This window comes from Dromiciops gliroides, chromosome 1 (assembly GCF_019393635.1).
Source record: "Dromiciops gliroides isolate mDroGli1 chromosome 1, mDroGli1.pri, whole genome shotgun sequence".
Lineage (NCBI taxonomy): Eukaryota > Metazoa > Chordata > Mammalia > Microbiotheria > Microbiotheriidae > Dromiciops > Dromiciops gliroides.
Genome location: NC_057861.1, coordinates 29,605,130 through 29,829,230, shown reverse-complemented (window position 1 = coordinate 29,829,230; position 224,101 = coordinate 29,605,130). Strand labels below are relative to the sequence as shown.

Sequence of the window (224,101 nt, the reverse complement as noted above, 5' to 3'; positions counted from 1 at the left end):
TTCAGGGGAGTACAAATCCACCCTAAACCCCCAGCAACTCCCGGAGCAAATTAAATATTTTCGTCAGGCGTGTCAAAGATAACCCTAACGGTCGGGGTAACCGCGCTTGCGCGAGTGGTTCCACATGGTTTCCATTGCATCTTTCTCTGTCCGGCTGCCTCTGAATCCGGCGTCCCCAGCATCCTCTAAGCCCTACACCTCCACCTAGTTCCCAGGCCTTTAGTGCTTCAGTGGAGGAAGGAAGACCTGAGTTCAAACCCAACCTCAGGCACTTGCTACCTGTGTTACCCTGGGCACGGCAGTGTCTGCCTCAGTTGCCTTATTTGTAAGAAAGAAAATCTGGCCCAAGATACTAGTTGGATGACCCTGGACGAGTCACCTAACCTCTGTCCACCTCAATTTCTTTAAAATGGGGATGATAATAGCAATACCTACCTCCTAGGGGTGTTGTGAGGATCAAATTGATGGAGGAAGCTAAAAGGGGTTAACAGATAAACTAGGATCAACAGTAGCCAGAAGACTTAATAGAGAAACTAAGGTTTGAGTTTTTATCAACTGTAACTAAAGGGTTCAAGTCCCATTCAACCAACACTATCAACAGAAGCCTAAGGAGACAGTAACCAGGGACCATTAGCCATTAGTTGCCATTAATATTCCTAGATGATAGGAAACAGAACTGTACCTAGAAACAAGCTCTTTAAACAGAGAGCCCCTCTGTCTCTGACAAGTTTAAGCATGTCTTTATGAACATGCGCAGAAAGACCAAATTATCCTTAGGTTTTACCTTACGATGTTTCAACCCTCAAAACACACCCCTAGTGGGGAAGGGGGTACCTTGGAGGCCATCTTAGAACCCCAGGAAATCCAAAATAGGATGTGAACCTCCCACAAGGAGATTAAGATAATGAGGAGATAACCTACTTTGCTTACTATAAATATAACCATTTTTTCCTCTCCCTATTGGAGACACCTATCTCCTTTGAGTGATTTTCCCTGTGGTCATCACTGTCTGATAAGAAGTCTTGTAATTCTTTGGGACACCTCACGATCAATTTGATCAATTAAACCTATCCCCTATGACAAAATGAGATAATATTCAGAGAGCACTTTCCAAACCTTAAAGCTCAATATAAATGCTAGCTCCGCACCCCCCCCCCCAATACTACATAGAGTGAGGCACCACCTTGTACAGCCAAAGAGAAGCAAGTCCTGGGAATGTACCATGTCATCATTGGACTAGAGAGGTCATTCTGGTTTGCTGCCACTTACAAAGACAAGTCCTTGATTCTCTCAGAGCCTGCTACATCCTATTGTCATGGGGATAATGGGGTAGGGGGTTTGGGAAGGGGATAGGGGTATGGGTTAGGGGTTTGGGGTCCTTAGGAATTCCTCTTTAAAGAATTACACCCTCTTGCACACAAAAACAGTTAGAATAAGATAGTAGTTTATTTCAGGGCTTAGGAAGGGAAGGGAAACCAAGAGAAATCCTTGGACTTCTCATGGGGAGAGAGGCATGGCACAAAGCACGTGGCTCTGAGATACCAATCTCCTTGAGCAGGAGACTGGCAGGTACTTTTTTTGTTGTTTGTTTTGGGTTTGTTTTGGTTTTGGTTTTTGTGAGGAAAAAAATCCATCCTCTTCTCAATAATTCTCAGGAACTCAGAAGCGAAGTGACAAAGGCTCTTTATTTCATTCTCATGAGAAGGAGGCACCCTAGTGTGCCGCTAGTGGGTGCCCAGAAAGGGGGCTCACAGGCCCTGTTTTATACCCTAGTGCCTAACGCAAATGGACCCTCCCCTTTTTCATCACTGGTGGGGTTACAATCTATGCAAAAACTAGCTAATCAGAACACAATATTCCCACCCCTCTTCCTTGTATGGGCATAACTCCGGAGAGGACCTTATTGAGACCAGGGTTCCTTGAACCATGTGACCTTGCTAACCTGAGGCGGAGGAGGGGATCTGAGACCTTTGTCCTACAAACAGGTCAGGGGGAGTATGACTGACTGTTATATCCACATTGAGAAGAGACAACTACCCATTTCTCACAGTTTTGGGGTTTTTTTGTAGGGCAGTGGGGGTTAAGTGACTTGCCCAGGGTCACACAGCTAGTAAGTGTTAAGTTTCTGAGGTCGTATTTGAACTCTGGTACTCCTGAATCCAGAGCCAGTGCTTTATCCACTGTGCCATCTAGCTGCCCCTGGCAGGTACTTTTATAGAGGACTGATGGGGGTGACCATCTGACTGTGGAACGTTCCTTTAGTGAAGGAGGACCATCCCCCACTGGTGGTGGCTGGAGGAGTTGGGTGAGGAGTGGAGGACCATCCCCCACTGGTGGTGGCTGGAGGAGTTGGATGAGGGGTGGCAGCAGATCTCCCAAGCCATCTCTTCAGGACACAAAGGAAGCAGCCACACCTAATCTTATCTCCCCAGGGATGAGGGGGACTAGAATGAAGGGTGGGGGTCTTGGAGCTAGCTCAGTCTGAACTGGTTCCGCTTATCTCTCTAGGCGTATCTGTCCTCTGATCTAGTTTCTCAAGGAGAAGGTTCTTTGATGTGCCCCAGAGAACTTCTGGGGTACTCTGGGCCCATAACACTATAGTGAACATGGCAGTGGGAAGGGGAGGGATGGGGATTGGAGTCTTGCCTCAGATAAACTTTTTTGTTTTGTTTTTGTTTTTGTTTCTTTGGTGGGGCAATAAGGGTTAAGTGACTTGCCCAGGGTCATCCAGCTAGTAAGTGTCAAGTGTCTGAGGCCAGATTTGAACTCAGGTTCTCCTGAATCCAGGGCCGGTGCTCTATCCACTGCATCACCTAGCTGCCCCCTCAGATGAACTTAATAACTGAGACCTGAGCAAGTCATTTTTGTGAGCCTCAGGTTCCTCCTCTGAAATTAAAACAAACAAAAAAGCTTTGCAGGGTTATTGCAGGAGATAAAATGAGATATTTTATACACACTCATATATAGTGTGCATATATGTATATGTATGTATATATAGCTTTACAACCTTAAAACAAAATATAAATGTGATCTAAAATGAGACAACTTGGGCAGGATAATCTCAAAGATTCCTTCCAGGTATATAATCTCAAAATTATATTTGCTGGAAAGATGGCTCATCTGTTTGCCTGTTAACAGATATTTTTCATTTTAGTTGATCCCAGTAGGGTTTTGACTTCCCTCTCCAATCAAAAAACCAATCCATCCTTCTGGAGGGGGATTCAATAACTCCTGCTCAACTAAAGACTTCCTTGACAATCCCAAACTGAGTGAATGTAGGAGCTGAAAAAGTCTGTGTAGAGGAAAAAGCCCTAGAGTCAGCAGGCCAGTGACTGATTCAACCACTACCTTATTTTTTTGTGGTGGGGGGGGGGGGGCAACGAGGGTTAAGTGACTTTCCCAGGATCACACAGCTAGTAAGTGTCAAGTGTCTGAGGCTAGATTTGAACTCAGGACCTCCTGAATCCAGGGCCGGTGCTTTATCCACTGCACCACTTAACTGCCCCCCAACCACTACCTCTTCATCATGTCCCCAATAGAATATAAGCTTCTTGAGGGCAAGGATTGTTTTACAGTTTCAGTTTGTATCCCCATCACTTGGCACAGGGCCTTGTAGGTGCTTAATAAATATTTGCTGACTGCCTACCTCATAAGGTAATTACTGGGAGGATCAAGTGACATGGTGTATGGGGAAGTATGTTATAATAAATTTTAAATGTTCTATACAGACAAAATAAATGAATGCTTGTTGAATTGAATTTTCACAGGCTCTCAAGGATTGGGGGGGAATCTCCTGACTCTCCAGGTTACTTTTCCACTTCCCCTGGGAAAGTCACTTCACCTCTGTCTGCCTAAATTTCCTCAATTGTAAACTAAGAATATCAATAGTGCCCACTTTGTAGGATTGTCGTGAAGATCAAATGAGATGATATTTGTAAGGTGCTTCCCACAGAGTAAAAGGGTCATCAATACTTGTTTCCTCACTCCCTTCCCTTTCAGCCAGGCCTTTCACACTAGAGATAGCTTTACTCCTGAGACTTCCTCTGATTAGTGAGCTCTCCTCAGAAACCTCCATTTAAGAAAGTACTCAGGTCAGCCAGGCTCACTCCTAACCTGGTTCAGCTCCTGGCTCTCTAGACAACTTTCCCACCTTGCCATGACTGGGGTACCTTCCCCCTTTCCAGCTCCTTTTTTGTGTGTGTTGTATTCTACCATTAAAATGTATGCTCCTGGGGCAGCTAGGTGGCGCAGTGGATAGAGCACTGGCCCTGGAGTCAGGAACACCTGAGTTCAAATCCAGCCTCAGACACTTAACACTTACTAGCTGTGTGACTCTAGGAAAGTCACTTAACCCCAATTACCTCACCAAAAAAAATGAAATAATAAAATAAAATAAAATGTATGCTCCTTGTGAGCAGGAATGGCCTTTCTTTTTGCTTCTATTTGTATTCCCAGTCCTTAGCACATTGTAAGCACTCCATGAGTGCTTATCTCTCATTTGGTCTTAGTGGCCATTTAGTCTAACTTGAGGATCAATCATCAAACCTCAGCTCCAGAAACTCTCCAGTTATGAAGATGTTGAAACCCTCTGCCTCCCAGGGTAGCTTCATCATTGGACAGCTCCAGTTTTTAGGAAGTTTTTCCATATGCTCCAATATTACTGTCTTCAATATGAATACTCCTTCCAATGATTCCCTCCTCTACCCCAATCTCTTATTTCATTAGAAAAGGGGAAGGGGACTGACTCCTCATATGGACATTACATTCACCATTGCCTTTGGAAATTGGTCTGTTGTAGCATAATCTTACAGTAGCTTGGAGCACTGTCAATGACTGCCCAATGGTCACCCAGCTAGACCTTAGAGGCAAAACCTGAATCCAGGTATTCCTGACCCTACCCAATCTACTACACTTCCTCTTTCCTTCCCTCCCCCCTACCCATGCCTACATATTCTATGAAACTTGTCCATATCCTTCCATCTATCCATCATGGGAGATCTGCCCAACCATCTGTGGTTCTGTTGACATTGTGTGACTGGAGCACATGAACTACCATTGGTCATCCTTCAAGCTTCTTCTTTGAATGCCCCATCTTTTTTTTTTTTTTTCTCCACAAACATAGGCTTCTTATGACGCTGAGCAGAAATCCGCCTTTTGACAATTTCTACCTAATAATCCTAGCTCTGGCCTCTGGGGCCAAAGAGAGCAAGGCTAAGCCTTCTTCCACATGATCATCCTGTAAGTATTTGAGGACAGCTCTCAAGTCGCCACTGAGAAGTTTCTCTTTTCCATTCCTACTTCCATCAAATAATCTTCCTATGATGTGGTCTGCAATCCTCTTGTTCTCTTTTAGAATCACTGCTGAATGTCAATGTCCGCCCTAAAATGTGGTACCCGGTGTTGAATATGACACTCCAGCCATTGCTTGATGAGGGCAGCTAAGTTCAAGTGGTAGGCAAAAGCCCTGGACTTGGAGTCAGGAAGAGCTGAGTTCAAATTCTGACTCAGAACCTTAAGTGCTGTGTGACCCTAGGCAAATTTTTTAGCCTCTCCCAAGTATTCTTCATCTGTGAAATGTGGAAAAAGGATCCCTCCTTCCCAGGGTTGTTGTGAGGATAAAATGAGATCATATTAATAAAGCATTTTGCAAACCTTAAGGAACTATAGAAATGCCAGCTATTATTACTATGCCTCTCAATGCAATCTAAAATCAGATTTGCTTTCTTGGCTTCCATGTCCCACTGCTGACTCATATTGAGTGTGAAGTCCACTAAAACAGCCATTTTCTGTAAATGAACTGTCATTTAACCATGCCTTCCCCACCATAGACTTTTGCTATTGATTTGTAGAATCCAAGATTATGACTTTACATTCATCCCTGATAAGGGCTGACAGTTTCTCAGGTTCAGCCCATGGTTCTAGCCTGTGGTGAGATCTCTTTGGAAACCTTTGTCATTTGGTGTGTCTTCTCTCTGGCCCAGTTTTGTGTCATTTGCAAATCTGAGGAGCACAGCATCATCCCCAAAACAGAGAGTTCAAATAGCTTTCACAAGTTCACACAGATAGTGTCCGAGCTGAGCCTAGAACTTGAACCGTTTGGCATTTAAAGCCGTTTATAAATTGGCCCCCTCCTCTCTTTCCAGTCTTCTTGTACTCTGAGACTCAGTGACACTGGCTTCCTTGTTCCCTGAACAGAAGTCTCCATGTCCACTCTCCTGGCTATTTCACTGGGCTGTCTCCCATGCCTGGAATGTCCTCCCTCTTCATCTCTACTTTGAAGTCTCAGCTAAAATCTCACCTCTTGCAAGAAGCCTTTTCCAGCCCTTGTTAACCCAAGTGCCTTTGCTCTGAGATTATCCCCTGTGTATAGCTCATCTATATGTAGATGTTTGTGTGTTGTCTCCTCCAGGCTGTGAGCTCTTTGAGGTTAGGGACTGTCTTTTGCCTCTCTGTGCATCCCTGACATTTAGCACAATGCCTGGCACATCTTGTTGTTTATCCCTTGTTTTTTTGTTATTGTCGTTTTTGTTTGTTTTGATGAGGCAATTGGCTTAAGTGACTTGCCCAAGGTCACACAGCTAGTAAGTGTCAAGTGTCTGAGGCCAGATTTGAACTCAGGTCCTCCTGACTCTAGGGCCGGTGCTCTATGCACTGTGCCACCTAGCTGCCCCTTGTCCTTTGTTTTTGAAGAGAACCAATGACATCAGGGTTATGTCTTGACTCTTGAGTAGACTGGATTTAAGTGAGGCAGAGATGCGAAAAGTCTCCAACCTCACTCTTTCTTCTAGAGTCATCAAAGTCCAGTGGTAAGGCAAAAGTCAGGGTGACGTGATGGCCCAGGATGCAGTGGGTGATCTTGGGGTCATTGATGTCTGAGCAAGCGCTAAGCGCTCCACAGTGCCTGTTTCATGCACCTTCTGGCATTGGAATAAATTGTTCTCATCCACTCATTCTGGAAGGGAAGGTCTTCATAGGGTTGAGGTAGACACCTCCCTAACTCACCCATGGATTTGAGACTGCTTAGCTACCCTCAACTTGGTTTAGCCATCTTCTTGGAGCCACAGGTGACAGGTAGACACTGTGATGTATTGCTATCCCAAGTGTAGGGAAAATTAGCTGGGGTTTATCATATATTTGTTACTTAGAAATTAGAGGGGGCAGCTAGATAGCGCAGTGGATAAAGCACTGGCCCTGGATTCAGGAGTACCTGAGTTCAAATCCGGCCTTAAGACACTTGACATTTACTAGCTGTGTGACCCTGGGCAAGTCACTTAACCCCAACTGCCTCACAAAAAAAAAAAAGAAAAGAAAAGAAATTAGAGGCTACTGTACCAGTTTGGGGCATTAATCATTTATTAAAGTATATTAAATATTAGTAAAGAGAGCCCACATGGCTCTGAAAGATAGGAAAGCCTAGAGAAGAGAGAAAATGGGGAACCCTAAACTAGAGGGTTGCATCTGCTCTCACCCCGTTCCGCCGCCAAAGAGAGTGTATCTGTGCAAGCTCGCTGAGGGAAGGAGCAGAGCCCACCCATAAACATTGTTCAAAGCTTATTGGCTAGCATCACTCAAATCTATTGGTTCACTGATTTTGAGGGCAGTTTGGCGCAGTCGTGCTGATGTCAGAGCCTAGAGAACAGGTCCTCTGGTGGGAACAAGGCTTTCAGGTAGGTGAGGTTTGGGGGCCCCAGAAGTCCCCAAATCCCTATTATTTTCTCACAACACCAAAGATGAATGAGCAGCCTTCACACCAGAGGTGCTAATCCTCTTTGACCCCACCTGGCACATAGTAAGTATTTAATAAATGCTTGTTAACTAAGAATCTCCAAACTACCTTTGCAGATTTCCTCCTATGTCCTTTCTTTTTTGTTTGTTTGTTTGTTTTTGTTTTTGTGGGGCAATGGGGGTTAAGTGACTTGCCCAAGGTCACACAGCTAGTAAGTGTCAAGTGTCTGAGGCCAGATTTGAACTCAGGTCCTCCTGACTCCCGGGCCAGTGCTCTATCCACTGCACCATCTAGCTGTCCCTCCAACAAGCATTTTTGAAAGTGTCTAATGTGAGCACCTAGGTGGCTCAGTAGATAGAGAGCTGGGCCTGGAAGCAGGAAGACTTGAGTTCAAATTCATCCTCAGACACTTCCTAGTTTTGTGACCCATGGCAAGTGACTTAACTCTGCCTCGGTTTCCTTATCTGTAAAATGAGCTGGAGAAGGAAATGGCAAAACCGCTCCGATATCTTTGTCAAGAAAACCCCAAATGGAGTCATGGAGAGTCAGACAGGACTGAAGAACAAAAAAATATTTACAAAGACCTAAGTTAGGTGCTGGGATACCAAAACCAAAATGAAAAGCATGCCTTGCCCTCAAGAAGCTTACATTTTCCTGCGGGGATGCTAATCGTACACAGATATTTATATGGACGTGATAATTTGAGAAGGAACACACAAAAAAGAACAGGAAAGCTTCTGCTAGGAGATATCAACTGAGCTGAGTCTTAAAGGGCTTGGGGATCTCAAAATATAGAGGTAAAGCATGGAGATAGAATATACCACTAGCTTCAGCTCCTTGAATCTTTGCCCATAGCAAGGTTTGGGATTCTCTTTTAAAATGTTTTCCTGGGGAGGCAGCTAGGTGACCCAGTGAATAGAGAACCAGCCCTGGATTCAGGAGGACCTGAGTTCAAATCCAGCCACAGACACTTAACACTTACTAGCTGTGTGACCCTGGGCAAGTCACTTAACCCCAATTGCCTCACCAAAAAAACCAAAAAAAACAACAAAAAAAAAGTTTTCCTTATTTTTGAGGGTATGTTTTCTTCCTTCCTTCCTTCCTTTCTTTTTTGTAGGGAGGCAATCGGGGTTAAGTGACTTGCCCAGGGCCACACAGCTAATAAGTGTCTGAAGCCGTATTTGAACTCAGGTCCTCCTGATTCTAGGGCCAATGCTCCATCCACTGTACCACCTAGCTGCCTATAAAGGTGTGTTTTCACAGTGTTTTCTAATATTACCTTCTGGGACCAAGTAGAACAAATCTAATTGCTCTGCCATCTGACAAGCCTTCCGACACTTGCAGGAAGCTATCATAAATACATGCTGATTTATCAATTACTTGTTTACAAGGCACTCACCAGGCACATCACACTTAGGTTACACGAGTAATAATGAGATATCATGGTAACAGGACAGCTTTGGAAGCCAGAAAACCTGGATTAAAAATCTGCTTCTTGGGGCGGCTAGGTGGTGCAGTGGATAGAGCACCAGCCCTGGAGTCAGGAGTACCTGAGTTCAAATCCAGTCTCAGACACTTAACACTTACTAGCTGTGTGACCCTGGGCAAGTCACTTAACCCCAATTGCCTCACTAAAAAAAAAAAATCTGCTTCTTATACACACACTGGCTATATAAACATCAGACAAACCACTTAACCCCGAAGGGCCCTGAGGAACTCCCTTAAAGACAACAACAAAGCTAAAGTTTCCCCACAATAATGAAACCACAGGTTCAGATCAAGAAAAAAAATCAGGAGGAAAAAATGTCCCATCTTCTGTAGAAAATCATAGGCAAATTCCTGCCTCATTCCTTGTCATGTTTTCATTAAGTATGCCTTCATTGTATACATAGACCATTAAAAAACTAGATATATGAGAAGGTAGCCAGATGTTTAAGTTGTTGCTGATGTTTTTTGGTAAAAGTAACACCTGTGATCCATGGGATAATAGCTCACTGATTCATATAGCACTTTTCAGTTTGAAAATCATCTTTGGGGACAGCTAAGTGACACAGTGGATAAAACACTGGCCCTGGATTCAGGAGGACCTGAGTTCAAATCCGGCCTCAGACACTTGACACTTACTAGCTGTGTGACCCTGGGCAAGTCACTTAACCGTTATTGGCCCACAAAAACCAAAAACCAAACAAAAATAATCTTGGTCATATTGTTTGCAAAGTGCCTACCCTATAAGGTAGGTAGGTAGCACATGTGTTATTCCTCTGTCTAACAGATGAGAAAACTGAAGCTGAGAAGTGGTACTATGTCTTACCCATAGTCATAGCCGCAAAATGTGGAGGGCAGGATTAGAACCCAGGTTTCAAGTCTGATGCTTCATGCCTTTCTTTGTATCTCTAACACTTAGCACAGTGCTTGACACATAGCAGGTGCTTCATAAATACTTCTTGATGACTTGACTTCATGCATTACTTAGTATCCATTACCCAGCACTCTAATAGTTGTAAAACAGAAATGATAGCTCGTTTCGGATATTGTATATCATATTCTATATAATAGCATATAATATCACTATTATGCTAATACAATAATAGATTATTATTACATTATAATATATAATTACAATATTGTGAGAATATTATTATCAGGGGCCCCTGCTGAGTGAGCATGAGACCACCCTCAACCAATCAGCTTGAAGCAGTATGTAAGGCACTTGGTTTGGTCAGTTGGTTTTGTCAGCTGGTGGTTGGAACCTCGTGAGAGGTAGAGCTCTGATTGCTCCTGGAGGGTAGGTTAGGTTTTCCTATTCTTTCAGAGATACTTGTTCTCTCTTTGTTAACCTCTAATATATTTTAATAAATGTTTAATACCTAAACTGTTAAACTGTTTTTGTAGTTAGCTTTCCCCACACAGGGGACAGGTAAAGTGACCACACACATTTAGTTTTACTTGTCACAATATAGTATATGATATGGTGTAATACAGTGTGTAATATAGCATAATAATATAGTACATAATAGTATATAATAATAATAAATTATATAAAAAATCTAAGTAGTATATTATACAACAAATTCGATAATATCCTATTATAATGTTTTGTATAGTGTAGTGTATCATATAGTATAATAATATATAGAACAGCATAATAATATATCATATAGTACACAATAGTATGTAATGATAAATTATATAGTATGACTATTACATAATATGATATTATATTAGTTATTTTAATATATTATATAATTACAATATTATATGTAATACTTTATGTGTTTGGACATAACATATATTACATATATCTAAAGGTAATATATTTGGAAATAGCACAAGATATTGTGGTCAAATACATTTGATGGAGAGCATTTAACAGGGAGAGAGCCTGCCTTTCACCATTCCCCCCCACCGCAGTCCCTTGTGCTTATTTCTAAGCTCATTACAACCAGTAAAGAACAAAAGCTTCTCCCAGGCCAGTTTTACGTGTCCCCCAGATCTGTCTTTTGTACAAAGGGGAAAACAAACCACTTGGAAATGGCTTAAACGGAAACATTACTCACTGTTAGTTAAGTGTCTCCTGGCAATGATGTTCCTCTCTTTAAGTGGAAAAGTAACTTTAGGGCAAACAGAGTTTGCCTGGACTCAGTGCATACATTTCACTTACCTTCTACAAAGTGATGCTCTCCCTTTGCATGAAAGGACATCCCAGGCTGGTGCTACTCCAAAGTGTAATTTAATTAGCCAAAGGGGACCATTTGACAGGGTCAGTGGGGAGGGGGTGGGTGGTTTGGGTGAGTGTCAGGCAGCTAAGGCTAACACGATTAATTAATAACTGATTCCCATGTTTTAAGTCTATCACTGACTCAACTATTTTTTTTAAGCCTTTGTGAATATACTTGTAAAACAGAATCAAGATTTTCTAGGGCATGGGATGCCAAGTCGGTATAAAGTTAGCATAAATAATAGTACTGTATTGATATCCTGGCATAAGTGAAGAGTGTTGACTGCAACTTCACAACTAGGAAGGGGTGATAAGAGCTGTGTCCCAGGGTAATTAAATTTATAGGGCACTGACAGCACTTGCAGACTGATTTTAGCACCCAGTAATAATCTTTTTTTTTTTTTTGTGGGGCAATGAGGGTTAAGTGACTTGCCCAGGGTCACACAGCTAGTAAGTGTTAAGTGTCTGAGGCCGGATTTGAACTCAGGTCCTCCTGAATCCAGGGCCGGTGCTTTAACCACTGCGCCATCTAGCTGCCCCCACCCAGTAATAATTTTAAAAACAGGAAAGGGCCTATACCTCTAATTTCATTAGTGTAATGGGGTTTTGCTCTGTGCATGCCCATATGAGAGACGCCAGGATCCTGCTTCTGGGAGACCACATTCTGGATTCGCCTACCATGTGGGTAGGAGTAGCCTTTTCCGTTGGCTGTGTATCCTCAGTGGGCCTTAAAACCACCAGACCGGAATGGTCTCACTCTCTCTGGTGACTTACAGGGACCCTGTAAGTCATGTGTGTGAGTATCACAATGAACTGAGCTGGGTGAGAGGAAAGATTTCCGTCCCCTTCCACCTCCTTTTTTTTTTGGGGGGGGGGGCATGGCAATGAGGGTTAAGTGACTTGCCCAGAGTCACACAGCTAGTAAGTGTCAAGTGTCTGAGGCTGGATTTGAACTCAGGTCCTCCTGAATCCAGGACCAGTGCTTTATCCACTGCGCCACCTAGCTGCCCCCTCTTCCACCTCCTTTTAAGCCCTCTGGCCCTGAGAAATGGACTTGGGGTTTGATCTGTTTCATCTGCACTTGTCTGTTCTAGGAGCAGGCCATGGAGTTCCCTGACCTGGACTTGAGCCAGGACAATTTTGGAGGATTTTTTTCCTCCTAGGGCAGGTAGGTTGGCACCTTCTCTACAACTTCTGGTCTCACAGAGTTGCCTAGAGAACTGAGCAGCTAATTGACTTGCCCAGGGTCACACAGCCAGTTTGCATCAAAGGCAAGAGTTAAACACAGGTCTTTGTGATGGTAGCACAGTGTCTACTATGTCAAGCTGTAAGCAAAAAGAATTAGCTAAGATAACCTCTTAGTCTTGCTCCTTCCCTGCTGCCGTGACCCCTCAACTGAATTAGCCTCTAAAAAGTTGATTTGAGGCAAGGTTTCCTACCACTTGCCTAAGGTGGAAAAATTGCTAATTACAACTCTCACTAATCACCCTCTTCTTGAAACTCTTTGGTCTTGGCTTCTGGTTTTCCTACTCCTTTTCTTTCCCCCTGAGTTAATCCCCTCCCATTACACAGGAGTGGTGCCTCTTTGGCCTTGCCTTTTTTTTTTTTTTAAAGTGAGGCAATTGGGGTTAAGTGACTTGCCCAGGGTCACACAGCTAGTAAGTGTTAAGTGTCTGAGGTCGGATTTGAACTCAGGTCCTCCTGACTCCAGGGCTGGTGCTCTATCTACTGCACCAGCTAACTGCCCCCTTGCCCTCTTTCTACTCCCATATGTCCAATGGTCTCTTTTGTATCTCTCCTCATATTTCTCGCAGATTTAGTGTGGTCACAAATTGACTCATCACATCTACAAACAGCTCACCCACTCAATTTATTTCTAAGAACCACCATTTTTCCATATGACCAAACCTTAGCATCATGCATGCTTCTTGAGGGCAGAAACCAATACTTTTTTTGGTCTTCCTGTCCCCAAGCACCTACCACAGCATCTGGTATGTAGTAGGTACTTAATAAATGCTCATTGATTGGCAGGGACAAGCCTTTTTTTTGGGGGGGAGGATGGGGCAATGAGGGTTAAGTGACTTGCCCAGGGTCACACAGCTAGTAAGTGTCAAGTGTCTGAGGCTGGATTTGAACTCAGGTCTTCCTGAATCCAGGACCAGTGCTTTATCCACTGCGCCACCTAGTTGCCCCCAACAGGCATTTATTAAATACCTAGTGTGTGCCAGGCTCTGTGCTAAGCATTTCACAGATATCTTATTAGATCTGCTAACCTTGTTAGTCCAGGCCTGGAGTCAAGAAGATTCCTCTTCCTGAGTTCAAATCTGTCCTCAGACACTTACTAGCTGAACAAGTCACTCAAACCTGTTTACCTCAGTCTCCTCATCTGTAAAATGAGCTGGAGAAGGAAATGGCAAAACACGCCAGTATCTTTGCCAAGAAAACCCCAAATGGGGTCAGGAAGAGTTGGATACAAACAATGAAAACCTTGTTGGTAGGCAATGTGGCACAGGGGCTAGTTGGAGTTGGCATCAGGCAAGACCTGGGTTCTAATCCTGCCCCTGCCCCCTCCTAGCTCTGTATTCCTGGCTGGTCATCTAACTCTTAATTCCCTCAGCTTTAGAATAGGGATAATAATACCTATACTCCCTCCTTCATAGGATTGTTATGAGGAAAGTGTTCAGCAAACTTTAAAAAGCTGAATAAATGGAAATTGTTTGCCAGAAGGCCTATAGATTGGTGCAGGGTTCGTGGAGTTGGGTGGCAATTTATGATGCAATTTTCAAACCTGTTCTTACCTTTTTGAGTTCACAATCCCCTCCTAAAGATATCATAAAAATGAAAAACGGACCTCTCTGTACAAAATTGGCCACAGCTATTAGTTCTTTCTTTCTTTTTTTCTTTTTTAGTTTTTATTTATTGATTGATTTATTTTTAGTGAGGCGATTGGGGTTAAGTGACTTGCCCAGGGTCACACAGCTAGTAAGTGTTAAGTGTCTGAGGCCGGATTTGAACTCAGGTCCTCCTGTCTCCAGGGCCAGTGCTCTATCCACTGTGCCACCTAGCTGCCCCCACAGCTATTATTTCTAATAAGAGCATATTGTGTGTCCAAGAGTTGGAGAATGGCTGAATCAGTGGCATTACGTTGGAGTTCAGCCTTTACGTGTAGGGTATCACCTGCTTGGGATAAATTTTTTTTCTTTTTTGTTTTTTTGTGGGGCAATGGGGGTTAAGTGACTTGCCTGGGTCATTCAGCCAGTAAGTGTCAAGTGTCTGAGGCCGGATTTGAACTAAGGTCCTCCTGAATCCAGGGCCGGTGCTTTATTCGCTGCGCCACCTAGCTGCCCCCCTGGGATGCATATCTAAGGAACTTCAAGATCTAACAATGCACCAGGGGACCGCTATAGACTTCAAGCCATCCACTCATCTTCATGGCTTCATATGGACAGGAGGGGACCAACAGTCAGCCAGGACCAAGAGGCAAAGTTAAGGTCTTAGAAGAGAATTCAAAACTTATGCCAAAGGTCCACACCCTAGAATTCCACCAATCTGTAACCTCAAGGTGTTGCTGCAGAGAGTAAGGCTGATTGGTTGGTTGGTCATTTGCTCTTCAAACCTCTTCCCCAACCAGGAAAGCAGCTGGAACAGAATCCACTCAGCCCATGTTCATCTCCACCCACCAGCTCAGGAGAGGGCCTTCCCTCTCCTCAGATTCCTCCCCGACCTGTCTGGCCAGAGAGGGAGACTTGTTACCTCTAGGGCACCTGGCTCTCCCCTCCCTTCCCTCTTCCTTCCAGAGTCGGGGAGTTTTTCTTTCAGCCCCACCCAGTTACAACAATCAACAGATTCACTTTTGTCCAGAAATAATGGCCCCAAGATTCACATGGAATTCTCCTTCTGGTCTATGCCTTGTTTAAAGGATTATGGATAGAATACAAAAGGAACTTATATCACTCATTCACTTCCAGGTTAAAGAAGAGATTTCTCTGCTGTAACCACTGGCCAGAAAACTTAAATCTTTGCTCTAAAGTAGGAAGAAATCAATCTTAGTCAATCGGGGCAGCTAGGTGGCGCAGTGGATAGAGCACCAGCCCTGGAGTCAGGAGGACCTGAGTTCAAATCCGGCCTCAGACACTTAACACTTACTAGCTGTGTGACCCTGGGCAAGTCACTTAACCCCAATTGCCTCACCAAAAAAAAAAAAAAATCTTAGTCAGTCTCCTTCCATGCATCTTGAAGAGTCAAAGCTTATGGCCCAGTGGCATCTTTTGACTCCAACCAAAATACACACAAGTAATACATATGTTTGGGTTGACTAACCAATGCTTTATATGAAGAGAAAACAGGAACCAAAGAATAAAACAATTAGGACAGAATAAGGCAGCTAGGTGGTGCAGTGGATAGAGCATTGGGCTTGAAATCAGGAAGACCCATCTTCCTGAGTTCAAATCTGGACTCAGACACTAGCTTTGTGACCCTGATCAAGTCACTTGACTCTGTTTGCCTCAGTTTCCCCATCTGTAAAATGAGCTGGAGAAGAAAATGGCAATATCATTCTAGGATCTTTGCCAAGAAAACCCCAAATGGAGTCACAAAGGATCAGACACAACTGAAAAAAAAAAACCCAAAACTGAACTGAGGATAGAACAAAAGAACACAGAGCCCATAGTGGCCAAGGAGCACTAAAGGGAAGGGTGGTTTTCCCAGTTGGAAGAAGGAATTGCAGGACAGTGGGAGGCAGAAGTCATACAGGACAGGTACACTAGTCCAGGAACTCTTGATCCCTGCGCAGAAGAAAGGGGCTGGAGATATTCACCAAATGCCAGTGGCCAGCCTAGTGCAAAGTGATGGGTTCTGCTACTCCAAATGTAATCTAACCATAAGCAGTTGGAACCCAGTGGCACCTGCTGGCTATACAGCTACTGGGACCTAGTGAATTTACCTTCTGTCTACTTCCTTTCCCTTCCCTGCTCGTCACTGTCTGGATAATTGGCAATCCTTATCCTGATGAGTTTCCTGGTCTCTTTAGGTTTTGCTTATTTGTTAGATGTATTTTATTTTATTTTTTTCAAGGCAATGAGGGTTAAGTGACTCGCCCAGGGTCACACAGTTAGTAAGTGTCAAGTGTCTGAGGCTGGATTTGAACTCAGGTCCTCCTGAATCCAAGGCCAGTGCTTTATCCACTGCACCACCTAGCTGACCCCTCTCCATTGTCTTTTTTTTTTTAATTAAAAAAAAAATTTTTATGGGGCAATGGGAGTTAAGTGACTTGCCCAAGGTCACACAGCTAGTAAGTGTCAAGTGTCTGAGGCTGGATTTGAACTCAGGTACTCCTGAATCCAGGACCAGTGCTTTATCCACTGTGCCACCTAGCCGCCCCCCTCTCCATTGTCTTTTGATCCTCATCTTCTCAGAAGGCCTGGCAAACAGGAATGGGGCCCAGAGAACATGATGGCTGGCCAATATGGACTCTCCTAGTCATGTTCTTTCTCCTTCCTCCATCAGTTCATCTCACCACCCAGAATTCTTTGCCCAGGTCCCTTCAATATCATAATATCCATGCGACCTCATAGAAATTTGGGGGATCCTGGGTAATATTGTCTGCCCAAAAGATAATTTGGACCCTTCAGGTGTCCCCCATGTCACTGACTCTAGGGGAGGGACCATATGCATAGAGAAAAGGTCTCTACAAGGAATTATGGAAAGATTTTTGTGAAGTCTTGCAAAATAACAACAGAACCTCAACAACATATTCATTAACCACACACACACACACACACACACACACACACACACACACACACACACACACAGAATCTTTAGCTTACTTTTCCAGACTTTTTTCATATTAGTACCCTTTGGAATCGATTGTGTGACATGGAAGACATTGGCACAGGACCACCCAGTATGGAGTACCCAGTTCAAAGAAGGCAACTGTGTTCTATGAGCAAAGCAGAGTTGAAGTAGCTCAAAAGAAACTTGTCTCTCATTATAAGATAGGCTCCTTGAAGGTTGGGACTTTTGTATTTTGTGCCCCTTTTGTATTTGTACCCCTGAAGCTTAGACAGTGCCGAGCCATGCTATACAGTAAGTGCTTAATAAATGTTTCCATCCATGTGAACAAGAATGTAAATCAAGTCAACGAGCATAAAGACCTACTATGTTCCAGCACTGTGCAAAGCATTGGGGATGCAAAGAAAAGCAAAAGACAATTCCTGCTTTCAAAGAGTTCATGGTCTAATAATGATGGAGACAGCATGAAAACAACTATGCACAAGCATGCTACCTACAGGATGAATAGGAAATAAAGGGAAGGCACCAGAATCAAGGGGATTAGAAGGTAGGATTTTAGCAGGGACCTGCAGGAAGCCAGGGAAATCAGGAGGAGAAGATGGGGAGGGAGAACATACTTTTTTTTAAATCATAAAAGTATTTTATTACTTTCTAGTTACATATAAAGATAGCTTTCAACATTTGTTTTTATCTATCATCTATCTATCTATCTATCTATCTATCAATCTATCTATCTATCTATCTATCTATCTATCTATCTATCTATCTATCTATCTATCTATCTTGGGGTGAGGCAATTGGGGTTAAATGACTTGCCCGGGGTCACACAGCTAGTAAGTGTCAACTGTCTAAGGCTGCACTTGAACTCGGGTCCTCCTGAATTCAGGGCCGGTACTCTATCCACTATGCCACCTAGCTGCCCCCATTTGTTTTTATAAGATTTCTAGTTCCAAATTTTTCTCCTTCCCTCCCTTCTCTCCCCCCTCCCCAAGACAGCAAGCAGTCTGATATAGGTTATATATGTACAATCACATCAAACCTATTTCTGCATTAGTCATGTTGGGAAAGAAGAATCAGAACAAAAGGGGAAAACCTCAAAAAACAAAAACCAAAAACAAAAGTAGTCTGGTTCAGTCTGCATTCAGAAACCACAGGTTTTTTTTTTTTTCTGGATGTGGAAAGCATTTTCCGTCATGAGGAGAGAACATACTTTTAACTTTAGGAAAATCACTTGGACTGCTTTGTGCAGGACGCACGACAAATGAAAAGCTTGTTGCAATTGTCCGAGGCGAGAAGGGCCTGAACTAAGGTGGTGTCTTTGTGAATGGAGAGTAGAGATATTGTGGAAACAACGACAAGATTTGACTCACTTGGTTATGTGGGGTGAGTACAGGTCAGGAGTCGAGGACAATGCCAAGACGCTAGCCTGGATGATTGGGGAAGATCGATCGTGGTGCCCATGACTGTAATAAATAGGAGGTTTGGAAGAGCCGTGGGCTTAAGGGGAACAATAATGAATTCTCGTTTGGGGCATATGGAGTCAAAAACATCTCCAGGACATTCAGCTTAAAGTGTTCAAAAGGCAGTTGGTCCAAAACCAAAACAAAACAAACAAAAAAATTGGGGGGCGGCTAGGTGGTGCAGTGGATAAAGCACCAGCCCTGGATTCAGGAGGACCTGAGTTCAAATCCGTCCTCAGACATTTGACAATTACTACCCTCATTGCCCCACTAAAAACAAAACAAAACAAACAAAAGGCAGTAGTCGATCCAAGACTGGAGCTCAGGGGGATGACTAGAGCTGGATATATATAGGTCTAGAATCATCAGCATAGAGATGAAAATTGGATCCAAGGGAGCTGATGGGAAAGCAAGTGAGAGAGTACACAGTGAAAAAAGGAGAGGGCCTAGGGCACAGCCTTGGGGGACATTTTCCTTGGCTGTTCCACTCCCTTGCTCCTGTGCCTGGGATTCTTTCCCAACTCATCTCTGCCTCCTGGTTTCTCTGGCTTCTTTCAAGTCTCAACTAAAAGCCCACCTTCTGCAAGAAGCCTTTCCCAATCCCCCCATCATTATTAGTGCCTTCTGTGGGAGATTATTTCCCATTTAGCCTGTCTAGAGTTTGTTTGTACATAACTATTTGCATGTTGACTAGACTTTTTATTTTTCTTATTTTTTGTTGCCTAGGTTTATTGATTGGTAATCCCTTCAGTAACTTGAATCCACAGATGTAAGCAGTTTATAATCAGAAAATTACAAGCAAACACAGATTTCACATGCAAATTTCTGTTTACAAAGGTCACTAGTGTAAGTACATTAATTAGAAGCTGCCTCTGGGATTATGGCCAAATTGGGGTTTTTTTGTTTGTTTTTTTGCGGGGCAATGAGGGTTAAGTGACTTGCCCAAGGCCACACAGCTAGTAAGTGTCAAGTGTTTGAGGCTGGATTTGATTCAGGTCTTCCTGAATCCAGGACTGGTGTTTTAACCACGGCGCCACCTAGCAGCCCCCAACCAAACTATTTTAAAACAACTCCTCTATCAGCCTCAGTTTCCTCATTTGTAAAATTAGGGGCTTGGACTAGTTGACCTCTAAGGTCCTGCCCATCTCTAAATGCCACCATGCTGTGCACAGACACTGTACCAACTCTTACAGAATGCTTTTTTTTTTTTTTTAAGAATCAGAATTAATCAAGAGTATCAGAGAAATGATGTACTTCCCCAACCCACTAACATATCTAGAACCTTTTGAGAACTCTGTGTTTAATCTCCCTTTTATACAATACAGGGCATTTTAAGTTTGCTTTAAGAAACCACCCTTGCAGCTTCTATTGGAAAGTTCTTGCTCCTTCTGTTGGCAAAGCCTGTAACAGACAACTAGAGATTTTGTTTTCATTTTCTAAAACCAAACCTTTTGCAATTGAGTTGGCCAACGAGGACCTAGTCCTTAAGGCATGCATGAATCTGCCCTTCCTGGTGGGTTATATGGACAATGCACACCATTCCCTGCTTGGTTTCCATCTGCCTTTCCAGCCATGAGTGACTAAAGGGGTGGTACTATGGAGATGGGTTTTTTTTTTTTAATGAGGCAATTGGGGTTAAGTGACTTGCCCAGGGTCACACAGCTCGTAAGTGTCAAGTGTCTGAGGCCGCATTTGAATTCAGGACCTCCTGAATCCAGGGCCGGTGCTCTATCTACTGTGCCACCTAGCTGCCCCTAATGAAATCTTTTAATTGGCCTAGGAGCTGGAACTGATGATGTATCAAAAGGTTCAAGGCAAATATTTCTGCTCTCTTCTCTGGCAGCTTTAGAGTAAGGGAGGTGAGCCAATGGGTGGGGAATAGGCAGGCTGCCCTCTCTCTCTGCTCCATGCTGTCACATATCCTTGAGCACATAGTACTTATTCCTTTTGCTTTTTTCTAATATTAGGTCATGTATTTGGAGATAGAAGGGACCTGATTAATTACAATGTTATGAGCTCCAGGTCAGAAGAGCTATTGGAGGTCCCCTTGACAACTAGGGTTGATGGCAAAGACCAGAGGAACCACAGGACAGCCGTGGGCCCCACACATTCTCTCCATGTGTGTCCAACTACCCTTTGTATTTAAGCTTGAGTCCACTCTCCCCCAGGGACCTTGTGTACACAAGGGAGGAGGGTGCCCCTAGTTTAGGGGGTGATTTATAATAACCTTTCATTCCATTTCTTCTTAGCAAATATCCCTTTGTAAAAGCTAATCAATGTCAACTGGTTGACTGATATTGGGAAGCTCACCAGATGAAGGGTTGGGATGTTTAATCCTATCATTCATGTGCTGTAAAAACCAATTGCCTGGGGCAGCTAGATGGTGCAGTGGTTAAAGCACCAGCCCTGGATTCAGGAGGACCTGAGTTCAAATCCGGCCTCAGACACTTGACACTTACTAGCTGTGTGACCCTGGGGAAGTCACTTAACCCCCACTGCCTACCAAAAAAACCAAAAACCAAAAAACAAAAAAACCCAATTGCCTTCTGGGATTTGGCCAGGCCAGTGAGCAGTTAGGAGAGTGAGCCCAGAAGGGGTGTGGTACCTCAACTTGGAATAGGTTGCTATGGCTGTTGTCATCTCACTTCATGAAATCACACTCCAGAGGCCAACATTCAGATCCCACGAAGGTAATTTTATGCTTGGTGGGTAAACGACCTGACGAGTGTGGGTACTCCCTTCATTGGGGCAGATGATAACCTAGGGATTTTCCTTCTTTATGAAGATCCAAGAGGCATAGGCAACGTTTTCAACAAAGATGGTGAACAAAAGCAAAGGATTCATAAGGAGAAAGGCAGGTTTGGGAAGTGAAAAGTTGGTTAAGATGATTACAGCTGTAAGCCTGGAAGGGAGTCACCTAACTTTGTAAATAAGGAATCTGAAGTCCATTGAGATGAGTTTGCTCAAAGTCACAAAGCAAAGGTAGCAAGCAGAAGAGCTGGGACGGGTGCCCCTGTTCTCCATCCCCAAATCCAGCTCTCTTTCCACGTCCTTCAAGGCTTTTTAAATTATTTAATTTTTTTTTTTTTGGGGGGGAGGCCTCTTAGATTGTAGCAGACAATAAGGTTTACCTTGTACCTCTCAAAAGGGGGGCTGGGGATGATGGGAGCAAAGTATTGTATACACTGTTAAAGGAGGTCACTATATTGGTTGTTTTCCTATGTCTGTTTTGGGGGATCTGGGGAGAGCACTGTATTGAGGAATGACTGACATAAAAACAAATGGTATCAATACAGCTTAGCAGTTTCAAAAAAGATGTCATGAGAACAGATGTATGTTCCTAGCCAGAAATAAAATACACCTGACGAAGGTTTACAAACTGAGTCAAATCTCTGCCAAAACAACTAAACTCCTGCAGAAATTATCTGCCTGATTTAGAGAATAAGGAAACGATAGCTGACGCAGAATGTTAGAAATCTTTTTTATTGTCATTAAGCACCAGCTTAACACTGCAAAAATTCTCAGTGATCCTTAAACCCCTTAATCCTTAATAAGGGGCATTTCCAGTAAGGACATGTCTCTTCTTCCTTGGTATAAAATTTTACGAAACAAAGGCCAAGAACTGTGTACATCTTGTTGCCAAACATTGGATGCTGCTGCAGTGGGAATGATTGCACAAGATCCGGTCACTGCCCAGGCCCCGAAAGACTCTTGTTCATGAACTGCCTCTTCACAAAGCAAGTCCACCACTGACAAGGATGAAGGGGAAGAGAAAGGCAGAGTCAGAGCATGATGGGGTGACAACTTCATCAAGTCCTAAACCCCCTATTCCCTTTGGATGACAAGCCCACTCCCTCACCTAGGGCAGTGCTCAGCATACAAAGACTACTCGATTTAAGGTGCAGGGACTTTGAAGTCTTGCCCTCTGTCTTTACTCAATATTTCAAGGATCTGCAAGTCACAGGGTGGGCCTTCCATCCCCCCATGCAGCCTGCAGCGCCTCCAGAACTCAACAGACGGGCTTCCAGAGTTTGTGACTAAAACATTCCTCCTGCGTAGGCCAGTTTGTCCTGAGTCTCTGGCTTTAGTGAGGCTAGGTCTCAGACCACGAATCCATCACCGAGCCTACGTACCAGTTTTTTTTTTTTTTAATTTCACTGGTGTAGGGAATTCTCAGTGAGGAACTCCCCTCTAAGGATATAGATCGGCACCTGCTCCTTAACTTTCAGTCTCAGGGAGTCCCCTGGGGCCCCAAGAGGTGAAGGTTCTTGTTCAGGGTCACACAGCCAGTCTGTGTCCAAGTCCTGAACTCAGGTTTGTTCTGACCCCAGGGCCAGCGTTCTCTCTATTATGCCACATAGCCAGGCCTAGAACCACTATGTGCTCACATCTCCCTCCTAGTTACTCAATATTACCTAGTGTGCTCATGGAAAACCCAAGAAGATCCATGTTGAAGAAGGGAGGTTTAAGAGGTGCCACCAGACAAACCTTGGGTCCCCCAAAATGGGCCTCACCTTGCTTGGTTTGTCACTCTGAGGATCAAAGACCTTCTCGCAAAGCCTCAGCCCAGTTTCTTGCCGCAGCTGCTGTAAGTAGGCCCTCATCACTTCTGGAAACAAATGGCATGTAGAATAATTAGAAGAACATAACTGGGGACAGGAGCCATGAACATTGAGACTTTGTTTTGGAGGTAGCATGTTCTTTTCCATTCCCATGGGGTAAGGAATCAGGATTACAAAAGACATCTGTTGAGAAAGGATTTTTACTCTGGCTCAACAAATTTGTTATACTGAACATTCCACTGCTCTTGGTGCCAAAACTTACATCTGACTTTTGTGAGCATGACTAATAATGGATACCATTTCAATCTGTATGCCATGGAAAGACGAGATGAGAGGATGTGTGCCAAGTATGTCTTAAACCAACTGGAAGATGAACCTGCCCAGCACGAGCAAGTTCAGGCCTAGCAAAGGAGGTGGACGCCCTGTTCTTACCATCTTCTTGCTTATTTGCAGGTCTGGCATAAATTGCATTAAGAGGGAAACCCGGCTCTCCAGGAATAGGAAAATTAGTGATTCCCAATGTATACATTTCTTTCTCTCCTTGGCTTTTTGAGTTGCACTGAAAAACAAAAACCAAAACCATACGTTTTACAGGACTTATGGTAACAAGAGATTCGTGAAAGAACCTTGGAATCTAAGGAACTAAAAAGGTCACCATGAGCATTTTTATCAGTAAAGATTGATATCCAAAGAAACAGCCTCCTACACAGGACTGGTCGCTAGCAGGGACCTTTCCAACCACCTAGAGAGACCCTCTCATTTCACAAAAGAGGAAACAAGGTATAAGATGCTAAATGACTTATCCAAGATACAGACTCCCTGTAATGCTACTTCCTCTGGGTTTTTTCTTTGGCCAACTTTTCCAGGCCTAGAGAAGCCCAATTAGGCTTGCCTACAAACTCTGGTCTCTTCAAGTCAGGAGACATCTTTTACTTTGTCCTCTGACTTTTAAGCAGATCCAGGATCTAGCCAAAGAGATGGCATATGGGTGTGTTGTTCTGCACATGCTCTAAGAATTAGTTTATGTGCTGGCTAGTTGGGCTGAACTGTGGCTTTTTTTCTTTCCCCTCTTGTTATAAGAGATGGCTCACTGGTTATGAGAAAAGAATTTGGAAAGTAAGGTGCTGTAAAAAAAGAAATATATATATATATCTCAATAAAAACACAAAGAAACAAAAACTATCTATCTAGGAAGACAAAAACTTATCAGAGATTTCCATTAATTTTCCCCTGATGTGAAGTCAACAGAGTGTAATTACCTTCTGGAGTTTCTTTAAGCATTCCGAAATGTAAAGAGTTATGTAGATCAATGTCCTATCAGCTTCATTCTACACAGGAATGGAAAAGAAGGTAGTCAGTTATAGACTCTTAAAATAGGAAAATAAATCAACTTTCCTATGAAATTAAGGAAGCATTTTCTATATACTAGCTACAGAAAATGAACCTAATGGCAGCAATGACATCCTCAATTGGTATGACATGATGAGAAAATGATGATAGAAAGTGTAAAAACTGAGGAATTAAAATTCATATCCTTCAAATTTGGATACTTCTAAAATCTACTTTCACTTCTGCCCACTTCTGGGGAGGGGGCTGACTGCTTCTGTACCGAGCCTTTTACTTTCTCCTCCCATCCCTCTCAGTCCTCTCTACCCATATTAAATAGAGGCTTGTTCCCCAAAGGCTTCTGAGGAACTATGAAAGCAACATCTGTCATCCTGCGGAGGCAGGAGTGATTACCACTTCCTAGGAGTTCAGAGACCTCCTATATGTTTGGCTAATTCTGAAAATTCCATTTTCTTCAGGAGCCCTGCTGAGAGCAGGAACATTCCTGACCCTCTAAGGAGGAAGCATTTATTTCACATGTGACTCATCCTTGAACAGTTAGTCCTACTGCTTTGCCTAAGCAGAAGGAAAATGTAGGAAAAGCTAATGGATGCTAACATTGTGCAACAGAATCATCTGGCCTAGCTTTAAAAAATCATCTGGACTTAGCTTTAAAAACAAACAAGTTCCCACTTCCACCATTCTGTCTATTTGTAACACCAGAGGCTCTTTAGTGATGGCAGGAAGAAGAAGTTTGTAACACTTCAAAAGGTCTGTGATTATCATCAGCACGGAGTCAGTGTGCTGCTGCAGGCTGCAAACATTCAAGTAAGGAGTTAACAAGGGCAGGATAAGAAATATCAGAATCCATCAAGATTTTATAGATAGATAGTCTGTATTCAGTATATAGAATGATCACCTGGAGTAGAGTCTGTATTTAAAATCTGGAAAAAAATTTTAATTCTACTTTGCCCAAGCACAAGAAGGAAAAATTTTGACTTTAGAAACTTCAAGTCGCTGCTTGATATAAACATTTTAATCCCACTTTTAACCTCCCTTCTAAGTAAATTGGATTCAAGGGTCTAGAGAAGCAGGGATGTGCTTGAAGTGTTACCAATAATATTAATTTCTGTGATTTACCTTAATTTCATAGTTTTTGAAGAAGACATTGGCCTTGAAGTAATAGATAGCTTCATCCACGATATCTGTGTCTTTTGCTAAGCAAGAGGCAAGAGAAAAAAAAAAGAAAAATTACCCAGTGGAGTAAACAGCACATCGTGTGTGTGTGTGTGTGTGTGTGTGTGTGTGTGTGTGTGTGTGTTGTGGGGGGGGCGGAATAGGTTTTCAAGGATAAGAAAATATAAGATGGTAACTAAAATATGACAACTTTGGATACAAATTCTGGGGAAGATATATTCTTCAAAATAGGCAGGGTCTATTTTGAGCCTCTGAAAGTAAACTTCAGCTAAGATCTGTAACCATGACGGGTATGGAAACACAACCCTATAAAAACCATGATTAAAAAAAACCATATGTGCACATGTCCTTCGAAGTAGCCAGAGATTCTGAGAAAAGACAGAAATGCTATTGCACAAGAGAGATTTAGGTACATAATTTCTTTGGCCATTTTGTTTTTTTCACTTTCTGTTTAAAAGGTCAGAATCCTGGGACCTTGATACCTAGCATCTGGCTGTCGCAATGTCATTTTAAGTCCAGTAGAGTACCTCTTGTCTTATAGAAGAAATGCAAAATGATCCTGCAGCCTGGATACCCTGGTGAATAATTTTAACTGAATTCTATGGAGGAACCTGCTGCTGGCTCACAAGGTGTTTTTTTCACCAAATCTCCTCAATTCTTCTCTCTTAAAAATAGGAACACTGGCTCTGCATTAACGTCTTCAGAGCACGAGGATGCATCTGGTAACTAGAGTCACTGGGAAAATGATCCAGCAAGGTAAATCAATGGTCATTCATCTCCTGCTCCTCATGCAATTCTCCCATTCTCTAGCTTGTCAGGCCAATTTGATTCCAATCAATTCCCAGGAAGTATAGTGATGGGTCACTGTGACCCTGAGGGGGTCTCTCCTCCAACTCCTTGTTCTAATTCCTTGGGCTTCCATGGTCACAGCTCTGTGTGGCTGTTCAAGCTACATCCCCAAGAATACTCGGAGGATGTGAGACTATGATGGTGGAGAGAGAGAGCCCTCCATGAGCTGCCTGAGGCACACAGAGGATGTGATCTTCTCAAGGTCACACGGCGTGACAGTGTGCTCAGAATTTTAATTGGGTTCTTCACTCCTAGTCCAGCACTATCCACTAATCTGCCTCCAACTCTGCAAGAGTACCGATGACTTATCTCTTCTTCAATATGCTAAAACAGAATTTTAGCGGAGTTTCTCCCTCACAGAATCTGGCTCGATAGGAGTGCTTTGTGATTTTTTCATGCGTTATGTTCTTTTATGTGCTATCTTCCATCTGTTTCCTTTTCCTTCATCTCAAAAATCTATTAAGAGGAATGACTCATTGAAATGTATAAAGTTTACAGAGCAGTAAACTGGTGTTGAAACTAAAATTAAACCAAAAGGAGTTTCAAGCTAAAAAGCCTGACCGAAGCAAGGGCCAAGGTCAGAATAAGATGGATGATTACAGAATGAAAATTAGTAGTCGGCAGGGCACTGCCCCGCATGTTTCATGGGCAACTCAAAATGCTTCAGAAGAGTGCAGGACAGAACCTGACAAAGTAAGGCTTCTGAGAGGCACAAAAGCTGTGTTCCCCAAACTGAAGCACCAAGAGAGAAAGAAAACACTTTAAAGGGGGGAAAAGCACCATTAAATAAACACTGGAGGGGGCAGCTAGATGGCACAGTGGATAGAGCACCGGCCCTGGATTCAGGAATACCTGAGTTTGAATCTGGCCTCAGACATTTAACACTAGCTGTGTGACCCTGGGCAAGTCACTTAACCCCAATTGCCTCACCAAAAAATAAATAAATAAATAAACAAATAAACAAATAAATAAACACTGGAGCTCAGTGACATTAACAGAAGGCATGTGCGAAGCTCTACTGAGCTCTGAGGCAGTTCTCTCTATATATATAAACTCTTGCTGACACTGAGGGTCCACTGGACAAGGAAGTGGTTTCAGAGGGTAAGATGTAGGAGCTCTAAAGGGGAAGAAAGCATGACATAACAGCCGTCTACTGAACCGTCTGGATCATAGGCTTTTTCTGGAGTCAAGCTGTTATTCTCTTCCTTCCAACTCCCAAGGAAATTTTGAACAAGGAAGTGAAATGAAAATAAAGTACTTAATTAAGCAGATGGAATTTAAAAATCATCTTCACAGGCCTGGGATACAGAGTCATTCTAAGCAACCAGAAGGTGCAAACAGCAGCCTGAGCTACACAAGAAGGCAAAAATTTTCCATGTTCATGATTTGCTAAGGTCAAATGGTTACCTTGATACCTTGCTCCACAAAACTACTTTTTTTTTTTGGGGGGGGGGGGCAGAGACAAGACAATGAGGGTTAAGTGACTTGCCCAGGGTCATATAGCTAGTAAGTGTCAAGCATCTCATCTGGATTTGAACTCAGGTCCTCCTGAATCCAGGGCCAGTGCTTTATCCACTGCGCCACCTAGCTGCCCCCACAAAACTACTTTTTCAAAATGAAAGAAAAAGAACACAAACTTACTTTCTCTTGGAGCTGGTCCTTTAAATTGGCTCCTAATGGGTAACAGTGCCATGTTTCCAATGAGTTTGGTGTCAGGGTCCATGAGAGAGGAGTGGTACGCCTGCAATTTCAATCGTGTAAGAATGCAAAAGGGGCACGAGGATAACCAGCACACAATCCCAGAATCTCACCCTAAGAAGGAAGGAGCCTGGGAGGCCATTAAGTGGAGCCTGTGCCTGAAGGAGAATCTCCTTGACAATATCCCTAACAGCTAGTCACTGAGCCTTTATAGATAACCTCTGGTGGGGAGAAGGGGACAAGCGTTTATATACCACCTGCCATGTGCCAGGCAATGTGCTAAGTACTTTACGAATATCTCATTCGATCCTCACAAGAACCCAGAGGGGTGGGTACTATTATTTTCCCCATCTATGGGGGAGAGGGAGGGACAAAAAGGTTAAGTGACTTGCCCAATGTAAGTTCAGGTCTGAGAAAGGATTTGAACTCAGGTCTTCCTGACTGCAGACCTTGAGCTCTGGTGCTACTGGCTCTCTCTAGTGAAAGAGAACCACTCAACTTCTGGAGGGCTTTAACTGTCAGGAAATTTCTCTTGACATAAAGTCTGCCTTTCTACTACTTCCACCTCTATGGGCAAACAAAATAAATCTCAGACCTCTTCTACATGACGGTCCCTCAGTCATACAGGGTCACCAGCCCTCCTAGCTCTCCTCCTGCTCTTTTTTTTGGGGGGGGGGGTGAGGCAATGAGGGTTAAGTGACTTGTCCAGGGTCACACAGCTAGTTAAGTGTCAAGTGTCTGAGGCTGGATTTGAACTCAGGTCCTCCTGAATCCAGGGCCAGTGCTTTATCCACTGCGCCACCTAGCTGCCCCCCTCCTGCTTTTTTCACCAGCAATTCCTCCTCCTGACCCTCAAACGACAAGGTTCCCTGGGCACCTAGGTCACCCCCTTCTGGATGCTCTCCAGGTCGTCAATGTTGCTCCTAAAATACAGACACCATACTCTCAACGTGCAGGGCAGAGTCCAGTTGACCTATGCCCTCCTGGGTCATAGGTGCTATAGACATATAGTCTAAAAAAGAATTCACTTTTTAGGCTGCTATGTTACCCTAGTGACCAATAATAAACTTGTGGTTCACTAAAACCCCCAGATCTTCTTCACACCATGGCTCTGAGTATCATCTGTATAATAGGGACAACAGGATTTAGAGTTAAAGGAGGTTTTATTAACCATCTAATGCAAGTCTCTAATTTAAGTGCACAATCTACCTCTCTGCCTGTCTATAAATCCTAGTGTTGGTATTGTTGGAGGAAAGAGCTTTGGAAACCTTAAATTGCCACAAAAATAGGAGTTGTCATTAGGGAACAGAACTCTTGTAGCCACCCTCAGTAAAATGGAGGCAGTAGGCGGGGATGGGAGCTGGGCTGGAGGTAAGGGTAGGAGCAGAAGAGGAAATTCTGACAAATAATAAAAAAGAGAAAAGACAGTGACAGGAGATTTGCCATGTAGCTAAACAGAGTCAGAAGCTGGGAAAGGAAAAAGGAAAGGGACAGAGAAACAGGTAAAGGAGAGACCCAATGTATGGAGGGCAGCTGGGGCCTAAGGGAAAGAGCAAACAGGAGCTGTTCTCCTTGGGCCTGGGTCCAAGTTCCTGATTTGCATCTAATTCTCTGTGTGGCTTTGGGGAAGTTATTTAGCCTCTATGTGAAATGAAAACATTTGACGGGAGGAAGTCTGGCTCTAAATCTCTAATTAAGGAGAAGTCATTCTTTCACCTCTCCAGACCCCAGTCCCTAGATAGATAGATAGGCTGGAGATACATGATAGATAGAAGGATGGATGGATAGAGAGAGACAGACAGACAGATGTCAACCTGGATGGGTTAATTTCTAAGACAGATAGAAGGATGGATGGATAGAGAGAGATGGATAGGTAGAAGGATAGATGCACAGAGAGATATAGATGATAGATAGAAGGATGGATGGATGGAGACAGACAGATGTCAACCTGGATGGGTTAATTTCTAGGATATAGAGATAGATGCATAATAGAAATATGGGTTGGTAGATGGATGACAGACAGACAGACAGACAGACAGACTCCAGGACGGGTTAATTTCTAAGTCCCCGCTCTAAATCTATCCCTCAGGGAAGGAGCCCCTCCCTCGCTTCTGCGCACCTCAGTTTCCTCAGCTGTCAAACAAGAACAGCGGGCAGAGAGGACCCCAAGCGCTGGCGCTAAATCTCTCTTTCGCTCTGTGACTCAGGATCAAAGCATCACAATCTCTCTGACTGTGTAAGGAAGGGGCTGGGGGCCTCATCCCCACATCTAGCTCTAACTCCATGGGAAGGAGCCTCAGTGAAGGGTCCGGACTCTATGTTCTTGAAGCCCTCGGTCTAATTGTCCATAAAAGAATAGCCTTGCTCCCCCATGCATCAAACGAGGGGGCTGCGCCGTTCTAAACCTAGGACCCTACAAAAGAGTCCTTCCTTCTCTGGGCCTCAGTTTCCCCACCTGTCAAATGAAAGGGCTGGAACTGGGGCGCTTCTAGGCCTCGTTCTAAATCTATTGCCCTATGAGGAAACATCACTCTTCCCCCCTCAGGCCTCGGTTTCCCTGCGTGCCAAAAGACGGGGTCCGTGATCTCCTAGGCTCAGGTCTGAACCTACTGCCCGATGAGGAAGGAGTCACTGTCTCGCTCTCTGGGCCTCAGTTTCCCTCCCTATCACACGGGTAGCCTCCCTCTCACAGGTCCCTGCTTCCGGCCGTGAACAGCCTATGGTCCTCCCCTCCAGACCAGATCGTTAGCGGTCGGGGGCCTTCGCCTGCCGGGCACCCCTCCCCCGCGGCTGGACCCCCCCCCCCCAGCCCGGCCCCTTCTCCCTTCCGCCTGCCCCACCCCGGCCTCCCCCGCCAGCCCCCTCGCGGTCTTCAGGGTCGCTCCCCCTCCTCCCCGAGACCCTCTCTGGCCTCTCCCCGCGCCTCACCGGCATCTTGGCGGCCGGGCCTGGGTTCCGGGCGAGCTGAGGGTACTGGCTCCTGTCAGAGACCCCGGCACTTCCGGTCTGGCGGCCGGGTGGGGTCTAACCGGAAGCGATCCGGAAGAGCCGGGGGCGGGAGGAGGCCGCGCTTCCGGTATCACCACCGGGAACACTAGAGGGAGCCAGAGAGCTAGGGCAGCGGGCCTCGCCTGCCCGTGCGCATGAGCAGAGGCGCCCACCCCTGCACGCAGGGTGTAGCTCTAAGCCTTAGCGCTCATTGCCGTGGCTTCTGAGGCTGCGCACAAATCCGCGAGGCTGGGAGAGTGAGCGTTAGCCTCTCCGGTAGTTCCTGATTTATATAAATTGGCAGCCCCGTGTACTGGCCTGGGTTCAAACCCTGCCTCGTAGGGAGGGGGTGACCCTGGACAAAAGTCACTTAACCAACTCCTCTGGGCCTCAGTTTTCTCATCTTATTTATACAAAATATTAATATCTTAGAGTAAAAATATATTTAAAATAAAAGTCTAATATGAACGAGGGCGCTTAAAACCGGCCTCGGGAGGCAGTGGCAAGACAAAGGGCAGAAAATGAGAAAGGAGAGCTTTTTGGGGGGTGGGGCAATGAGGGTTAAGTGACTTGCCCAGGATCACACAGCTAGTGTCAAGTGTCTGAGATCGGATTTGAACTCAGGTCCTCTTGAATCCAGGGCCAGTGCTTTATTCATTGCCACTTAGCTGCCCTGAAAGGGGAGCTTCTTAACCCTTGAGCACTTTAATGGGCTGCTCGTGGTGGGACTCTAGGAAGAGATGTCCTTTCACTTAGAGCTTCCTTGGTCCTGAAACCTGTGTTGTGGATTCTGACCCTGCCTTAGTCCAGCAACTTAATGGTGTTTATAGGCACTAACTATAAGCAAGGGACTTTGCTGGCTGCTGCAGGCACCAAGACAAAGACTGTGACAGTGTGACTTTGGACAAGACACTTCATTTTCCCGAGAATTGATGTGTGTTGGGCTTGACTCTGAGGACCCTGCCAGCTGTAAGATCTATGTATGAAGGATCCCTGTCCTCAATCAGCTTATATGTTAGTGGGGAGAGACAGACAGACAGACAGACACAGAGAGACTGTGTGTGTGATTTCCACTGATAAGTAGAACGCAAAATGGGATGTTTGAAGGGTAAATAAGAGGTCAAGACAAAAAGCTCTAGGAAAATTGGAGGAAAGAGCATCATTTGAGCTAGCTGGATACGGAATGAATCTTTCACAGATGAAGGAGTTGAGCCTTGAAGAAATGAAAGGATCCAAAAATTGGAGATGGGAAGGGAGGGGACCTTCTGGATGTCATCCCACAATTCATCAATTTTTGGAGAGGGAGCCTCTTATCCCCAAACCATTTTCCTAATAATTGTCCTCAGTTCACAAGAGCCATAACCCAGGTATGTGTTTTTCACTGTTTATTTTGAAAGAAGCGACATGTCTTGATAGCAGGGCAAGAAAACACTTCATATTTGTCTGCAACAAAAATACGTTCAATACATATTTTAAAACAAAATGATGAAATCTGTAACCTTTTTTTCCCCCCCGGGCAATGTGACTTACCCAGGGTCACACAGCTAGTAAGTGTCAAGTGTCAAGTGTCTGAGGTCACATTTGAACTCAGGTCCTCCTGAATCCAGGGCCAGTGTTTTATCCACTGTGCTACCTAGCTGCCCCTCTGTAACCTTTTTTTTTTCCTCAAGGCAATGAGGTTTAAGTGACTTGCCCAGGGTCACAGAGCTAGTAAGTGCCAAGTGTCTGAGGTCACATTTGAACTCAGGTCCTCCTGAATCCAGGGCCAGTGCTTTATCCACTGTGCTACCTAGCTGCCCCTCTGTAACCTTCTTTTTTTTCCTCAAGGCAATGAGGTTTAAGTGACTTGCCCAGGGTCACAGAGCTAGTAAGTGTCAAGTGTCTGAGGTCACATTTGAACTCAGGTCCTCCTAAATCCAGGGCCAGTGCTTTATCCACTGTGCTACCTAGCTGCCCCTCTGTAACCTTCTTTTTTTTCCTCAAGGCAATGAGGTTTAAGTGACTTGCCCAGGGTCACAGAGTTAGTAAGTGTCAAGTGTCTGAGGTCACATTTGAACTCAGGTCTTCCTGAATCCAGGGCCAGTGCTTTATCCACTGTGCTACCTAGCTGCCCCCTCTGTAATATATTTTTTTTTTTCAGGGCAATGAGGTTTAAGTGATTTGCCCGGGGTCACAGAGCTAGTAAGTGTTAAGTGTCTGAGGCCAGATTTGAACTCAGGTCCTCCTGAATCCAGGGCTGGTGCTGTGTCCATTGTGCCACCTAGCTGCCCCCTCCCTCTGTAACCTTTCAATCCAATAGACCAGGGGGGTTATTAACTTGGGGTCTGTCTGTGAACTTTTATATTATGAAAACTATATTTCAGTATTATTGGTTTCTTTTGTATATTTTATGTATTTAAAATCCTTACTCTGAGAAGGGTCCATAGGCTTCATTACACAGCCAAAGAGGTCCATGACACGTCTCTGACATAGACCGGCCACTGTGGTACCTTGGGACAACGTCACAGAGAATTGTTGGCTGTGTGACCCTGGGAAAGTTATTTAACCTCTAAGAAACCCAGGAAATTTATTCATACAGTTAAGTTACACACAATTATCAATTTGCATCTGGTACAGGGTAGACCAAGAAAAGGATAATTTGCGATATGAAAAGGCTTTGGATAACTCAGACATAATGTTTTATTCTTATTATAAAAGTAATTTTTAGCAATCCATTCTGAGGGAGGGGAACAGAATCATTTGACCAGCAGCAAAAGAAAGAATCTGAGTGAGGAGAACCCTTGGGCCGTCTGGACCTGAACCTGTAAAAGAATCCTCTGCACCTCAAAGGCCTTTGGCCTTTGGCCTTTGCTATGGAAATGGGGCAGACTGCCTCCTCCTGAGGAGCCCCATGCCATTTGTGGTTAGCTCGGAGTTGTCAGAAGTCTTTCTTCTTCACGACAAACTGAGCTCTCCCTCTGTGCTGCTTCCACACCACGATGCAAACTAGCTTTCCCCCAAAATGAAAGTAAATTGGGCCTGGGGCCTAGGATGACCAACAATGGCGCCTAGGGCTTTTCTGTGCACACTGAATAACTAGGAGTCTCAAATCAGCTTTTTCCAAGTCCAAGTTGTTCTCCAAATGGGAATCCGGAGTCTGGCTGCGTTTATAGCCACAGCTTGTCTTCCCTTAAACAGTTAAACACATCCTAGAGAACTTGGGTCTTCATTTGGAAACATTTGCCTGTAGATTTTCCAAATGATCCTTTTTCTCTGGGGGTAAGGAGGAAGTGAGAGGTTCAGATTGTGGATTGTGGAAAGAAGAATTCTCCATCCACTTCTCCCTGAGGCTAAAAATGAGTCTTTGTAAGATTCTGCCCCCAAAGCTCTTTGTGCTTTAATAAACACCAGAAAAATTAAATATCTTCATTCATCCTCTTGGTATTGGAATAACTCATCGAACACGGATGACTTTTCTTCTTTATTTTCCTTCCAGAAAAGAAACAAAAGAAAGTTTAATTAAAATTTTTTTCTTAAACGTGCCAATAGTGGCACTTATGGGTGGGTATTTCAGGTAATGGTTCATGATGGGTAAATATCTGGCAAATATTCAATGTTTTAGGGCTAAAGCAACTGACAAAGACTAGGTACGAAGACATAGTGTCTTGTATGGAGGTCCTAAGCACAGATCCTGGAAGTGCCAAATTACCTGGAAAAGTCCATTGGGTGCAGAATTCCAATGTAGAGACAAGAGAGAGAAGAAGGCAGAGGGAAGGACATGAGAAAAAGGCCTTGTTAGTTTTCTACAGCCAGTTTGCTGGTAATTTACAGGAGTGGGATAGGAGGAAGCTAAAGGTAATTTCCTTATCACAATTTCATTCAGCTCCTTTTCCTATTTGAGGAGGTAGAGTTCTGTGAACACTTGCCCCAGCCAAGTGGGGTATGATAAGAACTAACAAATGAGGGGCAGCTGGGTGGTGCAGTGGATAAAGCACCAGCCCTGGATTCAGGAGGACCCGAGTTCAAATCCAGACTCAAGACACTTGACACTAGCTGTGTGACCCTGGACAAGTAAATCACTTAACCCTCATTGCCCTGAAGAAAAGAAAAAAAAAAACACCTAACAAATGAAATGGGTTTCATTAAGTCAGAGCTGAAATGAAGGTGTCAATAGAAGCTGCTTAAAGAATAAACAGGCATGATCCAAGTCTGGGCATCCATTATCTTCAGTGACTAGCCTATCCACCAACCACTAAGAATGTTGGGGTTGGTAAGCCTCCCCTGTGTACACAGCTCCATCAGCCAGTTCTTTCTCTTTTTAAAAATATATTTTATTGATGTCTTTTGTTTCCATATTACCTATATTTCCACCCACATCCCTCCCCCCAATCCTGGAGGGCCATCTCTTATAACAAAGATTTTTTTTTTCAGGGCAATGAGGGTTAAGTGACTTGCCCAGGGTCACACAGCTAGTAAGTATCAAATGTCTGAGTCCGGATTTGAACTCAGGTCCTCTGAATCCAGGGCTGGTGCTTTATCCACTGTGCCACCTAGCTTCCCCCAAGAATATTTTTAAATAATAAGAGAAAGAAATTTCAGCAAAACCAATCAATACATTGAAAAGAAGTTGATGTCATAGGTCTTTCAGTCAATGGCTATGAAGGTCCTCTCCTCAGCCAGGCTGCTCACAAAAGGCAAAGATACCCAAGACAGGAGCACACCTCTTCTTTTTTTTGTTTTGTTTATTTTGGGGGGGGGTAAGTGACTTGCCCAGGGTCACACAGCTAGTAAGTGTCAAGTGTCTGAGGCCGGATTTGAACTCAGGACCTCATGAATCCGGGGCCAGTGCTTTATCCACTGCGCCACCTAGCTGCCCCACGCCTCTTCTTTTAATTCTCTTCTATTGTCTTCTCAGATTTACAGTCAGAAACTTACTTTTGTTCTCAAATCTTATCGTGCCCCAGTGGAGGAAAGTATTCCCAGAGCTCTGGTGAGAAAATGTCTTGTCACCTTTTCTCCTCACCCTGACTCCTCTGTTCTAAGAAAATCTAAGGACCAGACTAGATGGAAAAGACCAAAAAGACGGGTGAACTGTGTCCATCCCCCCATCTCAGCCTCGACTCTTTGTTCTCTCTATGCATCACCATCTTTTTCTTGACTGACTTGGCAAATTAAGCTGTCAACACTTCAAGAAGGTGGGATGTTCTCTTCATCTCTACTGATTGATAGGCAGCCAAGCAGGCTGATATCGGCTTGCGGGTCTCCTTGAACACTGCTCCTTTTAACACCCACCTACAGAAGGAGCAGAGCGACATTTCCACTCTTCTTTCTTTAATCCCAGAGTCCTAGTTACAGATAGCTCTAACTCAAGTACAGCCACCTACAGGGAATTGACTTCTGAAGCAAAGAAAAGCTACATCCCCCTTTCAGAACTGGTATCAAATCTTTAGATTGTTTAGAAAGGAATCAGGAAATCAAATATTCATCTTGGGGGTTCCTGGTGTTTCTATTTCCCAAATACTACACAGTGGAAAGAATCAGATGAGCAGGGTCTGGTGGCTTGGTTCTTCAGAAATATCGATACATGAGACCAATAGCCCCAAGCAGAAGCCACACAAAAACATGCGACCTAAACAGGGAATTCTTAGAGAAAAGTCACTAACCTGCTTGAACTCTCAGAGTCAGGAAATTGGATGTTGGACAAAAACTTCATTGAGGCCAAAGAGGAAAGGTCTCACAAATACCAAATAATCCTCATAGTCCCAAAAGATCTTACCTGGTTTGTCCATTGTTTAGAAATCCAACCTCTTTTCACTGATGACACTGGGGTTACTGTGTATACCACTCATGATCTTTTTGTGATCTTTTCATTGACAACACTGAAGTTACTATGTATATAATTCTCTTGGCTTTACTTATTTCCTCTGCCTTACTGTCTATAATTCTTGCAATCTTTCCCTGAATTCCTCCTATTCATTCTTTCTTAACACACAATGGGGGCAGCAGCTAGGTGGCGCAGTGGATAGAGCACTGGCCCTGGAGCCAGGAGGACCTGAGTTCAAATCCGGCCTCAGACACTTGACACTTACTAGCTGTGTGACCTTGGGCAAGTCACTTAAGCCCCACTGCCTTGCCAAAAAAAAAAAAAAAAAGAAACATCCCCTTCTTCTTGGGAGGAGGACAAAGTCTATACACTGTAAGACACAGTCACTTTGTTGGTTGGTTTTGCTAAACTGTTTTTCCAGTCACTATTGATTAGAGAAATGCAAGTTTAAACTACTCTGAGGTACTACCTCACACCTATCAGATTGGCTAATGTAAAATGTAAAGAATTAATTGTTATCCCTTTATGGCAAAATTATAATGATTGGAAGCCTAGTGAGGGCAGACATGCCAGGCCCATGTAGGCATCAGCGAGTGGTGATGATGTGAGGTGCCAGCGCCATGGCAATGGCTACAACCAGTGGGTGGAGCACCATGCGGTTTACGGAGCCCCAGGCCAGTGTGCGCTGAGGCATAAAAACCTCAAATAACAATTAATTCTTTACACTAATATGAGAAAAAAGGAAAATGATAAATGTTGGAGATGATGTGGGAAAATAGGAACACCACTGCATTGTTGGTGGAGTTGCGAACTGATGCAACCATTCTGAAGAACAGTTTGGAACCATGCCCAAAGGGCTATAAAACTGTGTTATACCCTTTGATGCAGGAATACCACTATTAGATCTGTATTCCAAAGAAATTATAAAAAAGGGGAAAGGACCCACTTGTACAAAAATATTTATAGCAGCTCTCTTTGTGGTAGCAAAGAATTGGAAATTGAGAGGGTGCCCATCAATTGGGGAATGGCTGAACAAATTGTGGTATATGATTATTATGGAATACTATTGTACATGAGATGATGAGCAGGTGGATTTCAGAAAAACCTGGAAAGACTTACCTGAACTGATGCTGAGTGAAATAAGCAGAACCAAGAAAACAAATCAACTGTACATAGTAAAGCAACAATGTGTGATCGACTATGATAGACTTAGCTCTTCTCAGTAACACAATGATCCAAGACAATTCCAAAAGAGTCATGATGGGAAATGTTCTCTACATCCAGAAAAAGAACTATGGAGTCTGAATGCAGATTAAAGCACAGTATTTTCACTTTTTTGTCATTTTTTTTTGTTTCTCCTTTCTTGTGGTTTTTCCCTTTTGTTTTGATTCTTCTTTCATAACATGACTCATGTGGAAATATGTTTAACATGCATGTACTATATAACCTATATCAGATGGCTTTCTGTCTTGGGAGGGAGGAGGGAGAAAAATTTGGAATTCAAAATCTTACAAAAATGAATGTTGTAATACTTCTTTTGTTTTTCTTTTTTGAGGTTTTTCCTTTTTTCTCTGATTCTTTTCTTATAACATGACTAATGCAGAAATATGTTTAATGTTATTGTACATATATAACCTATATCAAATATTGAAAACTATCTCTACATGTAACTGGAAAATAATAAAATGCTTTCATAATTTAAAAAAATGAATGTTGAAAATCATCTTCATATGTAGTTGGAAAAATACAAAATAAAATACTATTTTAAAAAATAAACTGTTTTTCTTTGTGACAATGGAGAGTTCAAACATTGGAGAACTAACAGAAAATGACTGTGGTTTTTTTTAACCATCAATTAAACATTTTTATAAAACCCATCACCCAAGCTCCCAAATTACCTTGGGTTCTTTAAACTCCAAGTCTTCCCCATACTGAATCGTGAAGTCAATGTGTTGTAGGACTATGTTCATGCTTTCTTCGTCCGACTGGTCATAGGGCAAAAAGCGGACCATGCTGTAGTCATCGATCTGCAGAGCAGAGACCCATCTTTGAGAAGAACAGTGGCTGACCCTTACGGGGGCTTTATGATTACAAGCATTTAAGCCAAAGCTTAGCACAGTTTTTGGATGCATAAAATATAAATATGCAAGATCATGAAGGAAATCAATATACTGAAATGCAGTTGTCAAAATATAAAGAAATTCAAGTTCACAGACCCCCAAGTAAAGAAGCCCTGTCTGAGGGAGACGCCTTGGGCAGAGCCAGCATAGGGGGTCGCCTCTAAAGTAACCCTAAATTCATGTTTGAGGATCAATCAACAGTTATTTATTGAATCTGTTGTTCTCAGGCACAGTATACTGTACACAGTATGCACAGTACACTGAACTTGGAATCAAGAAATCCAGGGCTCAAATCTTGCCTTAGAAGCTTATTAGCTACATGACCCTGGGCAAGTCACTTAACTTCCTGTGCTTCAGTTTCCTCATCTCAAAGGAGGGAGTCAGACTTGACCTCTTCTTAACTCTTAACTGGAGGAACCTGAGCTCATTACAAAGCACGGGGCACAGCTCTAAGTACAGAGGAGAAGCCAATTTCCAATGTAACAGTCCCTGTCCTCAAGGGTTTAGATTCTACTGATGAAGAACATGTACCCACATGAGCAAAGGCAAAAACTAAACACTAAGTAATACAGACTGTATGTATGGAGAAGGGATGAGCAGAAAAGGCTTGTGGCCCCTGAGCCCTAGTTATACCCTCTGATCCCCAGGGCCCGAAGGACAATCAATCCTTTAGGGGCAATAAGCAGAAAGAGCAGCAATGCAGCTACCCACAATGCCCCTGTAAACACAAGGAAAACCCCCCTTTTGCTCGCACTGCGTTATGATGTGCACTACAATTCATATTGCCAGGTCATTGTTTAAAAGTAATCTGAGGGGGCAGCTAGGTGGCAGTGGATAGAGCACCAGCCCTGGAGTCAGTAGGACCTGAATTCAAATCTGACCTCAGACACTTAACACTTACTAGCTGTGTGACCCTAGGCAAGTCACTTAACCCCAATTGCCTCCCCCCCCCAAAAAAAAGTAATCTGAGGGACAGCTAGGTAGCGCAGTGGATAAAGTAGTGGCCCTGGATTCAGGAGGACCTGAGTTCAAATCTGACCATAGACACTTGACACTAGCTGTGTAACCCTGGGGAAGTCACTTAACCCTCATTTTCCTGCAAAAAAAAAAATAATAATAATAATCCGAGGGCTTACCAATCCACAGATGGCATTAGTCAACTTTTTGAACTTTTTGCTTCTTAAGACGCCTGTAGAATCCTCTATCAAAGAATACATGTCAGGATCAAGGAACCTTCAAAAAAAGGAAAAAGGGGGAGTTGGTGTGAGAGAACTGCATGGATAATTCGGCAATTACCTGGGTTTTCCCAGGACTCATAGACCGTGCTGGAAGGTACTTTAGAGGCCTTCTGACCCATCTTCCTCCTTTCACAGATGAGGAAATGGAGTCCCACAGAGGTAAAAGGACTTAGGCACATAGATAGAGAGCAGGAAAGGTCCTCAGAGGCCATCTGGTGTGACCGCTCATTTTACAGATGAAGAAACTGCAGTCCACACATGGGCAGTAAGTAAGAAGTTATGAATTTCAGCAATCTTGGCCCTTTGGACAAAAAGACATGTTGCGGAAGAACTCACTTTTCTATTTCCTTCTTTGCTTTCTTGCTCAGCAAGTCCATCTTGGTCATGATGTTGATCTGTGGGATTTCCAGAGACACCATTGCGCTGAGAGCTGCCATGACCCCAGAGATAAACTGTAGGAGGAAAGAGACAAGGAAAGGTTAAATGTGTAGCTTTCTCCAGTTCGGTTCATTGGAAACGGCAAAGAACGAGGGCTTCCGCTCCTGAGCAGCCAAAGTTTAAAAGAAAGGATCAGTTGGTCAGTCACCATTTGGGCTCAGTCACAGGGAGAGTCTGAATGTGTTCAATTAAATGCAATGAGAAGTTATTGAGAGCCTGCTGTGGAAGCAGATGAAGACCCCATCCTGCCCTGAAACGGGTTGCTAAGTGATGCCTGTTGTTTAAGCAAATCAAAACCTTGACCCTAAACCTGTACTCACCCTGTTTAATTCTAGCTGTGCAATGCCATCTTTGTCTCCTGAACCCCATAAACTGTGAGCAGAAAAAGAGTGGGGTTGGAGAGGTTTTCCAAAAGCAGGGCAGACCTATTTTTCTTTCTTTCTTTCTTTCTTTTTTTTGGTGAGGCAATTGGGGTTAAGTGACTTGCCCAGGGTCACACAGCTAGTAAGTGTTAAGTGTCTGAGGCCAGATTTTGAACTCAGGTCCTCCTGAATCCAGGGCCGGTGCTCTATCCACTGCACCACCTAGCTGCCCCCTATTTCTCTTTCTAAGCAGAAATACTTGGATTTTGATCACTTGTAATTCTGCCTCAGACAGCTGTGCCACCCTGTGAAGGGTGCTTCCATGGCCTGTGCTGTGAGGCCCATTCTTGGGGGTGGGGGACAGAAAGAGTTCCTCTACCCGCTCCTCCAGACACTTTATTTCAATAAGACAACAGTCCCATCCCCTCAAGTAGCATAAACCAGGTCACAGTAAAACAGCAAGAGGCTAAGAACGATGACTCCTAGGGAGGGAGTTGGGAAAGGCCTCCAGGAGGCTACGGGTGCTAGGATGTGGAGGGTGTGCATTTCAGACACTTGGAGGACAGCTGTGCAAAGGCCTGGAGATGGGAAATGAACACCTGAGTCTGGCAAACAGCTACATCTGTAACAGGTCCAGAGAAGTCTTCTGGCACCATCTCGTGAAATCTTTCCTAAGACTTGCCACGGAGAAGCAGTTTCTGAGTTCTGCTAAGAATGTCTGCAAAGCCTTCTGAAAACCGTGAAGCGCTATATCAAGTCAGCTGTTATTACTGATTACTCCCAATGAGGCGACGGGAAGAAGGTACCAAAGGGTGACCAGAAGGGCTGCCAGCTCTGAGGCAATTACCTGGGAGAGAGGGAGCTAGGGTGGCTCTTACCCTATTTAGAGATGGGGAAATGGAGACTCATGGAATCAAGGGATGGGCCAGGCTCACATCCTGGTGCCTAGTACTGTGTCTCAGCCTCCCCTAAACATAGCCCTTCATCCCACAGGCGTCAGTCCTACATGCCCAGAAGGCCCCTCAGCTGCCCCTCCTGCAGGTGATCTGCTCTTCTCTCAAGTGAGATAATCAGATCAAGGAAATGAGCTAACAAAGAAGGCACTTAGCACATAGCCCACCTGGCAGGCTCTTAATAAAGGCTTGTTCCCTTCCCCTCCCTGACAGAGCCAGGATTTGAATCCAGCCCTGACTCGAAGCCAGAGAAGGCTCATCCAGGCCTCCCTTGTGCCCACAGAGCCCCCCAACCTCAATTCGACTCCAGAGTGTATATTAAGTCCTTGCCATTGTGAGGCATTAGGGATATCAAGGACTGAGCTTAATTTCACGAGAGGTAATTAAGTGCCAGGCAGAGGGAGAGGGGAGGAGGCCTTTATGAAGAGCCAATTATGCGCTAAGTGCTTCCCTATCAGCTCATTTGATTGATTTGATTATCTCACTTGAGGGATGCTAATGACTAGACCATCACCTGCAGGAGGTGGCAACTGGAGAAAATGAGGATTCTAAGGCATGAAGGGGAGGAGAGATGCCTTCTAGGCTTGTGGGACAGACAGCCTGCGGGATGAAAGGAGAGCACATAGGCCCCTTTGGCTGGAGCACGGTCTGGGCCAAGGGGGTTACTGGCCTCACATCTTCACCGATGGATGGATGGATGCACACACACACACACACACACACACACACACACACACACACAGTGTCCATCAGCACCCCCAAAGAATATAAGCTCCCTGAGGGCAGCAGCTGTCTCATTTTTGTCTGCATAGCACCTCGCGATGGTGCCTGGCACACAGCAGGCGCTTAATAATCAATGAACAAGTAGTATGAAACAAGCCTAGGAAGGTAGGCTGGATGTAGGTTCTGAGCAATTCCTCAAGGATCCAGGAGGAACAGAGAACAATGGAGGTACCTACAGTGTAATACTGTATTAGCATCAGCTCTGCTTCCTCAGTAACCACGGTTTCATCTGCTTTTATCACAAGTCTGTCAGCAAACATGGATTTATTAAGTACTTACTATGTACCATGTGGGCAGCTAGGAGGTGCAGTAGCTAGAGGGGAGTCAGGAAGACCTGAGTTCAAACCTGGCCTCAGACACTTACGAGCTGTGTGACCCTGGGCAAGTCCCTTCACACTGTTTGCCTCAGTTTCCACATCTGCAAAATGATCTGGAGAAGGAAATGGCAAACCATTCCAGTATCTCTGCCAAGAAAGCCCCGGGGGGGCTAGGTGGCGCAGTGGATAAAGCACCTGCCCTGGATTCAGGAGTACCTGAGTTCAAATCCGGCCTCAGACACTTGACACTTACTAGCTGTGTGACCCTGGGCAAGTCACTTAACCCCCATTGCCTGCAAAAAAAAAAAAAAAAAAAGAAAGCCCCAAACAGGGTCATGGAGGGTCAGACAGGACTGAAAAATGACTGAACAACAACAAAAATATACCTTGCATTGTGTAAAGTCCTGTAATACAAAAACATATGGGAGCTTTAAATAACACCAGGAAGAAGCTGTGTACATATACAGGACTGAGACCTTACACATGCTAGGATGTTATTTATTTACCCACCCACACCCATAAGTCAACATGTGAAGGAACCTGTGATTTCACCTGGATGGGAGTTCCCTTTGCTGGGGCAGACTATACCCCATCCACAAGCTGCAGACTTAGAGAAAAGTGAAGTGTTTACAGCTAGTTAAGTGCCACAGGTAGGATCTGAACCCAGGTGTTCCTGACTCCACGTCCACCATGCAGGGACGCCTTTGGCCTGAGAATTCCCTACTGAACAGTGCAGTGGGCCACCTTGGGACCCCTGTCTGACAGCCCAACGGGCCTTATGATCATACCTTGAATGACTCCACCATGAACTGAGAATCGACCAGAAACACCCCACAGACTCGGAACTCCCACTGCTGCAGGCGCTCCACCAGCTGCTTCATCACGGGCAAGTGAGTATAGAGCTCAATCTGGCCTGCACGCAGAACAGACAGAAATTAGTGCCTTAAGAAAGAATTGGGCTGGAATGTGAAATCTGCCTGATTCAGCAAACTTTTAATGGGCCCCTGCTCCATGCAAGGCCCTACATATGTGCGCCAGGAAGACGAATGAAGAAGAAAAACAAACCATGGACAGAGTCCCTGCCCTCAGAGGGCTTTTACTCTGTTGGGATTAAAGAAAAAAAAAATTCTAGAATGTGAGGGATAAAGAGATGTCCTAGTTAGGCCCCTTCCAACTCTAACACTCTGCTTCTTCAGGTCCCATGTTTGGTTGTCCTAAGATCAGACCTGTACAAGTCTGTGCATCTCTAAATGAACTGATCAGCATTTCTGAAGCACCTACTATGTGCTGGTACTACAAAAACAAAAGCAAGCCTCTTTTTGTAGTGGCAAAGAATTGGAAATCAAAGGGATGCTCATCAACTGGGGAATGGCTGAACAAGTTGTGGTAGATGAATGCAGTGGAATACTATTGTGCTATAAGAAATAATGAGCAGGCATACAGATTTCAGAGAAACCTGGAAGGACTTAAGTGGACTGATGCTGAGTGAAGTGAGCAGAACCAGGAGAACATTGTACACAGTAACAGCAACACTGCATGATGATCAACTGTGATAGACTTGGCTCTTCTCAGCAATACAATGACCCAAGATAATTCCAAAGGACTCACAATGGAAAGTGCTCTCTATAACCAGAAAAAAGAACTGTGGGGTCTGAATACAGATTGAACTATACTGTTTCTACTTTTTTTCTTTTTGTTTTTCTTTTTTGAGCTTTTCCCCTTTTGTTCTGATTCTTCTTTCACAGCATAACTAATGCAGAAATATGTTTCATGTGATTGTACATATATAACCTATATCAGATTGCTTGCTGTCTTGGGGAGGGGGAGGGAGGGAGAAAAATTTGAAACTAGAAATCTTATAAAAACAAATGCTGAGGGGGAAGCTAGGTGGCACAGTGGTTAGAGCACCAGCCCTGGAGTCAGGAGTACCTGGGTTCAAATCCGGCCTCAGACACTTAACACTTACTAGCTGTGTGACCCTGGGCAAGTCACTTAACCCCAACTGCCTCACTAAAAAAACAAAAAACAAAAAACAAATGCTGAAAACTATCTCTAATGTAACTAGAAAATAATAAAATACTTTTATGATTTAAAAAAAAAAGACAAAAGCAGGGCCAACTTTGCCTCAAGTTTACAATCTAAAAAGATCTCTGGCTCAAGTTGAAGGACATGACCCTGGGTCATTTAACCTGCCGGAGCCTCAGTTTCCTCATCAGTAAAATAAGGAGATTTGACTAGATGACCTCTGGGGTCCTTTCCAGCTTTAAGGCTGGGATCCTATGATTCATCCAGGGGCACCCCCCCCACACACACCCCTATATTTATAATGTGTGTGTAGGTGCATATAAATATTCTATATATGTCGTTGTTCAGTTGTTTCAGGCGGATGTGATGTGATGTGATGTTGTTTCAGTGATGTCTGATTCTTTGTGACCCCATTTGGGGTTTTCTCGGCAAAGATACAGGAGTCATTTGCCATTTCCTTCTCCAGCTATTTTACAGATGAGGAAACTGAGCAAATAGGGTTAAGATGAGTCTTGACTCTGAGCCCAGTGTTCTATCTACTGCAGACCTGAGTTCAAATCCAGCCTCAGATACCTCCTAGCTGTGGAACCCTGGACAGATTACTTAACCCTTGTTTGCCTCAATTTCCTCATCTGTAAAAAGAGCTGAAGAAGGAAATGGCAAAATCACTCCGGTATCTTTGTCAAGAAAACTCCAAATGGGGTCATAAGGAGTCGGACACGACTGAAGCTGACTGAACTAAACATATATACATACACACACGTGTATACCTATATATATATATTTTATGTATATGATACATATTTATATATATAAATAAAATATTTATGTTTTATATACATCATACCCATATACTGACACATATACAAAACACGGAGGTATTTTTGTGTATGTATATTATATACAAAATATTTACAAATTAGATACAAGGTGATGCTATCAGAAGGCCCTAGTAGCTACTGGGATCAAGGAAGGCTTTATGAAGAACATCTAGTGCTGAGCCCTGGAAGACATTAGGGATGCAAGTGATAGAATAAACAGACCTGACCTACTCAATAAACTGCAGTGGCTCCATGTTGCCTCAGGGAAGGGAAATTCCATATGGCTTTTAAAGGCCTTCACAACCCCAATCTGTAGCCCTCATCTATAACATTCCAGCTTTATTGCACATATTGTACATAGCCCTGTTCTTAGATGCTACTATCAAGTCAGAGTGGCCTTTTCTTTGTTTCTCATAGACAATGCTCATCTCCAGCCTCCATGCCTTTGTACCAGCTGTCCCCTACACCTGGCATGCACCATCTACTTCTGCCTCACTAGATCTCTCTTCCCCTCGGGACACAGTTTGAGTCCTCTTTCTTCATGAAGCCTTTTCTGATCACTCACGGCCACCCCCCACAAAGGCTGCTGTCCTTGCTGCCTAACTCCCCTGTATTCATTTTATATATACTGACACAGATATATGTGTTGTCTGCTCCCGTCTGAATGCAGACTGACTGAGAGATGGGCTTGTTTCATTCTGCCTATCTGTGTCCGTGGCCCCTGGCAGAGTGCCTGGCCCATATCAATGATTACCGATGTCAGCCAAGCAAAGCTAAGGCAATCTGTGGCTGCATTAGAAAGGCCTGCACTGCAGAAATGAGAAGTCACCGTCCCACCAGCCACAGCCTGGTCAGATCTCATCAGGAGGCCTGGGTAGGACTTTGATAAGACAGAGTGTCCAGAGGAGCGCAACCAAGCTAGGGAAGGGCCCAGAGCTCATGACAGAGGAGGGCTGGGGGAAGGAACTGAGATCAGTCAGCCTGGGGGAGACTTGGAGGGCTATAGCAGCTTCACAGGCACCAAGGCCTGTCACGTGACACAGGGACATGCTAATTCTATGTGCCCCAGAGGGCAGAAAAAGGAGGCTGAGAAGAGACAATTTTAGGCTCAATGTTGGGAAGAACTCCCTACTGAACAGTGCAGGGGGCCACCTTGGGAGGACTAAGCTCCCTCTCACGGGAGGCCTCCACAGAGGCTGGTCGAATTCCTGTCCAAGATGCTAACGAGGATGCTCTTTTCCAGGCAAGAGTTGGACTCAAAGACTTCTCTAATGCCCTACAACTCTGAGAATCTATAAAACTCAGCATAAGGAAGGAATAAGGAAAGGAGGGGAAGAGCGAATCAATGCTTCATCACAGAATGCTGGAGACATAATAGAGTCTTAATCTTTTTTTTTTTTTTAGGAGGCAATCGGACTTAAGTGACTTGCCCAGGGTCACACAGCTAATAAGTGTCTGAGGCTGAATTTGAACTCCAGTCCTCCTGATTTCAGGGCCAGTGCTCTATCCCAAAGCTTCTTGACCCTCTATGGGGTTGTGTCACTGAATGTGGGGATCATGAAAAATTTGGCAAGAGTAAAAAGATGAGCTTTGTTATATGCCTACATATCCAGGGTCACATAAAAATTCTTGGGTGAAAAGGAGTCACGAGGGGAAAAAGTTTGAGAAGCCTTCCTCTATCCATGGAGCCACCCGCTGTCCAGTAGTAGAATCTTTTTTTTTTTTTTTTGGTGAGGCAATTGGGGTTAAGTGACTTGCCTAGGGTCACACAGCTAGTAAGCGTTAAGTGTCTGATGTCAGATTTGAACTCAGGTCCTCCTGATTCCAGGGCTGGTGCTCTATCCACTGTGCTACCTAGCTGCCCCCTGTAGTAGAATCTTAATACAGTTTACTGATTAATTGGATCATAGATCTAGACTCAGAAGGGACTTCCAGGGCAATCTAGACTGACAGGGGTTAAGTGACTTGCCCAAGGTCACAAGCAATAAGCACCTGAAGCACTCTTTGCACTTGGCATGCTCTGACTCCAAAGTTGCCTGCAGCCTGTAGCCCTTGAACAGAGTCCAGTCCCTTTTCTCTTCCTGCCCATCCAGCTGCCGCCTGAGTAATGCACACTTGCCTGGGCAGTCGAAGAGGATGTAATCGTCTTCCATGTGTCCGAGGCAGCCCTCCAGCCAGTCAAAGTTATTAGCGAAGTACTCCATGCAGAAGACCAAGCCACCGTTGGGGCCAAACCGCAGCGAGTCGTCCTCCATGACGTCATCTACCTCAATCAGCTCTCGGATGTCTGCAAGGGCAAAGGCAGCACTGCTCAGTGTAGAAGAGCCCCGGCCCGAAGGAAGCCATCACTGCTCATGACAGCCTACCATCGGTAATTACGCAAGAAGCTGGGTCCGATTACTGCACACAAGGAATCCCAGGCAGTGGTCAGATTCATACTCGGTATTTCCATGGGGCTGGAACTAGGGACCACATTGTAGGAATTAGGGCTTTGAATGGTGCACGTCTGAATACACGTAGCCATGTCATGAGACTCATTTTTGTTCTTCAGTCGTGTCCACTCTCTGTGACCCCGGGGACCCATGGGATTCATTATCTGCATTAATCGGGGCTTGCCTCTGCTGCGTGCCAAACACCGATCTGGGTGCCAGGGACTGAAGGAAGGACAAGGGTAGTGCCTGCCCACCAGCAGTTGATGTTCTAGTGGGGTCAATAGCACACGTGCATATGAGCAAATGTAAAATAATGAACACAAGGTCATTTTGGTGTGGTGGCACCAGCAACTAGGGGAGGGGGGGGGGGACACGAAGGGCATGCAAGGAGGAAGCTTGGCCTGGGTCCAGCTATAAAGGAAATCCGGGAGGTGAAGGATTGAGGGGGGCGCGGTGCAGAAGGGCATTACAGGCAGAGACAGGAGAAGGGAAATTGCACAAGGACAAGAAGTGGGCCGGCTTAGCTAGTGCCCAGTGTGCGAAGGGAAGGAACATGAAAGATGCCCATCCAAGACGAGGAAGGGCTCTAGCTGCCAGGAGAGGTATTTGTACTTGATTCTAGAATCAGTGGGAGTCGCCGGAGCTTCTCGGGAAGGGGAGAGATAAGGTCAGACGTGTTTTAAGGATGGGCCCCTTCCCCCCTTCCCATGGATCCCTCCTTGAGATGCAAAGATGAAAACAACCATCCCTGTACTGGAGGAGCGCACGGCACACTACCAGATTAAGCTTTATGTGGGAGCTGGTGCCCAGACTCGGGATGGCCCGGGTAGAAATCCTTCCACCCATGGGGTCTGGCAATGCACCTGTAAGTCGCATTATCAAGATTCATCAGGAATCGTGGGAAGGGGTCATATTATCAAAATCACACTCGATAGTTCCACCGGACTGGACTAGTGACCACATTTTACGCAATTATAGTGTTCAACGTTGCCAATCTGAATGAAAGGAAATCAGGGAGGCTGGGGCCACAGTCACAGATCCAGTGGGTACCCCCTTCCTGGTCTTCCTGACGCCAGGGCTGGCCCTCTCACCATCACGCCAGGGATACTGAGGAAGGCAAGGGCACCAAGGACCGGGCGCAGCAGCTCTGGCTTCACCGAGGAGCTGAGCCCTGGAGAGAAGGCTTCTCAGAGGGAGAGATGAGGTGGGAGGACAGCCCAGCGTGAGGAACGTCTCGTGCAAAGGCACACGCACAAATGGCTGCTGGCGAGGGCTAGTCGTGTGAGACAAGCCTGGCACGCTAAAGGGGGTGCTGCTGACCACCAGGGGAAGGGTGTATGGAGCGGGCACCACCACAGTCGGGCCAGTGCCCTGGGAAGACTGTTCTGGCAGTTCTGTGGAGGATGCGTTGGGAGGGGAGAGGCTGCGAGGGGGAGACCAGGGAGGAGCTGCTGCAACAGTGCACAGGAGAGGCGAGGAGAGCCAGGACTGAGGACGGGACACCGTAGAGGAGGCTGGGGAAGGAGGACTCAAGCCCCGCCATGCCCCGCCATGCCACTGGCTATGAGGATGACTGAAGCTGCCAACATGCCTGACGGGGAGGAGGACGGGGCCTGAACTGCAAATTAATCTGTGAAATGAGCCAACGGGGCGGTGCGCGCATGGAACTCTGGGTGCTTGCCCAGAAGCCCCAGGACGGCGGTGGGGAGGGAGGCTGCAATCACACTTTAACAAGGCACAGAGTGTGGGGTGAACAGGCATAGGAGGTACAGAGACGAGCCATGCAAAGGGGCTAGAGGGACAGATGGCGAAGGGATGGGGAGGAAGGCGGGCAGTGTGGGAGAAAGATGGGGAGGGGGAGAAGCACAGAGGAGCACTCATGCAGCCACGGATTAGTGTCCAGAGCACGTGGCAGGACAGACCTGATGGGCGGGGGGCAGGCAGGGTTTGGGGGGAAAAGGCTAATTCTTCTTTGTGTCACCTTGGGGCCAGTTTCTTAACGTAGCCAAATCATCCCAAAGTTGTAGGTAAATCTTTCTTTTTTTTTGGCAGGGCAATGGGGGTTAAGTGGCTTGCCCAGGGTCACACAGCTAGTAAGTGTCAAGTGTCTGAGGCTGAATTTGAACTCAGGTACTCCTGAATCCAGGGCCGGTGCTTTATCCACTGCGCCACCTAGCCCCCCCCCCCCCTGAATCTTTCAAACCAACGGGTCTGTGGCATCTTGAAGTCATCGGCAACCTGGTCTCCCTGCAGATGTCTGGGATTTGCTTATCATAGCTGGGCCTGGATGGCTCCCTCGATTCAGCACACGCTACCAGGAGGTGACTTTTGGTGAACCGTGCTCCTTGGATCTTTGGGAGGCTTTGTGTGTGATTCCTGGGTTTCCCTTTGCAATCTCACTTCCTGCTCCTGCCTCTTTATGCTGGCTGGCTACTTATAAACTGACTATCCTGACCAGAGGGGACCAGGACGAGATTTTAACACAGGGCCCTTGACACAAAGGGATAACTGGGAAGCGGCAGGGAAAGCCCTGGACTCGGGGTCCCTGGAATCACAAGAGCATGAATCCCTGCTGGGCCACATCTTGGACCTGGGGACCAGATACAGGGACCACAATCGCTCCAGCTCTCTCCGGTCCAGGGTTCTTCAACCATTAACTGAGAGGGTTGGAATGGAGGGCTTCTAAGGTGTCTTCCAGCTGCAGATGGAAGATCCTGGGACCTAGCACGAGGTCTGCTTGTCCCAGGAGGAAAGTGAGGCTCCTAGATTTAAGGGACTCGTCCAGGGTCACACAGGTCGAGCCGAGCTTTGAACCCAGGTCCTTGGACTCTAAATCCAGGGGTCTGTCCACCTGTAAAGGCCCTTTCTACTGACCATGTTTAAAAAACGACCCTTTGGCGGTGTAGGTTAGTGCTTTGCTTTCTTCAAACCATAAATACACGGTGGACTTTGTTAATGGCCTTTCCTGCATACACTTGGTTAGCGGTGTTTTTGTTTTTAACAGGATTTACTAAATATAATCTTTTCTTCTGGTCGAACCATTCTTGCATGGCTGATCTAAATCCAACCTGGCCAAAGCAAATAAGAGTTGGGGGCTACCCTGATACACGACTCGCCTCTTGATGCCATGCCCTCCTTAGGAAACAGCATGTATGACTAGAAAATGGGGGGTCAGAGATGCAGCAGGGGCTGGGGACCCTCAGATGGCAATGCCATGGCAACCATGACACTTTAGAAGACCCCCTAGGTAGGCTTTCCCCCCCCCCCCCCCCGAGAGGCTGCTCTCTAAGGAGGATTATAGAAGAAGAAGCCTGGTATCCCCCAGAAAAAAGCTTAGAGGGGCTGGGAATTGGCCAGTAGAGCCCATGGACTTGAACCCAGGGACCGCAGGCAATGGGAGGCAGAGGCAGAAAGACCCCAAAGGTGAGGAGAACCTCTGCAGAAGGGAGGGGAAGAGGAGGCTGCCGCCACCCGCTCACCTGCCATCACAGGGTAGCTGAAGTGCTCGGCCGCAGGATCCAGGTTCACCACTTGGACTGAGCGGCTCAGGGTCTCGCAGTGCTGGACCATGGTGTGGCAGTATGTGCTCTGTAATGATAGGAAAGCTGCTGTAGGTGGAGCAGGTGAAATCACAGGCTTCGACCACAGGGACCAGCCCCAGGAGGGGCGATTGGGGATTTGTGTGTGGACAGACAGACAAGGGAAGACAGACAGCTGAGGCTTCCTGGGTCAGTAAGAACCTCTTTCTAGAGAAGATGTCTTTGAGTAGGCCAGGCAGTTTCCCATTGGTCAGCCCACCACTGTAACAGGGGAATAAAAAAAACCAAAACTATATCCCTAGTAAAAAGCAACAATCTTCAAAGCAGCTGGCCAGCATTCATACAAGTGCTTTATGGTTTGCAAGAGCACCTTATCTATGTTATCTCATTTGATCCTATTCAAAGCAGAGAAGAAAAAGAAGAGTAGTTGGTTCCAAGTCCAAGGAGCTGGGTTCAAATCCTGGCTCTGCTACTTGTGTGAATTTGGGCGGAGTGATGAATCTCTCTGGGCCATGGTCTCATCTGCAAAAGGAGAGGGCTGAACTAGCAGAGATGGGGCTGTAGCAGGACAGGTCAGCAGGCCTGTGATACTACCCAGGTGATAATACTAACTGGTTCTGCGATTGTGCCAAGGCGAGCACTTAAACTGTCTGCGCCTCAGAGTCCTCATCTGTAAAATCGGGGAGGTTGGATGACATTTTTTCTGAGGCCCCTTCTGGGTCTAAATCTTTAAATTTAGACTATTATTATTATTTTTTTAATAATGATCTCTCTTTTTTTTTTTCAGGGCAGTGGGGGTTAAGTGACTTGCCCAGGGTTACAGCTAGTAAGTGTCAAGTATCTGAGGCCGGATTTGAACTCAGGTACTCCTGAATCCAGGGCCACTACTTTATCCACTGTGCCACCTAGCCGCCCCCAATTTAGACTATTATTGATCAGTCAACTCTCTCATTTTACAGTTGAGAAAACCAGGGCACAGGAAGGTTAAGCAAGTTACCAGAGGTCACACAGATAATAAGTACCAGAGACAGGATTTGAACTCGGGTCTTCGGCCTCTGTCCCATGTAGGCACTTCTATTCAATGCGCCCCCCCCCCCCCACCATGAGCTCTGCTCTGCTTTTTGGGCCCCAACACCTCTCTCCTTCACCAAATTATCATTTCTTCAGACCAAGCTTAAAATTCACCTTCTTCTCAAGACCTGACCTAAACCAGACTAGCTACATATGAGCTGAAGCATTAATTAAATGCTTGCCATGTGCTAGGTGCTGCCCTCAGCCCTGACACCGACTAGCTGTGCATTCTTGGGCAAGTTACTTAACTTCTCTGAGAATGTTTCCTCATCTGTAAAGTGGGAATGACCATTTCTGGAGCACCTCCCTGGCAGAGCAGCTGTGAGGCTCAAATGAGACAATGTCTGTGGGAAATCTGGCCAACCTTAAATTCTCTCTGAATGCCAGGCCTCCTCCTCTTCCTCCCCCTCCTTCTCTCCAATTTCATTTAGTCAACAAAACTATCAAAATGGAAGAGCCAGGATTTGAACCCAGGTCCTCTGATTCTGGCCGCACGGGGGCACAGTGGTCTGGAGTCAGAAGACCTGAGTTCCAATCTGACCTCACACACTTATTAGCTGTGTGACCCTGGGCAAGTGACTTCACCCCATTTGCCTCAGTTTCCTCATCTATCAAATGAGCGGAAGAAGGAAATGGCAAGACCACTCCGGTATCTCTGCCAAGAAAACCCCAAATGGGGTCCTGAAGAGTTGGATGTGACTGAAACAAACTCATGGAGTTATTGGGAAGATCAAATGAAATAAGGCACATAAAATGCCATGCAAAATAGACATCGCTGTGACAGTAATAGCTAGTATATGTGTGTGTCTATTTGCTATAATCGATTTAAATATAATAGACTTACGTTAAGTATTATTGTCACAATAATAACTAACACTCTATACACCAGCTGCTCTTACTATGGAAGAGATGGCGCAGGACCTGTGATTTCAGTAGTACAAGGATTTTCCTGCATAGGCCACAAAAGATGAAATAAGCATTGAAATTATAGGATCACACACGGTCCAGAGCGGAAAGAGATCTTGGAGATCATTTATCTAAACCTTTGATTTTTAAAAAAATTTCATTTCTATACGTGAATACTTTTTTTTTTTTAAGTGAGGCAATTGGGGTTAAGTGACTTGCCCAGGGTCACACAACTAGTAAGTGTTAAGTGTTTGAGGCCGGATTTGAACTCCTGAATCCAGGGCTGGTGCATTATCCACTGCGCCACCTAGCTGCCCCCTGAATACACATTCAAACAAGAGTACAACAAAATACACTTCAAATGCTGAATATACAAACTATTATAGTTCAATTCTGAACACTGGTACTTTCCCTCCTTTAAGTTAAACTAAAAAAAAAAGAAAACAGAAGAAAAGAAATAAATACAGGTTTAAAACTACCTGACAAAAATTCATGCTGAGTGTGAACTTTCTAGTAAAAGGGTAGAGCTGAGACTGAAACGCATGCACAGATGCCAAAGCGGATGAGCGGTACATGCATTTGTCAGCCAAGGCCAAAGCCAGCTGCTACTATGTCCACAAGTAAGGAAGAGACAGGCTTAAACATGCCCAGGCCCAGGCCAATGAAGTGTGTGGTAGTCAATAAACATTTATTAAGCTCCTACTATATTCCAGGCTTTGTGCTAAGTGCTGGGGATACGGAAAGAGAGAAAAGACAGTTCCTGCCCTCAAGGGGGTTCTAATCCAATGGGGGAGACAACAGGCACACAAATATGTCCAAATAAGCTATCTCCATGGTAAGTCATAAGTAATTAACAAAGGGAAGGCACCAGAATTAAGTGATATTGAGGTTTATTGCAGAAGATGGCATTTTAGCTGGGACTTGAAGAAAGAGAGAAATGCATCCATCATCTGATTTGAGGAAAAACCATGAGGCTGGTGTCACTGTACCTAAGAGGCCATGTTGGGGAGTAAGGTATAAGATTAGAAAGAAAGGAAGGGGGTAGGTGATGAAGGGCTTTGAGGCATTTTGACAGCAGAGGATTTTTTATTTGACCCTGGAGGCAAAAGGTAATCTCTAGAATTTATTAAGTTGGGGTGGAGGGGAGAGTTGTATTTTAGGAAAAATCATTTTAGTGGCTAGGTGGAGGATGGATTGGAGTAGGAAGAGACATGAGGCAGGCAGACCCCCTAGCAGCGACTGCAATAGTCCAGGTGTGAGGTCATGAGGGTCTGTCTTCATCAGGATGGTTGGCAGTGTCAGAGGTGAGAAGGGGACACAGTCAGGTGAAATTGATGAGAAACTCTGCAGAGATGAAATGGACAAGAGATGTTGCAAAAGTGAAAGGGACAGAGGTTGGCAACAGCTTGGATATAGAGGGTGAGAGAGAATGAGTCCAGGGTGACTCCTGGGTTGGGAGCTTAGAAAAGGCGCAGGATTTGAACCAAGGTCTCATTGGGAATCCAAGAAGCAGTATTCACATTTGCTCTTTTATAATCACCTCCAAGACCCCCGCTGAATTGAATGTCGTCTCGGGTTTTCTATAGTTTATATCTGCATTCCCGTGACACTAAGGAGGTAGCTCCTGAACCAGTCCTTGTCATGAGATCCCAGGCATCCCTCCCAGAGTCTGGGGGGTGGAGGTAGGTGCCCGGGTCTGTGGCTTGTGTCCCCCTCTTGGAGAGGGGAACACGCTCCCAGCCGCTCAGGGGGTCACCTGGAGCCTTCAAGTTTCCGTCCCATTTCCAAAAGCCTCCGGTTAACACTTACCTTTCCGCTGCCGGCAGGGCCCATCACCAGCTGCGCGTACCGAGGCATATCGACCCTCGTGGGTCCCCGCCGAGACCGATCGAGCGGGAGAGGAAGCGGCGCCGCAAGAGCGACCCAGCAACTTCGGAGTGCGCACAGTCCGCGACTCGACTTCCGGAGGGCGGGAGGACCAATTGAAACCGAGGGCCCGCCCTCCGTCTACGCCCCTTTTTAATCATGCACAACCCCACCTCTTGCTATGGGTCTTCAAGAGGGCCACGCTTACTAAAGAGTAGGGAACGACGCTGAGGTCAACTTGGGTTCGCCTAGCGGCTCGCCAGCGACGCAGGCGCAGAATGAACGAGAAGGGATCCAGGGATAAAGCTTGACTCTCTGGACCAGCCATCCATCCAACCATCCACCTGCAGGAGGGGCGGGAGCGCATCCCTCCTGGTGCTGCCCTGGAGCCACCGCCTAGCCAGGCATTGCTGTTTGGGGTGATGTTCTGAACATAGAGCTTAGCTGGGCGGTTTAAAATTACACCAGCTAAGGGATCCTGTAAAGGGGCGTGCCCACACGTCCGTGCTTAGGATGCACGGGGCGTCATCGCCTGCTTAGGATGCGTGAGCTCCTCCCGTTTGCGGGGCATCCTCAGCCCCGAAAGATGTAAACGTGCCCCTCGTCAGCGTCCCACGCCTAGCCAGCGTTCCCGCTGCCCCGCCAGAACCCAGCCAGAGGGAGCCCCGGGAGGAGTGGGAGCGAGGGAAGGAGCCAGACAAACAGGTTGCTGGAGTGGGGGCTCTGTGTCCCGTCAACCCAACATCTCCCCGGCCTGACGCACGCCTCTTGAAGCCGGGAGAGGGATCGGGGCAAGCCTTCCTCCGTCTCTCCCTGCATTGGACGTCGCCGTCGGGGACTCCTCGGAGAAGATGCCGGGCCAGATGCAGATGCCTCTCTGGGTGGAGGAGGGCGGCCCAGCGTCGGAGCTGTCCACTGCAGCCGGGAGCGGCGGGTGAGGCTGGGGGCCCCGAAGGCTAGCATGGAGAGATGGGTGGGGGCCAGGCAATCTCTCTCTTCTGCCCTGCCCAGAGGGCGGAGGGCAACTGGCCACGGATGGAAAAGCCACGGGCGAAGAGGGAGGAGGGGGTTCTTGCTGAGGGCGGGCGAGCATCCTTTGCTGCTGGGACGAGGATGGGGAGAGGACAGCGTGACTCATGGTAGGGAGGGGGGACCTGGGGTTGGGGGAAGGCTCCCAGCATCCTCGGAGGCGTTTGGTGCAATGACTCACCTGGGTGGGTGCCACGCCACGGCGGAGGCTTCTACCCCGAGGGGGCGCTGGGCTACGAGGCTACATTTTCCCCAGAAGAAAGGCAAGGATGGCCAGGTTCGATTAGAGTGGTATAGAAACCCCTAGGGGCTTTAAGACAATAGCCTGGGAGGCTAGACGCCTGGGTTCTGCTCCCTGGGGCGGGTTGTGCGACATCAGATGTGTATTTCTTTTGCCTTCTAGAAAATGAAGCAAATCCTAATGTAAGAGAAGAGATAATAACCGGTGAACTCGTTTTGAAATAGTTTTTTATTATATTTCACCCATTCATTAAATGTTTGCTGAATGAATGAAAAAATAAATGGGTTAGTTTTAGTTGACTCCTGATTCCATTCCATGGGACTTTTCGTCTTGCGAACCAAAGGTTTATGCCTTTAAGACCTCCAGGTAGCTCAGTCCAGGGATAAACAAGGCTTCTGGAGTAGGAAGGGAGGAGAGCTTCAGTGTCCTCATCCTTATAAATAAATGAGTGGGATTAAAAACAAAAGGCACCAATAGAACTTTAGAAAGAAAAAATACCTATAAAACCACCTTTGGGTCGTGGAATGTGGAATTTCACAATCTTAAATTTACTTGTGTTTGTGTTTAAAATCATTTTGAAATTTATTCCTTTATATTGAAAGGCCTACGTAGTCATGGAGAAGGTTAAACTAGGTTACCCTTCAGGTCCCTAGGTCCAGCTCTAGATTCGACATATGCCTAGTGAGACTTTATAATATGTTAGTGCTTAGTTAAAGATGTTACCTCAATGACGGGAGAATTACTTCTATTGTTATAGATAACATCCCATCCAAACGATCCACCCATTCTTCTGCATTTGCTTAATAGATGTTTATTGACTGACTGAGGATGTCCAGTGTGCAGAAGGTCTTCCTTTCTGCCTTTTTAAAAATACATATTTTTTATTTGCTGGTAGTCTTAGAGTCATTCATTCCTCACTCAATACATGGCTAGCCCATTTCCTTTTCTGATTATATTTTCCTGGATTATATTCTTTATACCACTTCTTGTGTATAGGTCCTAATATTGCAGCTGACTTAGCCTATTTGTCTTTTCCATTGTCCTTGGAGTCACCAACTACTGTGATCCATTAGAGATTGTTGTGTTCCAAGATTTACCACTCATTGGTAACAGTGGGAGAACATTTGTGTTAAAAAAAAAAAGGGTGTGTGTGTTTGTAAGAGCATGAAGAGCATGCATATGAGAGAGAGAGAGAGAGAGGGAGGGAGGGAGGAAGGGAGAGAGAGAGAGAGAGAGAGATCTTACGATATTTAAACATTGTAGAATTTCAAAAACATAATCCAATCTAGTCCCTCAACAAGTGTTTAGTAATATGCCAGGCACTAAGATACAAATTTTAAAAACAAAGAATTCCCCTTTCACTACACTGTAGTAGAAGCTTACACTCTCTCCCACTTATTCCCCTCTGGGCCCAGCTCACTGTCTGTCTCCCCTTCCTATACAAGATATACTAACCATCTAACTACATGTCACAGTTTGAACAGTAGACATTTTTCATCAATGTGTTTTTTCCTGTATAGATTATTATGCTGACCTCTTTTGAGTGATAATTGGGCTTGGAGTTTTTTATTTTTATTTTGTTCTGTTTTTGTCTTTGTTTTGTTTTAGCGTTCTGGGTTTTGACATAATCAGGACAATGTTATCCACAAACAGTAGAATCTGGTAGAACTCACCATTTATAGGCAATGAATCCCTCTTCCATTTGGACCCTCTGTGGAACATCCTCCATGACAACATGAGCATATGTATATAAAGGAATACCTTTTAATATTTACTTAAAAGTAAATGCAAATATTTGTAACATCAGAAAATTCCATATTCCATGGCCTATAGGTATTTTTCTTCTTTTAAAAATTTTATTGATACCTTTTATTAAAAACAGTTCCACAAAACAAACTCATAAAGTGACTGTTTCTTACACTTTACACAACATTTTGCACCTCCAACGTCTGTGCTCAGAAGAGAGAAATATATTAATTTCATCATTAGTCTTCTGGGACTGTGATTGGTTGTTGCATTCAGTCTAGATTTTTATGTCTTAGAATTGTGTTCACTTATTTTATTGTAGTCATTATGCTCACTGTTCTCTTGGTTCTGCTTTCTTTACTTTGTATCAATTTCTACAGTTCAAATAGGGAAGTCATGTCTCTCCAAATTCACATACTTGTCATAATGCATGGGGCAGTAATAGTCTATGACGTTCTTATACCACCATTTGTTCAGCCATTTCCCAGTGGCTTCCACTTTCTTTAGATTTGCTTTGCTACTCTGAAAGTGTTGCTGTGAATATTGGGGGCATATATAGGACTTTGCCTTGCCATCTCTGACTTTCCTTGGGGTATATGCCAAATAGCAAGATTGCTACATCAAACGTTCTGAACATTTTAGTGACTTTTTGTTTTGTTTTTGTATAATTCCAAATGGTTTTTTGCAATAGCTAGGCCAGTTCACAGATCCACCTAGAGTGTGTTAGTGTACCTGTCTTCTTGTGGTTCCTCCAGTATTTTCTACCAATATCTTGGCCATTTTGATGGATATGAGGTGAAATCAGACAGTAATTCCACCAACATTTATTAAGTGCTTACTGTGTGCCAGGCACTGGGCTAAATGCTGGGAATATGCAAGCAGTACCTGTTCTCAAGGAGTGGCACCCAGGGAGAAATGAAGGACCAAACACGGTAGACTTGGGCACTTTCCTTGAAATGGAAGTTCCAACCTTGGAAGGGGCTGCAGAGGTGGAATGATCCTCCAGGGTATCAGAAGGGCTGGTGGGAAATCTCTCCAAGTAAGAAGGCTGCTCTGGCATCATAGGGAAGGGAGTCTAGAGAGTCGGGAGTGGGGCCCTGGTCCTTGTTTGAATTTTAATTTCTTTTATATGTAATTTGGAGAATTCGTTCATATAGTTGTTAACAGTTTTCATTTCTTCTTCTGAAAACCGTTCATATCCTTTAACCATTTATATATTGAAAAATTATATATGTATATATGTATCCAGCGGGCAACAGAGAGTGCAGTTTTCCGATGTCCTTGTTGCGGCAGGAGCTACAGCTCCCCTATCGGACTGCATAGCCACACTGTGGCCTGTGGCTCTTCAAGGCGCTGATCTATGGTCGTCCGTGACTGGTGGGAAGCCTACTATTACTACTATCCTTATAATTTATAACAACATATATGTATGATTACATATATGTAATCCACATACAAAGTCTTACATATTTATATGCCTCCTCTTTACATCTTGTGTGTAAATTTTCTCAGAGATGGTTGGTGCAAAGATGTTTTTCCCACTAACCTTTTCTTATTTATTTAAGTTGCATTTTTTGTGCAAAAGCTTTCCAATCTTAAACAGTGAAAAGTGTCCGTTTTGTTTTATGTAATCTCTGCTATACATTGTTTGGTTATGAATGCTTTCCCCGTCCATTGTTGTGATAGGAATTTCCTTCCATTCTTCACATTTTTTAATGAAAAAAATTTATTATTTGTGTGACCTTTTATATTTGGGTTGCTTGTCCATTTAGAATGTTATAAAAATGGTAAATGGTACTGGATGCAAGTCCAAGGCCCACAGGCAGTTTTTCAGTTTTGACAAGGCTCAAAGCTTCAGATGAACAATAAATGGAGCCCAGCAATTTTCAGACCTTGAAGAGGGCAAGCAAAAGGCCTTGTTGAGAAGACTCTCCCAAGAGCTCTAAGCCTTCGCTTTGCCCCACTCCCCTTTCCTCAAAGCAGAGATGTTGTTATTGCTATTGTTGAGTTGTCTGAGTCATGGTCAACTCTTCGTGACCCCGTTTGGGGTGTTCTTGGCAAAGACACTGGACTGGTTTGATATGGAGGTACTTTGGTGATATTCTGTGATTATCTCAGACAACACTGATGTCATCATTGTCGATGAACTCCACTTGCATATAATATACAGCCAGTATCAGTGTGTCCCTTAACTAACTAACCGTAATGCAAATCAGTCTTCAATTAGATTATAAGCTTCTGTAGGGCAGGGATAATGCTTTCTATTTATTTTGCAGCTGATACATTGCTCCAGACTTTAATTCACAGTTATTAAGTAGCTCCTAAGTTCCAGTTATTGTACTAGGAGCAAAGACACCAAATGAAATAAATAGTCCCTGGCCTCAAGGAGCTTATATTCTTGGGGGAGGTAGGAAAGGGGTAAAGAAGCTCAGTAAGTACTGGTTGAATTCAGAGAGAACAAGGTAGGGGTTGATTGGGACAAAAGGCCACCTACTCAGGGGGCAGGTGGTGGCACAGTGGATAAAGCACTGGCCTTGGATTCAGGAGGACTTGAGTTCAAATCCGGCCTCAGACACTTGACACTTACTGGCTGTGTGACCCTGGGCAAGTCATTTAACCCTCATTGCCTTGAAGAAAAAAAAAAGACCACCTACTCAAAATAAATAACTGGAGTCCGGAGAGGGGATATGGTAAGTGCGCCTGTGCAAGTTCTGAAGCAAGTATTATGTATGTTCCTAATGCAATACCCCCTCCCACCCCTGTCCGACTCCCACTGACTGGTCATCAGGACATACAATCTATACACGACATCTAACCCAGTCAGAAAACGGCAAGATGTATAGCATACTCTGCTCATTAGCTGATCATGAGCTCATGCTGGGAGGGGTGGGGGTGGACGCTAAGATTTATGGTATAGCCCGTGTGTCCCTGAAATTTAAAAAGGACTGGCTGTAATCTAGACACTAGGGAAATAATGAACTATACGACCAAGATAGGGTTTCCCTGAGAAGAACACACTATTCCCGCTTTGTTTTTCACAGGGTGATGGTAGGAGAGAGTTATCTATCTTGGGCACTCATTGGCTTATTTTGCCTGGAGGAAATGTATGTAAAAGTTCCCACCTATACTAACTCAACTGTTCATTTTTAGAAAGGCTTTTTATATTTTCAGTCAATAATCCCTTCCGATAGCAGTCCACACACACACACACACACACACAGAGTAAGTAAATACAAAAAAATTTTATTTTAAGTTGAGGAAATCACAAGAAAGTCTTCTGTAGGAGGTAGAAGGAATGACCCTTGCAAGGAGCTGAGCACCCTAAGAGGGGGAAGGGAAGAAAGAGAACAAAGGAAGTCAGCTGGCACAGTGGATACAGTGCTGAATCACGATTCAGGAAGACCTGAGTTCAAATGTAGCTTTAGATATTCTTAAGTTGTATGACTGAGCAACTCATTTAACTTCTATTTGCCTTATTTTTCTCATCTGTAAAATGGGAATAATAATAGCACCTACCTTGCAGGGGTATTCTGAAGCTAGAATGAGATATTTGTAAAGTGTTTTGCAAACCTTAAAATGCTATAGAAGTGCTAGCTATGGTCGTTGTTTTAGATGGGAGATGGAATGGCAGTTAGGGAAACAGCAGTTATCCAGTAAGCATTTATTAAGCACTTACTATATGCTAGGTAGGTACTGTGCTAAGCAATGGGGACAAAAAAGAGTCAAAAGACAGTTCCTGTCTTCAAGGAACTCACAGTCTAATGAAATTCAAGTCTAATGCAACTCACGAGCAAACAAACATGTACAGAAAAGCCATATATAGAATAAATAGGAAATAGTTTCTTCTTTTTTTTTTTTTTGCAGGGCAATGAGGTTAAGTGACTTGCCCAGGGTCACAGAGCTAGTAAGCTTTAAATGCCTCAGAGTCAATCAATCAATTAACAAATATTTAAATTAAATTAATTTAATTTAAAATTAATTAAATTACTAACTATTTAATAAGCACCTACTATGTGCCAACCACTAACCTACCTTACCAACATCATTATATAATACTCCCCTTTCTGCATTCTACAATCTAGTCAAACTAGCCTTCACACTGTTCCTCTCGCATAGAATGCACCTCCATCTTTGCTTGGCTTGTCTCCCGTGACTCTAATGCAGTCTCTCATTACCTCTATCTCCCAGAATCCCTAGTCTCCTTCAAGAGTCAGCTTAAATTCTACCTTTTGTATGAAGCCTTTCCTGCTCCCCTCAACTGCTAGTACCTTCCCATCAAAATCACTTTTTTTGGGGGGGGGGCAGGGCATTGAGGGTTAAGTGATTTGCCCAAGGTCACACAGCTAGTAAGTGTCAAGTGTCTGAGGCCAAATTTGAACTCAGGTTCTCTTGAATCCAGAATCAGTGCTTTATCCACTGTGCCACCTAGCTGCCCCCCATCAAAATCACTTTTGACGTAATTTGTATATCCTGAGAAATGCACATGTTTATTTCCCCTGGCTTGATTGTAAACTCCCAGGGAAGGACTGTTTGAGCTTTGTATTTGTAGCTCCAGTGACTAAGTGTGGTGGCTGACTCATAGCAGACACTTATTGATGGATAGATTTTATAAGAATGGTCAAAATTTAACAGACACATTATTATTATTATTATTATTATTATTATTATTATTATTATTATTATTATTGGTGAGGCAATTGGGGTTAAGTGACTTGCCCAGGGTCACACAGCTAGTAAGTGTCAAGTGTCTGAGGCTGGATTTGAACTCAGGTCCTCCTGAATCCAGGGCCAGTGCTCTATCCACTGCACCACCTAGCTGCCCCCAACAGACACTTATTGATGGATAGATTTTATAGGAAAGGTCAAAATAAAACAAAACAAAACACCTCAACCAAGTCACTTTGAGACATCCTGTGAGAGCATTATCATCTGAGAGATAACGATTGTGCTGAGGAAATACTGAGGTGTGGGCGAAGCCCAAGAGAAATGGGACCAGAGAAGAAGCAGCAAGTACAGTTAGCCAAATGACCTTTCCTTTCCTTTCTCTCCTTTTTCTGGTCCTACAGAAGTGCTGGTGATTATAGGCTGCTATTTATGTTCTTTATTTTTAACAGATCAGCTGGGCATCCTTGTTACCAGAATCCAGAATGTCCGGGTAAGTACAGCATACAGAGCTGATAATAAGTATAATTAAGATAGTTCAAAGAGGACAATTTGCCTGTAACTACTCACACAGTGGGCTGGAGTTGGGAGGCTTTTTTGTTTTTGCTTTTGAAGCAGTGCTTTAGAATAGCCTTCCAGCTTTGTCTTGAAGACAGCCAAAGAACTATCCAGCAGAGTCTTTTCCCTTCTGTTGATCTTCCTTGCAGGCAACACCTTCTCCCCCCCCACCCAAAATACTATATTCTAAAAGTTAACATCTGGAACCAAAGAGAACTGATTTTTTATTATCTGAAGCTCAGAGGCCAAGTGTAGTCTGTATCCTGCAGGAAAGAATACACAATTGAATACAGTTATCCCTTCCACATTTCTGGAAAATCCAAGTAAAATTTTTTGGCCCTACCTTCATACCAGAGAAGAAATCTGAATTATTATGGTATTAAAAGAAAAAATATGTTGATATTATGCAATACTATACATACTTTTTTTGCATTTCTGAATTTCTAAACTTTTTCTGTGTCATCTGCTGGCCTTCTTGTGTCATCTGTGGCTTCTAAAAGGCTCCCCCCAAATTCCCACTTAATTTTTTATGCCCACCCATGATATATGGAAATCTCCATGAGGAAAGTCAAGATGTGAAAAGTCAAGATGTGCTTAGAGGATAACTTTTCCCCCTTAACTTAAAACGAGAAGTGGTGTTTTGGGTGTGCATGCTGTCGGCCTACTCTACCAGGTAAGAAACAAGACTGTTTAACTTCAAGAAGACTAGCAAGGACACAGGAGCTGTCTTCAGATAGCTGCCCCATGGAGGAGGTATTGTAAATCAGAGGGCAGGACCAAGAACCAAAGGGTAGAAGTTGCCAAGTGGCAAATACAGACTTAATGGAGGGACAATGAAAGGTATCCCACAGTGCAATGGGCTGCCCCAAGTGAAGAGGCTGAGTGCCCGCTTGCAAAGGATTTTGTAGTCTAGGCACTGGTTGGACTTGATGGTCTTTCAATACTCTTCTCACCCTGAGTTTTCTATGATTCTGTGGTGGTTTTCCAAAGGAACCTTGCCCTTGGCTCTCCAAATTTTTCTTGGGAATTGGAGCAAATTTGTTTCCTTTTATTTTGAAAGTATTATGGTAATTTTAAAATAAATTTTTGTTTTGTTTCTCTCTCTTTTTTTTTTGTGAGGCAATTGGGGTTAAGTGACTTGCCCAGGGTCACACAGCTAGTAAATGTCAAGTGTCTAAGGTGGGATTTCAACTCAGGTCCTCCTGAATCCAAGGCCGGTGCTTTATCCACTGAGCCACCTAGCTGCCCCTGTTTTGTTTTTTAATGTCAATTACTCTCCTAGTGAAATTATTTCTGGGGCTAAGTTTTACATTAATCAGCACACATTGGAAATAGACAAGGGAATTTGGCACTTAGGGATTGCTATGTTGTTCTTGTGAGCCTGGCCTTAAAGCCTATTATATAAGTATAATTTTTAACCCTAATATTTATGGCAGGAATGCAGGTATTACTTGTATTATTCAAATCCATTGTGGGTGATCTAGCCCAAAACCTAATTGTTCTTTTTTGCCTAGGGCTCACACTTGAATATTGCCTATTTTAAAATTCCTACTTAAGTATCCAACTGTGTATATTTTAAGTTGTTTGAATGCACCAAAGTTGGCTTACAGGTATAAATTGTCTGATATGTAGAAACTGCCAAGATCAGCTCTCTCCCAGGATCCTTGGGGGGCATTTCTATGTTTACAGGTCTTCCTGATTAGGTTACTGCATTATTTTCTTCGTCCATGACATTTTTATGTTAATATCCTCTTGTGCCACAGATAGAATTGAAGAACAAAAAATAGAACCACATATAGCCAGGCTGCGGGAGTTATGGACCACACCTCAGCTCCAAACTGTTCACATTCCTAAATCGATGAATGCACCATTTCTCAAGGTATGCTTAGTGGGAAAGGGAAATTTTATTAGAAACTAGCGGTCTTCTGTACTGCGGCTGGGCTTTTGGCTGAAGAACATGGAATTTCAAGGGCAAGGTACTGAAAAGTGAGAACCAGACCCTCCAGAAGGGTATTTGTACTTAGCACAGCAACCTGAAGCACCCAGAAGGACATATACTTCCCGAGGGGCAGAGACTAATTTTAATTTGTTTATTTTATTTCATTTATTTATTTGTTTGTTTGTTCATTCATTCCTTCATTCATCTATTTATTAATTTTTGTGGGGCAATGAGGGTTAAGTGACTTGCCCAGGGTCACACAGCTAGTAAGTGTCAAGTGTCTGAGGCCAAATTTGAACTCAGGTACTCCTGAATCTAGGGCTGGTACTTTATCCACTGTACCACCTAGCTGCCCCCCAGAGATTAATTTTTTAAAAATTGTCTTTGTATCTCCAATGTCTACCATAGTGCCTTGCACATAGTAAATGCTTTATAAATGTTTGTTGAATCAAGGTAAATCCTATACATACAGCAGGTAGTCAATAAATATTTTTCAGATGAATACATTCCTCTTAAAGCTTGCAACACTGTAGCTTCTCTGTGAGAAAACTCATTATTTATTTCTTCTTCTGAGCTCTGACTGTCCTAGTTTGGTTTTGTTTCTTTTTCTCAATGGGGAATTAGGACCAGGGCTCAAGGTGTCCTAGGAAAGTGTATCCTACTGATGGCAAAATGTCCAGAGAAGGTAATGGCTTCCAATTTAAAAGTCTAAGCTAGTTATATGGGGGTAGGGAGGAGAGGGAGATAGAGATTGAGAGAGAGAGAGAGAAAGAGAAGGAGAAGGAGAGAGGGAGAGAGAGAGAAAGAGAAGGAGGAGAGAGGGAGAGAGAAAGAGAGAGAGAAGGAGAAGGAGAGAGGGAGAAGGAAGAAGAGGAGAGGAGAGAAGAGGAAAGGACTATAGCTCAGTTTCCCTGACCCTCAAAAATAATTAGAGCAAACTGACAAGAAATCAGGCAGCAAATAATTATTTCTAATATAATTTAATTCTTTGCACTGCTCAGCAAAGCTCCCAGCTGTCCTGTGCATTCAATGCTATGTAGCCAGGAGGGTTAAGAGAGTTACTGAAGATTTTCTGTAAACTGGGGGAGTCTGCGTGAACTTTTTTTTTTTAAACAAGAATATTCAAGTGGCTCTGTGATCTCCTTGATGTGGATATGTTCTCTCTAGTCAATGCACATTCCAACCCATACACTGCAATTCTTGTCCAAACTCCTTGAAGTTTGTCACAGAAGTTCTACTGAATGTGTTGTGAGACTTTTGGGTGGGGGGCAATGGGGATTAAGTGACTTGCCCAGGGTCACACAGCTAGTGTCAAGTGTCTGAGACCGGATTTGAACTCAGGTCCTCCTGAATCCAGGGCTGGTGGTTTATCCACTGCACCACCTAGCTGCCCCTGTATGAGACTTCTTTACTTGCTCCTGATGTTTTTGAGGATACTAGTAGAAAACCAAGGCCGGTGACCATTTATCCCTCTTATATTGATATCTATGCAGTGTTTGCTGCATTACCCCACTCAAAAACTCACATATATGTATGTATATGTGTATATGTATACACATGTGTTTGTAGATATAAAGAGATATGTAAATATAAGCACGGACATGTGTGTATATACAAATAGACATGTGTATGTATATATACACATATATGTATGTATATATGTGTATATACACATCTAATGGATATAGGCACTGTGAGAATCAGAGCACTACCAGCCTGCTGAGAAAGATATTACAGGGAAGCTCCACCATGAAAAGAAAGCATGTAACTTAGCATCCGGAAGTGACCTTTCTGGGGTTTCAAAGGTCAGATTGGCATCAGGAAGTTGTGTCTACTGCCTGTGGATCGTGTCCATCAGAGCTACCAGCCAATTAGCTTGGAGTTGTGTGTGTGAACAGCCTTGTTTCCTGTTTCACAGAGGGCTTCTGGGAGAAACCACTGAGAAGCGGGTCTTTTCGTTTCCGGACTTTGGCTTGGCAGCAGAGACAGGGAGAATAGGGAGAACTTCACGTGGGCTGTTAGGGAAGGGCAAGTTTTTCCTCTCTGGCTATACTGGATAGATCCAAATTAGGGTTTTCCTCTCTCACTCTTTCCATTAGCTTCTAATACACTTTAGTAAATACTTAAAAGGCTAAACTCTTGCTAAAGCTTCTAATTTAAGGCGACCACTCATTAGATTTTAGACATCACAGATAGAATTTTAGACCTTACAGCATATTTCCTTCAATACTTCTGTAATTTCATCATAGTAGGGACTCCCTCTTGTTAATATCAGCCATAATCCTTCTATGACTTAAAAGATGAATGACCTTCAAGATCATTTTAGAAACAGCTGGTGGGGCAGTGAATAGAGTAGTGGGCCTGGAGTCAGGAAGACTTGAGTCCAGTTTTGGTCTCAGACATTCACTAGCTGGGTGACATTGCACAATTCACTTACTCTGCCATAGTTTCTTCAACTGTAAAACGAGAATCATAGGGGCAGCTAGATGGTGCAGTGGTTAAGGCACCGGTCCTGGATTCAGGAGTACCTGAGTTCAAATCCAGCCTGAGACACTTGACACTTACTAGCTGTGTGACCCTGGGCAAGTCACTTAACCCCCATTGCCTGCAAAAAAAAAAAGAAAGAAAGAAAAAAAAATGAGAATCATAATAGCATCCACCTTCCAGGGCTGTTGTGAGGATTAAATGAGATAATATTTGTAAAACTCTTAGTGCAGAGTAAGTGCCTAATAAATGCTTGTTCCCTTCTACCTCCCCACCCCTTTTAAGACTTGCCCTAGAAAAAGATTGCAAACCCTGCAGTCAATGTGGTAAGAAGCATCTCTGGACTTAGGTTGATCCTTGAGTGACAGACAGATGTGCCCACATTTGATGCCTTTCTACCTTCTAGAGGACATGTTTTGTTGGCATAGCCTTCAAAACCCCAGGGTGGCCTCCAGGCCACACACAAGGAGGCACCAGGGGAAGATTTGACTAGAATCATTTCCTTTAAACTTAAGCTGAACTGCTCATTTTCTGTTCAGTAACTGGGATTGTAAATTTCTCTATTTCAGCATCCAGAATTCACGACAGGTCAAAAGCGCTATCTCTGCAGCATCACCAAGATCTATAACACAGATTCATTGAAGACACTGATGAAGAGACAGTACATGCACATGATTCAGCATGACACACAAAAGCCAGGCAAGTGTCCACAGTGCCATTGCCCTTCTCTTAACCTGTTGCCTATAATGCCTTGCCTGAGGCAATTCTAACTCCTGACTTTGATTGCTATTGAAGGTATCTCTACCCATCACAGAAGCCAGATCAGTCCACGCTATTCCCAGAAGCAGCATTCTCCTTGCACCACATGGAGACACCAGCTGGAAAGGTTGGACTCACTGCATTCTAGCATCATAGCTACACCATCAACTGAAACACAGGCCATACAGCATTCTCTCTGGCAACCAGGGAGGAACAAAGAAGGGTATGTCATCACTTGCTTTGAAGGAATCGAATCCCTTAAAATATGGATTAAATTTCTAATCCTGCTTGTTGCCTTTTTTTTTTTTGGGTGGGGCACTGAGGGTTAAGTGACTTGCTCAGGGTCACACAGCTAGTAAGTGTCAAGTGTCTGAGGCCAGATTTGAACTCAGGTCCTTCTGAATTCAGGGCTGCTGCTTTATCTACTGCTCCCCCTGGTTGCTTTTAATTTGTTGAATTTAGAACAGAAAAACATGGGTCAAAAGCAGGGTGAAACCTTCTTATAATATGAAATGTTAGTCCAGACTAGGAAATGTCCTTTTCTCTGTCCCAAACCAGATTTGGGGGCATGGCCTACCCAAGGCCTTCCCCTGATAACCTCCATTGTTAGCACTCTCTACCTCTGGAACTTGTATTTACTTTTCTGTTTGTTGTATGTACCCAGTAGAAAGTAAACTCTTTGAGAGCAGATACCATTTGTATCTTCATAGCTCCACTGCTTGCTTGATCTTGATACCTTACACAGAGATGTTTAATAAACATATGTAGAGGGGCAGCTACGTGGTGCAGTGGATAAAGCACTGGCCCTGGATTTAGGAGTACCTGAGTTCAAATCCAGCCTCAGATACTTGACACTAGCTGTGTGACCCTGGGCAAGTCACTTAACCCCAATTGCCTCGCTAAAAAATTAAAAAATAAAATAAAATAAAATAAACATATGTAGAGTTGAATGGCAAAAACTGGTTGGTCATTGAAAGATGGGAAACAACTACCATCCAAAGACAAAGCAGAAGCAATGAGCTCTGGGAGGAATCCTCCATCAGATAACAGAGAACAATACCCTAAAGCGGTTTTGTTTGGCAAAGAAGGGATGATGACTGACTGAGTGCTCAACCTTTGCTACAACCCTAAGCTTTGAGCTTTGGAGTAATAATAATAATAATAATAATAATTTTTAAATCCCACAAGGCTGGTCTAGCTTCTTCTGTGATTGTCGCTGGCAGCTTAACAAAAGAAAGCTTGCATTGGCGTCCATACACACCTTGTAGCTGTACATTTTATTGGATGAACTTTAAAGTATTTCTCTTCTTTACAGGTTAAAATGTGGCCCTCTACCTAAAGCAAGATGTAAGTCACTAAAGATTTTTCCAAGACCCATCAAAGCTTTCAGATACCCAGGTAAATACCCAGTTAAAAAAAGGATTGGATATTGGGACAAAAAAATGGGGAACTAGGCTTAAACATTTTTATTTCAGTGAAATATAGTTTGACTTCTCTTCTAGAATATATTCAGAATGCAGGAGCTAATTTCCTTCTATCCGTCTTGATAAATTAAAAATAAATGTGATTTGTGGTTTTGTTTAATTTTAAAGGAAAACACATAACCCAGGAGTAAGAGTCAAGAATAAGATGATAGCATCATTGGTCTATAACTGGAAAGCCCTTTGAGGTCATTTGATCCAGCTCCTCACTTAGAGGATGAGGAAATTGAGGTCCAGAGGGATGAAGCATCTTGCCCAAGATTATACTCAAGGGTAGTAAGTGACAGAGGGAGAAGTTAAACTTCCTCTTCTGACCTCCAGTTCTAATGTCACTGTACCACACTCAGTGAACATTTAAGTTTGCTGCTATGGATAGTCTTTATTCTTTTTTTTTTTTTAAGTGAGGCAGTTGGGGTTAAGTGACTTGCCCAGGGTCACACAGCTAGTAAGTGTTAAGTGTCTGAGGCTGGATTTGAACTCAGGTACTCCTGACTCCAGGGCCGGTGCTCTATCCACTGCACCATCTAGCTGCCCCCATAGTCTTTATTCTAAACAAACTGGATATACACAGAATTGATGACACTACTGTGAGAGAATCAGCAGCCTCAAGCTTCAGGACTTTTCAGGCTGTAATTACATTCATTCACCTTTCATTGGTCCTCTTTGAAAACAAAGGATGAACAAGAGCAACAACAAACACTGTGCAAGGTATGTTAGATAAGGAGGGATATACAAAGATGAGGGCCGCTAGCGGGACCTAGAGTGAGGAAGACCTGAATTTTTTTTTTTTTTTTAGGATTTATCATGAGGACTTGATCCAAATTCTTTGGAAGACCTGAATTTAAATCGGGTCTCAGATACTTTCTAGCTGTGTGACCCCCAGCAAATTACAAACCTGTTTGCCTCAGTTTCCTTATCTGTAAAAAATGAACTGGAGAAGGAAATGGCAAACCACTCACCGGAGTGATACTGATCCTTGCCAAGAATACAACAAAAGGAGTCATAAAGAATCCGACACAACTGAAACAACTCAACAACAGTATACAAAGATGAAGAAAATAATGATCTCTGCCTTAAAGTGTATAGCCTAATAAGATAAAAGACATATTCAAATTCTTATAATACAAAACAGAATGATTAGATGCACAAAAAAATGGGGTGGAAGGGAGGTGGAACAAAATAAGGGAATTTTTCAGAGAGGAAGTGATATTTGAGCCAGGTCTTTAAGAATGCAACAGGCAGAAGTTGGAGGGAGGGCATTTCAGACATAGACAATCACAGGAGCAGAGGCAGGGGCAAATGTGTGTCTCAGGATGGGTGGGTGAGTGGAAGAGAACAGTTAGAAATCCAGTTTGGTTAATCAATCAAGTATTTATTAAGTACCAGGCACTGGTCTAAGTACTAGGGATATAAATAAATGCAAAAACACAAAAACAATCCTTTCCCTAATAGAGCTTACATAGTAATAGGGAAAATTAATAATGATTGCATATTAATAGGGAAAACAACATGTAAATAAGGAAGTAGATACATGATACATATAGAGTAGAAGACTAAGCAATTTGTTCAGCCATTCCTCAATTGATAGGCATTCCCTCAATTTTCAATTGCCATCACAAAAAGAATTGCTATAAATATTTTTGTAAATATAGGTCCTTTCCACTCCCCCACTTTTAAAAAAATCACTTTGGGATACAGACCTAGCAGTGATGTTGCTGGATCCAAGCGTATACACAGTTTTATAGCCCTCTAGGCATAGAATAACAACATTATTGTAAAGATAAACAACTGTGAAATGTTAGAACTCTGATCAACACATTGATTCCAGAGGACTCAGGATAAAAAATACTATTCAGATTGAGACATATTTCCTTTGGACATGCCAAAGAAGGAATTTGTTTTCCTTGACTGTACATGTTTATAACAGGGTTGTGTTGGTTTGTTCTCAAAGGGAGCAGGAAGATGGGAAGGAGACTGAAAATTTTAGTCATTGAGTGAAAAAAGGAAAAATTTAATTAAAGAAAAAAGAATGGATTGGAGTGTGAAGAAACTTAGGGAGACCAGTTAGAGGCGACTGCAGTAACCTAGGCAAGAGACGATGGCTTGAATTAGGGCAGTGGCTATTCGATTGGAGAGAAGTCAACCCAAGAAAACATTTCTTAAGTACTTATTATGAGCTAGGCACAGTGCTAAGTTCTGGGGATACAAATAAAAGAAAAAAAGAAGTCTGCTCTCAAGGAGCTTACACTCTAAAGAGTGAAGAAAGCTAGTAGTAAATGGGAGCTGAAAATGGAAGGAGAGGAGGAGAAAGTAGGAGGCATGGTGGTTTAGTCTAGACGTAGAAGGGGAGCAGAGAGGAGAGTGAAGGATGAATGACCTAAGCCCTTCCTCAAAATAAGAGGTTCTAGGAAGAAGTCACCAATGGGAAACGAGGCCATAGGGAAGGGTCTTTCATCATGAGAAGGCAGCTGAGGCATGGAGGCAAAGTCCACCAGAATCAGGTCATCAACAACATTAAGAAAACATCATCAAAGCACAGAAGTGTGAGGGAGAATAATAGGAGATAAGGCTGATTGGAGCCAGATGGAGAACCTTGAATGTTAAACTAAAGAATTTAGATTCTATTCAGCAGTCAATAAAAAGTCATTGATTGTTTTTGAGTCAAAAACCAATGTGGTCAGAGCTGTGTCTTAGGAATATTAAATTAACAGTGCTATATAGGCTGTTGGGAAGAAAAATGCTAGAGGATAAATATTTTTGCAGTAGTATAAGGTGAAAGGTAATGAGATCCTAGACAAGGGTTGGGGCAGTAGAAATGGTCAGAAGGGAACAGATACAAGAGGATACAAGGAAGAACTGTTGAAACCAGACCAAAGGTACCATAGTGCTTTGCACATAAAAGGCAATTAGTGGAATAGATCAGACTCCACGTGAAGAACAAAGAGAGGAGTCAAAAGATTATTGCATGATCAAGGGAATGGCAGTGCTGCTAACAAATAGGGAAGTTAGAGAAGGAACAAGTTTTGGGGAGAGATGATGAATTTTCCTTTAGAAGATAATGAATTCAAAATGCCTGTGGGACAGACATCTACACCTCCACTTACTGCTTCACACAGCAGTTGTGAAGAAAGCTCTTTGTAAACCTTTAAGTGCTTTATAAATGTGTCCTATGGAGAATAAAACAAATGTGAAAATCTAGAAATTTCAAGTACTGCACCCATCAAAAAGGAAGGAATGGGGGAAAGCTACAAGTCGCAAGTATAGAGTTAGCTAATTTCTAGTATGAAAAACATTTCACTACCCTCAAGAGAGTAAATGATGGCATAAATAATCTAGTCAAGAATTCCAGAAGGGAAAACTAAACTGCTGAGTATATTCCTAAGTCTCATCAGGTAAAACTTTAGATGCTATGCATGGTATAGGGCTAATAACTACCTTCCCCATTTCCTGGCCAGAGGTATCCAGCCCCAGGGGATTTAGGGAGCTCAGATTTTACAATGGGAGCCAGTGGAAAAATGGGACATATTTTGCAGAACTCATAAACACCTGGAGTCTCATTTTGCAAAGTGTGGAATACCTTCATGGGCTTGCAAGCAAAAGTTGGTTTTGCTCTGAGTGCTTAACTAATCATTTTGAAGATTGTAATTATAATGACCTTAAGACTCCAGAATGAAATGCAGGTGGCTGTTTTTAATTAGACATTATCTTTTTCTTTCAGCTTTCACAAATGATTGTGACTCATGCATGAGTGAAGAAAAAAGAGATGAAGATTTATTAAATAAGTGTATGCAGTCAATGTCGATAGAAGAACAAGGGGAAAATCTGATGTGAATTTGACACTCCTGTCCTGTAGTCCTGGTTTCAGTTACTGGCCTAAAGCCAAGTTGTTGATTCTAACAGTCATGTGCCAAAGGAGGAGGTTGTGAATTCTGTTCATAACTAATTTTAGGTCAGTACTATGTTATTCACTATTGTCTTATTGGCTCATTTGGGAACATTCCAAAACTGGGCTTGTGAACACGTAACTGGTTTGATGTAGTTCAGTGTTTCAGTGATATTTGTGCAGTAAAATTTATCCATAATCCAAGCTCATATTTGTAGTCAAGACACTTAAAACCTTTCATGTCACTAAAAAGAAGAATAAGGATTCTTTTAGTTTTCTTTAAAGCATTTGCTACCAAAGGCTATTAAATAGTAAATTTTACATAAGCATTCCTTCTCTCTCTGCTAAATCCTCAATAAATGTTTGTTGAATTGGACTTCTTGACTATTACTTCCTAAGTATGCTAAATGGATAAACTACAGAAATATATACAGTGATATGATCATTTAAAGTGCAACTTTAACATGGAAATATTCATGTTCTGTACTTCAAGAAAAACCCTCGGATAGATACCCATTAAACAGAATGCAATAATTGGCATTACAAAAGCATTTGCCATAGATGTCCTTAAATAAGGACTTCTTAAGGCTGCTGCAGTACTTTCTACAAATCATTAATTACTTTAAAAGGCTCAGCTGTTGGGGCAGCTAGGTGGCACAGTGGATAGAGCACTGGCCCTGGAGTCAGGAGTACCTGAGTTCAAATCCGGCCTCAGACACTTAACACTTACTAGCTGTGTGACCCTGGGCAAGTCACTTAACCCCAATTGCCTCACTTAAAAAAAAAAAAAGGCTCAGCTGTTGAGGATCAGATTTTTTTAAATGAAGATAATTTCAGACTCAATTGACAAATCTGATTGGCAGATAACTTTTCAGAAACATCTTTTGTTTGAGGAAAGCATGATTATATCCAAACAAGACTACAACCAGAGAGACACCTCCAAGGCATGTCATACAGGCATCATTCTCAAAGAGACCCTAATTAGAGACCACCATGTCCTAGAGTCCCTACCTCATTTTTTCAAGCTTTAATATGAAAACACAGGTTATCAAGGAAGGATAAGTGAAAGGTAAGCGTTTATTACAGTATAAAGACAAGGCTAGTGTATACAATGAAACAGTATGGAACTCTTCATGCACTATGTTGGTAACGAAGGCTTGAATGTTAACATTGAAGATATTTACAGAGCTAAACTTTTTTTTTTTATCCATTTATCCATTTATCATGTGGTACAAGTTATTCCTTTAGAAATCATGGTCTATAAACTAAATACATTCTTATAGTTTACAAGAAGCTTGTAGCAAGTTATCACCAAATAAGATATTAGTTTTTAATGCATAATACTTTTAAAATGTCACAATTTTGTGGCTTCTGAATGCTCAATTAGTTGATTCGAACAAAGGAATGGAAAAAAAGATCACCAAAAGGCCCATTTTAGGATTTTTTATATTCAATTCGTTCTACTTTCACATCATCTCCAATTAGCTGATAGACATAAGTGACAACTGTAGAAGCCTGGATATCCATCAATACAAATGAAGGAATGATGTTTCTGGAAAGGGAAAAAAAAAGTTATGTTAATGCTTCACATTCATTCATTTATTGAAATAGTTTTTTATTTTATTTTTTTCTAATTACATGTAAAGGGTTTTCAACATTCATTTTCTTAAGATTTGAGTTCCAAATTTTTCTCCCTCCCTCCCTCCCTCCCTTCCCAAGCCAGCAAGCAATCTGATACAAGTTATATGTTATAATCACGTTAAACATATTTCCACATTAGTCATGTTGTGAAAGAAGAATCAGAACAAAAGGGAAGACAAGCAAAAAGAAACCAAAATCTCCCCCCCCCCCCCCACAAAAAAGTGAAAATTGAATGCTTCAATCTGCATTCAGACTCCACAGTTCTTTTTCTGGATGTGGAGCATATTTTCCATCATGAATCCTTTGGAATTATCTTGGATAAACTATTGCTGAAAAGAGTTAAGTCCATCACAGTTGAATGTCACACAATGTTATTGTTACTGTGTTCTGCTCATTCTACTCAGCATCAGTTCATGTAAGTCTTTCCAGATTTTTCTGAAATCTGCCTGCTCATTATTTCTTAGAGCACAATAGTATTCCATTACATTCATATCCCATAACTTGTTTAGCCATTCCCCAATTGATGGGCATCCCCTCAATTTCCAAATCTTTGCCACCACAAAAAGAATAGCTATAAATATTTTTGTATATTTCTCCTTTTTTATGATCTCTTTGGGATACAGATCTAGTAGTGGTATTGCTGGGTCAAGGGGTATAATGCTTTATATTTAAGCAGCACCATTACTATAAATTTGCATATTCAAGCTAACAATTTAGAAATAGTATTCAATGATAAATCTGATTGCAAATCCTCAAATTAAAAAGATAATCAGCCCTTACAGATGTGTAAAGGATATGATAAATAGTTCTCAAAAGAACCGCTGTAAACTATTAACAATCATATGAAAGAATACTCCATGTCACCAATTAGAGAAATGAAAATCAAAACAATACGGAAGTTTTGCCTCACACTCCAAAAACTCGCAAAGATGTTGGAGAGGTTATGGGAAGACAGGCATACTAATACCTTGTTTGTGGAGCTGTGACTCAGCACAGTAATTGGGAATTATACAAATAAAGTGACACAAATGTCTATACCTTTTGACCCAGTGATTTCACTACTAGGTATATATATTCCAAGGTGGTCATTGATAAAAAGAAAGTCCCCATATAAACCAAAATATTTATAACAGTGCTTTTTATGATAGCAAAGAATTGGAGGCAAAGTCGATATCCAATGACTGGGGAGTAACTAAACAAATTATGGTACATGAATGTAATGTGCAGTGTGTTGTAACAAACAGATGTGATAAATATAAGAAGTATGGAAAGTAAGTGTGATGCAGAGTGAAGTAAGCAGAGTCAAGTAAACAACATACAAAATGATTACAACAATGTCAATGGAAAGAACCACACACAAAAAAATCAAAATGAATGCTGTAAAATGACAAAGAACAAGCATGGCCCCAAAGAAGGGATATGAGAAGATACCCTCACCCTATTCCTGTACAGAGGTGGGAGGTTTATGGATGTGGTACACTGCATACTTTTCAGATTTTTTTCCCAATGTATTGATTACTTTTCTGATTTTTCCCTTTTCTTTTTTTTCTTTAAATATATTATTTGATAAAAGAAAGAGTTTACTGGCAGGGGGGAATGGGAGTGATCCTGTGAGAAATTCTGATGATGTAAAGCAAAAACATCAATAAAAATTTATTTTAAAAAGTGCAGTGTGTATTTTGAATTATGCCCAAAGGGTTATAAAACTGTGCATACCCTTTGATCCTGCAATACCACTACTAGGTTTATATCCCAAAGACATCCCCAAAAGAGAAAAAGACCTATTTGTACAAAAATACAGCAGCTCTTTTTGTGGTGGCTAAGAATTGGAAATCAAAGGGATGTCCATTAGTTGAGGAATGGCTAAACAGGCTGTGGTATATGATGGTGATGGAATATTATTGTGCTATAAGAAATGACAAGCAGGACAATTTCAGAAAGGCCTGGAAAGATTTATATGAACTGATATATAGTGAAAGTGAACAGAATCAGGTGAACTATGTGCACAGTGACAAGCAATATAGTTTGATGAAGAACTGTGAATGACAACTATTCTCAACAATACAATGATCCAAGACAATTCCAAAGGACTAATGATAAAACATACTATCCACCTCCAAAGAAAGAAATGATATTGATTGAACACAGACTGAAGCATGCTTTTTTTCACTCTTTCATTTTTTCTTTTAGTCAAATTTTCTGATACAAGATCATTAATATGGTAATGTTTTACATAACTACACATGCATTATCTATATCTGATTGCTTACCACCTCAGGGAAGGGTGAGGGGAAGAAGGGATAAAATTTGGAATTCAAAACTTTAAATGAAAATGTTAAAAATGTTTATTATTATTTAAAAAAATATTTCAAATGCATTTTGTGAAGAGGAAAAGTAAGTTTCTCAGCAAAGGAAGATCAGTGTTGTGCAACTGGTTTCATTTTTTCTTCCTCTGTGAGTTTCAGTTTAATGCTAATAAAGCACTGAGAATCAAAAATAACATTATTACTACTCACGTTTCCAGAGCATTATATGCTCCAGTGGCAGATCCTGGATTAATGTAGAATTTATTTTCATGTTCAAAGGCCTCAAATTTGTGTGTGTGTCCTGAAATGAGAATGTCCACATCAAACTGCCTTTGTAGCAATGCTAAGCTGGCCATATCGCCCCATGGAATTACTTGATGTCCATGGATCAAACCAATTTTGAACTGCCCAACAGTCACCACCTTCTGTTCTGGATAATTCAGATTCTAAGGGAAAAAATGAAACAAACAAACATAGAGAATGCACATGCATTTTAGAAATACTGACATATTTTTAAAAAACCAGCCATTTTTCAATAAATTAAGAGTATTATGTCAAATGTTTATATTTTTATTTTAGATACACAGCCTTTCATATAGTAGACACTAAATAAATTTTGTTTATTATTTAAACAGTTACATATTAAAAAAATTTTTTTAAACATTTAAAAATGTTTGTTAACAGAAATTAGTTTATACTGCTGGATGTCTCCAAGAAAAAACATAGAAAAGGTTGACAAATCATTTAGAAAAGTGAACTTGAATGTTATATTGTCTTTTTCTCTATTAAACTCACTTTAAGGCCAATTTGAGAGTATAGGTACAGATACTTGGTGGGATAAGGCCCACCAGGTTGTGGCTCTGAATAGGCACCTTTTATTTAAAAAAACAGGGTAGGTAATAAGGGGAAGTGGTGTGCATGGTGTAGCACTGGATATTAAGAACTTATACTTGAGTGAAAAAATTAAGGCAGATCAATGGGGTGAGTTCAGGAAACATTATGAGCCTAGCACAAAGGCAAGATACAGTAGTTATGGAGAACTTCAAGTATCCAGACATCTGTTAGAGCTGCCAAAAGCACAGCATCTAACATAACGTCGTGATTTACCTTAATGATAATTTAGTTCTTCAAAAGGTAAAGAAACCAGCAAGAAAGAATTCCATCCCAGATCTGATTCTCACTAACAGGGAGGAATTGGTGCTAGGGTGGAAATGATTGAAAGCTTGGAGAGAAAGCAATCTCTCCTGGAGTTTGTTACACAGGAGAAGGAAGCTGGGCATAGTTTGATATGCACTAGATTTTAAGAGAGCAGATTTCAAAAGGGTTTAGAGAATATTACACGGGCTAATTTTTTACAAGGAAGGTCAAACCATATGGGTTAGGAAACTGTGCAGAATGAAATTTTGAAAGCACAAAGAGAAAAATTCTGATGAGGAATAAAAATGAGTTTTCTTAAAAAAAAATGATATGTACCAACAACTCACTAACCAACCTAGATTTTTAAAAAAATGTACAAAATATGGAAACGAGTGAAGCTAACAAGGTGATAAAAAAAAATGTACAGCCTGGTCGTCTGAGAACAATGTCAGGGATGCTAAATCTCAGAAGGTTGGCAAGATAATCCAGGACAATAATGGTTTAAAAAAGTCATATGAGGAGGGAGACAGAGAAGAAAAGACTCCAAAAAAGAATAAAAACCATTGTTTGAAGTAGATGGCATGATTATAAGAACAGTGAGTGGATGAATTTCCATTTTGCTTTTGTGTTTTTTTCTGACTTTTGTCTCTCTCTCTCTCTCTCACACTCACACACACACACACACACACACACACACACACACACACACACCTAACAGAGAATTGATAGCCAATATAAGTGAGGAAATAATAAAGAGCACTCAGCTACCCTTGATGATGCATTCCAGTGATCTGGTCCACATGAATTATCACCCTAGTGATATAGTGGGGAGCGATATCCTAATATACTCTCTCCTCTCCCCCCATGTAAATTCGCTCAGTTTCCTTAAAAGGTAAGGAAATTATGCCAGGATTTAATTGGCTCAGGTGACTAAAACTGGGGACACTGATGTAGCTTCCTGGATGTCTGGATATAAAATAGCCAAGGGAGGAAGGACTGGAGCTCCTTCCTCTTGTTTGTGACCAGAGAGCAGCAGTTTGGATAGCATGTACTCAGCTGAATGACAGATAAAGCCTGGATAAAAATTCTTTCTCTGCTCTAATTGTCTTTCCTTTGCTATGGCCAAGTAAACCTTCTTTTGTTAATTGTTAGGTTGGTTACCAGTGTCTCATTCTGTTCCAATTTCAGACCAAAACTATCCAGGGATCAGCCTGAGTCAGGCTCAGCCTATAACACACTAAAAGAACTGGCAGATGTGACTGCTGAATGATTGTCGTTAATATTTGTAGGATTGGAGAAGACAGGAGGGCTTCTAAAAGTGTTATAAAAGTACATTTTTTTTTAAAGGGAAGAGAATGGATTGAGCAAACTTCAGTATAGGCCAATGTTCTTCACTTTGATTCCTGAGAAAATGCTCAAATATATTATCAAAATGATTAATGAATATCTAGAAAAAAAATACCATGATTATGATGAACCATGTAGAAAAGATATGGCACAGAGCTGGGAATGATGGTTATTGAGGTCTCAGCCAGCCACCTTTCCTCCAACAGGAAAGAGGCATGCATCACTGCTTTTCATTGACATTGTCATTAGTCACTTCCAGCCCTTCCCTGATACAAAGGAAGTATTACTCAAGCCACCAATTTCATTTCCCTACCATATGGGGAAAATGTATGTATGCATTCTCAGTAATTTCCAAACAGCTGAAATACCAATTCTTCACATCAGAATCACAAAATATAAGTGCCAGAAGAGGCCTTCTGGGTATTTTAGAACAAGCCTCTCCTTGCCAAATGTCATACAACTGCTCCACAAAAGGGCTGGGCCTGGAACCCGAGTCTTCTAAGCCCTATCCTTTCTCTTGGCATTCATTACCAGAGCCATGGCTGGCTCTCTGGCTGAACCATTTGATTTAGATACAATTGAAATTATGGCAAATTCAGAAAAAGAAAAGCAAAATCATTTTTAATTGACATCAATTTTTAAAAGTTTAGTTAAAACTATGTCCAACAAACTAGATAAAAAGAAACAGTAAAAATACGTTACCTCATCAAAGTCTCCTCTAACAATGTGAACATCTCCAGCTAGAGTCTTTAGGTAGTCATAACTTTCTTTGGTGCAAAGGTTTCCAGTGCAGAGAATGTGCTGGATTTTTCCGGGTACCAGCAGTTTTTTGAACTTAGCTGGCAGACTGTTACATCGGTGGGGGATGTGCAGGTCTCCTAATACTAACACCAACTTGTTAGGTGTCAGGGTGTGAAATAATAACATATATCAGACAAGACGTTACATGAGGCAAAACCATATTCAATAGATAGCAAATGCCACAGGTCTAGCTTCTCCTCCTTTAATCCCTATGAAAAAACACGAATGGTAAACTGATGTTTTTATGCCATATTCCCCTATAGTTTTCATTTTCCTTCTCACCTGTTTTATCTGCTTAGTTACCTCAGTTATAATCCCAAATGCAACATAGCATTTTCCAAATTTTTTCAAGTATACTAGCTCCTAAAAGTTAACCACTTTCCTTTGCTGAGCTATTAATTTACAAGAGAAATTGATTATAATTACATGTCTTTCAAGAAAAGCTTGGATACTATGACATTAAAAAGCAAGAAAATAATCACTATAATAGTAATAGTCATGCAATTTTATTTTGGTTTTCCAAAGGTTCCACACACAAAGCATTATTTCCTTTTGTTCCCTCATGAAACACTGTCAAGGAGGTCTTTGAGAAAGGTTAAATTTACATGCTTTCCATAGGGCCATGAAATCAATTTATTCAAGTAGGTACAAAGAAACCAATTGTCCTACCCTCTCACATTCTAACTAAAAAAATTATATGTATAGGTGATACATATATATGTGTATGTATATATAATATATACACATACCCTTTCCCATAACTATTTCTAAAAAGGCTGAATTTTTAATTCATTTCTAAAGTTGTTAAAATTTTTCAATGTAGGAGATTTGAGATGTGTGCAAACACTTGTCACCACAAACTTTGTAAATTAGTTATTCATGCAAATAAAAATGATCACGGAAAGCAGCTGGATTTCATTATGCAACAAAAATCAAAATGGCTGCAAAGCAAAATGAACTGTTACCAGAACATGGGAGTGACAGCAAAGTGACAGGGGTTGACAAAATTTCCATGCCATTATTTTTTGTTAAGTAAGCTTCTTTTTGAAAAAGAGAAGTAATATTATTTTAGTTGGTGTAATAACTCAATGGCCTGAACCAGTGGGATTGTTTCAATCCAGATCTTGGTGCACAAATGGCTAATAACCACTTGCATCCTTTTGCTCTCCCTGAAGAGAGTACAGAGGTGTCTGGGGAGCAAAAAATCTTCACCTGAGAGGACAGTTGGTCCCTTCAGGTCAGGGTTGAAATACATAGGGAGTGGCAAACTGGCATTTTGAGAAATGACAAAAAATAGATGGTCATATAAAAAAGACACCCAGAACTCCTCAAAAACAAAAATCACAAAAGCCTTTGCTCCTATAACATTCAAAAAGTATGTATTTTTCTAAGAATGGGCTATTTACCTTAAACAGACTGAAAATAATGCTATGTCATCATGATAATTTCCTTATAAATGACCTCAATAGGCTAGCATATGATATGAAATACATTATTATTATCCTCAAGGTATGCATACTTGGACCAGAGTAAGGGATTAACAGGATGGAAACATACATATCATTATACAAAAAGATAAACCCAAAGTAGTGGAGAAGTACACTAGAATCTTGTTATAACAGTATCCCTGTAATCCATGCTATGGTACAGAGTAGATGAAACAATGTTATAATGTGTATTTCTGCTAGTACAAAGTGTCCTTGAATGAGTTTCACTTTATCTCTAATTTCATACTTCAGCAAGTCATGTTATAGCAGGAGTCTAGTGTATTTTAAAACAGAAGTTACAGCTAATGATAGCCTACAACCCAATTAGTTATGGTGTCAGAATTAAGTCATTTACCTCTCCCTGATAGATACAGTAAGGGTGAGAACCCCAAGAACAACATACCAACAATAAAAGTTCAGAAATCTGTACCTCATTAAGATGATCTAATAGCTTTGAGTCAGTCACCCACCACCAATGTTAGTAGGAGCTACAAGAAGAAACTTACTCTGTGCCCAGCCTTATTGGAATGAAGAAGTTGATTGCAGACAGGGGGATGAAAAAAAGGGTGAAACATGACCAATGTTAAACAAAAGAAAGCAAAAGAAAATAAAATTTTAAAACCTTTAGCCAAATAAATATGCAAACTGTTAATGAATTCTGAGTGTTATGAAGGAAAATGTTAAAAAAAAAATCAGCTTTGCTCACACCATGCTCCAAATGATACCAAACCATTTTAATCTTATGAAATAAACTGGATTGAGGGTTATTTTTCCTTTTTAACACTATGCTACAAATTCTTTCCAACCCTGTTTCCCCCAGTGGTCCCTTAGATCTGTAGTCCAGATTGATTGCCCTTGGCTTTCAGTTCAATCTAGAATTTGAGGTGGCAAATTTGGAGACATTCTCATTAATGGTCACATTACTGGAACTTGTGTTTGTAGATTCATATGGTGCTAAATAATCAATTATGCTTCCAAAAGGCACTGACTTAGTAATACTGTAACCTTGAACTAGTGCTATATGATATTAACTGTTGCCAAATGATATTGGGGTCAGAGGTCTACCATTTATTATACACATCATGATGAAAAGCATTGTTGCATAGTGGAATGGGCACTGGCTTTAAAGGTAGGAGGATCTAGGTTCAAGTCTAGCACTCTGTTCATGTACTAGCTATGTGACTTTGGGCAAGTCACACACAACCAGTGCTCTAGGCCATCAGTTCTCAAATGTTTTGGTCTCAGGAACCCTTTAAACACATAAAAATTATTAAGGACTCCAAAGAGCTTTTGGTTATTGATATTATATTAGAAATTAAAACTGCTATATTAAAAAAATGTTTAGTAATGTTTAGTTTATACCAACAATAAAACCCATTAGATAGTAACATTAAAAACACATTTTTAATAGAAAAAAATTTTGGTGAGAAGAGTGGCACTATTTTACTTATTTTTGTAAATATGTTCAATGTTTGACTTAATAGAAGACAGTTAGATTATCATTATCTGCTCTGCATTCAATCTGATACAATGTGTTGTTTTGGTCAAAGTATGAAGAAAATCTGGCCTCAAACAGATATGTAGTGGGAAAAGGGATGTGTATTTTAAAAAGCAAATTACAATGAAAATAGTTTTGACCTTGGGGACCACCAGGGGTGCACGAAACACACTTTGAGAACTGCTGTTCTAGGCAATTCTCTTTTATTATATGTTGTAAAGAAGGTACAGCCCCCAACTGATAAGAGGGAATTTCTTCACCTAAGAGTTCCCTAAGTCAGTAAAATCACAGGACCAAGTCTCTATTCTTCTAAGACCAGGAACAAGCTACTTAAATACCTTTTGAATCTAATCCAATCCAAGAAACATTCATTAAGCATTTATAACTTTCAAGTTGCTCTATTGGTATTTCAAGTTACAAAGGCAAAAATAAAACAATCTCTCCTCTTCTCCAGATGTGGTGGGGGTGAGGGAGCTGGACAAGGAAGATCATTACAAAAACAAGGAAAATTTGTCTAGCATATAAGCTTATTCTTCACAAAATCCTAATATTCTATATGAAGCATGTATGTGAATATTGAATTTTCCCTGTCCTCTGTGGCAAATGAAGAGCTTTACAGCATAAAGGTATTGGCTAAGGTTACAAGTAGCCTAATTCTCCCTCTAGCTTCAAATAAAAAATGATGCTCCAATTTAGTTATCTAAAAATGCTATGTGCTCATTTTCTAATTAATGTGATAAATACTCTGTAGTTGCAGATGTAGTGATCCTTAGCTATTAGATTTAAGACTTTGAAAAAAAAATATGGTCTATTTCTTATTTCCTCTCCCCCATGAAAAGCTTTTTCATTGTCATTGTGCAATGTTATTTTTCCTTTTGCATCAAAGGAGAGCAATATAAGAAAAAATACAAATTGCCACCAACTAATTCAGTGCCTTCATTTTACCAAGAGAAAATTGAGACCCCAAAAGGACCTATATTATTATAAGGCTTCTAGCAACGTAGAAGCAATTCAATTTGGAGGTAACAACCAAAACCAGGATTAAGACCCACTTACTAAGTCTGAGTTTAAAACTTTGTCATCCAGTTCTACCCTCAATCTACTTTATTTTTATTTTTCTGTGGGGCAATGAGGGTTAAGTGATCGGTCCAGGGTCACACAGCTAGTGTCAAGTGTCTGAGGCTAAATTTGAACTCAGGTCTTCCTGAATCCAGGGTTAAGTGCTTTATCCACTGTGCCACCTAGCTGCCCCCGCTCAATCTACTTAAAAAAAAAAAGGCAAGGTAGATTGCATACATCTCAATAAATTTTAAAATGTAAGTTATATACTTGTATGGGAATACAATTTAACCTCATAGTGATACAAATAGAAAGGATATTTAGGTTACTCTAACAGGCCCTAAAAAAGCTAGGACTTATTTTAACTTCTTAAACAAATGAGTTCATGTATTTTCATGAAACTCTGAAAATCTTAAAATGGTACATAGTTGTCAATTACTATAACTGTTGACTTAAGACAAGTTTTAACTTTTTTTGTGTCATGGACCCACCTTTTGGCAAACTAGTAAAGCCTATGGACCCTTTCTCAGAAAAAAATGCTTTTAAATACTTGAGAGAATTGTTAAATGTGAGTTAGAAACCAGTGAACATAGATTGTAATTTTCTTCCCATCCAACTTAATGGGCCCTTTGAAATCTCTTGGTTAGATCCCTTGGTGGTCTATGGACGTAGGGTTATGAACCACACTGATTTAGGAAGACCAGAGTTGATTACTGCTTAATACTTCTGTAATTCCAATGGCAGAAGCATATACTGATGGAAAGATGAATTTACCCCCAATAATGCCAGGATTTAAAAATCGAATGCATCTTGAAAGTCATCTACTCCAGGATCCCTTAAAAAAAAAAACACCAACTTTCCCCATATAACTTGTTTCCTTTACAATACTATATATTTTAACTTACACATTCAAGATATCATTGTCAGAAGGGGTCCATAGGCTTCACCATACAGCCAAAGGAATCCAGGGCATAAGAAAGGGTAAGAACTGATTTGTCCCAAATCCCTTATTTCACAGGTGAGCAAACTGAGGGTCTGAGAAGGGAACTTGCCCAAAGTTAGCCAGGCAGAAAACAGCAGAGTCACCACAAGAGCCCAGTTCTTCCCCAAACCCCAGTGCTCCTTCTACTCTATGAAAAGACCTTTTTTCATAGAATGTATGGCCCAGGTGGCAGGATTTCTTTGCAATACTGAGCTATCCAGGAAATCTCGGAGGCTTCGAACAAAACTGACATTTGGGGAAGAGATATAAAAGGTTTGAAGCCCCTTACCCAAAAGGCCTTTGAGGTAAGTTCCAGAGAGGCTTTTATACCCGGAAGGGACCAGCAGGGGAAACAATGCTGGATCTGGAATCTGAGAGCATCGGGGTTCGAACCTCAGCTCTGCTACTTTTCTTTTCTTTTTCTTTTTCCCCCTCCTCTGCACAATGAGAGACTGGGCTACATTATCCCTAAATCCCCTCTGTTCTCAGTCAATGGCCTTTCATTTTACTGGCAAGGAAAACTTGAAGCCCCAGGGGAAGGGGCTCGCCCCTAAGTCACGGAGGACATCGGGCTGTCACGGCTGGAAGGGACCCTGGAGGCCTTCGGGCCTGTCTCCTGCCCCAGCCCGTACATTTTACTGATAAGGCCCCCGGGAGGGAGAGGTGCCTCAGGGTGGGTGAGTGGTCATGTGACGCGGCGGACCCCAGCGTCCGGCCTCCCCGGCCAGTGACCCTCGGAGCAGGGGTGGGGGCGGGGGCGCAGGTCCCGTGACTCGGGAGGAACAGCTGACCGGAGGAGGGGCGGACGAGGCACCTCGGTCCCGGGCCGTGCAGGGGACCTGCCCAGGAGCCGAATGGGAGACACCCCTCCGCTCCGCTCCGCTCCCTGGGGCCACGCCGCTCGGGCGCCAGGGCCTGACAGGGCCGGAACCGGCTCCGGATCCTCCCTCCGCTTCCATTCCCGCCAGCCGCGGCCTTCGCTCTTTCCCTCCGCCTCCTCCCTCTTCCCGTCTCCCCCCTCAATTGGGACTGTTCCGCGGGCCGTCGCTCTCACCATCCTGTCACCGGCCCCGCTCCGCCACAGCAACCGTCTCCGCCGCCTCCTTCCTCAGCCACCCCAGGAACCCGCCCACCGAAGGCTTGGCCAATGAAAGCGAACTCCGGCTTCGAGGCGGCGACGGTGGCCCGGAGAGGTCTCGATTACCTGGCAAGCGAAGCGAGGACGCGCGTGGAAACAGGTGACCGGAAATTTGAGGGGCGGGGCCCGGCTCCGAAAGAGCGGGAAGCGCGGGGCGCTTCTGAGCACGCGCCAGGCGTCGCCGCTCGCGCTGAGGAGGCCTTCTTTAGGACTGGACCCGGGTCTCGGCTGCCCACCTCGGAGAAGATGAAGTGCGAGATGGACGGCCACCACGTGAAAGGTGCAGCCGCCGTCCTAAGTCCAGGGTACCCAGCCCCACCGAGGGCTGCCTCAGTTTCTCCCTCTGTAAAATGATGAGGGCTAGACTTAATGAGTTCGTCAAGTCAGCTGCCATAGTAAATGATTCTTTGATGACCCGACCCCGGTTGGGATTCTGGCGCTGTGTGTCCTTAGGGAAGTGATTTAACCTCCCTGGGCCTCAGTTTGCCTCCTCTGTAGAATGGGAGGTTTGCAGTCCATGCTCCACAAGCTTCTTTCCTGTTCCAAAGAGTAATTGGATCGGGAGTCCGAGGACCCATATGAAAATCCTAGGCTCGCCAGCCTACCTGCCATCTCTCTGACCCTCTCTGTAAAATGAGGGAGGGGGGAGCATGTATTTTATTTCTTCGTGGCCCCTTCCAACCTTAAATTATGATCCTGTAGTTGAATCCTTCCTTTGCCATCAATGCTGTGTGTCCTTGACAATAATAATAGCTGTCATTTCAATCAGCACCTAGTATGTGCATATTTATTAATCACCTACTATGAGCCAATCAGGATGCTGATGGATGGGGGTACAAAAAGAGACAAAAAACAGCCCCTTCCCTCAAATAGCTCACAATCTATAGAGGGAGACAACATGCAAACAAATATATATATTCAACAAGCTTACAGACAGGATAAATAGGAAATCATTAAAAGAAAGGGCAGCTCTAGGGGGCAGCTAGGTGGAACAGTGGATAGAGCACCAGCCCTGGATTCAGGAGGACCTGAGTTCAAATCTGGCCTCAGACACTTAATACTTATTAGCTGTGTGACCCTGTGCAAGTCACTTAACCCCAATTGCCCAGCAAAAACAAAACAAAACAAAAGAAAGGGCAGCTCTGTGGGAGTGGATAGAGAGCCAGGCCTGGAGGTAGGAAGACATCCTCCTGAGTTCAAATCTGGCCGAAGACCCTTACTAGCTATGTGACCTTGGGTAAGTCACTTAACTTAATTTGCCTCCGTTTCTTCATCTGTAAAATTGTGCTGGAGGAGGTAGAAAATAAATCCAGAATCTTTGGGGAGAGCCCAAATGGGGTTGTGAAAAATTGGACACGACTGAATGAAAAGAGAAGGTGCTAGAATTAGGAGGGGCTGGGGAAGGCTTCCTGTGATTCAAACCCAATTCTTCTTGTCCTTGACACTCTCTTTGCTATACCATTTTGTTTGTGTCAGTGGAAAGGAGCCCAGCTCATCCATCTACAGTAGCCTTCACCTCTCTGTAATACTGAAGACAAGTCCCCTCATATTCTTGATCTGTAACATGAGCCTTCAAGACAAATTTAAACTCAGGTCTTCTTGATTTCAGATTTATCACTCCATACACCATAGTGCAGTGTAAAGAGCACTAGTGTCCACAGAATCCCAGAATTTTAGAGTTGGATTGAACCTCAGTGGCCATCTAATGCAACCCATACTTGATAGGAATATCTATCATAACAGCTAGTTAAAACTTGTGTGACTTTGGGGGGCAGCTAGGTGGTACAGTGGATAAAGCACCGGGCCCTGATTCAGGAGGACCTGAGTTCAAATTTGACCTCAGACACTTGACACTTACTAGCTGTGTGACCCTGGGCAAGTCACTTAACCCTCATTGCCCCCCAAAACAAACAAACAAAAAACTTGTGTGACTTTGGGCAAGTCACTTCACCCCCTTAGTTTCATTCTCTATAAAATGGTGATAATTGGTAAAAAAACGATATCTATCGTGTGAGATTTACTTTGGACAGCCACACCTTCCCTTCAATAAGGTGCTACAAATCTCTGAATTTAATCAGATATATTTATGATCTTATCTGTAAAATCTGTTTTCATTTTTATCATCAATGACAGGAAAAGAATTTAAAGACCATTGTCCTTTTTCTCTACAGTGTTCGGGAGAGCAATCCATGCTTTAGCTCGAATTAGTGAGGAACTCTGGCTTGACCCATCTGAAAGAGGTGTAAGTTAAAATTAATTTATCAGATCAAATATAAAAGCAAAGGAAATCATTCAAAGATCTTAATCCGAATTCATTGTTGACGAGGTGAAAAATGCAAGTGAATGCAACTTTTTTCATCTGAAATGTTCTAAAATATAATCTTCTTTTCAAACAAACCAAATTTTCCCCAAACAGAGCTAACTTGAGCCATGCCAGTTAGTCAATCAACATTTATTAAGTGCCTGCTATGTGTCAGACATTGTGCTTAGCACAATGGGGATTAAAAAGAGGCAAAAGATAGTCCCTGTCTTCAAGGAGTTCACAGTCCAGTGGGGAAGACAACATGCAAACAAATATGCACAAACAAGCGATATATAGGATAAGGTGGAAATAGTCAGCAGAAGGGAGGTGCCAGAATTAAGAGGCTTTCTGTAGAATAAAGGGCTTTAGGGGGCAGCTAGGTGGCGCAGTGGATAAAGCACCGGCCTTGGATTCAGGAGTACCTGAGTTCAAATCCAGCCTCAGACACTTGACACTTACTAGCTGTATGACTCTGGGCAAGTCACTTAACCCCCACTGCCTTGCAAAAACAAAAAAAACAACAAAAAAAAAAACCACAGGGCTTTAGCTGGGACTTGAAAGAAGCCAAGAGGTGGAAATGAGGAGGGAGAACATTCCAAGGATTGAGTCAGCAAAGTGCCTGGAGTCTCTTGTTCAAGAAAGAACAAGGAGGTGAGTGTCACTTGATGGAAGAGTATGTGGAGGTGGGTAAAGTGTAATAAGATTGAAAAGTTATATAGTGTAGGGGGTGGGGCAGGGAGTAGATTATAAAGGACTTCGAACACCAAACAAAAAACTTTGTATTTGATTCTGGAGGTGGATTGTGGGTGATAGCATGGAATAATGGTTAGAGAGTCAGCTTTGAGTCTTTTTGTTTGTTTGTTTTGTGGGGCTATGAGGGTTAAGTGACTTGCCCAGGGTCACACAGCTAGTAAGGGTCAAGTGTCTGAGGTCACATTTGAACTCAGGTTCTCCCGAATGCAGAGCCGGTGCTTTATCCACTGCGCCACCTAGCTGGCCCATACTGGAGTTTATTGAGTGTGGGGGTGATATGATGCTTTAGGAAAATCACTTTGGTGGCTAAATGGATGATGGACTGGAGAGTGGAGAGACTTGTGACAGGCAGACCAACCAGCAGGTATTATAATAATCCAAGCATAAGGTGATGAGTGCCTGCACCAGGGTGGTGGCAGTATCAGAGGAGAGAAGGGGATGTATCTGAGAGATGTTGCAAAGGGAAATTCAACAGGCTTTGATGACAGATTGCATATAGGGCAAGAAGGTAGAAGAGGGTGAGAAATTGAGGATTACCCCTAGGTTTTGAACTTAGGGAACTAAGAAGATGGTGTTCCTCTCAACAGTAATGGGGGGGGGGTGAAAACTAGGTGGCACAGTGGATAAAGCACTGGCCCTGGATTTTGGAGGACTTGAGTTCAAATCTGACCCCAGACACTTAACACATAATAGCTGTGTGACCCTGGGCAAGTCACTTAACCCTCATTGCCCCGCAAAAAAAAAACAACAACCCCAAATAAACAAACAACCAAACCAAAAAACCCCCCAAAAACAACTGTAAAGGGGGAAACTTGGAAGGGAGGGAAAATATAGTGGGAAAGATAATGAATTTAGTTTGGGACATGTTGCGTTTATGGTGTCTACTGGAAATACAGTCTGAGATGTCTGAAAGGCAGTTGGAGATGAGAAACTGTAAATAAAATTAGAGGTTAGGGCCAGATAATTAGATTTGACAATCTCAACATGGAGATGATAATTAAGTCCATGGAAGATAATGACATCAAAGAGTTATGTAGTATAGCGGGAGAAAGGAAAAGGGTCCAGGATAGCCCTGTGGGACACCTTCAGTTAGTGCTAGATTGTGTTTTTATATGTATAAAACTATTAAAGCATAGTGTTCGTGTACTGTAATTTCATATAACTACCTAAATCTTAAGATATTAAAATATTAGCTTTCTTGGTATCATTTTGTGTAAATCCATTGGCTATTTGTTTGTTTTTTCAGCTTGCTGTGCGGTCCGTGAATTCTTGTAGATCAGCTTATGCAAGTGTTTTATTCCCAGCTTCATTCTTTCAACTGTACCAATGGTCAGCTACACCTGAAATATCTGAAAGTAACATGCCACTGCATCTCAAATGTAAATTAGGAATGAAGGTAAATTGTAGTGGACTGAGGACAGTGGGCTTTTTTCCCGGTGCATAGTGGGAATGTTTGATATGTGGAACAAAAACATAAATTCTTTTTATTTTGGTTTAAATTAGAATATTCAATGCAACAATCATTTATAAAGAGGTGCCTGCACTTTGTAAGCTTACTCTCCTAAGAGTGAATAACTCTAATGGAACTTATAGGCTGGATAGGGGATATGAAGTAACTGATACAAAAGTATTATTAGGATTTATAATTTATAATTTATTATTAGGATTTGCTCTCAGGTGAGTGGTGGTATGTTAGTTATGATAACATGGTTAAGCAAGTAACTGATACAAAAGAGTTTAAACTTAAAACTGCACTAAGACTTTTGGGACGCCTTTAACTGCTAGCAGTACTTTTGTGGTGGCAAAGAACAGGGAACATAGTATCTACCCATCACCTGGAGACTGGCTAAACATTTGTGATCATAATAATATGACTGTGCTTTAAGAAACAATGACTATGATGACTACAGAGAAGCATGGAAAGACTTAGCTGAACGAATACAAAGTGAAGTAAGCAGAACCAAGAACACAGTATATACAATGTGTACAACAATATGAATAGAGAAAATAAGAAAAAAAAACCACTTGAAAATGAATTGTTTGATATCAAGCTTAGCCCCCAAGAAGAGATTTTAGGATATTAGAAGACACCTTCCCTTACTCCTTCTCGACTTCTGCAGAGGCAGACCGTGGCTATGGAACACTACATATAATGGCAGGCTTTTTCAGTATATTTCTTAGTTTCGCTAAACATTATTTTCTTTCTTTTTTCTTTATTATAACGGATAGCTCTCTGGGAGGGAATGGGGACGGATTCAGATGGAAATGTAAGTGATATAAAACCAAAAGCTATCACTAAAATTTTATTTTATAAAAAGAATTCATCCACTAGCCAACTATATTGAACTAACATTCTGTGGATAGTCTTCTGCTCATTCTACTTATGTGTTTATTATTTTTATATGTAACTTTACTGTCAATTTATTGGGGTAAATGTGTGAATTTAGCACTCAAAATGTTGATCATTTCCTCTTTGCAACTTCTGTTCATTATTTATAATCAATGTCTTGCTTATAATTAGGATTTGCTCTCAGGTGAGTGGTAGTGTGTTAGTCATGATAACATTGTTCAAAGAGTAAGAATTTCCATTGGTGAAATTAACTGAGAGGGGAAAAACTATCATTCTTTCCTATGCATTGCTCAATTATATGATTATAATATGATTTATATAATTATAATCCTTGACAGTTCATGTCTCTGGGGCTTGTCTGCTTATGCCATCTGGAGAAAAGCACTTGCTGAGTGTTCCGAGACAGCATTTGTTGATTTGTATAAGATAGGGAAGTTACTCCTTTAATATATGACTAGTTGCTGAAAAGGAGAGTAGAAAAGATATTTAGCTCTTTCTTACCAACTCTTCCTGAAAAGAAAACAAAGTAGTAACTTTTCTGAGTTGCACCTGTTATTACTGAGAAGTGGAGAAGATCAATCTTGCCAAAGGTGCAGAGCTGGAGAGGCTTTTGCTAATATTAGGATAAGGACTTCTGCCTTTCCCCAAAGACCATAACACTCCTTCAACCAAAAGGCATCACATTAATAATCTTGATGTTCAAAGTGATGGATACTATAGCTTCTGTAAGGGAACAAGCCTAGCTGAGCATAGGAACAGCTTAGAAGTGAAACATCAGGGGCAGCTAGGTAGCGCAGTGGATAGAACACCGGCCCTGGATTCAGGAAGACCTGAGTTCAAATCCAGCCTCAGACACTTAATAATTACTAGCTGTGTGACCCTAGGCAAGTCACTTAACCCCAATTGCCTCACAGATAAATAAACAAACAAACAAACAAACAAATAGTTAAATAAATAAATAAGGAAAAGAAGTGAAACATCAGAGAAGCAGCCCAACAGATGGAGGAATCCAGCTAAGATGCCTTGCCTAGAGAGGTGCTAGTCCAGAATGTGTATTAACTCAGCTTAGCAGTGGAAGCATTTGTTCACACAGAAGCTACATTCATCAAGAAACTTTTATGGACAATTCCTGAGACAGAAAGAGGATATTGAAGTTTGTTGTTGGCTGAGTTGTGAGTATCCCTGGCTATACACTTTCCTTACATATATTCCTCACTACTCAGTGATTTAATGTATACGCATGGGGCAACTAGGTGGCACAGTGGATAGAGCACTGGCTCTGAAATTGGGAGGATCTGAGTTCAAATCTCACCTCAGACACTAGCTGATGTGATTCTGGGCAAGTCACTTAACTTGAATTGCCTTAAACATCTGGGGCTATGATATGTATCTTGCCACTGGACCCAGATGGCTCTGGAGGAGAGAGTGAGGTTGGTGACCTTGCACAGCCCTCCTTCACTTAAATCCGATTCAGTGCAAGTCATGACACCCGATGTCATGGTCCTCTTTGGGAATGAAGGACAAACAACAACAAACAAAACCCACTCTCTCAAACACTTTGTGCACTGGTGGGAGATGGTGATTTAGGTTTATGGATGGAAATAAATTTGTATGTGTTTGCTTTTCATTTTCAATTACTGTTTTAGTTAATGAGTATTAGTAGCCTGTTTATTTTATTTTGGTGTTTTGTTTTGTTTTGTTTTTAGTGAGGCAATTGGGGTTAAGTGACTTGCTCAGGGTCACACAGCTAGTAAGTGTCAAATGTCTGAGGCCAGATTTGAACTCAGGTACTCCTCACTCCAGGGCCGGTGCTCTATCCACTGTGCCACCTAGCTGCCCCTAGTAGCCTGTTTATTAATGGGAAATACATTGGTGGGAGCTGTAGTGTTAGTAGGAATAGTCACTCAAAAGGGTTAACCCTTAGATTCTGAGAGGATTGAGTATAAGGACTACTTCCCTCTGAGGAAACTCAAACTTGCTAGAATGGACACAAGTCGAGGGAAACTAACCAAAGAGAAAGAATGAGTTCTCCTGAGAGTGGAGGGAAGGAGCAAGAAGATGCTACATGATTTTGATTGTATTTAAAGAAAGATTCAAGTAGATCATTCTAAAGATCTAGTTATTAAAGAGAAGTATGTATAATTTGATGCCTTATTAATTCTTCTTTTTAGTAACTACCACTTAATCTAACTCTGGTTTTATCCTTAGGTTTGAGTAAGATCCTTTCAATTCAACCAGAATTTTTGTATTAGAATGAAAGTCTAAAGTTCAAGGTTGATACTTCAAGCCCTAGGCCAGTTTCATAGCAAAATCCCTTGCCTTTCTCTCTCTCTTCAGATAATCTTAATTACCTGGGTAAGGTTTGTGTTTATTTGGGGGTGGAGGGAGGAGTGGTGAGGGGAGTTGTTCGAGTGGGAGGAGAAAAACTACCTGTACCCGGAGCGAAGCCATTTTCTCTACCCATTTCATCCACATTTCCTAACTCTTTCACAATCATTCAAGGTCCCCTATAGGGTGCAAATGGATCGCTGAAAGTCTGAAAGGGGCTCAAGCCTACATCGCATAGTCTCTGCTACTTTACTTCTTAAAATACTGTGATTTCAGCAAATGAAATTGGTGGGGGTGGGGGGAAGGGGGGAACTCAATCAGGAGTCCTCTGTAGACTTCCCCTCCTTTCTCTCTCTCTCTCTCTCTCTCTCTCTCTCTCTCTCTCTCTCTCTCTCTCTCTCTCTCACACACACACACACACACACACACACACACACACACACACACACACCCCTCTATTTAAAGAGCAGGTGTTTATTTTCCTTTTCCCTTTTAGAGAACTCTGTTCTCTCCTGTCTCTCAGCAGATGAAGACTCTCATTAGTAATGACTTCTTTCTGTTTCCAACTTCCTAGCCTTTTCTGCTTTTCCATCCACATGAGTGTGGAAGGAGATTGATTTTACAACAGCATGATGTCCATGGTTTTTAGGAAGACCCAACAGTTGTCTTTTACCTAATTAGAAAATTGTTTTCTCAGCTCCTTCACTAATCCCTCAAAGATGCTTCACTCTTTTTTGTTTAACATTTTACCTGAATGTCATTTGAAATTTACATTTAATTGTTAGTTATCATCCCAAGAAGGAAGCTTAGAGGATTGGCTATAGGAGTGTAAATTAAATTATCTCTTTTTAATGACATCTTCCTTATAATAAAACTTAAAATTCTTACTACATATACTTTTTTGTTACAGTCAGTTCTGCCCATATTTAGATGTCTGAATACACTTGAAAGAAATGTAGAGAAGTGCAGTATTTTTACAAGTGCTAATACATGCCATGTGATTTTTCAACTCTTCTGCAAACATGGTAGGTATGGTCATAAACTTATTTTCTTCCTAAGCTTATTTTATGTTTATATTTTCATTATACCTTAAATATTCTTAGAATTAGATATTACTTTGAAATTGTGTAGTTTCATGATGCAAAAAGTTGTGCATTACAGATAACCTTCCTAACATCAACAATGCCACAAAAAAGTCAGTTAATGGTAAAAAAATTTTTCTTCACTGAGTAAGACACAGAGGCACAGGCTTTGCATATACTTAAACCGGCTGGAAATGCACACTATTGAATTTAGTCAGACAGTTACTTGTTGCTTGTCCAATTCCAATAGAACATGTTTCAGACTAGTGTGTATGTAGAGAGAGATGGAGTAGTACCAAGAAGTAATGAAGTTGGAAGCCACAAAACCCAGACTTCTCAACCTCTAGACCAAATGCGAGTAGTAAAAACATTTAATTGTCTTTACCTACTGAAATAATGCTATAATGTTATTGTTATATTGATGTACCAAAGGGCAAATCTCAATACAAGAGATTTTGGATTATCTTTATTGCTGTTGTATGGAGGAGGGGCTTTTTGCCTATTATCTCGATTCTCCAGCTTATGTTGTTTTCTAATTGTTTCATTGTGTGTGTCATACATCTCCAGTTGCATTAGAAATAACTGCAAGTTATATTCAGTTATATAGTTTTTGTGTTTCTTTGTGTATGTAGCATGATATTCAATAAATATTTGTCAATTCGTTCTAAAAGCTTCCATTGAAGGTCTTACTATATAAGTAAAAGTGTACATATTTAAGCACAATAACAATGTTACATTCAGCAACCTGGTGGAAGAACATTGTTTCAGGATGGAGTTAGAATGTGCTGTCCTTTTCATTGTTGCTCTTAAAGATTCAACCAATAATGAACAAATGAATACATTTAGAAATTTTGTATCTGATGAGCTTTTTTTTATGTCTTTAGGCAACCTTATTAAAGAGAGGGTCAAGAAGCCAGAACATTACTCTCAGTTGCAAGAAAATAACCTCTATTTTCAAAGGAATTTGTGTAATACTTCTTTGGCTAGGCAGAATGACATGTTTCATGGTGTCCACTAGAGAGTGATAAACACATTTCCAAAAAATGCCTGTCTTTTAAGTTCCTCTGCTGTAAGTGATATATACCTGGAAAATATTCGATCAATAGGCTTCTTCAGTTTTCAAAATAGGTTTATTTTGTTTGTTTGTTTTGCCAGACCTCTGATTTCATTGGTGTAGGAAATAAGCCATGAGGAACCTCCTTCTACCGAAGCACATTAGTGCTCTGTATAGTCTTAGTTTTAGAGGGTTGTCTAGTACTGAGAGGTTACATGTGCCTTCATTGCATATGTGTGTGTATACACATATATACATATACACAAACATGTACATATATATATATTCCTAGTTTGCAAGAGTGTTACTAGTATTACTAGATACTAGTAGTATCAGTGAGTTTGCTAACAGGGACAGTGTAACACTAGCTTGTTAGGGTGTTTGTGTGCACGTGTGTGTGCGTGTTGGTGGGTGTTTGTCCTTTGTTTTTGAAGAGAACCAATGACATCATCCATGACATCACGGGTGATGCCCTGACGACGTCACGGGTGATGCCCTGGCGACGTCACGGGTGATGTCCTGGCTTGCATCGGAATTGGATTTACGTGAGGCAGAGTTGCACAAAGTCATCCGTCTAACTCTCTTCCTGAATCATCAAAGTCCAGTGGCAGGACAAAAGTCAAGACCACTGGCGATGGCCCAGGATGCAGTGGATGACCTTGGTAGCTTTGATGCCTGACCAAGCCCTAAGCATTCCACATTGCTTACTTCAGCTACCTTCGTAGCAATTGAAACAAATTGTTGTCATCTACTCATTCCACCAGGGAAAGTCCTCACATGCTTGAGGCAGATAGACCCCTACCTCACTGAGAGCTTTGAGTCCTGTCAAATACCCTTAATTTGGTTTGGACTGTTTGCTGAGACAGTACATGTTCAGTCACACAAAACATATTTGCATATTAGTCATTTGCACATTAGTCAGAAAACATGGACCGAAAAAACCCAAGAAAAATAAAGTTTTAAAAAAAGTATGCTTTAAGGGGCAGCTAGGTGGCACAGTGGATAGAACACTGGCCCTGGAGTCAGGAGGACCTGAGTTCAAATCCAACCTCAGACACTTAACAATTACTAGCTGTGTGACCCTGGGCAAGTCACTTAACCCCAATTGCCACACACACACACACACACACACACACACACACAATATGCTTTAATCTCATTCCAGATTCTACCAGTTCTTTATCTAGAGGTGGATAGCATTTTTCATCATAAGTCCTTCAGAATTGTCTTTGATCATTGTATTGCTGAGAATGACCAAGTCATTCACAGTTGTTCATTATATAACATTAATATTACTGTGCATAATGTTCTCCCGGTTTTGCCCATTTCATTTTACATCAATTCCTGTAAGTCTTTTCAGGTCTTTTTGAGAGTATCCTGCTCATCATTTCTTATAGCCCAATAGTATTCCATCACAATCATATACCATAACTCATTCAGCCATTCCCCACTTGACGGGTATCCCCTCAATTTCCAATTCTTTGCCACCAGAAAAAGAGCTGCTATGCTTTTGTACATATAGGTCCTTTTCCTTTTTTTTTTTTTAATCTCTTTAGGATATAGACCTAGTAGTGATATTGCTGGGCCAAAGGATATGCAAGGTTCTATAGTTCTTTGGGCATAGTTCCAAATTGTTCTCCAGAATGGTTAGATGAGTTAACAACTCCACCAACAATGCAATACTGTCTCAGTTTTCCCACATCTCCTCCATTTGTCATTTTCCTTTTCTGTCATTTTAGCCAATCTGATAGGTATGGGGTGGTACCTCAGAGTTGTTTTAATTTCTCTAAACAATAGTGTTTTAGAGCATTTTTAATATGACTATAGATAGCTTTTATTGAAAATTGCCTATTCATATCCTTTAACTATTTATGAATTTGGGAATGACTTGTATTCTTACAAATTTGATTCATTTATCTATATATTTGAGAAATTAGGCCTTTAAGAAAAAATTGCTGTAATTTTTTCACAGTTATGATTAATAACTGTTTATTTCCCTCCATTTATTTTCCTCTGTTTATCCTTTCTCTCTCTCCTTTTGTCCTGTCCATCCTCAAAAGTGTTATGCTTCTGACTACCACCTCCTACAATCCATCCTCCCTTCTATCAACCCTACTCCTCTTGAGCTATTACTTTCCTGTAGGGTAAAATAGATTTCTATACCCAATTGTGTGTGTGTGTGTGTTATTCCTTCTTTGAGCTAATTCAGATGAGAATAAGATTCAAGTGTTCTCCCTCATATACCTCATATTCCCCATCCACAGTAAAAGCTCTTTTCCACCCTTTTATATGAGATAATTTACCCTGTTCTACCTGTCCATTTCCCTTTCTCCCAGTACATTCCTCTTTCTCACCCCTTAATTTTGTTTTTTTTAGATATCATCCTATCATATTCAACTTGCACCTGTGCCCTTCTTTCTATGTATACTTCTTCTAACTACCCTAATAATGATAAAGTTCTTAAGAGTTACAATGGGGGTGGCTAGGTGGCACAGTGGATAGAGCACCAGCCCTGGAGTCAGGAGTACCTGAGTTCAAATCCGGCCTTAGACACTTAACACTTACTAGCTGTGTGACCCTGGGCAAGTCACTTAACCCCAATTGCCTCACTAAAAAAAAAAAAAAGAGTTACAATGATCATTTTCCCATTTAGGAATATAAACAATTTAACTTTATTGAGTCCCTTATAAATTCTCTTTCCTAGTCACCTTTTTATGGTTCTTTTGAGTCTTGCATTTGAAAGTAAAATATTTTACTCAGCTCTGATCTTTTCATCAGGAATTCTTGAAAGTCCTCTATTTCATTAAATATACATTCTCTCCTCTCCCTCCCAAGGATTATACTTAGTTTTGTTGGATAGGTGATTCTTGGTTATAAATCTAGCTCCTTTGCTAGATTCCAAGCCTTCTGATCTTTTAATATAGAAGCTGCTAAATCTGGTGTTATCTTGACTATGACATTTGAATTGTTTCTTTATAGCTGCTTGAAATATTTTTTTTTCTTGACTTGGGAGCTCTGGAATTTGGCTATAATACTCCTGGGAGTTTCATTTTGGGATCTCTTTCAGGAAGTGATTTGCAGATTCTTTTAGTTTCTATTTTATCCTCTGGTTCTAGAATTTCAGGTCAGTTTTCCTTGCTAATTTCTTGAAAGATGATGTCTAGGCTTTTTAAAAATCAAGACTTTCAAGTAGTCCAATGATTCTTAAATTATCTCTTCTCAATCTATTTTCCAGTGTAAGGGGCTAAAATTCTAGCTATACTATCTAAAATCTAATGAGTGGTCACCAATAAATTATAAGCTTTAGCAAGAGTATTTAAGTGTTTAAGTATTTATTAAAGAGCATTAGGATCAGAGAGAAAGGTAAAAATCTAACTATTTCTAAGAGACCCCATCATCCAACCTGCCATGGCGAGGTCAGGACCAAAAGAGGAAAAAGCCCTCTGCCAGCATCCACTTCCTACTTTGTGTTCTCCTCCCAGAAATGGGAGGCTCCTCAAGTTGATTGGCTGGTAGCCTTGATAGATAGTACTCATGAGCAAATGTCACTTTCTGACTCCAAGGACCCTGACCATATGGCTTGCCCTCAGATGCCTTCTCCTCATGGCAGAGCTTTCCTACAGTAGCTCTCCAGCAGGTGGCATCATTCCAATCATTACACCAGGTCAGTTATTTATTCTGATGAGATATTTCACATTTTCTTCTATTTTTAGTTCTTTTGGTTTTGTTTTTATTGTTTCTTGATGTTTCATGGAGTTATTAGCTTCCACTTGTCCAATTCTAATTTTTTATTTTATTTTATTTTTTTGTGGGACAAAGAGGGTTAAATGACTTGCCCAGTGTCATACAGCTAGTAAGTGTCAAGTGTCTGAGGCTGGATTTGAACTCAGATCTTCCTGAATCCAGGGCTGGTGCTTTATCCACTGTGCCACCTAGCTGCCCCATCAATTCTAATTTTTAAGGAATCATTTTCTTCAGTTAGCTTTTTAAAGTTCTTTTCCATTTGGCCAATTCTACTGTTTAAAGAGTTCTTCTCTTCAGTGAATTTTTGTACCTTTTTCACCATTTGGCTTATTCTTTTTTTAAAAAAAAGGTGTTATTTTCTTCAATATTGTTTTGTACCTCCTTTTCTAAGCTGTTTCCTCTTTTTTCCATGATTTTCTTGCACTGCTCTCATTTATTTTTCCTGTTTTCCCTCCACCTATGTTATTTGATTTTTAAAATCCTTTTTGAGTTCTTCCAAAAATTCCTTTTGGGCCTAAAACCAATTCACATTTTTCTTTGAAGCTTTGGATGTAGCAATTTTGACTTTGTTCTCTTCTTCATTTGTGTTTTGATCTTTCTTGTCACTGTAGTAACTTTCTATGGTTAGCTCCTTTTTTGTTGTTTGTTCCTTTTCCAGCCCATTTCTTGACTTTAACTGGATGTTAAAGGTGGTTTTTACTCCTAGGTTGGAGGAAGGCACTGTCCTGAACTTCAGGTTTTTTGTACAGCTGTTCTGGGGTTCTGTATATATTTAGTTCTTCCAAGGTGTTATGATCTGAAGAAAGGCCTCTGTTCTGGTCTATGAGTTATCGCATTTTTGCCCTGGAACTGTGACCAGGGTCTCCACTCCCTTGAAGCCACAAGTTCTGATGTGCTTCTTCTTGCCACAAGCTTCTCCTTGCCCTGGAATTGCAACCTAGAACTTTGATGCATCAGAGTCCTACACCCAGTTCCAGCAAAGGGATTCCTGTAATCTCCTTCTGACCAGTTGTCTGACCCTCTTAATGTCTGTGGGCTGAGAGGCCCAGAAGCTATTGCCACCAATTCAGTTGTTCCCAAGGCCTGCTGTTTGCTTGACTTACTTGGTTGGGTGTTGCCTGCACTGGACCATGCTCCATTCTCACTCCAGTGCAACAGACATTTCCTGCTATCCTTCTAAGTTTTCTTTGACTGGAAAATTATTTCACCCCATCTTTTTGTTGGTTTTGCCACTCCAGAATTGGTTTTGAAGCCTTATTTTAAAGTTGTTTGTAAGGAAATTTGGGAGAGCTCAAACGAGTCCTTGCTTCTTCTCTGCTATCCTGCTATAGACTTTCCCATACAACAGTTTCTTGGAGCCACAGGTGAGGGTTGGATGTAGGTGGATACAAAAGGTGGATTAGCAGCCCTGAAAAGGGCTCAGCAAGTCCTCACACCATAGGTGCTAGTCCTCCCTGAACACCCCCTACACACACACACACACACACACACACACACACACACACGTATATATACTAGCTGTATTAAAAGTATATATGTGTATGTGTATATAGATAATATGTGTGTAACTGTGTGTGTGCATCTCAGAAGAAGGAATTGGTCTCAGGTGTTCCTGACTACGAGGCCAGCTCTTTATCCACTATAACTTGCTGCCTCTTAAGATAGATTCTATTTTGAAATTTTTAAAAATAGACTATACTTTGAAGCTGATGGATCTGACATTTCATCAATGTGGGGTTATTTCTTTCTCTGGTACAGATCACATCCCATTCCTAAGTCCTAATCCCATGTCATTTTTGTTCATGTCCTTTTTGTGTGGCCTTATTAGAATACTTCAACCTGACTGGAAGTCTGGAGCCCTTCCTAAGGGTCTTTGAAAGTTTTGTAGCTCTCAGTGAGTATCAAGCAAGGACCATTAAAATGTAATATTAACTTGTCCATCTGTTATTTTGGTTCTGCCCAACACTTCTTCCAGCCATTCAGAGGATCATAAAATTCAGAGCTAGAAGGAACCTTAAACTCATTCAGTCATAAATAAGTGTTTATTAAATGTTTACTATATGCTGTGTATTGGTATCTAGTCTTTATTTTGCCTTTAAGCAACTATCCTAAGCTAATTATTTTATATATATATTTATATATATACATATATATATTCATTTGGAACTTCAAAATATTAAATGATTGCTATATTTTCTTTTGTAGGTATTATAAAAACTCATAATCTGTCTTTTCAAGAGTCTGAGCCTTTACAAGCTGTTTTTGCAAAGAATATGTGTCCTAATATATTGAAAGTTCAGTCAAGGTAAATAAGCCCTCTCAGTCCCTCTGTCTTGGTCTCTGTCTCTGCCTCTGCATTTTTTGCTCTCAGATACTGAAAGAACTTTGGTCCAAATTAAAAATTTATAACCTACAGTTTCCAAGTTTGTTATAGTTTTGAGGTTATGGTAAATAACTTAGAGACATCATCAGAGCAAGTGGATTTAAGGAATAAGCTTTGAGAATGACAATTTAAGATTAGAGATATCTAATTATGGAATTCTTCACCCTTTTGGTGGAAAATATTTTAAAGTTATCCCATCTATGTGGTTTTATACAGAAGATCAATTATATTCTAATAGAGGGAAAACTCTCTAATAAAACATACCTCTTATTTGAGGCCTTCAAACCACATAACTCTTTGGGTTTAATTAAGTAGATTCTTCATCACTTTTGCCATAGGATTTTGGATAAAATGCTTAATCTTGTATCTCGGTTTTCTCTTGATTGAAGTGAGTGATGTATATTTGTTTTCAACATAGGATTATTTTTGAGGTATGGGTTGGAATAGGTAGCTACTGAGGTTGCTTTTATTCTCAAATGCTGTGATTCTGTGAATCTACATCAAAATTTCCAGCTAAAAGAGTCAATCATTGGGGCAGCTAGGTGGCGCAGTGGATAGAGCACCGGCCCTGGATTCAGGAGGACCTCAGTTAAAATCCGGCCTCAGACACTTAACACTTACTAGCTGTGTGACCCTGGGCAAGTCACTTAACCCCAAATGCCTCACTAAAAAACAAAACAAAACAAAACAAAAAAAGAGTCAATCATTAAAAATTAATTACTTGGGGCAGCTAGATGGTGCAGTGGATAGAGCACCGGCCCTGGAGTCAGGAGGACCTGAGTTCAAATTTGGCCTCAGACACTCAGACTCCTGCATGGGGGACCAGTGCTTTATCCACTGTGCCACCTAGCTGTCCCAAGAACATTATATTTCAAAGAACAGAAGGGTTATGGCTGTGACCAAAAATAACTCACCCACGGAATGGAAAAAAACCCGGACATTTAACAAACAGATTTTCAGGTACTTGTGACAAAAATACCAGAACTCAATGGAAAATTCAACATATAAGATCCAGAAGAAATATAAGGTAACATTAAAGATCAATTATAAGGGACACAATAAGGTCTAACTATTTCTTATATGTGAAAATGTTATCAGTACTCTTAAGACTGTCATCATTACTTGGGTAGATTGAAAGAAAGGATTGGGCTGGGCTAAGTATGATGGGATGATTCTAAAAAATAAAGCTGTAGGGGGTACAGCTTGGTGGCACAGTGGATAAAGCACTGGCCTGGATTCAGGAGGACTGGAGTTCAAATCTGGCCACAGACACTTGACACTTACTAGCTGTCTGACCTTGGGCAAGTCATTTAACCCTCATTGTCCAGGGGAAAAAAAAGAAAAGAAAAACAAAAGTGTAGGGAGAGGTAAAAAGAAGTAATTATTTCATACAAATGAGGCATGAAAATAAGAAATGGTCACAGAAGAAACAGGTGAGGTAGGAGGGCTGGTGGTTCTGGAACCTTACTCTCATTGGAACTGGGTTAAAGAGGGAACAACAAATACATCTAGAAGGGGATAAAGGTCTTCTAAATTTATAAAGAAATAAGAGGGAGAGGGGACACAATAAGGGAGGGACTTTTAGAAGGGTGTGTAGATTAAGAATTAGGAGGGTGAGGGCAGCTAGGTGGCACAGTGGATAAAGCACAGGCCCTGGATTCAGGGGGACCTGAATTCAAATCTGGCCTCAGGCACTTGACACTTACTAGCTGTGTGACCTTGGACAAGTCACTTAACCCTCATTGTCCTGCTCCCCAAAAAATAATAATTAGGAGGGTGAGGGAGAGGAAGAGGGAGGGATTCTTAGAGGGGTGGTTAGATTAAGGATAAATAGGAAAAGTAGGATGGAGGGTAATACAGAATTAGTCATTATAACTTTGAATGTGAATGGGTTGAACTCGCCCATAAAACAGAAATGAACAGCAGAATGGATTAAAAATCAGAATTAACAATATGTTGTTTACAAGAAACAATTAAAAATGAGAGATACACACAGAGTTAAAATAAAGGACTGGAGTAAAATTTATTATGCTTCAACTGATGTAAAAAAAGCAGGAGTAGCAATCATGATCTCAGACAAAGCTGAAATTAAAATAGATTTAATTAAAAGAGATAAATAGGGAAACTATACTGTGTCACCAATATTCAATATTGTTTTAGAAATATTAGCAGTAGCAATAAGAGAAGAAAAAAATTGAAGGAATAAGAATAGGAAATAAGGTAATAAACTATCTTGTTTTGTAGATTATATGATGATATGTTTGGAAAATCTTAAAGATTCAGTTAGTTGAAATAATAATTTCAGCACAGTAGTAGGATATAAAAGGAATCCATGTCAATCATTAGCATTTTTAATGTATCACCAATAAAACCTTGCAAGAAGAGATAGTAATAGATACCCTATTTAAAATAATTGTAGAGAGTATAAAATGTCTGGGAGTATACCTGCCTGAATAGACCCAGGAACTACAGGAACATACTTATAAAGCATTCTTTATGCAAATAAAGTTGGATATAAATAATTAGAGAATATTAATTGTTCATGAGTAGGCAAAGCCAATAAAATAAAAATGACGATTTTACCTAATTTATTTATTCAATGCTATCCCAATTAAATTACCAAAAAATATTTTACTGAGTTAAAAAAATAATAAAATTCATTTGAAAGAAAAAAAGGTCAAGAATTTCAAAGAAACGAATGAAAACATGTAAAGGAAGGAGGTTTAGCAGTATCAGATTTTAAACCATATTATATGGCAGTAATTATCAAAACTGTCATACTGGCTAAGAAATAGGTCAATCAGTGGAACAAAGTAGACATACAAAACAAAGGAGTAAATAAATGGTCATTGCAACCTTGTGTCTGACAAATATAAAGATTTAAGTTTGGGGGATAAGAATTCATTATTTGGTAAAAATTGTTGGGAAAGCTAGAAAGCAGTCTGACAGAAACTGGGCATAGACCAATATCTTAAAATGTTTACCAAGACAAGGTCAAAATGGATACATGAGGGGCAGCTAGGTGGCGCAGTCACTGGCCCTGGAGTCAGGAGTACCTGGGTTCAAATCCGGCCTCAGACACTTAACACTTACTAGCTGTGTGACCCTGGGCAAGTCACTTAACCCCAATTGCCTCACTAAAAATAAATAAATAAATAAATAAACAAACAAACAAACAAACAAATAAATAAATACATGACCTAGATATAAAGGGAAATATCACAAGAAAATGAGAAGAATGTGGGGCATATTATCTATCTGACTTATGCATAAGAGAATAATTTATGTAGGAACAAGAGATAGAGAATGTTGTAGGTTGTAAAATGGACAATTTCAATTACATTAAATTAAAAGGGTTTTGTACAAATAGAACCTATATAGCCAAGCTCAGAAAGAAAGCAGAAAATTGGGGAGGGGGGAGGAATCTTTCTAGACAGTGTATTCGATAAAGGTCTTATTTCTCAAATATATAAAGAACTTCAAATTTATAATAATATGAGTCATTCCCCAATTGACAAATGGTCAAAGGATACAAAGTTTTTCAATGAAGAAATCAAATCTATATATAGTCATCTGAAAAATGCTCTAAATCATTATTGATTAGAGAAATGAAAATTAAAACAACTTTGAGATATCATCTTAACACCTATTAGATTGGCTAAAGTGATAGCTGCCTTTCAGTTGGTGATGGCTAAACAAATTGTGGTATACGATTGTGATGAAATACTACTGTGCTATAAGAAATAATGAGCTGGTTGATTTTAGAAAAACATGGAGAGCAGCTAGGTGGTGTAGTGGATAGAGCACTGGCCCTGGAGTCAGGAAGACCTGAGTTCAAATCCAGCCGCAGACACTTAACAGTTACTAGCTGTGTGACCCTAGGCAAGTCACTTAACCCCAATTGCCTCACAACCCCCCCCCAAAAAAACCATGGAATGACTAGAATAAAATAATGAAAAGTGAAATGATCAATACCAATTGAACATTGTACATAGTAACAGAAATATTGTCCTTAGAACAACTTTGCATGCTTAATTCATGTTTAGTATCATAAATATTCAAATCAACTCCAAAGGACCTATGAAGAAAGTTGCTATTCACCTCCAGAAAAAGAATTGATAAGTAGAAGTATATATAGTATGATTATATATATATATATATATACATATATATATATATTACCCATCTATCTATCTATCTTATCTTATCTTTGTGTTTAATTGTAGCCTTTTCTAGGACGGGGTGGGAAGGGAGGGAGGAAAAAAAATAAGTGCAGAGCAGAGAAGAAAAGAAAACTTAGATGGAAGCTCAGAAAAGCACAGTAGCTTTGAAAACAGTGCGTAGTATTTATCATGCAGCTTAAAAAAAGTAAACAGCCTGAAATGGAAATTCATGGTTTTATATTGAATCATTTCCCTATGTTGTGCTATGTACATGGAAATGTTATCTTTTTTTGTCTTTTTGTATTTAAGTTCAAAAGGAATAATTTTTTAAAAATCATTTTTTACCTTCTTGTACTGAGCATGTAAAAAAAAAAGCCAACCAATCATATTTCATAGGGAAATGACCAGAATATGGACAAAGTTAATTCATAGTGATTCAGAGTAATGCTGAGGACAAGAACTCTAAAAACAGGACTGGGTAAAGACAGTCTTGTGCATTTCTACTGGATAAAAACTTTAGTGATGTCAAGAATGGAATGAGATTTTTGGCTAAGTGATACAGAAATGGGAATGCACATGCCAAATGTATACATGTTTAATATCCCAAGATTTCAGGATGTGGGAAAAAGAGCTTAGAGAGGCAGTGCAACCTTCTTATTACAGCTGTGGAAACCAGAGTCCCAAGGGGCGAGAAGCCCTCCTTTGCCAAGGATTATAGGAGAGATTGGGCTGGAACAGAAGGGTTCAGATTTCCAGCCCAGTGCCCTGTGTCACCGCACCATACTAGGCCATCCTAGGAGGTGGTACAAGACCAATAGTTTTTAAATCCAGTTACACGTGTGACTAACTCTTTTCATGACTTTTTATTCTGGTGCTTTATTAAGACCACTGTGGGTTTAAAGGATATTATTAAAAGTTTTGTTGTTTCTGTGGTTTTCCATGAAGAATATCTTTTTAAAAACATACAATAAAATACTCAAATTTAAAGACAACAACTCACAAAGTCATTCTTTTGTTATGTGAAAATTAAAAAACCAGAACCATAACAACCCATATTGTGAGGTAAAAATTGAATTAACAGTTGGTAATGTAACTTGTTTTTGTTTCTTTTCCACTAACTTGAACCATTCTTAGGTTGTTGGCTGATATAATGATTCATTTTCCACTGAGTCAAGAAGAAATTACTTTAGCTGTGACACCAATGAATGTTTGCTTTAAGAGCTACATTGAGGATGAAATAGGTAAGAAGTACTTTTAATAATGCTTTTGTAGACAATTTTGAGGCTAAATCAATTAGAAATTATACAGTAGATTCAGAATTTTAAAAGTAATTTTTGTTATTTTTTGTTGTTGTTTTTAGTAATTTTTAATTAATATGTGAAAATTAAGCAAAAACTTTTGGAAAGGGGAGGTAGATTCATTCAAATTGGAACTTAAGTTGGGCACTGTTTTTAAGTTGAAGTTGGGTCACCAGAAAGGAAATGAATGTAGTAGTAATGATTTTGCCAGTAGTGAGGAAAGATTCAGTATGTTTTCTGTTACTTTTTTTTTTCTGTTACTTTTATAGCCCAAATAAAAGCATTTTACTTTGCAAATAAAATTAAGTTTTCAATTCACATTTTTTTAAAGAAAAAATAATTTTGGCCAAGTTATAAGTGAGGGAAACTTTCTAGATGGAATAAATGGAAAGAAAAAAAAATGAAAGTACATAAAGGTAGCTATCCTCAAAGCTTTGCTAATGGAGTAAAGGAGCTTAACAATGGGTGTAATAGAATCAGGGGTTTGGAGGTATCAAGAAAATGTGCCAGCATCTTTTCAGCACAACAGCTGGATTTAAACTGCTTGACTGAATCCCAAACTGGGATGATTATTCTGTTGTTGAAGAAAAGAACAATCACAAAGGAAGAAGCTATATTTGTTTTAAAAGGAGAAACTAGGAGAACCAGGGCTTCGATTGGTTGGATCAGATTCAGTGCCCTTTTTGGGGTAGTTATAGGGAGGATCGGAAAATAAACCTGACTTGGCAAAAACACCGCTTTTATTTGCTAAGACCACTTTGGATTAGGCCCAGTGCTACAGGTTAGGAGCTGAATACATGCCATTGCTCATAAAAACTTAGTGCAAGGATCAAAGGTTGTGCCCTGACTGCTGTGTCATTTCTTTAGCTTAGTTAGGTCTTGCCCCAAACATCGTGGAATCCCAGATATAGATCTGAGTGGGACCCAAACCTCTGGTCTAGTCCAGTCCCTTCACTTTTTTTTTTTGGTTTTTTTTGGGGGGTTTTTTTTGTTTTTTTTTTGTTTTTTTTTTTAGTGAGGCAATTGGGGTTAAGTGACTTGCCCACGGTCACACAGCTAGTGAGTGTGTAAAGTGTCTGAGGCCGGATTTGAACTCAGGTCCTCCTGAATCCAGGGCCGGTGCTCTATCCACTGAGCCACCTAGCTGCCCCCAGTCCCTTCACTTTTGAGAAGAGGGATTCAAGGCTCAGACAGGACAAGAGGCTTACCTAAGGCCACAGAGACCATAAAAAGGCCAGGACTTAAACCCAGGTCCTCAGACTCACAATCTAGTACCTTTTTTCATTCTCCCACACAATTTCTTGGCTACGGAGAATAACACAACTTTCTGCTGTTTGTGTTAAATATATATGTATATATAATCGATAGAAATAGATATAGATATAGATGTTGAAGGTGCACCTGTTTGGGTTTTTTAATTATTTTTTCCAATTATTAGACATTAGATTTTCCCTCCCCCTCTTTGCTCTTCCCTCGGGAAAAAAAAGAAAAAGGAACTAATAATTGTTACTTGCGGGCAGCTAGATGGCGCAGTGGATAGAGCACCGGCCCTGGATTCAGGAGTACCTGAGTTCAAATCCAGCCTCAGACGTTTAACACTTACTAGCTGTGTGACCCTGGGCAAGTCACTTAACCCCAATTGCCTTACTAAAAAAAAAAAAATTGTTACTTGCAACTAGTAATTATAGTCAAGCAAAACAAATTCTTATATTGGCCACGTTGAAAAATGCATTTTTCATTATTCACATTTAATCCAACACCTTTCTGTCAGGAGGTGAGTAACATTCATCATCACTGGTCCTCAGGAATTACGATTGATCATTGCATGATCAAAGTTCTTGAATCTTTTAAAATTATTCATTTTTAATGTTTATATTATAGCATAAGTCATTTTCCTGGGTCTGCTCATTTCACTTTGTATCAATCCGTTTAAATCTTGCCAAATTTCTCAGAAACTATTTTTCTTCATTTCTTTCAGCATAATATTCGACTACATTTAAATACCACAATCTGTTCAGTCATTCCTCAATAGATGGGCATCCCCTAAGTTTTTTGTCATTACAAAAAGAACTCACAGCTCTACTTGTTAGGTAGGGTTCTTACTCAAGTAAAAAACAATTAATTTAGAAGTATAAACTGTGCTTCTGACACTTTTATAGAAGAGCAAAAACGTTGCTAACTCCCATATATACACATAACTGGCCATTAATGGATAGTCAATGCAAGTTCAAACCAAGAAGGGATTTTGAAATGTAAGTTTACATTACTTTTGACACAGGATCATGGAATTGCACACCTGGAAAGGACATTAGGGTCTTTTAGTCCAATCCTCTCATTATAGACAAAGGAATTTCACCTCTAGTAAAGTGATTTGTCCAGAATCATAGAGGAGTAGAGTTTGGTCTTGAACCTGGGTTTCCTGAGTCCTTGGTCGTTGTAGGCATTTGAAAAGGAAACTTGATTTCGAAAGCAGGTTCCATTTACAGGTGCAAGTAATGATCCCATGCATTACTGGGTTGTTTAAAGATGAAAGTTTGTGGGGAGGGGGAAGATAGCTTTTCTGCGCTTGGGATTATTTTGGTGATCAAAGCATAAGATAGTCCCTTCTAAAATATTTGAACATATACAATTTGAACATATACAATTGTTATTTTGATGAATTCTTCCTATCTCAGATCTAGAAAGCACACATTGAAATCATACTTTTACTTTGAAAAAAAGCATTATCTTATAAGAATTTAGTTGTTAGATCAACTTAGAAAAGAACAAGTATGTTTAAAGTAACAATTTCATTTTTAGCAGATGGCATTGTGCAGGACATCTCAAAGTAAATGTTGCTTGTGTAATTTAAATTGAATGTTTACAATGCATTGCAAAATTCACATTGAGTCAGTTTCCTTTCTGAGCAAAGGGCATTTAAATATATTGTTTAGTCGACAAAATCAGATCCACAGAATTAGAAGGGACCTTATAGACTATCTAAATGATACTTTGCCCACGTTAGGTCCTTAATAAATGTTTATTGAATTTAGTCTGGTTCTACCTTCTCGTTTTACCGAGAAGAGAAAAGGTTCAGGGAGGTCAGCTGATTTGCCCAAGGTTACATAGTGGTAGGGCTGAGATGAGACCCCAAATCCAGTCCTTCTTTCTACGTGTTTACTGGTAGGCCTTTTGTCTTCCTAATTAAAACTAGCTAGTCTTATGTGTTGCAAATTGTCACTGATTATACCATTATCTTTCATTTGATGAATTTTCATTATACAGAAATACAAACATGGATAAGGTCTGGATTTACTCTCCTGGCTCTCTCCATTCACAATTCAGGTCCCCAAAGCATGGGTCTTCTGGCCCTTTGGGATTCTAGAGTGTCTTTCTAATGTTGTAGTCTCCACTAGTGTGCTTCTCACATAAGTATTAGTCAGTGAGATTTAATTAACTTTTAGAAAGGAGTATTTACTAAAGTAATATAGTTGGTATAGTTGGTACAAATATTCCTCTCCAAAGTCTGCACCTCTACCACCAGTACAGAGTTCAGGGAAAAGTGAGCCTAAGCTTGCTGAGCATGTGGCACAGTGGGCAGATCCCACTTCCTGGAAGTCCTTTCTCCTTAGGGATGGTGTATTTCTTGTGGCATTTTAGCTCCCCAGGCCGACTCTGCCAGAAGCTGTCCCAGAGATGCTGCTAGAGTGCTGGTGAGAAGCTGGGAAGTCTAAAACCTCCCAGCTCTGCAGAGCTTGCACCGTCCTACTCTGGCCAGGGAGGAAGGACAGGAAGCAAAGACCAGGACTGCCACGTTCTCTTCCTCCTCCCCACGGAGTTCCTTTTCAGGGGCGGCTCTCTCTCCTCTCCATCACCAGGCACTTCAATCTCTTGGGCCCTGGTCAACTAACTCCTGATTTTATAACAATAACAGTACTTACTAACATTTATACAGCATTTACCATGTGCCATGGACTTTAAAGTACTGCACAAATATTCTCATTTGATCCTTACAACAACCCTGGGAAGTAGGTGCTATGATTATCCCCATTTTACAGATGAGGAAACTGAGGCATACTGAGGTTAAGTGACTTGGCCAGGGTCATACAGCATGTAAGAGTCTGAGGCTGGATTTGAACCCAGGTCTTCCAGGCCCAGCCCTCTATCCATAGTGCCACCTAGCTGTGCCTAAGTCTCCCAGCCAATATGAACAGATATCCTGGGAGGTGTCCAGGGCTTGTTCACACCTAGTGAACAATCAAGGTATGCCTTCATAGGATAAATGTCTCAGGCCCAAGCATCAATTACTCTACTCAATCAAGCCCCATCCTTACAATGAAACAAATAATTAGGGAATAGATAAAAAAGGACTCATTTTTACGTCCTTTGAATAGAAACTCATAATTGCCTGGAAAGTATTCACTTCTGCAAAGCCCTGTTTATAAGTCACTTTCTTCCTGAATTCCTTCAAGTGCATTGGGTTTGTCAAATCTTGCCACTCCCACAGTACTCACATTGGAGTGACAATGCCAGTCACATAGATTTTCTCAAAGTAAGACTTAGTAGAGGTCAATCAGTATTTATGAGAATACTAGAACAAGCAGAGACCATGGATTAGACTGCTTTCATCCTTGCTTTTTCTAATGTTTGAACAGATTTTGCCAAGTCTATGTACACTGAAATGCATCTTGATCCCGATGAATTTGACTACTTTCAAGTTGGAGTTGACACTGAAGTAACATTTTGTCTCAAAGAACTGAGGGTAAAGACTCATATTTCCTTCATGCTAAGGTTTACGATGATTTTTTTTCCTTTTTTTTTGGGGGGGGGCTGGGCAATGAGGGTTAAGTGACTTGCCCAGGGTCATACAGCTAGTGTCAAGTGTCTAAGGTCACATTTGAACTTAGGTTCTCCTGAATCCAGGGCCTGTGCTTTATCTAATGCGCCATCTAGCTGCCCCCAGTGATTATTTCTATTTCATAGAAATCCAACTTTTTTCTTTTAGGGACTGCTGGTATTTTCAGAAGCTACATCTGCTCCTGTATCTATTTATTTTGATCTTTCTGGAAAGTAAGTCCCTTATCATATTACTGAGCAGCAACATATTAATTTATTAACAAATCATAAAATTATAATTTATTATATCTAACCATAATATATTAAATAAATAATATATTAATTTATGGATATTACGATCAAAACTTCTAGAATCTCACAATGAAAATAGTTAACCTAGAAACCACATCATGCTGGCAGAGCACTGATTATCCTATACAAGGTAATTCTGTGTAATATCATTCCTAGGCACTTAAATATTTTTATTTTAAAATAAGCCATAGCAGCTGATTGTGGTGGCACACTCCTGAGGAGGCTGAGGCCAGTGGCTTGTTTGAGTTTGGGATTTCTGAGCTGAAGTGGGGTTAAAACTGATAGGATGGGGGGCAGCTAGGTGGCACAGTGGATAAAGCAATGGTCCTGGATTCAGGAAGACCTGAGTTCAAATCCAGCCTCAGATACTTGACACTTACTAGCTGTGTGACCCTGGGCAAGTCACTTAACCCCAATTGTCTCACCAAAAAACAAAACAAAACAAAACAAACCCAAAACTGATAGGATGTACAAATTAAGTCTGGCCCTAGCATAATGAGCCCTTGGAAATGGAGGACCACCAAGCTTGCTCAGGAGGAGCCAAGCAGCCTCAGTCAGAAAAACAGAGCAAGTTTAAAAGCTTCAGCAGTTCTGTGTTGGGATGAGGCTGGTGAGTAGCCACTGCCCTTCCAGCTAACCCAGTCTCAAAATAACAACATCAACAGTGAACTAAACTAGACGATAGAATACAATTTTTTAATTCCATGAAAGACATCTGCAAGTTTTCTATAGTGTATTTAAGTGAAACAATTTATAAAATGGGTACAGTGATAGGAAACTGTACCTATAACTCAAATTAATTGTCTTTTCAAAAACTAAAGTATATTATATAGGATTTTGAAAGCAAATCTTACATTGTATATTCTTACCTGTGAATGGAAAAAGATATTTATGCTTGGTCATTTCTATTCCAAAATTAAGTATCTCTCACTGTATGCCTCGTTTCTGTGCTATTCGTGAGGATTCAAGTATCAATTATGCTCTGGTTTTATCTTTCTAGACCTGTGGCTTTCAGCATTGATGAAATGGTGTTAGAAGCTACTTTTGTTTTGGCCACATTAGCTGATATTCAAAGTAGGAGATCTTCTCCAAGTTCAGTGTGCCTTTCACAAACACTGAAAAGGTAAAGATATTTTCTTCCTGTAGGACTGAGCACACCACTGCAGCCTTATTCTGAAATAATCAGTGATATCCAATAGAGAATAATTGAGGTACAAATTATAAAATTGGAAATCTTTTCCAAGTTAAAAAAAAGCTGTAGTAAGACTAGTGAGACACTAGCCATAATCATACAAGAAATATAATGTATCAGGTTCTGTTCTCTCTTTTACCAAATATTTAACCAGCTTGTCTGACTAGCATTTGCTAGCCATTCAAACCTCATTTCTATCTTGGATCAATCTTTCCCTCATTCATCAAGATAAAAACTTCCTAAGTAGTCCCCAAATTCCTTGTGTTGGGCTCTCCTCAGAAATAGAGAACCATTATGTTTCTCTCTGTTACACTACCATATATCACAATATATGCAATTGGTCTGATATACTCAAAAACCTAATCTGTTTGGAAGAGTTTAAAAAGTACTCTACTTGGTTTTTGACATTCAATAATTGATTAAATATTATTTCTTGTATAAAACATACTAGGAATGAACGAATATAGTCATTAAACCTAATGCTATTAATTGCCACTTTTTTCCCCCTATCAATCCCATAGGACATATTCCAAAGTAACTGGTTCATTTAATCCCTTTTAATACTCCAGGTCAGATCTGATAAAGTCAAAGTCAGACATCGAATGCAATGTGATAAACATAGAGGAGTCGACCACAGTCAAAACAGCATCCAAGAGACCCTTGTACAATGAGAGACAGATCAATGCCACTGAATTAGAAAGTTTTACTATTCCTGCAGTGAAAAGATTGGACACACACATCACTGGAACAACAGAAAACGACCTTAGCATCACGGGAGAGGTGATGCCAAAGACTCAAGTCTATAATAAGGTAAAGGGAAATTATTGGAAGCATGTATCAATAAAAATTCCATTCAGAAACTCAGAAAAAAATTCCCTGGCTAAGGCAAGGAAGAAAGAAGAATTTATTAAAGCACTTATGTTCCAGACATTGTGCTAAGTGCAAAAATATAATACAAAAATAAGCAAAAATATAATCTCTGCTCTTAAAGAGCTTATATTCTTTGTTTGTTTTTGGGGTTTTTTTGGGGGGCAGTGGGGGTTAAGTGACTTGCCCAGGGTCACACAGCTAATATGTGTCAAGTGTCTGAGGCAGGATTTGAACTCAGGTACTCCTGAATCCAAGGCCAGTGCTTTATCCACTGTGCCACCTAGCTGCCCCCTAAGAGCTTATATTCTAATGAAGGAGGACAAGGATAGTGGTGGGGATGAAGGTATTTGGTACTGGGGCACAGTTTTGAATTTCAGAGGAAGTCAGCAAGAGAGTGGAGGGACCCTGAATTATGAGCCAGGAGATGGGGGTTCCATTATTTTTTATTATTTATTTTTGACATTTTTCTTTTTAAATTCTGATGTCCAAATTCTTTCCCTCACTCCTACCCCTCCCCCACTCACTGAGAAGGCAAACAATATATCAGTTATACCTGTGAAATCATGCAAAAACATCTTTTCATAGTAGCCATACTACAAAAACAAAAAACAAAAAAATAAGGAAAGTGAGAAAATTATAATTCAGTTTGCACTGAGAGTTCATCAGTTCTCTCTCTGGAGATGGATAGGATTTTTTTCATCATAAGTCCTTTGGAATTGTCTTGGATCACTGTACTCATCAGAGTAGCCAAGTCTTTCACAGTTGATCATTACAAGTGTACTATGCACATTGAACTCCCGGTTCTTCTCACTTCACTTTGCATCAGTTCATATAGGTCTTGCCATGTTTTTTCTGAAACCATCCCCCTCATCACTTGCTATATACCACAATAGTATTTCATCACAATCATATGCCCCAATTTGTTCAGCCATTCCCCTGTTGATGGACATCCCTTCAATTTACAATTCTTTGCCACCTCAAAAAAGAACTGCTATAAAAATTTTTGTACATGTGGGTCCTTTTCCTTTCTTTTTTACCTCTCCTTCCTCTTTGATACAGATCTAATAGTGGTTGTTGTTGTTGTTTGTCCTTCATTCTGCAAGAAGACCATGACATTGGGGTGATGCCATGACTTGCAGTGAATTGGATTTAAGTGAGGGAGGGCTATGCAAAGTCACCAACCTTACTTTCTCCTCCAAAAGAGCCATCTAGGTCCAGTGGAAAGGAATACATCAGGATGATTGGAGATTGCCCCAAATGTTTGAGGCAATTGGGGTTAAGTGACTTGCCCAGGGTCACACAGCTAGTAAGTGTCTGAGATGAAATTTGAAATCAGGTCCTCCCAACTTCAGGGACAGTGCTCTATCCAGTGCACTGCCTAGCCACTCCTCTAATTTGCTGGGTCAAAGAAGGATTAAATTTGTTCTTCTTGACTCTAGAGTCAGAACTAAGAACAAGGCATGTTGGAGGGAGAGGGATTGTGGCAGAACATCAGATATAAGAGTTGGTGTAAGGAAGAACTTCCTAACGGTGAGAACTGTGCAAAGGAAAATGGATTCAGGTTGCCTTGTGTGGTAGTGAGTGGGTTTTGTCTCACTAAAGGCTTTCCAATGGTTGACCGCTTGTTAGCAATGTTATAGAAAGAGATTCTTAACCATAGACAAGTTGGAAGAGACAGGTCCATTCCAACGCAGGTTCTATAATTGGTTCTCTTAAGTAAATTGATTTTCCCTTGAAAATTTCCTTGAAGGAAAACTTCATCCTAACTTCACCTGAATAGTGTCAGATATTACAATTATAGCGAAGTCCAAATTAGTCAGGCTTTATATATTGATCACTACAATTTTAACACAACAGAAAACTATCATTTTAAATATTGCATAAGGGACTAAGTAAAAATGTAGGTTAGAATATAAATAAGTGAAACATTAAGCATTCTTACATTGTTAATCATAAAAATGTATAGCATCTTTCATTTTGTAGGTTTACATGAAGTTCCCCACACCAACAAAAGTGCATCTAAGTAAGTTCTGGATTGTTGCAAATAAGGTTAGAAGATTTTATTAGTCAGAATCATTTCAGCAGATTTATGATCTCATTCAATCAATGGGTGAATGAAACAAACATTTAATAAGTACTTGCTATGTGCAAGACATTGTACTAGATGTTTTTCCCTTCCCTGATGCAGCATATTATCTCTTGTAACAAAGATTAAATAAGTGAGTACCTCACAGCTATCAACTTGGCAAAGATGACACATGACAAAAACAACAAATATTGGAGGGGCTATGGGAAAAACTGGAGCATGAATGCACTGTTGATAGAGCAGTGAATTGGTAAAACCATTCTGAAAAGCAAGTTACTAAACTGTGCATGCCCTTAGACTCAGGGATAACACTCATAGGCATATACCAGAAAGCAGAGAAAGAGGAAAAGAACCAATATGTACAAACATATTTATAGCAGCAATTTTCAGAGTAGCAAAACCTGGAAAGTAGGGGGGTACTCACCTATTGGGAAATGGCTAAACAACATGTGGTATATATATATATCCAATGGAATAATTGTGTCATAAAGGCTGAAATGAATAGTTTCAAAAGAAACCAACATATGTCTGAACTGATGCAGAATGCAATGAGAAGAACCAGGAGAATAATTTATACAATGACATTATAAAGAAAAGCAGCTTTAATATTCTTTTTTTTTTTGGGTGAGGCAATTGGAGTTAAGTGACTTGCCCAGGGTCACACAGCTAGTAAGTGTTAAGTGTCTGAGGCCAGATTTGAACTCAGGTACTCCTGACTCCAGGGCCGGTGCTCTATCTACTGTGCCACCTAGCTGCCCCCTTAACATTCTTTAGAACAGTGATCAATGAAGGGACAAACATGATCCCAGAGGACCAAGGCTGGAACACACTCACCACCTCCTACCAGAGAGGCGATGGACTCAAAATGCAGAATGAAAGATACATTTTTAAGACATGGTTGATGAGGGGACTTGTTTCCCTTGACTAGATATATGTGTTATGAGGGTTTCCTTTTCCTTAACATAGAAGCTTGGGGTTTTTAAGAGAAAAAAATCAGCTCAGCAAAACTAAACAATTCACTTACAGAATTTATAATATTTCATGCTCATAATCTGCTACATCTGAAATGAGGGGAGGGAAAGGAAATACATTTTTTCAGCTCTTCCTTAAGACAAGTCTTGGTTATTATAATATAACTGCATTCAGCTTTATTTTATTTTTTGTTTCTTGCTGTTCTTCCCATTTACCATGTTTTAGTCACTACACATAATGTTTTCCTGGTTCTGGCTACTTCATGCTGCATCAGTTCATGCAAGTCTTTTTTTTTGGGGGGGGGGGCAATGAGGGTTAAGTGATTTGCCCAGGGTCACACAGCTAGCAAGTGTCAAGTGTCTGAGGCTGGATTTGAACTCAGGTCCTCCTGAATCCGGGGCTAGTGCTTTATCCACTGCACCACTCAGCTGCCCCCCTCATGCAAGTCTTCATGTGCATCTCTGATTTCATGTTTCTTGTTTCCTATAGCACAGAAATACTTCACCACATTTAATGCCCAGATTTGTCCAGTCTTTCCTCAATTTATGGGCCCCTATTTCCAGTTTTTTGCTTCCATAAAAGGACTACTATGAATATATTTGTGTATATGGGACCTTTGTATTTTTTTACCTCCTTGGAATATATGGTTCACAGTGAGATCTCTGGGTCAAAGGGTATGGACATTGAAGACATTTTTATCATTTTGATTCAGTGGAGATTGAAATGTTCAGTGACCATAGTCATATAGCATCACCAGTGTTACTCTATTGTCTAATGGTGGCATCAAACTGATCCCAGCACCTCAAAGGCTCTTCCAGCTCAGTATAAGGTCTGGCAGATCTCACCATTGTGGGAAGCTTCAAACAAACCCCAGTGACAGACTGTGTATCTTGTGTTTGAGCAACAGCCTTGATACATTCAGGGATGCTAATCACCAGATTGGCCGCTGCGTGGCAACTTTGCTGGCCACACCCATACCAAAGACTAACAACAGGGGCCTGCTTAAAATTTTTTTTTTTTTTTGTGGGGCAGTGAGGATTAAGTGACTTGCCCAGAGTCACACAGCTAGTAAGTGTAAAGTGTCTGAGGTTGGATTTGAACTCAGGTCCTCCTGAATCCAGGGCCAGTGCTTTATCCACTGCACCACCTAGCTGCCCCCACTTTATACATTTTACAACACTGGTGCTTAAAAGATGTGTGAAAGATTATGAGCAACATCATCTTACAAATAGTGAAGACCAGTGGAAGAGAAAATGAGTGTGGGAGAAGTTCGTCATGAGACTCAATAAGCCAGCACATCCCAAGAGCATTTGCAGATGCAGCTAGGAGAATAAACACAGGACAAAAGGGACCCATTTGCCAGCATCTCTATACCAACAGTAACAATCAGTGCACATTAGGCAAAGAAACAGTGGCTACTGAACAACATATCACTGCATGCTGCCAAAATGGGGCATTTACCAGATCCATGAAAGACACAATCAGGCAGCTAGAATGATACAGCAGAAGCTCATTATTCTTTATAAACTACCAGGAGACAAATCCTCACACTACAAATACAAATCCTAAAATCTTCTTGAGAATTCTACCCATAAACTATGCTGGCACTGGAGCATACTTACAGACTGAATTGTGGCCCACAACCTCCCAGACATAATATTGACCCATCAAAATTTTAGAATAGTGTTTTAAATAGATGCTTTGAGATTGTAGAAGTCTTAAAATGTTTAAGCTGTATGGAATGGAAAGCTTTCAAAATATAGAGACCTAGTAGGAGATACTAAAACCATGTAGAAACAGGACAAAGTACCTGTCATGCCTGTCATCCTGTCCACTGTTAGAAAAGTCCCAAAGATGCTTTTAGTGAGTCTACAGCAGATGAACTTACATCCCAGTATTTAGTTACTAAAGCAGTTATTTTATTGACCTGTTTAATAGTTCACAGAACATTGGATTTAAAAGAATAATAGCTGGTTAACAGCTTGTCCTCGGACTGTTTCTATATGAACCCCATAAAACTGAGAACAAATTAACAACAGTACTAATAATGAATAACGTTGATCAAGAAGGCTATGGCTGAGTATGGCAAGAGACTTGCCAGCATCCTGAAATTAGTTTCTGTAGGAAGAACATATTTCAAATAATTAACACCTCTAAAATACTAGCCTTAATGCACACTTTCAATTGTCTAAAACATGTGATTGTAATTCAGTTGTTCAGCAGTGTCTGATTCTTCCTGACCCCATGGACCATAACACCATGGACCAGATCCTTCTATCCTCCATTATCTCCTGAAATCTGTCCAGCCTCATAATCATTGCTTCCACAACACTCTCTATCCATCTCATTCTCTGCCATCCCCTTCTCTTTTTGCCTTCAATCTTTCTTAATATCAGGGTCTTTTCCAGTAAGTCCCTTTTTTTTCTCAACATGTAGCCAAAATATTTAAGCTTCAGCCACATTATTTGATATTCCAGTGAATAATCTGAATTAATGTCTTTAAGTATTGACTGATTTGATCTCTTTGCTGTTTGTTCAAGGGACTCTCAAAAGTCTTTTCCAGCACCACAATTTGAAAGTGTCAATTCTGTGGTAGTCATCTTTCCTTATAGCCCAACTCTCACAACCATACATTGTTATATTGAATAGAATTTTATTTTCCAAAATATATGTAAAAACAAATTTTAACATCAATTTTAAAAAAATTTGTGTTCCAACTTCTCTTCCTCCTCCATTCCCACCCCCCACCCACTAGAACTCAAGCATTTCAAAATAAGTTATACATGAGTGGTCAAGGAAAACATTCCCATATTAGCTAGGTTGTGAGAGAAAACAGTCAAAAAAACCTCCAAAACTTCAGATTGAGGAATTGTCAAAGAGGAAAAAAAAAGTTTTTAAATGTGTTTCCAGGGACAGCTAGGTGGTACAGTGGACAGAGCACCAGTCCTGGAATCAGGAGCACCTGAGCTCAAATCCCGCCTCAGACACTCAACACCCACCAGCTGTGTGACCCTGGGCAAGCCACTCAACCCCAACTGCCTCACCAAAAAAAAAAAAAAAGAAAGAAAGAAAGAAAGAAAAAAAATGTATTTCCATCTATTTTCAGATAGTATCACTTCTTTCTCTGTAGATGGGTTGCCATTTTCATAAGTCCTTTGGGGTTATATTGGATCATTGCCTTGCTGAAAATAACCACATGCTTCCCCGGCAGATCATCCCCCACTATTGCTGTTATTTTGTATACAGTACATTTCACTCTGCTTCAGTTCATGTAGGTCTTTCCAGGTTTTTCTGATAGTATCTTGTTCATCATAACCTAAATACCTTAAACTTGACAAAGAATTTTCTTCATATTAGCCCAGCAAAGTAGGTACCATATGTTTTGCCATTATAATCAATCATCATAACTATTTCCCCCCATCCTATTCCCTTCCCATGATATTTACTCTATTTTATATCTTCTTTTAAACTATTCCTCCTCAAAAGTGTTTTACTTCTGACTGTCCCCTCCCCTACTCTGCACTCCCTTTTTTTTCACCCTTCCTTCCTTATCCTCTTCCCCTCATACTTTCCTGTAGGGTTAAATAGATTACTCCTCCCAACTGGGTGTGAATGTTATTCCCTCCATGAACCAACTCTGATGAGTTTAAGGTCTTTGAGCTAATTCTGTGTTCCAAATTTTCTGCCTCCCTCTCTCCTCAACCCTCCCTATGAAATCAAGCAATTCAATATGTCATACTTGTGCAGTTATGCAGAACATCTTTACCTTCCACGAAAGTATTTTGCTTTTTACTGCTCTGTCCCCCAATCAGTTCAGGTCTTTTCATAACAAATGCCTGAGGATGTATTGTGGTCTACCTTTCCCCCAAAGAAGTTTTTGATGGTCTTCTGCTTTCTCTGCCTACTCATCCTGGCTTACTGTTTCTTGGCTTTTTACTCCTTCTTAAAGTGTATCACTGCTTCCAGGACACACTGTTCATGCTACAGCATGGCCCAGGGGGTGATTGGGCTTCTTCTCAGCCTGCCTGGCTTGTGAGTAATCACAGCCGCTTTCTCTTTGACCCGGAAACAGAAGTCTGATTGAACTCTGATTTTCTATGGTCGGAAGCTTGGTGTGCTTTTGCCCCTTCCCCACTTGGCCACCACAACTAGATTCAGCCCACTGGTTCAGACCAAGGACGCTTTGCCGCAACTCCAGTAGATACTGCCTCCACTTCACCCCAGCCTACCGCTGAACCCCCTCACCAGTCTGTGATTGGAGCCTCAGAAGCTGCTGGTGCTGAAGACTCTGACATGCGCTGGAAGCGGTGTCCCTGGCTGGGTCCAGACTGCGCACTGAGCTGTTCAGCCTGATCAGTAGGTGATCAGAATTGCCCTCTTTTGCGGGGAAATAGTCTCACTCTGTTCTTATGTGCATTAAGCTGTTCTGGGTTTTGATTTTTTACATTATTTGGGCTTGAATGGACGGGTTTATCTGGAGCTTGTGGGAGTCACAGCCTCTCCTCCGCCATCTTGGCTCCCAAACAACCATACATTGTTACTGGAAAAAGCGTACTTTAGACTCTATGGACCTATATGGATCAACAAGGTGATGTCTCTGCTTTTCAGTATGTTGTCTAGATTTGCTGTAGCTTTTCTACCAAGGAGCAAGTATCTTAATTTCATGGCTACAGTCACTGAATGTGGTGATCTTTGAGCTTAAGGATATAAAATCTGACACTGCTTCCATTTCTTCTCCCTCTATTTTCTAGGAAATGATGGGACCAAGATCTTAGTTTTTATATGTTAAACTTTAAGCCAACTCTTATACTCTCATCAAAAGGATTCTTAATTTTTCTTTCTGCCATTAGAGTGGTACTATCTACATATCTGAGATTGTTGACCTTTCTCCAGGCAACCTTAATTCCAGCTTTTGATTCATCCAGTCTGGCATTTCACATGATATACTCTGCATATAAGTTAAATAAATAATGGGACAATATGCAGCCTTGCCTTACTTTTTCTCAAATCTCAAATCAATTAGTTGTTCTAACTGCTACTTCTTGGCCTGTAAACAGGTTTCTCAAGAGACAAATAAGATGATCTTGTATTACTGTCTCTTTGAGGACTTGTCACATTTTGTCACAGTCAAAGGCTTTAGTGTAGTCAAAGAAGCAGAAGTAGATATTTTTCTTAAATTTCCTTGCTTTCTTCATAGTCCAGTGAATGTTGGCAATTTGGTCTCTAGTTCTTCTGTCTCTTTGAAAACCAGTCTATACTTCTGGTAATTCACAGTTCACATATTGCTGAAGCCTCACTTGCAGAATCTTACATATAACCTTGCTGGCATGTGAAATGAGTATAATCGTTTGGTAATTTCACATTATTTAGCACTGCCCTTCTTTAGGATTGTAATGTAAACTGATTTTTTTCCAACATTTATTTTATTTTTTCTAGCTACATGTAGCGGCAGTTTTCAACATTCATTTTCATAAGATTTAGAGTTCTAATTTTTCTCCTTCCCTCCCTTTCCTCCCCCCTCCGCAAAACAGCAACCAATCTGGTATAGGTTATATATTTTCAATCCACAAGTGTTCTTTTTATCAGTTTTTTTTTATGGGAGTGGATAGTATGCTTAATCTTTAGTCCCTTGGGATTGTCTTGGATCGTTGTACTCTCATTGCTGAGAGTAGTTGTCATTCACAATTGCTTATCAAACAATACTGCTGTCACTATGCACAATGTATTCCCAGTTCTGCTCATTTCACTATACATCAATTCATATGAGTCTTTCAAGGTTTTTCTGGGATCATCCTATTTGTCATTTCCACTATAGTCATATACTACCACAGCTTCTTCAGTCATTCCTCAATTGATGGACATTCCCTTGATTCCCAATTCTTAGCCACCACAAAGAGTTGCTATATTTTTTGTACAATTTTTCCCCTTTTCTCTTTTTCATGATTACTATTGTTAACTATTTCCCTCCATCCTATTCCTTTCCCCATGATATTTACTCTGTTATCTATCTTCTTTTACCCCCATCCCTCTTCAAAAGGGATTTTCTTCCATCTGTCCACTCCCCCAATCTGCCTTCCCTTCTTTTTGCCCTTCTCTCTTTATCCCCTTCCCCTGCTATTTTCCTGCAGGGTTAGATAGATCACTCCACCCAATTGAGTATGTATGTTATTCCATTCTTGAGCCAACTCTGATGAGATTAAGGTCTTTGAGCCTATTCTGATGAGTGTAAAGTTCATTTACTGCCCTGCTCCTCCTCCATCTCTTCCCCCACTCTATAAACCCTTTCCTGTTTCTTTCATGTGGGATTTCACTCCATGCTACCTCTGCCCTTCCCCCTCCCCCAGCGCATTCCTCTCACCCCTCAAATTTACCCTAAAGATGTCATCATGGGGCAGCCAGGTGACACAGTGAACAAAGCATCCACCCCAGACCCTGGGGGACCCCAGCTAAAACTCGGCCTCAAACACAAGACAGTCACACGCTGTATGACCCCAGGTATATCCCCCAACTTCAATTTTTTATGGTTCTCTAGGGTTTTGTATTTGAAAGTCAAATTTTCCATTCAGTTCAGGTCTTTTCATCATGAATACCTGAAAGTCCTCTTTTTCATTGAAGTCCCATTTTTCCTCTGAAAGATTACACTCAGTTTTGCTGGATACGTGATTCTTGGTTGTAATCCCAATTCTTTTGCCCTCTGAAATATCATATTCCATGCCCTCTGGTCCTTTAATGTAGAAGCTGCTAGATCTTGTGCTATCCTGACTGGGACTCTACAATACTTCAATTCTTTCTTTTCGGCAGCTTGCAATATTTTCTCCTTGACCTGAGAGCTCTGGAATTTGGCTATAATATTCCTGGGAGTTTTCCTTTTTGGATCTCTTTCAGGAGGTGATTGGTGGATTCTTTCAATTTCTATTTTTCCTTCTGTTTCTAGAATATCAGGGCAGTTTTTCCTGATAGTTTCTTGGAATATGATGTCTAAGCTCTTTCCTTGATCATTGTTTTCAGGTAGACCAATAATTTTCATTGTTTGGTTTTGTTTTTTTTTTTGGTTTGGTTTGCGGGGCAATGAGGGTTAACTGACTTGCCCAGGGTCACACAGCTAGTAAGTGTCAAATGTCTGAGGCTGGATTTGAACTCAGGTACTCCTGAATCCAGGGCCGGTACTTTATCCACTGCACCACGTAGCTGTCCCATAGACCAATAATTTTCAAATTATCTCTCCTGGCTCTATTTTCCAGGTCAGCAGTTTTTCCAAGAAGATATTTCACATTGCCCTCTTTTTTTATTCATTTGGATTTGCTTTATATATTGTGTCTTGGTTGCTCATTAAGTCACTGGCTTCCATTTGTTCAATCCTAATTCTGAGGCAATTATTTTCATCAAAGAGCTTTTCCATTTGGCTTTTCAAGCTGTTGAATTTTTTCTCATGTCTTTCCTGCATCACCCTCATTTCTCTCTCCGTTTTTTCCTCTACCTCTCTAACTTTATCTTCAAAGTCCTTTTTGAGTGCTTCTATGGCCTGAGACCAATTCATATTTTTTCTTGGAAGCTTTAGATATAGGGGCCCTGATATTGACACCTTCCTCTCAATCTTCTTTATCACTAAAGAAACTTTCTGTGGTCCTCACCTTTCTTTGTCTGCTCTTCTTGCCTTTCTTTTACTTGCCTTTTAGCTCCTTAAAGTGGGGCACTATTTCCAGGCTGCACAATCCCAAGCTTCAGGAGGTCCCAGGTGGTATGATTTAAGGAGGGGCAGGTTCTTCACTCACCTGGCCTGTTCCCTGGTCAGTACATGACCCCAGACCAACTTGCTAATCAACCAGCTTTGTGTGCTGTGGTTGTCAGCTCTGATGAGCTTTTGCCCCTCCCCCACCTGGGCCACTGCTACTCAAGCCTACCTCCTGGTTCCCAGAAGGGGTGAAAAACCCAAGTTCTGCCTCAGCACCAGCATAGACCCCTGTAATCTCCCCTCTGCCAAGGGCTCAGCCCTCTCACCAGATTGTGACCTTAGTTCCAAACGACACTGGCACTACAGCTGATTCAGAGGCTCTGGGGGTCTCTTCCTCTGGTGAGACCTTCCTGGAACTGGATCTGTGTCAGGGTGACTGTGGGATTGGGCTCCACTCCTGTCTCAGCACAGCAGCTCTCTCCTTCTGATCTTCCAAGGAGTCCTTGGTTGGAAAATTATCTCAGCACATTCTTTTGTGGATTTTGCTGCTCCAGGAATTGTCCTATGGCATTATTTGGATGCTTTTTGGAGTGATCGTGTAGTGAGTTCTAGAGCTCACTGCTTTTCCTTGCCATCTTGGCTCTGCTGATCTTTTCTAATTTAGTGGCCACTGTTGAATTTTCCAGATTTGCTGGCATATTGAGTACAGCACTTCCTTTTACAGCTCATTTTACAGATAAGGAAATTGAGACAAACAGGGTTAAGTGACTTGCCCAAGGGCACACACTTACTGTGTTTGAGGCTAGATTTGAATTCAAGAAGATGAGTCTTCCTGACTCCCAGCCCAGCACTCTATCCACTGTGCCACCCAGTTGCCCCTTGTAAAATATACCATAACAGATTTGGAAAGAATCTTAATAAAAACTTATAGAACATATTTTAAAGAATAGATTTGTTTTGATAATCTTCCATCTTTATATTATCTACCTTTTCCCCTGTATCTTTCCTGAACCCTGCCCCCAGAAAGCCATTCCTTAGAATAATAAAGAATCCTTTTTTTTTTTTTTTTGGTGGGGCAGTGAGGGTTAAGTGACTTGCCCAGGGTCACACAGCTAGTAAGTATCAAACGTCTGAGGCTGGATTTGAACTCAGGTCCTCCTAAATCCAGGGCCAGTGCTTTATCCACTGTGCCACCTAGCCCCCATAAAGAATCCTTTTAAAAATATATTTCTTTTGTTACATTTTAAGTTCTGAACTGTCTCCCTCCCTCCCCTCCCCCCACACTAGAGAAGGCCATCATTTGACACTGTGGGGACCAATTTTTAATTGGGAAATGCTGGCTAAGCGGCTCACCACAATATTGGGGCAAGGAAGGAGACCGGCAGCCTCCCTCAAAACAGAACAAGATTTATTTTAACAAGAACGAACTTAAAAAAAAAAAATACCACAAACAGGATCAGTAGGATCAAGGGAAAGGAAATAAAATGGGGAAAGGGAAATTATAATACCTGAAAAAATACCACCGCCCAGGAATCAGCTGAAAATATGCAGCAGAACGCCTTCGGCTTTCCAGCTTCCACCTAGAATGCCCAATTCTCCTCCCCCAAACCTAGAAACACCCCACACAGTCCCAGCCAATGGGATGGCTGCTCTGACAGTCACATGACTGCCCTCACTAGGCTTCCAATCATTATAATTTTGCCAGGCCCATGTAGGCGTTGGCGAGTGGTGATGACGTGAGGTGCCAGAGCCCTGGCTACGGCTACAACCAGTGGGTGGAGCACCGTGTGGTTTGCGGAGCCCCAGGCCAGTGCGCGCATAAAAACCTGAAATAACAATGAATTCTTTACAACACAAATATATAAATATATATAAAACCATGCTGTGCATACTTCTATTTATCATTTCTTTCTCTGGAAGTGGATAGCATCTTTCTTCATAGGTACTTTGTAGTTGATTTGAGTATTTGTAATACTCAGAATAACTTGGTTGTTCACAATTACTCTTGGAATGATATTGCTGTTACTGTACACAATGTTCTTTTGGTTGTGTTCATTTCACTCTTTATTTCATGCAAGTCATTCCACGTTTTCCTAAAATCCACCAGTTCGTCACTTCTTATATCACAGTCGCAATCCATCACAATCATATACCACAACTTGTTAAGTCATTCCCCAATTGATGAGCGTCCCCTCAATTCCCAGTCTGTTGCCACAAAGAATCCCTTTTTAAGGGGAAGAAGAAAAAAATCAGTAAAACTGATCAACACAGCAAAAAAAAAAATCTGACATGATATGCAATGTACCATACCTATTGATAACCATCTCTGCAAAAGGAGCGGGGATAAGGGTGGGGAGGAGGTGTCTTCTTATTTCTCTTCTTAAGGGTCATAAATAGTATTTATCCTTCTGTTTATTTTGCAACATTAAGTTTCCATCATTTTGTCATTCTTTCTGTTTCCATTATTTTAGTCATTCTGTATAGTTTTCCTGATTCTACTTCATTTTGTATCAATTCAGATAAATCTTTTTATGCTTCTCTGTAGTTAACATGTTCATTATTTCTTAAAGTACATCAATATTCCATTACATTCATAAACAAGGACTTGTTTAGCCATTCCCCAAGTGATGGGCATTTATTTTGTTTCTGATTCTTTGCTCCCACAAAAAGTGTTGCTATCAATATTTTGGTGTATTTGGAGACTTCCTTTTCGTCAATCATTTCTTTGGGGTATATGCCTTGAGGTGGAATCTCTGGGTTAAAGGGTAGGGCTGTTTGAATTACTTTATTTACATAATTCCAAATTGTCTTCCAAAATGGTTACATGAATTCAGAGATCCACCAAAAATATATTTGTGTGCCTCTCTTTCCATAGCCCCTCCAGAATTGACTGTTGTCATTTCTTTTGCCATCATTGACAATTTGTTGGGTTAGAGATAAGATCCCAGGATTGTTTTCATTTATATTTCTCTTATTAGTGATTTGGAGCTCACATGGTTGTGAATGGCCTGCATTTTGAGAATTATTTGTTCATGTCCTTTAACCACTTCTCCATTGAGGAAATAGCTTTTGGTTCCTTATATTTGATAATTCTCTATGTATCTGGGATCTATCTTGGATATTACACCCTTATCAGAGATATTTGATACAAAGATTTTTTTTTCTCCAATTAAATACTTCCCCCTTTCTCAGAAGTGCTAATTTTGTTTGTACAAAATCTTCCAGTTTCATGAAATCATTAATTATCTCTTTTATCTTTTTGTAATTGTTTCAGTCTCTTGTATGGTTAAGCATTCTTCCCTTACCCAGAACTGTGAAAAGTATATGATTTTCTTTCCTTTTAATGTAATAGTATTTAATATTTAGGTCATATATACATTGTGAATTTGTGTGATATAGATGTTATACATATAGATATAGATGTTAGCCTAAGTTTGTTTTACACAGATTGCTTTCCAGTTTTCCCAGCAGTTTTTTGTTGTTGTTAATATTTTACTTATTTTTAAAAATATTCTTTTTTTAAATGTTGTTTCAAATTCATTCCCTCCCAATAGCTCCTCCCCCCCATTGAGAAGCAGACCATATGATACCCATTATACTTATAGAGTCATGAAAAACACATTTCTATATTAGTCATTTGCCCCTCCCTTCCCAAAGCAAGAAAATAAAGTGAAAAACCATATGTTTCAGTCTGCACAAAGAGTTCATCACTTCTCTCTGCGGAGGTGAATAGCATTTTTCATCATGAGTCTTTTGGAATTGTCCTAGATAATTGTATTGATCAGGGTAGCTAAGTTTTTTCACAGTTGATTGTGGTTACAATATTACTGTTACTGTGTACAAAGATCTCCTAGTGCTACTCACTTTACTATACATATACATCAGTTCATACAAATCTTCCCAGGTTTTTCTGAAACCATCCTACTTGTCATTTCTTATAGCACAATAGTATTCAATCACAACCATATACCACAAATTATTCAGCCATTCCCCAATTGATGGGCATCCCCATAATTTCCAATTCTTTGCCACCACAAAAAGAGCTGCTATAAATATTTTTGTACATATAGGTTCTTTTCATTTTTGCTTGATCCTTTTATTTCCCAGCAATTCTTAACAAATAGGGAGTTCTTTCCTAGGTTATTTGTTTTTAGTTTTATTGAACACTATGATATTAAGTTCAGTTATTTCTTATTCATCTTTGTCTAATCTAGTTGATTGACATATTTTTCCGTTTATATATATATATATTTTTAATTTTTTTTGCAGGGCAATGGGGGTTAAGTGACTTGCCCAGGGTCACACAGCTAGTGTCAAGTATTTGAGGCCAGATTTAAACTCAAGTACTCCTGAATCCAGGGCCGGTGCTTTATCCACTGCTCCACCTAGCCGCCCCTTTTCCATTTTTTTAAACCGGTACCAAATGGTTTTGATGATTACTGCTTTATGATTTAGTCTGAGGAGTGGAAGTGCTATAACCCTTCATTTCCAACTTTTTTTTTCATTATTTCCTTGATATTCTAGATTTTTGTTCCTCCAAATGATTTTTAAATGATTTTGTTTTTTTCTGTCAAGTGTCCTTTTGGTTATAAAATTGGCATAGCCCTAAATCTGTGACTTACCTTTGGTAGTATTGTCATTTTATCATATTGGCATGTTCCAGCCATTAACAGTAAATATTCTTCTATGTAGATAGTGCATTTTAAAATTATTTTGAGTGGTATATCCCTTTCTATTATTGACTTTTGGATTTTGTTATTATTCTATTGAAATGTTTATTTTTGAGGGTTTATTTGGCAGTGAGCAACTTTGTTAAAGCTACTGATTTCCTCAGTTAGCTTCTTTGCTGACTCTTTAGGATTTGTAAAAGTAAAATCATCATGTCATAAGCAAATAGGGATAGTCTTGACTCTTCTTTTCCTCACTTCATACCTTCAATTTATTTATCTTGTCTTATTGAAATTGCTAATGATTCTAGAACTATCTTAAATAATAGTGGGGAAAAGGGGCTAGTAAGTGTTAAGTGTCTGATGTTGAATTTGAACTCAGGTCCTCCTGAATCTAGGGCCGGTGCTTTATCCTCTGCACTACCTAGCTGCCCCCAGAACTTTATTTTAACTCTATGTGTATCTCTCATTTTAAAATGTGTTTCTTGTAAGCAGCATATTTTCAGATTCTGATTTTTAATCCATTCTGCTATCTATTTCCATTTTATGGGTGAGTTCATCCCATTCATATTCAAAGTTATAATTACTATTTGTATATTTCCTTCCATCCTATTTTTCCTCATTATAGTCCTTCTTAGACTGTTTTTACCCTCTTTCCTCCAGTTTACTTCTTTTTTGTTTTGTTTTTTTGTTTTTTTGCAGGCAATAGGGGTTAAGTGACTTGCCCAGGGTCACACAGCTAGTAAGTATAAAGTGTCTAAGGCCAGATTTGAACTCAAGTACTCCTAAATCCAGGGCTGGTGCTTTAATCACTGCACCATCTAGCTGCCCCTCTCCAGTTTACTTCTAATCACTACCTCCCTAATCCACACACCCTGTTAAAAAAATCTTTCCCTTATCCTCTCTCCTTACCCTCCTATTCCTTATTTTACCCACCCCCTAAGAATCCTTCCCTTTTCTGCCTCCCCACCCTCCTAAATCTTAATCTAAATAGCCTTCTAAAAATCCCCCCACCCTTATCCTGTCCCCTAACCCTCTCATTAAACAAACCAAAACAAATCTAGAAGACATTTATACCCTTCTAGATGTATATGTTGTTCCCTCTTTAATCCAAATCTGATGAGAGTAAGGTTCCAGCACTACCAGCCCTCCACCCCCACCTGTTTCTTCTGCATCAATTTTTCCTCTCATACCTCATTTGTATGAGGTAATTGCTCTTTTCACCCTTTTCTGCCCAGTTTTGGTTTTTAGTCACCCCGTCACACTCAGTTCAGTTCCAACTTTTCTTTCAAACTACCCAAGTACTGATGACAGTTTTTAAATTTAAATTTTTTTCTGGGGCAGCTAGGTGGCGCAGTGGATAGAGCACCGGCCCTGGATTCAGGAGGTCCTGAGTTCAAATCCGGCCTCAGACACTTAACACTTACTGGCTGTGTGACCCTGGGCAAGTCACTTAACCCTAATTGCCTCACTTTAAAAAAAATTTTTTAATTTTTTTCCAATGTAAAGATATTTATTGAGTTCCAAAATTTTCTCCCACCTTCCCTTCCCTCTCCCTTCCCAAATACAGCAAGAAATTTGATATAGGTTCTGATGACAGTCTTAAGAATACATTTTCACATATAAGAAGTAAACAATTTGAAAAAAAAAAGTAAACAGTTTGACCTTATTGAGTCCCTTGTGATTGGTCTTTGATGTTTACCTTATATTTCTCCTGGATCATATATGCTGAATTTTCCATTAAGGTCTTCTTGTCTTTTTGTGATAAATGCATATCCATTTTTTTCCATTCAGGATTATATTTAATTTTGCTATGTAAGTTATTTTTGGCTTCAACACCAGCTCTTTTGCTCTTCCAAATGTAAGTGTTCTAAGTACAGTCTTTCAGTGTACTGGCTGCTAGGTCTTGTGTAATTTAACCTGCTTTATAGTAGAGGCATGGAATTTGGACTCTTCACTCCAGGATCTAGGATTAAAAGTATCCTTATGTCTTTGCCTCTGATTGCTAGATGGGAATACATGCATGCACCCTCAGAGAATTCCAGAGAAGCTTAGCTCCTAGAAGTCCTACAGCATTCCAAAGACTGGGTGCACTGATGTGCAAAGAGTGGATGTCCTGTGGTCAACAGAAAATTGAAGTGTAGAAACGATCTCCCCATAGCTCCTGGCGGCTGCTGTCATGTGGCAGTTTAATGGACTATATGCCTTCAATCAAGTAGGGGCTAATAATCTGTAAATTCTTTGACCTGCAACCTGAATAGCTGGGGGTGTCTGCCTTGTATGTCATCACTTTCCCCGTGGTCTCCTTTGCCATTGGCCAAGTGATGGTTTTGTTTTGTTTTTAAAAAGCTAATGAACTGCTATAAAGCTGGATTATTTTAGTGAGATTTTCCTGTGATTTTTCTATTACAAAATGTAAAAGTGGTTTTAGAGTAATATGTGATGTTCCCAAGTGGCAAATTCAGTAACTTTCAGGACTGAAATAAATTGTGTCAGGAAGCTTTTTGTTGGAAAAATTCTTGGCAAGTTATTTTGATGTATTTTTGAGTTCTGGATCTTATCTTGAAACATGCCTTTGTCATTCTTGAAGTTTCCCCAACCATATCTCTTCCTTATATGAAATATAAATATGGACTTAGAGATGAAAAATAATATTTTGGTGGTAGCTAAGTGGCACAGTAGATAAAACACCAGTCCTGGATTCAGGAGGACCTGAGTTCAAATCCACCCTCAGACACTTGACACTTACTAGCTATGTGACCCTGGGCAAGTCACTTAACCCTCATTTCCCTCCCCCCCAAATAATAATAATATTTTGTTTAGGTATAAAAAAGTTTTCATAATTATTTGTCATTTGATTGCAGAACTATAGAAATGTGATTTTAATAGTAATTTTAAAAATATCCCTTAAGATATCTGGACTTTTAAGGGAAAACAGAATAAATGAACTTTGATAATACCAAAAATGAAAGCTCTACAACTTTCTCTTCCTTTTTCATATTCTCTTTTGTTTATTCTTTAATAATGTGTTGCACTGCATAAGAATTTTTCTTTTTTTTTAAATTAAAAAAAAATTTATTTTTAAGTGAGGCAATTGGGGTTAAGTGACTTGCCCAAGGTCACACAGCTAGTAAGTGTTAAGTGTCTGAGGCCGGATTTGAACTCAGGTACTCTTGACTTCAGGGCTGGTGGTCTATCCACTGTGCCACCTAGCTGCCCCAGAATTTTTCAAACATATGTGTACATGTATAATATTATAATTATATATTATATATGTATACACATATATTTTATCACACCCTAACTTTTGGATCTCATCTTTTGCTTTTCAAGCAAACATTTTTAAACAGCAGGATATTTTTCACCATGATTTAGGTACCAGCATGGACACTGCTAAAAATAAGTCTGAAAAGAAATCAGTTCCCCAACAATATTCATGCCATGGCATAGTGGATAGAGAGCCCACCTCAAAGCCTAGGACCAAGTCTTACCTCAGATACATTTTTTTTGGTGGCTCTGCAGTATTCAAATTGGCTTTTTCTTATTGTTTGTAATATTTTCTCCTTAACCTGGGAGCTTCGAAATTTGGCTATGATATTCCTATAGGTTTTTATCCTGGGATCTCTTTCATGTGGTGACTGGTGGATTTTTTCCATTTCTACTTTACTCACCTGTCCTAGAACTTCAGGGCAACTTTAATTATTTCTTCTAATATTGTAATATTCTTGTAACATTGCAATGCTTTTTTTATTGTAACTTTCAGGTAGTCCAGTGATTCTTATATTGTCTCTTCTTGATCAGTTCTCCACATCAGTTGTTTTTGTAATGTGTTTCACATTGTCTTCTATTTTTCCATTCTTTTTCTTTTATTATTTCTTAGCATCTTATAAATGTCATTAGCTTTTCCTTGCCCAATTCTAGTTTTTAAGGAGTTGTTTTCTTCCTTAAGATTCTGGATCTCTTTTTACAGTTAGTTGGATTTCTTTCCATAATTTTCTTGATTTTCTTAGATTGTTCTTATTTTTTCCCTGATTTTCCCTCTCTCGCTCTTATTTGATTTTTGAAGTTCTTTTTAAGTTCTCCCAAGAACTCTATTTGGACTTGTGATCATTTGACATTGCTCTTTGGGGTACTTCAGTATCTTCCTCTGAAGGCAAACCCAGATCTTATCTATCCCCACAGTAACTGTCTATGGTTGGGTTCTTTCTCCTTTGCTTACTCATTTGTATTTTTATTTTATTTTATTCTTAGCAGCTTATTATCATAATCACATCTAGTTGGTGGGGGTGTGGAATGGTGCCCCAGGCCTCAGGTCCTATTTACTGTTATTTTCTGAACTTTGTCCCTGACTCAACCTTGGCACTCCTTTCCACCACCAAGCCACAGTTAGGGCCCCCAGCCATGCTTTGCTGGAAATGCTCTTGCTCCCTGCAGACCCTCCAGTGGCTGCAACCTTCACTTCTCCTCTCTGGCTTGGAACTGAAACCAGACATTCAGCTCTCCTGTAAGTGCCCAGAGCCAGCAACTTTCACTGCACTATTGCTACCACACTCAGCAGGCATGTGCTAACTCTTTCTCAATGTCAGCTGCAGCCCAGGACCACATCTAGACAGCACAGCTGGGTCTGGCATCCTTCAAAAGTAGAGGGTCTTTCAATCTTCCCCTGCTTGGATGTCTGACCCCCACCCTCTCTGTGAGGGGGAAATTCCTATGGCCTAGACTGAGGCTGCCTTTCAACCTAGCTGCCCCCATGGCTTGTTTGTTGTTTCAGCTGAGACCAGCCTGGAGGTGTCTGTAGTTCACTTGGGCCAAACCTTTGACCCTGGGGTTGGTCTTCAGGTCTTTTCCAGTTGTCCCAGGAGAACCACTGCTCTCCCCCAACTCTTGTTTATTTTTGCTTCTCTACATTCAACTTGAGGTGCTTGTCTGTCTTGTTTGTGGAAGAAAACTGAATTTTCTGACCTACTCCACCATCTTCCCAGAATTCCCTGTTCCCTTCTCTTTCTAAACTCTCAATAATCCCATCAGCTTCTATGGATTCGATTATCATGTATAAACAGATGCTTAAAGTCTATATAGCCAATTCTCTACTCTCTTCTGAGCTCTACTTGGACATCCCCTAGGCATATCAAAATCAATCTCCCCAAGACAGAACACTGTCTCTATCCTTAAACCCAGGCCTCATCCTAACATTCCCATTTTTTCACGTGACCCAGGTTTGCTACCTCCACACCATCCTGTTTGTCCTCACTCATCCTGAATACTTAATAATCAGTTGCCAAATCTTGTCAGTTCTACCTTCACAAAACTCGGCATCAAGTGTATTCCCTCTGCTCACACAACCATCACGCCTAATTCAGGCTTTCAATACTTCAGTTAACATGAATTATTGCACAAACCAATTGGTTATCCAGCCTTTCCTTATATAAGCCATCCTCCACAAAACTGTCAAACTGAGATCCCCAAAGCACAGTCCTGGACTAGGTAACTTCCCTGCTCAAGGAGCTTTGTATAATAGAGTGTCTATTTCCTCTAGAATAAAATGCATGCCTGGAATATTCTTCATTATACATGTTCTCACTCTACCTCTTGGAACCATTAACATTAAAAGCCTCAGTTCAAGTAGTAACTCCTTTGAGAGACCTTTCCTGATTCCCAGTTATTAGTGTCTCCTCTGAAATCACTTGTATTTTATTTATACATAATATAGCTATGGCTGTGCACATATAGATATATCTACATAATCTTTTACTTACTCGTGTGAACATATATCACAACAGAAATGAGCTTCTTGAGGGCAAGGATCTCAATTTTGTATTTTTTATCACCGGCACATAAATGTCTGCCACATAATAAGCACTTAGTAAATGCTTGATTGGTGACTGAATGCCAGTGACTAGGCTGGGATTCATACCTGTCCCCTCTGGCCATCACTATTGCCATCAGAGGGAGCTAGGTGCCAATAGTGCAGAGCTCTAAACCTGGGACTTGAACCTGCCTCGGACACTTATTGGGCAAATCACAACCCACAAGCCTCAGTTCCTTTGTCTATATCATGGGGATAATAATAGTACCCTATTATTTTGGAGATAACATACGTAAAGTCCTTTGCACATCTTGAAGTGGTATATAAATGCTATCATTGGTGGCAGCAGTGGTGGTGGTGTTGGTAGCAGCAGCAGCAGCATCAGATTCCTGAATTGCCCTGAAAGGATGTAGAAATAGAATAGTACACGGGTCTTCAAATGTCTGATTCCTTATGCCTTCTTTGGTCTCTGAAGTAATAGTAAGAGTTCTATCCTTTCCACCCAGCTTCTTAGAAAAGCTGTCATCCTGGGGTATTTCAGAAGTACTAGCATTTACACTTTGAAATAAGCCATGTGATTCACTTGTCTCCCCCTTCCTCCCTCCAGTTCTGTTCCCTGTTTTTTGGAGCAGTTTCACCTAAGCAACAGAACTTCGACCACCCATGGATCAATCTGGCAACAGCAAGTGACAGTGAAGAAGATGTTAACAGTGGTCTGCTCTCCCAAGTCTTCTGATGTTTAATGGTGGCTCCAGAAGTTGGGCTTCCAGACTGTCACCAAGATGATCTGCCACTCAAAATGCATCTGTTTAATGAGTTCCTATACATGTTCTGTTTACAAGAGTAAGGGGTTCATGGACTTAGTTCTAATAGCATTGAAAATGATATCACTTTTAAATAGCAACTGCTATTAAATGTATTTGATTGTAAAGGCTAGGCCATTTATTGTGATCTGTGATGCCTATGGGGAGGCACAAGGTCACCATTCTGCTTTCTGTGAGCACAATTGAGCATTCAGTTCCCCTCTCAAAGTGTAGAAATAAGTTCGGTGCCCTTTCACAATAGATCTTCTGCACTTGGTCAGTTTTACTAAAGCATTTAAACTTTATTCAGTGACTAATAACCTCTAGAAATCAGGGCCAACCCTTAATATATGTCAACACAGCTTGCCACACAAGGTTGTTTTGTGATTGATTCATGGATAACATTGGTACTTGGGTGCAAAGATTCAAACTCTGGTAAACTGTAATGTCAGCTTTTCCCTTATTGTTGTGGTGTTGAGAAATTTGGGGTTAAGGGTTAACTCCTTAAGGCCCCAGAGAGACCACACTGAAAAGTGAATTCTAATCACTTTATCATCTGTGAAATGAAATGTGGGTGCCTATTTTCTGTTACTTAACATTTCCCAGTCTCGAGTTTTATGTGAAAGGGGGTGATCTTGTTTGGTATGACCAAGGAGAATCTTCCTTAAAGGGGCTATTAACCAAAATGTCATTGTACATACACCCATAAAAAGCAGCACTCATCACTATCAGAGTCAGCATTTGGGTTAGAGGTTAGAACGACCTTAACCTTTCCCTGCCTCTCCACTGATGGTAGTTTACCTGATAAATACAAACCAAAGAAATCGGACACAAAGAAAAACATTGCTATGTGATACCCCCTTGGTTGGCCTCTCCCTAGGCCAAACCTGCTTACAGTCATTTAGAATCTGACAGACTAGACTGTGAAATCCTATTGTGAAGTCTTGGAGAAACCAACAAATATGACAAGGAAACTTAACTGGCAGGCTCTGTGGGAAATGCACAAATGAAGGCAGCAGCTTCAGAACAGATTTCTGGGGTCAGGATGAATCTGGCTCTCGCTTCCAGGTAAAGGAGTCACAGCAGCCTAACAAAACTAAGCCCTCAATGGGCTTTCTTGGTCTCTTTGGTTTTTATATGACCTTCCTAGGTGAGACCATCACTCCCCTGCCCAGGAAACCATACCTGATAACAGATCTTAGAAGAGGAAAAACACATAAAAACGAAATCGAGGGCATTCTTATTAAAAGATGAAGGGACATAGAATTGTTTCTTGTGCTATTCCACTAGATCTTTGCCAAGAAGTTTCAGGTCTTCTCCTCAACGGGCAGCTGGGGGCTCTAAGGTGGAAGAATGTCTCTGTGACACTGCAGGTGCTGGCCAAGCAGCACAAGGCTTTCGACTATTGCCATCTATCCATATGCAATCAACATCAGAGTTTCAGTTTTAAGATTAGATTACGGAATGGTTACAAGGGCCTCCTTGGTACTCCGTGTTGCCACATTCAAAGCTGAGACAGCTCTCTGTGGGTTCATCTCACCTGATTAGGGGGCACACAGTTAACATCTGTTCAAATGGTGCTATTTTATCTAATGTGTATCTTGCCCATACATTTGTTTGAATGTAAGACTTCCGAGGAACTGAGCTGGTGGAATGGAGGGGGGAAATTACTAGTGAGACTATGACAAGGCTAATGAATTAATAAAGGCTGTATAAGGGGGCAGCTAGGTGGCACAGTGGATAAAGCACTGGCCCTGGATTCAGGAGGACCTGAGTTCAAATCTGGCCTCAGACATGACCTTACTAGCTGTGTGACCCTGGGCAAGTCACTTAACCCCCATTGCCCTTAAAAAAAAAAAAATAAAGGCTGTATATACCCCTAGTTCTAAAATGCATGAAAGTCCTAACCAGCTCAGAATAATGACTCAGTAGAGGCAGAGAAATAATTATGTTGCTCAGTTACTGCTTGAATTAAAAAACACATGCGCATGTTTTAGTATAAATACTATATTTATTAAATATCTTTACAGTTTATTTAAATGTATGTACAGAACTATTCCTGCATAAGTTATACTTCAGACATCCAATTCAGGTACTTGCCTCTTGTAAGACAGGTAATGATAGTCTCAAAAGAAAAAACCATCTCATTAGTACAGGTACAGATTCGATTTTGCCTTGTTATTTTAGCCAACTTTGCAATAAGCCATCTGACCCAGTTGTAATCTCTGAACAGAAACAGCCGATTTTCAGTTTGGAACTTTCCCCCTAATGTCCTATGGTTTGAATCCAAATCTCATGTTAGTTCTCAGTTCTATCGATGGAATCACATTCTGATTTCTTACATTAGCTTTTTTCCTTAAGTACAAAACACATATTACTTTTCTTCCCCCAGGGAAATTGGATGTGATAGTTTGAACAAAAGACAGCAAATAAGGTGACAAGGAATCTCTGACATCTGAAAGCAAAGACATTTTGTATGTAGTCCGAGCCCTTCTTATCTACACATCCTTAACATTGACTTTCCCCAAAGAAATCCCACACTCCCTGTCTTGTTACTTGGTATGGGCTGTTTGCGTCAGAACAGTTCCTCCCGATGGAGGAAATCCATCAAGCAAAGCACTGAACCTAATATTTTAGACAAGTACAACCCCCAAACAAACATACCTGGAATGGATTCTCTTTGTGGTTTAGTACCCATCAATCATGTCAAGCCACTACATTACCCTATTACAGGACAAAAAAAATTTACTGTTTTTCCCCTTATTTTTCTTCTCCCCTCTACCCTGGGCTTTAAAAAAAAAAAAGCACATGGACCCCACTGTATCTCCATTCAGTAGATTTTTTTTGTGCGCAGGCAGCTTAAGTTCATAGGAAGAAATAAGGTTTTGATATGTTTAGAGTGCACATTTTCAAACAGAACAAAATAAAATTTTCAAGCATGTGATAAAAATATTAATTCTTTATAATACAGTATTGCTTTATAAATATAGATGGAAAAGCTATAAACTTTACTGGTCTTTGGTGCATCCAGTGAGGGATAAAGAATTTGTAATTTGTAAATTAAAAATCCAAATTTTCTCTTTTGCTACAAAAGTCCATTCCATGAGGCAAATGGCTTCACTTCTACTGTTTGATTTAAGCTATCATTAGCACAAACATCAGGTTTAGAGTCACACTTACAAAGTGGCACAGTTCAGGCAGTCATTCCCCAGGACCTAGGATTCCCCCAAAGGGTCAAACTATCTTGAACCACTGAGGGAAAGGGGGAGAGCAGTAGCTGATTGATAACCCCCTAACAGTTACAAAAGAGTGGATATAACATAGCACAGGGAAGACTGGGGAAGAGAGGGACAAAGAGGGAGAAAGGACTTTGGGGCATTAATCTGTAGGTTAAGTACTAGGGCATTTCCACTGTAGAACTCCTCTCAACATTACGGGAACAAATTGTCAATTTTATTCTGTAGCAACCATTTGTCAAGCAAGACTTTAAGCTGATTAAGTAAACTGCATAAAATGCTACCTGTCTAGCTCTATAAAGACTGTTTGGGGTTACATCTGAGCAGAGAGTAGCCAGTAATTTGCCAGCTCTCCTTTTCCCAGGAACCAAAATTGTAGGCATTGGAAAATTAATGCAAAAACATTCAGATCACAAGGCCAAATGCCTCAGACCAGAGAAAATTTGAAACCCCAAACAAAAGAAATTTAAGCCATCAGCCTAAATATGAATATATTCCTTTCAAAAAAAAAATCCATCTGGATGCATCCTTCTGTTTCTTAAAAACATATAGACTGCAAATAGTTTGTGCAAAATAAATACCCGCCACGTGCCACACTCACTCTTCCATGTTTTATCACAGCACTACAATTTCTCGTTACTCTAACACTCCCTCCCCACCCCCCAACCCCCCTCTACCAAAGAATGCTATTTTTATCAAGTTAGGGTAGTTAAGGCATTCTGACATGTAATTAAAGGTGATTCAAAATATATATCTAACATTATGCCAATTTAGGAATAGTAGATAAATTACTGAACGGCTTACAAATGAATAACTCATTCTCATTATAAATGAAATGCCTGTTACAAGCATGATGCTTTGAAATATAGTAATGACATGTACATGGTACATGTTAAACAATTTTTAAATAAAACCAAAGCCTGACATACAGTTTTGCAAATATACAGTACAACTTCACAAAAAAAAATCTTTTAAAACCAGTTGAGGTAACCTCAAACATAACAGTTTTAATGCAATAAACCAGACAGAGTAAGATCTTTAGAGGAAAAGAGACTTTCTACATTTCTCCTCAAGTAGATACTTATCTGGTTTAATTGCATTCTCATCTAAACACCAATGTTACCTGACTTTTTTAATATATATATGTATATAAAACATGGCTTTAATTTAAGGATTTCTAAGGATATATCTTTCTACCACCAAGTTAATGGAAAAAAGAAAACTGACCCAAAAATATATCTTTACAGCAGTCATCTTTTAAATGAGCCTCCAAAATAAATGTGAGCTTGCAGATAATGGAGAATCCGGATGCTGGATAATTTAAGTGGAAACAGTATTGTAAATGGCTATTAAGAAACTGTAAACATTAAGTTGGAATCTGACATCCCTAGATTCCTTTTAGGGGAAACTTCAAATGCCAGATTTTCACAAAGAATTTTTTTTTGGGGGCCTTTAAGTGCTTTTGTCATCACACAAAGTGTTTGCTGACATGGATGAACTTAAATATGATGCAGTGTGTGCTACACAAAGTGGGTCTTAACAAGGTCTACGTAACCAGAAGCCAACACAATTCACGGTCATGGCCAGCATTTTCAAGTCCCCAGCCCTCCATCAAGTCTACTATTCTTTCTCAGAGACATTGGCATACTTCCCTACAACACATTCAGACAGATGAGTAGGGTTTCAGCCATAATTTTAAATCTCTGGGCTTTAAAGAAAGAGTTTTTTCACAACCTTAAAAATAACATTTCTTCTCTCCTGACCTCCAATTAAACTTGGCAAGGAGCGTCTCCCCTCTCCTGCTCCTAACCCTCATAGCTTTTTAAAACTGTCCCATAAGCCCATTTTATCTGGACTAATGAGCTACTAAAATTTTAGTCAATGGAGCACAATTTAAGCATCTTTTTTAAAAGCACAAGCACATTTGCATCCACAGAGTTTAAACTGATTTTTCTCTCAATTTTGTAATAAAAGGGCTCTTGGGCTCAAGACTTTTAAGATGAATCCAGAGCTTAAAATGAATTCAGAGCAATGTTTTACAGCAGAATTATAAGCCCCTGAAAAATAGGGGGTTATACCAGAAACACACAGACATACTCTATCATCTTACAACAACAGACTATGCATGTGAAGGTTCATGTGTAACATTTCCTTCAACGAGTAATGCATTTTTCTAGAAGATGTCGTAGTATATGATTTGTGGTGGTATTTTTAAAAAATAAATTTTACACATTCTAGTTTTCAATTACAATCTACCAACATTACTCATTTTCAATACTTCACCGACTGAATTCTGAAAAGCAGCAGCCATTTATTTGGCTCTGAAGGTCTTCCTTCCACCTCTCCCCACAAAGGATAACTAGCGATGAAGGACAAGCTTCAAGTCTTGCGTTTTCTTCAGTTGTTGCTGGCAGACACGAGCAAGTAGTATGACAGTAGTGGTTCGTAACAAGGATCTCAACTGGATTGTAAAAAGACAGGCGACAGGCGCAAATCACTGGCCATTGAGATCAGCGGCAAAGGAAAACGCGGTCCTGCCAGCAGGAACAGTCCACAGACAGGGAAGAGGAAAGTCAGAGGTTGACATTGAGGTGAGTTAGTCTGTATACTCAGCTACGATGGAAAGGAGGACAGTGATGTCATCGGGTTTTCCTCCTGAAAGGAAAAAGGATGCCAACATTTCACCACAAAAGCCACACAAGAAGGCAGAGACGGCCTCCGGCATCAAAGCCTCAGTTGTGGGGAGGCAGGTTCTGCCTCTCGATTCACTGCAGTGGGGCAAAGCATGGTGTGATCCCGAAGGAGAAGCCCTGGCAGCATCTCCTGGAGCTGGTGACCTCCCCTGCCCAAGGGGGATCAATCGGCAGGCCCATGGTGACTGCTCTCATGCTCTATGGAAGGACCTCCCACGTAGCTGGAAGGCACTGAACGGACCGAGGTCCAGAGAAATCCATCTGCTTGGCCAAGGTCACAAAGGCAATTAAGGGGCAAAGCTGTGCCAGGATCTATTTGAGGTGACTAAGTAACACTAGTTTCTGCAAAGCAGCCATGGCATGAGCTTGGGGGCTGGTGGCACATTTACTGCAAGGCTGCAAAGTACTTTGCATGCTAGGATCCTGCTCCAGCCAGAAGCCCACCAGTCTCCCCAGCTCTGGCAGACACACCCTGACCTGAGTGTGGACCAAGTGATTGACAGAATTCATTCAATTAGAAACTCCAGGAGGGAGTCTGTAAGTGCTGCATATCTACAAGCAGCCAGAGCCAGTTTTAACATTGTCTCCCTTTCTGTAGTAAACACAGGCAGGGAGGGAGCATCAGACATGGGAAGGACGCCCTGGCAAAACTGCCAGCTCTCTTCCTGCATTTGCCCAAAGGCCTTTTGGGCTCCATCCAAGAAGGGTGTTTCTGGTACTCGGGGACCTTCAGGTTAGCCCTGCTTTGTACAGCCAATTGATTTGGGCGCTCAGAGACGGCCACTCTCCCGATGACCTTGGTCCAAAGGCACAGGGAGGGGAGGGGCAGATGAGGGGAAAGGTCGTGTTCTTGTTGCTGAGAAGGCTTCCGTTCCACTTTCATGCCCCAGAACTCTGAAAGCTTCCCAAGGCTCACTTACCTCTCACATTCAATCCGTTGTCACATGCAAACTGGGCAAAAGGTGACATGTAATTTGGGTCATACGCCAGCTCGTGAGCTTGCTCAGCAATGCTTCTTGCAGTCTGTTGTATACTCTCATAATTTGAATTCTGGAATGAAGGACAAATGAATGATTTTTCCAAGTACTAACCCAGAGAGCAGCACAGATTTAGAGTGAAGAGGGGCGTCCTTTCTCCACATTCACATCATCATGACTTTACTTTCCAAACTATCTTGCATCTTTCCATCAATCACCTCCTCAGCTCCCAGGGCAGCAGCCTAGTGGCCAAGCCTCCCTGCCTCCAGTCTGTCCTCCCCTCCGCTGGCAAAGTGTTCTTCCCAAATCCTGGCTCTGACCAGGTCACACCCATGACTTCCCAGATCACTTGTGTAGGTGTGTTCTGGGACTCTTGGCATTTTCCCCAGCCTTCTCTGACTCTGCCTCCTGATTGCCTTTGAGTCTCAAGCCAAGAAAAGCCTTTCCCAGGCACCTCCTTGATCCCACTACCGCCTCCTTTCCTAGACTGGGAGCTCCCAGAAGTCAGGACCTGTCTGGGTTTTGCCTTTCTTTGTATCCTCAGAGCTTAGCACAGGGCTGGGCACACAGGAGGCACTTCATCCAGGTATCCTGCCTTCAAAGTATTCCTGTTCGTATGAGACTGACTTCTCTGCTTCTTATTTTAAAAAGGCCCCTCTCATCTCAGGCCTAGCCCAGGAGGCCCAGCACAAGAGGCAAAGGGCTGCCTTTCTAGACTTACAGCACTGTTCAGGAAATAGCTACTAATACAAACACTGGCCTGTCTGCCCAAAGGGAGTAACAACTCAGGGACCAAAGAAGCAGAAAAGGCTGCCTTCATTTCCTTCTAGGGTCTCTAGAACTTTGTGGTAGAAGTTCAGATGATATTGACTCCTGAACTCCAGAGCTCTGGATGGATCCTATGTAATTTGTGATCCCAACTTTTGCCAGAACTGTTATGATGAGAAGAGAAACATAAGGAGAAAGGACAAAATGAAGTAAAAATTATCCTTTGTCACTTATTCTCTTAACATTTCCTAACCCCACCTACCTTCCTGATGGATGGCTTGTGCATATGCAGGTACTCACACACATGTGCACACGTGCTCTCTGTCTCTCTCTGTCTCTGTCTCTGTCTCTCTCTCTCTCTCTCTCTCTCTCACACACACACACACACACACACACACACACACACACACACCAGCCCCATTTTTCCAGTCTTCACATCTGCATTCATTTGAAACATCTGAAACATGATTTTTTTTGCCCAAGTTGGCAAACTGGGGCTTAGCAAGCAACTGCCCATCTGGCTCTGAGGCCCCTTAACAGCTTGGGGAGAATCACTGAGTTCAGCAGGTGAGCCTTTCTATCCATTACCTTTAACTTTTTCAGCTCCTGGAGGATCATATAATCGGGCATGTTGTCAAAAAGCCCGTCTGTCGCTGTCAGGATGATGTCACCTAACTGGACGTCAAAAGAAGTGCTGTCAGCAGCATCTGGGCTGTAGAAATGACAAGGCAGTGAGCAACAGAGGGGAACGAATCATGTACAGACATGGTACAAAATTCACAAAGCCTTGGTATTTCTTTGGTTTGTATTGATTGAATCACGATACATTGTGAAGGTTTCTTTGATCCAATTCCTTTAACACACCTGAATCAGGACAAAGTGATTGAAAGAATTCATCCAATTAAAGGCTTCTTTTTCACAGGGGGACAAACCCTGCTTCAAACTAGGCTGCGTGCACGCACAGCCTGTTCTACGTTACAAGAGTTTATAAAAATTAGCTTATTTCCTATAAAAATGGCAGTTCTTCAGCAACATTGTGTGATGATCAACTGTGAGAGACTTAGCTCTTCTCAGCAATACAATGATCTAAGACAACTGCCAAAGGACTCATGATGGAAAATGCTCCCCACACCCAGAAAAAAGAACTGTGGATTCTGAATGCAGATTGAACTAGATTGTTTCTCCTTTTTTTTTTTTTGAGGTTTCCCCCTTTTGTTCTGATTCTTCTTTCCCAACATGACTAATGCAGAAATCTGTTTAATGTGATTGTACATATGTAACCTATATCAGATTGCTTTCTGTCTTGGGGAGGGGGGAGGGAAGAAGGGAGGGAGAAAAATTTGGAACTAAAAGTCTTATGGAGGCCAATGTTGAAAACTATCTTTACATGTAACTGGAAAATAACACAATACTTTTATGATTAAAATTTTTTTAATATTAAAAAATATTTAAAACATTTTTTAAAATGGCTGTTCCTAGTGGGACATAGAAATCAGGATGAAGCAAGTGCACCTTAAGCTAATGAGAATATTTTGGAAAAATGGATATTTTCAGAAGACAACAGACACCACCAATTAAAAATCAAAACTGACAGAGACTAAATCTCATGATTCCAAGAGAGAAGGGCCTTAAGATGATTCAGATGTTAATGATCTTCACCATCGCTGGCTAAAATGAGTCATTTTCTCATTTCCTAATTCTAAAGGGCCCAAGCCCTAATCATCACTGAGAGAATACAGCTTTCAGAGGTAAAAATATCATGTTAGAAAGCACAGAAGTTCCACACAGTGATTTTCTGTTAAGTCCCTATACTATCTCTCCTTGGAGATTACAAAAGAACTGACCATATCTTTGATAGATATATTATATATTACATGAGATGGATTCTTTTTCTCCCCATTCAACAAACATTAAGTTCTTTTTTCCCCCAAAGCAAAAGACACTGAATTAAGCAGCACAGCAAAGTAAAGGATAAGGAGAATTCCCCTCCGCATACAGGGGTATATGTGCTCTATCTAGGCAACATGTATAACCAGGGGAACTTGTGCTTCAAGGGCAACATCCTTGCTGTAACATCTCTCTGCCTCAAATGCTACTGATTATTTAAATGATGGACTCTCTGAAAGAAGGATTTTTACTTGGAATATATGAATATATTTGTAAAAACTTAAAAAAGCATTTTAAATGTTCCTTGGGGGGGCAGCTAGGTGGCACAGTGGATAGAGCACCAGCCCTGGAGTCAGGAGTACCTGAGTTCAAATCCGGCCTCAGACACTTAACACTTACTAGCTGTGTGACCCTGGGCAAGTCACTTAACCCTAATTGCCTCACTTAAAAAAAAAAAAGTTCCTTGGGGGTGGGTTTTTTTTAGAAGCTGAGACCATTTTTTAGGCAGGAAAATGCACCTGAAACTGGAAACAAAGAACTAGGGTGGGAGGGAATGGGACAAGTCCCCTGTGAGGTGGGTCTGTAAGTCTGAGAGCAGGGAGACCTAAAGCTTTAGGACCCAAACTGATCACCAGGATGGGGCCTGACCCCTTAGACTGCCGTTAGGGGAAAAAAAAATCCATAGGCTGATTAGGCAACAAGAAATAGAAAAGAGCAAGGAGAGCAGAACTCAGCTTAGGAAGGAAAGACAAAAAGCTTTTGTCCAAGCTGGCTGGCTTCTGCCAGACTTCCTTCCGAAGAAATGGCTTTTGTAAGGGAGCTTGCAGCCTGCCATCCGCACGGTGCACGCACACTGACAAGTTCTCCTATTCACCTTTTCCTGACCTTCAGAGCAAAGAGTACTGGCTCAGACATCAGAGAACCTGAGTTCAAATCCTGCCTCTGACACTATCTGTAAGACCTTGGGGAAAAGTAATAACCAACATTTATATGGCACTTTAAGGCTCACTAAGTGCTTTACAAACATTATCCCAATGACCCCAGAACAACCCTAGGAGGTAGGTGATGTTATGATCCCCAATTTATAGATGGGGAAACTAAGGCAGAGAGGTTAAGTGACTTATCCAGGGTCCCACAGATGTCGGTGGCAGGATTTGAACTCAAGGCCTGGTTCTCTGTCCACACCACCACCACCTTGTGACCCCCAACACCTAGTGATTCACATAACCCCTAGACCTCAGGACTCCTATCAGTAAGACTGTGGTGGGGAAGGGGGCAGGTGGCTTTGCGGTCCTTTGAAGTTTGACATCTTTGACCCCAAGGTGCTTGTTATTAAAAATAAGCACTGGCATTGGGTGACATTCAAGTATTTAAGAAAATGAAGATAGCCAAATCATAGATTTAAAGCTGAAGGAACCATACAGGTGAAAAGAGGAAGAGCCGAGATTGGAAGCCAGGTTTCTAGACTTCACACACAGCTCCTTACCCTTATTATGTCTGCATACAACTCCTTTTGTGATGGGAATAAAGGAGCAGGGCAAGAAAGGTGTCACCTGTGCTCTGAGGCTGGAAGCTAGAAGCTGACCAAGAGTCCTCTCAAGCAAGGGTAACCAAAGGTGAAAACCTATCATTTCAGTGGAAGCCGCCGTCTGTGAGTAAATCAGGACAAGTCACAAAAAGTGGAGGGGAAGTGGGATTCTGTAGAATGAAAACCCATCCTGCAGATGTCGAGCTAAAGGAAAGGCCCAGCTCTGGATGTCTGCTCAGTCTTGGAACAACAGACGAGAGCTCAGAGATTCAGATCATTGATCGGCGGGGCACACAAGTCCACTTCAGGCTGAACTTCTGGTTGTGGCTTTTTGTTCCCTTAGTGTCCTCCGAGGCTCTGCCTGTGCAACACTTCCTTCTATTGGCCAGTTTGGTCCTCCTGTCCCAACACTCCCATCCATGAGCTTGGGCTTCTGCCAGATGCAGTTTCTGCCCATTCTGACTGAACACACTGTGCTGCTGGGAACCTGCCTGCGCTGAAACCTGAGCGGCGATCACATGCTGGCCAGCCCGCCCTGGGTGCCAAGGAAAGCAATGGCCACCCCTGCCCCAGCCTGAGAGCACCCAAATGACAGTGAGCAGTGGGATCCTGAGGTGGAAACAGGTGCCACAAGCTCAATGAAAAATCAAAGCTATCACATACAATCGATGTTCCCCAAGTACTGCTGTCCAAGGGTGATGCCTGGAACTTAACAGTCCTTGGCCTTTAGGTCCCAGGCTCACGCCCCTAGGCAGCTTAATAGGATCATGGGTCACAGGCTCTACACGACAGTTTTTACAAATAGCCTTATTATAATCCTCCACAACTCCCCCCCCCCCCAATACAGCATTACACTTATTTCATCTTCTAGTTCAAGTCTCCATACAAGTTCCCAGCAAGCTCTGGTAACACACTGATAAAACCATACTTCCTATGGGATCCACTTATTCAGATTAAAATGTGAGCAACAAGAATGGTTCTATCCACACCAGGAGGTAAAGCACAGCGAGCAATCACTAAAGCTTCTCTCTCAGGGACAAAAGCTCTAACTTGACCTGGAATGACCGTGAAATTAGAAATCCATTTCTCAACCATCTAATTTTCACATTCATGTCAGAAAACAAGTCATTAAATGATCTTTCAACAAATTACAAGTAAACGGTAGGTTCTTGACCATTTAAAGTTTAACTTGGAAAGAGGTGACAAAGGAACACCTCAAAAAGTGGAAAAAGCACAAGCAGAAGTATATTTCCCCACCCTCACCCCCACCCCCTCCCAGGAATGGTCAATTGGCCCAGATGACCTTTGACTCCCTTTCTCTGGTCAATGCTTTGCCACTCTGCATGTTTGAACAGTAAAGCAAATTCAGGTTTCCTTCCTGTGTTAACAACCTGCTCTCAAGGTGTGGCTGTGAGCAACATAAAGGTGCAGCCTTTGGGTTCCGTAACAGCACAATTAAATACCACCTAATTTGGGCTCAGCAAATCCAGCCTTAAAGATAATGCTCTCGGGGCGGCTAGATGGCGCAGTGGATAGAGCACCGGCCCTGGAGTCAGGAGTACCTGAGTTCAAATCCGGCCTCAGACACTTAACACTTACTAGCTGTGTGACCCTGGGCAAGTCACTTAACCCCAATTGCCTCACTAAAAAAAAAAAAAAAAGATAATGCTCTCTCACCTCCAGCTAACATGTATAGAATGCTTTCTATTTTACCTCCTTTGATCCTTGTGCCAAGTCCATGTGGCAGGTGCTACTACTCTTCCCATTTTATTTTATTTTACTTTTTGTGGAACAATGGGGGTTAAGTGACTTGCCCAGGGTTGCACAGCTACTAAGTGTCAAGTGTCTGGGGCTGAATTTGAACTCAGGTCCTCCTGAATCCAAGGCTGGTCTTTTATCCACTGCACCACCTGGTTGTCCCCCTACTCTTCCCATATGAGAAGAAACTGCCTGTGAACTCCAAGGAGAAGAACCACCACCCTCAATTTAGCTTCCTAGTAATTCCTTACATGAACTGAGAGTAACTATTGTCATTCTACAGAGAAAAACCAGAGGCAGAGGCACCTCACTCTGTTCCACCGAAGCCACAGGAGGAAGAGCAAGGCCTAAGTGCCTGAGGGGAAGAGACTCACCTGTCACTGAGGACGACACCTTCTGCTTCGGGAGGTGCTATCGAAAGCTGAAATGGAGTGTTGAAGTAGTGCTGCTGCTCGTCCGATCGGTGGACCACCTCCCCTCCTCGAACTACCAGAAAGCCCGAATCTCCCAGGTTGGCTGTGTGCAAGCGATGGCTTGTCCTATCCAAAACGACTATGCAGGCAGTGCTGCTTCCTAGGAAGGAAGGCAACAGGCATTAGGCTAAGCCTTTTCTTAGGTTTGCTCTGGATATAGATTGGTACACATACGCATTTTACTATGGATTTCCTTTGTTCAAATTGCATCTTATTTTATGCTTCCTATATTCTCATCACATGGGTATCAACAGTAAACTGATTAATGTCAATATGGTAGAATGGGTACAGAATTTTAGAGAATATTTTCAGAACATAGCAACAGAAGGTAATGGATTTTTTTTTAGCCAAAAAGCTTAATCCCACCCACTCCTAAATGCCCAAAAGATGCATCAAGTCTTCAAACTTTAATGTTGGAGATTGATGAAATACAAGTATTGGACTCTGATGGTTTGAGTTTCTTTGGCTCGATTCACAGAACTGCAGAGTTGGAATGAACCTTATGGATCATAGAGTTTATTTTATACACAACCTCTCTAGATAAGCAATTGTATTAATATGTTATTATTTATCACTAATATTTAGTGATTATCATTAATAAATGAATTACTTTTTTAAAGATCCATTATGAAGCAGGCCGTTTTAACACTGAAAACAAAACCAAATAAAAATGATTTGGTCTCAGTCTAAATAGAATTCATCTGGAAACAACCTTTCTATTGCAGCTAGATGAGGTCAATTAAGATGTCCAAAAGGTCAGCATGTTGTGAAGCTGAGAGACTAACTGTAACATGCCAGCACAAGGTCAGCTACTTTATTATCTTGACATTTCTCTTGCATGACTGGCACCTGAGCCTTCTGCAGGAGATGCAGTAACATTTGAGACAGGGCAGAGCTTAATCAACATTTTAAATTCGGGTTAAGAAGAACTCATTTCTATCTGCTGAGGTCATGAAGACATTTTCCCACATGGGGTGGTGAGGACTGGATGCTGGTGACTGAAAGAAAACACTTGCTGTGTAGCTTATGGAATGGAGAGGGAGTCTCACTTCAGAATTCTACCATATATAAATAATTCATTTCTGGGGCACTTTTAATGCTCACAAAACACTTTTCATGCATTATCTCATTTGATCTTCAAAACAGACCTGTTAAAGAGGTACTCTTGGTGTTATTCTCATTTACAGATTAGGAAATTGAGGCTCCGAGGTGACTTGCCCAGGATTAAGGGTCAGGATCTGAATCCAGGCCAGTGTACTTTCTATGCCACAATTTTGCCTCTTAAAATATCGAGACCTTGATGATGGAAATTGGGATGTATATTCAAATAGGGATCGTCTGACGGCAGAGACCGTTACAGAGTAGGCACTTAATAAAGCTTCCATCAATTGAACACATTAGAATGTTAAGAATATGTGTACACATTTATATGCAGACATCAACTGAACCTTGAATTCTAAAATGAATACAAAGGGATCTGAGTCGGGAAGCCCTGAGTTCAAATCCAGCCAAAGATTGTGTGACTCTGGATGTGTCACTTAACGTCTCTTTGTCTCCATTTCCTCATCTGTAAAATGGGGATCATGTCAGCATCTCCCTTCCAGGTTTGTTATGAGGATTAAATGAGGTAATAATTGTAAAGTGCTTAGCATAGTGCCTGGCACACAACTGGTACTACATAAATGCTAACTATTATTCTCCCTAAGCTAACATTCCAAAGAAGAAAATGTTTAACTGTATGGTACTTTTTAATATTTACTTTACAGTTCAGATCATAAATTACAGCTTTCTGATGGAAGGGGCTGCTCTGGGAGGCAGGTGGTGGGTGGCTTTTCCCTCCCTGGAAGTCTTCAAGCAGATGCTTGATGAATGAACACTTGCCAGGGAAGTGGTAGAGGGCATTCTTGCCGGGGTAAGAAACTCCATGCTTTCCAAGTCTCCCTCCAAGTCGAAAATTCCATGAATTGACCAACTAGCTTTCATGGCAAAAGCAGGTCCATCTCTTCATGGGATGCAGAACCCCCCAAAGGCCTCCTGAAGGAGAGGGCATTAGAGAGCTATTGAAGACAAACTAGAACATCATCGTCTATGCCTCTGGTCACAGGCAGCTGACAGAATCATTTAAATGTCCATTATTCTTAGATATCCAAAGCCACAGGAAACAAATGAAGGCTTCACCCTACAAAATGAAATCTGGCTGGGAGTGGACACACCTTTCCCCAGCCCAATTATTCCTGCAGGCACATGGGACTTAGTCAATGGAGGGAACCATTTCTTAACAACCAAACGTTAGAGATTTCCCACCAAGCCAATCTGCAGGCTCTGAATGGAAAGAAAAGCCAAGGGAACAAGCTGGCAAATGAAGAGCAAAGGGTGATGGAGGATGGGGAGCCCAAGAACTTCACCAGCTCCCACACAGATCCCTCTCCCTCCCCGAGATGGAAGCATTTGGACTGTCATTTAGCCCCATTTTATAAATAACTGCAGCAAACAGAAAGAGGGACAACCTTATCAGGACTGACCTTTCCAATTCTTAGGATAAGTTGACTTCAGAAGATCTACATTCTGCTCACTGGCTTTATGAGAGAAGATGGCTCAGTTGTCTATGAAACGACCCTGGGCCATAGTAGCTAAAACATTTCCAAAAAAACCCCCAAATGGTGAGTTCTTAGCCTCTCCCTGGACTGTGGCGTGCTCCATAGGATTTGCTGCTTTGTTTTTTAAGCAATACAGATTGGGGGAGGTCGGGGGAGGTAAACATTTATATAGCACCTACCATGTGCCAGGCATCAAGCTAAGTATTTTACAATTATTATCTCATTTGGTCTTCACAACAACCCTGGGAGGGAGGTGCCATGATTATCCCCTTTTTAACAAATGAGGAAACAAGCTAAGTGATGTGCCCAGGTGGTGAGTTGGCACAGTGCATAGAGCACCAGGTCTCAAGGCTAGAAGACTCCTCTTGAGTTCAAATCTGGCCTCAGACCCTTATTAGCTGTGTGACCCCGGGCAAGTCACTTCACCCTCTTTGCCTCAGTTTCCTCATCTGCAAAAGGAGCTGGAGAAGGACATGGCCAACCATTCTGGTATCTGTGTCAAGAAAACCCCAAATGGGGTCACAAAGAGTCTTGCCCAGGGTCACACAGCTAGAGAGTGTCGGGTCTTGCTGACTCCAGTCCAGCACTCTATTCGCTGAGCCACCAGCCGCCTCCGCACAAGGAGATACCAAATCTCCCATAATTAAAGACCATTTTGGGCAGAAGCTGGAGTTCTGCTGAGATCTGCAGGCATCCTCTGCCAAATGATCTGGAAGCTGAGTTACATAGAATTTGGGCATGTCTGGATTCAGATGAGAGTGGGGTGTGTGTCAGCAAAGCCAAAGCAAAGCCCTCTTTTTTTTTTTTCAAAGCCCTCTTTTTAAAATGTACCTTGGGGTCCTATTTTAATGTTTTTTATGCTTAAAGTTCTTCAAGATTCATGAAAAAATGTCAAAACCCTTGAGCAAAGCCTAAGCCCCAAATGAGTTTTGTTTTTACAGTGTGCCGTAAACTCCACAGTGATGTCAGAAAACAATTTCTGCCTTCAAAGATTTTACATTCTCCTAGAGAAGACAAGTACACAAATAAGTAAATACAAGGGAATCTGAGGAGAGCAAATGCTGTTTGAAGTTTTTAATAAATGGGATCCGCTTGTGTGTCATGCCAGTTACTTAACAATCAAATGGTTTTTAGCCATCTGAATGAGACTTTAAAAAGTTCATGGAGATGTGGAGTATTGCTCACTGAGAATCAATCTTATGAAGTAGCAGAGTGGAGGCAAAAGAGGATAGAAGAGAGAAAGGAGAAAGAGGGAAAAGGGGGGGGGGGAGAGAGAGCAAGCACACTAGACGTGGATGAAATTACCAGGCTTTGCTTCCAAACCAGCCAAGGGATCCTAATCATGTCACAACCTCGTACAGGTTCAGTTCCCTCATCAGTAAAATGAGGCACACTAATATGTGCTCTAACACCCTCAGGGCTGTGAGGAGAGGCTGCCATAAAGCCCCCGGGGTTAGTCACTGTGATCACACTACTCTTCCGGAGGGTCTGGTTCTCCGGACTTCTGCCCTGTTCACTACCATTTTTCATCGCTAAGTAAGGAGGCGGCAGGCAGTCCCAGGGCTGGCTAAAACTCAGGTGATTGCTTTGGGTCCTCTGAGCTGTCTTTATCAAGCCTGCTTAGTGCAAGGGAGAGAAGCCAGGCAGGTAAGGGGGAGTTTTTGTTGTTGTTTAAGTCATATAAGGTACTTAAGAGTTTTCTCTCTTACCGAGCAAAGGTATTTTATTTTGCAGTAGCTCACAGTAACTTGTGGTGAGAATTCCAACAGGATTACTTGGGATGAACCGGCCTTCTTTTACTAAGCGTTCACACGTTCGCATTAAAGTCCCTGAGAACTGAGACGGATCAACTCCATAGTCCCTCCAGCCTCCTACACCATCTGCTACCCCTAAAAGAGAAAAAGAAAAGATGGAAAGAGATGAATAACTCACATTTATATAGCACTTTAAAGCTTGCTACTCACCTTTTGTACCATAACCAAGTGAAACAGGCATTGCCAAAAGATACACCTATTCCACAGATGTGAAAACTGAGGCAATATACAGAACTTGAACTCACATCTCTCCTGACTTCAAGTCCAGGTCAACTTCTAGAAATGATTATTACAAGACTGAAAGTCTACTTTAAAACATTATAGGTGGGGGAAGCTAGGTGGCGCAGCGGATAAAGCACTGGCCCTGGATTCAGGAAGACCTGAGTTCAAATCCAGCCTCAGACACTTGACACTTACTAGCTGTGTGACCCTGGGCAAGTCACTTAACCCTCACTGCCCTGCAAAAAAACCCCAAAACAACAACAACAACAACAAAAACATTATAGGTAAAGTCATAGTAAAATAAAGATGCAAAACCAGTAATACTACATGTTCCTAAATAAATTTTTCCTAATATACAGATGTGTTCCTAACAAGTAAAAGAACCTGTATAGAACATGGTTTTCCCAGTCTGATAATAAAATTGGTAAGGAGAGCCATAGTCAGATATGGCAAATATAGTTAGTTATAGTTAGTTAATAAACATTTATTAAGTGCCTGACTATGTGCAAGACACTGTCAATAGACAGTCCCAGCTTTCAAGGTGCTCACAGTCCAATGGGAAAGGGCCAGGAATATAAAGAAAAGTCAAAGATGACGACTCAATGAGCTCACAGTCTAATGGGAAAAACAAGCCAACAACTATATGCAAACAAGCTACATAAAAGATCAATATTGCTAATAACCTCTGGAGAAAGAGCAGTCGAATCACAGAGGAACATTTAGATGGATTGGCAGGGACAGTGAAGTGGCATATAGCCAACCGGGTCCTGTGGGAGCCTTCTCCTAGCACAGCAGGAGAAACCAATCTCAATTTCACTGTTTATATGGCAAACTGATCCAAAGCATTTCACCTTTAGGGAATCCCAAGTTTTGAAATTCTATCGCACCTGAGCATCTCTCTGTCTGGCCCTCATCTTCTGCACTCCAAGGCCCCATTACCAATCACCTCCCTGGTTGTCTCCCCTTGGATGTCTGTCAGCTGCATCTCATACTCAACCTGTCCAAAACAGACCTCGTGATGTTCCCTATTTAACCTCCTATTTCTAGCAAGAGCAATGCTCCTCGGCTTCTAAATGTTGAGTCACCCAATGCATCTCTCCTTCATTCCCTCTACCCCGTCTAGGCAGTTGACAGATGCTGCTAGGAGGCAGAACTGACACACTGACCTTTTCATCAGTTCTCTTCTTCTCCCCATTTGCACAGCCTCTGCCCAAGTTCAAGCCCTCATCATTTTTCACCTGGATTGCTGCAATAGTCTTTACATTGGTCCCTGCTTTTAGCCTTAGCTCTCTCCAGTTCATTCTTCACAGAGCGGCTAGGAGTCTTCCAAGGGTAATAATCTGGCCATGTCACTACCTTGTCAAAAACTTTCAGGGGCCCTCTACTGTTTCTAATATAAGATACAAACTTAGCCTGGCACTCGAGGCCTGTCATAGTGGGGCTCCATCAACTCTTTCCGGCTTTACTTCACATTACTCTATTTCATACTATGTTCCAACCCAGCTAAACCCATCAATTCCATTTCTTGTGTCCAGATAGTTGTAGAAATTGTCCAGTTTTCTCAATCCTCATTCCCCTTCACTTCTCTGCAGCCTTTGACATTACTGATCACCTATGTCCCCTTGATTTTCTCCTCTAGGTTTCTGGGACGCCCCTCTCTCCTGGTTCTCCTCCTACCTGATGATACCACCTCAGTGTCCTCTGCTGGATCTTCATCCAGATCATGCCTTCTGACTGTAAGTGCCGCACGGGGGTCTGTCCTGAGCCCTCTTCTCTTCTCGAGCTATATTATCTTACTTGGTGACCTCATCAGCTCCCATGGATTCAATTATTAACTCTATGCTGATCATTCTTACATCTATTTATTCATCCTTCACCTCTCTGCTGCATATAAAATACCTCCAAATGGCTGTCCTATTGACTAAGATGTCCTCTTAAGCTCAACATGTTCAAAACTGAATTCATCTTTCCTCCCAAATCCTAGTCCTTTTCAAGCCCTGCCCCGCCCCCATTAGGGTACCACTACCCTCCCAATCCTTCAGGCTTGCAACCCGGCTATCATCTTCATATTCTTACTATCACTTCCCCCTCAGCCACATAGCCTCCCTTCTGCCAAGGCTTGTCAATTTTACCTCTGTGCCATTTACACACTCCCCTTCTAAGGGTACTGCTGCCAGCCCCATGCAGGCCCTCATCTCTTCATGCCTGGATTACTGGCAATAGGTAGGTCTGCCTGCCTTGAGTCTCTCTCCACTACAGCTCATCTTCCATATAGTCACTGAAGGGATTTTACTAAGAGGCAGGTCAGACTGGCTCCCTCCCACCTCCAGGGTCAAATAGAAAATCACCTGTCTGGCATCCAAAGTCCTTTATAACCTAGCCCCACCTCTCCAGTCTCCTTACACCTTCATCCACCCTACCCCACATAGGCTTCCACCCAGTGACACCGGCCCCCTTCCTGTTCCTGTCTCTCCAACAAGATATTCTCTTTTCTCCCCCACCCCCAACATATTCTCTGGCTGTCCCCTAAGTTTGGAATGCTCTTCCATCTTCATCTCCACCTCTGAGCTTCTTTGGCTTCCTTCCCCGTCCCAGCTGAAACCCCACCTCCTCCAGGAAGTCTTTCCCAGTTCCTCTTAATTCTAATGCCTTATTTCCTATTTATCTGGTGTCTAGTTTGTTTGTAGAGTTATCAGCATGTTGTCTCCCCCATGAGCGTGTGAGTTCCTCAAAAACAGGAGCCATCTTTTGCTTTTCTCGGTGTTCCTGGTCCTTAACACAGTGCCTGGCACACAGTAGGAGCTTAATACATTTTTTCTGATGGGCTGTCTTCATACTTGGCATATATAGAATCCCTCTTTCTCTTCCTCTTTCAGAATCCTTATTTGCCTTCAAGAAGGTCCCATTCTGGGGGAGGCTAGGTGGAGCAGTAGATAAAGCGCCAGCCCTGGATTCAGGAGTACCTGAGTTCAAATCTGGCCTCAGACACTTGACACTTACTAGCTGTGTGACCCTGGGCAAGTCACTTAACCCCCCCCATTGCCCTGCCAAAAAAAAAAAAAAAGTCCCATTCTAGGCCTTCTATAATCCCCTCAGGTGTCAATGTTCTTCTTCCTCAAATTACCTTCCACTTAGATATTAGCATACCTGTTATATTCCCCAGTAGAATGTGAGCCCTGTCTCCTCTCACTTCTCTGCAGAGGTGAGAGAACTTTAAGTGTGGAACAATACACATGTCAGACCTTTTTTTTTAAAGTATGTCAGATAATTTTACTGAACTATTTTTTTCTTTCCTTTTTACATTTTGTTGTATGAGAGAGGAAGGGGAGAAGGATGGAAATGTAGGTGATATAAAAAACAAAATATATCAATAGATATTTTTTTTTAATGTAAGGCCTTCAGAGAGAAGGACTGGTTCTTTTTGTCTTAGACCACACGGTTTCCTTTAGGTCTTTGTCACAGAGTGAGCGAAGCCCTTTGAAGGCTGTCCAACCTATAACTGAGCAAGAATCCCTTCTTGTGCTAGAGGACCCCTAGAAGGAAGGGCACCAATCACCTCTGCCTTCAGGCAGCCCATTCCAATTCTAGACCCCTCGTTGTTGGTGTTTATCCTATAAGAAGCCAACTTTGTCTCTTTTCCACTTCTACCCCTTCCTCCTGGGCCAACTCTTTGGGGCCAAGCAGAACAAATTTAATCATTCTTCTATTCCTGGGAGCCAGCTATCATCTCACCTACAATTAGCCCTCCCAAGGAAGTGTTCTCTTCTGCAGGCTAAACACCTGCTAACTAAGCCAGTCTGCACAAATTGGGACATTTGCCCTTCTCCACTTCCCCTATTGTCCCTCATCTCCTAAAGATCCAGACCGCAGGACTTTTGGATGGAGGTCATCTGAAATAGGGGACTTGAAGTCAACCACGGTGAGGAGGGACTCTGGTTCTCTTATTATCTGCTTACGTATCTTTGGTAGCTATTCTTCTGGAGTTCTTGTCAGTACAAGGAACATTCTCATTGGCAGGGAGAAAAATTGAGGAGCTTGGTTTTTTTAGGCTCCTCATGAGCATCCTGTCTGCTCCAACCTGCAGGCCCAGTCTTTTTCTTTGGGAATCCTCCTTCTCACCAATATGACTTTTTAAAAAGTAGTTTATTATCCTTGCAAACCTCAACTAATTCTGACTGATCATTCTTTATCCTATCCTTACAGGACCACAACACACTTTTGTATTCACCCTATTACATGCCCTTCTTTACATTTTCCATACAGTTTTTTGAAATCGAAATTGGAGTTTCCTATGCATCCACATTAGTCTACACTGCTCTCTTTAGAGGACAGTTTTCTTTTCTTTTTTTTAAACTGGGATTATTTGTCTTTGTGTTTTTAAGATTTTAGTCTTGTAAGACTTTCATCCCTTCTGGGATGACTTTCCTTATATAATATAAGTCCATGGGATCTGACCTTTCCTTTGTTTGAACCTTCAAAATCTACTCTTATAAAATCTAAAGTAGCTCCAGCACTCTCTCTCTCCCTCTCCTGCTGTCCCTTCCTCCCTCTATGTAAGAGAAAAAGAGAAGGTTCTCGAGTTTTCCACTCCAGCAACCAAACAGGCACTTAATAAGTGTTTGTTGAACTGTAGTGAAACTATTCAGATATTTTGGTGGCACTATATTAACATAAGGACATGGTGAACTGCAATAACTGCCACCTTTTCAAGTACTGATGTCAATTTTGTGAACTCCTGTTGAGGTTTTCCTGTTTTGCTATGGTGAAGATACTTATTTCCACCATAAGAGACATCATTTGAAAGCAGCAATTTGTGGTAAAACAGAGTCCAAGTACAGGTCTTGGGAATGCCATCTGAGTCACTGTTTTCAAATTGTTCCAAGGAAAAATTTTCTTCTCAATCAACTTCCAATCAAAGAAGCACAATTAATTTTGCTGTTAAATGCAAATTGGTTTCATCTCCAAATGTCCTTCACATAGAAAACAAGTGAAACTGATATAAGCTTTACAATCGACCTTGGCATGAACTATGTAATCTGACAGCAGGTTACAATCCTGACCTGATAAAGCACATCAACATTAATCAGATTTCTCCCAGAATAGTGCACAACCTTTGAGACACCTGTTTGCTTTTCTCTCTCTCAAGTTCTCTGTATGACAGAAAGGTCCCATTAATGGAATCTCTTTAAGGAAGAGAAGGTCAAAGTACATATACAACCTAGTATTAGCAAGTGAAAAAAAATCTTGAAAACCCACGTGCTTTTTTATTTCCTTGTGAAGGACAAGTTACATAATATAAAGTCTTGTGTTGAGGATTAGAGTCTGGATAAAACTAGATCAACACTTAAAATATATATATATTGGGGGCAGCTAGGTGGCGCAGTGCATAGAGTACCAGCCCTGGAGTCAGGAGGACCTAAGTTCAAATCCAGCCTCAGACACTTAACATTTACTAGCTGTGTGACCCTGGACAAGTCACTTAACCCCCCCTCCAAATATATATATAGGAAACATGATGCTATATTTTATTGTTTTTAGCCATGATTGTTTCTTTGAGGAAAATGAAAGTATCCTGTAACAGAGACATTAAGACACTTAAATTGGGATTTATTCAGACCAGAATGGCAATGCCATTCAGAATACATTTCGATGCTGGGGGTGGGGTGGGGGTAGGGACAAAGGTTTAAACACTCCTAGCAAAGCATGTGACCGACAGCAAAGGATCTAGGTCTCCCAAAGGAAGTACAAACAATAGTTTTCATAATTTAGGGCTAAACTTCTCTCCTTCCTCCACTGCCCCAAAACATTAGAATCCATACAATGTCTACCACAAAACCCAAGTTGGCAGTCAGGTCCCTTCCTCACATGCCAACTCTTGAGGATCCCTGTTGAGGTATTTAGAAGAAGATGGAGGACCACTACTTTAATGACTGCATTGTGCTGAGCCATCTGGAGGAAGGCTTCTGCCATGCTTGCTGGCCCTCATGAGCTCCTGAGCTGGCTTTAAGAGGAGCACAGAAGGTTTGTGATCCGAAAGCTCCCATATCAGGGAGATGATCTATTCACAAACATAGTGGAGAGAACAAGTTCCTTGAGGGCAGAACGGTTGCCACCATTTCCTTATTTGTCTTGGCACCCACAGCACCCAGCACAGTGCCAGGCACAGAGCACTTAATAAAAGCATATTCACCACCAATGATGTCTATTACCTTTACAGAAATCTAAGGATAAATCTACCAAGGTCCCCCAACAGATCTCTTCATCTGCACCCATACAGCAGTAATTGTATAAAGCTAAGTATATTTGTGCACTTGTCTTATCCCAGGACCACTGTGACAGCCTAAAGGGACAGCCAACTCCAACCCTTTCCAAATTCATTCTTCAGAGAGCGGCCAAGATGATTTTTAAAAATTTTATTCGTTTTATTTTTTTTACTTTTAAGGCTCGATCTGATCGTGCCACTTGAGAAACCAATATGGAAGCTTCTGGCCTCTAGGATAATATTTAAAGCTTTTCAAAAGAAATAGAGTTCCTGCCTAGCTCCCTAGGGTTAGAATTGGAATATTTGCCTAACTATCTGCATGTTATAGCCTCACCCCTCAAAAGAAGTTATTTCTTATTCTTTGTATTTGCATATCATAGGCACATAATTCTTGTTGGAATGAAATGGACTATGTTACAGATTCTTTAAGGGACAATGTCCTTCTTATTGTTTTCTGAACTGAAGGCCCGATGTGATAGTGTCAAGTTATTGAGAATTCAAGCGGGAAGATAGGGGGCTGAATCCCACTTTTACACGATCTTGGGCAAGTCTCACTCTAGGCATTAGTTTATAAAGTAATTTGGTTGAACTATGCTACCTATAAGTTCCTCTCTGGTGCTAAATCCTGTGGATTGCAGCTAAGAACAAGAACACAGAAGACAACCAAGCATCGTCACCTCAGTCTAATGTTTGTTTGCAGAAAGAGGTCTGACGTTCATTCCAAATGGGAAGAGATGCCCTGCTGGGTAATGGACAGCAGGGAATTCATGTACAAAGGCTTCAACAGTACCAGCCCAGAGTAAACATTAAGTTCATGTACCTAAAGTCATTTAGATCCTAAGTGCACACATGACAATGAAATCTGGAAAAAGGTGGGATCCCATTTAGTGGAGCTTCCATTCTGAGCTTAGCTATTTACCAGGTTTGCCATTTTTTAAACAAAAAATACAACACACACACACACACACAAACCCAACAACAACAAACCGATCCCTGTTTTATTTTTCTTACATTTATTTATTTTTTTAAAAAATTTTTGGTGAGGCAATTGGGGTTAAGTGACTTGCCCAGGGTCACACAGACAGTAAGTGTTAAGTGTCTGAGGCTGGATTTGAACTCAGGTCCTCCTGAATTCAGGGCTGGTGCTTTATCCACTGTGCCACCTAGCTGCCCCTGTTTTGTTTTTCTAAATGTCTTTTTTGCATATTGAAGAAAATTAACAGCTTTGGTTAAAAGCATAACCTCAAACCAGCCAGACTGCCATGAGTTTGCTGGCACCCATAGTATTGTAAAAGATTGTTTTTATCATAGAAATGAAAGCTTTCTGCCAGATCACTGATTGGTGACATCCATTTCCTTCATGGAATTCATGCATTAAATGACAATCTTAGGTATGAAATCCTTAACCTGAAACAGTTATGACATGTTACAATGGTGGTAGAAACCCTTTCATCTTTCTCCTTTCACAAAAATTTCTTTTTAAATTATTATTTTCAGTTCCAAAATCTCTCTCTCCCTTCGGTCCCTCTCTCCATTGAGAGGGCAAGTAATATGATATCCATTACACATGTGAAGTCATGCAAAACATATTTTCACATTAGCCGTATTGGGGGAAAAAAGCAAGAAAAGTAATGGAAGTGAAAAAAACACTTCAATTCTCTCTCTAGATATAACTTTTCATCATGGGTCCTTTGGAATTGTCATGGATTATTATACTTTTCAGAATAGCTAAGTTTTTCACAGTTAACTGTTGTAACAATATTGCTGTTACTTGTATACAATGTTCTGGTTCTGCTCAGTTCACTTTGCATCAGTTCATATAAGTATTACCAAGTTTTTCTGAAGCCATACCCCTTGTCATTTCTTATAGTAATCCATCACAATCATAGACCATGTGTTCACCCGTTCCCCAACTGATGAGGATCCCCATAGTTTCCAATTCTTTGCCACCACCACAAAAAGAGCTGTTGTATTTTTATCCATAAAGGTCCTTTTCTTTTTCCTTTGATCTACTTGGGATACGGACCTAGTAGTGGTATTTCTGGGTCAAAGGGTATGCAGTTTTACAGCCCTTTGGGTATAGTTCCAAGTTATTCTCCAGAATAGTTAAACCAGTTCATAACTCCACCAAGTCAGTATTCCATTTTCCCACATCCCATCGCATTCCTGTCATGTTAGTCAATCTGATAAGTATGGAGTGGTACTTCAAAGTTGTTTTAATTTGCATTTCTCTAATCAGTAGTGATTTAGAGCATTTTTTCAAATGACTATTGACAACTTTGATTTCTTCTGAAAATTATCTGTTCACATCCTTCAATCAACTGGAGAATGGCTCTTATTTTTATACATTTGTCTCAGCTCCCTATATATTTGAAAAATGAGGCCTTTATCAGAGAAAAATCCCCCAGTTTCCTGCTTTCCTTCTAATTTTGGCTGCATTTTCACATTCATTTCTTACTCAGAATTTCAATATCATAATAAAAACATTGTTTAGTCAACACCTTTGATACTACTTATGGGTACCGTACCTGCAGCCTAAAAATTTGTTTATAGTAAAAACATTCTCTCCAGGAATGGCACATAACTTCTCCTGCTCAAGTTTTCCATAAACACATGTCAGTTTAAGGAAACAGAGCCCAACAATCTTAAACCTCCATTAATAACTTCCCATCAAAATTGGAACACTAATTCATTGTTGGTGGAGCTGTGAACTGATCCAACCATTCTGGAGAGCAATTTGGAATTATGCCCAAAGGGCGAAAAAGCTGTGCATACCCTTTGACCCAGCAATACCACTTTTGGGTCTTTTTCCCAAAGAGATCATGGAAGGGGGAAAGGGACCCACATGTACAAAAATATTTATAGCTGCTCTTTACGTGGTAGCTAGGAATTGGAAGTTGAGGGGGTGCCCATCAATTGGGGAATGGCTGGACAAGTTGTGGTATATGAATACAATGGAATACTATTGTGCTGTAAGAAATGGGGAGCAGGAGGAGTTCAGAGAAACCTGGAGGGTTTTACGTGAGCTGATGATGAGTGAGATGAGCAGAACCAGAAGAACATTGTACATAGTATCATCAACATTGAGTGTTGACCTACTGTGATGGACTATATTCTTCTCACCAATGCAATGGTACAGAAGAGTTCCAGGGAACTCATGATAGAAGAGGATCTCCAAATCCAAGAAAAAAAAAAAAGAACTGTGGAGTATAGATGCTTATTGAACCATACTATTTCTTTTGTTTTGGGTGCTGTTTTTTTTTTCTATTTTGAGGCTTTGCATCACTGCTCTGATTTTTTCTCTTATAACAGAATTAATGCAGAAATAGGATTAAAGTTATTATATATATATGTGTGTATATATCTATCTATCTATATGTATATGTATATAGATATATAGATATAACCTATATCAGATTACCTGCTGACTAGGGGAGGGGGGAGGGAGGGGAGGGAGAAAAATCTGAAATTGTAAAGCTTGTATAAACAAAAGTTGAGAACTATCTTTACATGTAATGGAAAAAAATAAAAAATAAAATACCTTATATGTTAAAAAAAAAAACTTCCCATCACATATCTCTAGCTGAAGGTTTTCATTAAGCCCCCCCCTCCCCCCCCACAGTAGAATCATTATTATACTTAGACAATACTTCCACACTTGAAATAACAGTAAACTGATGCTAAGGCAAGATAGGAACATTCCATTTGTATATATTATTTCAATTGCGTTATTAGCTTTATGATATTAAAGTACCTAGCAGAGGTGATTAGGGCTTGCCAGCTGTATATTCTGAATTCCTTCTATAACCTAGTATGCAACACTACACGCTGGGTCGAGTGTTTATAGAATATTTGGCAACTAAAAAAGACAAGTTCAGGGCACCCTTAACAATCCTTAACAATCCTGTTCAAAGAGAAGAGAATTTCTCCCCAACACCAATTTTTAAGTCAAAGGACAAATTTCCACTTTCAGAATATATTTATTTAAATGGAAAAGCTTTGCTCCTGACAAATTCTATAAAATTTGTATTCTTAATTCTAAACTTACTAGACTTTAAAAAAACCCCACTTCTCCAGCTGTTAATAACCAATGAAATCCCAATTTGTAAAAAAGCTTCTAGGCAAAATGTATTACAATTGCTTGCAGAGTAAAAAAGGCTTACTGAGTTGAAATTCATTCCAAACAAAACTTGATTACATGTTAAAATGGGGCCTACACACGAGCCCATCTACATAACCACTGAAAACCAAAGATGTATCTCGAACTTCAGTCACAGAGAAGGACTCATGAACTAGCAGTAGCTTCAATTCTCCATCCTATTATCCCCAGCTTCCTAAGGAAGGAGACCACATATACTGATTTTTTTTTTTTTTTAGTGAGGCAATTGGGGTTAAGTGACTTGCCCACGGTCACACAGCTAGTAAGTGTCAAGTGTCTGAGGCCGGATTTGAACTCAGGTACTCCTGAATCCAGGGCCAGTGCTTTAACCACTGCGCCATCTAGCTGCCCCTAACATATACTGATTTTTAAAACCCAACAACTTCATATGGACATAAGAATTAAGTACAAAGCAAATACATGTTCTTCCCCGCCCCCCAGGGCAATTGAGGTTAAGTGACTTGCCCAGGGTCACACAGCTAGTAAGTGTTAAGTGTCTGAGGCTGGATTAGAACTCAGGTCCTCCTGAACCCAGGGCCGGTGCTTTACCACTGTGCCACCCAGCTGCCCCAGCAAATACATTTTGTAAGAGAAAATAACTTCTGATGAGAAAAAGTTATTGAATGCCAATTTGTTGATTGGCCTTTTTATGGAAACCTTTAATGTTTTGGTTGTTTTTTATACATTTAAAATATAATCTCCGAGTTTCAGTCATCATTACTCAAATGACATGTTTATCCCTGACTATGTTCAATGACTTTTTTTTTTAAAGTGAGGCAATTGGGGTTAAGTGACTTGCCCAGGGTCACACAGCTAGTAAGTGTTAAGTGTCTGAGGCCGGATTTGAACTCAGGACCTCCTGACTCCAGGGCCGGTGCTCCATCCACTGCACCATCTAGCCGCCCTGTTCAATGACTTTTTAAAGCATTTTATAGTTTTACAGAGAGATGACTTTCCCATGAGTGAAATGTGTGCTCTTCATCTATTTGAATGGGTTTTGGTATAAAACCAACATGTTAAAGGAAACCTTTGGGTAAGCCAGAACAATGAGCAGGGCAAGACTTTGGCTAGTTCATAATGCTAAAAGGTACCACGAGACTTAAAGTCCTACAAGGAGGAAGGATTTTACATGGTTTTACACACTGGACTGAATTGACCCAGCAAGAGTTTCCCTGGCAGGGGAACGAGGTAAGGTAACTTTAGGCAATACCCTCAGATCCCTGGGATTCCCCTGAAACACTTTTAATATTTACCTAGTGGAGATCATAACACTAAGACATTAGAGTCCCAGAATAACTGAGATGAGAACGCCTCAACTTCTCTAAGTGCTAAAAATATGCTGCTATTCCTCTAGGCCCAGATAATAAGATTAAAATGAGAAAGGGCAGGAAACAACAAGTAGTCCCACAAAAGAGAAAAAAAGGTAAGAAAAAAAGTAGTGTTTTGGCTAATCGTCCAGTTCTCCTGCAATGAAATACAGAGACTGTGATGTTGCTGCTCTAAAAAGCAAGTGAAGTAGTTATTCCCTGGGCAAAAACTCCCCACAGCAACAGCTGACAGGTGAAGTGCTCTGGGCATTAAGCACTGGCCATTTCTAATCCCTCCAAGACTGCATCTCCGTCAGAAACTCAGGGAAGTCTCTAAGCAGGGCACGCTGAAGAGCCACCGCAGGGAACTTGGGAGACTTTACAGAAAGCTCCATGAAGAAAAGGACTTGTTCCTGATTTGCTTTTGTAGCCCAAGCACCTAACTGTGCCTCCCACACAGAAGCCCTCCATGAACGTTAGCTGGATCGAATGGAGGAGAGAACCCAGCCACTCCGGAGATTTGCAGGCTGAAGCCTGCGGGCAAATGAATGGCAATTCTACTAAAGAAATAATCTGTCTTAAGTGTCAAAAGCTAAAGAAAGGAAGAAATGAAAGATTCCAAACAAAGAGATAAATTCACTCTTTCAGCCAAGATCAGTTATCCCTTGCAAGTAACCTGCTTTAAATATACCCTAATAATTCTAATCCTTAAAAAAAAATGAGAAAACTGATTTCTACGTGGGGCTTTCCTATTAACCAAAATGGAATACTTCCAGACAATGGGGATCATAGGTATCAAGTATTGTGGATAGAGTGCTAGCCTTGCAGTCAGGAAGTCCAGAGTTCAAATCAGACTTCGGACCTGTATGACACTGGGCAAGGCATTTGCCCTTTCTGTGCCTCAGTTTCCTCATCTGTAAAAGGGGGGATAGTAACAACAATAATGCCTACTACTTCACAGAGTTGCTGTGAGGACCCAATGAGATAACATATGTACAATGCTCTGCAGACTTTAAAGGGTTCTCTAAATGCTAGCTATCATTAATCTTCCATTAGATGCCACTCCTGCTATTTTGACAGGCAGCCACACACAATAGCACCGTGGCTACCTCTCAGTGATCCAGGCCGACTTCAAGGGACTGCCCCACATTGAGGGAGTTACAGGTCAGACCAATTTTTGAAGCAATTTTTTGATTTTTTGTTGTTGATTTCAGAAGTTGTACATACTTACAAATAAAAATTCAGACTAAGATCTACACCCAAAGAAATCCCATTTTAAATATGAAATAGAAGCTAGTGTTATTACCGGGAAATAACGAAAGCATACCAAATTAAAGAATTTAAAATATTTATACACACAGAGATTCTGACTACTCAAGAAGAAGGTGAAACAAAAGCCAGCAGCACTATTTTGTGAGTAGCTCAAGAGCCAAAGCTACAACAAATTAATTTGATTGCTTAGCAGGTCCAAGGGTTTAGAACTAGAAGGGACCTCAGGTATATCACTTACCCAACTCCCTTTATCTTACAAAGGAGGAAACAGCAGTAGGGCGGTTGGCCAGGTCACTTGGCCCAGGTTGCACAGTTTGGCCCTTGAGCAGCAGAGCTTAGAATTTGAAAGCAGGTTTTCAGAATCTGGATTCAGTGTTCTTTCTATTAAAATACGACTATGAAAGTTCAACTATCAAAATTCTCAACAATATTACTTTTGTTTCTGCACAAATTTCATAGATTTAATAATTACGTGATCAGAACACTAAAATTTTACTAAAAGATTTTCAAAACCCTTTTTAAAAAGTCATTTCTGGGGCAGCTAGGTGGCTCAGCAGATAGAGCACTGGCCCTGGAGTCAGGAGTACCTGAGTTCAAATCCGGCCTCAGACACTTAACACTTACTAGCTGTGTGACCCTGGGCAAGTCACTTAACCCCAATTGCCTCACTAAAAAAAAAAAAAGTCATTTCTGAAATAAAAGCATTTATTAAATTTAAGGACTCTTTTTTTTTCTTCTTTGAATAGATTTCTTTAACTTTGGAAATGAGTAGCAGTGACCAGTTGGGGGTCTCTTGTTTAATTAAGGACTCTTTTTTTTTCAAATATAGCTGCAGCTGGGTGATGTAGTGGATACAGTGCTGGGCCTGGAGTTACAAAGGCCAGAGTTCACAACCGTAGAAATTTACTGTGAGACCCTGGACAAGTCACTTATCTCTGGTTTGCTTTGGTTTCCCCACCTGAAAATGGGATAATATTAACACCTACCTCCAGTGAGAATCATAGGAGATAATATTTGTGGGGTGCTCAGCACAATGCTTAGTACACAATAGGTACTATATAAATGCTAGCTATTATCATTATCATTTTAAGCCTTCAGAGAAAGTTTCTGGTTTATCTATTCGACTGCTTTCCCTTAGTAAAAGGATCTCCGGCAAGTCTAATCTTTCCTCACTTAGATAACAGTATAGACAGAGAGGTAAGAATAAGCCCTGGCTTCCATCATCTCCCTCTTTCCTATTTCATTATTTAAATGCTGTATTTTTCAGTATATGCCACTACTCAAAAGTCAAGCCAAGAACTTTTCAATGCTGATACTCATACCTTGATTTAAAATGAAAGCAGATCTAGATCAATTATTGAGTTTAAAGGATTTTGAACGATGCAAAATTGAATTCAGTTTGTGGGTTGAGACCACAAAGCATGCCTGCAAACACCTTTGTTACTGAAGACCACTGATGATTTAGTTAGCAGTTCAGGATGTGTGAAGGAGACAGACTGAGATGAGTTGAAAGAGCCTGCCCAGGCTGGCAGAGTTCCTCCATTTTCAATAGTAGAACATGACTGAGATAGTCATGTTTAACTTCCTCATTTCCCAGAAGCACGAGAGTCACTGTTATTAACTACCTAAGCTGCAAAGATGATTTACTATGGAAACAGGTTTTGTTTGCTTCATTCAATACTGCTAACCCTTTTACATTTGCCTTAAATCAAAGTCACCGAGCAATTCTGAGACGGAAAAGAATAGATTCCAGCAAAGGGAAGGAGCACAATAGCCACAATCAAAAGTGAGAATAACCACTTGTCCTCCCCATTGCTGGGGAGGCAGGCCAGCCCTTCTCAGGATTGAGCCACCCTAGTAAACCAGGGCTGGTGCAGCTGGTACCTGGGATGGCATGGCTGGCATCTAGTCCCATGTTCATCATGTGTAGACTTAATCACATCAAGAGAAATGAACCAGAAAACCCCAAAGAAGTGAGAGTTTGGAGACCTGGGAACCCCAGCCATGTGTGGCCAGCTGGCCCCAGCATCTTCGCTTCTTCCCACACCTGGGACCCTGGCAATTCTGCAGGGCAACAGGCAGGAAGTCCACCCATCCACACAGGTCCCTTTTCTCCATATCTAATTAATTATCTAAATCATTAGTACTTTTGACCACAAAACCCCCCAAAATACATGCACTGTGCTTAAACTATGTCATCTAGGGATTAGCCTAAGTGGAGAAGCAGATTCACATGTATGTATATGAGGCTCATGTTTTCTGAGACCATTAAAAGCAAACCAATTGGGCAGCTAGGTGGCGCAGTGGATAAAGCACTGGCTCTGGATTCTGGAGTACCTGAGTTCAAATCGGACCTCAGACACTTGACACTTACTAGCTGTGTGACCCTGGGCAAGTCACTTAACCCCCATTGCCCTGCAAAAAAAAAAAAAAAAAAAGCAAACCAATTTTCCATTCAAACAGTCATTTGGTGCCTTCTCCACCCAGCTCGAGGTGGAGAACATGGCCTCACTCTTCTCCTGGTTAATTGATTTCCCAAATACTGCTACTGTTAGCCTCATTTTTCCTAGTACTTTTAGGTTTTTTTGCAGGGCAATGGGGGTTAAGTGACTTGCCCAGGGTCACACAGCTAGTAAGTGTCAAGTGTCTGAGGCCAGATTTGAACTCAGGTCCTCCTGAATCCAGGGCCAGTGCTTTATCCACTGCGGCACCTAGCTGCCCCCTTTTCCTAGTACTTTTCAGAATACTTCATCAAACCCTCCCCAGACAAATTAATTTCAAAACAAACATCGCCTTCTGGGATATTATTAAAATAATTATTTTAAACAGATACCTTTATAGCTTTCCTACAATACACTGAGCATGTATAAAGTGAGCTGACTTTCATTTACATTTAGCTTGAACTTGACTCGGTTTATTTGTTCTACTGAAAGGAATGGCTTCAAATTTTCTGGCCTAGTGCTATTGCTTCTTGATTCACCCAGTGGAGTAACCTCCATGTGGCCTTTATTGCAACTAAGCAAGCTAAGTGTGGTTGATGTTTCATAGAGCTGTGCTAAAGTTCCGATGATATAAAAAGCCAGTTAAGACCTGCTGCCACCTTCTGCCACAATCACTTGATGGATGGCTACCTTTCCAATCCTGCCTATTAGGGCTCTACCCATGATATAAATATCAGTTATTCACTTTACAACAAGATTCCCCTGTTCTGTAAATAGCCACTGTCCTAGTGCCTTTGTACTGGCTTACAGATTAACTAGATGAAAGGGGCTGGAACTCAGAGAAAGAAAGCAAAGGTCTCTGATGAATGAGAGATACAAGGTAGCTCTAAAATTATAATGAAGTCAATGTGGAGTAAAATGCTGTTCAAATTAAACAAAACTAAAACTATGTTTTATGTGAAAGAAATATGAAAAAATTATTTGTAAAAATCAAGTTTGTAGTGCCAGTGGTGTAATCTTAAATAGAGCATGACAGAGTACTCAGAAAAACTCATCCCGCAACTCGTCAGCTATAATGCTTTCTAAGCCTTGATATTTCCAAAAGCCAGAGAATGGCATTGTATACTAAGCCTAAGATTTGCTACTTCCTTGATCATTCTGGTTTCTAGTGCTTATTTTTTTTCTTTTAATCTAATCTAATGAAATGAGGAACTGACATTCCAAACTTAGTAGTACTTTTAAGGTGTGCCTGGGGAAAAAACACTACACCATAAGAAAGTGATTATGTAACACAAGATGTGACAAAAAGTAACATGACTGATTTATGATACCAAAACATAAGCACTCTGATGAGTAATTAGCCTATTCAAAGTATAGGTCATACACTTATTTCATCTGGGCTGCCCCAATTCTCAAAACATTTTAGAAATTCTTCTAGTTCGAACAGACCAGGGATGCTGTGCCCAATCACCGATCCTCTTCAGCAGTGAACCTCACCTCCCATGTGTACCAGCCAACACCAGAGGACACCTGAGCCTAACAGCCAACCTCTCACAAAGCTAGGTGCCACACCCCCTTGGCTCCTCCCTTTTAAGGATGGTAGCACTGTTCCAAGGGGTTGACCTGGATCCTCCAATCAGAAGCTTAAGTCCCCTTCCTATTTAGGGAAACATCTGATTCCCTGTTGTGTTTCCTAATTACCCAAACCTAAAGAGTAATGGGGAATTAACAAAAAATAATAAAACAGACAAAATAATGAGGGTCAGCATCAACTCTCATTCACTCAGTCTTTAGTTTTAATTTTCCCACTCTGGTAAGTACAACTGGAACACAAGGAGACACAAGTGGCCCTTCATCACAGAAGACAGGACATCTGAATGGTCTGGGAATCACTGAGGCCTCCAAGCCTAAAAAGACCCTCCTCACTGCCCCCCTTGCATGTCAGGTAAGGATTGCTTTGGGGTGGAGCTTGGACTGGACGGCCACTGAGGTCCCATCCAACTCTCAAGTTCTGTGATTGTGTCTGGATGTGGCTCCTGCTCTCTGTTAAAATCTAAAATCTAAACCCCAGGGCAGCTGGGTGGTGCAGTGGATAGAGCACCGGCCCTGGATTCAGGAGGACCTGAGTTCAAATCCGGCTTCAGACACTTGACACTTACTAGCTGTGTGACCCTGGGCAAGTCACTTAATTGCCTCACCCCCACCCCCAAAATCTAAACACCGATAAGTGGCTATAGGGCCCACAGAGCTTTTCCCCATAACCTCCAGAATGTGTTTCTCCCCACACCTCTGAACACTCCATCCCTGGAAAAGACAGCCCATCAGAAATGTCGATAGGGCTCTTACAAAGAATGGCCTTAAGATCTCCAGTACTCTCTTTAGAACATCTTCCACAACAACAAACCTTTGCCATGAATGTCAATCTGATTCTCAGAAACAGGCACAAGGGAGCAAAGGCTGGTAAGGTGGGTCATCCAGCTGGATGGTACCATTTAAAAAATATTCTTTAAGGAGAAGATGCCTATAAAAGTAATGAGATTGAGCTGGTATAAAATAAACTGGCTTTAAAGACAAGTCATTAAACACTGTGCCAAATACCATAGGAGATACAAAGATGTAGTAAGATGAATAAGACATGGTCTTCTGGAGCTTATGTGGGGGGTGGGGGGAGGAAGAGGACGCCCAGAATAAGATGTGTACAATAGCTACAATACAAGGCAAAATATCAATCAATATTTATTAGGTGCCTACTATGTGTCGGGCACTGCTAAGCCCTAGGGATACAAAAAGAGGCAAAAGACAATCCCTGCTCTCAAGGAACTTACACTCTAACGAGGGAGACAACATGAAGACAAATATATGCAAGACAAGCTATACAGGATAAAGAGGAAATAATTAAGAGGGAAGGCACTGAAAGTAAGAGGGGTTAGGGAGGGCTTCCTGTAGAAAATGGAATGTTAGTTGGGACTTGAAGGAGGCCAGGGAGGCCAGTTGGCAGAGATGAGGAGAGAGAGCATTTCAGACAAAGGAGAGAGCCAGAGAAAATGCCCAGAACCTAGAAATATCAAGTCTTGTTTGTGGAATAAGCAGGAGACCAGTGTTACTGATCAAAAAGGACATGCCAGGGAGTAAGGTACAAGACACCTGGAAGCGCAGGAGGGGAGCTGGGTTATGTAGGACCTCGAAAGCTTTGTATTTGCTCCTGGAGGTAACAGGGAGCTGAGTCTGGACTTTTTCAACAGACCATTCCATAAGTGTATCTTAATCCACCTCAGCTTGGGGTGGATGGGACAATGGTAACTAATAACAAAGGCAGAACTTTCTCATTTTGCTTCTGTCTTCTCTTGTCAAGGAAAATGATCTTTGCCCCAGAAAGGCCAGGATTAAGGTGGCCAAGAGGGAACTGATATCCAGATAACTGGGGAGATGGGAAGAAAGCCCCTAGCAGCCCTCAATGAATTCAAATCCTTTGGTCCAGGAGAATTGCATCCTGGGGTAAGGGGTTTGTTGAGCCATTGTCAAGGACATCTGAAAGACTGCAGAGAATAGGTGAAGTGCTGTGGAAGTGCAGGACATGACAAATGTCTTGATTTTCAGGTAAGGGAAGAGAACACAGTCTGCGAACTACAGCTTGTTGAGCTTGATTCTGATTCCTGCAGAAATTCTGGAAAAGGTTATCAAGAACATGAAGTGAACATTGAGAACAGGAAATGGAGATCACAAAAGGCAGTACCAAGAGCAGGTTCTGAAAGACTAGCCTTATTTCCTTTTGAGACAGGGTAACTAAACTAGGAGATCAGGACTGCCACAGACACAGCTGGCCTAGATTTTAGTCAAGGAAAAGATGGGGCCATATGGACTAAATGACAATACAGTTAAACGGATTCAAGACCTGTCACTAACATTTCAAGGTTTAGTTGGAAATCAGTCTCCAGTGGAGTGCTCCAGGGATCTGTGCTTGACCTCATGGTGTTTAACATTTTTATTAATGGCTTGGTTAGAGGCATAATCACCAAGTCTGAAGATGTCCCATCAATAGGAGGGGTGGCTAATATACTAAAGAACAGTCAGGGTCCCCAAAGGATCTTGATAGCCTAGAGCTGAAATGAATAAGATGAGATTCAATAGAAAAGGATAAATACGAAGCCTTACACTTGGGTTAAAGCAATTTAACTTTACAAGTAAGAGCTGAGAGAGAGGCACAGTTAGACAATAGTTTGTCTCCAAAGGATCCGGGAGTTTCAATAGAGTGAAAATTCCCTAAGTGATATTAGGGTAGATTTAGACCCGGAAAGTACCTTAGAAGTCAGCTAGTTTAACTTCCATATTTCATAAATGAGGAAATTGAGGCTCAGTGAGTCAGAGAGGTTAAGTCACCCAGGTAATAAGTCCTAAATGACAAAGGCCACACATGAACTCAGGTGCTCTGGCCACAAACCTGGCTGCCCTTCCTGGCCTCCTGTATATCCCCATCCATTCTATTCACTGCCTAAATCACAGTGCTCCTTCCCTTACCAAACTTTATTTAGACTTTTAGGTTATTCACCATCCCATATCCCATCTGCTCTGAAACCTAGCACAATGCCAACTTAAATGAGAAGGTGAAGAGTTACCTGTCACTATCAAAACTGTGCACAAAGGCCAACATAACCGCAATCTACATCTTTTAGGCTGATCTTTCTAGAGGGGTCAACCAAGTTGACAATTTAGATTTTCATAAAAATTACCTTAGAAGTCATTATTTTAAGGTAAAATGTTACAGAGCATGTCGTGCAGCCCTTTTAGAAGAGAAAATTTGTGTTTTAGTGTTCTGATGCTGTGTGCTAAGGGATTTCTGTTGCATTTCAGTTATGAGTCATATAGTAGAGAGCAGACTCTATAAAAAAAAGAGAGAGAGAGAGAGAGAGAGAGAGAGAGAGAGAGAGAGAGAGAGAGAGAGAGAGAGAGAGAGAAAGGCAGGCACCAGACCAAAAAGGATTTCAAATTCCTATGTATTTTTTTAACTTGGCAGAATTATAGAAGTGAAATTTACCCCATGGTGTGGGTGTGTATGTCATGGGCAAGCCAAATTATTATACATTGGGTCAAGACAGAAAAAAGGTTAAATAATTCTCATATTGTGATGTCCTTAAGAAACACTTCATTGCAGTGGAAGAGAAAAGCCAGGGTTAGTAATAGGTAGGAAGTAGGACAAAAGGGGACAAAGTCATGTTGCTGCTGGTTAAGTTCCGTTTGAACCAAGAGTAAGTGTGGTCTATGCCAATTTTCCAGGAGCAGGGAGTGGTCCTTCTGCCTCACCACACCCACCTCTAAACCACAGTGCCTGGCTTTTCCCAAAAGAAATTCAGGGAGGACTCCCAGCAGAAGAATGTCAAACACCAAGTTCTCTGGCACACTTGAGTCACTGCATGACTAACAGGCCAAATCACTTCTGAATAGAAGAAACAAAACAGTTATCTCTCTCACACAAAAGAAACCCTTTCTCTACTACAGAGAGCTTTTGCTCTAGAGCCGAGAAGTCCTGGATGCCCACAGTGAGGAAATGTCGCTTATCATCCAAGCAACAAACACCTTCGTGCTTAAGACCAGCTGTTTTCTGAAAGTGGAAGGTTGAGGGGCCTCCATGGGCAAACGAGCTCTTGACCTGCAGTTCCAGTCCAAACCTAGAGGAGGAAGCAACACTCCCTGCTCACTTTCACCTATGCCCAGCCTCCAGCCTCACTCAGCTCACTCTGTCAAGGGGCTAGGATGCAGACAGCAGAATGTGATCACTCCCTAGGAAACTGGCTTTGGGGTGAGATTACTTTTCAAAGGTGGCCAATTCAGTTCTCCAGGCTAACTGGCTGACTCTTGCATTGCTGCCCTTCCCTCCTACCTTCCTGCCCCTTTGTCTTTGCTCACACTGCTCCCTATGCCCCACCACCCTCACTCTCCCTCTTACTCTGGGGAATTCCTCTCTACAGACTGAATTCAAATGTCACCAAGAACCAAAATGGCCCTTGACCCCCCTGGTCTGTTAGAATGGCTGGCCTCACCTGGCACTCTCTTGTACAACCCCAATGCTTGTTAGGCAATACTGAGTATCATTATAGTTCTGATCTAAATTCTACCCTGCTGAGCACACAGCTCATCCAACCATCCCCAAGAAGTTTCCCCTCCCAGATCTGCTTCCATCTACTCTTACAGCTCTTGCACTGACCTCTTTACCTGTACTCACTACACTTAGTACAATGGATGGGACTTAGTAAGTGCTTAAATGCAGCTAGGTGGTGAAGGGGCTACAGCACTGGGCCAGGACTCAGGAAGGTCTGAGTTCTAATCTAGCCTTGCTATATGAGACTCAGTGTCCTCAACAGTGATAGTAACAGAGCCTACCTACAGACTGTTGTGAGGATCAAGTGCAATCTCTGTAAAGCACTTAGCTCCTGCCTGTGCTCCTTGACTGAGGACCCCCCCCCTTACCCTTCTCTTTGCTCTCTGTGTATATGTTGCAGTGGGAAGAAATTTTGACCTTATGAGCCAAGAGTCCTGGTGTTGAATCCCACATACCTAGAGTTCCCTGTTATGAAGATGGGAAAATCCTCAGCTCTCTGAGTTTCCTCATCTAGACAGTGGAGATAATCACACTGACAGTACCTAATTCCTAGGGTCAACGTGAAGCTGAAATGAGATAATGCATGCAAAATGCTCTGCAAACTTTAAAGTGGAACATAAATGCCAGTTATTATCATTAGCTGTAGAACCATGGGTAAGTCACTTGACTGCTCTGAGCCTCAGTTCCCTCATCTGTAAAATGGGGATAACATCTGTAGTGTCCACCTCCCTCAGCTGTTATGAGGGCTGAATTAGATGGACAACTGAGGATGAAAAGTACTGGGTATTATTCATTACCCTTTTAAACAGAAGCTTTGGCCTCAACGAACTTTTTTGAAAACTCAGATTAGAAGCTTCCTGGGGGGACAGCTAAGTGGCACAGTGGATAGAGCACTGGCCCTGGATTCAGGAAGACCTGAGTTCAAATCCAGCCTCAGACACTTGACATTTACTAGCTGTGTGACCCTGGGAAAGTCACTTAAACCCTCATTGCCCCACCAAAAAAAAAAAAGCTTACTGGAGAGTTTATGCAAAGTAGATTCATTCAGAAGACTAATATTAACGTCTCCCCATTCAATATCCTTTTGCCCTTATGACTACAATTTGAAAAGGGAGGGAGGTCAGGAGCTGGATGGAGAAGGCAGAGAGTACTTCCAAGTGCAGTGGAAAAAGGGAACTCCTGACAGCCCTGGTGGAAATGTTACAGAATAGGAAACAAACTGACTTTGGATCGGATTTCGGTGACTCCTCACATGCCACCAAATCCTCTGAAGGTCTTTCTCCACCAAAGGTCAGCAGTGATCCCCTAACTAAATTGAGTGATCATTTTCACACTCTACCCTGCCATTCACAAATCAGCTGACAGCAGCTGCTCTAGCTCCAGGTGAAAGGAGAAGTGTTAAAAAAAATTGACAAAGAAGTTACCCAAAAAAATGTCTCCCAAGTCTCAACTTTTCTACTGCATGTCAAATGTAAGGCGGTCCCAAACCCCACTCCAGCCTCCGAACTGCAGCCAGTGTGACATCTGAACCCAAGTTCAAAGTCATGGTGTCCTTCACTTGACAAGGAAGTGCTCTGGGTTCTTAGGGCACTTTTAAAGAAGGAAACCATGGGAAGACCTAACTCCGGGAACCTTCCAGCCCCCACCCCCATCCCCGGCGCACACAGTCCGTCACTGGCGGCTGCCCCTCAGCTCCCCTCGGCCTGACAAGTTACAGGTGCAAGCGGGCTAGGCCTGAGGCACCTGTGGCCCCGACGGCCCGGCCCGGGCCTCTCGCCCCCCCCCTTGTGACGGGGACTCGTTTTGGGGGACTGTCTAGAGCGGGCAGGGACAGGCTCCCCGCGGTCTGAGCGCCCGGCGGGGGTCGCGTGCCCAGATGACCTTGCGGGGGATGGGTCCGGGGGAGGGGCGTCCCCTCGGGGGAGGCCGGCATGCACGTGCCGGGGGAGGCCCGCCGAGGAGGATGGAGATGGTGCGGGCCGATTACGGCCGAGGCCCGGACTCACCGAGTACGTCCGCGGAGCGGTGGCGGGCCACGAAGCAGGCGTCGTCCCCGTAGCAGACGCCTTTCTTGAGCAGGCCCTTGCGGAAGTCCTTGCCGAAGCCGCAGCCCGCTGTCACCAGCCCGTAGTCACCGCTGCTGCCGCCGCCGCCGCCGGCTCCCCCGCCGCCGCCGCTACCGCCGCCGCCCGCCCGGGGGTCGGTCTGCGCCAGGCCGCCCAGCACGGCCCGGGCCACCAGGCGGCCGTAAGACAGCACCGAGAACATCGCCGCCGCGGCCGCTGCCACCGCCGCCCCGAGGCGGGGGCCCCGCAGGGGAAGCCCCGCGCCGGCTGCTCGCTGCTGCTGCTGCTGCTGCCGCCGCCGCTGCTGTTGCTGCTGCCGCAGCTCCTCGACTGGGACCGCCGCTGGCGCCGCGACGCCCGCCCGCTCCTCCTCTGGGGAGCGCCGAGTCCCCGCCGCGCGCGCCCGCGGAGCCAGAGCCGGAGCCAGAGCCGGAGCCGGAGCCGGAGCCGGAGCCGGAGCCGGAGCCGGAGCAGGAAACGGAGCCGGAGCCGGAGCCGGTCAGGGCCCGGGCTGCCTCCACCTCTGCTCGACCTCAGCTCCAGCGGCCTCCGCCGCGGCCGCCGCCATCTTCCGCTCCACTAAGCGTGTTCCGGGGCCAGCCGGCAGCGCCGCCTACACCCGGGCCGCGGCCCCGGCCCCGCCCCCCGCCGCCGCCAACCGCCGGCGGCCAACCGCCAACGGCCGCGGCCCAAGCCTCGCCCCTGCCTAGCGCCCTCGCACCGCCCCCACTCCCGCTACGGGTCACGGAGTAGGCCCCGCCCCCTCCCTCCTGCTCCCAGCATTCTCTCAGGAGTAAGCTCCGCCCCTTTTCTCCTTTCACCGCCGTCTCCTTTCCCTCTCTCCTAAGTGGGATAAGCCCCGCCCCCTCGGTCAGTCAGTTCCCTCCCTCCCCATTTCTAATGAATAATAAGTCCCTCCCCCTATGCCTCCCTTCTTCCGTCTCTCGTCCAGTAAACTTTGCCTCTTCTGTGCTTCCACCCTCGCCTTCTTTCACTCTCTCCACCCCTCAAGTAGAAAGCCCCGCTCTCCGTTATCTTCTCTCTTTCCCTCCTCTCGCCCTTCGGTGACTAACCCCCATCTATACTTCTCCTTAGCCAAATACGTAGGCCCCGCCCTCTCCTCACAGCTTCCACCAATTGCAAGTCACTTTATCCACTCCTCTCAGCTTCTGCCAAGGCGCAGCCCCGCCCCCCGCCCTTTTACGGTTTTTACCTCTCCGGTCTTTCCCTTGCTCTGCCCCTTCTTGCGTCAGCCCTCACTCAAGGCGCAGGCCCCGCCCCCTCACCGCTTTGCCCTCTCTGTCCTCCCTTCCCCACTCCTCAGGGCGCAGGCCCCGCCCCTTTTCCAGATCTCCTCCCCTTTTTTCTCCTTCGTTACACCCCCGGCCCAGCCTGGCCCGGGCCCCGCCCCCATCCAGGCCAGGCCCGGTTACTCCAGGTCTGTCTTGTCTGGCCCGCTCCAAGAACGAGAGCCCGTTTCCTGACCAAGAAGCCAAGCGGGACGCGCTGCCCTCTGGGATGTGTAGTCCTCCCATCCCCCTCCTGACTGTGGGGCAGGGCTCCCGTGCCTTATTCTCATTGGCTCGGCGCTGGCCAAGGGCTTTAGGGCCGCCGGGTCAGGAAGCTCTGTCTGGGCTCTGCAGACACTGTCCCCATTTGACAGATGGGAAGTCGAGGCCCCGAGAGGCGCAGTGACACGTGTGGCCACACTAGGGTCCGAGGCAGGTGCGGACCTGGCGACAGTCCCGCGGTGCCTCTCAGCCTGTTTGCTCATCTGTAAAATGGGCATGGATGTGTCCTCCTCAGTCCAGGGCTGGGGCTCTACTAAGCCGCCTCCTTTCCTCCAGAAGACTAGCAGGCCTCAGTAGGGAGATGAGAGGGGGCCTTTAGAGGCCCTAGAGGACCCACTCCCTGTCCAAATACTGCCTCAATTATCCCCAAATGGGCGGCCTGCACTATCTGTTTGTGGTTCAGTTGTGTCTGACTCTTTGTGACCCCATTTGGGGTTTTCTTGGCAAAGATACTGGAGTGGTTTGCCATTTCCTTCTCTAGCTCATTTTTCAGATGAGGAAACTGAGGCAAAGAGGGTGAAGTGACTTGCCCAGGGTCACAGTTACTAAGTGTCTGAGGCCAGATGTGAACTCAGGACCTCCTGATTGTGAGGCCTCTCCATCCCTGTGGACCGAACCTCCCACCCAAGCAGCTCAGGGTCTCGCCCTTCTCTTCTGGGTCCTGGCGACCCCCGGTGAGATCGCGGGTACTCCAAGCTGCAAAGCGGGGAGAGGGAGGGGGAAACACAGGGAGGATCCCGAGATCTAGATGGGGGTGGGGGGGGCCCTTTCCCCCGCGCCCGCCGGTGGTTGCCTGCTGGGCACTTGGTCAACTGGCAGCGCTTGTGCACTGGCGGGGCGCCACCTTCAGGGAGCCCTCCCACTGACCGCGACCCCCGGACCCCTGAGATGGGCAGCGAATAAAGTCCATATTCAGCGTGGAAAGAAAAATAAATAAAAATAAAAATAAATATAAATATAAATATAAAAAATAAATAAAAATAAAATGGATGGGGAAATGATGCCGGCAGCACCGACTTCACAAGGTTGTGGTGAGACTCGGATAGGATGATGCGTGCAGGGTCCCCCGCAACTCGGAAAATTAGCTACTGTGATCCACTCTCAACTGGCCAAAAACGAAAACCTTAAGTGCCTACTGGTTAATCATAAACCCCTTACAAATATCATTTCATCTGATCCTATTATTATCCTCATTTTACAAGATGAGGACACTGAGGCATATAGCAGTGAAGTGACTTGCTCAAGGTCACATAGCTGGCAAGTGTCTGAGGTTAGATTTGAACTCAGGTCCCCCTGACTCCAGGCCCAGAGCTCTATTCACTGCACCTCCTAGCTGGCAAACGCATCCCTCCATTCCTTGGATGTTTCCTGTTGCCTCCTTACTTCTACCTATGAAAAGCCACCTCATGGCTCAGCTCAGGTATTGTGTCCTTGATTAAGCTTTTTCTGCTGTAGGCTCCCAGGCCCATAGTCACCCCCTTCCAATTGGAATGTTCTCTCCCCCTCTTCAAATATTCCCAGAGCACTTTTTCCTGGCTCCCTCCTTTGTCACCATCACCTTCTACCCATATCCTCTTTATCTCTGTATACATCTGGTTTCCTTCTAGTAGACTGCATGCCCCTTGAGGGCAGGGACTGGGAGATCTGGCCAGCCCCTTGCAAAAATTGGGCTCTTAACATTTGCTGGATTGAACTGCATCCCTAGTTCTGTCAGTAGCCGTCTCTAAATGGGCCATCATGTGGAATGCTCTTCTTCCTAGAACCTCAGGCAGCTAAGAGCCGGTTCATCTAGTATTTTAAAATGTGTGCACAGAGAGTGAAACCTGCACCAAAAGGTTCAGTGGTTATGGGGGCCAGGCTTTCCAAGAAAGGGTAAGCCCAAACTGAGCCATAGCTACAGACAGCTTCACTCTGCATATCATCCAAGTTTGTCTCAGAAGGGCCCAGTGGGTAGAAGACCCAACAGGCTGAACCTGGAGACAAAGAACTGGAACAAAGAGCTGGCTGTGTTGTCATGGGCAAGTTGCCTTGGGCACTGTTGTAAGAAGCTCACAGGAGATGACTCCTATCTAGCATCTTTGAAACTTTAAAGCACTAGAGAAATGTTCATCAGCATTGTTGTTGTCTGTCTTTCGTTCCTGAAGAGGACCATGACAGATGTCATGACTTGCAGTGAATTGGATTTAAGTGAGGAAGGGTTGTGCAAGGTTACCAACCTCACTCTCTCCTCCAGAGCACTCTGGGTTGAGTGGCAAGATATATGTCAGGATGGCTGGAGATGGCCCTGGATGTTTAAGGCCAGTGGGGTTAAGTGACTTACCCAGGGTCACACAGCCAGTAAGTGTCTGAGGTAAGATTTGAACTCAGATCCTCATGACTCCAGTGTGAGATCAAATGCCCTTTCAGTATCCCACTTTGTAAAAACTGCATGCTACTCTGTCCTGTGCACAGAGGGGTGGATAAGAGAGTTTTCATGGCTGAGTTCCTTTTTTCATTTTTATAGCTGCTACAAAATGGGTTCACAAAGATTCAGATGCTAGCAACAACATAACAGTTTTGTTGTTGGAAATGTCTTGTTATTTATTGGTCAAGAGATTTAAATTGGATATATATATATATACATATATATAATCCAGTTTGTAAGATAAAATTCATAATCCAATGAAAACTTGCAGGTGGCAAAAAAGATTTGTAAATACACACGTATAGAGAATGTAAGTAACTAGTGCTTTTGTATTGTCTGAAGACCTAAAACCCCAATTTGCACTATCTGTTTGTGGTTCAGTTGTGTCTGACTCTTTGTGACCCCATTTGGGGTTTTCTTGGCAAAGATACTGGAGTGGTTTGCCATTTCCTTCTCTAGCTCATTTTTCAGATGAGGAAACTGAGGCAAAGAGGGTGAAGTGACTTGCCCAGGGTCACAGTTACTAAGTGTCTGAGGCCAGATGTGAACTCAGGACCTCCTGATTGGAGGCCACTGAGCCACATAGCTGCCCAATTTGTGCTTACTTGGTATTTGATAAATGCCTATTAGATTGGATTATATTGTATTCTGTTCCCCTTTTTTCTTTGTTTGATAGAAGCAAAATGGTTTAGTGGAAAGAAGTCTTTGGAGTCAGATCACTTGGCCTCACAACCTGGCTCAGGCACCTTGACTTCTATAACCTTGGGTAAATCCTTTTCTCCCTTTCTGCATCTCAGTTTCCTCATCTGAAAAATGGGGTGAGCTCCTCTCGTCTTTGTCTCAGCAGCACCAGCAGGCAGAAATGGGTCCCTTGGGCACTTCTCGTAAGTGAAATTGCTCAGCTTTCTACAAACCTGTCCCTCCCCCAAGCCTAGGACATCAAGGAACAGAGACATTCTGTAAAACTGGAGAATTGTCGGGGGTTGGTGGTTGTGGAACTGTCAACTGTAACTAACCCTCATCAAAACTTCCATCTGGGGCAGCTAGGTGGCGCAGTGGATAAAGCACCAGCCCTGGATTTAGGAGGACCTGAGTTCAAATCCGGCCTCAGACACTTGACACGTACTAGCTGTGTGACCCTGGGCAAGTCACTTAACCCCCATTGCCCCGTGCAAAAAAACCAAACCAAACCAAAACAAAACAAAACAAAAACTTCCATCTGTCCTCTGTAAAGGTTGGGTGGGTGGGACAGAAACACCTGAGCTTCTACATCTGCTCCCCCAGCAGCTGCCAGCTGCCATCTAGTGATTCTGGGAAGCTGTCGTTTAGAGGAGACAATCAGCATCTTGGGTGGTCAAAATGACTCTGAGGTAGAGCCTGGGAGTGTCTGGGCTCTAATCGAGCAGCAGCCAAAAGCCTGAAACTGGAGAACTCAACAGAGGAGAGGCTTCCCCACCACCACCCAGGAGTCTTGGGAAGGTGTGGGGAGGGCCTCTTGGAGACCATGTACATGGGAAAATAAAGTTTCTCCCTTCTTCCCTAGCTCCCCATCCTGTCACCCTCCCCATCCCTGAGCCTCTGTTTACACTTCCCTTTCCTCTTGAGTTAGTCATTCTCCTGGATAACCCATGAGGTTTTGGGGTCCTCTCACAGAAGGGGATATTGATGGAGGACCAGGATGGAGGGTCGGATTGTTTAGACAAGATGGTGGCATGAATTGAAATGGAGATGGCCCCCAGGAGGGGATGGCTGCGGTAGAGAAGGACTGGAACCCGATTTGATGAAGGGAGGACCAGAGGCTAAATGCACCTCTCAAGGCCGGCCATTATTCTGAAGCGGAGCCATCCAGCCAGATGGGCCCTTTTCTTTCCTCTTCATCCCTCCTTCTCCTCCCCCCTCATTTTTACCCACACTCCCTGGGGTCCTAACCTTTTCTGCCATAGCCCGTAGGGTAGAGAGGACCATGGTCTTGGGTGGGTGGGAACTGGGAAGGGTGTGATAATGACTTTGGGTGTCAGGTGCTTTGGGCATGACGGTTATTTATAGACTAAATAGTTAATTATGGAATCGGGGTTACTTTGTATCATTTGAGTCCTTTTTTTTTTTTTTTAAAGAAAATGAAAAGAGAGAGGATTTCCCTAGATGACTTCCAAGGCCCCGACCAGTTGGAAATTTAAGGGAAAAATGCCTTTGCTTTTTAGAGTTGCTAACCCAAATAAGGGAATGCCCTTTAGATAAATTCTTTTTCCCCGAGCTGCCCAGGATGGGAGAGAAGCCAGAAGAGGAGGTGCAGTCTTAATGATTCCCCGTGGACTTTGTTACTCCTTCTGCCAGGTGGGTGAAAGTTCACTCCTTCAAGTTGGGGAATATGAACACATGCCTTCCCTCCCCTCCCTGCAAGGCCTAGGCACGAAGTCAGACCATACTGCCCCAAGGACAAACTGCTTTTAAAGAGCATTACCAGCTCGACTTTCGGCCACCTTAACATCTTCCGTGTATTTTTTTCATCTTCAGAACATGTCTTAGCTATTTTTGATCTTGCTGAAGAAAACCTGGTTTCTGAGATAAGCCAGGCCCACAGAGGTGTCAAATGGTTACCCTCCATCCCCCATCCCCCAACTGAGGCCTGCAGCACTTCCCAGTGGAACCTGAACCAGATTGAAATGGAACTGAGAAGTATTTAACAAAATGATTAAAAATACGACAGAACATAGATACTGTTAATATGTGGTTTTGTGGCTTGTAGGGATCCTTATAGCCCATTTTAGTGTTCCCGGTTTCTTGAGTTTGACACTCCTGAACTAGGGTGCAAGCTTTGCAAAATGACATTGGCCTGGCTGATTCTAAAATCCCTTCTCAGTCTTAATCTCTTATTGTGTGCAGATATAAACCTTTCAATTTCTTCCGGGCTTGGTCGATGTTTCCATCAGTCAAATAATAATAGCCAGCATTTATAAAGCACTTTTTTTTTAAAGTGAGGCAACTGGGGTTGTGACTTGCCCAGGGTCACACAGCTAGTAAGTGTTAAGTGTCTGAGGCCAGATTTGAACTCAGGTACTCCTGAATCCAGGGCCGGGTGCTTTATCCACTGTGCCACCTAGCCGCCCCCTATAAAGCACTTTAAGGTTGCCAAGTTCTTATGTGATCCTCACAATAACCCAGGGAGGTCAGTGCTAGGATAGAAAGGTTAAGTGACTTGTCTAGGATCACACAGCTAGTCTGAGGTCATATTTGAACTCAGATCTTCCTGACTTGAAGACCAAATTTCAATCTACTGTGGCATTCAGCTATCTCTCTGGGGGCCTTGTCAAAATAATAACTGACATTTCCATAGAGGCTTAAGGTTTACAAAGCATTAATGATCTTATTTGCTCCTTATAACAATCTTATGAGGCAGACAGGGTAGGGGTTATTATGTACATTTATAGAGGAAACTGATACATTAACAGGAGTGGCATGGGACTCTTAAACGGGGGCATACACACTCCCCTGGGGTCCATGGATAAATTGCACAGGGTCCCCAAACTCAGATGGAAAAAAAATAAAATTACATTTCTCTTTTCACTACTCTCTAACTGAAATTTGGTATTTGTTTCAACTAGTTGAAAAAAAGAAGCCTTCCCAATCATCTTTATTCTAGTGCCTCCGTACTTTTCATCATTTCTTATAAAGTATAGAGCTTGTTTATACAAATTATCATTACGGACTGAAAAATGACTGAACAAAAACACATAAGAACTGGCCTTTTGTTGTTCAATCATTTCAGTCATGCCTGACTCTTCATGACCACATTTGGGGTTTTCTTGGCAGAGATACTGGAGTGGTTTCCCATTTCCTTCTCCAACTCATTTGAGGAAACTGATGAGGAAACTGAGATAAATGGGGTGAAGTGACTTGCCCAGGGTCACACAGCTAGGAAGTGTTTGAGGCCAGATTTGGAGGCAGGAAGCCTTCCTAACATGGCGCCACACAGCTGTCCCCTCTAAATATAATTCTGTGTAAACATAAAGCTCTACATGTCCACTGTATTTGGTTTGTATTTTCATCAGTCATATGACAAGGGGCCTTATAATAATAACTGACATTTGCGTGATGAACAACAATACATTAGAATTTGCAAAGCTCTTCACATAAATTATTTTCTTTGACCCTCACCACAACCTTGGGAGGTAGGTGTTACAGATATTGTTATCCTTATTGGACAGATTCAGAAAATGAGGCTCAGAGAAATGAATGACCTGCCCAAGGTCACACAGGCTATTCCATATCAGAGGTGGGATTCATACCTAGGTCTTTTTAACTCCAAGCCCAGCACCCCCACTCGAAACTGTTCCCCAAATTCTCTTCTCTTTTTGTGTGTCACAAGCCTCCTCGGCAGCCTGGGGAAGCTAATGGACCCCTTCTCAGAATCATGGGTTTTGTTTTGTTTTTTTTGGTGAGGCAATTGGGGTTAAGTGACTTGCCCAGGGTCACACAGCTAGTAAGTGTTAAATGTCTGAGGCCGAATTTGAACTCAGGTACTCCTGAATCCAGGTCCAGTGCTCTGTCCACTGCGCCATCTAGCTGCCCCAGAATCATGTTTTTAAGTGCATAAAAATAAAATAAGTAAGGTCACAAAGGAAATCAATTCTATTGGCATACAGTTATTTTTTTTAAAAAACCTTTTTTAAAAATTAAATTTATTGCCAGTGCTTCTGATAAAGGCCTCATCTCTAAAATATATAGGGAATTAAATCAAATTTATAAGAATCCAAGTCATTCCCCAATTGAGAAATGGTCAAAGGATATGAACAGGCAGTTTTCTGATGAAGAAACCAAAGCTATCTATTCCCATATGAAAAAATGCTCTAAATCTCTAATGATTAGAGAGATGCAAATTAAAACAACTCTGAGGTACCACCTGACACCTATCAGATTGGCTAAAATGACAAAAAAGGAAGATAATAAATGTTGGAGAGGCTGTGGGAAAATTGGAACACTAATGCATTGTTGGTGGAGCTGTGAGCTGATCCAACCATTCTGGAGAGCAATTTGGAATTATGCCCAAAGGGCAATAAAGCTGTGCATACCCTTTGACCCAGCAATCCCACTTTTAGGTCTTTTGCCCAAAGAAATCATGGAAGGGGGAAAGGGACCCACATGTACAAAAATATTTATAGCTGCTCTTTACGTGGTAGCAAGGAATTGGAAGTTGAGGGGGTGCCCATCAATTGGGGAATGGCTGGACAAGTTGTGGTATATGAATACAATGGAATACTATTGTGCTGTAAGAAATGATGAGCAGGAAGAGTTCAGAGAAACCTGGAGGGTTTTACGTGAGCTGATGATGAGTGAGATGAGCAGAACCAGAAGAACATTGTACACAGTATCATCAACAGTGAGTGTTGACCTACTGTGATGGACTATATTCTTCTCACCAATGCAATGGTACAGAAGAGTTCCAGGGAACTCATGATAGAAGAGGATCTCCAAATCCAAGAAAAAAAAAGAAAGAAAGAACTGTGGAGTATAGATGCTGATTGAACCATATTATTTCTTTTGTTTTGGGTGCTGTTTTTTTTTTTTCTATTTTGAGGTTTTGCATCACTGCTCTGATTCTTTCTCTTGTAACAGGATTAATGCAGAAATAGGATTAATGTTATTATGTGTATATATATGTGTGTGTGTGTGTATATATATCTATATGTATATGTATAGAGATATATAGATATAACCTATATCAGATTACCTGCTGTCTAGGGGAGGGGGAGGGAGAAAAATCTGAAATTGTAAAGCACGTATAAACAAAAGTTGAGAACTATCTTTACATGTAATGGAAAAAATAAAATACCTCATACATAAAAAAAATTAAATTTATTTTATTTTGGTGGGAATTCCCAAATCATCAAATTTTATTTTAAAATAATTTTTTTCAGGACAGCTAGGTGGCACAGTGGATAAAGCACTGGCCTTGGATTCAGGAGGACCTGAGTTCTAATCCGACCTCAGACACTTGACACTAGCTGTGTGATCCTGAGCAAGTCACTTAACCCTCATTGCCCCACCAAAAAAAAAAAATTCCAATTACATATAAAGATATTTTTTAAAAAACAACCTTTTAAAGCAAGTTTACAGACCCCAGGTTAAGAGCCCCTGTTTAATCATTTATTTCAAAGCACAAAGGCTCCATAGATTTAGAGGTGCAAGGCACCTGAGAGGTCGTTTGACAGAAGAGCAAACTGAGGCCCAGAGAGGTTAGATCCTTCCTCAAGGTCCCACTGTCAGTGAGAGGAATGCTGTGGAATTCAGTGGTCTCCACACTGGGTGGGGAAAGCAGCAGGCCAGTGGTACAGCCATGGGCAGGGTCTCAAGCAACAAATTCCTGCCCTCTCATAAGATCCTGTGGCTTTGACATTTTGCAGGACACTCCAGAGACCTATGGGTTTTCTTTCCTCCTTCTGTTACATTCCAAACAGTTCAGGGATTCCGGGGAGGTCAGCGGTCTCTCATAGCAGAACAAGTGGTGAAAATGCTATGCTGACCCATCCACCTCTGATATTTCTGCTCCCTGTCTTCCAAAAGGCGCCTCAATTGCTAGGTCAGGCAGATCACCTCTGCTCTCTCTTGGCCTCCTTGGGGACACAGAGTTAATTGGTTTTTATTAGTAAGAGCTGTGACCTGAATATCTCAGGGTCACCCTGGGAACTTTGGCATGCCAGCCCTGGCTCGGATCTGGGATTCCCTCCAGCTCCATGCTTCACTTAAGAGTCACGGGACTTTTCAGCTGAAGGGGACCTTGGAGATCACCTAGTTGCACCTGTTCCCCCCAGCAGCCCCCCACCCCATCCCCAATCTTACAAATAAGGAAACTGATACCCTAAGAGATTATGTGATTGACCCTCAAGGTCATGGAGATAGCTAGCTAGCTGATAGTAGAGTCTAGTTGAGAATCTAAGCCACCTAATTCCTAGTCCAGTCATCTTTACCTCCAATGACATCTTTTTGAAGCATCTGGTACCTGAGGGCAGAGCAGGGAATGGCAGGGCAGGGCAGCAGAGAGACTGGGTTTTACCTCAATGTGGGTTTTTTTTTTTTTTAAATGAGGCAATTGGGTTTAAGTGACTTGCCCAGGGTCACACAGCTAGTAAGTGTTATATGTCTGAGGCCGAATTTGAACTCAGGTACTCCTGACTCCAGGGCCGGTGCTCTATCCACTGCGCCACCTAACTGCCCCTTAGCTCAATGTTTTAACAAGCTAACCCCAGGTTTTGAAGAATGCTGTATCCCCAGAAAATCCTGAGGCAGTACAGCAGAGTGGTCCTGAAGCATCTGAGGACTGATGAGACTGAAATAGATTCCAGCAATAATATTTGTATTTCTTTGTGATTAAAGAAAAAACCCAACAAACAAAAACCGGAACATCTCTGAGCGCCAGGCACTGTGCTAAGCACTTTACAATTGTTTTCTCATCTGATCCTCATAGCTCTGGGAGGGTAGGTGCTATTATTAGCTCCCTTTTATAGAAAAGGAAACTGAGACAAATAGGGGTCAAGTGACTTGTCCAAAGTCACACATCTAGTGTCTGAGGTTGAATTTGAGCTCAGGTTTTCCTGAATCTAGTTGAAGATCTCAGGGCTTCGTGGGCTGCAGTATGAGTCAACATTATGCTTAAAAAAAAAAAAAAAGTCCAGATACTTTCATGGATCTCTGGTCTTACAGATTTGGGAAGTCCTTTCAGTCATGCAGATTGTAACTCATCTATGCCAGCCATTCTGTGCCATGATCTCCCATGCTCTCCATGATTTCCCAAAAATTTGCCCTGGGGCCTCCACAATATCCCAGAGGGCTTCTCTTTTTGCTGACCTTGTGCAGGCTCCAGAGGAGCCTTCTTTCATCCCTCCTGCCTGCCAAGGACGGCTCCCCATTTTCTAGCACAGAAGCTGGAGACCACCATTTAGGCCAAGGTCCCCATGCTGAAATCCTGTTCCAGCCCTTGTTCTTTGCGTAGCTACTGGGGATTTGCACAGAGAGGTCTTACTTGTTGGTGCAGGAAGAGGACTCCCTCCCCGTTGTCACCATCATCGGCAGCACCCTGCGGAAAGTTGCTATTTATGTAAGAATAAGCGTCAGGGTTGGAAGTCTGAGGGATTTCTCAGAAAGGGAAAAGACCAAAAAAGGCACCCAATGTACAGACAGGAATCAGGTATGAAACAGGCCATCATTTATTCCCATCTAGAAAAGGGAATGCCAAGTGCCAGGGAACCATAGTTTATATTAAAGAATGGTGAGGACCCAATTGAGTGGAGTCACTGTCATCTGTTGGAAGGCTGGTGGAGAAGCCTTATTAAGGCATAAGATAGTTTGGCAAGTGTGCAAATTGGCCATTTTGCTTCTTCTCTGGTCATTATCTGCTCTCACCCAGCAGACCCTGAGCTTCTCTCCCTTGGCCTCTCTCCCAGGGGTGGAGGAGCTTTCTGACTTCCCCTTCTAGTCAGCTACTGACACAGCAATTTCTCCAGACTGGGGAGGGAATAAGCATTTACTAAACACCTACTATGTGCTGGGCATTGTACTAAGAACTTTACAAATATTCTCTTGTTTGATCCTCACAACAACCTTGACGGGTAGACACTTCTTATTCCCATTTTACAGTTGAGGAAACTTAGCGAAACAGAGGCAAGTTAAATGACTTGCCCAAGGTCACAGAGCTAGTAAGTGGCTAAGGCTGAATTTGAACTTGGGTCTTCCCTTCCTCTGGCCAAGAGCTATATCCACTATGTAATCTAGCTGCCTCTCAGGGTTGATGCTAAAGGAAGGAAAGAGAAGAGAGGAAAAGGCAACCAGGAGTCCCCATTCCATTTGGGGAGCGTTGGCCTTGCTACCATTCTGTTGGAGAAGGGAAGTGCCCATCTTCTCCATCCCTTGCTGAAGTTGAATTTTGTCAAAAGGGAGGGCTTGAGGAATGCCTGCCCGAAGCCGCCTTTTCTTCTACGGGGGCAGCGCCCTGTGTCATCTGCTTCTCTGATTCACCAGTCAATTAGCAGACTTTTCTCAGATGACTCATACATGGCTGGAAGCTGGCTGCCCAGAGCTCCCTCCCACATGGTGTATGAGAAGCAAACAGGGAACATCAGTTCACATTGTGTAAAGGGAGGATGGGAAATGGCCCCATTACATTCTCTATCATGCACTTCCTCGGTAAAGGCCTTTGTTACTGCTCTTCAGATTTCCTCTTTGATTATATCCTGCATCTTGCCCATTCCACCCACCTCTCTCCATTGTCCTCTATGTCATGCCCATTTCTAAAAAAATAGTATTTTATTTTTCCCCAATGTTTAAATTCTTTGAAGGCAAATGTTCCGTACGGGGATAAAATTCTAGCTAGTCTGTCTAAAATATCTAATGAGTGGTCGCCAATAAATTATAAGCTTTAGCAAGAGTTAGACTTTTAAGCATTTATTAAGGAAAATAAGAATTTGGTGGAGAGAAAGGCCTAGATTCAGCTGTCTATCTCAGGGAGCCAATGTCTTCAGCTCCTCTCCCCGCTGAGGTCCTCCAGAAAGTGCGAGAGAGCAAGCCTCGCCTCTTTTATAGACAGTACCCACGAGCAAACGTCACTTCCTGACGCCAAGGAAAACCGCATGGCTTGCCTTTTCCTCATGGCGGAGCTTTCCTACCGTAACTCTCCAGCAGGTGGCGTCACTCCAATCGTTACAGTTCCATATCTTGTTACCATACAGGATCACCGGTAAACTTGTTAGTATTGGGGGTTGGGTCTGTCCTTTCTTGGGAAGCTTAGAGTTAGTAAAAAAAAAAAGAACCTTAGAATTTCTCAAAAGCAGTCTTAAGCGCCAGCTTGGAAGGCCCTCAGTGGCTTGGTGAATAGTAGTGCTGGGGATGGAGGCAAGAACATCTGAGTTCGAATCCTATTTGCAGATCCTTATTAGCTGTGTGACCAGCAGTCAATCATTTAACCTCTTTCAATGTCAGTTTTTCCATCTGTAATGTTAGGAGGTTGGTCTCAATGACCTCTAACATCCCTCTAAATCTACAATCCTATGCACTTCCTTGAGCTGAACTCTACGACCACACACATGTTGAGTTCTGGGCAACACGCAATCTTCAACCACTTCGTTTTTCTCAGGTGGATGGACAAGCCAGATTTCTTGAAGTGAATCCAGATCTCTCCCAGGAGGCTTTGCAAACCTCTGGCATGATACTTTTACCTGGATTCTTATCTGGCTCTCCTCTGTCACGATGGGGAATGCCTTTGGCAGCATCCAATTCCCTGTTTTGTGCCTTGCCTAATGTTGATTATCAGAGAAAGTGATTAAGGAACGGGGTTATTTCTTTTTTTTTTTTAAATAAAGCTCCTGGGGCAGCTAGGTGGCGCAGTGGATAGAGCACCGGCCCTGGAGTCAGGAGTACCTGGGTTCAAATCCGGCCTCAGACACTTAACACTTACTAGCCGTGTGACCCTGGGCAAGTCACTTAACCCCAATTGCCTCACTAAAAAAAATAATAAAGCTCCTCTTCTCTAATACTTAGCACAGTTCCTGGTGTGTAGTAAGTACTTAATAAATAATAGAATGATTATTCTATCATTAGTTATAGAATGTTTGTTTGATTGATTGATTGATTAATGCCACCAAAAAATGCTAATAGCTGTCTTGGGATACCTGACGAGAGTGCTAGTTTTCAGGCCTGAGGAGGTGAAATAAACTTTTTATTGGGCTCTATTTAGAAGAGTGGGCTCAGACCAGGCCACACCTTATGTGTGAGTTGTGTACAGCTCTGGGCACCACAATTTATAGAAGCACAATCAGAAAGGCCAAATGCTTCAAGTCCGTGAAGATGGGTAGAAAGAAATGGTAATGTTTGGCATGGAAGACAGAAGACCTGAGTAGGGGTGGAGTAGAGCAGGGAACACAATAATATTTGAAAACAGGAGAGAGATCAGACCTATTCTGCTTGGTCCCAGAGGGCAAATGTAGGAATGATGGGTAGAGACTGCAAAGAGGTCAAAATGAAGCTTGGTCTAAAGAGCTATCTCAAAGGGGAGTGGCCTCCCCTGCTTCCCCTCTAAATGGAGGTCTTCCGGCAAAGGCCAGACAACCACTTGTCAGGTGTGTTGTAAGCATTCCCTTGCAGGGATGTATGGAATTAGCTGGACACTGAGATCTTGCACTCTGAAATCACTGATTTGGAAAAGACCACAGAAGCCATCCAGTCTGTGGGGGAAAAATCCATCCTCTTCTCAATAATTCTCAGGAACTCAGCAGTGAAGTGACAAAGGCTTTATTTTCTTCTCATGAGAAGGAGGCACCCTAGTGTGCAGCTAGTGGGTGCCCAGAAAGGGGGCTCTCAGGCCCTTTTTTATACCCTAGTCCCTAACGCGAATGGACCTTCCCCTTTTTCATGACTGGTGGGGTTACAATCTACCCGCAAAAACTAGCTAATCTGAACGCTGTATTCCCACCCCTCTTCCTTGTATGGGCATGACTCCAGAGAGGACCTTATTGAGACCAGGGCTCCTTGAACCATGTGACCTTGCTAACCTGGGAGGAAGGAGGACATCTGAGACCTTTGTCCTACAAACAGGTCAGGGGAGTATGACTGACTGTCATATCCACATCGAGAGGAGACAATTACCCATTTCTCACACAGTCCAACCCACTTCTGTGATTTTAAACCCTTGGGATTTATCACAACTATTTTCTGAACTAAAGCAGCCCGCCCTCGAGGAGGGGTGTTTTATTTAGTGGTTAGGGTGAAACTGGGAGCTCAGACTATTTTTTTATTGCGATTTTGCCTAACTCATGGGCCTCAGGTTACTGCTCCTTAAAAATGAATGTAATGTAGCTAAAGAATTGTGTAACCCGGAGGAATCTGATCAAGATGGGCGGGGTGAAAAAATGAGGGTCATTCAAAGGTCACCTCATACCCGAGGCCTTTCTGGATCCCCTCTGCCACCGTCTACCCTCCCCCAAATTATCTTCTATCATAACAATATTAGCTGGCATTTATCCAGCACTTTAGGCTTTGCAAAGAAATTCATATATTTTATACATACATTTTCTCCTCACCACAACCCTATGAGGTAGGTACTACTATTATCTCCATTTTACAGATGAGGAAACTGGGACTGGGAGAGGTTAAGTGAATTGCCCAGGATTGTGCTTGTAAGCCACATAGGCAGGATTGAATTCAGGTCTTCCTGACTCCAAGGCCATCTCTCCTTACACGAAGCTGTCTAGGTACCTAACATGTATACATATTGTTTCCTCTGCTAAATGCCTATTTATTCATAGTATCTACCAGTACCTGGCCATATTATAACTGATATATATATATATATATATATATTGGGGGGCAGGGTAGTGAGGGTTAAGTGACTTGCCCAGGGTCACACAGCTAGTAAGTGTTAAGTGTCTGAGGCTGGATTTGAACTCAGGTCCTCCTGAATCCAGGGCTGGTGCTTTATCAACTTCACCACCTAGCTGCCCCCTGCTTAATAATTTTTTGATAATTGATTGATTAAAACCACACTTGAGATTTTGATACCCATGCTATTTCCCTAGTGATACTGTGATCAGTTAGTTTGAGGATCAGTTACCATTTGGACAAGCAACTTTGACCATGAAGAATGTTCTTTCTTTCTTTGCTAATTCTCTGGCTTCTCATTCTTAATTTTTGGGTCTTTCTATCTAGAGGTTGGCCTGGCTACCATAGGCCAGAAACCAAGCTGTGTGTAGAGTTCAGTGAAATAAGCAACGCTGATTCCTTCTTCCCTATGTGCAGGTTGATAGTTATATCAGAAAAGGATTTTATTATCCAGCCCAACCCTTTCGTTTTACAGGTGTGGAAACTGAAACCTACTTGGAGAAGGAACTTGCAAGGTCACCCAGATAGTAAAGTGGGAGAGTTGGCACTCCAAAGATAGCATTCTTTCCACTGTGCCCCATTGCCTTCCCTTTCCTTTTGAACTTAGAGATGAGCTCCTGCAAGGAAAAATACAAGAGAGCAATTATCGAAGGAAGTGTTATTCTCCCTAATGTGATGGTTAAAATTATGAGAGACAGTTTCTGGGTAATTTAATCATTTTATTAATAGGACTGCGGTTTTTAATAAAAGGAGGTCTATTGGCTGTCTCTTTCAGATCAAAGACCCCACCCCCTTTAGTGGTGGGGTCAGAGTTCATATATCCTTCCAACTGTAGGAAGTCCATCACAGCAATCAAATCCAATTAGTTAACAACAATCAAATCTGATTGGTTGACATGATTGGAGGTGGGTGATATTAAAGTTCTGGAATACTAACTCAAGTCACTCAATATGATTTCATAGAAAGGATTTTAAACCCCTCACCCAAAATACTTTTCATCTAAGTGTGATTGTGCAGGCCAAAGTCCTGCACGAACACACTTATCTAGACAAAAGAATCTATCTCCACCCAATGCTCCTTTGTAAGCTTGGCTTGGGCTTGACTCAGTTGAGGAGATTTGATGGAATTTTTCAAGGAGAGGGAGAGTTTGCCTTTTACTGGGGTGGGGAGGAGAAGGAAAGGACTAAGAAAGAAGGGGAATATATATATATATATATATATATATATATGTAACCTATATCAGATTGCCTGCTGTCTGGGGGGGTGGGGAATTGGAGATCTTATATAAATAAATGCTGAAAACTATTTCTACATGTAACTGGAAAATAACAAAATACTTTTATTTATAAAAAAATGAATGAAAGAAGGGGAGATCACTGGGTACCCCAAGACATTATTAATAATTATTTCTCACACTAATTGATCCCTGTTGGAATATAAACAAAACAATACTTCTTGACTTGAGTACTGGGGCTGTTCCTTATACACTTTCCAGCTTAATTTTTGTGTCAGGTCCTCATCTACCTCTTATCCAAATAGTCAAGAAAAAAAAAATTTATTTGGACATAAAGACCAGACTCAAGGGTAGACACAGAGCTGTCACATGGAAGAGGGATGAGAATTATTTGCCTTGGCCCTCAGGGCCAGAACTAAAAGCCTAGATGCAAATCAGCAAAGACACAAGTTTAGGCTTGATGTTTGGGAAATCTCTGTTTGAAGCAGGTTCTCCTGTAGACAGCAGACATCATTCACCCCCTAGTTTTTTGTTTTGTTTTTTTCTTCTGGGTCTTTTAGTTGGCAGAAAGATCAGAAAACTCAAGGCTGGATGACTTTGGACAATGTAACATAAAATGGAATGATGTGGTCGTTCTAATGTCTCACTGTGAAGGGGACATTTTAAAAAAAAGTCAACATTCTTTACCAGAAAGACAAGCCAAGAAGCCTTTGGGAAAAGACGCCCAGATGACACATGACCAGAGGCCTCCTGGTAACCAGCTCATAAGCTATCCAATAATGGCAGCTTTGTCTAGCTAAAGTATGGGTCCTTAACCTGGTACATGAACTCCCAAGGGATCCATTCTTGATTTCAGGGGATCCCTGAATTAACATTTTTTTCTTGTAATAAATGGTTTTTTTGTTTTGTTTTTGTTTTAATAAACGTTTTTATTTATTGTTTTGGGTTCCAATTTTTACCCCTCTTTTCCTCCCTCCTCTTCCCCCTCCCTGAGTTGGTAAGCAATCAGATATAGGTTATACATGTACGATTATGTAAAACATTACCATATTAGTCATTTTGTATAAGAAAACTTGCATTAAAAAATGAAAAAGTGAAAAATAGCATACTTCAGTCTGTTCTATCAATATCAGTTCTTTCTTTGGAGGTGGATAGTATGTTTCATCAATAGTCTTTGGGATTGTCTTGTATCATTGTTGAGAAAAGTCAAGTCATTCACAGTTCTTCATCAAACAATATTGCTATCTTTGTGTACAATGTTCTCTTGGTTCTGCTCATTTCATTATACATCAGTTCATACAAGTCTTTCCAGGCCTTTCTGAAATCATCCTGCTTGTCATTTCTTATAGCACAATAATATTCCATCACTGTCATGTACCACAGCTTATTTAGCCATTCCCCAATGGATGGGCATTCCTTTGATTTCCAATTCTTAGCCACCACAAAAAGACCTGCTATAAATATTTTTGTACAAATAGCTCTTTTTCCTGCCTCAGACACCTGACACTTACTGGCTGTGTGACCCTGGTCAAGTCACTTAACCCCCATTGCCTTGCAAAAAACCCCAAAAAACCAACAAATAAAACAAAACAAAAAAACCAAATAGCTCTTTTTCTCTTTTTGGGTGTATCTTTGGGATATAAACCTAGCAGTGGTATTGCTGGAAAAACATATTTTTCGACAATCCCATGTATTTTATTTGCTGCATTTAAAGACATTATTACTATGAGGGATCCACAGATTTCACTGGACTGCCAAAGAAGTCCATGACGACAAAGGGAGACATGAGACTGAGCTTGATATTAGAGGGACTTGTCAAGAAGTTCATAAAAGGATCAAATAGCAGTTGTTAGAGGAAGAGTGAGATAACCGTAGACTTCGTAGTGAGCTGAGAGTGAGACTTCCACACAGCATTGACCTTGGGCGACCATAGGTGAAGTTGAGAGCAAAAGACTGGCACAGGGAGAATTGAAATTTCAGGCTCTGCTGGGGTATGGCCCATTAAGCCTTTACCTTGTTCCTTTTTGTTCTGTCTTAGTAAATCAATCCATCAACTAATACACAATAATTAAGCTTTTACTATATTCAGGGACTGTGCTAAGACCACAAGTCAATATACTAAGTGAGCAAATATGATGAGTGATTAATCATTTCACAGTCATGAAGAGTTGGTTAAAGGTAATAAAATTTCGGGTCCAGGGGGCTGGCGCCCTTTGAAAAGCTATGGATTATTGTTGCAAACACGCATTGCCTAGACCAGGGCTTCCGAATTTTTTGTGCCATTGGCTACCTGTTGAAGTTAATGAAGCTCTTCTTGGAATCATTTTTAACTATATGAAATAAAATACATAAGCTTACAAAGAAAACCAACTATAATGAAATATGGGTATCAAAATGCTAAATACAAAATTCATGAACTCCCTGTTAGGGATCTCTGCCCTTGACAGAAATTTTGAAACTGCAACTGGGTGGAATGGGGGAGGGGTAAAATGGGGGGAGGGGAGGTTGGAGGGGGAAGATGGGGTGTGAGCATGCTCAGTTACTAGTAAGGAAATTGCTCAACAGGAACCAAGAAGTTCCTCACGCATATGCAGTGGCAGTGGGCTGGGGCAGCTTGGACTTGGAGCCCCACCTGGTGACACACACAAGTATTGCAGCCTGAGTGCACTTTGAGCTATACCCACTAGGTAGAGCATGAAGCAACCAGTGCTCAGTGTGTGAGCAACTGCTCAATATACTTTTATATCAGGAACATTTTCCTATTACAATAGAGACATCCCATCAGGAAGTAATGGGTTTCCCCCTCCCACCCCAGGCTGTATGACCACGTGGTGTTCATGGCCTATGAAAGCCCTTCCCACATTGAGATCCTGTAAATATGACATTTAAATTTGTATTTTTTCTTATTAAGAAACCAATATCATTTCAATAAAATAGCCCTATCATTTGGTAAAGATTAAATTCTTTAATTTTACTGCTTTCAAAGTCCATAACTGACAACTCAAAAGGATGATACATTTCTTGGATCAGGCTTACACAACCAAAATCCCCTGGATAACTGAAGAAAAGCAGAATTTGGCTTCTTGACTGAATTGTTGAAATTCTTGTACAGTCCTCTTCAGAAAGGCAGATTGGTTCATTTTGTAAGAAGCTGGGCATAGTGTTCAGAAGATCTAGATTCAGATTTTATCTCTGAAATTCTACCTCGATGAAACCTTCTCAAGTTCCCCACCAACCAAAGAAGTTATCCCTCCTGTGTAATTTAAAATTGTAAATGTGGGTTCTAATCTGTCCCCCCAGTTTTGGGGGAAACTGACTAAAATCACTGATAAATGAATAGTAAAAGAAAGAGAAAGATTGAGAATAACCTGTCAATCCTAAACTTCCTTAGCTTCCATTTCTTTTTTCTTTTCTTTGCGGGGCAATGAGGGTTAAGTGACTTGCCCAGGGTCACACAGCTAGTAAGTGTCAAGTGTCTGAGGCCAGATTTGAACTCAGGAACTCCTGAATTCAGGGCTGGAGCTTTATCCACTACGCCACCTAGCTGCCCCCTTAGCTTCCATTTATTAAGTCCTCTGCCACCACCACGATTTCTCTTCACAGCTCTCTTCACAGCCTCTACTTCCTCCTTCCTGTTCCCCTCCCAGAAATGGGAGGTTCTTCAAGCTGATTGGTTGACTGGGCCCGAAGGTGATCAAAGTTCAAAGTTCTGAGAACAATTAGTTTCTTAAGTATCCTTAAGTACCAGCCAGATGTGCTTACACTCTAGTAAGCAGTCCCTGTCAGTTGCCTTATCTAATTCAATTAGTTTAAATCTCCAGGTGAGTCCCAGAGTATTTGCTAAATCCATTATCTTAACACACTCCCTTGTAAGATCTCCTAGCCCTAATAAATATTTATCTTCAATTAAAAAAATCTATTGTCAGAGTATGGACATCAACACTAGAGTAGGCTTGTTTTTCTTTAAAAGATAATGAAAAAAAAAGATAATGAAGGGGGAGGGGCAGCTAGGTGGTGCAGTGGATAGAGCACAGGTCCTGGATTCAGGAGGACCCAAGCTCAAATCCAGCCTCAGACATTTGATACTTACTAGCTGTGTGACCCTGGGCAAGTCACTTATCCCTCATTGCCCCACAAAACAAACAAACAAAGATAATGAAACTGTCCCCCAGACTTAGTTAGTCCTGGGCACCAAGACTTAAACCGTGAAGTAGCTTCCTAGTTGCCCCAATACACAAAAATCTCCAGCATAAGGAATGAGCTTATTCTTCAGGATTGTCATGCTATTCTGACCAAGGTGCACCATAACTGCAAAAGCAAAGGCAGGAAATCCAGGCCTAAATGCGTCAATCCTGTATCCTTGTAAAATATCCTTTTCAGGGCAGCTAGATGGCGCAGTGGATAGAGCACTGGCCCTGGAATCAGGAGGACCTGATTTCAAATCCGGCCTCAGACACTAAACACTTACTAGCTGTGTGACCTTGGGCAAGTCACTTAACCCCAATTGTCTCACTAAAAAAAAACCCATCGTTTTCATGCTATCAATATGTAAATTTCTTTGAGGGATATTAGAGTATTCTAATCCCAAACCACTAGAACAACCCATTAGGCCTGCTTCAGAATAGCTGTGTATATGTCTCATTGACCAGCTATAGTTGCTATGTGAGCAATAGGGCTTAGATTCGAGTACTCCCATGGTGCCTCTCAGTAGTAAGTGATATGTGTTTAGTCCCCTTGCAAAAGGGCATGTGTCATCAGGGGCTCTTGGTTGGTCTCTTGGTCCCATGATAGGGCTTAAAGGATATACCTGAAAGGATTATCATTTGAGCCAGCAAGATCTGCCCATTCTGTGGGCCATAAGGAGTGTGGAGGGGGCAGCTAGGTGGCACAGTGGATAAAGCACTGGCCTTGGATTCAGGAGAACCTGGTTCAAATCCAGCCTCAGAAACTTGACACTTAACTAGCTGTGTGACCCTGGGCAAGTCACTTAACCCTCATTGCCCTGCCCCCCCCCAAAAAAAAAAGAGAAAAAAAAAAGGAGTGTGGAGAGATGGCTTCTAGTCTCTTGATGATTCTTTTTTTGGGACCCAGCCAATAGCTCTCCCTTGGACTTCCAACAAGGCATCGGGGTGGGATGCTCTCTCAAGCTCACTTTCCATTAGCATTTATGGTGGTTATATACACTTGACAGTGAGATTAAAATACAAGCCTGAAACTGGACCTCAAGTCCCCCAGCTCCCTCTTCCTATATTTCCTATATTCCCTTCTCTGGGGAAGGGAATAAAAGGTGATGTGAAAATGAAAATATATCAATTTAAAACTTTTCTAATGAGGAATTTGTTTATATTTTATTCTAGACACAAGAAGGAGCCACTGAATGAATGAATGAATGAATTGGACAGAATTACTCTCTCTATATAATTTATTAATAAAGTGCACTTTTTGGAGCAGTAGACAATAGTGTCTTAGTTTCTTTGGCAGCCAATTGAATGGAATTGGACTCAATTTAACAAGCATTTATTAAGCACCTATTACATGCTTGGCACTGAGCTACAAAGACCAGAATGAAATAATACCTATTCTATAGATACCAAATAAACAAGCACAATATGATTTGAAGAAGGAAAGAGTATTAACTTGGGGTGGGGGTGGGGAATCAGGAAAAGTTTCTGTAGGAGGTACCTCCCTGAAAGCTGTGCTTCTAGGGAAACTAAGGATTCCAAGAGGTCAAGATGGGAGTGGGGAGTGTGTACCTGGCCTGGGGGATAGCTAGTGCAAAGGCATAGAGACAGTAGGTGGAATGAAGCTTTTTTTAGAAGACTCTGTTGCTCAGCCAGGTGGCTGCAGAGGATGGAATCAGGAAGTTAGGAAGACCTGAGTTCAAATGCAAATGAGTAAAATGGGGCTAATTATAGCACCAACCTCCTCCCAGGACTGTGGTGAGGATTAAATGAGATAATTGTAAAGCACTTAGCACAGTGCCTGGCACATGATATGTGCTATATAAATGTTAGCTAATATTTATTATCTGTAAGCTTTTCCTCATCTGTAAAATGGGGTAATAATATCGCCTGCCTCCCAGGCTGTGAGGCTCAAATTATATAATATTTGTAAAATGCATTGTACATCTTTTTTTTTTTTTTTGGTTAGGCAATTGGGGTTAAGTGACTTGCCCAGGGTCTGTAAATCTTAAAGTGCTATTAATTATAAATAGAATCAATTAAAAGATGATGCAGAGTTGTCATGGGGAAAATGGGGTGGGGGTTTGGGGTCCTTAGGAATTCCTCTTTAAAGCATTACACCCTCTTGCACACAAAAGCAGTTAGAATAGTTTATTTCAGGGCTGAGTAAGGGAAGGGGTAGGGAAGGGAAACGATGAAAGAAATCCTTGGACTTCTCATGGGGAGAAAGGCATGGCACAGAGAGAGTGGCTCTGAGATACCAATCTCCCTGAGCAGGAGACTGGCAGGTACTTTTATAGGGGACTGATGGAGGTGACCATCTGACTGTGGAAAGTTCCTTTAGTGAGGGAGGACCATCCCCCACTGGTGGTGGCTGAAGGAGTTGGGTGAGGGGTGGCTGCAGATCTCTGAAGCCATCTCCTCAGGACACAAAGGAAGCAGCCACACCTAAACTTATCTCCCCAGGGTTGAGGGAGACTAGAATGAGGGGTGGAGGTCCTGAAGCTAGCTCAGTCTGATCTGGTTCCACTTCTCTCTCTAGGCATGTCTGTCCTCTGGTTTAGTTTCTCAAGGAGAAGGTTCTTTGATGTGCCCCAGAGAACTTCTGGGGTGCTTTGGGCCCATAACAGAGTCAAGTTGATTATTTTATTTTAGTAAGTGACAGAGATAGGGTTTCAACCCCAGTCTTTTGATTCCAAGTCCAGCCAATCTATCAGTGTTTAAGGGCTGATTGTACACTAGGTACTGTGCTAAGCCTCAGAGAAACAACAGGGAAGATTTTATAAAATGAGGCCACTGCCTTCTCCTTTGTATCATACTCTACCCCCAAGATATTGAGAGAAGTATGGTTGAATGTAAGATAATCACAGAATCAGAAAAACATAGGAAGGCTGTCCAACCTCCCTCCCTGAAGATTAATCAAAGCTTATTCCAAATAGAAGAGTCTTTATTTTTTAAATTTAATTTGATTTTATATAAAATTTTTTTTCCATTTACAATTAAAGATATTTTTTGAGTTCCAAAATTTTCTCCCACCCTGATATAGGTTATACATATAACAATCGTGTTGTGAGATTAAAATTGGATATTAGATCATAAATCTACCCTACTTAATCTTTCCCTTAATTTATCTCCCAGACTAGTAAATGGAAGAAGCTTCTGGTTTTCTAGATAGACCTTTTATTGTATGGTAGTCACAAGGTGATGTTGATTAGAAGGATAGGAAAGTAGAAATACAATACAAATTGTCTTAAATCTAGGCTTAGTCTATATTCTGTATAAAACTCACCAAAACCGAAGGCCACCTTTGGGGAGAGAGACCCAGTCAAGTGCGTGCTGTTAACCGAGAGCCGGGCCGAGTCAAACTCCAGTCCTCGTCTGTCTGTGCAGCGCAGCCAGGAGACCAGCGGAGCAGGAAAAAGCCCCACTTCTGTTCTCTCCTTGCCTTTTAAGCTCACACCCCGGAAGTCGAGTGCTCAGCAGGCAATCTGGCGTGCATCGCAGGCAGACTGGTGTGCGTAGCTCATGCTGTTGGTCTCCTCCCCAAAAGGGTGGTCCTAAAAAAAAACTGGCGTCTCTCCATTATCTAACCGACTGTTAAAACTTTTTACCACAGTGTTAAGCATATTTCTACATTAGTCATGTTGTAAGAGAAGAATCAAAACAAGGGAAAAATGCAAGAAAGAATAAACAACAACAACAAAAAGCAACAACAAAAGAGGAAATGGTATGCTTCAATCTGCATTCGGACTCCATAATTCTTTTTCTGAATGTGGAAAGCATTTTCCCCCATAAGTCTTTTGACATTGTCTTGAATCATTGTATTGCTGAGAAGAGTTAAGCCTATCACAACTGATCATCACACAATGTTGTTGATACTGTTATGGGCTTGGGGTACCTCAGAAGTTTTCTGGGGGAACTCAGGGAACCTTCTCCTTGAGAAGCTAAACCAAAGGATAGACACACCTAAAGACTAGTCTTTCCCACACTTTGGGAAGATAATCTCATTAGGCTTGACTGCTGCCTGAGTGTCACCAAGGAGACAGACATAACTCCAGAAATCCTCTCATTCAATCCTTCACTCAAGCTTTCCCCATCCCCAAAGGGAACTTTCCACAGTCAGATGATTATCCCATCAGTGTCTATTAAAGTTTTTGCCTTTCTCCTGTTCAGGGAGATAGGTATCTCAGAGAATCAAGTCTACCATGCCATCTCCCCATGAGAAAAGTCCAAGGACTTCTCTCTTGGTTTCCTTTCTCTAGTGACTAAATTAAATATTATTTTATTCTAATTGGATTTGTGTGCAAGAGGGTGTAATTAATTGTTTTTTTGTTTGTTTTTCGCGGGGCAATGGGGGTTAAGTGACTTGCCCAGGGTCACACAGCTAGTAAGTGTCAAGTGTCTGAGGCTGGATTTGAACTCAGGTACTCCTGAATCCAGGGCTGGTGCTTTATCCACTGCACCACCTAGCTACCCAGGTGTAATTCTTTAAGGAGGAATTCTTAAGTACTCCCACAATAACCATTTCCCCCATGACAATACTGTGTACAATGTTCTCCTGCTTCTGCTCATTTCACTCAACATCAATTCATGTAGGTCTTTCCAGGTTTTTCTGAAACCCATTTGCTCATCATTTCTTATAACACAATAGCATTCCATTACATTTGTAAGGGCCAAATTTAGTATGGGAAGAGTTAATTGGGTGGCTTGCCTTAATATTGGGGTAAGAAAAGAATTTAACAGCCTCTTTCAAAAACACAAAACAGGTTTTATTTTTTATTTTTTATTTTTTTTAAGGCAATGGGGGTTAAGTGACTTGCCCAGGGTCACACAGCTAGTACGTGTCAAGTGTCTGATGCCGGATTTGAACTCAGGTACTCCTGAATCCAGGGCTGGTGCTTTTAACCACTGCGCCATCTAGCTGCCCCAAAACAGGTTTTATTAATGGGAACAAATTTAAAGCACAAGTGAGGTTAATAGAGCTAGGAACAATGTATAAATCTCTGGGGTAAAAAGGCCCCAGGCACCCCAAACTTGCCTCCAGCCCAGCCAGTTCCAAAGAGCTAGCTTTGCCTCAAAAACACAAATTCACCACCACCCGAAATCTGTAGCTCCAAGGAGAATTAGCTTGCAGTCTCTTCTGTTTTGGTCCAAAGGTCAAACATCAACAGCTCCTCTAACTGTCTACCTTCCTTCCCCATTTCTCTCAGAAAAACTCTCCTCAGAAGAAAAAAACTCCCCTTTCCCTCTTCCTCTGTCTCTTATTGTCTCTCCCACAGGAAGGGGTGGTTCTTAGTCATGCTGAGTCTCCAATTGGCTCAGCACACCCACATGGGCTGTCCCCATTATAATCTGGCCAGGCCCATGTGGGTGTGGGGGAGCTATTAGGGGAGGCTTAGTTACTTAGTTTCAATAAATGCTCCCTGTGGTCAGAGTTCCTCTTGTTTGTTCAATTATCTCCCAAAGTACACACCCATCTTCTCTTAGGCTTTTCAAGCTTACATTTTTTTTAGTCTGACCATAATGAGGCAAGAAAGGGGTCTTGCAGGAAGCTAGAAGTTGATTACAGAAGGAGGCCCTAAGGTCAGTAGTCTGGTTGACTTGGAATTCTTGAACATAGTGGCTAACACACCCTTGGGAGGGAAGAGGGCTCATTTTAATGTACACGGGAAGGGAGACATGTTGGGGGGGGATATTTAGAGATATTTAGGGAAGAATATGAATCTCTTTGTCCTCAACCATTGATAAAGAAGGGAGGGACTTTGCATCAGATTTAGGGATAAAAAGAGAAGTTTGCTTTGGCAAAGGGCACCACTCTTATAGTGTGTGCCCATTCTTGCAAGAATATAATAAAGCCTTCATATATTCACCAAAAAGGAAAGTCCCATATTTTTATTTCTCACATGGTGACCTCCATTTAAAAAAAAATTTGAAATCTGGTATAGTGGAGAGAGCACTGGCCATGGAGACAGGGGCCTGAATTAAGATTAATCCCATGATTCTTACTTACTACCTGTGTGGCCTTGGGTAAGCCACTTAACCTAATTTTCCTTATCCTAGGTAAAATGAGGACATTGAATTAGATCATTTCTAACGTGTCAGAATTGAAGGGCCCAATTCTAGATCTATCATGTTATGAGAGGAAAATCTTTCAAACAATGCATATAATCTGCTTTACGACTCACAGTTTGAGAGTTACCTGGGGACTCTGAGACTTGTCTAGCAACACAGACACACCCAAACACCCACACCCATTATTTGTTTGTGGTTGAAGTAGGACTGCAATTTAGGTTTTAACTGACTTTGATTCCACAATCCAAGCCTGGGGTGTCTAACTCAATTAGAAAGGATCCCTTAGGACTACAAAGTGCCTTAGAAAAACCACAATTTAACATAATCTACATTGTATTGTATTGTTGTTTATTTTTTTTTTGTTTGTTTGTTTGTTTGTTTTTATTTTGGCTAGGCAATTGGGGTTAAGTGACTTGCCCAGGGTCACACAACTAGTAAGTGTCAAGTGTCTGAGGCCAGATTTGAACTCAGGTCCTCCTGACTCCAGGGCTGGTGTTTTATCCACAGTGCCACCTAGCTGCTCCTGTTGTTTATTTTTTTAAACTTTTCCCAATCCACACAGCTGAGTTTTGTGGGTTGTGAGTTTGACACCACTGCTCTTTGCCATGCTGCCTCTCTCACTTTATAGATGAGAAACCAAGGCCCTGGGAGTTGGTGCTTGTTTATGGTCACAAAGGCAGGAGGTGCTGGAGGCAGGAAGAAAACCCCAGTCTCTCTCTATCTAAAGCTCCAACTTTTCCTTTCTATCACACTAGTGGGAGCATTGAGCCTGGAGTCAGGGGACAGACCTGGCATTTACTTTTGTGCTACCCCGGGTGAGTCAGCTCACTCATCTGAGCCTCCCTTTCCTCACTTATACTACCTACTAGCTATATGAGAACACTTTGTTCCAATGGCCACCAAGGCAGCTGAAGCAGGCTCTGTGGAGTACTTAGAGTTTGGATGACATTGAAGACACTGCATCCTGGGCCATTGCCAGGTGTCCTGACTTTTGTTCTGCCACTGGACTTTGGAAGAAAGAATGAGGCTGAAGAGTCTGCAACTCGGCCTCACTTAAATCTAAATCTGCGGGGCAGCTAGGTGGCGCAGTGGATAGAGCACTGGCCCTGGAGTCAGGAGTACCTGAGTTCAAATCTGGCCTCAGACACTTAACACTTACTAGCTGTGTGACCCTGGGCAAGTCACTTAACCCCAATTGCCTCACTAAAGAAAAAAAATCTAAATCTGCTCGATATCCTGTGATGTCACTAGTCTTCTTTGAAAACGAAGGACAAGGGCAGCTAGGTAGTGCTGCAGTGGATAGAGCACTGGCCCTGGATTCAGGAGGACCTGAGTTCAAATACAGCTTCAGACACTTGACACTTACTAGCTGTGTGACCCTGGGCAAGTCACTTAATCCCAATTGCCTTAAAAAAAAAAAGAAGAAAACGAAGGACAAACAACAACATACTAAAAGTATGAGAAAAGAAAATAAAAGCAACTCAGGCAATCCAGGGCAGGAGGGGAAATTCTCCCCTTGCCCAGGACTGTCTGTATGTGTGTATTTCCCTTGTGTGTGTATATATGTAGTATACATATATGTATATACACATACATATAACCCCCCTGAGATAGATGTATGTATGCATACTGGCACATACATATGTATTCATGTATACACATAGAGATATACACATGTATACATGCATATATATATGAAGTCTACATCCAATGCACCTATACACACATGGACTGTTTGTACCTGACCTGTGGTTGAGCCTTCTGAGTTTGTATCAGCGATAGTTGGACATAGGATAACTTGACCCTAACACAGGGAAGTCATTTTGGTCCTTTTTCAGAACAAAGGACAACTATATATACAAACACGTATATATAGGTACTGGGAGAAATGGTATGAAGTATACCCTCAGATGCTTCTGGAGAGGCCATGGAATATCAGGACACAGGGAAGAGCTATTGATCAATTGGTCATTGATCTCTCCATTGATCTATCTCTATAGAAACAGAGAGAGAGACAGAGAGAGTAAGAGCAAGACAAAGAGAGACAGAGACAAAATACCATGGTAGACAGAGAGCTTTCCTCAAAGCTAGAAAGATCTGGGTTCAAGTTTTGCCTGTGATACATCCTGGCTCTGTGATCCTGGGTAAGTCCCTTAACCTCTTTGAGTTCCAGGCAACTGAAGGAGTTTCCTATGTGCCAAGTACAGAATTTGGCACAGTCAAATTCTGGCAGCACTCAAATCCAAGTTTCCTTGACTCTCTCTCTATTATGTCACATTGACTCTCCAGGGGTGAAATAAGTTAAAGAACAAAGGCCAGGCAGAGGAAAGGTAGTGAGCTCTTGAACTCACTACACTGTCACTCCAAAAACCATCCAAATAATGCCATAGGACAGACAATTCCTGGAGTAGCAAAATCCATAGAAGAATGTGCTGAGATCATTTTCCAACCAAGGATATCTTGGAAGGTCAGAAGGAGGGAGCTGAGACAGGAGTGGATTTCAACCCCACAGTCACCCTGACACAGATCCAGTCCCAGGAAGGCCTCACCAGAGGAAGAGACCCCCCCAGAGCTTTTGAATCAGCTGCAGTGCCAGTGTCATCTGGAACTAAGCTCACAGTCTGGTGAGAGGGCTGAGCCCTTGGCAGGGGGGAGACTACAGGGGTCTATGCTGGTGCTGAGGCAGAACTTGGGTTTTTCACCCTTGCTGGGAACCAGGACGTAAGCTTGAGTAGCAGTGGCCCAGGTGGGGGAGGGGCACAGGTTTGTCAGAGCTGACAACCACAGTACACAAAGCTGGTTGATTAGCAAGTTGGTCTGGGGTCATCTAAGGATCAGTGTGTTAAGATAATGGATTTAGCAGATACTCAGGGACCCACCTGGAGATTTAAACTGATTGAATTGGATAAGGTGGCTGACTGGATTATTGATTCCTAGTTAACTAGATTGTAAGCACATCTGGCTGGTACTTGAGAATACTTAAGAAAGCAGGTTCTCAGAAGCTGACGGCTTTCAACTTTGATCAACTTTGGCCCAGTCAACCAATCGGCTTGAGGAGCCTCCCATTTCTGGGAGGGGACAGGAAGGAGGAAGCTGAGCCTGCGCAGGGAGCTCACTCTCTTTTGGTTCCTGACATCGCAGTGGTGGTAGAGGACTTCACAGAGGAGTTGAAGAAAGGTAGGATTGCCCGGTTGTAGGAATTCTGTTCTCAATCTTTCTCTTTTACTATCTTTCAATAAACCCTTAAAAACCTAAACTCATTTATCAGAGATTTTAGTCAGTTTCCCCCAAAACTGGGGAGACAGATTAGAATCTACATTTAGAAATTTAAATTACACACCAGGGAACAGGCCAGGTGAGTGAAGAACCTGCTCCTCCTTAAATCATACCACCCGGGACCTCCTGAAGCTTGGGATAGTGCAGCCTGGAAACAGTGCCCCACTTTAAGGAGCTAAAAGTCAAGTAAAAGAAAGGGAAGATGAGCAGATGGAGAAAGGTGAGGACCGTAAAAAGTTTCTTTAGTGACAAGGAAGATCACAGTGCACCCTCAGAGGAAGAAGATGTCAATATCAGGGCCCCTATATCTAAAGCTTCCAAGAAAAATATGAATTGGTCTCAGGCCATAGAGGTGCTCAAAAAGGACTTTGAAGATAAAGTTATAGAGGTAGAGGAAAAAATGGAAAGAGAAATGAGGGTGATGCAGGAAAGACATGAGAAAAAAGTCCATAGCTTAAAAAGCCAAATGGAAAAGTTCTCTGATGAAAATAATTGCCTGTGTAATTTAAATTACTAAATGTAGGTTCTAATCTGTCCCCCCAGTTTTTTGGGGAAACTGACTAAAATCACTGATAAATGAGTTTAGGTTTTTTTGTTGAAAGATAGTAAAAGAAAGAGAAAGATTGAGAACAGATTTCTTATAGCCTGAAATCCTTGCCTTCCTAAACTCCCCTGTGAAGTTTCCTGCCACCATGCTGATGTCTTGCTGCCAAAGAGAGTGAGCTCCTTTCACAGGCTCAGCTTCCTCCTTCCTGTCCCTTCCCAGAAATGGGAGGCTCCTCAAGCCGATTGGTTGACTGGGATTGGTTGACTGGGCTGGAAGGTGGTCAAAGTTCAAAGCTGTCAGCTTCTGAAAACCATGCTTTCTTAAGTACTCTTAAGTACCAGCCAGATGTCCTTACAATCTAGTAAGTGAGTCAATGTTAAGTCGCTTCATCTAATTCAATCAGTTTAAATCTCCAGGTGGGTCCCTGAGTATCTGCTAAATCCATTATCTTAACACATGCCTAAGAACTAAGATTGAACAAATGGAAGCCAGTGACTTTATGAAAAATCAAGACACAATATAGCAAATCCAAATGAATTTAAAAAAAGAGAACAATGTGAAATATCTTCTTGGAAAAACTGCTGACCTGGAAAATAGAACCAGGAGAGATAATTTGAAAATTATTGGTCTACCTGAAAACCATAATCAAGGAAAGAGCTTAGACATCATCTTCCAAGAAATTGTCAGGGAAAACTGCCCTGATATTCTAGAAACAGAAGGAAAAATAGAAATTGAAAGAATCCACTGATCACCTCCAGAAAGATCCAAAAAGGAAAACTCCCAGGAATATTATAGCCAAATTCCAGAGCTCCCAGGTCAAGGAGAAAATATTGCAAGCTGCCAAAAAGAAAGAATTGAAGTATTGTGGAGTCCCAGTCAGAATAGCACAAGATCTAGCAGCTTCTACATTAAAGGACCAGAGGGCATGGAATATGATATTCCAGAGGGCAAAGGGATTGGGATTACAACCAAGAATCACGTATCCAGCAAAACTGAGTGTAATCTTTCAGAGAAAAAAATGGGACTTCAATGAAAAAGAGGACTTTCAGGTATTCATGATGAAAAGACCTGAACTGAATGGAATACGAAATACAAATACAAATACAAAACCCTAGAGAACCATAAAAAATTGGAGTTGGGGGACATACCTGGGGTCATACAGTGGGTGATTGTCTTGTGTCTGAGGCTGAGTTTTGGCTGGGTTCCCCCTGGATCCAGGGTGGATGCTTTGTCCACTGTGTCACCTAGCTGCTCCATGATGACATCTTTAGGGTAAAATTGAGGGGTGAGAGGAATGCACTGGGTGGGGGGGAAGGGCAGAGGTAGCATGGAGTGAAATCCCACATGAAAGAAATAGGAAAGGGTTTATGGAGTGGGGGAAGAGATGGGGGAGGAGCAGGGCAGTAAATGAACTTTTACGCTCCTCAGAATAGGCTCAAAGACCTTAATCTCATCAAAGTTGGTTCAAGGAGGGAATAATATACACACTCAGTTGGGTGGAGTAATCAATCTAACCCTGCAGGAAAATAGCAGGGGAAGAGATAAAGAGAGAAGGGCAAAAGAAGAGAGGGCAGATTGGAGGACTGGACAGACAGAAGCAAATCCCTTTTGAAGAGGGATAGGGTGAATGAAGATAGATAGTAAATATCATGGGGAGGGAATAGAATGGAGGGAAATCATGAAAAAGAGAAAAGGGGGGGAACTGTACAAAAAATATTTATAGCAACTCTTTGTGGTGGCTAAGAATTGGGAATCAAGGGAATGTCCATCAATTGAGGAATGACTGAAGAAGCTGTGGTGGTATATGATTGTAGTGGAATGGTATTGTGCTATAGGAAATGACAAACAGGATGATCCCAGAAAAACCTGGAAAGACTCATATGAACTGATGTATAGTGAAACGAGCAGAACTGGGAGGACATTGTGCATAGTGACAGCAATAATGTTCGATGAGCAATTGTGAATGACTTAACTACTTTCAGCAATGAGAGTACAATGATCCAAGACAATCCCAAGGGACTAATGATGAAGCATATTATATACTCCCATAGAAAGAACTGATAAAAAAGAGCATTTGTGGATTGAACATATATAACCTATACCAGATTGGTTGCTGTCTTGTGGAGGGGGGAAGAAAGGGAGGGAGGGAGAAAAATCTGGAACTCTAAATCTTATGAAAATGAATGTTGAGGGGCAGCTGGGTGGTGCAGAGGATAGAGCACCGGCCCTGGAGTCAGGAGGACCTGAGTTCAAATCCAGCCTCAGACACTTAACACTTACTAGCTGTGTGACCCTAGGCAAGTCACTTAACCCCAATTGCCTCACAAAAAAAGAAAGAAAGAAAATGAATGTTGAAAACTACCCTTACATGTAACTGGAAAAAGTAAAATAATTTTTGTAGAAGAAAAAAATATTAAAAAAAAAAGGAACAAAGGCCAATTCAGTTCAATGCTACAAGCACTTATTAAGAAGTACTTGCTAGGTATCAGGTATTGTGTTAAGACCTGGGAATACAAAAAACAAAAGTGACACAGTCCATTGCCTTCTGGGAGCTTACCTTCTACTGGTGGAAACAAATCCCGGACTTCTGGGGATTAAAAATTCAATTACATAAAAAAATGTAAGGGATTCCTGCTACCTTACATATCAAAGAAACCCCTGAGATTTAATTAGATCTTATTTGTGTGTGACAATATTTTTCTTTTTTTAATCACTTAAATATTTATTTTTAATATTCTTTTAAAAAACTATTTTAAATTATTTCATTATTTCCCAAGTACATGTAATTTTGTTAAACAATTTAGAAATTTTTGAATTCCAAATTCTCTCCCTCCTGTCACTCTGCCAGCCAATGAGAAGATAAGCAATATGATATCAATTATACGTGTGAAATCATTCAAAACATATTTCTATATTAGCCATGTTGCTCCCAAAAAAGCAAGAAAAATAAAGGAAAAAGCCACCTGCTTCAGTCTGCATTCTGAATTGATCAGTTCTCTCTGGGGTTGGATATCATTTTTCATCATGGGTCCTTTGGAATTGTCTAGGATCAGTGTCTTGATCAGAGTAGCTAACACTTTCACAGTTGATCATGACTTAATTAGAATTTTTTCCCCCCAGGAGCAATGAGGGTTAAGTGGCTTGCCCAGGGTCACACAGCTAGTAAGTGTCAAGTGTCTGGGGTTGGATTTGAACTCAGGTCCTCCTGACTCAAGGGCTGGTGCTTTATTCACTGCTCCACCTAGGTGCCCCTGACTTAACTAGATCTTAAAAGAAATCCTTACAGGGCAAGTTTTGGAAGATACATGCATTTATTTACATGGAAGTGTGTGCCACTCTTTGGGTGGATGCACTACCTTGACATGGCCACAGAGTGGAGCCCTAGCTGTCATTTTGATCATTTAGCCTAAGTATAGAAATGGAAACTGATGATAGAGAATCCTTAGGAATCCTTCTAGATAAGGTGGAATGAGGGTGGGTTGGGAGGCATGGGTCTTTGCTTTCTTAGTATCTGCTATAAAATTTCACCTGCTGTTACTCAGAGGCTGAGCGTTTTGGGAAGTAATACCTTCTTGTTCTTCCCAAAAGTAGATCCTGTGAGTCTCAGCTGATGATATACCTTAGTGAGAGAAATGTAGGAACTACTGAGGTAGACGAAGCTTAATTTTCTACTGGGATAGAAAAGTAAAGTGCTTTGGTGTTATATATGGAAGCTTTGTGGCCCAGTGTAACGAGTGCTGGACCTAGGATCAGTAAGTTGTTATTCATAGTATCTGAATCTTCATAACCACATTTGGGGTTTTCTTGGCAAAGATACTGGAGTAGGGGGCAGCTAGGTGGCGCAGTGGATAAAGCATCAGCCCTGGATTCAGGAGTACCTGAGTTCAAATCTGGTCTTAGACACTTGACACTTACTAGCTGTGTGAACCTGGGCAAGTCACTTAACCCCCATTGCCCCCCCCCAAAAAAAATAAACCAAAACAAAGATATTGGAGTGGCTTGCCATTTCCTTCTCCAGCTAATTTGACAGATGAGGAAACTGAGGCAAACAGGGTGAAGTGACTTGCCCAGGGTCACACAGCTAGTAAGTGTCTGAGGCCAAATTTAAACTCAGGAAAATGAATCTCCCTGATTCTAGGCCCAGGGCTCTATTCACTGCACTGCCCAGCTGCCTCTCCCAATACCTTGTTGTTCAGCCATTTCAGTCACATTTTCCCAATCTCTAAAATGGGGAAAAACGCTGGGACTTTCAGCCTCACAGAGCTGTTGTTATAAAGGTATTTACCTGTGACCCATTGTGATGACCATTCCCTTCTCTGGGCTTCAAATTCCTTATCATTGGATCCAATGATTCCTCAGGTCCTTTCCGACTCTAACATTCTAAATTGATTCATGACATTTTCCGTGAAAATTAACAGGCCCTGTATGATATAGATAGAACTTTAAGGTTTTAGATTTGGAAGAGATGCAAGAAATCATGCATTCATCTCCCCTATTTACAGATGAGGAAACTGAAAGGCCCAGAAGAAAGAAAATGATTTGACCAAGGTCACAAAACATGGAGCAGAAATAGGCTTTAAATCCAAGACTTCAGAACTAGTGAGTACTCTCTCCCCCTTCCCACACTTCCTCAGTAGGCTTTCTGGGGACACACCCTTCTGAAGGTAGTAGGTTTGGATGGTACTCCAGGGCCTGAACTTTACTTAAGAGGATGAAGGAGTTTATCAGGGCTTGTCATGATCTTCTGCACTAAGCATTCTAGGCCCACACACTCTTAGGCTTGGACAGAGGATGCTCAAAGAAAACAGAATCCTGTCTCATAATTCAGACATTCAGGTTTCACCACTTCCCCAACTAGATCCAACATAGCTCCCTCTTCCTCTTCCCCCTCAAGCCAGCCAGCATTCCCATCTAGGTCAACAGATGAGGGCACTGATTTTGTAAGTTTCTTTTAAAAATAATATATTAATAATAATAATAGTCTATTTTTATTTTAGTGGGGGTACTGTTTGATTCTATCTTCTGTGTTCCATTGCCACTGTTATGGGAAAAATAGAGTGGGGGTTTGGGAAAGGGGTTTGGGATAGGGGTTTGGGGTTCTTGGGAATTCCTCTTTAAAGAATTACACCCTCTTGCACACAAATCCAATAGAATATGATAATAGTTTATTCAGAGGCTAGGGAAGGGAAACTAAGAGAGAAATCCTTGTATTTCTTTTCATGGGGAGAAGGCATAGCACAGAGGCATGGCTCTGAGATACCTATCTCCTTGAGCAGGAGACAGGCAGATACTTTTATAGAGGTCTGATGGTGGTCCGATGAAGTGATCGTCTGGCTGTGGAAAGTTCCCCTATTGGGGGAGGACCATCCCCCACTGTTGGTGGCTGGGGGAAGTTGGGTGAGGGGCGGCTCTGCATCTCTCAAGCCATCTCTCTGCTCTTCACACCACAAAGATATCAGCCATACCCAATCCCATCTCCCTGAGGGGTGAGGGAGACTGGTTAGGTGTGTCTGTCCTTTGGTTTAGTTTCTCAAGGAGAAGGTTCTTTGATGTACCCCAGAGAACTTCTGGGGTTCTAGGCCCATAACATTTCCACACTTCTCTATATATAAGGAAAGGGGGCAAAGATTCTTCTTCTGTAACTGCTTCATGCTGAGTGGGGTCGAAGAAATCATGGGGAGGGGGAAGGTTTGGGTGGGGAGTGGGGAAGTGTGGGGAAGGCCTGGTCTGGAGTGTGAGGAGATGTGAGGTCCAGAGGGTGGGAGGAGACAGATAGACACAGTGGGTAGCTGCCATGAGGTTGAATCCTTGAGCCTAGATGGAACAGACAAACAAAAATTTTAAAGAGTCCTGGGCAAAAAAAATATCAAAAAGGACTCTTAAGTCACCTTAGTGACAAGAGTGCATGTCAAATAAGGTGTTCTTAAGGTATTTCTTATTCCGTTTTAAAATGTATATATTATAAGAAAATTTAGAAACATAATACCTTAAAACAATATGGGTATTTTTTTTAACTTGAAACAAAACCAATCAATTATCAATCAGGTGTTACCAATTCAGTCGATTGTGCTGTTACACTCCTTACACAAAACTCTTCACCCATACTTCAGAAACTTATCAGATAAGGAGTAAAGTGTAGCCACTTTTTTTCCAGTGGAAGCCAGCAAGGCTGAGTGCAAGACAGGGCATGGCCTGACCTACAAGAGTTAAGTAATCAAATCAAAGCTTAATTCTGTGCAGTTCAATGGTTGGACTAAAAAAATATTCTTTGCAACTTTTAACGTTACAAATAATTCATAATTTTAAACTATTCTGCCACGAAAGATTTTAAGAGTAGAAATAAACAGATCAACAACTGTGAGATAGCCACAGGTTATTTCTTCTGGTCTATGTGGTGAACTAAGACCCCGTCAGCTAGGAATTTCTCACTGAGTTTGTTTTTTCTTGACATCACACCCTAATAAGGGCCAAGGTGAAGATGGTAAAACCAGGAAGGGATGAAGGAATTTGAATCCTCATACATACACATTAAAGGTAGTGTCGGCCTACATTTAAGGGGTCTTCCCCCACTCCCCACAACCTGCAGCTTTGATGGAATAGTAGGGCCTGAATGAGAGAGTAAGAGAGGGGTCACCCCTGTGTCATCCATAAACTTACTTCCTACATCCAGCTTGACCCTGGGCTTGGCCATAGAGATGTCAGTAACAAGGGGCCGGCCAGGAGACCAGACTGCAGGGAGCTGGGTTTTCACCTGGCCAACCTCTTGGGGGCTGCACTGCGGACAAGGAGGGAGGGGATGTGGCCTCACCTTTGTATATGGATATGAGTATCCTTCAAAGGGGGGACTCCAATATGCCGTATATATATCAAGTTTAAACTTGTTTTGTATATTTTGAAGAACTTTCATTGTTTAATTTGAACATTTTTGGACAATGCTATGCTAAAGACTAATGAAAATCCAGCAGTTCCAGAGACAACCAGAATCCAGAGACAGCTAGAATCCCGACCAGAGTCCAGTTCCCCTGATGACATCTCAACTCTCCTTTGAAGACAAGATTTTAAGGACTTTAAATGGACATTTTTGTTTTTCCTTCTGTTACTATATACATCATCTGTAATATATATTTTCCCTTTCCTATATTGTTATTAGTGTATTGTTTGTTAGCATTGGTTATGATATTATGTTATTTTTGAAAATTTATTTATGATTTATTGTTTATGATTTATTGTTCCATCAAAGAAACACCCTGTGTTTCTTGATGAAACAACGTGGGGGGGGGGATGTAAAGAATTGTTATTTGAGGTTTTTATGCTTCAGAGGCCACTAGCCTGGGGCTCTGCAAACCGCCCTGATGCTCCACCCACTGGTTGTAGCCATTGCCATGGTGCTAGCACCTCACTTCGCCGCCTACATGGGCCTGGCAAAATTATAATGATTGGAAGCCTAGTGAGGGCAGTCATGTGACTGTCAGAGAGGCCAGACAATTGGTTGGGGGCTGTGTGGGGTTTCTGGGAATGGGGAGGAGAATTGGGCGTTCTGGCTGAGGCTAGAAGGTGACAGGAGCTCTGCTGTGTATTCTCATCTGATTCCTCAGCAGCTGTATTTTTCAGGTTGTATAATTTCCCTTTCCCCATTTTATTTCCTTTTCCTTGATCCTACTGATCCTGTTTGTGTTTTTTTTTTTAAAGTTTGTTCTTGTTAAAATAAATCCTGTTCTGTTTTGAGGGAGGCTGCCGGTTTCCTTCCTTGCCCCAATATTGGGGAAAGGGAAATTAGCTAACACTCCCCAATTAAAAATTGGTCCCCACATGTATCTCTCAGGGGGCTCTGAGAACCTTGATATTATCTCTATGTGGTTCCCTAGACCTTACTCTGCACCCCTGACCTTATCCCCTTTCAATTCCTTAGACATGCTCCTGACAACCTCCATAAGAGAAAATCTGAAACTGTGTGTGGAGCAATTCTGCACCCCTGACGTCATCTTTTTTGTTTGTTTGTTTTTGCGGGGCAATGGGGGTTAAGTGACTTGCCCAGGGTCACACAGCTAGTAAGTGTCAAGTGTCTGAGGCCGGATTTGAACTCAGGTCCTCCTGAATCCAGGGCCGGTGCTTTATCCACTTTGCCACCTAGCCGCCCCCTGACATCCTCTTCCATTCTTTATTCTAATTCCCCACATCATCCCTTCCAATTCCCAAAACATGAGCTGTGTCTCTGACATTAATCTCCCTTTCCTTCCCAGGGCAAGGATGCAGTGGAGTCCACGGAGGGGAAAATGAGCCCCCTGCCCTCTATGTCATCCCTTCAAGTTCCCTAGACCTGCTCTGGTATTCTCTCCTTTCCTGGGGGTAAAGCCCCTGACGTCATAGCCTTACATTTTCCCCTAACCTCGCTAGGGGGCGCTGACGTCAATCTCCGCCCCTTCCCTGGACTTGCGTGACATCCCTGACGTCAATCTGCGTCCCTTTGTAAACGTTACTCCGCTCCCCTGACACCATCCTCCTCCCTAGGGTCCCCTGGCTCTGCGCCCCCGATAGCCGTCTCCTCGTGTCCTCCCAGGCTGCTCACTGCTCCTGACGTCATCCTCCTCGCAGGCCTGAACCTGAGCCTGGCGGGGGCTCTGCGTCACCGGGACATCAGTCCCCGCCCCTTAAGCGCCGCCTGCTCTGTGCACCTGGAGCAAGGGTGTGTGTGTGTGTGTGTGTGTGTGTGTGTGTGTGTGTGTGTGTGTGTGTGTGTGTGTGTGTGTGTGTGTGTGTGTGTGTGTGTGTGTGTGTGTGTGTGTGTGTAACTGAGGCCCAGGGGGTGAGAGCCCCGCGTGCAGATACAGGCTGATGCCAGAGCATCTATTAAGTACAAAGGGAGCACCGGATCTGTGGAAAACAGGCAGTGAGAGACAGCCCCCAGAGCATCAATTAAGTGCCCCTTGTATGCAGAACCCAGTCCAGCAACAAAGCTGGGTGCTAGGCCCGGCCTGGTGAATGCAGTGAATCTTCATTGTAATAATAGTCGACAATGGGGCAGCTAGGTGGTGCAGTGGATAGAACACCGGCCCTGGAGTCAGGAGGACCTGAGTTCAAATCTGGCCTCAGATACTTAACACTTACTAGCTGTGTGACCCTGGGCAAGTCACTTAACCCCAATTGCCTCACTAAAAAAATTAAAAAAAAAAATAAAAATAATAATATTCGCCAACATCGAAGTTGCCCTTTAGGATTTGCAGACCATTTTACTTGTGTTAATTCATTTAGTCCTGATGGGACAACCCTGTGAAACCCATTTTACAGATAAGGAAACTGAGACAAACCCGGATTAAGTGACTTCCCCACAGCTACCAAGTGTCTGAGGAAGGATTTGAATTCTTACTGACTCTCAGTTCCAGTGCCTTCTGCAGACACCCACTATGAGAGGGAGTAAGATATAGGTCCTGCCTTCATGAAGCCTAACAACACACAGATACTGACTGTATCAGGGGGATACTAACCATGGGCATTTATTTGGCTTCAAAATAAATACGTTATATATTATCCTATAGCTTTATTGTTGTTTGTCCTTCCTTTTCAAAGGGGAACAAAGACATTCCAGATAATGTCCCGACTTGTGTGTGAATTGGACTTAAGTCAGGCAGAAAGTCCTCAGGCTCACTCTCTTCCAGGGTCATTCAAGTCCAGTGACAGGACAAAAGTCAAGACAACATGGTGAGGGCCCACCAATGCATGCATGACCCTGGCTTCTTCCTCGCATGACCAAGCTCTAAGAGCTCTACGGTGTATGCTTCACCCGACTTCGTGGCTGTTGGAAAGTCTTCACATACTTGGTGTAGACATCCCCCTAACTCAGTTAAACTTTCAACCTAGCATTAGTCTGTTTGCCAAAACACTGGCCTTTGGCTGCTGAGCACGTTACAGCTTTTTGAAGCCACAGGTGAGAGTTGGGTGGAAGAGCAGCCCTCACACCAGAGGTCCTAGTCCTCCCTGGATACCCCATATACCATATGTATGTATGTATGTATGTGCAAATATACATCTATAGGAAATATCTACATGCATATATGTATGTGCTTATAAACTGCTTTATATGTGTTATCTTATTTGATTCACCACATGCCTGTGAGGTGGGTACTATTATAATCTCCATTTTATAGATGAGGAAACTGAGGCAAACTGAGATTTAGTGATTTGCCCAGGGTTCACATAGTAAGTGTCTAAGGCAAAATTTGAACTCTGGCCTTCCTGATTCCAGGTCAGGAATTTTATATACAGTATCAGCTAGCCACATATAAGGAGCTTAATGTGGTGGTTAGAGTGCATGCTGTGTTTGGCAACAGCAAGACCTGGGCCTGAATCTTCTCTAAAACACTGCCTGTGTCATTGGACAAGTCACTAAACTCCTCTGGAACTCAGTTCTTTGTTCTGTTTTGTTGCAGGGCAGTGAGGGTTAAGTGACTTGCCCAGGGTCACAAGGCTAATTGAGTGTCAAGTATCTGAGGCCAGATTTGAACTCAGGTCCTCCTGAATCCAGGGCCAGTGCTCTATCCACTGTGCCACCTAGCTACCCGCCCCCCCCCATTCAGGAGGACCTGAGTTCAAATCTGGCCTCAGACACTTGACACTTACCTAGCCGTGTGACCCTGGACAAGTCACTTAACCCTCATTGCCCCACAAAAAAAAACCTAAAACAAATTAAAAAATGAAAGATTTGGACTCCATGACTCCTAAGGTCCCTTCTATCTCTAAATCAGTGATCCTGCTTATTGAATGCTCACTTTATGCAGAATTCTATGTCAGGTACTTAGGCAATTTGGAAGGTTTTTAAAAAAACTTCATTTTGAATTTAAAAACAAAAAGACCCCAAAAAGGGAGTATTTCCATGTACACAGCATGACATAAAATGAGGATTAAATATTAAACCATGAATTTTCATTTCATATTGTTTGTTTACTTTAAAATAAACTATATAATATATTCTACAGTTTTCAAACTACCTGCCTTTTTGTGTTTTCTGTTTTATTTTGTTCTCTTCTGTGTACTTTATTTTCCCTCCTCCATATAGAAGACTACCATTAGATACAAATATATATATATAATATGTGTGTATGTGTATATATATATGTGTGTGTGTGTGTGTATATTGTAAGTATGTATATGCATGGAAAACCATAAGGTACATACTTCTATTTATCAGTTCTCATAATCCTCAAAATGATTTATTCAAAGTTGTTAAGCTGCTGTTAATGTATACAGTGTTTTCTTGGTTGTGTTCATTTCACTCTGCATTATTTAATGCAAATCTTTTTGTATTTTTCTAAAATCAAGCAGCTCATCATTTCTTGTAGCACAGTAGTATTCCATCACAATCATATACCACAACTTGTTTAGCTATTCCCCAATTGACAGTCATCCTCTCAATTTGAAGTTCTTTGTTACTGCAAAGACAGTTGTTACAAATATTTTAGAGGATATAAGTTCTTTCCCTTTTCCCCAATCATCTTGGAAAATAGACCTAACATTGGTATTGCTGGGTTAAGGGATATACAGTTTTATAATTCTTTTAGCATAATTCCAGATTGCTCTCCAAAATGGTTGGATCAGTTGATAGTTCCACAAACAATTTATTAGTGTTCTAATTTCTCCATATCCCCTCCAACATTTGTGACTTTCCCAGGGTCACACAGCTAGTAGGTGTCAAGTGTCTGAGGCCGAATTTGAACTCAGGTCCTCCTGACTCCAGGGCCGGTGCTCTATCCAAAGTGCCACCTAGCGGCCCCTGAATAGTTTTTTAGTTGACTCTTTAGGGCTATCCAGGTAAACTATCACATCATGGGCAAATAGTAATAACGTTCATTTCTTCAGTGCCTATGCATTTTCCTTGTTTTTAAAAATATTATTATAGTTAGCATTTCTTGTACAATTCTGAATAGTGATGGTGATAATGGACATCCTAGCTTCGCTCCTGATCTTTTTGGAAGGGCTTCTAGTTTATTTCCATTATAGATAATTCTTGCTCTTGGTTTTAGAAATATACTACTTATTATTTTAAGGAAAGCTACATTTGTAGTATTTTTTTAAAGAATCGGGGTT

The 224,101-nt window shown here is 42.1% G+C and overlaps 6 protein-coding genes across 9 annotated transcripts; 2 read left to right on the top strand and 4 right to left on the bottom strand.

The window, feature by feature from the left end:
- Positions 1–22,164: 22,164 nt before the first annotated feature.
- On the bottom strand, positions 22,165–31,405 carry ARPC3 (actin related protein 2/3 complex subunit 3). The gene is made up of 7 exons (XM_043979796.1): positions 31,258–31,405; positions 28,273–28,372; positions 25,726–25,802; positions 24,519–24,587; positions 23,692–23,818; positions 23,212–23,306; positions 22,165–22,446 (listed from the first exon to the last, which is right to left on the bottom strand). The coding sequence occupies exons 1-7, from the start codon at positions 31,261–31,263 to the stop codon at positions 22,384–22,386; spliced, it is 537 nt and encodes a 178-aa protein (XP_043835731.1). The 5' UTR covers positions 31,264–31,405; the 3' UTR covers positions 22,165–22,383.
- A 2,573-nt stretch (positions 31,406–33,978) lies between these two features.
- GPN3 (GPN-loop GTPase 3) lies at positions 33,979–56,449 on the bottom strand. The gene is made up of 8 exons (XM_043986322.1): positions 55,935–56,449; positions 52,089–52,197; positions 48,297–48,464; positions 44,120–44,244; positions 40,815–40,930; positions 40,377–40,473; positions 39,019–39,147; positions 33,979–34,785 (listed from the first exon to the last, which is right to left on the bottom strand). The coding sequence occupies exons 1-8, from the start codon at positions 55,980–55,982 to the stop codon at positions 34,723–34,725; spliced, it is 855 nt and encodes a 284-aa protein (XP_043842257.1). The 5' UTR covers positions 55,983–56,449; the 3' UTR covers positions 33,979–34,722.
- A 1-nt stretch (position 56,450) lies between these two features.
- On the top strand, positions 56,451–75,286 carry FAM216A (family with sequence similarity 216 member A). Of its 2 annotated transcripts, none has more exons than XM_043986334.1 (7): positions 56,451–56,925; positions 64,122–64,162; positions 65,991–66,106; positions 69,220–69,349; positions 69,446–69,632; positions 70,725–70,807; positions 74,609–75,286. In XM_043986334.1, the coding sequence occupies exons 1-7, from the start codon at positions 56,843–56,845 to the stop codon at positions 74,719–74,721; spliced, it is 753 nt and encodes a 250-aa protein (XP_043842269.1). In that variant the 5' UTR covers positions 56,451–56,842; the 3' UTR covers positions 74,722–75,286. The 2 variants fall into 2 exon arrangements, with proteins under 2 accessions (XP_043842269.1, XP_043842277.1); XM_043986342.1 differs by lacking the exon at positions 56,451–56,925 and adding an exon at positions 57,187–57,297.
- Positions 75,287–75,832: 546 nt separating this feature from the next.
- On the bottom strand, positions 75,833–88,230 carry VPS29 (VPS29 retromer complex component). Of its 3 annotated transcripts, XM_043986363.1 has the most exons (5): positions 88,086–88,169; positions 83,999–84,010; positions 81,907–82,098; positions 78,931–79,166; positions 75,833–76,325 (listed from the first exon to the last, which is right to left on the bottom strand). In XM_043986363.1, the coding sequence occupies exons 1-5, from the start codon at positions 88,086–88,088 to the stop codon at positions 76,208–76,210; spliced, it is 561 nt and encodes a 186-aa protein (XP_043842298.1). In that variant the 5' UTR covers positions 88,089–88,169; the 3' UTR covers positions 75,833–76,207. The 3 variants fall into 3 exon arrangements, with proteins under 3 accessions (XP_043842298.1, XP_043842305.1, XP_043842289.1); XM_043986370.1 differs by lacking the exon at positions 83,999–84,010 and having other exon boundaries at positions 88,086–88,230; XM_043986354.1 differs by lacking the exons at positions 83,999–84,010; positions 88,086–88,169 and having other exon boundaries at positions 81,907–82,146.
- On the top strand, positions 81,743–138,856 carry RAD9B (RAD9 checkpoint clamp component B). Its single transcript, XM_043986312.1, has 12 exons — positions 81,743–81,757; positions 88,287–88,449; positions 90,341–90,411; positions 92,471–92,620; positions 96,813–96,927; positions 103,988–104,087; positions 109,463–109,569; positions 114,261–114,367; positions 114,611–114,675; positions 115,754–115,876; positions 116,515–116,755; positions 138,626–138,856. Exons 1-12 carry the CDS (start codon positions 81,743–81,745, stop codon positions 138,752–138,754), a joined length of 1,386 nt encoding a protein of 461 aa, XP_043842247.1. The 3' UTR covers positions 138,755–138,856.
- Positions 138,857–140,827: 1,971 nt separating this feature from the next.
- On the bottom strand, positions 140,828–180,986 carry PPTC7 (protein phosphatase targeting COQ7). The gene is made up of 6 exons (XM_043965438.1): positions 180,316–180,986; positions 156,448–156,627; positions 152,043–152,241; positions 147,084–147,207; positions 145,671–145,800; positions 140,828–144,712 (listed from the first exon to the last, which is right to left on the bottom strand). The coding sequence occupies exons 1-6, from the start codon at positions 180,575–180,577 to the stop codon at positions 144,654–144,656; spliced, it is 954 nt and encodes a 317-aa protein (XP_043821373.1). The 5' UTR covers positions 180,578–180,986; the 3' UTR covers positions 140,828–144,653.
- Between the last annotated feature and the right edge of the window lie 43,115 nt (positions 180,987–224,101).

Bases quoted from the DNA above. Each gene is read 5' to 3' on its own strand.
- ARPC3 (XM_043979796.1), bottom strand. The intron at 24,588-25,725 runs GTAAATCACAGA...ATTCCTGTGTAG, and splicing joins TCAAAAACTATGAAATTAAG to AATGAAGCTGATAGGACATT. The intron at 23,819-24,518 runs GTAATTACACTC...TTTGTTTTTCAG, and splicing joins GCTTAAAGAAACTCCAGAAG to TGCAACTCAAAAAGCCAAGG.
- GPN3 (XM_043986322.1), bottom strand. From the start codon at position 55,982: ATGCCTCGGTACGCGCAGCTGGTGATGGGCCCTGCCGGCAGCGGAAAG. The intron at 48,465-52,088 runs GTGAGCGGGTGG...TTGCCCTTGCAG, and splicing joins CAGCTACCCTGTGATGGCAG to ACATCCGAGAGCTGATTGAG. The intron at 40,474-40,814 runs GTGAGTTCTTCC...CTTTTTTTGAAG, and splicing joins GCAAAGAAGGAAATAGAAAA to GTTCCTTGATCCTGACATGT.
- FAM216A (XM_043986334.1), top strand. From the start codon at position 56,843: ATGCCGGGCCAGATGCAGATGCCTCTCTGGGTGGAGGAGGGCGGCCCA. The intron at 69,350-69,445 runs GCAAGTGTCCAC...TTGCTATTGAAG, and splicing joins GCATGACACACAAAAGCCAG to GTATCTCTACCCATCACAGA. The intron at 70,808-74,608 runs GTAAATACCCAG...TTTTTCTTTCAG, and splicing joins CAAAGCTTTCAGATACCCAG to CTTTCACAAATGATTGTGAC.
- RAD9B (XM_043986312.1), top strand. The intron at 92,621-96,812 runs GTAAATTGTAGT...TTTTTGTTACAG, and splicing joins AATGTAAATTAGGAATGAAG to TCAGTTCTGCCCATATTTAG. The intron at 114,368-114,610 runs GTAAAGACTCAT...TTTTTCTTTTAG, and splicing joins TTTGTCTCAAAGAACTGAGG to GGACTGCTGGTATTTTCAGA.
- VPS29 (XM_043986354.1), bottom strand. From the start codon at position 82,131: ATGTTATTATTTCACACCCTGACACCTAACAAGTTGGTGTTAGTATTA. The intron at 79,167-81,906 runs GTAACGTATTTT...TTTTTCCCTTAG, and splicing joins TTAGAGGAGACTTTGATGAG to AATCTGAATTATCCAGAACA. The intron at 76,326-78,930 runs GTGAGTAGTAAT...TTCCCTTTCCAG, and splicing joins GCATATAATGCTCTGGAAAC to AAACATCATTCCTTCATTTG.
- PPTC7 (XM_043965438.1), bottom strand. From the start codon at position 180,577: ATGTTCTCGGTGCTGTCTTACGGCCGCCTGGTGGCCCGGGCCGTGCTG. The intron at 156,628-180,315 runs GTGAGTCCGGGC...TTTCTCTTTTAG, and splicing joins CCGCTCCGCGGACGTACTCG to GGGTAGCAGATGGTGTAGGA. The intron at 144,713-145,670 runs GTAAGTGAGCCT...TTTTCCTTTCAG, and splicing joins CAACGGATTGAATGTGAGAG to GAGGAAAACCCGATGACATC.